Raw genomic sequence first — 277814 nt, forward strand, 5'->3', positions numbered from 1 at the left:
AAGTCTACATTCAGGGCAACAGACAAACCCCCTCCTTGCCTACATCACCTTCCCAGGTGCCTCTATACAACAGGTATGATGCTCTGGATTTGGAAGGTCAGTGAACTGATGATGTGGCTGATGGTCCATCTACACCAGAGGTGTTGCTAAGGTCAGAAAGGCCTACCCCCACCCCCGCATCATGTCCACCACCACGAGGAAGAAAAGATGGGTTATAGTTGTAGGTGACTCTCTTCTGAGAGGAACAGAGGGTCTGATATGCCAGCCAGATCCTCCTCTTAGGGAGGTCTGCTGCCTCCCTGGGGCCCAGGTTAAGGACATCACTAGGAAACTTCCTAGTCTGGTACGACCCTTGGACTATTACCCATTACTGCTCTTCCATGTGGGTGGTGTTGAAGCTGCAACACATAGTCCAAGGGTGATCAAAAGAGGCTTTAGGGCCTTGAGATGGTTGGTGAGGGGATTGGGAGCACAGGTAATTTTTTCCTCCATCCTTTCAGTTGCAGGCAGTGATATTGGAAGAAACAGATAGACCCAGTCTATTAATACATGGTTTCATGACTGGTGTCACCACCAGAATTTTGGGGTTTTTGATAATGGGATGGTCTACACAGTACCAGGCCTGCTGGCATGAGATGGGATTAATCTTTCTCAAAGGGGAAGGAGGGTCTTTGCTCATGAGCTAGCAGGGCTGATTGACATCTTTAAACTAGACTTGAAGGAGGAAGGGGATAACATCAGCTTGTCCATGACAAGCCATGGGACGACATGCCAAGGTTTAAGGGATGGGCAAGGGCCCTCAGCCTGTTGCTGCAAGATGTGCTGGGTACACTGGAGCACACTTGAAGTCTTAAGGAGATAAGCTCCTGAGGTGATACGAACCAACAGAGAAACACAAGTGAAATACCTCAAAGGAATTAACATGTGTTCCTCTAAAAAAGTGGCACAGCTGACAGCCCAGTTGAAATGCCTATACACCAATGCATGCAGCATGGGCAACCAACAGGAGGACTAGGGAGCCAACGTGCTGCTAGAAAGCTATGACCTAGTTGCTATTACTGAAACTTGGTGGAATGAGTCCCATGACTGGAGTGCAGCTATTGATGGCTACAGGCCCTTTCAGAAGGGACTGGCGAGGAAGGAGGGGTGGAGGGGTTTCCCTCTATGTCAAGAAATGGATAGAGTGTGAAGAGCTGTCTCTGAAGAATAGCCATGAGCAGGTTGAAAGCTTATGGGTATGAATTAGAGACTGAGGCAAGAAAGGAAACCTTGTGGTTGGTGTCTACTACAGGCTGCCTGATCAAGGGGAGTCTGTTGACGAAGCCTTCTGACTCCAGCTACAGGAAACATCGTGCTCGCAGGCTCTCATCCTGGTGGGGAACTTCAACCACCCCAACATTGCTGGAAAAGTAGCACAGACAGCTGTAGGCAATCCAGGAGACTCCTGGAATGCATTGAGGATAACTTCTTAAGCCAGGTAATAGCCTTACCACAATGCATGAGATATTGGACCTGTTGGTCACCAGGTGAGAGTGATGCAGAGACATCAAGATTGGAGGCAGCCTAAGCTGCAGTGATCATGCACTGGTGGGGTTTGCAGTCCTGAGGGATATGGGATAGGTGAAGAGTAAAGTCAGGACCTCAAATTTTTAGGAAAGCAAACTTCCAGCTATTCAAGGAGTTAGTCAATAGGTTCCTCAGGGATGAGGGAGCAGAACAGAGCTGGCAGACCTTTAAGGACACTTTCTATAGGGTGCAAGAGCTCTCGATCCCCAGGTGTAAGAAATCAGGAAAGGAAGGCAAGAGACAAGCATGGATGAGTCCAGACCTGCTGGTCAAACTAAAGAGCAAAAAGGAAATGCACAGGCAGTGGAAGCAGGGACAGGTATCCTGGGAAGAGTATAGGGATGCTGCATGGTTGTGTAGGGATGGTTCAGGAAGGCCAAAGTGCAGCTGGAGCTGAACTTGTCAAGGGATGTTAAGAATAATAATAAGGGCTTCTATAGGTATGTCAGCCAGAAAAGGAAGGTCAAAGAAAGTGTACTCCCCCAATGAACACGACTAGCAAACTGGTAACAACGGACGAGGAGAAGGCTGAGGTACTCAACAACCATTTTTGCCTCAATCTTCACTGGCAATCTCTGTTCCCACATCTCTCGAGTGGATGGACCTCAAGGCAGGGACTGAGGGAGCAAAGTCCCTCCCACTGTAAGAGAAGATCAGGTTCGAGATCACCTGAGGAACCTGAACAGACATAAGTCTATGGGACCTGATGAGATGCATCCCAGAGTCCTGAGGGAACTGACTGATGTAGTTGCCAAGCCACTCTCCATGGTATTTGAAAAGTCATGTCAGTCAGTTGAAGTCCCTGGTGACTGGAAAAGGGAAACATTACACCCATTTTAAAAAGGGTAGAAAGGAGGACCCTGGGAACTACCCACTTGTCAGTCTTATCTCTGTGCCTGGGAAGATTATGTGCCTAGAAGCTATACTAAGGCACATGGAGAACAAGGAGGTGAGTCAAGACAGCCAGCACGGCTTCACCAAGGGCAAGTCTTGCCTGACCAATCTAGTGGCCTTCTATGATGGAGTGACTACATCAGTGGACAAGGGAAGACCTGCAGATGTCATCTATCTGGACTGCTGTAAGGCCTTTGACATGGTCCCCCACAACATCCTTGTTTCTCAGTTGGAGAGATATGGCTTTGATGGATGGATTATTCGGTGGATAAGGATTTGATGGATGGCTGCATCCAGAGAGTAGTGATCAAGGGCTCAAAGTCCAGATGGGGATCAGTGACAAGTGGTGTCCCAAAGGGGTCCATATTGGGACCATTATTTTTTAATATCTTCATCAATGGCATAGACAGTGTGATCAAGTGCACCCTCAGCAGATTTGCAGATGACACCAAGTTGAGTGGTGTGGCTGATACACATGAGGAACAGGATGCCATTCAGAGGGACCTGGACAAACTTGAGAAGTGGGCCCATGTGAACCTCATGAGGTTCAACAAGGCCAAGTGCAAAGTCCTGCACCTGAGTCAGGGCAAATACAGGCTGGGGGATGAAGGGATTGAGAGCAGCCCTGTGGAGGACTTGGGGATACTGGTGGATGAAAAATTGAACACGAGCCAGCAATATGCGCTCACAGCCCAGAAAGCCAACTGTATCCTGGGCTGCATCAAAAAAAGCGTCACCAGCAGGTTGAGGGAGGTGCTTCTGCCCTCTGTTCTGCTCTTGTGAGACCCCACCTGGAGTACTGGATCCAGCTCTGGAGCCCTCAGCACAGGAAAGACATGGGCCTGTTGGAGTGGGTTCACAGAGGAGGGCCACAAAAATGATCAGAGGGCTGGAACACCTCTCCTGTGAGGAAAGGCTGAGAGAGTTGGGGTTGTTCAGCCTGGAGAAGGCTCCAAGAATACCTTATTGCAGCCTTTCAGTACTTAACGGGGGCTTCTCAACTAGTTTCATTAAGAAAGATGGAGACAGACTTTTTAGTAGGACCTGTAGCGATAGGACAAGGTGTAATGGTTTTAAACTAAAAGAGGGTAGATTTAGACCAGATATGAGAAAGAATTTTTTTACAATGAGGGTGGTGAGACATTGGAACAGGTTGCCCAGAGAGGTGGTAGATGCCCCATCCCTGGAAACATTCAAGCTCAGGTTGGATGGGGCTCTGAGCAACCTGATCTAGTTGAAGATGTCCCCGCTCATTGTGGAGGGGCTTGAGTAGGCCTTGAAGGTCCCTTCCCACCCAAACCATTCTATGATTCTGTGAAGTTTGCTTTTTTTTTTTAATGCATAAATAAATTGTGAAATTTGTCTGAATTCTATCACGGATCAAATTTGGGTAATTCTGATTCTGCATGTTTTCTGAGATTGATGGCATGGTTTGTGACAGAAAATTCTATTAGAGAAAGAAAAAATTATATTCTAAACTGTGTGGGATGGGGGAAATAATTGAAAATAGTGTAAGATCTGCCCCATGTTAAATATTAGGAGAATATTCTCCACTGGGCTATTTGCCATACCTTGTTTCATGTTAATCTATATTGCATTCACTTTTGCCTTCAAAACTAGACTGTGTTTTAAACCTGTACCTGTCTTAATATGTTTCTTAGCTGAGACACTTCTTGAGCCTCAAGCCAGCTCAGGCTTCATAAAGGGTAGGTTTCCTGTGTCCACATGGTGAAGGAGAAAACTTGGAAAAAAAAAACCCAAAACATGATTTTGCTTTGTGCTCTCATGAGAGATCACAAGTGCATTTGCTATACTTTACCACAAAACTTACATCAGTAATACAGCCAAACTGAACCCTAATATGAAGGGGCCTTAAAGCATTTATGACATTCTGGGTCATTTCAATAATTGCCTTAACATACTGAAATAAGAGTATATAAACTAGTTTTATCATAGTTTACAAAACTATTATTGTGCATCTTAAGGCAAGTATAGGTATATGACTATTTTTAAAAATTAGCCATGTATCTATCTTGCATTTGAAAAATTGAGACTCCACTGCACATTAACTGGATCTTTTTGCTTTTCTCCCTCACCCCTGCAGGTAGATTGTTTTAACTTGATTCCAGCACAGCAGCTATCAAGTTATGGTCCACCAAGCTCTGTTGGGTCATTGGAGTCTGGTTATAAATTCATGAATGAGGATGCACAACAGTTCATTAGATTTCTGCTGATTCCTCAACTGTCTTGGTGCTCTAAGATTTTGGATGGGATTGGTCCAAATTAGGTTAGTGGCTGCACCTCTCTGCTGTGCCAACTCTAGGCCTGCTCTTAGGCAAGTGGCAAGCTGAGGGAACACGAGGTTTTATGGAATGTCTAAAGCACTGCACAGCCCAGTCTCTTCCATTTTTATTTACTTTATGTCAACAACCACAGCTTAAAGCACAGCCGAGCAGCAATCCAGACCCAAGCTTGCCAGAGCCCAGCAGGACACAGAGGAGCGTGGCACCCTTTGGTCTCTGTTTCTCCCTCGGGAAGGGGGAATAGGACGCTCCAGATGGCGGAAGCTGCTGGATCTGGCCTCGACTCCCGCGCCAGCCGCGGTGAAGGGTCACTGGCCCGCTCCGCGCAGCCCCCAGCTCCTGGCGAAGGGAGCGGTCAGGGAGCCATTACCCTCCAGCCGTGCCGCTTCGCTTCGCTTCACCTGCCCCTATGCCATACGCTGCCCACCTGCGGCCGAGCTCCGGGCAGCAAGCAGGGAGGAGCGGACAGAGGCGCCGCCAACCGTAACCAGCCATTTAAGGCAGCAAAGACAGCAGCTGCCCTTGCTCTAATTCATTACCTCAGGCTCCGCGGGGGGCGGGACCAGCCGCCCACCGGACAGCCCGCCCGGCCTATGGGGGCGAGCGGCGGAGGGGCGGGCAGGCAGCGCCGGGCGCTCGCCAATGCCCTGGCAGCGAGGGCGGTGCCTGTCGGAGCCGCCGCGCCGGCTTGACGGGCGCTCTGGATAGCGCTGGAGCTCGGACGAGCGTCAGATTGGGCTGCCGGGACCTGTTGCCCCTCGAGAGCCGGCGGTGAGTAGGCACCTCTTGCGTGGCGGGCATGACAAGCCCCTGGTTTTTTTTGGGATGGGTTTTTTTCTTGCCATCTCCCCCCCCCCCCCCCCCCCTTTTAACGCGCTGGCTAATTGCTTTCTATTTGGTTAACGAAGAAGCGGGGGGGGGCGGGCGCGTTAGCGGAGCTACCCCGGGCTGGCGGCCCCCGGTGCCGCCGTGCGACCGGCGGCCCGGCCTCACCGGAGCGGCGCGCAGCGCCCTGCCGTTATGTAACGTCTGCGGGAAGCTGCGGGAAAAGGCGGTGGCAGCAGCAGCAGCTTTCATCCGCAGGATTAACCCCTCTCTGTCTCCTCCGTTCTTCTGCGCCCCTCCTGCTGTCCTACGAGAGCCCTGGGGAAGGGACCGGAGGGGAGAGGGGCTCGGTACAGAGCTGCTCTCCTTTGCCCGCCCATCGGGATGGGCCCCGGCAGCCGCATCTCCCGCCGCCATCGGGGAGGGGACGCGCGGCCGCAACCTGTGCGGAGCGGGGCGGGCTATTTCCCGGCTGTTGCGGCGATGCAGCAGCAGGTCGATGGATGAGCGATGCTGGCGGCTCATAAGCCCGGCTGTGCCTGCGGGCATCTCCCGAAGGAGCTGGGGGGAGGATTCACCTTGCGCACACACCAGATGTTCTGCTGTTAGCTATTTTGTAGAGGCGACAGCAAAGCGTCAGCCGCTGCAGCTTGTATTCTTGTGCAGATCAAGCGGTCCCCTTTTATGGAGATTGATGGATAAAGACTATTTGCCTTTTTTTTTTTTTTTTAAATGCCTCAGTGTTAGCTGAAGGGGCTTTGTCTCTGAGAACCGCGCCTATATGGCGTCCTTCATGAAAACCAGCATCAGGTGTAGGAGACTATTTAGGGACTGCAGTGCAACACCCGCAGATATAAAGCCAAGTACAGTACTCTAGGATGAAAACCGGGATGAGACAAAATCCTGCGAATTAATCGGCGACTCCGACTAGCTAGCTTGAAAATAAATACATCCCCACTCCCCCTTTACACACACACCCCCACCCTCCCCCCACCCCCCAATCAGTGGTGGTTGCAAGTATTTCTTCAGTCCTGCGTAAAAGGTCTTGTACCTGGGTGAAATTCTTCCACGGGAATCTGGGTGTGTGCTACAAGGTGCTGAGCACACATGTGAAAAGTGTGCGTCTTAAACGTTGACAGCTTTGAATCTTGCAGTATATGCTGCTTACAAGCAGTTTCCCTATTCATGTTTTGCAGGGTCTACATGAGCAGGTTTGGGGGGAAATTCTTTCAGATTTTACAAAGGATTGCATAACTGCTTATATTTATTTAAAAAGAAAAGAAAAGGAGGGGCAAAAAACAACCCCCAGCCCGAAAAGAACACATGATATGAGACTGTTTTCGTTGACTTTTACTGAGCCTTCACACTGTTTTCTCAACTAGTTTCATTAAATAGCATGCTTTAGAAGGTGGGCAAGTGTTAGCATGATAATGAAGCATGAAGGTTTGGGGTTTTTTTCCTCTAGTGCTGTGAAAACCTGGGGGGGAAATGGAGAGATACCTATACACTTTCACAGTCTTAGGCTTAAAATAACGTGACTTTGTATAGAATTTATTTATTTTTAAAATGTCAATGGCCATTCTTTTAATCCTTTAGTGATGAGCCATTTCTTTTTCAAATTATTCTTTTTACAGGCCTTACCCCAACTCAACCTTGCCCCTCTCAAAACCAAAATAAAATGCTGGTTTGAATGCTTTTGTACCTGTCTGGGTCACAGTCATATGCCTTTAATGGTCCATCATTTGTAACTGCTAAAGTATATGTCCAGTATTAAATCATAGTACAGTGTAATGCTTAGACAGCATGCCATGCAAGGATCAAATTGCAGATAAAGTTCACACAGGAATCTCCTGCAGTGCTTGCACTTGACCCTTGTAAATGTAAGAAAAGATCTTTATAAATGGAAATGTACATCCAGCAAGTAGTTGTTTCTGTGCCCAGTTTAAACTGTGAATTGACTGTGGTGAAAAAGAATGTATTTTTATTTAATTTTTACAGTAGATATATTCATTCCAATTACTTTCTGTAGGCAGCTGTATGGTAGAAATTATTTTTACTTCTTGTACCTTGAGCTTAATTTGGGGTGGGGCAGGGGAAGATGATGATTCTTTTAAGGAGGGAGACAGGCAGTTTTTTTTCTATTGTTGCTATGTGTAGTGGGTGGGCAATTCAGTTTGGTCCTGCTGAGAGGGAATCTTAACTGTATCAGGACTCTAAGGCAGATGTAGAGAAGCCTAGGTTCTTACTCTTGCCAGTTGTCTTAAGGTTCCTTCTTTTTCTTTTCCTCCTCATCTTTCCTCTGCCTCTTAATGTCCTGAGTGTGTGATATAAACTTACCTTGTCCTGGATGGAAAACCAAGAGTACACAGACCAAGGCTTCAATGCATTATGTGGCAGATGAAAACACAAAAATGAATCTGCAGTACAACTGTCTTAAATAATCTTATTAATTCTTGCCCAATTTGGCTAATCTTAAGAATATGCTTGTGTGTCAGTGTTCAAATATTGGAGCATTTGACAAAATGAGCACAGAAAAACCTAAAACTGTTATGTCCTTGATTTTAATTTTTTTGCTTGAATCTCTGAGGGATGCAGCTCAAACAAATTCTTAAATGTGCAGTTGAGGAATGGTGTTCTGTTGGATCAGGGCTAAGGAAATTCTTGCAATGGAAATTCAAATGCTAAGAGGTCTTGCTCACAAAAGCATGCTTTCATTGTTGATGACTGCTTATTTTTAAATTAAAAGCGAATCTGCATCTGCCTGTCTCATCCGATTTCACTGTCAGAAGGACCAGTACCCAAACAGTTCATCCTACAGGACCTCATAGATGTAAAAGAACTTATTGATGATTTAGCAAGGGAAGTATTCCCCTCCTGTTTTGTACTGAGCTGTGGGTAGTTGAAAAAAAATTGTACTTAAAGGTTAGTTTATTTTTTTGGATTCAGACAAAACTGAAGCAGCAGACTTAGGGATCTTTACAGAATCTAATCTGACTCATGTATGCATTATTTTCAGTTAGTTATCTGAGACCAATAACATATTTGATAGAAGTCTGTCTTTCAGAGATGCTTGACTAAGTGTATCTTCTGTATTAAATGAAGTTTAATGTGCAGATGTCAGCATGTGAAGTAGTTGCAGCTATTCTTAGAAGTTACCTCTAGTATTTCCCATGGTTGACTATCTCTCTCTAAGGAAGTCTTATTTCTAATTTGCATTGGTGTTGCCTGAATTTTTAGCTGTAGAGGTTTTTTTTATATCTTTGACAGTAAAGAGCCATTTAGTATGTGATGCAGTTTCTTTGCAAAGGTATTTGGATACCTCACTCAAGTAACTTCAATCACCTAACAAATTATATTTGCGGAATTCTTTAAGTCTCTCATGGTGAAACATCTTGTCTCATGATTTTGTAGCTCTTACACCATCTCCAGTTCTTTGATCAGAGGTTATACTTTGCGACTATTAAATCTTACAGTGCTTTCAAGGCCCGTAAGTCTCTGTTAGCTCAAATGTTCTTTGATCTAATTCTATCCCTGTCAATAGCATCAGCTTGGTTATCTTGATACTTTTACCTATAGGTGGTACACAAAGCCCCCTGTCTGGTTTTTTTTTTTTTTTTAAGTGATCTCTTTGCTGAACAATCTCTGATCTCCTTTTGTGGGGTGGATCTTCATTACTCATGGCTTTTGCAGAAATATTTTGAAAGGGTTCTATGGAAGTTCAGACTAGTAGTCTGTTCTGGATGGGGGTGGTGGGAGAGGACAATGTGTAGTGTATGAAGAAACAAGGCTAAGGAAACTACAATTGTAGTGTTACAAGTCGGGGAACTCAACTAATCCTAAAGCGATGTTATTTGGAGCTGTAAATTAATTGTATGACTAACTACTATGGAAAGCAGCTGTTGTCTCCTGGTCTTTTTGGATCTGTGATTCCCATGTCCTTTTTTATTTTTTTTTAATTTATTTTTATTTTTGTGATGCACCATGAAAAACTAACTCATCTAAACAGTTGAGACTCCTCTTTTGTTGTGCTTTAATCAGTGATGTATTCACTTTCTTCTGTGAAGGCTGTTCTAGACACTGCCTAGTATCCTTGCCTGTGTGTGGAATTGTGGAATATTTGTGTCCAGATTATTTATTCATCTACCACCAATAGCAGCCCAGCAGAGCTCAGGATGAATACTTAGTAAGTGGAATCCTCAAATGTGATAGCTGCATAATGGAAAAAAATGCATGACAAGAGTTCACTGATCCTTAAAATGTGTGGTGGATGCCTGTATTTATGCTTTTGCCTTCATAGTGGAAACCTTGTGTAAGTGACATGGTGGTATTACAGTATATTGTAGAGCTAGTTAAGAGTTATTGTTAGATAAAGAGTTTTTGTGTGGTTTTAATGTTGTCAGGTGAACATGTGCATCTTTTAAAAGAAAAAAGCTCTAATAGAACTGTTGCTGATAAGAGTGTGTGTATCTGTGTATAGGTCCTTAATTTATGCATAAAGAGGTGATATTTTATGAAGTGGTTCTTTGTAATGGAGGAATGTAATTTACAAAGAACTAAACCTAGTTTTATATATAAGTGATAATGTAGCAGTAACTATTTAGGCAGATAGCAATAGTTTTTAGAAATAAAACAGTAACAGCCATTTGTCAGCAGTCAAAATAATCTCTGTACTTGCTAATATGTTTTCTAAGGCTGTTCCTTAAGAATGTTTGTAACTTCATCACAATCTGAAATACTGTTTTGCTAAGGAGAAACATTGGACAGCTTGAGTGACCACCATTTTTGTTACTCTGTGTGTGTCCTGCTGAAGGTCTTAATGTAGCTGTATAATCTAGCCAGCCTTTGCCCTTGTCCATAGTCCTAGATACAGGTATATTCTTAAGAGAACTAGAGGTTCAGCCATGCAGTTCCTCATAAAGCCTGTGAAATGATTTAACTTTCTTTAAGTAAAGATGGGTTTAAATGTAGATAGAGTTGTGTTAGCTTTGCTTGGTTTACAGTGTTCTCTGCTCATTTTTCTTCTGTGTTATATGCTTGGGAAAATGTATGACTCTCATTCACTTGAGCATCACATGTGGAGAAATATGCCCAGAGTAGAACTCAGAAGAGAAATGCCTTAACTCTGGTTCCTACTGATAGCTGTGAAGGAAGCTTAAGGGAAGCTTTAAGAGCATTGTCTAAAGCATTGCAATTTACTGGGAGGATGTTACATTTCTCCAGCTGTTTATCCCTTCCCTCATCTTGAATGTTTATGCAGAAATGTGGGGAAAAGATTCCATCTGCTGTACTGTCTCTGCTGTTTTTATTTGGCATAAATAATTACACACAGAAAATAAGTGAGAATTCCCTTTAACTGCAATTCTGAAAATTTTTAAAACATGGGGAAGATAGATCAAGTACTAAAATAAAACAGATGCAGTGAGACAAATTCAAATGCCTGGCACAGTTCGATAATGTTATGAATCCAATTCACTCATCAGAATAGCACCTCTCATTCTCATTGAAAAGTTGCTTTATTTTTTGCTTGAATTGGCTGGAAGGTCTTAAGAAATTCTGGATGGCAACTATTTGTGATGCAGTGGATAAGTTTCACCAACAGTGCAGAAACAGATTCTGATAAAAGTTACTCCTTAGGCACTTGCAGGCTTACCAACACTTGATGTGCAGGAAGGATTAACAGGAGAATGGAAGTTAACAATTAACATAAAACTACTAAGTTGTGTGCCTGTGGGCAGAATTCTTTGTAGTATGCCTATTTTCTAAAAGCCAATGACCTTTCAGGTTTAAGACCATCTAAGAAGTATTTTTAGGAAGGCTGGTAGTTTGGCTGGGCTGAGGAGCTGGGAATGTAGGTGTGGAGAGGTTGAAGCTGATGCCTTTATAAGAGAACAGCTCAGAAATAGGAAGCTTATTTTGAGGTTAAAACAGAAGTAAAATTGTTAATGTTAACAAAATATTATTCTTCAAATCTTTATGTAATACCAGACTTATCTCAACTTGCTGGCTGTGTTAACTGCATTGCAAGAGGTCCACCATCTCTCTCCTTTCCCCCTACTCTATTTCTAGTTCTCAATAAAATCAGTAGATTCCTGGCTACTTTTCTCTTGAGCATTCATTCAAATGTCTGATGTGATCATATGCGTGAGAGATGCTATCTGACTGAATATAGAATCGTATTTTTCTTGGCCAACTAAATAGATGTATAGAAGCTTTTGCAAATTAATCTGTTCTATTTTCCCCCCTTTGGAAGGTGAGGATGCAAGGGAGATCAGTTGGATGAAATTTTCCTGTGAGCTAGGGAATTTTTTGGTCTGAATACCTGTTACAAAGAGCAAGAGTGTTGGAAAGCCTGCATACTCATACTTGGCTTAAGGACTAGCAAAAATGAAATACAGTGCTTGAAAGTTTGGGTTTTTTTAACCTGCTGGTGACATTTTGCAGATAGTAGAACAGTATCATTGCTTATAAGTCTAGGGTTTATGCTATGGATTACCTACTTGCCCTTCTCACTTAACAGATCACAGAGACAAAACGTACAACAGAATTGCTGGGTGGCAAGGAGGGTACAGAAAGACTGTCTGGGGAATCTGTTTTGGTTTATGTCTTGGTGGATATTTAGGGTATAGTTAGGGTACCATCTCAACTCTACCTTGTGGCCAAAACTTTATGATGTGATTGTAAGCAAAACAGAACCATGGAGTTTGCGTAAAAACAACAGCTAAAGGAACTGCAGAACAGAAGGAAGTCAAGCATAGAATTTGTAGGTTTGGTGGGTTTTTTGGGGTTTTTTTTTTGCTGCTTAGTTGTCTGGGGCATATGGTAGAAGAGGTTAAGAACTTTTGGAGGGATCAGGGCTAAGATTGAGAACTTGAGCAGATATTCCATTTTAGGGCTGGTCTATTCAAGTTACTGTCTTTGGGCTCGAGGTGAGGAATTTGGACTGCAGACTCTTGGATTTTAGCTAGAGGAGGACCCTGATGCTCAGTGTAAACATAACTATGGGGTCTTGTGGAGTTGTGTTGCAAGTTGCAATGGAGCTAGGTGTTGTGCATGGGAAATAAAGTTGGCATATGTAAAGGCAAGAATTACAGGAAAGAGTAGATGTTAGTAATACCATTATTGCATTGCAACTATGCCATTGCGCTGTTGAATCTTTTCTCCAAATTCATCAATCTCAGCAGCTGACCCCATTAAAATCTGATTTTGTATCTTGTGTTATGCATATCCTGTTCTTTACCTTCTAATATAGTTTATTAATGAATATATTTCTTTCAGAGTGTGTTTGTAGTGTTAAGAAAGAAAATTTTAAGTTGAGATTAGGTCAGTATTTTCATAAACCAGGTAGCTACTTTCTAGTAAATTTCCTGCTATTATGTGGTATTTTAACAAGTAAACTGTAATTATGGTTCAACAAGAAAAGGAGTATCCATGACAATTTTTGGCAACCACAGCAGAGCCCTAGTTTTAATCTATCTTTGATCTTCTACTTTAGATGGTGAGGATTTCTTTGAAATGAATCTGCTTTGCATACCAGATTTTGCTATTCAGAACTGAAGCCTTTTCTATAGAGTGTGTCCTGTTTCCTCCCTGGCCCAGAGCTGCTCAAAGCACCCCATTACAAAGTTCAGTTATTGATATCTAAGAGAACTAAGTCTAGAAGTGAACTATCTTTCTCAAGGCCAAATATGTCCCTGAAGCATTTTTTTCTATCCCAAGTGTATAAACTTTTAATTTATTAGCAACTGAAAGTAAAAATATTTTCAATAGATAATAGCTATCATATTGAAGACAGCATAAGGCAGTAGTACAGCCAAAAAATGATGTAATCATTTTAAAAATCACACAAATCAGAAAATCAGAATCCTTTAAAGTGTGCATTTCAGCTAATGATTTGAAATGACTAGTTGCTTTTTAAAACACATTTCTACTGTGCTGTACAAAGTTGAGTTATGGGTGACATGGGATTAGGCAACGTTGGCCAGCAAGGCACTGATGCTGGCTTAAAGAAAGATTTTATTCAGGAGATACTTAAAAATGTAGGCATATGGTTATTTTTTCTAATTTCAGATGAGACAGAATGGCACAGACATTTTCTTCTAGTTTGTAAACTGTGCAATTGTGTCTTTCAAGAATATTCACACTGAGTATAGCTTCTTGACGAAATTGCTAAGAGCAAGAGGGGACTATTCCCAAAAATCTCTTGGAAGGTTTATTTGGCACTAGATAAAATTGCAAAATTATATGAGCTGTACGTACCTTACTGTAGCAGATCTCCACCTTCTTTTGTCCTGTTACTTGCTTACAGAAGTAACTTTGTATTTTAATATCCTATACAGACATTCAAATACAGACTTTGCTTTTTGCTGATGTGTACTGTCTGCCTGTCTTTCTCTAGCAAGTTAATTTGAAAAATTTCTGGTTCTAGTTTCCAGCTCCAGTGGATTTGAAATGGTACAAGCTTGAAAGAGACTTCTGCTGTTGGAAGTCAAGCTTCCTTGAAAAAGGAGGTAGATGATAGATCTTCATGATCTGATTTCTAATGTAATTCTCTCTTGCATAGATTGTGTCAGCAGTGGTTTTGTTTTCTTCTTATGTTCTGTCACCACTGTTTTGGTAGCACTGTTTGTGTGCTGGCCAAGGCCAAGCCAATCAGCGCCTCTGTGATAACATATTTAAGAAGGAAAAAAAACCAGTTGGGGGAAGTTTTTGCAGCCAGAGAGAGGAGTGAGAAGATGTAAGAAACTCTGCAGACACCAAGGTCAGTGCAGAAGGAGGGGCAGGAGGTGCTCCAGGTGCTGGAGCAGAGATCCCCATGCAGCCCGTGGTGAAGACCATGGTGAAGCAGGCTGTCCCCCTGCAGCCCATGGAGGAAGGATGAGGGGGTGTAGAGATTCCACCTGCAGCCTGTGGAGGACCCCACACTGGAGCAGGTGGAGGCACCTGAAGGAGGCTGTGGCCTGTGGGAAGCCCAGGCTGGAGCAAGCTCCTGGCAGGACCTGTGGACCCATGGACAGAGAAGCCCACGCTGGAGCAGATTTGCTGGCAGGACTTGTGACCCCGTGGGGGACCCACGCTGGAGCAGTTTGCTCCTGAAGGTCTGCACCCCATGGAAGAGACCATGTTGGAGCAGTTCGTGAAGGACTGTCTCCCGTGAGAAGGGACTCCATGCTGGAGCAGGGGAATGATGAGAGGAGTCCTCCCCCTGAGGATGAAGAAGCAGCAGAAACACCACGTGATGAACTGACCATAACCCCCATTCCTGGTCCCCCTGTGCCGCTGAGGGGGGTGGAGGTTGAAGCCGGGAGTGAAGTTGAGCCTGGGAAGATTGGAGGGGTGAGGGGAGGGGTTTTAAGAGTTGATTTTATTTCTCATTCCTCTACTCTGTTTTATTTAGTAATAAATTAGATGAATCACCTCTCTAAGTTCAGTCTGTTTTGCTCGTGATGATAATTAGTGAGTGATGTCTCCCTGTCCTTATCTTGACCCAAGCCTTTTGTTATACTTCTCCTCCCCATCCCGCTGGGGGAGGGGTGAGCGAGCGGCTGCGTGGTGCTCAGCTGCCAGCTGGGCCTAAACCACTACAGCAGGCAGGGCACAAATGAGATAGAAATGGGCATTGGTTACCTTTTTAACTTTTTAATGAACTTTACATTTTCAAACTCTTCCCCCCCCCATGCTTTTCTTTTTATTTCATAGGTGCACATATAAGTCTCAGGCTACAGTTAATAAATTCCTGTCAATTTTAATTTAGCTTTTTTGTTTCTTGGCCAAAACTTGTGCTGACGGTCTAAACAAAACAGAAGGATCCTCAGGCTTGAGATAGAACAAGGTTTTTAACAATTTACTGGAATGTTTTCAAAAAAGATAGTAGTACCATGCTGCATGTGCTCAAATGTAAAGGACAAAGGTCCTTTACTATAGTTTTTGTTAAAAAGTTGTTTCTAATCATGAAGCTTAACAATAACTGTTGCACAGCACTTAGTAATGGTTAGTGCTGTTGCAGTATCCAGGAAAGGGTATGCCTTGGTTGTTCAAGTGACAGAGGTTGTGCAATATTGGAAGAGGTAGAATTCTAAAATTGTTTCCATTGCTGAGGAGCTTGTAGTGAAGTGCAATATATAAGCCAAAAGAACTTTCTATCTGTAGTTAGTTAAAATCTTAAGTAGACACACATACCAATCTTTGCATGTGTTAGTCACATACCACGTACAGCTGTGACTTTAGAAGAATGGACAAGGTAAGTATGGTGGGCTTTCCAACCCTTATCCAGTATTTGCCAAACTTCTGATACCTGGAGCACCTCTTTATGGGTTAAAATTTGTTGCAGCACCACAGATGTGAGTCTGGGCAACAGTGTGCATGTAGCTGTTGGGACAGGCTCACAGTCCATGCTTTCCCTAGGCTTTTCAGTGCCTCTTACTCATGTGCCAAGCTAAGAGTGGATGGGCAGAAGGCAAAGGCTTCTATGGCATGCTTCTGGCATGTTAGGGGTTTTCTCCTTTATAAAGACACATAAAAATAACTTTAGCATTCTGTTGCTCAGTTTAAGGTTTCTTTTAAAAGAAGGCAAACCTATCCTATATGAACATAAGGTAATCTGAAAGTTGTTCTCTGCAGTAATGACATCCCTTCTCAGTGCTCCTGCATCATGGATGTGTTCATGCCAAATGAATTCCACAGCTACAGCTGTGGAAAGAAAGGAATGGTTTTGGTAACAGGAGAGACTTGTCTAAGCATTTCTGAGGCTTCCTTACTTGTTAGCCCTTACATTATATAACATAAGGGTTGTAACATTAATATTTTTGCTGCACCTTCAAAATATATCATTTTTCAATAAAAAATAATTTAAAAGCCACAGTCCAGAAAATAAAAGGCAGTTTATTTTTCCTTCAGAAATAAAAGTAGGTAGTAATGCCTACAACGTAAAGGGCATACTTTTATTCAAATCAGTAGAGTGATTGTGGTGAAAGAGATGTAATGATGGTGAAATTAGGTTTGTGCCCTATTTTGGAATGTTCTTTCCCTGACTCTTTTATTATTATTATGCTAGAATTTTTTTCTAGGTGGGCAGAGAGTTACATAGTTCTATGTATAGACTATTGTTTGATGGCGGAGGGCACTGAGTTCTTGCTGACTTTATAGACAACTTATTCTTCATATGTTGTGACATGGACTGTAGCCTGTAGCTTAACAGAAAGTAAACTAGTGCAAATTAATGTAATGAGTTTATCCTCCTCTTCTTTGTAGCACAATGACTGACAATAAAGTGAAGTTGACAAAACCTGTGAATAAGACGCCTCCAAAGTCTCCTTCAGATCCAGCAAAGGACCGAGCAGCAAAACGGTTGTCCTGTGATTCAAACAGCTCCCATGAGGGAGCTATGGCAGGAGAAATAAGTGCTCTGGAAGAGGCCTTTAGAAAATTTGCCATCCATGGTGATACAAGAGCTACAGGAAAAGAAATGCATGGGAAGAACTGGTCAAAGCTATGTAAGGACTGTCATGTGATAGATGGGAAGAATGTGACAATCACAGATGTTGACATTGTCTTCAGTAAAATCAAGTAAGTTCCTTTCTGCCTTAATTTCCTTGTCTTCTCACCATATTTTGTAGACGTCATCTAAATTTATCTTCTGAAGCACTGTATGTCTTTGTCACAATCAATCTGTTTCTTGTTCCTTTATGAAACATTGTTGCTTTGTCTGAATATACAGCTTTCAGCTTCTAGCCTGCTATCTTAAACTGACTTCAGTATTCAGGTGTTGTGCTGTACAAAGTGGTATGATGTGATCAGAAAAAAAGCAGGCTATTCCAAGAAACATATTTTTTTGACTGCAGTAAAGGATGTGAATGTTTCCTGAAGGATATCTGAATGAAGTCAGGATGTAGTTTTACATCTTGCCAAAACTCAGCCTTGGTGGACTGAGGCTAAAGTGGGATATGTACTAAAAGCGATTATTCTAACAACAGTCCTGATGTCCAGCACAACACCTACTCAAGTTTAAAGTGTAGGGCCACGCCAAAATGGTGGTGAATTTGTGATGCAGACCCATGGCTGTGATCATGGCTGTGATTAATTGGTTACGATTATATCGGTGGTCCTAGCTTATTTTTGTGAGCAGATTGGAACTTTAGTGAAACTTTCTCCCCAGACTGAAAACCTAGGCAGGCTTGATCCAGAAACTTGTCAAATCCAAGGGAAGACATTGAACTGTTCTGGCATATTCTGTATGAAGCCCCAAATAATTTTTGTTTGTTTGTTCTCGCTTTGTGTGGAATTGGATCATTTTCACTTTCCCCCTCCCCCTGGTGTCTGATCGGAGGATCATGTATTTTCTGCTTTTTATTACCAGAGTAACTGCTAAAAGTCTCAAACGTCATTGTATTGAGGAATATGCTTTAAGGAACGTTCCTTAATTGTAGCTTGTCAGAACATTTGTTTGGCTTATGCTTTCAACTACTGTGATGTAATGCTGGGGAGGGCAGGACAAACTGAGTGGCGTACAAGGGTAGTTGGGAAAATTTGCTACAGGCACTGACCCTTTTGATTGCATCAAAGCATAGAAAGGCAGAGAAGAAAAGGCCCTTGATCTTGAAAGGCTGCCCAGTGTAACATGCACAGTTAGAATGACATTACTTATTTGATTTCTTTTGTTCTTTGTTTCTTTTCCCCTCAGGGATATTATCTAGGCAATTGAAAACACTATATGTGCACAATACAACTCTCCTGTTCTTGTATCAGTCCACTTTCTCTTTGAGTCCTACTTGCATTTTTTGGAAGTTGTGTTGCCAGAGTTAGGTATACTATCAGTGAACTAGCTTATTTGAAATGGATGTTCAGGCTGTAAGGTTATTTGTTTCTTTATTGATCTATGATAGATAATGCTAGAATTTATTTTAAAATTTTCTTGAGCTTTCATTGACTTAAATTTGTCTGTATCTATCATTACAGGAAATCTTAGCACTACTTTCTCATGTCAGTATCTGGGCAAGTTAGTGATAGGACAATCCCATGATATGACATGAACAATTGTACAACTTTTGCAGATACAATGAAGTATCAGTTTTGGTGCCTACTGGGGTAGAGGGAATCCAGTCCTGTTCTGCAGGAATGAGTTGTGAGGTGGCTGAGATCTGAGGCTCAAGGTGAATGTCAACATACCTCCTTGCAGTTGTTCAGCAATCTCAGCTCAGCTCGGGGGTTCTTGTTTCTGCCTCTGTGGGGAGGTGCCTGTTCATCAGTTTCTCAGACCTCTCTCCCGTGACCCCTGTGAAGTGTTGTCATTTCTCTTGGAGGAAGCACGCCATCTTTTCCTCTGTCTATCTAGTACTTAATAGTTTAGAAGATAACTGCATCAAATGCAAAAGCATTTTTATCTTGTTTATTAATTACTTGCTCATTCCTCACCTGTACATATACATGTATTTCATCCATTCTTCTCTTTTAAAGTTATTGTATTTTTAAATTAATATTGCTTAAATGGCAGATAGGGAAGCTTACAATAGCTGAAATTTGCTATCTTTATTAGGAAGGTCTGTTTTTTCACGTGCATTCTTTCAGTAGGTATACTTCCACGTTTTCTTAAGTGTTGGGCTTTTTTTTTTCCATTTTTATTGTTGAGAGCATATGTCAGCAATTCTTTTTTTAGTCTACATCACATTTATTTCATATATAATGTTTTAAGAAGGGAAGATTTAATGGCTCTAGTTACTCAAGTGTTAGTAATATGCTCTAACTTAGGAGGCTTATGCATAGGCTGAGTATACAGGGTTTCTCAAGCATGTTCAGCCAAATGCTTTTCCTTGCTTTCTCTTTTGCTTCACATTTAACCCTAAGCTAAGCATAATGATAGATTTGTGATGCATCAAAACAGGCATACTCACAAAATAAACTCTTACTCATTTCCATTTTACATGCAGCTTTTTCCCAGCAGAGCACTAAGGTTTTTTGACAACCCATGTTTTTCCCCATCTGTGTTAAATGAAAAACATTAAATACTGTAAAAGAATCTCCAACTCCACAGAAAGTGCAGAGCACTGCTTCCATGCCTCAGTAAGAGTTATGCTTATGGGTATCAGAAGGCTCTGTACTTCACTGTTGTCAGCTAGACTGCATCTCACAAGATGAACTTTGGCCTCGGATCTTTATGGTCAGCTGCACTGGTTCAGTGAGATGGGGCTGGTGAATCTTGGCAGTTGTAGTTTGGCCAGGGAACACACACAAAGATAAGATGACATGTTTGTCATACCCAGCTACAATTGCTATCTAGCATTGTGGTAGGACTTCCAAACAGGTTTTCTGGGAAGCCACTGTGTTTAGCAGGGTTTGTTTTCTAGCCAGCTATAGTTTATGACAATAGCATGTGTTGTTCAAACACTAGAAAATTAATTTAGTAGAATTGTTCTTTGAATTTATGAATTATTATGTCTATGTATAAAGCCCATGTTTGTCATCTTGCTAACTTTCCCAGGCTTCATTTATTTATTGTTCTGCTACAGACACTAGCAAAATAGATAGGAACTATGTGTTGCTGATAGTCTGGATAAACAAAGTAACAGGGAAATTAGTAACATGTATGTTTACCGAAGAGCTACTGAAAGATAGTGTTTTATTCTCTGATTGGTAACTTTCTCTGCAGCAGGAGAGATTTTATCAGTTCGATCCTGACAAGTAATGAACATTCTTATAGACTCAAAACCCCTTCTTTCAGAGATTAGTTCACTTAAGGTTATGTTGTTATATAAATTGAGGAAATTCTGATGAACCTTTGTTACAAATAAGAAAATAAGTATAGAATGCTGTTTTCTGTCTGCATGAGGATGTCAGATCAGACTGAAGTGTAATTTGTCTATTTATCTTGCATAAAAGGCCTTCATGTAATCACAACATTTGTATGTACTTTGGGATAAGAAGGAATAGTCTAAAACAAAGAATGCACAGTAGTAGACATGAAAGATTAGTTACTAAGAAAAGATGTAAATTGGGTGATCCCCCCCAAGAATTTTTGTTTAACAGTAGTCTGTAGGTCCTTAAGGGTCACACAAATCCTTCCAATTTGGTGGATTGTAATATAAGTTGTTGTGTGTTAAAAATTGATTTAATAGACATCTTTTTTGCCTTTTTTTCCTTTTCTATTTTAAAAACTTTCTATAGTCAGCTCAGAAAATACAAGAAATTAAGCAGCAATGAATTTTGCAATGGAATTACTTGAAATGAAAAGCCAAAACCCACTTGTGAGAGTAGCCATGTGTATGATTATGTGTAAATTGCATCCCTAGAGATCAGAGGAAAACCACCTGTTTATGCCAAGTATTAGGATTGCATGAGTACAGTTGGTATAGGCTACTGTTTCTATAACAAGTAAAAAAGTAAAGTTTGGGGGGAGGGGGGGTGTTAGGTTATAAAAACATACAATAAACACATCTCGTATGGTATCATTATCTTTCTATGCATGTTGCCCATGGAAATGCAAAAGAGATTGTGAAGAGTGAATGACAAAGATATTTACAATATCTTCTGAATGAAATCTATTAAAAATGCAGCAAAACCAACAACAGTGTACATAACTAAATGCAATTATGTAGTCAGCTTTCCTTACTGTATTTTATAGTTTCACAGTCAAAACTTGATATGTTGGACTCTTTTCTTCATATGTTCATTGGACAGCATACAACAGTAGCGCCATGGTTGCAGGGTAAATTTTCATTTCAAAGCTAGCTCCTTGCTTAAAGTTATGTAAAAATCTCTTTTGCCAATTGGTATCAGGATAGCTTTGTCACTTTAAATGGCAAAAATGAAGCAACCCCTTCTCTGAAAAACCTGCTCATATCATTGTTAAAAAAAAAAAAAGGCTGAAAATACTTTGTTGGAAGTAATTTTTTCTAAACTGGTCCCTGAATTCACTGCCATACTTGAAAACAAGGATAAGTCACAACTGTATTGTGTGAGAAGGAAAGTTTTCATAAACTACTGTATGTGAAATTTTCATGACAGGACCAAAAATAGTATTTCACCATTTTTGTAATGATAATAACTTCAATTTCCCTCTAGCTCAGGCTTCTGCTAAAATGTAGGGTTTTACTTTAAATATCTTGGCAATATTAGATCAATCCAAGCGTTCATTTCTCACATACTATCTGAACCTTATGTAGACATCTTTCTTTTATATTTCATAGATTAAGAGTGGTAATGCAATCTGAGTCTGCTGAATTTAGAGACATACAACCTGCACACATGCAATAGTATTTCAAAATGGATGGTTTTCATGAGAATGAGAATTCTATGGGTATCTTTTCAATAGCTGAAACAATTGCTTCCTTCTTGGAAATTTTTCTCATTAACTGACTGTTTCTTTTATGTTACTCTTCCAGGGTTGCAGAAGTTTGTAGGCTGTGTGTCTTGTATTGTGCTTGCAGAGTGTAAATATGTGTTTAGTGAATCTTTTTGCTGTGGAGAAAGCAAGCTCATTGGTGACATAGGAGAAGGGCACAGAAGTGTTCTGCATTTGGTATGAAAAGCAACATGTTGGCTACACTCTTCTTCTTAATCCAACAAGACAGTGAGACACAACAATCTAAGAACTCTTCAGTGTTTTTGTATTAAGGAAAGCAGAATACCCAAGAAGAATAGATGTTACTGATCTCTGACCAGCATTCTGGCATGTTGCCTTAGGAACATAAATTTCTTTGGTTTTTGGGGTCAACAACTGCTCTGGGAAACTTGATATGTTAGTTATGCCACACACATACTCCGCTTGTTGTATGTAGTTAATATGGTAATAGTAATACCCATGATATAAATACCTCTGTTCTTATTTTAGAAGTGTTACCACTCAGCACTGCAAGAATATGGTTTAAGCACTGCCATAAAACTACTAATTCTATGACATTATTAGATAGAAAAATAAAAATATTTCTGTTTACACTGGCATGTTACTATGGTTGCAGGCAGGCCTGGGTGACGTCATGCCTTGGATCCATTGTGAGCATTTATTTAGGTAGTTGTCTCCATGGAAACATTTGTTTGTTTTGATGTTACTATGTGTTAAATTTTAAACAAATTTTTGTGGTTCTATACTGGATTGTTATTGAAAACTAGTTAATCTACAGAAGCTTTGTAAATATACCTTACTCCCCGCCCTCTACAATATTTTCGGTAAAAGATCAAGTGAAAGCATAATTGTCCTCTCAAATTCCATTAATAGTTTCTTATTTTGCTTTGACATGTTTTCTTGTTGCTGAGGAAGCCATGTGTTCTAAGGGCCAGAAAATTCTCCTCCATGTTTTAGAGAAAGGAAGGTTTTGTTCCCATGGAGAATCTTCACAACACACTTTATTATGCCCTGACTTTTGAGCAGTTCCACCCATATTCTATCCTTAGTACATCTTGCACAGTCAGCTGTTTAGCCTAGTTCCCACAGACTGGATCAGTCAGGTCTCTACAGGAGTAGAGTCTCTACCTGAGACCAGCTGGGTCTTAATTCAGCAGAAGTTCACCATTGCTGCAAGACTGTGGAAGAATTAAAACGGATAATATTTGCTCTAAGCAGCTGGCAAGATAACTCTTGACAAGAATGAGTACATACTTTCCCAATTTGCCAACTATAATATAATTGTTGTTTTGAACAACATTTGTATTGAACAATTTGTATTGAACAATTGTGATACTTCTTGCTTTCTTAATATATTTGAAAGGAATAGTACTTTGACACCCACACTCATTTAAAACAAATATCTCTCCACGAGGTTTCTCTGAAGTAATTTGTATTTAACAGATTTTACTGAAGCCTCCCTTAAATTTTTTAAATATGTAAATAGGTATAAAGTGCTCTTTATGTATAAAGGAAGCACATAGTAGTTGTAGGTTGTGTTTTACTTCTCTACTGGAGAGATTCTTTTAATAGTGACATAGAATCTGATTTGTGTAATCCTACTTTATGCATGAAGTAGGCATAACAGTTAACGTATGTACTTTAATATGTCTGCATCAGGAAATAAGTTTTAAGTGGATATAGAATGCTATGCAGAGCATAATCAGTGCTAATAAATCTCTCCCTTCCAGGCAAATTGTGAAGTAGTGCAGTTACAGATAGAAATGTAGGTAAGTTACAACAGAAAGGGTTCTTTACCACATCATCTATACTTTATTTAAATTGAAATTAAGATCCAATTTCCTTTCTTGTCCAAGAAGCCAAGTGTAATGATGCTTCTTACACTTTTCCTTGAAAGGTTTTTTATTTAAAAAACCAAAGTAACTCTTCTCCTCCTTCTAAGTGGCATAAATTCTAAAAGTAAAACAGCAATCACTTACAAGAAGAAAGATGGGTTTAGATTCCCTTGCTGTTATGCAGGCTTGTTTTGTGCATGTAAAATGGGTAAGTTCTGTACGCTTAATAATGTATGCTGATTATGATTTTAAAAACACCTTTTTGTGTGAGTAGACATGACATGAAAACCTATAGATACAGTGGTGGGTGATTAATTTCCCAGCTGAAGTATATATATATTATATCACATACAGTAGTATATTGCAAATTGCTTGGTATTTGGACACTTTGTGCTCTTTGTGGCATATGCCACTTGTGGACTACAGGGACTTCTACTGGTTTAGAGTAGAAGTAGAGCTGTGGCATGGTACCTTGACTCATGGGTTTTTAGAGGGGGTTATGCCTCTTTTTTTTTTTCAAGTCAGCCTAATTTCGTCATATTGCACCATCATTTAAAATTGCCTGTTTCTCATTTATAAAAGCAGCTATGTGAAATCTGTATTAGTTACAAAACTACACCATTTTACTGATTAAAAAGCAAGTATTTTCTAGACCGTTAAATATCAATGTATACATTGTCTCTTGTTTTCCATGGATTGAAATAGAAGATGATTAAGATGTAAAGGATGAGGCAGCCTTGGCTGCAGCAACTAGGTGACTGTAAAATTTAAGCTCCTGAGAGGGGTGAGCAAGATGAACAACAGAATTACAAAGCTGGACTTAAGAAGGGCAGATCTTGGCCTGTTTGGTTTCCCACAGGAAACTGCCCTGGAGAGCTCGTTGATCTTCAAGACATCTCCCTCAGAGCACAAGAGTGGTCCATTCCCGTGTGCAGGAAGTCAAACAAACTGGCCAGCATGCATGAACGCGGAGCTTCTGATTGAGCTGAAACACGAAAAGGAAGTACACGGGAGGTGGAAGCAGGGAGAGACTATTTGAGGGAGGGCTATAGCCTGTGAATGAAGGAACAGAGTGAGAAAAGGCAAAGTGCGGCAGGAGTCGAGACTAGCAAGGGAGGTGAAGGACAACGTGGGAGGCTTCTGTAAGTACACTGGTAGCAGAAGTGTGTGCTGGCTGCTCGGTGTGGCAGGGGACCTAGTGACAGGAGAGATGGAAAAGGCAGAGATGCTGAATGCCTTCTTTTGCCTCCCTTTCCAACCAGCAGGGCTTGCCCTCAGGGTCCCCAGGTCCCTGAGCCTGCTAGCAGAGTCTGTGGGTGTGAAGCAGTACGCACAGTAAAGGAAGAGAGAGTTAAGAATTGCTTGAGCCAATTAGACGTACACGAGTCCATGGGACCAAGTAGGACGCATCCAAGGGTGCTGAAGGAGCTGGGCAATGTCATTGCAGAGCAGCTCCGTATCATCTTCAAAAGGCCGTGGCAGCTGGGGGAGGTTCCCAGTGACTGGAAAAAGGCAAACATCACACACGTCCTCAAGAAGGGCAAGAAGGAGGATCCAGGTGACTGCAGGCCAGTCAGCATAACCTCGGTCCCTGTGAAGGTTGTGAAGCAAATCCTCTTGGAAGCCCTTTCTCAACACACAAAGGACACGAAGCTGATTTGGAGCAGCCAGGATGGATTTGCCAAAGGCGAGTCATGCCTGATCGACCTCCTTGCTTTCTATGATGAAATGACTGGCACCGTTGGCAAAGGGGCGTAGTATACCTTGATTACGGCAAGGCCTTGGCCCCAGTCGCATCCTCACCAAATCGGTGAGGTATAGGCTGGATAGCAGGTGGACTGTCTAACAAGCAGCTCTGGAGGTTGTGATGGACAACCAGTTGAACGTGAGTCAGCAGTGAGTTTTTGCAGTGAGCGAGTCGTGGCAGCAAGAAAGGGTTGCCGCATCCTGGGCTGCATGAATAAATGCGTAGCCAGCGGGTCCAGGGAAGTGATCTTGCCCTCCTGTTTGGCGCTTGTGAGACTGTATCTGGAGTGTTGTGCCCAGTCTGGGGCTCCCCTGTGGAAGAAAGATTGATACATTGGAACAAGCCCAGTGCAGGGCCACCAGGATGGTCAGGCGGCTGGTTGCAGTGTGGTAACTATGGCAGGAAAAAAATAATGTCTCTTTATGTTCCTGTAGAGACAGTACAATAAATAAAATAATTTGCTGTTCTGAAGTTAGAGCAGAAATTTTGTAGGAACAGAGCCTGTGTGTGTGTGTATGTATGTTGTTTGACTCCTAAAATAAGGACATGAGCTAGAAATCATCTCTCGTAAAGTAGATTAATATACCATGAATGTTGTAAAAAAAGCTACATTTAACCTGCCTATGTATAAAGCTACTAAAAGAATTAAGATGTTGTCCGCTTAGGATGTGACACTAGCAAATGGGAGCATGCTGCATTTGATGCAGTTTTTCATCTTCCTTCAACCTTTTTTTTTTTTCTTTTTTTTTAAAAAGGTTGACTTGGGAAACTCCAGTTCTTGTGAGTCTGTACTATCTTCCCTATTCTGTTTTGTCTTCACCACCAATAGGAATGTAAAACTCTTGCTCAGAGAAGCGTTGGCACGTTGTTTTCAACTTTGTGGAAAGCCATGTTAGGCCGCTAGATCCCATGACTTGTAGTTGCTTGGAGTCTTGAAATGTTTGGGAGCTGGGGGCGGGGGCTAATATTACAGAGGAGGAAAACAAAGGGTCACTTGTAGATGCAAAGTGTGCAACACCTGATCTGCCCCTTAAGGCTGGGCACTACATGGTCGTCTCTTGACATAGTTAGTTCTAGGCCAGGCAGGTTTAACTTATTAATTTGAAATTGTTGAAATTGTGATGTCACACACAAGACACCTTCTTAATGTATTTTGGTCTAGCTCTAGCCAGACTACTAGTTGGTGCAAAGATCTGGGTGCTATATATGGAGCTAGGGCTTGTGGGATTAAAACACCCAAGTGGTGTTACTGGAGACCACTCCTTTGAAAGTCATCACCCTGATTAATTAAATTTCTGGCTTTGCTGAAGCGGAGTTGCTTATCACTTTTTGCGTGTGTGTGTGTCTGCGTACTAAACTGAAGAAACATGAATGCAATCAAAATTTTTCTTTGAAGCTTGATCTCTGTTCCTGACCTTCTGCATTTTTTTAATGCATATGCATGTATTCCCATAGGGGGTGGGTTGTTTGTTTGCTTGTGTGTTTTTTGTTTTGGGGGGTGTGTGTGGTTTGTTGTCTTTCCTGGGATTTTTTGTTTGTTTGTTTTAAATTAAATCATTTTGGTAGGGAGTCCTGGTATAATCCCCCCAAAAGGAAAAGCTTTCCCTCTTGAGAATTTTTTTCCCTGTTTCATAGTCAGTTTTAGGTTCTCATTCTTTACAAAGGTTCGGATGTTACCAGCAAATAAATAATTCTGAAAAACTTGCTAAGATTGCTAATGCTGGTGCTGATTCTAAAGGCTCCCAGAACATTTCAATTACATAACCAAATCTCTGTGGCAGCCTTTTCTAGGAAGAAATGCTGTTAGATAGTAAAGTTTTATGGTTGAAGGAGCAAATACAGAAAGCCATTCAGTTTTAGTGAGGAATTGAGGAAGGATGATTACAGTTGACAGAGTTAGAGTGCAGCCAGGAAGACCATGGCTAAAGTGTGTACCCTTCTGATAAGGAGTAATATTAGCACCTTACCTACTGTCCGTCACGAGCATTTTCAGCAATGCAAGCACTCCCAGCACACTGCTGCTATTCTACACAGAAGTACTGTAACTGAATTACTGGTTGTCTTGAAGAGCAGCATTGTATCCTGAATAGCCAGCACCAATTTTTGCAGCTGTCCCATCAGAGTGTTGATTTAGCATGTGAGTTAAGAAAAGATGATTGTTTAAAAAAATCTCAAAAAAAAAAAAAAAAAAAAAAGGTGTGAGGGAGTTCCCAATGTTCCCAGTCTGCCACTTTCGTAGAATCATAGAATGGTTTGGGTTGGAAGGGACCTCAAAGACCACCTAGTTTCAACCGCTCTGCTATGGGCAGGGACACCCTCCACTAGACGAGGTTGCCCAAAGCCTCATCCAACCTGGTCTTAAACGCTTCCAGGGATGGGGCTTCCACAACCTCCCTGGGCAACCTGTTCCAGTGCCTCACCAGCCTCACAGGAAAGAATTTCTTCCTAACATCTAGCCTAAATCGACCCTCCTTCAGCTTATACCCGTTACCCCTTGTCCTGTCACTACACTCCCTGATAAACAGTCCCTCACCAGCTTTCCTGTAGGCCCCTTCAGGTACTGGAAGGCCACAATTAGGTCTCCCTGGAGCCTTCTCTTCTCCAGGCTGAACAACTCCAACTCTCTCAGCCTGTCCTCATAGGAGAGGTGCTCCAGCCCTCTGATCAACTTGGTGGCCCTCCTCTGGACTCGCTCCAACAGCTCAATGCCTTTCTTGTACTGGGGACCCCAGAGCTGGACGCAGTACGCCAGGTGGGGTCTCATGAGAGTGGAGTTAGAGGGGCAGGATCACCTCCCTCAAGGGAGGATTTTGTTATGTTATGTAATGTTTGCCTCCAATACTTTATCTGAGCAACCGGTTACTAAAAGGACACAATACCTAAGGCAGGAAGGAAATGTTTCTGTACTATCTGGACATTTGTAATTCAGGCAACAATCCCCCCCCCCCGACAACCTCACTGCAGTGTTTTGCATCACACCAGTAAGTTTCTGCTTAAGCTGAGGAACAGCTTTAAATCAATCCCAAATCTTTGGCAGGCAGTGAAAATATCTTCAGGCAAGTTGTTTCAGTGGAGACAGGAGTTCATTGTAAAAAGCATTGCACTTCATGTTTGTTTTGAATGTATGATATTCCTGAAGTCCAGAAGGTTTTTCTGCTGTGTTTACTTCCTAGTAGTTGGTTCTGGAGATCCTTTTTGGGAATGGTGCCATGTTCTGTACAAAGCCACACGGCGTGCAGCTAACGAGAGCTTGCCACTGACTGTGCTAGCTTCAGAAATGGAAGCAATGCAGCTACAACGCTGTGGTGCTGCACTGATCTGGTTGTCCCGCTGATCAGGTTGCATTGTGTCTGGTGAATGCTCCAGCTTTCTTGGCATTAGCTTGGTGTTTTAAACTGCGTGCTTCGTAAGAAGGATGGTAACGAGGGCTGACAGAAAATGAAGAACACGACCTTAGCAGCACTGAATTGTCTTCCTTCTTCTTTGCCTCAAGTGTGTTCTGGAAGGAAGGGTCCTGAAAATGTGGAGAATCTTTTAGTCTTCCACTGTTACCCTATTATTGTGATTGTGGCACAAGTGTCATAGGACGCTTAGAAAAGCAAAAAGCTTTCTGGAATCCTCCTTCACCTGACATAAAAGTACGAGACTAAAGAAAAGGCTAAGCCACCATCATCTGGTGAGGAGGAGTTAGTGCTGTAGACCTGTTCATGTCTTTGTCTCTACTGATACATTGTACCACTTAGTGCCATTTGTGATCATGTGCAGCAGCAGCTGCAGAACAGTGGTGATCTTTGGCACCAGGCTGTGACTTTCATGACACAGGACAGCACTTGCTTCATTGCCCAGATGTCTTGGATCTTTATTCTGTGCCCTTCAGTTGCAAATACTGTTTAAAAAAAAGAAAGCTAATGAGAGCAAGAGTTGTTGTGCTGTCAGTGGTTATATTTTTTCATACTGTGTAAAAGATGCAACATTTTATCATCATAAAAGTGTGTACAAGAATAAGTTGGTTTTCTTTCAGCTAACAGTAGATACATAGTGATACTGTAACATGATAGTAGTTCATTACACCACAACTGAAAAATCAATATGAGAAATCAATATGTGCGATTATTGTTTGGAATCTCAGTTATACAAGATTTCCCTATATTCTCATTATAATTCCCAGTGCAGTACCAATTTACCCGGGATTTATCTGCTTCATCATATTTGAAGTGTTTGTTACTCAGTGTGAGGTGGTGGTGTTAGGCTTCTGAATGGAACTGATGGCAACTTCAGTCAACATTGGCCATTTCGAACAATTTGTCTGATTTTAATAATTCCTTTTCTGATTTAGTCCTGTATTCTGTGACCATCAATACAGTATCTCATGCATGCTTGGGAGATTGTTGCTTTTATTCCCTTTTTAAATTGTACACTGTGTCACCCAGTCATTGGCTTCCTTAAGTTCTACTTATAGAAGTACTAATCTGTGAAAGGCATAGTCCAGATGGAGAGTGAAGTGACAGTAACCTGAAGTGAACAGTAAAGGTACACAGGAACTATCAGACTTAAAGGCTACCCATAGAGAACTGGATTCCTTTAATGTTGGGGACAGTGACTTGATGTTATCTACCATGACATTTGTACTTTTTTTTTTTTGAAGTGTTTCAACTCCATTTGTCAAAGCCTTGAGATAAAGAAGATGACAAGATATACTTTCTGGAGACAGTTATCCAAATAACTTATGCCAAGTGTTGATTAGATTCCTGCAAGTGTAATCTCTTAATCTCGGAAGAAGTAATTTACTGAACAGCACAGCTTCTCCAACATACATGGTGATTTTTAAAGGAGATACGGTATTGACTAAGCTTGCAACAGCATTGTTGAATTGTCATATGCTGTTGTTTAAGAAAATGAAGCACATAAAATGTGCCTGATTTGCATGTATTCAGAAGAATTCTAGCCAACAGTTCTGCTTGTCATCTTCATTGAGCTTTATTTGAAAATCTGTGAGGCTTTTCAGAGCTTTAAAGAGTGAGAGGGTTTGACTTCTGATGCTTCTGAAGGGCTGGACGCTCCACCTCTGCTGCAGGGTAGAAAGGCACAAAGACATACTATTTTTTGTAGTGGTGGTCTCACAGGGCTGCTTTGACCTATGTAGGTGTAAGATAAGGTGTTTAGCAGTGCATAAAGCTTGCTTTGGTTATATTCTACCCTATCAGACGTTGTTTAGTAATTGAAGCAGAGCATTGGCCTGAAACAATTGCTGTTGAGCTCCTCCTGGTTTTGCTGTCCTTACTGTGAGAAGTTAACCCAACTATAAATACATACATCAAGTACTTAAGCTAGTTTTAAATTAACTACTTATATAAACATACCTAATATAGATGTGTTGTGATAAAAATGACCAGCATGTAACCCTGCAAAGATGTTTGTCTGTTGCTTGCTATGGGGGGTTTCCACAGTAGACCTGCACAGGCTGATATATGCTGTGCAGCACATAGAGCTTAACAGTATATATGTACATTGCATTGTCTTAATCTGTTGGGTTTATGTTATCCTGTTTCCCTGCAAGAGTCAACTTGCAGTTTTGCTTTATAGGCTATGAGGATATACTTGACTTGCTTACGAACAGCAATGTGCCCTACAGGTAGTGCTGGTAGAGTGTGAGAGAACAGATGTTGAATTAGCTCCTATGGAAATTCATCAGTGGTCCTCATTCAGACAATTTTATATCGCACATAGATGGGTATATAAGAATCTGGTAGGTAAGACAGTCTTCTGACATATACACTGTAATAAGAGCATAGAATTCTACTACTAATTGCACTATTAACTGGCCACAACTTAGAAAACTTACCCTCCTATACCAAGCATTGTGAGAATGGATATTACTACATTGAATATCATTCTTGCACCAAAATACCATACTGTCACCAACTGACAGTTTGGAGCAATACTCAATGTTCTTACTTCAGCTGATAAAATCAGTGGCTTTGAAGAAAATGTCAGCTTCAGAATTGGGATACTTACATTCAGAAAATAAGGCTTCACATCTTTTTTTTTTCCTGAACTATTAATGAAGAGCTGCTAGATAATGCTAACGTAAGAATGTAGTAATTCCTGTTTGGAAATGAAACAGAAAGTGCCCTTGGTACGAAGCAAAAGTCACAAGGGCAGCACATGTTTAGCAGTTTGTATTCAAAAGCTGGAGAGTGGTGACCTGACGGCAAATGAGAAAGAGACGCATTGAAAGGGAGTCTGTATTCCTCTTCAAGGGGGTTTCTGATGTTTGATATGGCTTGTTATGTTGCGAGAGGCTTTTTATTTTGTTTTTAAGGAAAAACTTCTAAGGTATTTTGAGCTTATGAAACGCTCTTAACTATTTAGTGGTATCTGATCACAGCAACGTTTTTCAACTGGACTCATATAAGGACAGCTTCGGTTTCATCCTGGCATGCAGGGGGGTCCTGTGCCTTGATAGATTTTGCAGCAGATGTAAGAGACAGGCTAAATTTGGCAGAAATTTCTCTTAATAGTTCAGTAACTGTAGCTATTTCCTTAGTTCAGTCACTGAAGTTATGTTAGACATCTCCAAAATCGTCGGAATCTTTCCCAGCACTGGCTTGATACCTTCCTTCAGTAGCTGTTGATCTAAATAAATCACAGATTTCCAAAAGAATGTACACTTGTTCTTTCATAGTCTCCTCTCTGCTTTCACAATTCATTCCAACATCTTGGAGGCTTTCCAATTGTTCTTGTCATTTTGGTTTGTGATGATGATGTCTGCAAGATAGAAAACTATGTGGGTAAACCTCTGTTTACAATAAACTTTTGGATCTGTTGTATACAGCTAGTGCTTTGAATTGAGAGAAGTGAGATGTAAATGAGAGAATATCTGTTTTGGTGTTAACTGTCATAATTTTCTGCATTTCTGTTGGATTGGTTTCAGATGCACATGAGTCAGCATTGTAAAGACTAATAAACAAACCTTTAATCCAGGGGAGCAGATAGATTCCCATAGAGAATTTGGTCACTGTCTGTTTTTAGCTTTCACAAAGTGCCAAGACATCATTGGCATGGACTGTTCTGCAGATTCTGTGGTACAACTGAGACTTCTGTTAGTAAAATATGTTTCCCTCTTTGGACACAGAGAGAGGCTTGATCTCCCTCACCCTGAGGAGGACTGCCTCAGAATCAAAATGGCTTATTTCTGAAGCTGGATATAGTTTTACTGTAACTACTCGTTTGGCAGACTTTCTCTGGTAGAGTTATCTTAGGATTTTTAACTTTAGCTTAGGATTTTTATCAGGGAGTTGATGGAACTCTGTGGTTTGCAAAGCCTCTATTTTTTTTTTTTTTTCCTCTTCGATGTCTGCTTGGCCTACATTTGATTGTTTAGGTCTCAGAGGTCAAGGGCCCGCACTTACCGTTTGTGAGGTATATTGCGCGCTCTACAGATGTTCCTTGTTATAATTACTAGGGAAATCTTGATTCAGATTGATGGTTGCCTTGTCAATTACTGCAACTTTGTGTTGGGATGAGAAGTGTATAGACATGGCTCTTGAGGTATACAAAATAAGTAGGCAGAGGCATAAGCTATTTTTCCCTAAGCTGTGCAAAGATACATATCTCCACAAGATATGGTAAGGAGAAATGGTAGAGGCATAGCAAAAGAACTTATTAAAGAATATTCTCTGCATTGGCAATAGCATACGTATGGAATTATCTTTAGACTTGTGGATCTGTAGAACAAATGAGGCACCACCTTTCTCATATGCAAGTGTTATATAGCTTTTGTTGCTGTATAATTTAGCCTGAAGACTTCCCATCTGCATTGACAGCTACCCCTAGCCCCAATTCTCTTTCTGTAAGAAAATTTGCTACTGGAGACATTAATAAGGAGGGAGACAGTCCAGAACTGGTACTTGACTAGAAGGCATGGATAACAGAAAAGCAAGTATTTACCTCTCAATTTATGTATATCTCTATGGCACATGTGAGCAATATGTTTTGACACCAGCTACAAGTGTTAGCAGAACGTGAGCCTTTTCAGCTTTTATGTGAAAAGTCTTGCACTTCCCAGTAGTTAGAAACTGCTCATCACTTTGTATGTTCTTGTGGAGGTTATTTCAGTGCTTGTTCTGCAAAAGAACAGTAAGATTTTTCTGGAAATTACATTGATGCTTGAGTGAGCAGAGAGAAGTAACTTCTGTAATAGGTACATGCGTCATTGCTTTATGGTAACGTTACAACAGCTTTTTCCAAGAATGTAGGACATGTATGAAGTCAGACCACTCAAAGCCAAATTAGCTTCTTTGGATCCATAAAAAAAATGAAAGCACTGTGCTTAAATAAGGATCCCATTGACATGACAGTTGTCTTACATTTATTATTTGGTCTGAATGGAAGTAGTATGGTTACTTATCATTTTGGTTTGCTGAGGCTTTTGGTTTCCTGTCACCTGATTGGAGCATCAGCTCTCTGAAAAACGTTGGCCGGTTTGTTTTTCATTATGCTTCAGTTTCAGGTTAACTTAAAAGCATTTTATTATGTTCCATGAGAAGAATTCAATGTGTTTTGTGTTCCCCTATTCATTCACTATGGTAAGGACATATTGGAGCTATGGCAAAAGGTGGACTGAGCAAAACTGTGCTCTTGATGTAGGATTTGTCTTCCGATATTCTCCTGAACGCCCCACCTTAGAGAATTATTTTTCAACATAATTTCTGAGTTACGATTTTGCATATGTGGTTTTCAAAAATACTGTGCTTGACAATTAAAACTTTGTTGCTCAAAACCCTTCATTTACGTGCATAGTGTTCTAGATCAGTTGTATGTAATCTGAACTAGAAAGCATGATGTCTACTGAATAAGAACAAGAGCAAATTTAGAGGTATTTCTGAAAAAAAAAATCTTACATACTTGTTTAAGTTCAGCTTACTTCCTGATTTTTTTCATATCAGCAAGAATTAGCTTGGACTTATAGATCTCCTATTTTGTTTACCATCTCCTGGTTTTGGGGTTTTTTTTACCCATTTGTTTCTGAGTGATAGAAAAATACTTTTTCCACATGTTTTTGTGTGCATTCAGTTTTTGAGTGAACTAACTAGCTTTGTTCCTGGTTGAAGTAACTTGATGTTTCTGCAAGTTTGTAGCTGATTGAACAATGCTGTACACAAAGCAAAAACACGATTTAAAGTGTTGAAATGTCTATCTGTCAATTGTATACATCTCAAATATGTGCCTTTTTTTTTTCCTTTGTGTGTGCTTTTTTTAAACCTTTGGGCAAAGATTAAGAGGAATATTTTGCACATTAAACAACTATAGGTTTCCTGGTTTTCTTTTTTAAATATTACAGTTCTCTTGAGGTGGATATCTCTTCAAATATCCCCGTACTCTCATTGTAAACTGTTTGAGAGACTGTTTTGGCCACAGTCTACTTGTGTTTCTGTCTTGCTTTCTGTTTTGTAATATGGGAATGATTGCTGGCAATGCAGACAATTGCATTAGTCATTTTAAGTCTCTAACTGCTGTTTCAGAAGACATGAAGATAAGAGGTATGTGGGGAGCAGGACATTGTTGTGAATGTTGGTGTTTTGACACAGATTTAAATCTCCCATACAAGGAACACACATAGACTGGTAAGATGGGAGACTGTCTGCATATTTAGAGCTTTCCTGTGACCATCCAATTTTCCCTTTCATGTGGGAAGGCAATCTTCCAGTTTCTCTGTAAATTAAGTTATACATCATGTTTTGCTTGAAAGAGAAATTGTGATATTTCTGCTGTGTGCGTACCTGCAGTCTGGAGTCTCTTTTCTTCAAGGCTGTGATTTGGTCCTTGGCTGTTGGTTATGACAAACAGATGTCTTGTGGGTTTCTCTGTGCGTGACCTCTGGATATGGACTGCCATTGTAGTTTTTCTTCTTTCACTTTGTGTGTCATACTTGATTTCACACCTTTGTATCTCCATTCATGGTCAATGATTCCTATAGATGGAGCTTGCATTCTCAGTTAATGCTAGCTGTCTTATTTTTAATGCTGCCACCTTCTCATATTGCCAGCAGAAAATGCTAGCAGATATCCATACATCCATGTTTTCTCCCTGTCTTCAGCATCACTAAAACAACCCCTCCCATATACATACACTTTTTTATCTGACCTCTCAGGAGAGTTCACTATCATTGAGCTGTCACTGGGTTCAGAAATTGCTTTCATTCTTATATAGAATCATAGAATGGTTGGAAGGTACCTTAAAGATATGTGATTTGACATGGCAAAAATTCTTACCCTGTGAAATCCTTTGAAAAACTGGAACATCGCTTCCAAAATTACTACTATGAAAGCCAGAGCACCAGTCTCATATAATCCAATGTGGGACTTTCCTTTAGAGTTTAATAGCACAGAACTGAAAACCAACACATTTTCTTATTGGGAGAGTATGATAAAAATATCATTGTCAGATGGTTTTACAACAGCAATGAGCTGCTACCACAGTCCCCAAATACATCAAGCCATGTCACTTAATGCTTAAATTATGTTTCAGAAATAGCTATGCAAAGACACTTCTTATGGTACTAAATGGTATTAATAGTTTTCTCTCAAAAAAACCCCCAAACCAGTCTGTAACTGGAAGTAGTTACTAGGATGGTAGGGGGAAATGTCCTGGAGCTGGAGGGGAGCTGAGTACCTCAGCTATTAGCTAGTGCTTTCAAAATTTCTTGGCCATGAAATATGAGTACTTTCTGTGTCTTAGCAGTATGGTCATAACAAACAGTTGCAGTGCCTGAGTAATAGAGTGAATATGCTCTATGTGAATTAAAGGTTGCTTTTTTCCATCCTTTTCCCTTCATTTTTCTTGTCTTCATTCAGTGACTTTTTTTCTTTATACTGAACAGTGTAACTTCTGAATTAGGATGGGAGTTTGGTCAGAGGCCTCACTGGAACAGAGTGTTCCAGACATCTTTCCCTATAGGAACAAGCAATACAATGTTCAAATTGCACTTGCTGTTTTACTTGAGCTTCATAATGGTTTAAAAACATGTCCCCACAATATGCACCCTTTGCCTTGCCACCATCTTGCATTGCTCTTTTCATGCTGCTCTGATGTGGATTGGTCAAACACAGGTAAAATGGCCATTTTGGTACCTATAAACATCCTGCCTGGGAATTAAAAACCCCTCATAATATTAGACATTGTAAAGATATGGAGCTAGGTTTTTTGCTGAAACATCACAAAATCCCAGGAGGTAAACAAGAAAGAAATTCTAGGAAAGTTGGCAGCACATAAAAGTGGGGGTTTTTTTTAATGTAATTTGAAGGAAAAACTGAGAGGAGAAAAACTTTTGGATGATATGTTGCTAGAAAGCAGCATGGATCCTCACTGTTCTTGCATAATAATGAGTTGAATTCAGTTATTATTCTGTTCCTTGCGCAATGGTTTACTTTCAAGGGCCAATTCAGTTCTTAATGAAAGCATAATTTAAGCTCTAGTATCTTGAAACTTAATGAGTTAAGATCTTACTATATCAAGTCCTATTTAATAATGCCATTGTTCTTTGACCTCTTGTAGTTGTGTTTGAATTTTGTCTGGTTAGAGTAAGATGTCGTATCATATAATCATACAATATCTAGTCCTTAGTAAGATACTGTGCTTTTCTGTTCTGAGTCTCATTAATAAAAATAGCACTGTCTTATGTAACTGTTTGACTTCTACTGTGGAGATTTCATTTTTCTTTCCTCTATCAAATGCCACATCCTGTTCTTGGTTAACTCAAGAACTTGGTCTCATCAAAAGAGGTAACTTGTCTTCCCTGAATGTCAACATAGTCAAAACATGGGTATTGCATGTGGAGAGAAAGCAGTAAGGAAGGTTACTGGCTATCAAAAGCCTGAGGGGACTTGGTGCTAACACAAGAGTTCATTGAGTTATGTCTTTCTTCCTGTCTCTGATTGTCATGTATTGATACAAATTCAGGTTAATAATATAACAGAAGTCCTGAAAAAGCTAATAATCTGAAAGCTGTCCATGAGAATCTTTCTCTTTTCATACTTATGAAATGCCATCATCAGTTTTCTCATTGTTCCAGGAGAGCAAAGCAACAAGAGAGGTACAATGCAAAATGCAGCGCAAAATGCTCCCTCTGTAGCACAGCAATAGTCGTGACTTAGAGAAACCTGTGGTTAACAGTTTCTGCTCCCTTCCCCTATGATCTGTGTGTGTATGTGCCTAGCCTAGTGTGTATCCTTAAGATGACAAGAACCAAAGAGATCAGCAAATAAATGGAGCCCTTTGGAGAAGAAACCTGCATATCTGCAGAAACCTGATTCTAAGGCATCTTTTTCCTTCTTCAGCACTAGTTTGTCCCCTACCATTTGGGTCTAAGACCTGTCTGCAGCCTTTCTTTTTTTTTTTTGCTGTCTATTTCTTACATCTTTCTGTACTTTGGCTAACTTCTGTGCTGCTGTCACTCACCCCTGCCATGTCCTTTAATGTCTAACTTCCACCCAAGTTGTGTGACAAATAGTGCCAGTCCTTCATGCACCTGAAAGATAGATTTCTATGTTACTAAACAACATGCTCTGTAAGTTATGTGTCATTTGTTGGATTTTTTTTTTCACAGAAGTAGACAACATTCTAAGGATAAAAGCAATACACTTGTGATAAAATTACTTTTATCCATTGTATGTGTACAGTTATTACATTATTTATGTAGAGTCCAGGGGATTGACAGCCAGAGCACCTCTCTTCTTTGTATGATACCAGTTAACAAGGAAAAGTTGAATTCCTCCCAGAGTGCTTGGTAGCGCGTTTCTATCTCTTTTCAAACTCACGTACGTGCCTGTCATGAGAAATGCATTTGCAAACCCCTTTGATGTAAGTTGGGGCATGCGCGTTCTTCAGGCTTCACAGAGTTTTCCAAATACTTCCTTTGTAGCTTTTTATCAGTAGCTAACCACTCCATGGATCTTTATTCTTAAACATCCAGATATAACATTATTTTTGTTCTCTTAGACTGAACCCCCCCCCCCCCCAAACAAACCCCAAACAAGTGGATTCTGCTACTCTTGTAAGCTAATGTCATCCCTTCCTCTAAGCCCTATATAACCATCATACCTACTTTTTGCTTGGATTTTTTCTTTTCCTCATCCTCCTTAAGTCCCATTAATCTCTTTAACCTCTTTAACTCATTATGGGGTTTGCTTTCCTTCAGAAAATTTTACCTACTACGTGTTTTTGCCAAGTCATTTTCATTCTTCGGTCTCCTTCTTCATTCCCTTCCCAATGCTATTTTATCTGTAGGCTCATAGCTTTTGGGTTTGCTTTTTTTATTTATTTTTTTAACTTTAGATTTTATGTTAACGGCAACAAGTTTTCACTGAGTGAATCACATAGGAAGGAAATGCTACAAAAATAAAGCCAAGAGTAGAAAAAGGTTAACTTCAAATATAGGAGAGGAGTTCTCATGAGAGAAGCCTAAAATACTTAGGTTAAAATAAAGCCTGATAAAGATATCAAGTGCTGGTTTAGTGAGCTGCTGAAGTCCTCTTGCTTCAGATTCTCAAAGCATTGCAGTTCACAAGCTCTCACCATTTCAGATACTTAGAATGAACAAGGTGCGCTCTGCTTTACACTTGCTCAGTAACAAGACAAAAAGCACCTGGAGGGAAACTGGCATTTCCAGGTTCAGCTCCTGAGTGAATGATGCATGTTCTGCCCTTGCTGCCCAATCCCTGACTCCAGAGAGGTTTCTGTAAGTCATGACTATTGCTGTGCTACAGAGAGAGCATTTTGCACTGCATTTTGCGTTGTACCTCTCTTGTTGCTTTGCTCTCCTGGAACAATGAGAAAACTGATGATGGCATTGCTTTCTGATTGCGGGGTATATGAAGCCATTCAGTCCAACTCCTTATGTCCGACTTGGCCAAGATGCTAGAAGTTATTTTTATACAGTAATTGTGAAGATCATCTAGATGTCGTCTTTGTCAGTCCTAATCTTTCCTTCAAGGGAATCCACTTCTGGTAAATGGCCAGGCACTCAAAGGTACCTGTATTCCAGAAGTGACCACTACCTTAGCTGATGATCTCTGTTGTATCTTCTTCTTAGGATCATTTTTCTGAGGATATCTTCTGGAAGGATATCTTCTTTCCTAACAATTTGCCAATTTACTCCTGTTTACATCAACATCCAGATGTCTAATTTCAGTATCCTAGTTCTACCCATTAATTGGGCAGAAGTCTCTGATGCAAGGTGATACCTCAAGTTTTGTTTTCTTAATTGGTTTTTACAACCACCTTTAGAGCTATTGGATAGTGCAGTGCAAAGAACCAGATAGACTGCATCACAGTATCTTTCCTCCCCTCTCCCTTCTCCCTTCAGCTATACTTGTCAAATTTTTACACAAGTCTCTGCTTTGGGTTAGTCATACATTGTTCAGTTTTATTCAAGAAACTGTGTTCTCTTTTTTGTTTGTGATTTTTTTGCATTGAATATCTAAATTTTATAATTTTGTTCTTGACTGATATATAATAAGAAAGACATCTTCACAGGATATGTTAAATACTCCATTAGGTTGTAAGGTTCTAGCAGCCTGGTTAGCCTATCTAGGGACCTAGCTTTAGTTTGGGACTTCTCTTTGGCAGTGAATTGCGGGGCTGATCAGCAGTAAAAATGCTGACCTGTGTAGCCCAAAGAGAGCAGAAAGTGAAAATTGTAAACCACAAAAAGAAAAAAATAAGCTACCAGCCCTATGGCATAATCTGCTTCTTGATTAAACAGATTAGCTTTGGACTTTGAGCTGGTAACATTACAGCAGACATTCTTGGAAAAAAGACTACTTCTGTTGGATGAGTGATGTATTTTGCAGAGACCAGTATAAACCTTTTTTGCTTCAAAGAATTTCTGTGGTACCTTTTCACTGTCAACATGTACAGTACAAATACACTAACCATTGCTATTAATGTACGTTATGCTTATGGACTACATCAAGAAGACTTAGTGTATTATCACGAGTAGCAAGAAAAGAATAAATGTCAGTTCTACTAAATGAACAGGAGTCAATGCTTTGGGAAATACCACAGTTATAATCATAAAGTTGCTGCTGTAAAGTGGTAAATTAAAAAAAAAATTATTCGAAAATCAGGGAGTTTCAGCGGTAGTTAGTTTTTAGTATGGCAGATTGCTCTTGGAAAAAAAAAAGTAAAAAATTCTGGGCAAGCTGAGCAAGATCCATCTATTATTTCTCTTAAAAAAAAAAAAAAAACAAAAAACACTTCCCATTTCCCTTTTTTTTGATTGTCAGGATAAAGTAGAAACAACTGAATTCCAAAGTCTGGTCTGAACATCATTAGGAAATATGTCTTTCTTAGGGTTTGGGGTAAAAAGTCTGACTTATGGTCTGTTCTCAATGTTATCCTGACACCTTTATATGATTAATTTGAATAATTTAAATGATTAATTCTGATAATTCAGGAGTGTTTCTTATTATTTATCTTATCCATCCCACATGGATGTAGGAGCAGTAATGGAAAATCAGAAATTGCCTGATTAAACTTATTGTGCCAGTAAGTCAGAAACTACAACAAATAAGCCACTTGGGCGTTCTGTTGCCAGCACAATCCTTCATTCTGTCTTCTGAATGAATGAGACTGCCTTGGGAAGGAAATAAATATAAAGAGTGCCAAGAATCCTGTTTGTTCTGATTTACAAGAGATGATGTTAAGTTTTACTTGACTGCTCGGTTGACTGAGACACCCAAGTCTGTGGTGAATTTAGACTAAATAAACCTTACAAACAAAACTCCTTATACAAGAGCTTATGCAAAAACATTTTTTGGACTCCAACCTCTAGTTATGCTGTCTTCATACGCTTGTTAGACTTTCTGTACTCCTTAGATTTGTAGATAGATGACAACTTCCACAGCAAGTCCTGGTTAGTGATCGTACTGTCAACCTCTCTGGCATGCTAGCAAGAATAGAAGCTTCTGTGAGTATTTTTTATATTTTCTTTTCCCTCTGCAATCTAAGAAAATTGAAAGGAAAAGTGACCCTTGGCATGGGAGTATGGGCTGACTTTTGGTAGCTCAGAGATTAAGACAGAAAACTATTATGTTGGAGACTTCGCTGTACTAACAGTGAACTGTAATAGTGCTATGGAGATAAAGCTTTTCAATATTGGTCAAGGATTTTGTGTGTTGTATATGTGGAGTGTATTTGTATCGCTTTTCAGCTAAAATTGTAGACAACTGTTAATCCAAATTATTTTCAAATCCAAATAACACAAGTATTAATTTGCAATGTGAAAACATACTGTTGCATTTTTCTAATCTCGTGAACACAGGACACTGTTGGCAGTATTATTTGCAAATGAAAACTGCATCACTTGCTGTTTCAATCTACTTTGGGCCAATGTTTGATCTCTTACGCTTTGTCAGCTATGCTGATGTGCAGGCTCAGAACTCGTGTTTTTACATATGTGAGCTTAGGCTCCCAAAAGCAAACTGAGGAATTCAAGTTTTAGTTCAGAATTTCCCCATTTAGAGTGGTTATATGTGGAGGGACCATCAAGGAAGGGGAAGTGATGGGAAGCTTCCTAAAATTCTTCTGAGAGTGTTCAGTCTGTTCCCACGTGTAGGCATAGATAGAAGCAACTTTCATGAGTGTATCATGAATATACTGTTTCCTCCACTGAAGGATGATGCATTAGAGTAAATCTGTTTGTTCTAAGAAGCACAGCTTAAAATAGAATGGCATGTAAGAATGTATCCTTCCTAAACATAAAGGTTTCTTTGTGTCATAATAAAGTACACGGCTTTAAAAATTTGTTATTAGTGTCCCTCATATATATTTTTGTTCTTTTCATTGAGGTGGCTAATCTTATGATGTCTGTTTTTGTAAAAACCTTTTTTTCCCCTCCACTTTCTCTCTATTGTTACTATTTTCCACTTTGTCACATTTTCTGTACAGATAGTTTTAATTTGCATTTCCAGTGTCCGATTGTGTCATGTCACACATTCCTTCTATTCCATTCATCTTTTTTCTTTTTCCTTTCTTTTTTAATATACAGTAATTTATCTTCTTTCTAGGTCTCTCTTAACTGAGAGATTGCCCTTGGCATACTTAATTGTAGTTTGAACTTGTAACACTTGGAAAATGAAAGTTAATATATTTGTTTTGTTATTCCCATGGAAACAAGATATTTATAATGAACTTCTAAAAACAAGTTACAAATATACACAAAGCAGCTGATTCTTTGTAGCAATTGCTTAATAGCAAGAAACTGGTTTGTTTGGGGGTTTTAGTTGTTTTTCTTGTTGGTTGTTGGGGTTTTTTTTTTTCTTCTTTTTTTTTTTATTTAGCTTCCTGACCTCTGAAAAGCTGGTATCAGGAAGGGGCAACCTGAATGTGAACAGAGCATTAAAAATGGTGGAAATAAACTGAGAGTATGACTGCCTTGTGTGTCATGCAGTGTTCATAGTATTATCATTTGTCATAGAATCATAGAATAATTTGGGTTGGAAGAGACCTTTAAAGGTCATCTAGTCAACCCCTTCCACAATGAGCAGGGACATCTTCAACTAGATCAGCTTTCTTGGAGCCCTGTCCAACCTAAACTTGAATGTTTCCAGGGACAGGGCATCTACTACCTCTCTGGGCAACCTGTTCCAGTGTTTCACCACCCTCATCTTAAAAAAATTTCTTCCTTACATCTAGTCTGAATCTCCTCTCTTAGTTTAAAACCATTACCCCTTGTCCTATCACAACAGGCACTGCTAAAAAGTTGGTCCTCATCTTTCTTATAAGCCTCCTTTAAGTACTGAAAGACTTCATTCAATAAGGTCTCCCTGGAGCCCTCTCTTCTCCAGGCTGACCAACCCCAACTCTCTCAGCCTGTCCTCATAGGAGAGGTGCTCCAGCCCTCTGATCATCTTCGTGTCCTCCTCTGGACCTGCTCCAATAAGTCCATGTCTTTCCTGTGCTGAGGGTCCCAGAGCTGGACACAGTACTTGAGTCTCACCAGAGCAAAATAGAGGGGCAGAATTACTTCCCTTGACCTGATGGCCACACTTTGTTTGATGCAGCCCAGTATACAGTTGGCTTTCTGGGCTGTGAGCTCACATTGCTGGCTCATGTCTGATTTTTTCATTCACTAGTACTCCCAAGTTCCTTCTCCACAGGGCATTTTTTGGACCTGGAGGGGGCTGATCCTGTGGCTTAAGAGCATGTAAATCAAGAGTTATGTAGGTTTTTTGAGAGACTTTGCCTCTGTCATTCCTACCTCCAATGTCACTCCAATTAATGTTTTTGCTGGTAAAGAATATCTGCCATGATGCTCATTTCTTTTTCTTTTGGGTCTGGCAATACTAAGTTGCTCATATATGCATCCAATTTGTGGTTACACCTTAAGTAAGAGGGAAAAACAACTAATTTCCTTTCCTGATGTTAGTGTGACAGGGAAAAGACCAATTGTGAGAGGCAGGAATGGCTATGTCTTAGACCAGATGATGTTCTTTGTTCTCTTGGCACCCTTATTGATGTATTTATGTATTTTTTTCCTTTTAATACAGAATAATAAATAAAAAATAAAAAATCATGCTCTTTAAGTGTGGAACCAAAAACTCTACATGTGTTAATAAAAATAGAGTCAACATGAATGTGTTGGTTTTGCGTGGCAAGGTTTTGGTAGCGGGGGGGGGCTACAGGGGTGGCTTCTGTGAGAAGCTGCTAGAAGCTTCCCCTCTGTCTGACAGAGCCAATGCCAGCCGGCTCCAAGACGGACCCGCCGCTGGCCAAGGCCAAGCCAATCAGCGCCTCTGTGATAACATATTTAAGAAAGACAAAAACAGTTAGAGAGTGCTTTTGCAGCCAGAGAGAGGAGGGAGAAGATGTAAGAACATCTGCAGACACCAAGGTCAGTGAAGAAGGAGGGGGAGGAGGTGCTCCAGGCGCCGGAGCAAGATTCCCCTGCAGCCCGTGGTGAAGACCATGGTGAAGCAGGCTGTCCCCCTGCAGCCCATGGAGGGAGGATGAGGGGGTGTAGAGATTCCACCTGCAGCCCGTGGAGGACCCCACGCCGGAGCAGGTGGAGACACCTGAAGGAGGCTGTGGCCCCGTGGGAAGCCCGCGCTGGAGCAAGCTCCTGGCAGGACCTGTGGATCCGTGGAGAGAGGAGCCCACGCCAGAGCAGGTTTGCTGACAGGACTTGTGACCCCTTCGGGGACCCACGCTGGAGCAGTTTGCTCCTGAAGGTCTGCACCCCGTGGAGGAGACTCACGTTGGAGAAGGTCATGAAGGACTGTCTCCCGTGAGAGGGACCCCACGCTGGAGCAGGGGAACAATGAGTCCTCCCCCTGAGGATGAAGAAGCGGCAGAAACACCGCGTGAGGAACTGACCGTAACCCCCACTCCCCGTCCCCCTGTGCCGCTGGGGGGGGCGGAGGTTGAAGCCGGGAGTGAAGTTGAGCCCGGGAAGATGGGAGGGGTGGGGGGAGGTGTTTTAAGATTTTGGTTTTATTTCTCATTCCTCTGCTCTGTTTTGCTTAGTAATAAATAAGATGAATTCCCTCTCTAAGTTCGGTCTGGTTTGCTCGTGATGATAATTAGAGAATGATCTCTCCCTGTCCTTATCTCGACCCGTAAGTTTTACCTTTTCTCCCCTGTCTAATGAAAGAGGGGAGTGATAGAGCGGCTCTGGTGGGCACCTGGCCCTCAGCCAGGGTCAACCCACCACAATGAACTTCAGTGTTTTTTGCTGAAAGTGGTCATTCTCTTTCTCATTGTGATTATCCCAACTGATGATCCAAGCTAAATGGTAGCAATACTGATTGAAGAGTTCCAGGTAATCTGTGTGCCACAGAAAATGGCATTTGAAAGGTCTGTATGTTAGACTTGGCTGTGAGTCTTAGGGTGGTGTTATGCTGAAGATTTGCAGTGATTGCCAATGCCATCTTTTTCTAAATGAGAGGCAAAACAAAATGAAGTCCTGACCTCTTGAGCTAGTTGAAAGTTCTTGGATATGTTTCATCAGGAGTGGGATGTTAATCCTGTTAATGAGAATCCTGGACAAATTCCAAGTAGTTAATTGCAGTTTATTCCATGTGTCTTTCTGATTAATGAAATACTGGGTTATATTCTTCATTTCCACTGTCATGATGTTCTTTTACTAGCTAATTCCATGAGATAGTCCAGCTTATGCTTCACCTAAAGCAGCCAAGGAGTTGCAAACACCAAAGATAAACAGATAAAGTTTATTTCTGACTAAAATAGGGAGTGTGAGGGATGTAGGGATTTGCTACACGTTGGGCTGTGTTGGAAATATAGGATACTAGTAATGAACAGTACGTAAAGAGTTGCGTTAGCTTTGAATTTTCTTGTGAATAACCAATTTCTCCTTGTTTTAAAAGTCTGGGACAGAATTTCATTTTGTGTTTAATTGAAGTAAGTCACTTCCTAACTCTTGGTGTCTAAAACTGAGAAATTTCACGTTCCCCTTTCATTAGTGAAGGCACCCTCCTGCAGAGGGGGATTTGACCTCTGTAGGTATCTGAGAGAAGATCAAAGGTAAGTCGATGAAAGATAGGTGAATTGCTCTTCACAGTGGCTCTCTGTGGCGGTTGAATTAAAATTAGATTTCTATGCATAGTTTTTCTAGCCTGAGATTTCTGTTGCCAGTGCACACTTTCTCTATCCTTGCATAGATTGTTTATTCCTGTATAAACAGATGCCCCTGGCAGCCTGAGTTGTGGTGGGTTTGGGGGTTTTTTCCTGATTTGCTTGAAATACTCTCTAAATTGGCATTAAAAGAAATGCTTAAGTGGCAAACAAAACTCAAGTACTAGCATGTTTCCCAGCAACATGTATTCTCAAATATTTCTTTGAGGGTTTCATAATGTTGTAAGCAATTCAAAACAACTGCTACTATTAAAGATAGCAACTTTTATTTAAGGTTACATCAGCATAAGTATCAGAACATCTTTTTGAAAAAATTTCTATTTGATCTGTTAAATTTTAGCTTAAAACATAGCTAAATTTTGGTGTGTAAATTTCTGTTCTAGAGATCAGGGGACCTGTAATTTAATAATATAGGAAAAGGTGTGTGTTGTGTGTGATATAATTCATGGAAAAGAAATTTATTTATTTTTTTAAATGATGAGTGATCTCATTAATGCTGTGGCCTCATACATGAATTTTAAAATGGGGAACACTTAAAATAGTTTCATATTAGGGAAAAGGAAGGAGCAGTGTATACCTCACTACATTATCTGCTGCCTAAACTGAGTATTTTAAACACTTCTCTGTAATGAATGCTGAGTTTCTTTAGAAGACTTTTATCAATTGAACCCTTTGGCCTGATGGGTGTAAAAGATCTGCAGGAGTGACTGTATAAATAGATGTTTGTAAAGTGTGAACTTCCCACTCTACTTTTCAGATTTTGCACTGTACGCTGCTATAGCAAAATCTTCTCCACTAAAAGTAAACCTAAGCAAGTAATTTACTAGTGTGGAAATATGGATTTCCTATTAGTAAAAACAACAGTAAGTCTTCAGCTCTGAATTTCAGGGGGCAGGGATTATGAGCTTATCAGACTGCTGTATTGTTTTTTCCATGAACCCGTGAATGTTTTATGAAGGTGATGGTCTAAAAAGGAAAACAGGTATTGAATTTAAATGCATCCCTTTAAAATTTGTAAGGCTTTAATAGAGGAGGAATTTCAAGGTTTTAAATGCTTTTCAATAGTTTGCTTTGCACAATAGCATTATTCTTAATTTACTTGTGAATACATGTATAGTGACCTTTGAATAATATGTCATAACCAGTAATTCAAAGAGGAATAAAAAAACATTAAATAACAAAACTCACTTAAGATGCTTCAGTTCTTGTCTTTTATGCATGCACGCTTTACAAGTGTGTCCTGGGTTTGGCTAGGATAGAGTTAATTTTTACCAGAAGCTGGGACAGGACACAGCCAGGACAGGTGACCCAAACTAGCCAAAGGGGGTATTCCATACTATATGATGTCATGCTCAGCATAAAAGGGGTCTAGTCAGGGAGGGATGGCGTGGCACCAGGATGGTCCAGCTTCAGAATGGGTCTGAGCATGCAGTCTGAGTTACACAGTCGTTAGGTGAGAAACTGCATTGTGTATCACCCGTTTTGTATATTCTGTTATCAGTACTGTTGTTGTTATTTCCCTCTCCCTTTGCAGTCCTGGTAAACGGTCCTTATCCCAACCCACAAGTTTTACCTTTTTCTTCCCATTCTCTTCTACATCCCACTGGGGGAGGCGGGGGGGGGGGGGCTGAGCGAGTAGCCACATGGTGCTCAGCTCCCAGCTGGGGCTAAACCATGACAAAGTGATCAACCAAATGAGACTATATTTGATTTGATGAGATGCAGGCATTCTGATAGCAGGCCAGGTTCCTTTATTTCCTTTTTATTTCTGAACATTCATCAAAGGAAGTTTCTAAAGTGCTGTCCTACTGATGTACATAAAAAAGAAAGTGATGTTCCTGGGATACGTTTTATCTGACACCATAAATGAGCTGCATGGGTCATCTTGTTTTTCTGTTGTTTACTGTGGTAGAGTGAAACCATTCTGCTATTCTTGGAATGCTTGTTGTGCTCTCTTGTAATTTCTTTCAATTTCTTTGTGTTTCAACAGGGGAAAGTCTTCCAGAACTATCACTTTTGACCAGTTTAAGGAAGCTCTTCAAGAACTCTCCAAGAAGCGATTTAAAGACAAGAGTGATGAGGAAGCAGTTCAAGAAATATACAAACTAATTGAAGGAAAAGCCCCAATTATATCTGGAGTAACGGTATGTTACTAATCTAATGGATGAATTATTCTCGCTGTCCTTTGCTCTACTGCAGTGTTGCTATATTCTCCTGCTTCCCTTTACAATCCACAAATCAAGTAGTGTGCCTCTGTGGTCCTGAAGGCAAGAACTGTGCTGAGCTGAATGGGAGCAAAGATTATGCAACAGCTGAGTACTGCACTACTGTGTATTCTCATGTGGCACTATCATTGTTTCTGCTAGGAATTGTAGTACCATCTAGCAGCACAGTCAGGAAAATTCAACGAAAGCTCTTGTGTGGTTAGAACATAGAAATGTTTGTGAAGAGTGGTGCATCCAAATCAAAAAGAGTAGAAGGGAATTAAATTTAGAACCTCATTAAACAGTTCTAAGATGTTGTGTGAAATACCAAGAAGACTAAAGCAAAGACATCTTAAAATACATTTAATACACCATGTGAATCCCAGAGCACTGGAAATCTGGGAATAATGATCATGTGGTCTGGTCTTTGTTTTTTTGTTTGTTCCAAGACTGTCAGAACTATAATGTTTGGTTTTGGTTGGGGTTTTTTTTTTTTTGTTTTGTTTAATATTGGCATTAAGCTTTATATATGAAAAGGAACTTATAAAGCCTAGTGTACATAAGTTTAGTTGTCCTTTTAAATGCTCAGGTTAGGCAAGCTTTCAAGCTTTTACCCTGTAGTTTAGGAGATACTGCAGTGTTTACCATCAACTTGAATAGACCTGTCAGTTTAGTTCATCTGCTTAAAGTTTGTGATCCTCCTGAATTTTGACTGTAGAGCTGTGAGTGAAAATCTAATTGTAAATAACCTTTCCAGAAATTGGTTTTGCACAAATGAACAGTGGAAATCTCAAGTGGAGAGATCTCTTGAGTTGTACAATTTGTCAGATTTTTAAAAGATTGTATTTTATTACTCTTATACTCCCATTTGAAACAAGTGGTGGTTTTGATACAGACTTAAAATAATGAACCTTTCCTTTTTTTCTTTCACTCATTTTAGTGAGTTTGGATAACTTGTTCATCTATTCAGGGATGGTCCCTTTGAATTGTGCACATACTTCTAGGTCTCACTCCTGATTCCATTTTCAGTATTTCAGCAGTCAGATATTGAAATTATTAATGGCTTCTAATAAGGGAACAAACTCTTTCTGTATGGATGACAGGGTGATGAGAGAGCTTTGCAGATGCAGGGTAGTGTCATATAGGTGCTGCAGAGGTATATGAATGTGCCAGCAGCCAGGGGGAGAGGAATGGTGGAGGAATATGAGCCAGCAATGTGAGGCTTGCCTGTAGTCCTATTGTACGTGCAGTCCTGGGAGACTGGAGAAGAAGCGAAGAAATAATGGTAGAGCAGGGGGATCACAGTATTCTCTCCTGCTTGCTGGCAAAGTAAGGAGCAGGAGGCAGAGCTTAAAGGGATGGAGATTGCAGGCTGGGAGAGTGTGTGTGTGTAAATTTTATGTTTGCTTTATCTTCTATTTTTGCCACGTGGTAAAAATGACCCGAACACTTGAAATTAAAGACATTAAATAAATACACAGCCACTCTCCTTCTAGCAACCTGGGAATGCAGATATGAAATCTATATACAAGCATTCTAATGCTTTGTTTACTTTGGGAAGTCTATGTCCTGGAAATGTCCAAGTTTGCCTTCTATATGGTTAGACAGAGTTCCATGAAGCTTTTCTAAAACTGTTCTAGGATAACTCAGTCATGCCATGTAGTGTGTCAGCAGCCAGACATTGAAACTGAGTGAAATTTTGGGCTGCTTTCTAATCTGCAATGGAAGGTGTATGTTTGGCTTGGTCACACAGGGAGGAAAACAACAAGCAAGTGGTAGGGGTTAATTAAGCCATAGCTTTGTTAGCTCATTTAGTAGTGATCTAGCAACAGAATATACAGTACAGATCATATATCTTTGACAGTTTACGATCACACATGTAAACAAAGCCTGGGGCCTTTTAGTTGCCCTCACTCCTACACAAAGGCCACAAGAGCAAGACTGAGGTTCATTCTTTTCCTGTACCAAAAGCTGTGTGCTGTAACTATGTTGAATGCATTTCTACACCTCCTGTGAAACAGATGCTTGCTTTGGTCATTTCTTAAAATGAAACCAGCTGAACCTCAGTGTATATCCAACAGGGTCCCTGACATAGCAATGTAGAATAATTTCAATTGAAACGGACCTGAGATGATCTCATTTAACCTTCTGCTCACAGGAGAGCTAACTTTAAAGGTTGATCAGGTTGTTCAGGGCCCAGCCTAGTCAAATGTGCTGTGAGGTTGGTGCGGGTGGCAGTGCAGTACAGCAGCAACAACACTTTAAATGCTAGGTGATGGGTGCTCAGAGTGATGGTGATATGGGCAGGATTATGTTTTCACAAAAGAGGACCTGTTAGGGAAAGAGCAAAGAAGCCAGAGTGCATCCCAGAGAGCACAGCAAATGAGACATAGCAGTTGTTGCAGCAGGAGTGCAAAAAGGCTCAGAAATTCTACTCAAGACTTTGTGGATCTGCTTGAACACTGTACAATGGTGGTCTCAACATGCTGCAGCACATACTGTCCAGCACATGGACATCAATTAAGATGTAGTAGTAGTCCACAGGACTACCATTAGCACATCAAAGTCCTTGGCTCTAGAGGGAGGAGCCCTCTATCCTGTGCTGCAGAGTGCTCCTGCCTCTCCCTGGAGGTTAGGGCAGTGGTGGCCTCTTTTGTGGGAGATGTGCTTGTGGTGAAGGCCCTGAGGTTCCAGATTAAGAGCGAAGACGAAGAGAAGATTGACATGGTATTTGTGGAAAACCCAAGCTACACAAGGTGAGGAAGCTGGAGACCAGGTCACCACAGAATATCAAGATGGAGAATGCTGGAAGGTTGTGACTTCTGGCAACAAGAAGTCACAGATCTATTCCATCTACAGATCTCCAGTTTCAGAATAGGTATGGTACTCTGGGCAGTGGTGATGATCAACAAGACCCATCAGAGTCAGCCGAGCCCAAACTTAGTGTCTGCACAAAAGGGAAAAAGTGAGTGATAGTGTCACCCAACATTACCTCATGCTATGGGGAAAGACAGGTTCTTTTCAGGGTCCTTGGTAGAATGAGAACTGGCCACAGGTTTGTAGTTATAATTAGAGCTTTATTATTATAGAAAGATTTTAGTAATCAGTGTAGCTTATTACACAAAATTTCTAGCAGTCAGGATAGCTTTCCTACTACCTAAAATTGCAGTTACCTATACTTTTCAATCACCTGGATCCCCTGCAGATCCAGTTAAATTCTTAATAATCAGTATGCAATAGAATAATTGTAACCTGGATTCTGACTTTTAAAAGTACATGTGTCACTCAATCCTCATAAGAAGAGTAACGACGGAGGGGTTGTCATGGTACTCTAGCCCAAGGCTCCCCCTTTTCTCTTCTATCACAGTGTGAGCATCCCCTGTATTGCGGCAGGAAGCACAAAAGCCTTAGCAGTCTGTCTGCTCTTGGATCAACTTAAAAAAACCCTTTTGGGTAAGCTGATGTATTTATACCTCTTGTTTGGGGGGATTTGGCCTATACAATTGCCATAGGTTAGTGGATTCTGAAGAGGCTGCCATACAATCACTATGCAAGCTGCAGGTGATAAAGGCTGCATGATGATCCTTATCTCTTCCTGTCCATTGTCCTGCCTACATGTTGCCCTTGCTTTGACCTAGTGGCACTGCTCCCAGCCTACATTAGGCCTTAGCATGATGTTAGTCAAGATCTGAGCAAGAGTCAAGTGAACAGTCACGGGAGGCATCCCTGACGACCAAGGGATCACAGCTTTTGCCATCCGGAATAGCTTAATGTGCTATTACGCTTCTCTATTCTGTAATGGGTGTCACCATACGCTGGCAACAGTGCTGTACCAGGTATCAGGAGCGATAGGTACCAGTCACAGATAGTTACTGGAGCTTCCTCTTGTTGATGATCGAGGCATGTATCTTCTGACCCTCTCTGATGACTACAGAAGTCTGGGGGTGAGAGTGAAGGGCACGGAGCTCTGGTCTTGCCTTCCCAATCCTTGCGGGGAGGAGGAAGGCTTAGTAGAAGTGAACTGGTGTTGCAGACAGGGCTTAGTTAAAGATTCGAAAATGGCAAGGGTCACCAAAAACTTACAGCTGGGTTTTGCACACAGGTGGAGGTTAAATCAAATCACACGTACAGACAGGACAACAATCCTGAATCAAATTACACACACACACAGAGGCACATAGTTCTGAACTAAATTGCACGCACACTCACACACATAGGTTAACCTATGATTAAAATTTCCCTTTTGTGGGTTTCATGAGTTACTAGCTTTGATGTGCTGGCATTCATCAACAGACGGTTGGTGAACCTCACGAGATCAGGCCTTAGAGTCCTCGTGAAATTGTCAACAGGCTGTCTTTCAATCCTGGCAAAATCTACCCCAAGAGGCATCCCAGCTCAGGGGAGATACTGCATCAGATACTGGGTGTGCAAAAATCCAATCAGTACACAGAGTTGAGATATTTGTTTTTATTTCTGGTCTGCAGAGTATGGTGCTGGGCATCTAACACCAGCCAGCAGACTGAATGCATGAAGTGTTCTTTTTTTATAATAATAAGATGTAGTTCATTGGTGTTCTTAAACTTCCTTATCCACATTTCACCTGCCCTCATCATACATATGCATTTTACTTTGTTTCAAACATTTGGGGATGTCTCCTGATTAGCATGCTCATTATTCACAGAGATGTACATTTTAGTATTATAATCAATACAAGTTTGCTGAGGGTACACTATTATCTTGATATTATTCCAAGGCTAGATATATTTTATATACAGTTACAATAGGGAAATAATACTGTGAAGGGTACTACTGTTTTAAAGCCTTAGTCTGTTGAGAGATCCTATCCTGGTTAACATAGTTTCAGAACATATTGTCAGGGATACTTGAGGTGGCATATACTTTGCACGGTTGTTACATTAAAACCAAATGTAAAATGTGACATGAATCAAGTTGTCAGGCTGCTGCAAAAAGTCCATTATGTAGCCCTACCCCTGCTGGGCTAAGGCCAGACAAGAAATATCTAAATAATGTACATTTGTCTGATAAATAGGTTGTGATTGTTAAAAGCTGAAGTTTCTCTGATATATTACTGCTTCAGTCAGTTAACCATGAAGAACCATTTGGACTTGCCAGTTGTACTGGGAAACTAGGGGAAGGTAATTCCGGCAAGGGGAATTGCGACCACTGACCCATGGACCACCTAACCTAATTATACCACCAACTCAAAAGAAAGAACTATTAGGCATGCACACTAATTTACATAGGAGGCAAAGGCTCATTAACCAATCATATAATGATAAATCATACATATGTAGTAGAAACATGAATATGTTAATATTAAGTATATAAATGACTGTTGATTTGGAGCTTTGGGGTGCTGTCTTGTGACAGACACCCATATCTGTGCAAATATGCAATAAAATACCTCTGCTCTGTATGCACATTGGTGTATTGCACACTGGGTAAACGAACCCTCGGTTTTGGGAGAACAGAGTCTTAACCCTTGTTTTTCCTATATCGGTGGGACAGCTCTCCTGACTGGAGTGCTGCAATGGATGGATAGAGGCTCTTCAGGAAATACAGTGCGGGAAAATGAGGAAGAGAGATTGTGATCTGTATAAGGCTTAGCTTGACTGCGTCTAGCTTTGCCTTGGCACAGGTGACGAGCAAGTAGAGAACTTGCAGATAAGGAGCAGAGTACAGACCAGCACAGTTGATGATGTAGTAGGCATCTAATACTGGCCTAGTGATCAAGAAGAAGAGATAGATAAAGCCTACTTTGGGCACTTGGAAAAAACCTCACAGTTCCTGGCCCTGGTACTCATGGGTGACATTGACCAAGCTAAATTGACTGGAAGTGATCCCTAAGATTGGTAAAATGAATTAAAAAAAAAAATTTCTTAATGTGGCTTCTGACTGAGCTGAAACACAAAAAGGAAGTACACAGGAGGTGGAAGCAGGGAGAGACTATGAGGGAGGACTATAGCCTGTGAATGAAGGAACAGAGTGAGGAAAGGCAAAGTGCGGCAGGAGTCGAGACTAGCAAGGGAGGTGAAGGACAACGTGGGAGGCTTCTGTAAGTACACTGGTAGCAGAAGTGTGTGCTGGCTGCTCGGTGTGGCAGGGGACCTAGTGACAGGAGAGATGGAAAAGGCAGAGATGCTGAATGCCTTCTTTTGCCTCCCTTTCCAACCAGCAGGGCTTGCCCTCAGGGTCCCCAGGTCCCTGAGCCTGCTAGCAGAGTCTGTGGGTGTGAAGCAGTACGCACAGTAAAGGAAGAGAGAGTTAAGAATTGCTTGAGCCAATTAGACGTACACGAGTCCATGGGACCAAGTAGGACGCATCCAAGGGTGCTGAAGGAGCTGGGCAATGTCATCATCCGTGACAGCTCCGTATCATCTTCAAAAGGCCGTGGCAGCTGGGGGAGGTTCCCAGTGACTGGAAAAAGGCAAACATCACACACGTCCTCAAGAAGGGCAAGAAGGAGGATCCAGGTGACTGCAGGCCAGTCAGCATAACCTCGGTCCCTGTGAAGGTTGTGAAGCAAATCCTCTTGGAAGCCCTTTCTCAACACACAAAGGACACGAAGCTGATTTGGAGCAGCCAGGATGGATTTGCCAAAGGCGAGTCATGCCTGATCGACCTCCTTGCTTTCTATGATGAAATGACTGGCACCGTTGGCAAAGGGGCGTAGTATACCTTGATTACGGCAAGGCCTTGGCCCCAGTCGCATCCTCACCAAATCGGTGAGGTATAGGCTGGATAGCAGGTGGACTGTCTAACAAGCAGCTCTGGAGGTTGTGATGGACAACCAGTTGAACGTGAGTCAGCAGTGAGTTTTTGCAGTGAGCGAGTCGTGGCAGCAAGAAAGGGTTGCCGCATCCTGGGCTGCATGAATAAATGCGTAGCCAGCGGGTCCAGGGAAGTGATCTTGCCCTCCTGTTTGGCGCTTGTGAGACTGTATCTGGAGTGTTGTGCCCAGTCTGGGGCTCCCCTGTGGAAGAAAGATTGATACATTGGAACAAGCCCAGTGCAGGGCCACCAGGATGGTCAGGCGGCTGGTTGCAGTGTGGTAACTATGGCAGGAAAAAAATAATGTCTCTTTATGTTCCTGTAGAGACAGTACAATAAATAAAATAATTTGCTGTTCTGAAGTTAGAGCAGAAATTTTGTAGGAACAGAGCCTGTGTGTGTGTGTATGTATGTTGTTTGACTCCTAAAATAAGGACATGAGCTAGAAATCATCTCTCGTAAAGTAGATTAATATACCATGAATGTTGTAAAAAAAGCTACATTTAACCTGCCTATGTATAAAGCTACTAAAAGAATTAAGATGTTGTCCGCTTAGGATGTGACACTAGCAAATGGGAGCATGCTGCATTTGATGCAGTTTTTCATCTTCCTTCAACCTTTTTTTTTTTTCTTTTTTTTTAAAAAGGTTGACTTGGGAAACTCCAGTTCTTGTGAGTCTGTACTATCTTCCCTATTCTGTTTTGTCTTCACCACCAATAGGAATGTAAAACTCTTGCTCAGAGAAGCGTTGGCACGTTGTTTTCAACTTTGTGGAAAGCCATGTTAGGCCGCTAGATCCCATGACTTGTAGTTGCTTGGAGTCTTGAAATGTTTGGGAGCTGGGGGCGGGGGCTAATATTACAGAGGAGGAAAACAAAGGGTCACTTGTAGATGCAAAGTGTGCAACACCTGATCTGCCCCTTAAGGCTGGGCACTACATGGTCGTCTCTTGACATAGTTAGTTCTAGGCCAGGCAGGTTTAACTTATTAATTTGAAATTGTTGAAATTGTGATGTCACACACAAGACACCTTCTTAATGTATTTTGGTCTAGCTCTAGCCAGACTACTAGTTGGTGCAAAGATCTGGGTGCTATATATGGAGCTAGGGCTTGTGGGATTAAAACACCCAAGTGGTGTTACTGGAGACCACTCCTTTGAAAGTCATCACCCTGATTAATTAAATTTCTGGCTTTGCTGAAGCGGAGTTGCTTATCACTTTTTGCGTGTGTGTGTGTCTGCGTACTAAACTGAAGAAACATGAATGCAATCAAAATTTTTCTTTGAAGCTTGATCTCTGTTCCTGACCTTCTGCATTTTTTTAATGCATATGCATGTATTCCCATAGGGGGTGGGTTGTTTGTTTGCTTGTGTGTTTTTTGTTTTGGGGGGTGTGTGTGGTTTGTTGTCTTTCCTGGGATTTTTTGTTTGTTTGTTTTAAATTAAATCATTTTGGTAGGGAGTCCTGGTATAATCCCCCCAAAAGGAAAAGCTTTCCCTCTTGAGAATTTTTTTCCCTGTTTCATAGTCAGTTTTAGGTTCTCATTCTTTACAAAGGTTCGGATGTTACCAGCAAATAAATAATTCTGAAAAACTTGCTAAGATTGCTAATGCTGGTGCTGATTCTAAAGGCTCCCAGAACATTTCAATTACATAACCAAATCTCTGTGGCAGCCTTTTCTAGGAAGAAATGCTGTTAGATAGTAAAGTTTTATGGTTGAAGGAGCAAATACAGAAAGCCATTCAGTTTTAGTGAGGAATTGAGGAAGGATGATTACAGTTGACAGAGTTAGAGTGCAGCCAGGAAGACCATGGCTAAAGTGTGTACCCTTCTGATAAGGAGTAATATTAGCACCTTACCTACTGTCCGTCACGAGCATTTTCAGCAATGCAAGCACTCCCAGCACACTGCTGCTGATCTACACAGAAGTACTGTAACTGAATTACTGGTTGTCTTGAAGAGCAGCATTGTATCCTGAATAGCCAGCACCAATTTTTGCAGCTGTCCCATCAGAGTGTTGATTTAGCATGTGAGTTAAGAAAAGATGATTGTTTAAAAAAATCTCAAAAGAAAAAAAAAAAAAAAAAGGTGTGAGGGAGTTCCCAATGTTCCCAGTCTGCCACTTTCGTAGAATCGTAGAATGGTTTGGGTTGGAAGGGACCTCAAAGACCACCTAGTTTCAACCGCTCTGCTATGGGCAGGGACACCCTCCACTAGACGAGGTTGCCCAAAGCCTCATCCAACCTGGTCTTAAACGCTTCCAGGGATGGGGCTTCCACAACCTCCCTGGGCAACCTGTTCCAGTGCCTCACCAGCCTCACAGGAAAGAATTTCTTCCTAACATCTAGCCTAAATCGACCCTCCTTCAGCTTATACCCGTTACCCCTTGTCCTGTCACTACACTCCCTGATAAACAGTCCCTCACCAGCTTTCCTGTAGGCCCCTTCAGGTACTGGAAGGCCACAATTAGATCTCCCTGGAGCCTTCTCTTCTCCAGGCTGAACAACTCCAACTCTCTCAGCCTGTCCTTATAGGAGAGGTGCTCCAGCCCTCTGATCAGCTTCGTGGCCCTCCTCTGGACTCGCTCCTACAGCTCAATGCCTTTCTTGTACTGGGGACCCCAGAGCTGGACGCAGTACGCCAGGTGGGGTCTCATGAGAGTGGAGTTAGAGGGGCAGGATCACCTCCCTCAAGGGAGGATTTTGTTATGTTATGTAATGTTTGCCTCCAATACTTTATCTGAGCAACCGGTTACTAAAAGGACACAATACCTAAGGCAGGAAGGAAATGTTTCTGTACTATCTGGACATTTGTAATTCAGGCAACAATCCCCCCCCCCGACAACCTCACTGCAGTGTTTTGCATCACACCAGTAAGTTTCTGCTTAAGCTGAGGAACAGCTTTAAATCAATCCCAAATCTTTGGCAGGCAGTGAAAATATCTTCAGGCAAGTTGTTTCAGTGGAGACAGGAGTTCATTGTAAAAAGCATTGCACTTCATGTTTGTTTTGAATGTATGATATTCCTGAAGTCCAGAAGGTTTTTCTGCTGTGTTTACTTCCTAGTAGTTGGTTCTGGAGATCCTTTTTGGGAATGGTGCCATGTTCTGTACAAAGCCACACGGCGTGCAGCTAACGAGAGCTTGCCACTGACTGTGCTCGCTTCAGAAATGGAAGCAATGCAGCTACAACGCTGTGGTGCTGCACTGATCTGGTTGTCCCGCTGATCAGGTTGCATTGTGTCTGGTGAATGCTCCAGCTTTCTTGGCATTAGCTTGGTGTTTTAAACTGCGTGCTTCGTAAGAAGGATGGTAACGAGGGCTGACAGAAAATGAAGAACACGACCTTAGCAGCACTGAATTGTCTTCCTTCTTCTTTGCCTCAAGTGTGTTCTGGAAGGAAGGGTCCTGAAAATGTGGAGAATCTTTTAGTCTTCCACTGTTACCCTATTATTGTGATTGTGGCACAAGCGTCATAGGATGCATCTAAGCCTTTGGCACCAAAGTGAAATAGAGGTTCTGTTTAGTCCATAAAATTCATGCTTACTTAATTGCATTGATGCAATTTCTCTGCTGCAAAGAGGCCATGCCAGTGCAAGAGCATGGCTTTCATTCGATGTATTTTTCTTCATCAAAGGGTTATTTTCTTCTGCAGTAGTGTTGACAGAATGCATGATTTTGATTTCTGTGCTCTCATTTCCTTATTCCTGTAGTTCCTTTCAGTTTCATAAGGATTGATAGTACTGAATTTCTGATTTCTGAAACTTATTATAGTTCTCAAAACTGATGAAATTGAATGTTCTACTTGCTCTATTAACTGCTCTTCAATTCATCTGTTATCTTTAGGTAGAAGGCAAATCTGCCCAAGTTTGTGGAGGTGCCTTTCATAAGAGAGGAGGAGGGAGGCACATGAAGCACAAGAAAGTCATCAGGAGCAGTCAGCATGGCTTCACCAAGGGAATTCATGCTTGACCAGCTTGATAAACTACAATGAAAGGACTGGCCCAGTAGATGAGGGAAGAGCAGTGGATACTACCTGGACATCAGTAAGGCCTTTGACAGGGATTCCCATAAAAGTCTCTTAGCCTCTCAAGCTGTTGCTGTAGGGACTGGATGAGCAGACAGTGAGATGGATTGAAAACTGGCTAAAAGGCTAGGCCCTGAGGGTGGTGGTCAGTGGTGCAAAGTCTAATCGGAGGCCAGTAGCTAGCAGCGTACCTTGGAGGGGGGCATACTCGGTCCAGTCCTGTTTAACATCTTCATTAGTGATCTGCACGATGGAGCAGACTGTACTCTCAGAAAGTTTTCTGATGACACAAAGTTGGGAGAGTGGCTGATAGGCCAGGGGATTGGGCTGCCATCCAGAGGAACCTCAACAGGCTGGAGACATGGCCTGACAGGAACCTCGGGAAGTTCAGCAAGAAGGGCAAAGTCCTTCACCTGGCAAGGAACATCCCTATGCACCAGTATTTGCCAAGGGTCACCCAGCTGGAAAGCAGCTTGGCAGAAAAGGACCTGGGGGTCCTGGTGGACACAAAGTTGAACATGAGCCAGCAGTGTGCCCTTGCCGCATGGAAGGCTACTGGTATCCTGGGCTGCATTAGGCAAGGTATTGCCAAGCGGACCAAGGGAGATGCTCCTTCCCCTCTGCTCAGCACTGGTGAGGTCACATCTAGAGTGCTGTGTTCAGCTCTGAACTCCCCCATAGAAGACTGGTATGGAACTACTGGAGAGAGTCCAGTGAATAGCCACGAAGGTGATGAAGGTACTGGAGCATCTCTCCTATGAGGAAAGGTTGAGAGAGCTGGAACTGTTTAGCCTGGAGAAGAGAAGGCTCAAGGGGGAATCTCATCCATGTATATAAATACCTGAAGGGAGTGTGCAAAGAGGATGGAGCCAGGCTCTTTTCAGTGGTGCCAGTGACAGGACAAGGGGCAATGGGCACAAACTGAGAGAGAGGATTTTCCCTCTGAATATCAGGAAGCATTTTTTCACTGTGAGGGTGACTGAGGAGTGACAGGTTGCTCAGAGAGGGTTGTTGGACCTCCATCCTTGGAGATATTCAAAAGCCATCTGGACGTGATACTGGGCAACTGGCTCTAGTTAAGGGAGTGGGAGTTTGGAGCGGATGACCTCCAGAGCTCTCTTCCAACCTCAACCCTTCTATGATTTTTTGATATTTAGTACTACTAGCTGCTTCTGGTTGAAGAATCCAAGACAGACGTGAAGTTCTTGTGTATTCTAGTCTGTATTTACAAAGGCTTTTATGAAAGAAAGTATGTTAGCAGGATGCCTAAATCACACCTAGCCTTTCTGTGTAATGTTCACACGACGTTAAAGAGGAAGTAGTATTTTCTTTTTAATGGATATGCATTCATCATAAAAGCATAAAAGGAGAAGAAAAAGGACAAATGGGGTGTTCTGCATAGCCTTATGGTGACATCTTACTGTCTCTGATCTTTTATATGGATGGATCAGTTCAGGGAGTGAGAGCATATTGTACAAGGAATTAAAATTGCTTGAATTTTGTAATATTAGAAACAAAGTGAGCCTCCCATTTCACAGAAGTTGTGCCAGCAGGAAACCAACAGGGACTGCTGTCTTTCAATTGTAATATTTGTCACACGTGGGAAGGGGTGCACCAGTGACTTCACATGCAACTTAGGAAAAAGCTGCAGTGAACAAGGCATATTGCTTCTCATTTCCTGGTAGTTTATTATACAGTCAAGACTCTTCAGCACACATCAACTCCTCCTCTGGTGATATTCCAAAATCTTTGCCATCTGGCCAGTCCATGGTCACTTCCAAGATTCCTGGGCGATTGGGGTTTCCTATTCAAGCCTGCTGTGTGATCAGTGCAACCCGCTTACTCCACGCAGCATCAGTTGCGTGATGTGTAGAGGGGCCCCTCCCTCTGAACATCCAGCCAAGCACCAGCAGTTAGAGTGCCAGGAGGAGCTGTGCTTCAGTACCAACCACCTCCAAAGCAGCTCAAACCCTTTCATATGCTGCCAATATCTCTTTTTCAGTTGGAGTGTAGCAGGCCTCGGATCCTCTGTATCCCCAACTCCAAAGCCCCAGGGGTCGACGTCGAGTCTCCCCTGATGCTTTCTGCCAGAGATTCCAGGTAGGGCCATTCTCCCCAGCTGCAGTCTAGAGCGTGTTTCTTGTATCTGGTCCTGCCCAGACTAGCCCAAGGGCTACTGCATGAACTATCAGGTTGCCCAGAGAAGTTCTAGATGCCTCATCCCTGGAAGTGTTCAAGGCCAGGTGACGTGGTTTAGGCCCAGCCGGCAGCTGAGCGCCACGCGGCTGCTCGCTCACTCCTTCCCCAGCATGATGGGGAGGAGAAGCATAACAAAAGGCTTGGGTCGAGATAAGGGAGAGCTCACTAATTATCGTCACAAGCAAAACAAACTGAACTTAGAAAAAGGGATTCATTTAATTTATTACTAAACAGAATAGAGCAATGAAAAAAAAAAAAAACATCAAGCCTTAAAACACCTACCCCCACCCCTCCCACCTTCCCGGGCTCAACTTCACTCCCTGCTTCAACCTCCTCCCCCCTCAGCGGCGGGGGTGGGGGGGGGGATGGGGATTGCGGTCAGTGCAGCGCACATTGTTTCTGCCGCTTTGTTGTCCTCGGGGGGAGGACTCCTCTCATCGCTCCCCTGCTCCAAAATGGAGTCTCTCCCATGGGCTACAGTCCTTCCCGAACTGCTCCGGCGTGGTCTCTTCCATGGGGTGCAGACCTTTAGGAGAAAACTGTTGCAGCGTGGGTCTCCCACGGGGTCACAAGTCCTGCCACCAAAACCTGCCCTGGCGTGGGCTCCCCTCTCCACGGGTCTACTGCTCTGAACAGGGACTTGCTTCAGCCAGGGCCTCCCACAGGCCACAGCCTCCCTCGGGTGCCTCCACCTGCTCCAGCATGGGGTCCTCCACGGGCTGCAGGTGGAATCTCTACACCCCCTCATCCTTCCTCCACGGTCTGCAGGGGAACAGCCTGCTTCACCATGGTTTTCACCACGGGCTGCAGGGGGATCTCTGCTCCGGTGTCTGGAGCACCTCCTCCCCCCTCCTCCTGCACTGACCTTGATGTTACATCTCCGCACTTCCCCCTCCGGATGTAAAAAAAAACTTCCCACCTTCTTAAATATGTTATCACAGAGGCGCTGATTGGCTTGGCCTTGGCCAGGGGCAGGCCCATCTTGGGGCTGGCTGGCATTGGCTCTGTCAGACACAGGGGAAGCTTCTAGCAGCTCCTCACAGGAGCCACCCCTATAGCCCATGCCCCCACCCGCTACCAAAATCTTGCCACACAAACCAAACACAATAGGGCAACCTGGTCTAGTGGAGGGTGTCCCTGCCCATGGCAGGGGGGGTTGGAACTAGATGATCTTTGAGGTCCCTTCCAACCCAAACCATTCTATGATTCTATCATTTGTTCAAAGGCTTATCATTTCTTGGGGCCCCATTTTACAATTGTTGTTCTTCCTTGCCACTTGATAGAAGGCTTACAATCAGACTGTAATTTGGAATATGCATTCTCCAAAAACCCACAATGCCTAAGAAAGCTTGTGTTTCCTTTTTCCTAGTCAGTGGAGACAGAGCTGCTATTTTGTTGATCACATCCAGTGGGATCTGATGACACTCATCTTGCCATTTCATTCCTAAACCTGGATCTCCTGTGCAAGTCCCTTGACCTTACTTCATTTTATGGCGAAACCAGCTTTCAGAAGGATTTGGACTATGTTCTTCCCTTTCTCAGAGACAACTTCTGCTGTGTTGCCCCATACAATGATGTCATCAATGTATTGCAGGTTTTCTGGAGCTTCACCCTGTTCCAGTGCAGTCTGGATCACTCCATGGCAAATGGTGGGGCTGTGTTTCCACCCCTGGGGCAGTCAGTTCCGGGTGTACTGGACGCCCCTCCAAGTGAAACCAAACTGTAGCCTGCACTCTGCTGCCAAAGGGATCGAGAAAAATGCATTCGCCATATCAGTTGTGTCGTACCACTTGGCTGCCTTTGACTCCAGTTCATATTGAAGTTCCAGCATGTCTGGCACGGCAGCACTCAGGGGTGTTCCGTGACTTCATTCAGGCCATGATAGTCTACTCTCAGTCTCCACTCTTCATTAGACTTTCACACTGGCCATATGGGACTGTTAAAGGGTGAGTGGATTCTGCTGATCACGCTTTAGCTCTCCAGTTGACAAACCAGCTTGTGGATGGGAATCAGGGAGTCTCGGTTGGTGTGGTATTGCTGCTGGTGTATGGTTGTGGTAGTGATTGGCACCTGTTGTTCTTCAGCCCTCAGCAACCCCACAACAGAAGGGTCTTCTGAGACACCAGGCAAGATAGACAGCTGTTTAATTTCCTCCAACTCCAAGGCAGCTGTACCAAAAGCCCACCAGTACCTTTCTGGGTCCTTGAAAGACCCTCTCCAGAGGTAGTCTATGCCCAGGATGCACGGAGCCTCTGGGCCAATCACAATGGGGTGCTTTTCCCAGTCATTCCCACTTAGACTCACTTCAGCCTCCAGTACAGTTAACTGTTGGGATCCCCCTGTCACTCCAGAAATACAGACGGGTTCTGCCCCTTTATAGTTTGATGGCATTAGGAGGGTACACTGTGCACTGATGTCCACTAGGGCCTTGTACTCCTGTGGGTCTGACATGCCAGGCCATGGGATCCATGCAGTCCAATAAACCCGGTTGTCCCTTTCCTCCACCTGGCTGGAGTCAGGGCCCTTCTAGACCTGGTCATAGTATTTGTTACTGACAAATGGGTTCATGTGCTGCACGTGGGTTCGAATCCCATCCTTGTTACTCACTTCTTGTAAATACAAATCAGGAGCTTCTTCCTTAAGATCAGAAGTAAAATCAGCCCTACTACTGTGTCTGGGGGACTGCCGACTGGAGACTGGAGTGGCATTTTTCCTGGAAGAACCCCATTTGTCATTGTTTTTCCTTGCAATTCACATACCCGTGCCTCTAGGGATGAGGTAGGTTTTCCATCCCACTTCCTCATGTCTTCTCCATGATCACTATGGTGGGTTGACCCTGGCTGGGGGCCAGGTGCCCACCAGAGCCACTCTATCACTCCCCTCATTCACTAGACAGGGGAGAAAAAGTATAACGAAAAGCTTGTGGGTTGACATAAGGACAGGGAGAGATCACTCACTAATTATCATCATGAGCAAAACAGACTGAACTTAGAGGGGGAATTCATATAATTTATTACTAAGCAAAACAGAGTAGAGGAATGAGAAATAAAATCAACTCTTAAAACAGCTCCCCCCACCCCTCCCATCTTCCCGGGCTCAACTTCACTCCCGGCTTCAACCTCCGCCCCCCTCCCTCAGCGGCACAGGGGGACGGGGAATGGGGGTTACGGTCAGTTCCTCACGCGGTGTTTCTGCCACTTCTTCATCCTCAGGGGGAGGACTCCTCTCATCGTTCCCCTGCTCCAGCGTGGGGTCCCTTCTCATGGGAGACAGTCCTTCACGAACTGTTCCAGCATGGTCTCTTCCACGGGGTGCAGACCTTCAGGAGCAGACTGCTCCAGCGTGGGTCCCCCATGGGGTCACAAGTCCTGCCAGCAAACCTGCTCTGGCATGGGCTCCTCTCTCCACGGATCCACAGGTCCAGCCAGGAGCTTGCTCCAGCCTGGGCTTCCCACAGGCCACAGCCTCCTTCAGGTGCCTCCACCTGCTCCAGTGTGGGGCCCTCCATGGGCTGCAGGTGGAATCTCTACACCCCCTCATCCTCCCTCCATGGGCTGCAGGGGGACAGCCTGCTTCACCATGGTCTTCACCACAGGCTGCAGGGGAATCTCTGCTCCAGCGCCTGGAGCACCTCCTTCCCCCTGCTTCTGCACTGACCTTGGTGTCTGCAGATGTTCTTACATCTTCTCACTCCTCTCTCTGGCTGCAAAAGCTCTCTCTAACTGTTTTTCTCTTTCTTAAATATGTTATCACAGAGGTGCTGATTGGCTTGGCCTTGGCCAGCGGCGGGTCCATGTTAGAGCCGGCTGGCATTGGCTCTGTCAGATACAGGGGAAGCTTCTAGCAGCTTCTCACAGAAGCCACCCCTGTAGCCCCCACCCGCTACCAAAACCTTGCCACGCAAACCCAACACAATCACGCAGGTAAAACTACAGGGTGCCTCATGGTGTGTGCCCTCTCTATCCTCTCTCTTGAACAGAGGAATGTTTGCTCCTAGTAGGTGAGATACTGGTCCATACAAGCGGGGAATTGGACATATAATTTTGAGTTGCTGGACCTCCTGAGACAGTTGCTGGACTTCCAGGGACAGTTTTTCAAACAGGTTTTCAGATTTTTTGGACAGTCTTTCCATGGCCAAGACACAGGCCCATAGGGAGGAAGAGAGATTTTCTTCGTATTGCTGGAGTTGGCCAGCCACTTCATCCAGTGTTGGTGCCTCTTTGCCTTTCCAGTCCATCACTGCCAATGAATTGGCATATGACAATGGTGTGCTCTGTACAAACTTCTGCCACGTGAATCGCGTGCATTGGACTTCATTGGGATCTGTGGGTAACTGCACGTTGTCTGGGTCGTAATAAACCATCTCCTGCATGGCTATGTCCCTCAGGTACTAGATAGCTCTCTCCATGGGTCCACCTGCCTGGGTGACATATAAAATCTTTGCAGGGGTACCTTTCCCTCATGCCTGACAGGAGTCACCTCCAGAGGCTGAGGCCTTGTGTTCCTTTTCCAATCGCTTTGTCATTGCCCCCTTCCCTGGACAGGGATTCCAGCTGCTTGGCTTCCCTACCCTCTAATACCAGGCTACTGGCCTCACTATCCCAGCATTGGAGCAGCCAAATGACAAGTTGCTCACCTAATTGATGGCTGAAATCTTTTGGCATATCTCATAGCTCACTCAAGAATAGGGATTGGGTGTTTATCTTTAGTTTTGTCTCTTCTTCCTGTTCTTGTGATGGCCCTGTTTTGTCATCCTTTACTAAACAAGTTAACTTTCATGTCCATTTCTTCTTCTGTATAGGGGCAATGTATACTGATACAGTCTGGTTCTCTGGTTCAGCTGCAATGCTTATCACCCGGGGCTTGAAGTAGCCACAGCGCCTCTCACAGTGGTTGGAGTAGCTGCAGTGTCTGTCACAGGGGTTGATCTCTGAGTGGTATTCTTAAATAGTTGGTTTTTAACGCTAAACAAGGTCTGAACCACATTCAGGAGAGCTAGCAGTAGAAACAGGCTCGTCTGAACATCCCAAGGATACTCAACATTCTCAAGGGCTACTGTAATTAGCCTGAAGGAGAAGGGGAAGATAAAGAAAGGTGTCTCCCCCACATATTGGCTCTCCGAGGGGAAAATGTACAATGTATAATTATTAATAGCTTCCAACAGATGGCTTCTGGAGTACAGAGATGAAATGGCTGCTATCACTCCATTCTGCATGCTGCCTGCTGCTGACTGCAGATACCAGATTCGTCTAACAGTCAATGATTTTATCATACCATAAGCCAGTGGTACACAATACATCAGAGTGATAACCTTAATCCAATGCCCAGAGGTGATAAACCACACATAAACACTGATAAGCAGTATATGCGGCAAGCAAGATGTTACCTAACACAACCTGAGAGCAACTCTGAGACTAAATAAAACAACATTGTGACTGGTGGACCAGGGACAATTAAACTAATATAATGAATGCTTATAAAATATGTTTTACAATGCTCTGATCATCTAGATCTGTTATCTCAACCCTTTGAGCCTCACATTGGGTGCCAAAAAGGACTGTCATGGTTTAACTCCAGCTGGTAACTAAGCACCACACAGCTGTTCACTCTGCCCGACCCTGCCTCTCCCCACCCCTGCCCCCCCTACCCCCAGCCCCTGGGGATGGGGAGGAGCATGAAAAAAAAACCTCGTGTGTTGAGATAAAGACAGTTTAATAGGATAACAAAGGAAGAGAATAATAATAATATATATAAACCAAGTGATGCACAAATGCAATTGCTCACCACCTGCAGGAAAAAAAAACCCACACCAGTGCCCGGTCTGTTTCCAAGCAGCGATTCTACCTCCTGGCTAGCTTCCCCAGTTATATAGGAAGCATGACGTTCTATGCTAGGGAATATCCCTTTGGCCAGCCTGGGTCAGCTGTCCTGTCTGTGCTCTCCCAGCTTCTTGTGCACCTGGCAGGGCCTGAGAATCTGAAAAAGTCCTTGACTTAGTGTAAGCACTACAACTACCTAGCAACAACTGAAAACATCAGTGTGTTACCAATATTATTCTCATATTAAATCCAAAACACAGCACTATACAGGCTACTAGAAAGAAAATTAACTCTATCCCAGCCAAAACCAGGACACAACCATTTGCTGTATTGCTGTTGCACTGGGAACACACTTGGCTGTAGCAGGTGAAGAATGAGTTCTAAGAGAATGTTTTCATGTTAGTCCTAGCACAAGTCTTCACCAGAGGACATAACAGTGTTATGAAAGAGATACCAGGAGGAAGTAGTGGATGTGAATTCTGTAGACAGATGACTTTTAAATTCTTCTAAAGAGAAGTATCAAGGGAAATTAATGAGGCAAAACAAACAAACAAAACCCAAAAACTCCACTCAATGCAAGATCCTACAGAAGGTGAAGGTAAAATTTATTTACAAAGTCTCTAGTAAGCTGATTCTTATTCACATGTACCTTTTTACTAATAGATTTCATTCACTCACACTCTCACATTCAGGAACAAAGATGTGTGTGCCAAATTGGTCACGGGGCTCATCGAGAGGGCTTTAAACTAGGATCAAAGGGGGAAGGGGACACAACCAGGCTCAACAGAGAGGAGCTTAGGGGTGGCATGCCAATGTTACGGGTGAAATCGAAAGCCCAGCTCAAGTGCATCTACACCAATGAACGCAGCATGGGCAACAAACATGAGGAGCTGGAAGCCATTGTGCAGCAGGATAGCTATGACTTAGTTGCCATCACAGAAATGTGGTGGGATGACTTTCATGACTGGAGTGCTGCAATGGATGGCTATAAGCTCTTCAGAAGGGATGGACAGGGAAGGAGAAGCAGTGGGGTGGCTCTGTATGTTAGGGAGTGTTTCGATTGTATAGAACTCAGTGATTGTGGTGATAAGGTTGAGTGCTTATGGGTAAGGATGAGGGGGAGGGCCCACAAGGCAGATATCCTGCTGGGAGTCTGTTACAGACCACCCAACCAGGATGAAGAGGTAGAAGAAGTATTCTACAAGTGGATGGCAGAAGTCTCACAATTGCTAGCCCTTGTCCTCATGGGAGACTTCAACTTGCCGGACGTCTGCTGGAAATACAACACAGCAGAGAGGAAACAGTCTAGGAAGTTCCTGGAGTGTGTGGAAGATAACATCCTGACACAGCTGGGGAGTGAGCCTACCAGGGGAGGTGCCTCGCTTGACCTGCTGTTTTCCAACAGAGAAGGACTGGTGGGAGATATGGTGGTCGGAGGCTGTCTTGGGCTTAGCGACCATGAAATGATAGAGTTCTCGATTCTTGGTGAAGTAAAGAGGGGGGTCAGCAAAACCATTACCACGGACTTCCAGAGGGCAGACTTTGGCCTGCTCAACGCACTGGTTGAGAGAGTCCTTTGGGAGAAAGTGCTGAAGGGCAAAGGGCTCCAGGAAGGCTGGGCCTTCTTCAAGAAGGAAGTCTTAAAGGCGCAGGAGCAGGCTGTCCCCATGTGCCATAAGACGAACTGGTGGGGAAGACGACTGGCCTGGCTGAACAGGGAGCTTAGGCTGCGACTCAGGAAAAAAAGGAGAGTTTGCCACTTTTGGAAGAAGGGGCAGGCAACTCAAGAAGAGTACAGGGATCTTGTTAGGTCATGCGGAGAGAAAATTAGAAAGGCAAAAGCCCAGTTAGAACTCAATCTGGCCACTGTTGTAAGGGAGAACAAGAAATGTTTTTACAAATACATTAACAACAAAAAGAGAGCCAAGGGGGGAATCTCCATCCTTTATTGGGTGTGGAGGGGAACATGGCCACCAAGGATGGGGAAAAGGCTGAGGTACTTAATGCCGTCTTTGCCTCAATCTTTAATAGTCAGACCAGTTGTCCCCAGGGCAGGAAGACAGGGACAGAGGGCAGAATAAACCCCCCATGATCTAGGAGGAAGCAGTTCACAACCTGCTATGCCACCTGGACACTCACAAGTCTATGGGGCCAGATGGGATCCACCTGAGAGGCCTGAGGGAGCTGGTGGAGGAGCTTGCCAAGCCACTCTCCATCATTTATCAGCAGTCCTGGTTAACAGGGGAGGTCCCAGATGACTGAAGGCTTGCCAGTGTGACGCCCATCTACAAGAAGGGCCCGAAAGAGGATCTGGGAAACTACAGGCCTGTCAGCCTGACCTCGGTACCAGGAAGATTATGGAGCAGGTCATCTTGAGTGCGCTCACCAGGCGTGTGCAAGACAACCAGGGGATCAGGCTCAGTCAGCCTGGGTTCATGAAAGGCAGGTCCTGCTTGACACACCTGATCTCCTTCTATGACCAGGTGACCGGCCTAGTGGATGAAGGGAAGGCTGTGGATGTTATCTACCTGGACTTCAGTAAAGCCTTTGATATGGTCTCCCACAGCATTCTCCTGGAGAAGTTGGCTACTCATGGCTTAGACAGGTGCACTCTTTGCTGGGTAAAAAACTGGCTGGATGGCCAAGCCCAGAGAGTTGTGGTGAACGGAGTTAAATCCAGTTTGTGGCCAGTCACAAGTGGTGTTCCCCAGGGCTCAGTACTGGGGCCAGTCTTGTTTACTATCTTTATCAATGATCTGGACAAGGGGATTGAGTGCGCCCTCAGTAAGTTTGCAGATGACACTAAGTTGGGCAGGAGTGTTGATCTGCTTGAGGGTAGGAAGGCTCTGCAGAGGGATCTGGACAGGCTGGATCAATGGGCCGAGGCCAACTGTAAGAGGTTTAACAAGGCCAAGTCCTGGGTCCTGCACGTGGGTCACAACAACCCCATGCAATGCTGCAGGCTTGGGGAAGAGTGGCTGGAAAGCTGCCCGGTGGAAAAGGACGTGGGGGTATTGGTCGACAGTTGGCTGAACATGAGCCAGCAGTGCGCCCAGGTGGCCAAGAATGCCAGCAGCATCCTGGCTTGTATCAGAAATAGTGTGGCCTGCAGGACTAGGGAAGTTGCACTCACCTCTGGTGAGGCCGCACCTTGAGTATTGTGTTCAGTTTTGAGCCCCTCAGTGCAAGAAGGACATTGAGGTGCTGGAGTGTGTCCAGAGAAGGGCAGCAAAGCTGGTGAAGGGTCTGGAGCACAAGTCTTATGAGGAGCAGCTGAGGGAACTGGGGTTGTTTAGTCTGGAGAAGAGGAGGCTGAGGGGAGACCTTACCGCTCTCTACAACTCCCTGAAAGGAGGTTGTAGCCAGGTGGGCATTGGTCTCTTCTCCCAAGTAACTAGCAATAGAACATGAGGAAACAGCCTCAAGTTGTACCAGGGGAGGTTTAGATTGGATATTAGGAAAAATTTCTTCACTGCAAGGGTGGTCAAGCATTGGAACAGGCTCCCCACAGAGGTGGTGGAGTCACCGTCCCTGGAGGTGTTCAAAAAACGTGTAGACATGGCACTTTGGGACATGGTTTAGTAGGCATGGTGGTGTTGGGTTTGCGGTTGGACTTGATGATCTTAGAGGTCTTTTCTAATCTTTAAGATTCTATAATCCCATGATTCTATGATTTTGGCACGCACATTGCATCCCCTTTGTATGTGGGACACAGAGGACAAGGGATGCTCACTGCTGAGACATCACTATGTCTCCTTGCTTCTTCATGATTGACAATGACAAACTAGTTTTTGGGTAGATGTTTCATGACCTTTAAGAGTCAATAGTTGTTACAGACTGGTCCTTCAATTCAGGATCTTATTTCAGCCAGCATAAATTGTAGGCCAACATGTTGCCCAACCTCTGTTTTCCTTATGGGTTTGAAATGTGTCGCTGTTTTCCCAGTAGACTAACAGGAAAAGGAAAGGCTCATGTGGCATGCTGCAACCTTGTTGCTATCATCTTGTTGTTAGGATGCACATTCTTTTTCCTATAAGTCATCTGTGTTGTGATCTTAGAGTGCAGACTCTCTTGATATAAACACATTCCTGAAGTTTACCACTGGGAATGATGTCCTGGGAGTAGTTTCCTGGGAATGTCCTTTGTTATGCACACTAAGTGCGTGTCTTTGTTTTCCCCAAGCTGTCAGAGTAATTTCCAGTGGCCAGACAATCCTTTGGTTCTGATGTGTGACTGTGTGTACAACCTATGCGATTTGCTAATACCCTGAGGAACAGAAATAATAAATTCTCAGCTGGGCACTAGGCTAGGAGTTTTTACTTTATTGCTTTTGATGTCTTAGCTTATACATTTTTATTGCATTTTCATTTTATCTAGCTGCTAACACAATTACTGATCACAGGGTGTATTTTTTTTTAATTAGTTGTACCGTGAATACAGATTTCCTGGTTATAAGGTGTTAGCAGCCAATGTGGACAAGAAAACTGTATGTATTAAGAAGCAATACTTATTCCTAAGCATTGTCTTAATTTCTGTTTTTCAATATAGAAAAATAACCACTTCTGCAAATAGTACTCGGAGACTGCAAGGCAAAAGTCCCTAAAGGTCATTCAGCAATGCTATTTTCAGAAATGAATGCTCCAGTGGTCATTTTCTTTCAGATAGTGACAGAACTCACACCTCCACACCTTTCTCCTCAGGGCCTTATGTGAAAGTAACGCTACAGGGTAGTGCAGTATTGTATGTATTACGTGTTGTGTATGTTCGGAGGGAGAGAAGCAGAAGTTTACAACCTGAGATTCTCATTAAGTAGCTATGTATGTGGATAAATTCCCTCAAAACAGCTTTTATTTAAATGATGTGGAGGACGTGTGGCTTCCATGATGTACAGATTATAGCATTCATTCCCAGTCTAACTGAATCCAAGTATCCTGTTCTTTTTGGTACAGATTCAAGCATCTTTTCCAAGTCTCTGATCTTTTAACGTTCAGCATTAAAAGATACTTGACGTATGTCATCCTATGAAAGAGCTATGTGTTACTTCAAAAGCCTGTTTGTTAGGTCTCATTAATGTGCATTTATTTGAGCTGAGGATGGGTAGAGAGGAAATGAGGTTTCTGATGAAAAATGTTTCCCAGAGCATTTACTTCACTGCAGTGAAGCCCATGTCACTTTTGTCTCTAAAATGCACCCTAACAGGGTGGCACACGTAAGAAAGATACCCAAATTTTATCAGTCTTTTTTCATCTTAGCTCCATTTCCACTACTACACAAAAATCTTTTTATGTTTTCCCTTCTCATTTGTGCCCTTTTTCTTCTGATTTTAAAATGTAAACTTAAGGATCAAAGAGACCGCTCCCAATCCAAGCACATGGGTTAGTATGCTTCTGTATTGTTCTATGAAATATCTTTTTTCTTCTGTTTTTGTAGAATTTTCTTTGCCTCAATGACAGCAAAACTTTGATTTCTAAGTAGCTTGATATGACTCAGTGAAAGCAATGAAGAGGAAAGTCTTTGCTCAATGCCATTTAATAGACTGCTAATTTGCCAACATTGAAAATAGCTTCTAGTTTATTACTTCTCTCATGAATCCTAGAATTTAGAATAAATTTGTCTCTTGAAGCAATGAATTGGTTTGTTTTTCTCTACATTGGTGAAGCTAGGCTTTTATATTTGGATGTTGATGTAATGGCCTTTGAGCATGGCTGTTCCCTAGGACTTCTTCGTATCTTTGGTGCTTAGAGTTTGCTTATTAATCAGAAGTATCTCATATTGAAAGTTTCCAAAGGTTTTTCACATAACTTGCACTATTTTGTTCTTGGCTGTATGATTATTGTTGTTGTATGTAATAGCAAGAAACAAACGTTTTTGTATCCTTTTGCTGAAAGCAAGTAAATACTTTCATAGTCTTCATCATTAGCAAAGATTTAGATGTTGGTAGCATGTACAAATACCTGTATTAAGAATAATTGATTTCTGATGTGGGTTTTTTGTTTCTTTTCTTTCTTCCAATAGAAAGCCATTTCATCTCCAACTGTATCACGCCTTACAGATACATCAAAATTCACGGGTTCTCACAAAGAGAGGTTTGATCCCAGTGGGAAAGGAAAAGGCAAAGCTGGCCGAGAAGATCTGGTGGATGCTTCAGGATATGTATCTGGCTATAAGCATGCAGGCACATACGATCATAAAGTACAAGGAAGCAAGTAAGGCTGAGGGTTTACAACATAGAGGGAGAAAGACAGGGAAAGAGAATATATTTGTAAGAATGATGTAGATGAATCCCACATGTTTTGGTTATTGTGAATGTTAAGACTATGTTGTCAAGAAGTTGTTTTCAGGAACTGGAACTGATTTCAACATCTGCTGAGCTACTTGCAGCACAACGCCACTTCATTACATTCCTCATGCGTATATTGGCAAAAATAAATATATCGGTACAAAAAATACATCATTTTGTTGAGCTTTAGACAAAAAAACCCAACCAAAGTCAAGAGCAGTTATACTACACTTTGTCAATTCAAGCAAAAGATCTCAAACATTCCTAAATGTCCAGTTGCCCTGAGGATGTCAAAGAGAACCTCTTGAAAAGAGGTCTTTCATAGCAGTCTTTCTGACTGCTATGCCATTATTTATGCAATTTGATTTGACTACTGTTTGGGGGCTTTTTAAAAATGTCTTGTACAGGATCTGGCACTTTCCTTAAATCATTCAACAATATACAATTGGGGAGTGAGTGGTTATAATATACAAGGTGCTAGCCTGTAAATGTCATACACCACTCATGAAAAACTGAAAAAAAAGCTATTTCTAGGACAATATAGGTTCTAAAAAATTTTATGTCAACAGAAAGAAGTGGAAAATACCAGCCCTTACTTTTCTCCTGTCTATACCTTGTGCTTTTTACTGTGTGTACTGTAGCATGGTTCTGGCTGGCTGGATTTGGATGGAGCTATTGTACTAACCTGAGAGGTGAGGAACAAGACATTACTAAGAAAGTCTATTAAAGCTTTTTGCAGTCTGTTTTCAAGTTTGCATTGCCTCACATGTGAAATGAAGGGGGCATTAAGCTAATAATACTTTAAATAATGATTATGACTAAACACTGCCAATCATATTGCTAATAAGTGAATGTTATTATGCACATACATTGTCACATATTCCCTTTAAGCTATAACATACGTAAGGAAAGTTTATGGCCCCTTGGAATAAGGACATTTATCATTAATATCCTTGTAATTAGCTGCAATTTACCCACAAAAATATACTATTATGACTGGGCTGCATTTTATGTTAGATTTGTTTGAAGCCAAGGGATTTGGTTCTTTATTCACTTTTGCTGCCTAACTTGGGAGTAATAGTATTGATGGGAATGACTTTCCACTGCTGTAGAAGGAGAACCAGTTCCACAGGCTTAAGATACAGGCAGCTGAGTGTGACCTGCCTGGAGCCCAGAATGCCAAAACAGCTTAATGGGAATAAAAATAACTATTTTTTTTATATTGGTTAAAAAGGAGAAAAAAGGCTGGTCCAATTTTCCGCAAGAGCTGAACTGAGTACCTTAATGAATTACTCTGCTTCTCTAAAACTATGAAAGATAAGATTTTCAGTATTCAAAACCAGCTGCTAGCAGTTCTGCTTTGCTTTCTTTCAAAAGGAGCTTGTGCACTGATTTTCATGTTCAACTAAGAATAAAGATTAATAAATTTATTGTTCTCCCTCCACCTGTATTAGCATCCCCCTCAGAGTACCTAAAATTCAGTGAGCAGTGTGTGCTGTTAGGTACCATGCAGGTCAACAGTCTGTATTTGGCCAGTGTCTGGAAACAGAGTACTGGTTTTCAGCTCTTCAACTGTTCATGTTTTGTTTTTCTGACATTGAATGGTGGCCTTTCTTGTAACTTTGCCTCCAATGACCCTTTGAGCCCATACATCAGCCTGAAACCAGAACAAGAATAGCAAAGGCAAGGACTTCCTTGTGGACTTGGAGATTTTTTTGTTTGTTTGTAATTTATTTTGGGTTTTGTTTTGAAGAGGGAGGGCAGTTTGCTAAAACTCAGCACATGTTCTTGAAAAGATTTAAATGGCTTTTTGCATGGTTGGCTTTGGTTACCTGGGAAGATTTTTGATGTATGTAAGGATGCTCAAGATTAGGAGCATCCAGCTTTGTGAAGCCTTTCCACGAGTTACCTATTGTTCTTGAAGAAAAATTTCCATGGAATGAAGGATTATCCACATCTATGTTGCACTGGTGACCTGTCACACTCTGAGGAAGAAAATACTGTGATACCAACAATGGCTAAATTATGCCAACATGGTAGTGAACTGTCTAAATGTAGAGAACCTTCTTCTACATCACTGGTGCCTGTGCACCTGAAGAAGGCTCCTGGATAATCCTGTTATTTTATGAATAAAAAGGCTAAGCCTCTAACCCTTGATAAATCCTTCAGCTAAGTTACAGACAAAATGAGTGTCCCTATTCTTCCCGTTGACTTTAAGAATTTACTCATAACTTGCTGGTAACTGAAAAGATCTGGACCCAGCCTGAATGAAGAGTAAAGTCCAGTCTACTGCAGAGCCCCTTCAGCACACTGTTGGTCTGGCTGTTTGTTGCTAGCTAGCTGCCTTGTCTGGCACATCAGGTGATACTTAACACAAGGCGCACAAGTGACAGGCTTTCTCAAGTACCCAAATACGGAGTGTCAGTAATGCCAGACTGTTGCTACACAGGAGGAGAGATTAGTTAGGAAGGTTTTAAGGTATAATTAGGTTTTAAGTTGCTAGTTCACAGTGTGAGAGACCAGTACACTCATAAGATAGAAGGCATGCAAAGGAATTGAGTATGCAGACAGATCCCGACACTGATTAGAAATTGAGCTACTCTGCTCAATGGAACTAGCTGGGGTTCTGCAAGAGTTTATTTTGCATTACTTGTAAAGTATAAGATCACTGCCATGAATGAAAGCACTTCGTATGGATCTGATGCAAAGTTCTGTGAAATGCTTTCAGAGGCGCAATAAGCTTTGGATCAGGACCTGAGAAGATGCTTCAGATAGCAGTATTTTATTTTGATGAACACACTTCTTTGTTTCTTCTTTGTTTCTACAATTGGATAGAAGTCATTGTGATATGACAGTGACAAAGGTAAGTTGTAGCTAGAAAGATAGTACTTTGGGAAGATTTTTTCCCTTTTACTACACTTGCTGTGGAAGATAAGGGCTATGAATAAAAGCACCATATACAGCTGTGTATTAGGGGTTCAGCCTTCTACATAAGCTCTTACTTTTCCACTAATATCCGTAGGAAATTAAAAGCCTAAATACTATCTTGAAGGTTAGCCATAGGTTCCAGGTCTGCTTGGGAATGAGGCAAAGTACATTTTCTTGTTCATCTGCCAGTCCCTCAATTCTCAGGACAGCAAGTATGGCTGGTACCTCAGAGATGAGGGGAAGGAATACCTCAGCAGGTGCAGAAGGTGACCCATTTTCAACCCTTGAAGTGGTGTAGAGCATATGCTATTCCTGTGCACCATACTCCAGGCTGTAACTAAATGTCATGTCTGAAGTAAGGGCCTGGCTACCTAATAAGGTTTACAGTCATCTCCTTTTTTGGGGCATCTTGACTCATTCCATCTAACTTTCCGCATCCTATACTATGCAGCACTCTTCTGTGTGACATCTCCTATAAAATCCCTTTGTTCCTAATTATGTCTGCTTTCATTACCACTGAACATTCTACCAAAAGAAATGTGATCAGAAAGTTCAGGTTGCTTTTATCAATAACTGCTTTAAAGTACAAACACTGTTCATTTAAAATTAAACTCTTAAATACTATGGCAGTAAACAATCTTACCATATCTCCACTGAGGCTTAACCTGACCATCAAAGACTTTGCAAGACTGAGGCCAAGAAATAAAAATCCTCACTGGGGCAAAAGAATAGACCTTACAAATAATTTCCCAAAAACAACCTAGTTTTAAAATAAAATATTCAGAATTAAATGGGTTTTCTTACTAGTGCTTGCTTATTAATTTCCTCTAGTCACTCCATAAGCTTTAGTTACTTGTTGAGAGTTTTGCAACAATCTTTTCAATGTGGAAATATCAGAAGCAAAAGTTGTTGTTCTGCTTTTTGTGGCTATCAAAGCTATCACAATAGTGTTACTGAGAAGCAGACATTAAAAACGATACATTGTTTCAACAGTCCTATGTGAACAGTTGTTGTTAATTGTAATTGAAATATTTGGAATCCCAAAGGAAATGTTGAACATCGGACAGTGGCCAAGATCTAGCCACTTTTTTTTTTTTTTTTTTTAAGCCTACAATATTTCTTATCTCTTTTTCAATTTAGGGAAGGGAAAGGGAGATTTCAAAACTACTCATATGTCACAACCTGCATTTTTCATCAGCATAGAGATTGTTCTTCAAAGATATTTTGGATTGAACTATGATATTTTCCATGTATTTTACTGACCTTACCTAAATAAAAAATTCCTCTGGCAACTTTTTGGCATTATAGAAAGCTTTGTTCATTTATTAGCATTTCGGTCACCCATATTTTCCCTCTGTTGGCTCAATTTATGTTTTTAGGGTACCTGGAATTAGCCAGAACTAAAGGCAAAAAACTGCTATTGGTTTCACTTGGAAATGATAGGCATCCCAGTCATCTGTAACCATCTGTAGAAAAAATCTTTGTGTATCTTTCTCCAAAACCAAAACTTTAATGTTGTAATTGATAGGTTTTCTCCTTAAGGCTTGTCATAGTTATAAAATAAATTTTAATTCTTTGTGCCTGCATGTCTGATATTCAAAACATAACCTTGCCTTTCAGTGATGCATGTATTCTGGGGGCATGTGCCTGTCATCCATGAATGAGAATTCTCTGTTGGCAGTGGCCAAGAAACAAATCTTTTACTTTCATGATAGAACAAATGTAATGTGTTGCACTGTTACATGTCGTCTTAACTGACTGTTAGCCTTGTGTGTGTGCCAAAATAACTACACCTTCATATACATTGTTTGTAGTGTGAATATTAAGTTCTTGGCTCATCTATTAGTTCATCATAAGTTATGTAATATACGAGACTTGTACAGGTTTGTGTGTGCGTACACATACTCTTTGGATCCAGCTAAGTAAATAAACCATATAGATGTTGATCCAAACCTGAAATCTTATTAAGGCCAAACTCTAGTCCTGCCGCCAATGCTGTTCAGCTTGGCCAGTTGCTGATACTGCCATTCTCCCTCCATAGCATGAAGGTAAAGATCTGAGGAGGCTTTTATGGTTTTACACTTCTACCCTGTTTCGATTTCTGGGGGAAATCGCTTTTCAGTGATTCAAACATAGTCTTGGAGTGACAAGAAGAGATTCTCCATCTCTTGTGGAAGTAGGAGAGTCAGGATGAAAGCAAGATTTCCTCTGAGTACTCTCAAGATACCATTTAAAATTATGCCCTGCATGGGCCCTCTATTTTCCTTTGCCAGAACTTTGTGAAGCAAGTTGACACTCACTATGTATACATGCAGTTGTTCATCATCAGTTAGTAAGTACAAAGTCATGGTATATTGAGGTGGGAACGGGAAAACAGGACTGTCATACAACGCCTATGGCCCTGAGTCTTACAGAGACCTTTATGAAATTAAATACCTGAAGCATAATGATAGGTCTCAAACTTGTGTGAAATTCTCACAGTCTGGAGTGCCTCAACTTGATACATGTGTACCTCCTGTATTTGGAGTGTTTGGCCATAAAATAGCATTTAGACATTCATTTACTCATTTTGTGCACCCAAGTGCCCATTTGGCTTATTTACCTAATAAAAGCTGGAAGTAATGGACTGGGATGTTCTTTTTAAGTCTTCAGAATCCTAAAACTAGTGAGAGACTTTTAGTTGCATTCATGCTTGCTCATTAAACTCAAAAAAGAATGCTTGAATGCTGTCCCAGCTAAGAATGGTGCTTCAGGCAGCTAAAGAATATTGCAGATAGAACCTCCATATCTTAATTGCCCAAGTAATTTGTTTTTGCAGGGAGAAATAACAGTAATATATTTGGGTTTGGGTTTTTTAAAGTTTTTTCAGTATATTACCTTGGCTATATTGCTTCAAAATCCATATGGAGAAGGTGGATTTCTAAACAAGTTTAAGATATAACTCTTTACTTTGTTGTCAGAAAGCATTTGAATTGGCTTGTTTCATTCAAACTAATTGATCGTCCACTCTAGATGATAGACTTTGGCAAGAGCAAGCTTGATAATAAATAAGAGAAAAAAATCCAGCCTATTTGCTGAGTATTCTTGACAGAATACTGGTAGTCAGAAATGGTTTTTTTTAAAAAAAATAAATTCTCTTTCATAATCATGCACACACACATGTGCATGCACACACGTACTACTTTGGGATATATATATATATACACATGAAGAGCAAGACTATGGAAGAGGCTTTTTTTTTTTTTTAATGCCTTACATTTGTAAATTGACATTGAAATGGCAACTGACTAACCTGATTTGGAAAAATGTTAAGCACCTACCATATTCCATTGCAGGTAAACAGCCAATGAATTAATTTTCAAATATAGTTATACAGCATGTCTTTTTGTGAGTTACTGTAAAGCTTATGGCACTGTATAAAGTGAGTTTTGTTGTAAGCATTTGTAAAGGTCTTAAAGATAATGCTCATGATAATTTGTCCTTACATTCAGTTATCTTTATTCAAGATTTTTCTATTACTTTGCACGTTTTTCAGGACAGATCACACATATGAATAAAGTTACATTCAAGTTAATTAAAAATGCAGCCCTAAAAAATACACTCATACTTCATCCATCTTTACATTTTGATCAGGAGCTATATTATGGGTGATCAAAAAAATAAGAAAAAAGATGGTAATCTGTATCCCCACAACGGTGAATTATTTTAATCTCCAGTTTACATCAGATGAGTTTCTGTATGCTTGCATTTGCTCAAATGCTATTTGAACACAAAGTAATTAAATAATGTGAAATAATGCAGCCTTGGCTCTGTTAAATAGGGTTATATTAATGCAACTGAAATGCTGTGTGTCTGTAATACTAATGCTAAATACATACTAGCTCTTTACAAAGGCTTTATGTAAGGTCAGTTAACCTACAAACTCTGATGTCTCATGTAAAATCCTCTTGGCAAACTACTTTTCTTAGCAGTGTAGTGTATGAAACGGTAAGGTCGTAGACAAAAAAACAAGTTACAGTGTTTGTTTATCTGTGTGCTGGGTTCAGAATATATCAGCTTTGGCAAACTATTGCAGTAGGGAAAATGTTTTGTATAATGCCTATAATACAAAGTAATTTATCTTTACATTCTGTAAAGCAGAGAAATGGTCAATGTTGGATAAGTATATTGAAGTTTATTCTTAGCAAGGTTTTATGTTTCACAGATTTAAATACTACAGGAGAAATATATATTTATACAGAAGTATAACTTTTGAATGTTTGAGGTTGGTTTTCTTCAGTCATGAACCATTTATTTATCCACATTATGCTTTATTCCTTTGCTAGCTTGTTTATCTGTCCATGCTGTTCCAACATCCATTTCTAATTTGGTTTAGATATTTTGATTATTTATTTGCACAAATCTGGATGTTCATGCTGTCAGGACCTGATCATAAAGTGTAGAGGCAAAACTGTTTTGTCTTTGATTACTTAGAACACTAATAAAAATGTAATCAGTAAATAGTTGTGATATGGAGATATGTCTTGACATAGTCTTCCTTGGAGCACTGTACAGCATGATAGAAACCTTCAGTGAATCTTACTATTTCTTGTTCTTATTTTCATTTGTCTTTCATCTTGGTCCAGAAAACCAGGAAGCTGCTGTGTGCTAATAATTACCTGCAATATTTATAATTGCAGGCATTGCAAACATTAACATTCAGCTGTATTAGCCTACTGTGTTCACTGTGAAATTTTCAACATGGTAAATATTTTACATGATCATTTAACCTTACAAGTTTACTTTTTTTTCCTCACTAATTTAACACTGAACCTTTTTTTTTTTTCATTATTACAAATGAACAACTTGAGCATAGCATTTCTTAATCTTAACTATAATAGATAAACATATCCTAAGCAAAGATTTTTAACCACTTGATGAAGGGGGCCAGGCACCATCCAGTGCAAAGCACACTGGGCAAAATCTTATCCCCACTGCAGTCAGTGCCAAAATTCTAACTGGTGTTAGCAAAAATGGAACCACCATTACCAAGGGGTTAATATGCTTAGTAACCATGATAAGAGGTTATGGGGGAGCACAACAGTGATTCTCTATTTCCATATCTTTGTTTCTGAATAGTAGTAGTTTTAAATTAACAATCTTTAAAATAAGTAAAAGAAACTTGAAGGGGGATCATATACTACTAGTTTGTACTAGGTTTTTTCAGGAAAAGGAAACAAATTTTTATATATATATATATATGCAATATATTTTTACACTGTTTATTAATGCTAGAAAGTATTACATGTATCACTTTATCAGTGTGAATGTTAAAGTAATGGCAATGTTATGGATGTTTTAAACCTTTTAAAGTTGTCTTGTTAAATTCTAAACCCACATTAACAATGGAAAAGCTACTTTGTCTACAACGTTATTGTTGATGTTTTAGGAAAAAAAGTTCAAGTACAGCAGTTGTTTGATTAGCACTGTAAAAGCTTTGCTTGAAAAGTTGTAGTGAAATCCATAGTGTAAACACCATTGTTTAAAGCATAGCTTCTCTTAAAGTATGTTACTGCTGTTGACTGACTGTATAAAATTGTATCTTTAGTTGGTAAAGTGATCAATAAATGTGTTACTACATCAGTTCCTGGACTTCTTGAAGTGTATGGTATTTGCTGATAAACTTTGTTACCAACAGTTATTTTACAGTTTAGATGTTAAGCAAATTGGCAATGAATGTATAAATTACATCAAATACACTCTGAACAACTAGCAGAACATATTTCTTCTTTACCATTTATTTTCCTGGTTTTAATGAGTAGCATTAACATTCTCATTAACATTGAGAACTCTAGTATGATCCTTGAAGAGCCATGATGATAGTGATCCACCAAATGAGCTCTGTCAGGGATGAAACAATTTTTTCTTAACTAGCTACTTAACATAGATTGGTCCTCAGTCTCAAAAGCCTGAGTTACTTCTCTCACCTTCTCTGAGTGGTCTTGAAAATGGTTTCCTTGCAAGGGAAGTCATTTGCTACACAGAATATTACTTTAAGGATGTTACATCCAAAAGCAAATATGGACCTTTTATTCATAAATAACAATATTCTTCAGCTTCCCAGTAACAATAATACCTTGATTTTTCAAGAAACAGAATACTGAAGTTATTTAATTAAACTCACTATAGTAATAATAACATAATGAATAATGTGACAATAACCCCGGCACTGCCTTAGCAACTATCAGGAAACAAAATAAACACCTTACAGCTACACTGTCTCTTCTCCAGTTGTCCTCAAACTGGAAGTGGTATTCTCTGTGCTCACACAGTAGACAGCCTTTAGAAATGGCTTTTAAGTGAAATCTAATACAGTTGGGTCCTGAGACAGCTTTTCTTCCTGCATAAACACCATATACTGTTTGCATTGTGACTGCAAGATAAAGCTCCTTTTATCTATGAGAATACGGAGTTTACCGAAACTGTAAAAAACCTAATGAAGCAGAACCTTTAGGGATTACTAAAGGAAAAATCAAGATTTTTTTTCCCATTCAGAAAGCCCTTAAGGAAGGGGACATAGTACCCTTCTGCCCTATAAGAATACAAGACACCAAGATCTGTATTTTCAAAGGATTTTTTATTATTTTCTTGTAGAGCCTTTAGAAATGCCCACTTGACGCTACATACCACATCATGACTTTAAAATAAAAATAAAAAAGTCTGCCAGGATGTGTTTGTTCTCTTTACTCCAGGAATACAATTATTTGGTCTAGCTTTTCTCAACGTGTAGCTACTGTTGCAATAACTAGACACAGATTGTACATGTAGAGATAGTCCTATTGAAATGGGACTGACAGTGCCACCTAACCCTTGCTGGCTTTTTGTTCCAAGCTTTCAGAACTGACCACTGACATCAGCATCAGTTAGGTCTCCTGCTCTCATGTCCATATGCCAAATGCAGGCTGATCGCTACTGTTTCTCCATGTGTTCTACCACAGCCTTGGCTGCAGTCATGGACTTTTCAACTTCTCATACTGTCCCGCCAATGAGAAGTCAGGGGGCACCCAAGAAGCTGGGAGGGAACACAGCCAGGACAGCTGACCCAAACTGACAAAAGGGCTATTCCATACCATACGATGTCATGCTCTGTATATAACGGGGGGGGTTGGCTGGGAGGCAGGGCAGCTCGGGAACTAGCTGAGCATGGGCTTCAGGTGGTGAGAAATCGTGCTGTTCATAGCTTAATCATAGAATCATAGAACGGTTTGGGTTGAAAGGGACCTTAAAGATCATCTAGTTCCAACCCCCCTGCCATGGGCAGGGACACCCTCCACTAGACCAGACTGCCCAAAGTCCCATCCAACCTGGCCCTGAACACTTCCAGGGATGGGGCCATCCACAACCTCCCTGGGCAGCCTGTTCCAGTGCCTCACCACCCTCACAGTGAAGAATTTCTTCCTAACATCTAACCTAAATCGACTCTCCTTCAGCTTAAGGCCATTACCCCTTGCCCTATCACTGATACTGTTTATCACTCCCTGATAAACAGTCCCTGACCATCTTTCCTGTAGGCCCCTTCAGGTACTGGAAGGCCACAATTAGATCTCCCCAGAGCCTCCTTTTCTCCAGGCTGAACAATCCCAGCTCTCTCAGCCTGTCCTCATAGGAGAGGTGCTCCAGCCCTCTGATCAACTTCGTGGCCCTCCTCTGGACTTGCTCCAACAAGTCTATGTCTTTCTTGTACTGAGGCACAGTACTATTATTATTATTATTATCATCATCATCTTCCTTTTCAGTCCTATTAAACTGTCTCTATCTTAACTGACAAATTTGACCTTTTTTTTTTTTCTTTTCAATTCTCTCCCCCATCCCACTGAGGTGGGGGATTGAGCTATGTTGTTGTTTTAGCCGCCTGCTTGGTTAAACCACAACAGTATGTTTGACCAATGAGTCCTTTATTAAGAAAATGCCATGTATTCAACCTGACAGCTAATTCAGCAAAGTAGTTCCTTTACTACAGCTTGTGGGTCTTTTGAATTCATGCATTCAAGACAAAATACATGCAGTATATTATGCTGATGTATTTGTTCGTAATCATTTGAAAGCAGCTTAGTGGCTGTAGTATTTCTATAGTTCCACACAGAGCTGTCAGTGAAATTTCATGCGTGACCCTTATCTTTTATTAGTCTCAACCTCTCAATTTAAAAATGAACTGTTAAACTTCAGATACTACAGCTGTTTTTCAACAAGCAGGATTTAGAAAATAATTCAGCATCAAATCTGTTTGAACTGCTACTTTTACTATTGCATCAATAATTTAGCTAAACTTCCTAAGTTCACTGGCTCAAGATGGGTTCATGCCCTTAACCATCCCTCTACTCCTGAAGACGAATTGGATCAGGTTTTTATTCTGCTCATAATAGGGTTTGGGGAACTGAAGCAACTTCAGTAAAGGCATTCTTTATTACCTGAAGTAACCTGTGCACTATGCCTTTTAATTGTTGATTTTACTCATCCTGTTAATTTTGTTTCCTTCTGACTCTGCTTTATTTTTCTCAGACTAAGCAAGCTGAGGAAGAAGAAAAAAATGAGAAGAGCTCTCAAAAATTAGGAGTGTTCCACTCAACATTTTACAAATACTTCTATTTTACCCACTTCCCCCCCCCCCCCCCCATTTTTTGTCTGTTGTAAAATGGCCTCAACTTGGATTTGAAACATACATAACATTAGTATAGAAGATTCACTTCCGTCGCCAGTGATATGTATTACCTATTGGACAGCACTTGAATAGCAAAAACAACCAAGTGCAGGTAGGATTGTTCTGGTAGCTGTAATTGACAGTTATTTAAGTCAGTATTTGAAGAGAGAGCTTTTAGTTACAGTGACAGTAAACTGGCAGGATAACAGTTTATTGTAAACTGAGAAAGAAAATCTTCTTTTTCATTTACCATTTAGAAGAGCTAAAACAGGAGGGTCACTACTGCCAGGAAAAAGAAGGGCAGTTTCCAAGGTTTCAAATTAAGTAGTGATCAGGTTTCATACCGTCTATGACTGTAGCCACTCATTGTCCAGCAACTCTGTCATTTGTTCTGTGATTAAAAAGCTTGTCCCCCACAAACACAAAGGAGAACAAAGGCACGATGGCAGCTTGGGTAACCCAAATAACTCAGAGACAAAAGTGCCCTGTCACAGCCCTTCCTGGGGCTTCCTAGAGCCATCAGCCTCTATCCAGGTGTGAAACACATTGGGATGAGTGAATGGCTCTCCAGAGCACCTTACAGATCAGGGCAGGTTACTACTTACAGGGCTATGCAGGCATGAGCATTTAGAGATTGTACCACATTATGGGGTATATATGGAAGGAACCAAAGGCAGGGATGTAGGTGAATATATTGTGTAATATATCAATAAATATATTAAAAAATTATTTTAAAAATGGTATAACATGTTTCCCATTATTTGAAATTCTGGCTCTGCTCCAAGGCACTCCAAGTTGCTCAAAGGCAAGAAAGCCTTAAGAGACTTAAGAACTTGTCTATAACATACAAAACATACTAGTTTTTCTGAAAAGACAGAACTACTGCAACACAAGAATTGGCTAATTTGCAACTACTGCTGAATACATCTGTGAAAAAAAGAAATGTGTAAACAAGTACAAAGTTAAGGGATTTGTTCTTTTAAAACCACAAGGGCAGATGTGCTGGCACCTGGAAGAATGGTATTCATTTTATCAAATGATCTGCTCAGTCCTGTGAGAGCTGTTACAAAATGTCATTGAAAGCCTTCCATACACACACTACCAGGTTATCACTGCCTTTTATGTAGGCAGTCCGAGTACTTAAAAGATTTTGCTTTAAACCAGCTTTCTTTTAAAAACTGAAAACTAACTTTATAATTATTTGAGCATTTTGGAGTACATCCATACTCTTTCACAACTGCAACAAGCCAGTCAGCAGCATCACACACCTCCTGTCCGCATGCTGCTTGTCAGTCCACCGGCTCGGCCTGCCCTGGCCTTGTCCCTGCTGCAGGACCCAGCCTCCACCCACAGTGGCAGCCCCAATATCCTCAGCTGCTACTTCTAAACAAAAATATGACGGAAGGCAGCTGGATGGAGAGACGTTTATGCACATGCACAGGTTTCCTCTGCTGCAGGATGTATTTCTACCAAGCAGTGCAATACTGTCCTCTCTAACCACTGCTTTCAAAACAAATGTATAGGTCTGAATCATTCACACCTCAATGAGGACACAAATTTCATGTTGTTACAGGGTGTTCTGGTTCTGGCAAGGATAGAGTTAATTTCACAAGGAGCCAGGACAGGTGGCCCAAGCTGGCCAGGGGCTATTCCATGCCATGTGACGTCATGCTCACCATAAAAGGGGGGCTAGCTGGGTAGGGGAGGGGGCGGCGCAGTTTTGGCACGGTTCCGGGATGGGACAGGCTGAGTGTCTGGTCGGTTGGTTGGTCGGTCGTTGGTTCAGTAAATTGTTCTCTCTTATCACCCATTGTTAATATTTGTTATCTGCACTGTTGTTGATCGTTTCCCTCTCCCTTGCTGTCCCAGTAACCTGCCCTTATCCCAACCCTCGAGGCTTTGCTGTTGTTTTTCCATTCTCCTCCCCATCCTGCTGGGGAAGGGGTGAGTGAGCGGCCGTGTGGCGCTCAGCTGCCGGCTGGGCCTAAACCACATCACAGGGATACACAGCGCCTGATTAGCTATATTGTTGTAGCACGTAGCCCAATTTCTGTTGGCCCGTTGACCATCACCAGATGGATAAAAAAGGAGAGTCTATTTTCAGCAGAAATGTAAAACACGGCAAGAATTTGTGCTTGTTTGTTTGGTAAAACACTTGATTTACTATCATCTCCTTGACAGAAGTCTTTATTAGGAAAACCCTCCAAGTATCACTTCACATGAATTTAGAAGTACCTACCTTCCATGGAAAAATCCCCTTTCTTTAGATTTGATTTATCCCAGAACTACAGGAATTGCACTTGGTCTTAAAATACTGACTTTACCTATGTTTAAATCTAGAAACAATGCCACAGTAAACAATACTGTTGTCTCCTCTGATTGTTACAGCTTATTATATTCCATCTTTCTGGCAGAGGCCATGAAGCAGAATGGGAAGTTTTTGCCCCCCGTATCCTTTTCTTACACAACATATCTAAGCAAAGGATAGTTTCACTGTGGCAAACCGACAGCAGAACAACTGCAAAGACAGATGCTGAGTAATATCCCAACTAGATAAGAAAAGCCCTGCAATGAACTCAGTGACTCAAGTTGTGGTAGGGTTGTAGGAAAATTATGGAAGAAGAAAACTTCTGTTTCAAAGCTGACACTTTGAAAAAATCTCTAGTCTGTCCAGGTGTCACTGAATGGCAGCGCAGCCTTCCGGTGTGTCAGCCACTCCTCCCAGCTTAGTATCATCAGCGAATTTGCTGAGGATGCACTCTGTCCCCTTGTCCAGGTCATTGAAGAATATGTTGAATAAGACCAGACCAAGCACTGACCTCTGGGGCACACCGCTAGCTACAGGCCTCCAACTAGACTCTGTACTGTTTATCACAACCCTCTGGGCTCTGCCATTCAGCCAGTTCTCCACCCACCTTACTGTCCACTCATCCAGCCCACACTTCCTAAGCTTGCTAACCAGGATGTTATGAGAAATAGTGTCAAAAGCCTTGCTGAATTCAAGGTATACAAGGTATATTAAATTGATCCAGCTGCTATTTCGAAGCAGTGTGAGAATATTTGAAAACAAATTAAGAAAAAAGTTAAAGTTAGTGAGTGTTGTCAACACAGTTCAGCATCACCACTCAATCACAGAACTACACCATGTGATCATTTTCTTCTTCAACTGCAGTTGTGTGAATGATTTTATATAAAACACACACACTCTCTCTTTCTTAAAGATCACTGCTTCCTTGTTTCATGTTTTGCAGCAGTGATGTAAACCCAGTGAGCTGCAGCAGCCATTACAAGGAAATGCATGTATTTTCATTAATTAAATATTAAGCGGTATTTCCAACTACTTTCACTTTATAAAAACATTTGTTCAAAATTGTATTTAATGTATAACATTCAAATATTAAATTTTAAATTAAGAATATAGAAATAATAAAAATAATTAATAAAAATCATATATAATATTATTATATGCAAATAATTAAATACAAACAATTATTAAACAATTAAAATATTTTTATATTCACCCAGCAGAGAAAAGCTTCTTGTCAGCATATCCATATTTTCACTTATGGAATTGACTACCACCAGTCTACCTAGTTCAGAAGTTCAGAAGACTTATGGCTCACAAATTAAGGAACAAGAGAAGACAGAGACATGGGTTTTAATGCAGAATATAACAGTATTGGTCCTGATATTTTAATCTCTCAGTCAGCTCAGAGTGTTTAGATGTTAGCACTGTTAAAACAGCCAACAGAAAAAACACTTCCTACCTCTACTCCAAAATATCATGTGTAAACTCTAACTGAAGTCCTTGACTGAACAGAGAACGCAAACTGTTTAACTTCAACAAAGCCAATTTCATCTTGGGTTATCATAAAGACATTTTCTCCTGCCTTTATTTTTACCCTTGCCTTATCAGCAAGAGTGTCCATTTTCCTAAAGCATGAACTACAATTAGCTTACAATAGCAACAGCAGGGATACTTCTTCATTTAAAAAAACCACTATACGCACATAAGTGAATGCATGTCTGTTCATAGCCTTTGTAATTTACATGGCTGAAACACATGTACCTGAAGAGTATAATGATAAATGATGATCTGAGAATCAAGACAGATGCAAGAGGTTGCTGTTTTGATTGCTGTTTTGAAATGATCACAAAGACAGGAAGGGGAAAAAAAGATTATTTTTTTTTAATGCTTGATGACCAACTAGAAATCAGCAAAATAAGAATTCCAAGTTCACACCTTATGATAATTTACTTACTTAAGGCAAGACAATACATGTTATTCTTGATGCCTGCCTGATGTCAGAAGGGAATGAGCAGAGCAGAGCAAATTGTTCAACTGTTCTTCAGCAGAATGTAAAACTCAGTATTGCCAAAGTCGAATAATTAGATTACAGAAAGATTAGGAAAACAGAAGTATCATCATGCCTTAGTGAGAAATGTAGAGTAGAAACAAGATGGTAAGCAAGCAGAATTCACATGTTTGAAGGAGACATGAGAAGTTTGTGTATAATCAGCAAAAATTAGGGGGTAAAGTGCAGTAATCAGAATGAGAAGCCAGTGAGTGTGATGTTACTCAGATAACTGAAAGCCAAAATTAATTAATTCAGAGAAATCACAGTTCCAGGAACCACCTTTTTCCTTTCTGATCTTCGGGGGGGGGGGGGGGGGGGGGGGGGAAGTCAAGGCAAATTTTTCCAACGTTCAGTGGAAAGAAGGCTGAAAAAATGTTCTGAGGAGGCTGATGAATATGGAGCTATCAGACCAGCAACGCTGAGTCACCATCTCAGCTTTTGAAACCTGATGACAAACTGGTCTCTGAAAATCCTGGAAAAGAATATTCTTCACAGAACTCATGTTCACAGCTAGCTCTAGATCCTGCCAGAGAGAAAATGATGGCAAAAGTGCATGGTGTACAAAGATTGAACCACGAGTGATGTGAAAAATGCAAACAGTCCTAAAACTATATAAATGCATCTAATTGAATGCAACTACACCCTATGGCAAATTTTATAAGCTAAATCTTCCAGTTAGTACTGCTCAATTCGGACATCAGGTCATTAATTTTCAGGCTATGCTGGTTTTTGCTCTGACAAGTGGCTTTGTAAAGGTGTTTTTTCCCCTCTGAGAGCAGGTAATTAATTTCTTGATGAGTTTTTGCTGAATCTTTCTATTGATCTGCTTTTGGATTTTTTAACATTACAGAAAACAAGCCTTACCTGTAAATTTAAAAAATAAAAATAAACAGTTATGCAATTATGTAAATATTTTTTACATAACTACCTGTGTACTAACATTAGAATGCTGATTATCATCATTTTCACAGGGAAGAAGTTTATATACCACAAGCTATTCAAAATTCAAATTGCACTTCACTAGTGCATAGACTTACAGAATACACAACATCCACTAGGACAGGAAGAATTAAAGTGCATTTCATTGAAAGTCCCTCAAAATATCAACAGAGTACATATTATTTATATGCAAAATTCTTAACAAGAAATTTCTCATCGCAGTGAAATGATTTAGTACTGCTCCAATATTTATCCACTACATCCAGAAGATGTTTCATAGGTGCTGCTTCATATAAATGTTTATTGACTGCTAGAGCTTTTGCCTTATGACTTTCCTGAAAGTTACTGGAGGAGAAAAAAAATAGAAAACTTTCCGCTCAAGGTGATGTTTTTTTAAACTGGGGTCATCACTTAATTGTGAAGAGTGATATGCAACAAAAATGGATACAACCAGGTAGTTTTGCAAAATATCCTTTACATTGTATATGCATTAAAAAGCTCTAAGACAGGTACTCAACAGTTTGTTCTATAGTTCTAACTTTTTTCTGAAAAAAACATTTTTATCTTCAAGATGAGAATGCCCATGTTTACCTCTGGTATTAAGCTCTAGCTTGTTTGGGAAAACCTCAAGCACCACCTTGCCAGCCATTCTTAAGTCAAAGTGTCCTACTATGGAAAAGTCTGGTTGCATTTACTTTTATTAAAGCTCTTGAAAAACTTCCTTTACAAACTTCCATTCTTCAGTTCTAAATAGTTTTTACAACACTGTAGTCTCTTGGACTAAAACAGAGCCTTAAGCAAAAGCTTTTTGCATAGCTGCTCTACTACTTCTCTAGCTCTGCCACTATATGTTTAATTTTTCCTGTAATGAAGTCCCTACTAACATTACTACAAACCTGTCCAACCCAAAGATGAAACAAATTCCATCTTTGATTTCACTAAAAGACCAACTGGGATCACAAATAATGCTAATGCAAATATATGTAAAACAAATTGCTGCTGTACTGTTCCATAGAAGCCAGAGATCCTTCTGGCAAAAGTTATTCCAATGAACAGGAAAAGATGGTGGATCTTTCCATACAGGACTGGCATACCCTCACCACAGTCTTCTGACTGCTTACCAAATGAATGGAAGCATTAGAATCCTAAGCCTAGCATTACAGAGAACAGTGTTCTCAGCAGCTCTTATTTTTGCAAGGAAAAAAAGGTACTGAGTGATAGAACTATATTCATTTCTGAAAAGCAATCTAAGAAAATTTAATTGCTATTAAAGGTCCATTTTAACATCTGAGATATATAATGCACAATAATCAGCGCTCTTTTCTAGTGCTTACCTGTCTGCCTATTTTGTTCTTTGTTCATCACGTACAGTTTCCAGAGAGGTGATGAATAATTTTTGCTTAGTCATTGATACTCCAGCATTAGGTTGTTCATTATTTTTCTGCAAAGCTATGTTTTTGTTTCTCAGCTGGTCAGTTATTTCATTGTACAATTTTTATTGGTGGGCAAGTCAGATGCTGAAAGTGTGTTAGAACTCTCCTGAGGTTGCATGTGCTCCTCTAAAGAAGTGGATAATTCATCATCTATCTCTACTGAGTCTGAAAAAGAAAAAATACACAGTCATGTCAACAGAATATCCTAATTTTAAAATTACTTTCAAGAATAAAATCTTTATTGAATTTTTTTACTATGAAAAGCCACCTCATTCTTGAAACTAGGTCTGGAGATGATAAAAACAGTTCCAGACTAGTTCTCAGGTATCTATTTTTTTTATTTTGAAAAAAACTTAGTTTTTTCAGTAAAATTTTACTTGCTTTGGAGTACTTTATATCTTGCTCATAACTGCAAACAGTGCCATCAGCTTGTATACAAGTCATTAAATGTAAAAGGATCTTTGCTTAAGAAAAATAATGCATGTATGAACTACTGGAATAATTTTAAATACACATTGCCTATAGTAAATAGAACTGAGTCACAAATTTAAATTTACAGAAGTGAAACACCAAAAACTAAACCTGACTGTATGCATGATGCTTAGCAGGGAGGAGAAAGAATGTCAAGACTTAGTTTCAACCATGTGAAACATCTTCACTGCCAAGTCATAGGGCATAGCCATGTTCTTTTCACATGGTTTCATGTAAACAGTATTTAAGACTTTTGAAAAATACTGTCCTTCCTGATTCTTTAAATTGGTGAAGGCTAAATTTAAACTAGATTGCCACTAAAGATTATTGATGTCATATGTTAAAGTAAGAACTCTTTACGAAGTTGTTAAACAGAACTCGAAGTTAAACAGAAAGGTATGAATTAGGTCATATTTTGTTACTAGACAAAGTAACTGGAATGTGAGTTATCTTTTTTAGAAAAGAGCCAATATCAAATTTCATGGATGGACCTATGAAAGGCTGAATCTTTGGAGGGATATTAAAAGACTCCACTGGGTGGTGCACAAGGCATAGAGGAGACAGGCAACGCGCTGGCGATGTAACTCCCACCTAGAAATTCTTTAAAAAAAAAAAAGTCACAACAAAGAATTAAAAGAACCCCCAAAATCAAAGGGTAAAATTATTGATGACAAAACTCAGTGGATAGTCCAGCGTACAAGCAAATTTCACCTCACTTTGGCAATGCAAGTTCACTTCTATGCATATTCACTGACTACATCTGGAGGAAAAAGAATCTTTCTTCTAAATAGGCAAAGATTTTTCTCTTAAAGCCTATACTATATGTAGTTGCTAGAGAAAAGCAGGGAGATTGTGAACTACCCAATATCTTTTGTACGATATCGAGCTGAAACCCAGAGGTCACATCAATTTCTCCTATCACACAAGTGGAAGCAAGCACCGGGGCTTGTGCATCAGTTCCATGTCATTTCTGCTCCAAGATGTGTGTCCATTATGTCTCTGAGAACTGTGAGGTAGAAAAGATTTAGCAATCTCAACAGAACTGTGAATCAATATCTAGCAGTTGGTATGACAGCTTATACCTATAGATTTGTTATGTTCTTTTTATTTATGCATCCAACAATCAGTATTAGCTCAAGATCCTCTTTCGTGCAGCCCATGTGCATCTCTTCCTCCACAACACTACCATCAGATATTAGCCAAATTACCTGATGTTGACTGAAGCCATTACCTCCCTGTGCTCCTGAAATACTCGCATGCACACTAATTACTAAGCAAGAGGCACTTTTTGGCCAGTCTGCATGTAACTAAGAGCCAACCACAACAGGTATACATAATGACTACAGACTGCAGTCTTTTCTTCAGTAAAGACACCAACTAGAAAGCTCAAAAATTCATTCAACTTGAAGATTGAATTTGATTTCCATTTCATTAAAAAGATTAGATAGCTCTCAGAGATACTGACAGTCACAGAATAATAAAGTAGAAAACAACCATAAACAGCCATAGACACATACTTCTTATATAGAAGATACAGCAATAATTTGCACCATAGTGATCAACATCTTGAACAAAGCAAGCAAAAGAATTAAAGTGCTAAAATTGATACCTGGATGGGTTTTAATGTTAGCCTGGACAGTAATTTTATCATAAGCTTCAGCTTCATCTTGAAGTTTTAGATTTGGGTCTTTTTTAGACAAATCCTTAGTCTTACTTTCTGAAAATGTAGCTTTGCTACTTCTTTTTCAGGTCCTTGTTGAGATGTTTAGCTGGTGAAACATTAGACAAATATTTGTCCTGTAGCAAAGAAAAAAGAAGACATTTAGCTTTGCTATCAAATAACTGCAGATAATTTAAGATATGGATATACAATAGAATATGTAAAAGAAAATAGTGCTAATGGATCACCTAGACAATCCTCATTTTCCAAGCATGACAAAACAAAAAGTGCTATTTTTTAAACAGAACTGAAATACAGCTTTTCAAAGTTGAGCCACTGACCAGGTACTGCACACTTACTGCTTGGGATTGTAAAAAAACTAGGTGATAATAGACTGATAATTTTCTAATTTTATGCTATGCTGTATTTTTGCTTTTTTCCATACATTGCCAACACAGTATGCTGCATTATTTTCTTATAGCATGTAGTGCTAATACTACTGCTGTTAAGATTGCTTTCTGCTGATTCAGAGCATAAATACACTGAACTTACGGTTGCCTGCAAAACACTAATATAATCTTCAGCAATTTCCACTACACTGAAAATCCATACTCTAGGCATAGGGATTTAATGCAAAATTCCAAACAAGTTCCAAATATCAGTGATTAAATATAATGCAAATGTCTCATGCTGTCTGGGTTTTTTTGGTAAATCACCAAGAGCTAAATCATTCTACTTGCTTGAAGTTAAACACTTGCATCCTTTAAGGACTCACGATCCTAGTATTTACACTTGCATAGGAAGTGTTATGAGAGTTAATTTTTTCCTAGCATTAGCTGAACTTCCTATTACAAAGGTATCTACGTATATCTAACAAATTGTATTCAGACACATGCTTGTTAAAATGGTTGCTAATGATTCCTCTCTCATTTTTTCCCAAGGAAAATTACAAAATTCTGAAGATGCCAGCATTTCTTAAATATTCCATCTCAGATACTGTAACCATCAGGACACATGTTTAGTAGGCTAGGCTGTATACCCTTTTGCAGATGAAGTAATACAAAATGCTAGGAAATAAAATCTGTAAGAAAGTTTTTTCAAGAGGATAAATCTTTTCACTGTCATCTTTGATATTTATCATGTGCTCTTGGAACCTCTTCTCTCAAACTTGCTTTCAAATGTAACTCTCCAAAGCCAGTATAGAAGCTTTCTGTCCCAAAAGCCACAGACAGCAGGACAGCCCAATCATCTTGAACTTACAGTTAGCTGGTAAAGCAGATACATAAGACGACGGTGCTATGCCAACTGTGAAGTACTTCTTGCACTAATCTCCTTTTCCATGCAATTCTACTTCATTTATTAGCAATGGAAATGTCAGTCCTACTATCTAAAATGTTAAAGAAAGCGCTAGTAGAAACATTTTGATCCCAAGTAGTATTAAGCTGCTGACCTTCAAGGAATACCAAAAAAAAAATCCTATACATGTTTGACAAGTAAAAGAAAGGTCCACCTGCAAAGAAGTATTTGAAAGAAGTATCTATTTGGGTTTTCAGTTTTGGCACAGCAGGTGGTGTCAGGCTGCTCAGTTCAATTGTGCCTTAAGTTACAATCTAAACTTGCAAAAACCGTGAGAGAGATGTCATCAAGTCATCAGAGCCCAGCTTTGTAAATACCATTGTAGCTACCGTTAGCAGTGGGAAGAAATTTTATGACCACATATAAGAAAAAAACAACATAAAAACCCCACAACAACCCACAACAGGAAAGAGATAAGAAAGGTGTATACAAGGCCAAACTAGTAACGCAAGGCAAGATTATTCCAGTAACAGCACAATGCACCTCAGTTGTAAACTGAAATGCTCCCAGTTTTGAGCAAATACTAGGCTGACAACAAAACAAAGGCGAATATCCCAGAAAGAAGTTCAGACATTTAAGATCATTTCATCCATAACCAAAAGAAAGACATTTCTATAAGCCTATACCTATACATATGCAGGTGTTTTTCATGAAATCTCTGGTACCAAAATGGCTATATGTACCAAAAAGCTAATGGCAATACAAGCTTACCTTATTTATTACCATGGTGCTTCCATATTTGAGAGGTGGGTCCAATCTCAGACTTCTTGTTCTTTAACATTTGTGTCATCAATTTTGCAGATACCAAGGAAATAACATTTGAAAATCTAAAAACATAAAAATAAATTGACTACAAGTACCAAACATGCATGATTTTCTAAAATTATGTTTCAAACAATTGTATGATCACCAGCTGCCCTCATCACTTGAAAGTAAAATTATACAAATCCCAAACTTAACTCATGTTAACCCAGAACAAAACTTGAAGATGTGCATGAATCCGAGACTGGAAAAAGACAGAGAATTTATACTATCTTCCCCTTATCCACAACTGTATTTCCCAAGCTTTTGGTTTTTTCCTAAAGATATCATAAAATATGTAGATCTAAGCTGACCTAATTATATTTCACCTTCCTGACTGCAAAGATCAGGTTACATAAGGTAGAATTAACAAGGAAAGACTGATGATCTCCATCAGATCAGTAAGACTGTTGCTGTCAAGCTGATGACCACATTATGAGAGCTCATTCCCCTTTTCCCTGCAAGGGTCTCTCACTAGAATGCAGCAGCCACAACGCTGCTCTCTTAAAGCACAGAAGAATCCTGCTGTAACCAAAGGAGGGGGGAAGGCAGTTACAGCAGTAATGAGAAAGTGACAGTGTCCTTAGAACCTGAAATATCAGCAAATTCCTCTATTTCCTAGTACTTCTACTGGGTCCAAATCCAAATTATATCTGTCCTGGTTTCGGCAGGGATAGAGATAATTTTCTTTCTGGCAGCAGGTGTAGTGCTGTGTTTTGGATTTAGGATGAGAATAATGTTGATAACACACTGAGGTTTTTAGCTGTTGCCAAGTAGTCAAGGACTTTTCAGCTTCTCATACCCAAAATGCTTACCCATTCCAGGTTTAGAAACAAGCTAGCAGAAACATAGGATGCTGGTGCTGAAAATGTTTTAAAGAGTTTACAAATGATAAATAAATATTAAGACACTACCTTCAGACATGCGATGCCAACAGAGAAGGCACCACCAAAAGTAAATTAATGCACAAGAAACTGACAAGATTTATTAGATATATGTGAGGTCATATCTGTGCTGCTGAGCATACTACAAGACAGCTATTTTTAAATGAGACATGATGCACCAGAAACATTCTAGCCACTGAAGCATGAAGCTGTATGTAATCCAGTTCACCACACTGAGAGGCATTAGCACTACAGTTACATGTAATTATCTTTCCAAAATACTTGAGAAAAATTTAATTGATGATTGAAGTCTTGGAGATTTTCAAAGTGATTCCAGACTTAACTGTGAATTTTTCTGAACTCACCTAACTATACTATTCACTTCTGAACAAAGCTCTAACTTCTGTGACAGCATTTCAATATCACTACCTGTTAATGCATTTGTACCTCTTAATTTCATCTATTTCATTCTGTTGCTGAGGAAGACTTAATTTAAATGCATGATCTGTAGGAAAATGTAACAAAGATGCATTTCATTCACTGTCACTCACTGGATGTTCATCTAAATTTTCCAAAAAGTAATTGATTACAGTAGGATTTTTCACAAGTGTTTAAGTCAGGAAGTTAGAGCAACACCACTAAATCTTTAAGATTATTGAATTAAAAGACAGTTTATCAATCTAATGTGACATGTCAATACTGAGGTAGGTAAGAAATGTTAATGGAAAAAATAAGTGCGCTCAAGATAGCATTGTAGGACATGAAATCCATACTAACATAGCAACTGTACACAAAATTTTGACAAATCTTGTAAATCAAATGATTCTACAGAGGAAAGGGGATTTTTAAATTTTTTTTTTTGTTACTCAGATGTCAGGAAAAGGTTACTTCTTGACTGTCATTTCAAAAAAATCCATTATATTACATTAGCTGCTGCAATTCATCTCCCATTGATAGCACATGTTAGAGCTACAAAGGAAGCAATAGGAATGAACTTTCTGACTTTATGCTAATGATACTTTTAGATTACCTAGGAATATAAAGGGGAGGTGACAAATATAGGACTTTGGCAATGGTTAGGCACGTAGGAAATTTAGGCTGGCATTGTACAATGAGAATTTTTGGCAACAGAATCAGTGGCCAAAAGTGATGACTAATGTCAGTAGCATTGGGACTTCATATGAAAATTGGAAAGCTTCTGAATACTTCAATTGAGCATGACTATTCTTTAACTTAGTCTTACACCTGAAACAATATGATTTTATTCATATGAAGGTAAACATGCAAACTGTACGCTATGAAATTTTTGAAATTTGCTAGGATGTAAAAATTGAACAAATAGCCTTTACATGCAAAAAATACTGGAGAAATAACTAAGAAAGTCACAGAAAACATAGGAAGGCCTCACAGCTAACATCCACTTAAAAATATATATCTTGCCATGTTGTTTAGTCAGTTAGAAGATAGAAGTAGCTATCTTCACTTTCTGTGGCCTTTGATATCAATGACAAAGCAATAAACTACAATATGGATAACAGATCAAAGTTCACAAAGCAATAATATAGCAATTTGGTTTGTAACTCCACAGAAAAGAAAAAATGCCTCCCAGAGCAAACAGAATCTAGTTTTCTTCCCTTGTGTTACTGTGAGCATGAGATAAGCTTATTATCAAGACATTTCAAAGGAATAAATGCAAACAAAAAGGAAATAAACTATCTTATAAAAACATTTGTGTATACAGTTAACCTGTGAATTAAATCAAGTCATATTGTAACCGATGTGTTTAACTTTTTAACCATGGTGATGGGATCAAGATGAGATTATTAGCAGTAATAAGGAATGAGAAAAACATTTTAGGAATGAGAACCTGAGAGGTTGGTATGTACCATGGAACTGATAAACTGCATGGTTGGTACATGAGCCAAATAATATTTCATTTTCTGTCAAAATCATGTCCTTTGAGTGAACTTTGTTCATTATAATCTCATTATAATACCAAAACACACCTCCATGCTAAAAACTACCCACCTCCAAGGTACGACCACCCCTCACTGGGCATGCTCTCTGAATTTCTTTAAGTATATAGCTTTAAAAGCAAAGCGAGAAAGTTTTACACCAATCATAATGAAGTAACTATGTAACTATGTGATGTAATTGTGACCATGTGTGTATTGAGAATATAAATATGTGCGTGTTCGTAGGCTAGGTATGCACGTTAGGTGGAACTATCCCCCGTGCATCCAGCGCTGCAATAAAGAATGCCTGCCTTTTAACACTACATTGGTGTTACGAGGTTTATTCCCGGATTTCGGTGACAGTTTCTGGCGACCCAGATGGGACTCTGCTTTTGAACCTCGACGGATCCGTGGGATCGCAGGATCTCCAGCCGGCACCGGGGAATTCTCGGGGAGAACCTCCGATCCCCGGACCGAAGAGCTCTGAGCAAGACCCCTGGGAGAGGTAAAGGCATTCTTACTTGATTTGAATATTGTTTTTTTGAATATTTGCTCTTACCATCGTGGCGGGATAGGCCCGCACCAAGAGCACAAGTTGAAGGCCTTATTCAAGGAGCCCCGTGGCTCACCGGGACAGGCCCACATTGGGACAGGCCCACACCGGGACAGGCCCGCATTGGGACAGGCCCACACTAGGTTCAAGGAGCCCCGTGGCTCTCCGGGACAGGCCCACATTGGGACAGGCCCGCACTGGGACAGGCCCGCATTGGGACAGGCCCACATTAGGAGCACGGGAGGCCTGCTCGTAAGGCGCGGTGAAAGCTGCGCAGAGTTGGGCTGAGGAGACGTCTCAGGTAAAAGTCTCTGCTAGGCGAAAGCCTGTGGAGCAGGGCCCACTGGGGAGGGGAAGCCTCCAAGGTTGGGATTTCTGGTGGCAGCAGAAATCCCTGGGATTTCCAGTGGCAGGGGAAATCCCTGAGGGAGCTCTAACATGGGTTGGAGTCCCTCTGACTAGTGCTTGTGATAGTGCACAATCACAACCACTGAGTCCTTGAGAGATGGGTACTTTTCTGAGTAAGAAATCAATCCCACGAAAAACACCACTGGGATGTATTTTGGAACATTGGAAAAATCTGGGAAACATTGATCCTTTGACTCGGAAACAGTTGATTGAATATTGTAATCACTGGTGGCCACTGTATATTTTAGAGAATGGGGAAAAGTGGCCGGAAAACGGGACGTTGCAGTATAACACAATTTTGCAACTAATGTTATTTTGTAAAGGGAAGGTAAATGAAATGAAATGGCATATGTGGATTTTGTTTTTCACACTGCGAAATCATCCGGAATGGCAAAGGCAATGTGAATTGGTTCCATCTAGTTCTGCAGTAATGGCATTAAAGGGGCAGGAACCTGGTAAAGATTTGAAAACAGGTTGCTCATCTTGTGATATTGGTAAACAATGTTTTAAATGTGAATTTGAAGATGATGATGTTGAATTATTGGTTGCACCTCGCAGGAGGTTAGGAAATGATCAAGGGGATCAAAATCTGGGGGTCAATAATGCTTCCGCCCCTCCTGTGGAAGAGGAGGCGGAAGGATTTAGCCCAATTGCTGGGAGAACAAGGGGAAGAGGGGGAGGAGACGGATTAACTCCCCTCCAGGCCCCTCTTCGACAGGCTGTTGGCAACGAGGGTCCGGTAATGGTGAAAGTCCCCTTCTCCATAACCGATTTAAGAACATGGAAAGAAACTGCAGGCACCTATCGGGATGACCCAGAAAGAGTTGCCAAAGTAATGGAAACAATAATTAGAACCCAAAATCCTGATTGGGAAGATTTGCAAGTAATATTGGATACATTATTGGAAGACACTGAAAACAAAATGGTATTAAACACAGCCCGAAAACAAGTAGAAAGTGCCCATGCTAATGGAAATATACAAGGATCGGTGGACCAGAATTTTCCATCCACAAACCCTAAATGGGACCCTAATCAGCCAGGGCCCAGAGGAATGTTGACTAGGTACCAGAAGTGGATTTTGTTTGGTGTTAGACATGCAATGCCAAAAGCAATTAATTGGTCTAAATTATATGAAATAAGACAAGAATTAAATGAATCCCCTTCGGCCTTTATGGAAAGACTGAAGGTGACTGCTAGAAAATATACCAATCTGGACCCAGAGAAACCCGAGGAAGCTTTACAATTGGCCTCTATATTTATGGGACAATCAGCCCCAGACATAAGGAAAAACCCTCCAGAAACTGGAAGGGGCTGAGTCCAGAGACTTAGGTAAAATGCTTGAAGTAGCCTGGGCTGTGTATAACAACAGAGAAAAAGAAAAAGAAGTCAGACAAATGCAAAGGGATGGAAAATTCTGGCAATCTTGACCGAGAATAATAAACATGTAAAGCAAAACTCAGCTATAAATGAGCAGAGGGTGTTGGTGCGAGAGGGCGAAAAGAGAACTGGCCTTTCTTGAAACTGTTAAAATTTAAGCTGGGAAAACAGTGGGTAACACATCAATTTTTATATATGCCCGAATGTCCATTGCCTTTATTGGGACGAGATTTATTAAGCAAATTAAAGGCACAAATTATTTTTAAAGATGGAGAAATTAGATTACTAATACCAGAATCAAAAGCTATAGAGGCGAGAGTGTTTATGTTACAGGATTCCCCCAAGGAGGAACAGATTCCAGAAGTAGTGGACAATGCAGTCATCCCCCTGGTATGGGCAAGTGGAGTTCCGGGACGATGCAAACTGGCAGAACCGGTAAAGGTGACTTTAAAACCTGGAGCCAAGCCGGTAAGACAAAAACAGTACCCTCTCAAATGGGAAGCCCGAAAGGGGCTAGAGGAATTAATCACAGAATTTTTAGAATATGGGCTGTTAGTAGAATGTGAATCAGAATATAATACCCCTATATTACCAGTAAGGAAATCAGGAGGCAGGGAATATCGAATAGTTCAGGATTTAAGGGCCATAAATCAGATAGTTCAAGATACACACCCAGTAGTGGCCAATCCATATACCTTGCTGACATCTCTGAGGGAGGAACATAAATGGTTTACTGTGCTGGATTTAAAGGATGCCTTCTTTTGCATACCTCTGGATACGAAAAGTCAAGGCATATTTGCCTTTGAATGGAAGAGTCCCACTACAGGAAGGAAAACACAATTAACATGGACTGTACTTCCACAAGGATTTAAAAATAGCCCTACAATATTTGGAAACCAATTGGCAAAGGAATTAGAAATGTGGAAGAAACAGAATCAAGGAGGAGGCATATTACTACAATATGTGGATGACATCCTGATAGCAGCAAAAAGTAAAGAAACATGTTTTGAAATGACTATCAGTTTATTGAATTTCCTGGGCCAGGGAGGATATAGAGTCTCCAGAAACAAGACTCAGATAGGGAAAGAAGCAGTGATTTATTTGGGATTTGAGATATCACAAGGACAAAGACAATTGGGAAACGAAAGGAAAGAAGCCATTTGTCAGATTCCCGAACCTAACAGTCCAAAGGAACTGAGAGCCTTTTTGGGAATGATTGGATGGTGCCGACTCTGGATTTTAAATTATGGACTGTATGTGAAACCCCTATATGAAGCCCTGAAAGAATCTAAAGACCAATACCTGACTTGGACACCTGAATGCCATAAATCATTTAAAGAACTCAAAAAGGCATTGATGACGGCCCCTGCACTGGGTCTACCTGATCTAACCAAACCTTTTGAGCTGTTTGTACACGAAAGGTAACATCTGGCCCTTGGAGTGCTGGCGCAACGGCTGGGACCTTGGAAGCGACCGGTGGGGTACTTCTCCAAACAACTTGACACTGTGAGTAAAGGACGGCCGGGATGTTTGCGTGCCGTGGCAGCAACAGTGCTGCTGATTCAGGAAGCCCGAAAATTGACTATGGGCCAAAGAATAGTGGTATGTGTACCGCATATGGTAATAACTGTCTTAGAACAAAAGGGGGGTCATTGGTTATCCCCTAGCAGAATGTTGAAATATCAGGTTGTCCTATTGGAACAAGATGATGTGGAATTAAAAACCACAGCAATTGTAAATCCAGCAATGTTCCTGTCAACAGAAAATCCTACTGAGAAATTGGAACATGACTGTCTGTTAACCATTGAACAAGTTTATTCCAGCAGACCGGACCTGAAGGACGAACCCTTGGAGAATCCTGATCTGGAACTGTTCACGGATGGAAGCAGTTTTGTGCAAGAAGGAAGGCAAATGGCCGGGTATGCTGTTGTTACCACCACCAAGATATTGGAGTCAGGGACACTACCTGCAAATACATCAGCACAGAAAGCAGAATTGGTGGCGCTGAAGCAGGCCTTACGAATGGCTGAAGGGAAAAGAGTAAACATATGGACTGACTCCAAATATGCATTTGGTGTAATCCATGCTCATGGAGCCATATGGAAAGAAAGAGGGCTGTTATCAGCCCAAGGATCACCTATAAGACATAAGGAGGAAATTCTTCAGCTCCTGCAAGATGTGCAAAAACCAAAGGAAGTGGCCGTAATGCATTGCAAAGCTCATCAATTTGGTCAGACGGCTGTCAATATAGGTAATCGGTTGGCGGATAAAGCTGCAAAAGAGGCTGCAGAACGAGGTATCCTTGCACTGGTACCAGTAAAACAGGTAAAAATTCAAAATGTAAAAGTAAGATATGGTAAATTAGACGAACAATTGACAGAGCATTTAAAGGCATCCCAAAATGCAGAAGGATGGTGGGTAACACCAGAAAATCAGGTAATAGTGACCCCACAAATTATGTTGAAACTTACAAAAGAGCAACATGAGCAGACGCATTGGGGTGTAGATGCTATGGTTACAAATTTGAAAACATTTGTAGTGTGCGTAGGAATGACAGGAATAATTAAGTCAATAATAGCTAAGTGCCCGATCTGTCTTAAAAATAATCCTTTAAACCAGAGGTAAGCACCTTTAGGAGTAACAAAGCAGGGTAATTCCCCAGGAGATTATTGGCAAATCGATTTTTCTGAATTACCCAGACAAAATGGGTATAGATATCTGCTGGTACTGATTGATACGTTTTCTGGATGGCCAGAGGCTTTTCCTTGTCGCACCAACAAAGCGAGAGAAGTGGTTAAAATATTGTTAAAAGAGATAATACCAAGGTTTGGGGTACCATTGGGCATGTCTTCTGATAGAGGACCACATTTTGTAGCAGAAATAGTCCAGCAAGTAAGTAAAATTCTGGGAATAAAATGGGACTTACACACTCCCTGGAGACCGCAATCAAGCGGGAAGATTGAAAGAATGAATCAGACCTTGAAAAGACAAATGAGTAAAATTTGCCAAGAAACATCTTTGAAATGGCCACAGGCCTTGCCATTAGCTCTGTTAAGAATAAGAATCCAACCAAGATCTAAAGACGGTGTAAGTCCATATGAAATATTATATGGCAAACCCTACCAAACTCCTTTACTCCCAGGGGACATGAGGGTAACAGGGGAAACAGATTTGAAAACATATCTGATTTCTTTAGGAAAGACCCTCGAAGCGCTCAGAAGATATATTGTGCTGACCAGACCGCTTGCTCTTGATACGCCTGTACATCCATACCAGCCGGGTGACTTTGTGTATATAAGAACATGGAGTTCTGAACCACTCCAAGAAAAGTGGAAAGGACCCTTCCAGGTACTGTTGACAACTTATACCGCAGTTAAGGTAGAAGGAGTGGAGCCGTGGATTCATTATACTCGAGTAAAGAAGGCACCGTCAGAGCAGTGGACATCTATGCAAAAAGGACCTTTGAAACTCAGACTGTGTAGAAAATTTGACAGGGAACTGGAAAGCTAAAAGAACTGGTTTTCAAAATGGAAAATTTATAAAGGGTTTGCATGTTATGTGTTGAACTATGAATATTATGAATTGTTTGATTGGGTTAATAACACTTTTTTGTGTTTTGTCGCTGATCTGTAGCCAAAGAAATACAGAATGGCCATGGTCCCAAGCTATGATGGGACCATATCTCAAAGACTGTTCCCCAAATTTAGCCACTGTGGTAATGCATGAATCTGAAGTTTACCACCCACCTGAGTGGGAATGGGACAGAAAGGACTGGGTCCATGTCTTAACAGGAACAATTGGAGAAAAAAATCCAAGTAGGATGCAGAAAGATGGAAGGATCTCTTCATGAGAAAGCTTCTTCAGTTACCATCACCGGAAATCTATTAGACCCTAGTTCTAATCTTACAATGAGACTCTGTCCCACCACAGAATGGAAATGTAACAAACAAGATTCTCTCATTACGTGTTGCCGCCAGCAGAATGTCGGTAATTACTCCTTAGACCCTAGTACCAATAATGTTGAAATCACCAAATTCTGTATTAAGGAACAAGGAGATTGTTGGCACAATTTTACTTTGACTAAGCCAGTTTATGTGATATGCAATTGGAGACCTAATCCATTGACAGGAGGATTACGAAGCCTTACATTCAAATTCAAGATAAATGTTGTAACTAAACCCCTAGTGATGCTTGTTGCAATAGTCACGCACGCTGGCACAGATACCCTTTTTACGTTAACTAGTAAAAGTGAAGTCACCCCCTCTTTTATGGTACCACAAGGGAATGACATCACAATAAGATGCAGATTAATCACTGAATCTCGCATTGAACCTATAAACAGTTATGAAAATGGATCACATGGCCCTATTTTGTGTAAAGATCAAAATTTAGACTGTTGGTTAAATTTGACTACTGTACAATACTCCCGTAAAGTGATATGTGGTAAAAATAACACCAAATACTGGGGAGAACTTAAAATAGACGTTATAATACCTACTACCCAACCAATTGTTGCGCTTAACCCGAAAATCTTTGAAATTGGACCATACGTGATCAGAAATACAGGCTTGCAACAAATGTTGTTTAACCCGGCATGGTCTCTCAAACAAGTTGAATTGTCAATGCAAAACAATGTTTCGGATATTCAACCAGCTTGTTCACCTTTCTTAAAAATCTCATATGAGGGGTGGACAACCTGGCTACAAAAACGAACTCTTACTACGAAAAGAACACAAAGAGACTTGACCAGTGTTTTGGGAACAGGATTGGGAGTTTTAAATAGCATTGATTCAGAAATAACAATGAACAAATTGGCAGCCTCAATTAGTGATTTGGCTAGATTACAACAACCTTTACGATCCTCTTTACTGGCTTTAGGAACTAACCAGTGGCTATTGTCAAGTATATTACCCACATGGGAAAGAATAAATGTAAGGGACCACGAGTTAATTACGGACGCACTTGGGGTGATCCAAAATAACCTCTCCTTGGCTCTCAGTTGCATTCAGGCTCAATTATGGATGCAGTTGGTGGCTGCCTCAATTATAAGAGAAGGCGAAGAAGGCACTCTCCCTACTGAAATTAGGAAAATAATTTAGGACAGTGCTACTGATTTTGAGAAAGAACTCCAGTCCTGGTGGAGCCTGGTAAACTTTACTTATGATCCTGTTACAAACACAGCTACAACTTTTGTGTTCACTATATCTAATGCTACTAAATACTCAATTTATCCCATCATTGCATTAGGGATAAACCATAACGGAACTATACTCTATCCTTCCGAGCATAGAGTATGGGCCCGAAAGATGAATGAAAAATGGCAAACTGTTAATTTGGAATCTTGCATCGTATGAGAACAACAAGGATTTGTCTGTGAAGATAATGCAATTAAGGCACAAAATATTTGTTTGGACACTAAACAAAATATTTGCCATTTTGAGGTTCATCCTAACGAAAACACTAATAACTGTTCATCATAATGTGAAAGAAATACATCGAGTTTTTGAAAGAGTGCAGAGAGATGCAGAACTTAAATGGTGGGACACACTTTTCGGATGGTCGCCTACTGCTACAGGCATCCTAAACAAGTTGTGTCGCCCCATCGTGATTCTTTTAACATTGGTTTTGATCAGTATGACCTTGTCAATAATATTATATATCATAACTTGGAAAATGATGAATCGGTTAACACATCTGAAAAAAACAAATTATTCGTGAAACTTCTCTCACTCATATGATCATCCAAGCTGTTGTGAAACAGCAAAATAAACAAACAATCCCAGAGTTTCCTCCAACACATAGAAAATAATTAGTATAGTGGAAGTATTGAAAAGGTGATTATTTCAAAACTTCCAAAGGGGGGATTGTAACCGATGTGTTTAACTTTTTAACCATGGTGATGGGATCAAGATGAGATTATTAGCAGTAATAAGGAATGAGAAAAACATTTTAGGAATGAGAACCTGAGAGGTTGGTATGTACCATGGAACTGATAAACTGCATGGTTGGTACATGAGCCAAATAATATTTCATTTTCTGTCAAAATCATGTCCTTTGAGTGAACTTTGTTCATTATAATCTCATTATAATACCAAAACACACCTCCATGCTAAAAACTACCCACCTCCAAGGTACGACCACCCCTCACTGGGCATGCTCTCTGAATTTCTTTAAGTATATAGCTTTAAAAGCAAAGCGAGAAAGTTTTACACCAATCATAATGAAGTAACTATGTAACTATGTGATGTAATTGTGACCATGTGTGTATTGAGAATATAAATATGTGCGTGTTCGTAGGCTAGGTATGCACGTTAGGTGGAACTATCCCCCGTGCATCCAGCGCTGCAATAAAGAATGCCTGCCTTTTAACACTACATTGGTGTTACGAGGTTTATTCCTGGATTTTGGTGACAATATCTTCATAGGACAGTAATATAAATAAAAGCTTAAGTGCAGAATATAGTATTATTTTGTATTCCCTGAGTTTTACCTTGATCCCCACTTCAAAACAACTTTATTCTGAACTAATTTTGTATTTCCAAAATACAGTCCAAACTGACAGAATTAATGGAATCTGATGTTTAACAGAAGCCAGTCTAGTCTTCCCAAAACATGAATGGGCTTTATGCCAAAACTGAACACACTTACAATCTAACCCTGACAGTCTACATCCTTGCAACTTCAAGGTCATCCATTGATGGATTTTTTTTGAAAAATCTTATTTTATTTAAAAGTGATAACAAGTACTTGAAATAATTAGATTAAGGGAGTTTGTTGCTTGCTTTCTTCAGCTTTTATTATTTACATTTCTGCTACAGTAAACTAACAAGCTACAACACTGACTGATATACTCCTTAATACACATCATGCTGGTGATTTTGCTTGAAAGACATCCCTATAAAGATGTGGCCTTGAAGTAATTTCATGATATAAATGGAACAGCAACTGAGGACTCTGGGTTTGTCTTGTTTGGAGAGAAGGAGGCTGAGGGGCGACCTCACTGTTCTCTCCAGCTTCCAGAGGAGGGGAAGTGGAGAGGGAGGTGCTGAGCTCTTCTCCCTGGGATCCAGTGCCAGGACACGGGGAAATGGCTCAAAACCCAGGGGAGGGTTGGACTTGACATGAGGAAACATTTCTTAACCAAGAGGGTGCTCAAACGCTGGAACAGGATTCCTAGAGAGGTGGTCGATGCCACAAGCCTATCAGTGTTTAAGAGGCAGTTGGACAATGCCCTTAACTTGCTTGAACTTGTGGTCAGCCCTGAAGTGGTCAGGCAGTTGGACTAGATGTTCTATTCATACCTATTGAGCTATGGCTCTGACAGTTATACTTGGATTGCCTGTTACAGTGCCTAAAGCAAGCATGGGCACATACTACAGCAACCAAAGGCCAGTAAAATTATAGTAGGACTGTTTAATTTACTAATACAGATGTAGGCTGTATAAACTTAAGACACAGTCTCAAGGTCACATGACATGTATGTATGTAGCACAGCAGAGTTAAACATCCATTCCTTACATCATAGACAGGATGGACGGACAGTACCTATCCAAAAGAAATGCATTCTACAGCATTTTTAAAAACAAAAAAGGAGATCAGAAATATTATTGACTGTTCACTTAGACTTTACTAGGAATCTGTCATGGGTGGTGAAAGCATTTTATCCCAAACATTATGAAAACAACACAAAAGAGCCCCAAACACACAGATCAAAAAACCTGCAGTCTGCTATTCAAGTAGAGGATAAAAAATTAACAATGTTGTGATTGCATTACAAAGGTTACATCATGACACATATAAAAAGCATAAACCACGTGGACAGAGTCTCTACGCAAGATTTTTAAGCAAACTTCTAACCGTAAGCCCGCTTTCCTTAAAATTGCCTGTCCTATAAAAACAAGCAAATGCATTTATGCAGTAAACATCTATGCTTTCTTTACTTATGTAATTGTTTAAGGCTTGGAAGCTGTCCTGGGTTCAGCTAGGATAGAGTTAATTTTCACCAGAAGCTGGGGTGGGACACAGCCAGGACAGGTGACCCAAACTAGCCAAAGGGGTATTCCATACCATGTGACATCATGCTCAGTTTAAAAGAGGGGCTGGTCGGGGAGGGGTGGTGTGCCTCTGGGTGGTTTGGGGTCTGGCTTTGGGAGGGGTCTGAGCTGTATGGTTGTTGGGTGAGAAACTGCATTGTGTGTCACCAGTTTTGTGTATTCTGTTAAGTACTGTTGTTACATGTGGTACACACACTCCCTCTGTGTCCCGTCCCACTCAGGGGGTGAGGGTGAGGTTAACTTTTTTAATTCTCTGCGCGGTAATGAGAAGTAATGACAATTACTTCAGAGGTCCAAACCAACTATAAATTTACTTAAAATTCAGTGGAACTATAAAAGATAGAGGCTTGGCAAAGGTCATGACAATGCTCAAAATTTAGCAGAACTATGAAAGGTAAGGGTTTAGCAAAACATGTGACAATATTATCCTAATGTGCCGAAAATTAGGTTACAAAGAGAGTGATAGAGAGAAAAAGAAAGAGAGAAAGAAAAGAGAGAGAGAGAGAGAGAAAAGATAGCACCACCCTTGGATCCAGTGATGTTCTCTGCTCGTAGTTGCAGTCTTCAGGTGGTGGGCGTGCACCAAAAACTTATGTTTTCCCTTTTTATAACCTGATGTGCCCGCCCCATAGGCGGGGGTCTGTCATCACTGAGCAGGCGCAGCATGTGCTCAGGAATGTTCAGAAATGTTCTAGAAATGAGTCGGTGGGTTGTGGGGGTCCGGGGGACTCACTGCCCCCCCCCCCCCCCCCCTTCAGGGCTGACCAAGCGAGTGGTGATCTGTCACAGGCACATGGTGCACAGGGCACAGATGGTCTTTGTTTACGTGTTTCAGGAATAGAGGAGTGGTCTCATAAGATGTTATCCTGCCTCCGCAGGCTCCTTCCTTGTTCAACACTCCCTGGTCATCATCAGCCCATCCCTGTCCATGTCAAGACGGGTGTTTGCGACATTCACTTGTTATCAGAGCCTCACACCACCCCGTGGCTCAAACAGACATCTTGATTTCTTCTTGGATGTCATCTTCTAGGGTGGTGATTCTCACATAGCGAACAGAGGGGGAAAGGAGAGAAGAAAAGGAAGAGGTGGCACGGGTAATCATACAGTGAACAATAGCTATGCCAATGATTAAAAATATGAAACCGACAACTAATGTTAGTCCTATTTTCATTAACCATGCCCCCCATCCTGTGAGTCCCATGGATCGTAGGATGGATTGTAACCAAGAGTTCAGAGTCTCGCCATCAAACCAGTCTTTCTATTGCATGGATTGAAAAAGTTCCGCTGTCTGGTCTGTTATCTCCATTTTTGTTCGAGCCTCCTCTGTTGAGGTAGTAGCATTGTGTATGGTGATGCAGCATTCTCCGTCAGTGAGATTTAACATTCCACAAACTCCTTGTTCTTTAAGCAATATCATATCCAGGGCTAGACGATTCTGAACGGTCATCTTTGATACCTGTTGAACCTGTAAGTTTAATTCTCCAAAAGCATATCGTGTCCAGTTACTTAAAAGATGTACCTGCCAGGTAATATTTTCTAGGACAAATTGGTGTCGTTTTAAGGTTACATAAGGGGTAAAAATATTTTCCAACATTAATGCAGTTAGTTGTCCAGCAGTATAATAATTGGGAGTTTGGACTCCATTAATCACCCACTCAGGACGAACCTTTGGATTACTTCCCGCTTCTCTACGCGATTGCCAGGAAGGTATTATAAAGTTAAAAACACGAGATGGACACAAAGAAGGGATAGCTAATCCACACCTAAGGCCAGCATGATATTCCAGTGTTAGTAAGAGTAAAATTTTCCATTGGAGCATCCCCATGCTAGTCCCAACAGAGCTGGATATATGCTAGTTTTACAGGTATATTGATCCATATAATTTACAGCATATGTAATAGGTTTGGTGTTTAAGGCTCTCCCTTGTAGGGGATAACGAGTAAAGGGTATTCCACACTGTTCTTGTTTAAAAAAATTGCGACTTCTGGGAAGAGTGATGTTACAAGTTTTGTCACTATTTTGCCATCCCTTTGATGGATATCCCCAACATGTGCACATATCTCGAATTAGAGTTCTGAGACTATCAATAAACCAAGTTTCAGGTGGATCTCCTGGTCCTGAATCACAAGTGATTGTCTTAGAACAATTAAAAAGGGGGTTTTCAACTTCCCTGATAGGTGGATCAAATTTGGGCTCTACAAAAACTTCTCCCACTTTGTTTCCTGACCAAGCTCACATCAAATTATTTCTATCTCAAGAGGTTATATGAGTTTTATTCGGGAGTAGGATACACCATTCTGTGTCCCACCGAGTAGAATAGTTTGCTTCATAGAAATCAGGCTTTGTCAATGGATCAAACAGAGGATCCCATGGATAATAATAACAGGAGGTTTTCTTGGTGAATTTTTTGAAAGTGACATTTCCAGCAGGTATGTTCCCTTTGGTGCTAGCAAATAATGAGTTTGATCCATCTATTGGAGAAGGTATAGAGACATTAAATGATGGTCTAGTAGCTTTACACACCACTGTCGAATATAATTTTGCATTTTTGGCTTGTTTTGGAGGTTTACTCCAAACGTCATATATATCAGACCTTATCATTGGCTGTTGTTGAAAATATACCCAGTTATTCCTGAGGGTCCAGTTGGATGACAGGAATGTTACAGACATTAGTCATATTAAAGATAAACGACAGATTTACAGGTGACATAAAAAAACCTTAAACCTTCTTCAGCTGATCTAGGTAAAGTAAGACACAGACCTTTTTTCTGGTAACCCCACATTCTAACAAAACCTTGAACTAATTCCCAAGCCAGATTGGGGGTATTTTGGCTTGTGATTTCTATAACACATAGGGAGAAACAAAGAACACAGGACCAGACCCACAATTGTCGGTGTTCAGCAGAATTGACAATCATGATTTGGCTATGTACCTCTCTGTATCACACAGATTACAAGCACAAATTCCAAAAATAGCACCAGCTTCAGCTTTTCTGAGGTAGAGGATGTTTCTGGTAGTTACACCTGTAAGAAAGAACAAAGGAAAAGATCCCGATTCTTTTAAAGCGGTGGTTAAAAGGATGTGACAATCCATCTGGTATTAATCTTGTGTTCCTTTCCATGGGCATCAGCAGCTATCCATGAATAGGTGTTCAGTGGAGTTTTAAGGGTCAGAGGCACCTCCCCCACTGTTGGGAGGTCCACCAGAACAGGTTGTCCTGGATAGTGTGAGGGTTTTACAGGATCCTTTTTCTCCCTTTTTCCAGGGAGCAAGGAGGGGGGTGTTGGACAGAAAGCAGTGAGTTTAGGGCATCCATTTATCCCCCATCAGCCATTTACTCTGGCAATGGCATCCGGGAGTCTTGCAGACCACCCAGGGTCGTGAGGCCTCAGGATGCGTTTTAGGAGTCCATTGGTCCTTTCTACTATCCCATTAGCTTGGGGATAGTAGGGGGTATGGAATGTCCACTGGATTCCCTCAGTTTTTGCCCACTCCTGGACCACCCTGGCAGTAAAGTGGCTGCCGTTGTCTGATTGAATCGATTTAGGTTTAGGTAAAAAGCTAAACCACAACTTTAACCCTTTTACTGTATTTTCCCCAGTCGCCCGTGCAACTGCTTTGGCCTGAACAAGTCCTGATATTACTTCCATCCAACAAGCACATATTGTTTCCCTTCTGATTTCTTGAAAGGCCCTATGTAATCGACCTGCCAGGTTTCCCATAGTCCTTTCCCATCTCTCAGATGGAGTGGGGGATCTTGTAAGGGGTGTTTTTCCAGTCTGGTATGGCATAGGCTGCAAGCAGAAATTACTGTGCTACAGAGTTTTCGGGTAACAGGCCATCCTCTGCTCCCAGCCTCCTTAAGAAGATCTTTGACTCCTGAGTGGCCATGTTTCACATGTAACCACTCCAATAAGCGTTCCCATTTCTCCTCTTCTCTCTCTTCCGCCAGCACAGCCAGGCGGGTGAGTGAGTCTACCTGATTCTTCAGAATGTGCGCTGGGTGATTTCCCCCTTGGTGGGCGGCTATCCACCCCTCCAATATGGGCTTTTGTTTGGCCACATCTAATACTTCTTCCCACTTTTCCTTTTGCCATACGGGCACCCGGTTTACTTCCCACTGGTTTTGTTCCCAGAAGGAGAGCCACTCAGTGCATCCCTTGAATACGGCATAAGAATCAGTGTAGATGTGTACGGGTTCAATACTGTTTGTCTCATTATCACACTCCAACCTGCTACCAGTTCCCCCACCTGAGCGCTCCCTTCTCCTTCTGTTACAATTTGTTCCCCAGAATCAAGTGTAGAGCAACTGCTCGGTATTTCCATGTTTTCCCCTCCCTCCCTGAAGAGGCATCAGTAAACCACACATTTTTCAGGTTGGATTCAAATGAGGGTGCTTCCTTTATGTAGGAAGAAGGGGGTTCCTCATCTGAGGGAGTGGATGATTTTTCCTGGATTTGAAGCATTTTGGGTGCTCCCTCCTCCACTTGATAAGCCTGACTGTAATGCTCCAGCTGGGCACACCATTTCCTGACCGTTTCCCGTTGTGCAACTCCCGCAGGGGGTGGGGTGCCTGCCAGTACGGGTTTTAGCACCTTAAAGGGCCCTCGCAGGATTATGGATTGTTGTCGCATAATTCTTTCAGCCTCCTGCAAGGCTAGACTGACCACAAAAAGACCCTTTTCCTAGACTGAGTATCGTTTTTCTGCATCTTTAAAGCTGCGTGAATAAAACCCAAGGGGGCGGGTCGGACCCTCCGGTCCACGCTGCCACATGTGTATAGACACCCCATGAATTGCGAAACCCCATTCAATTTGGAGCGGATCTGTCGGGTGTATTGGACCCAAAGCTTGATATGCTCCTGCTTCAAACACTAGTAGTTTTAGGGCTTTCTCATGAACAGGAGTCCAATCCCAGGTAGCTTTTTTGCGTGTTAAATCATACAGGGGACGAGCTGTGATAGAAAAATCCGGAATATGTTTCCTCCAGAATACCAGCAAGCCTAGGATATGTTGCAGTTCCTTTTTGTTCTCTGGGATTTTTATCTGTTCTAAAGTAGCCAAGGTTTCGGGGGGAATACACATCGTTCCTCCTTTCCACCATATACCTAAGAACTTCACCTCAGGGGAGGGGAGTTGTATCTTTTCTGCTGGAACCTGAAGTTCTAAACTTTCCAGGTAAGTGATTATTTTCTTCTGGGTTTGTCCCGCTGCAGTGGCGTCGGACCCCCCCCCCCCCCCCCCCCCCCACTATATCGTCAAGGTATTGGTAGGTTTTAACTCCCTCCTCAGCGGTGATTTGTGATAGTGCTTGTGCCAGGGCGTGGTGCGCCAAGGTAGGCGAGTGCCGATATCCTTGGGGCAAACGAGTAAAGGTGTATTGTATACCTTCCCATGTAAGTGCAAATCTATCTCTATCACCTTCCTGTAAAGGAACCATGAAAAACATGTCTTTTACATCAATGGTAGCTAAAATTTTGTGAGACTGTTCCTGTATGGCGACAATCAGTTGGGCTGTATTAGGCACGGCCGCTGTCAGGGGACTAGTTTCGGCGTTTAAGCGTCGATAATCGATCGTTAGCCGCCACTTACCATTCGGTTTGCGAACTGGCCACACTGGAGAGTTATAAGGGGAGTATAATAAGTATAATTACGCCCTGCTCCTGCAGCTTTCTTATCACCGGAGCGATTCCCTCCCTGGCTCCCAGCGGTAAGGGATAGGGTTTCACATTCACGATTTTAGACGGGGGAAGGGTAGGAGCAGTTTGCAAAAGCCTTATCAGAGTTGCCGGAGACCCGAACTTCCACTCTCTCCCTGCCGTCTGTCCAGGACTTCCCTTTCAATAAATCCAATCCCAGAATATTCATGGGGAGCACTCCCAATATCATAGTGGTCTCAGTGCGGGTGGTGTTTCCCGGCGGCCAGCACTTTATTCGGGCTGTAGGTTGGGGTTTGGAATATCCGAACACATCGGTAACCCATATCTGTTTTTTATCAGGGACAATTCCACTCCGGTTCGCGGTATCAGCATTTAAAGCAGACATTTGGGCCCCTGTGTCTACCAGAAAAGTGACCGGAGTCTTAAAGGGACCAAGGGGAAAAGTTACCAGTAGATCCCCCTGCTCGTTTTCAGTGAGCCTTCTAAAATACACCCACCGACCCTCCCCCGGCTCACTCACTAGGGATGGCGCAAGAAGTTTCCCGACTTTGGAGGGCTGGTGAGCCCCTCCACGGGAGCCGTAGGAACGGCTGATCTCTGAGGTACAGGGACTGTGGAGACGTTTTCTTTTCCCGACCGACCTCTATCTATCGGTTTCCACATTTTTACAAGCAGCTGCAAATTGGGGAGGGGTAAACCATCCATTAATTCTCGGGGAATACCCTTATCTCGACCTTCCTTCCACAACTGATTCCTTGAGGCCCCCCCCCAAAGCTTCTATCTCAGGGGCGGAGTATTTTCTCCTCTGTCTCGGTCCTACGGACTGCCGCTTGTGCCTTCCCTTCCTTTCCAACATACCCCACACGCCTGCCATAGTTGATCAGTTCCCGTGCAATTTCCCCCCAGGTAAGACCCGGTCCGCCCTGAGGTACCATGGCTGCAGTGGCTCTTAGTCGGTCTTGAATTTGCACAGCATAAACCTTCAGTGAATCAGGTAACCCTTTAATCAAGGGAGTCATCCTATCCGGATTGGCAAACAACAGCATCGAGGAAGGCTGATGGGGAACTAGGCGCTTGTCATGCATTAGTTGGAGGCAAGCCGCCTTCTGTACACTCTCTGTAAACTGGCTTACTCCAGGGGTGGGGATGGCAATAGGATCTCCTCTCTCCAAGGGGTCTAACACTCCAGCCCAATACGCCACCCTTTGGGTCAGGGACCAAGGTTCCCGTTCATCATCTATGGTCAAAAATACACCAGGATCCCAGGCTACCCTTCAAGTTTTCTGTCATTCTTTTCTCATCTGCTAATGCTTTTTTGGCTAGTTGCCATCTCACCCGTTCCGTTTCCAGTTCTGCCTGTAGTTTTTTAACCAGTTCCTGAAGGGACTCATTTGCCTCCTGCTCAGCTTGTGTGACAATGTATTCGTCCTTCTGGGCAGCTATCAATGTGGCTCCCAAGACACCACAAACCACAGCCTTTCCCTTTCCAGGCTTAAACTTATTTTCTTTTGCCAAGTCTCTTATCTGTTCTACTACAGTTGTTGGGGACTGCCAGTGTCCCTCAGCCCAGCTATGCCCTTTCAGGGTCGGGCAAGCTTTATAGCTCTACAACAAATCCAACAGTGGGGAGCAGTCAAGATCAGGCTTATCCTGGGTTGCCATGACCTACTGCCGGAGATTTCGGCTTCAACTGAGTATCAGTTCTCCTTTCTACAGCACTCTGGCTGATATCCCTTTTATGGAACCTCTTTACCGCTTCTTACAGAGAATCCTGCCGACTACGCCAATTTAATGTCCCGTCCCACTCAGGGGTTGAGGGTGAGGTTAACTTTTTTAATTCTCTGCACGGTAATGAGAAGTAATGACAATTACTTCAGAGGTCCAAACCAACTATAAATTTACTTAAAATTCAGTGGAACTATAAAAGATAGAGGCTTGGCAAAGGTCATAACAATGCTCAAAATTTAGCAGAACTATGAAAGGTAAGGGTTTAGCAAAACGTGTGACAATATTATCCTAATGTGCCGAAAATTAGGTTACAAAGAGAGTGATAGAGAGAAAAAGAAAGAGAGAAAGAAAAGAGAGAGAGAGAGAGAGAAAAGATAGCACCACCCTTGGATCCAGTGATGTTCTCTGCTCGTAGTTGCAGTCTTCAGGTGGTGGGCGTGCACCAAAAACTTATGTTTTCCCTTTTTATAACCTGATGTGCCCGCCCCATAGGCGGGGGTCTGTCATCACTGAGCAGGCGCAGCATGTGCTCAGGAATGTTCAGAAATGTTCTAGAAATGAGTCGGTGGGTTGTGGGGGTCCGGGGGACTCACTGCCCCCCCCCCCCCCCCCCCCCCCTTCAGGGCTGACCAAGCGAGTGGTGATCTGTCACAGGCACATGGTGCACAGGGCACAGATGGTCATTGTTTACGTGTTTCAGGAATAGAGGAGTGGTCTCACAAGATGTTATCCTGCCTCCGCAGGCTCCTTCCTTGTTCAACACTCCCTGGTCATCATCAGCCCATCCCTGTCCATGTCAAGACGGGTGTTTGCGACATTCACTTGTTATCAGAGCCTCACACTCTGCTCTCCTGGTAAACTGTCCTTATCCCAACCCACAAGGCTTTGTCTTTGTTTTTCCCATTCTCCTCCCCATCCCACCAGGGGAGGGGGGGTGGTGGTGAGTGAGCAACTGTGTGGTGCTCAGCTGCCAGCTGGGGCTAAACCACAACAGAAGCATGAGCACTTTGAAAAGGCAATAGTCAGATTTTTTTATATGTCGATTCAAATGCAGGTCCAAACCTTGGAGTGCAGTAAGCTGTGAAGTCTAAACACTTCTGATAGATATGAAACCTGATTGTAGTAGAGACTGGGTTTTTCTAAAGAACTTAAATGCTGAGTACCTTCTTAATACACAGAAAACAAACCAAGATAACATTTGTACATCACTTCAATAAATTAGGAAGCTAGAAACTGAAAGTTTTTTTCTGCATGGCATGAGTCAGTGGCACCTTCTAGGTAAAATGAATGCTAATATTGTCCATGTTCTGATGGACATACTGAGTTAAACCTCCTCCTACAAAACCTATAAACAAAACCTCAAGTTATATAACACCTACTAGACTGTATCAAAGGACAGAACCAACATGCTCTATCTCCCTTCCATATAAGGTTTAGGTCTTCATATAAAATGGCTTGGGGGTAGGGGGAGGATGTTGTTTCTTTAGGGGGTGAGAAGAGATGTGAGAAGAAAAGCAGGCATGACTGCATATCTGTTGTCCATATAATGGTATTTGGTTAACAAAGCTTGCCTTTACATACTTTCCAAATGAAGAATATTTTACTTTAGATGACCATAAAGTTAAATTCAGTCCTCCTTTAATATTGGCATTCATCAATCTGAGACTGTGGCATCATGAGATCAGCTGATCTAACAGCTCACAACCCTGAAAGGGAGGGAGCTGACAATACTTTTCCTCTATTTTTCACTCTCCATGCTTCCAATTAGAAGTTGTCAATGCACATACTTTTTACCTTGCACAAACTCTTGTGTTCTCTGGAGTCCTCTGTGAGCTCATGCAACATGTCAACTTGCCAGAAAACAAGTCTACCAAAAAGAAGGCTGTCTTCTCTGTTAGGTTAATGAACTGAATTGACTCACAGAATTGTCTGATGAGTGCCAGAGAAAAGGCAAAGGAATGTGCAGGACTATGTGGCCAGGAGCCATGGATGATGGAAGGAGGACCTGAAGTATGAGAAGGGAACAGGAACAAAAGTTTTCTCTTGTGGCAGCAAGCCATTCGTTTCACTGTTTTTCTTGAAAATAACCTGATTGTTACAAACTAGGAAAAAAAGAGCAATTTAATTTTTGCATTACCATTGCAAAAAGCTATAAAAAGTAGAGTGAAAACTAGCAACCTTCCTTTTAATTACAGAAAGACATCTCAGGATAAAGCCTGACAACCAGCTTTTGAAGCAGCATGTGAAACCTAAGTGCTTGCTATTTCTCCTTTGCCACTTCCAGTCACTTGTTGAAGTTCTCACACCACTCTCTACATTACATCTCTTCATTAAGTCAGGTGTTACTTCACTACAGTAAACCAAACTGGAAAGCTGATCCAGTTGAAAGATAACCACCTGTGGTATTTTTTGGTGTTATATCTTTTTTTTTTAAGATTTATTTCAACATTCAACCATACAAAGGTCTGTTTTAGTGCTTGTGGTAGGGGCAGGAAGCAGCAAATAATATATTTATTTCAGCAACACTACTGCTCAACATCAATTCACAGACTTAACACATGTCTCAGGAATCAGCACCTTAGTTACAACTTCAATGAATGTTGGAACCAGAACACTGAGACTCCCTCAAGTCACAAATGTTGATTTTCAATTTTATTGGAAAATAAACTTCTCCTCCTATTTCCCCTTTGTTTTTCCACAGAAAACAAAGGTGAACAAAGCATACATGTAACTATTGCAATGTTGATCCAGACAGCTGACACTTTCTTAACCTTGTCTTCCATATGCTTTCTCAAGACTCGGTATATATTGGTTACATCTTTCTTAAGCTAGTTGTTAAAACAAACAAACATACAATGTCCTTACCTCCAAACTAACCAATGCATTGTGAGAGAGATCTAGGGATTTCAAGCGACTCAAGTTTTTCAGAGAATTTCATAAACTACTAATTTTCTCCTGATGTTTTCCAGAAAGGAACAAGGATTGAACATCACCTACAGCAGAGCAAAAGGGCAGGCAGGGTAGGGGCATGGGTGGGAACACACATAACCTCAGCATATTTATAAGAAAGGCAGGTGATATCTTTTACACATTTTAATACTTAATATGGTTTATACAAAATACAGAATGAAGCTATTCTGCAGTATGTCAAGAACTAGGACAACATTTTTAGTATTAAACAAAAATAGGAAAAATGGATTTCTCCTTGCTACTAGAGGGTTTTTTTTGTTTGTTCGGGGTTTGTTTTGTTTTGGGGTTTTTTGTTTGTTTGTTTTGGGTTTTTTTTGATTGGTTGGTTGGGTTTTCTGTGGTAGAACTACTAATAGTAACTCTTTGGTAACCATTGCAAAAGGATGCTAGAAAGTATTATACCTTTCAACTCTCACTTAATATCAAGTCAGCACCTGCTCAAACCCCTGCATATCCACTCTCCAGGACAAAATAATCTCTATGCTTCCAACTTTTCCTTGAAAACAAGTATTTATAGCAAGTGCATATTATGCAAATAAAATCACTGTCATCTTGTGTACAGGGACAACACACCTTAACTACATGGACTTCCGTACCATCTTCCTTAGGAAAGAAGCTATGGAACAATAAAAACTCAGTTTCTAAATATAAGAGGGTTTTGACTACCAACAATCTTTTAGATTTGTCTTATGAGCCTACAATAATAAACTTTTTTTTTTTTTTTAAATTTAAAGGTAATCTATGAAAGAGAAAACAAGTTGCGCGTTCTCTGGTAGCATTGGGCCTATCTCTGCTGAGCTCTATGACATTATCTCTGTAGGAACAATTATAAAGAAAAGGTACTTAATACAGTGCAGGAAGCATCCAGGGTAAGATCCATCCAGGACACAAGAAACAATGTATGTATTTCTAGATTTAATGCAACATGTAACATATTCTTTTGTGAAAATTTATAATCCTTAATAGGCTTAGTTTCCACATCTAGGAATGGCATTCCCAAGTATCTTGGGGTGTTTGAGCATTACATCCTTTTAAAAAACTTTACGTTTTCAGGCACTGAATTATAAAAAACACTTTGCATTGTATGTATGTTACTCAAAGTTCAAGAAGCAATTAAATGGAACATGTTTAAACACCGAACTGTGTCAATGGCACATCTAAAGTTAGTTTCTATCAGGACAGTACTGAACAGAAGCCAAATTTCTGTTTCCCTTCAGATCCCAATTAAGAACGTCAGTAATTTCAAACAGCTTTAGGAAAAACAAATTGCCATGAATGAGAAAACTACATTTGTCAGACAGTACGCTGCGAAATATCAGCCACAGATTTTTGTCCAAGAAGGGGAAAACAATCATGTAAGAATGAAAAGCTTAAAAAGCTCAGAAGCCTGTCCAAGTCTACTTAACAGTTCTTTTGGACCTATCTAGATGATTCCTATTTAGGTCATAGAATCATAGAATCATTTTGGTTGGAAAAGACCTTTAAGATCATCAGGTCCAATTGCCAACCTAGCACTGCCAAGTCCACCACTAAACCATGTCCCTAAGCACCACATCTATACCTCCATGGATGGTGACTCAACCACTTCCCCGGGGCAGCCTGTTCCAATGACTGACCACCCTTTCAGTGAGGAATCTTTTCCTAATACCCAATTTAAATCTCCCCTGGCACAACTTGAGGCCATTTCCTCTTGTCCTATCACTTGTTACTTGGAAGAAGAGACCAACACCCACCTCACTACAGCCTCCTTTCATGTAGCTGTAGAGAGCAAAAGGTCCCCTCAGTCTCCTTTCCTCCAGAAAAAAACGACCCCAGTTCCCCCAGCCACTCCTCATAAGACTTGTGCTCTAAACCCTTCACCAAGTTCATTGCCCTTCTTTGGGCACTCTCCAGCACCTCAATGTCTTTCTTGTACTGAGGGTCTCAAAACTGAACACAATACTCAAGGTGCGGCCTCACCAGTGTTGAGTACAGGGGGACGATCACTTCCCTAGTCCTGCTGGCCACACTATTTCTGATACAAGCCAGGATGCTCTTGGCCTTCTTGGCCACCTGGGCACACTGCTGGCTCATATTCAACTGGCTATTGACCAATACCCCCACGTCCTTTTCCACCAGGCACCTTTCCAGCCACTCTTCCCCAAGCCTGTAGTGTTGCATGGTGTTGTTGTGACCCAAGTGCAGGATCCGGCACTCAGCCTTGTGGAACCTCATATAGTTGGCCTCAGCCCATTGATCCAGCCTTTCTGGATCCCTCTGTAGAGGTCATTGCATCAGATGCCCAAAAGCTAATAAACAGCATTTTAGCTTGAGTTTACCATTACATAGTTACACAATAGTTAGGTTAACATAGTATTGGCTAACAAGTTCTTTATCTAAAAGCACTAGGCAAGAGGAACAGACATTCCTTTTTTTTTCTTTTCTTTTTTTTTCTTTTAATCTTTCAGCATCCACGATCTACTAATAGAGGAAAAGAGTTAGAGGAAAAGAGTTAGAGGAAAAGGGTTATGAATGTCAGCTCAGCCAAAACAGAAAGGATAACAGCTGCTGGCCTGCATTATTACCTGGGAACAGAGGAAAAAGGGATCGCAAACAATGGACATTCCTATGCAGGAATTCCAGGCCTTCTGGCTTACTTAAGGAAGAATGATAAGACAACCTGAGGGTTTTTTTTCCACAGACTAAGGTTAAGAAACTTTAAGTCCTGCCTCTCCCACATCCACTTTCTTTCCAGCTATGTGCTCCTGTTACTTTATTCTGTATTGACTCTGGCAGTGATTTAATCAACTTTCATGTAATGGACAACAAAACCAGAATTATGCAATAGCTCTTTACTGGGTTAGCAAATTGAATTGGTGATGAATGCCAAAGATAGTGCAAAGTAGGAAGATATACCAAAGTAGGAAAAGATAAAGAAGAGCAGTGAGGAAAGATGAAAATGAAGACAAGACACCATCATACATCAACTATTAATTATTCTTTAGCATATTAAGAAATCACATATTTAAGAGGCTGTCTCTCCCATGCAGTATCTCTGTCTAATATACATACTTCTGAACAATGAGTTACACATTTTGATTTTACAGAGATTTACATCCCTTGAGCACACAAATAAACTACTACCTAAAGTGCAAGATGACAAGAGACTCAACCAATCAGCAAACTATAGCTGTTCTAGTGTAGAGTGTATACAGTAGTTAAAAGTCAGTTAGCATGTTCTTGTGGTGGTCGTGGTTTGGTTTTTTGTGGTGACTCTGGACCAACAGAACAGTATCTGCATTTTCTTCTGCTTGAGAGTAGCATTTACTAGCTGCATTTCTTGGCAAAACACAGAACACTGCTTATGACTAAGTATTTGGAGAGAACAGTTATCTATGGTGCAAAAAAACCCCCAAACCTGACTTAAATGCTCTTCTGACATAAACCACTGTGAAGTCATTTATGATTTTTTGATCAGGGGAAAAGTGACGTCAGTTAAACTTTTACTGTATTACGGTAATGCTTGTCCCTCAAATTTGCAGCAAGCAAGAATCGAGGAAGTACTAAGATAGTACGAAGTTATCTCTAACTTTCTCCCCTGTGAATGAGGATACAGGAAGTTGAAACTAGCTTCAGAAGATGCCGACTCAAGGATTAAAGTCGGCGGTGGTGCAATAGACCATGCCCACCAATTCACAGGCAAGCAACAGAGATAAGGGTCATAGCCTGACCAACCGTATCAACCACAAGAGGCGGGGAGGACGCCAGCGCCAGCTTGGTCCTTGCAGAGAGCATCCTCCTCCCGATCAGCGGACTGAACCGTCAGCAAGGGAGGGAGAACCGCCACCGCCGGCCGTTCCCTCTCCTCTGCCCCCTCCCGCGAGGCAGCGAGGCAGTTACCAAAGTGCCAATACGGCAAGCAGACCCTCCCGCTTTTCCCCTCTACTACCCTCTCTCCACCTCCGCCTGACACACTAGGTAAGTGCCGTGCCGCCGTCCAGCCTTCCGCTTTTCTACAGCCAATCGGAACCTGCCGGAGGCGTGACCAGGGCGGAAGGAGGTGGGTAGTGTACGGCCTTGCCGTTGCCTGAACGCCGAGGGCGTAGCGCGGGGGGAGTTGTTGTCTTCGCGGTGTGTGGCTGGGCCTGGGCTCCGCTCCTGGCGGCCGTGGTGGCGGCTGCCCGTTGCGGTCGCAGCTATAGGGCTGGGGCTTTCTTCGCCGTTGCTACTTCCATTCCACCCGGCGCTTGAGGTGCGGGAAGCAACTTGTTCCCTACGCTGAGGGCGTGCGGGGCGATAGGAGGTATCGCCAGGCCTGGAGCTGCGGACCAGCTTCTGCAGGCGCCGCTCACGGAAGTAAAGCGGGGTGACGCCGTAAGCCGCGGCGAAGCGTGCTGCAGCCCCAGAGTGACGCATCAGGTAGTTAGCTGGAGCTGTCGTGCGCTACCGCAAGTACAGGACCTATGGGGCTGTCCGCGGAAGCGGAGGTGGTGCTCGAAACGGGAGTCGCAGCCCTGATAATGGCCCTGACGACACGGCTGGGCTGCACTTTCAGGGTGGGCAGCTCGCGCTCGCCGGTGTGGAGCAGAGAAGACGTGAGCAGGCGTACTGCAGGCAGCAGGCAGGAGGGTGAAGGGCAGGGCTGTTGGGTTGTGAAAGCAATAAAGAGGAAAGACAGAAAAGGAGAAATGGTCGCGTTTGTATTTCTGTGCGTGAAATGTGAACGGTCACGGTCTGCACTGACTGAAGATGTCCCTTTAGAGGGACCTTTAAAGGCCCCTTCCAACCCAAACTATTTTATGATTCTCTGATAATGCCGTTAGTACCTATAAACTATTGCCATCTCCCAGCCAGAGCGGAATTTTTGCTGTTGTCTTCCTTTCATCACATGTAGATGCAGCAAAGTTTGTTAAGCAAACTCGTTTGCCACCCTTTGTAAACGATTAACTTTAAATATTTTATTTATTGGTGATGAAAAAGTAATTACATTCTGGAAAAAGTGCATAGAAAATAAAATACATTTTAACTTGCTGGACTTCCTTAGTATTTCAGATGGTGTAGGAAGATTTTAAGCTGTGATGTTTATGGGCTGTGAATGTAGCCAATCAGTTTTTACCAAGTTTCAGTTTAAAAGAGCAAGCTTATACTCAAATTTAATAAAGTAGTCCCTAAAGTCCTCTAAATTGTAACTATGTTGCTATATTACAGAAAAGGTATGCATGACCATCTTTAGCCATGAAAGTGTCTTGCCTTTTTACCTGCCTGTACTGCCTGCCTTCTAAAAAACTGGTTTAAAGGCAAACTCTCTTGAGCACTAATTGTCTAGCTGGTTTTATTCCTGTTTGTCTTTCCAAAATATTTGCATTATATTGACTATGAATCTGATACATTTCCTTTCAGTATCAGTAGGGAGACTTTCTGTTGGTTTTCTGGGACTTGGATTAATGACTAAACCATGATTCAGATTTTTAGCCTCTTGACAAAAAAAACTCCAACAGATAAAAAGCCTGATTCTGAATAGCGATGAATTTCTTAGAATAAACAGAAAAAAAGAAACTCTTAAACAGAATCTGATCTTCTCACATTAAGGTCTGCGAAAGTAAGCTCATTACAAATCTGTACTGTGAGAGCTAGGTAAGATGAATACAACTTCATATTGGCACTAGCTTAAGAACTGATAATTGTAAAATCTGTGCAGGTACTGTGAAGGGGGACAGATGGTCAGGATGTATATAATTATGTTCATGTGCAGATGTGTTATTACTATGGTATTCCTGAAACATAGATTTATATAGCATATCTTTGCCTGCTTATGGAATAAGGGATCTTAGCAAGAAGGAATAAAAGAGAATCAAAGGACAAAGCAGTTGCAACATTCATAGCCATCATTGTGTTTAACATCTGACTTTTGTGCCTTTTTCTCTTAATTCCTGTGCATTAAATAGCACCTTTATTTAGATTATACCCTTGTAATTTGAAATACCTGTACTCTGAATCCAAAATCAGAATCGTAGAATTTCCTGAGTTGGAAGGGACCCATGAGGATCACTGAGTCCATCTCTTAACTCCACACAGAGCAACCTAAAAGTTAAACCATATGTCAAAGAGCATTGTCCAAACACTTCTTGAACGCTGACAGGCTCGGGGCCATGACCACTTCCCTGGGGAGCTTGTTCCAGTGGTTCACCACTCTCTGTGACACACTTTTTTCTAACACCTAATCTGAACTTCCCCAACACAGCTTTATGCTGTTTCCTCACATTCTATGTCAGTTTCCTAGTGTTATTTCTGCTTATTATGAGATATTTTTTAAAGATTTTTTTTCTTCATTTCATTTTTTGTAGTAAACATAATTGTTCCTTATATTATAAGAAGTTTTGCAGCTCAAGCACCTTACCTTTTTATTTGATCTACTTTAGACTGTTAACCTGCCGTTCTCTATGTTACCTGTTTAGGGCCTAGTTTTGTCACCATTATAATCTGGCTGATCACCCATGTAAGCTATTTTTCAATTCTTGATCAGTTTCTGGAAATGGAAAATATATTATTGCTAACCTAGTATAACTCATCAATCGATTAAAGTCATATCAGTTACTTTGAAATTAACATTAAGTGGTTTAATTTACTTTTTTTAGGGTACAAGAAAAAAGCTCAAAAGTAAAATTTGAAAAGCGTCAGGGCCAAATAAATGGAACCTCCTTAAATAACTTTCAAAATTGGAGTCAGATTTTTTTTTTTTCCTGTTATCACCTTCAAAGCAACCAATTTGACACTTTTTGCTAGTAGGTCCAGTAATGTTTTCTTCTTTTTTCTTATGAAATAAATGGCTTCAATAGGATGACTCAGAATAAATTTCAACTTACTGCAGTAGTGGTAAAATTTGGACCTTAGAAACTCTGATGTCCAAATAAGCCATAAGCATGCAATGCTTAATAAATTGAAGCACACTGAGAAGTGTCTAAGAACAAGTGACAAGAACATTCCCCAGTCAACAGGATTAATGAAAAAAATAGTATGGAACAATTTACATAGATTTCTCCTTACTCAGTCCGTTTTTTACCGGTTAAGGCAGGTGTATCAGTCTCATTATGAGTGCAATGAGTAAATTGACAAGGACTAGCAGTTGGTTTTAGCTTGCCTGTAGCATGGAATATGCCAATTTCCTAGGATTATTCAGGACTGTAATGTAATGTATATCTTAAGTAAATCAGAAATACGTTGTCTCAATCTTGCCTGCTCCGTTCCTGTGGAACCTTATAGTTCTTGCCTTGGTATGTATCTGTAGGTCTTACATTTTTTTATAAAGATTCTGAGTTTGTTGTGTATGTTCTGTGGACTCTTCTGGACTGGGTACTACTTTCACAGATGCCTATGACTGTGGAGAGCTAGGCTGGAGGAGCCAGTTTGTTTCTTTGGTTGTGTCCGTATTGCTAAGTACGGCCAGAGGCTCTTTTCTACGCCTAGTGGCATAAAATGTTCATATCCACAGTACCTCTGACCACATGTGATGCTCTGGTAGCTCTAAGACAAAATAGTAATTTTATGGTTCTTTTTTTAGTTCGACGTGTATGATAGGCAGCACAGTCTTTGTATTATTTCATAGTGGTGCTTCCACAAATTGGAACAAAGAGTATGGTTTTTGTGATTAGGCTGTGTCATGAGGACCTGTTGATGGCTATGTAGTGGAGAAGGGGGTGAAACCTTACATTTTTCTCTAGAGTCGCTGTTGGGAGTGGTCCCTGGTGTATGCTATCCCTTGAACTGTGTTCTGGCCTTATGTAGGAGGGTGCAAGTTGGTACAGTTGAAAACTGTAGCAGGAAGTGTGGTAGACTTTAGCTCTCTCCTTGGCCCTGCTTTATTTAGCAGGTTTAGAACAGTGTTGTAATTAATTTCATAAACTCTGCACAAGCACCATAGCTGTCTGTATCCTGGGCTGCATCAAAAGAAGCGTGACCAGCAGGTTGAGGGAGGTGGTCCTGCCCCTCTACTCTGCTCTCATGAGACTGCATGTGGAGTACAGTGTTCAGCTGTGAAGTCCTCAGTACGAGAAAGGCATGGACCTGTTAGAGCATGTCCGAAGAAAGACCATGAAGATGACCAAAGGGCTGGATGACCTCTCCTGTGAAGAAATGCTGAGGGAGTTGTAGTAGTTCAGCCTGGAGTAGAAAAGGCTCTGGGGAGACCTTATTGCGGCCTTTCAATATATAAAGGGGGCTAATAAGAAAGACTTTTTACCAAGGCCTGTAGTGACAGGACTAGGGCAACGGTTTTAAATTGAAAGATGGTAGATTTAGATAAGACACAAGGAAGAAAATTTTTATGACAAGGGTGGTGAGATGCTGGAGCAGGTTGCGTAGAGAAGTTGTGGATGCCCTGTCATTGGAAGTGTTCAAGGTCAGGTTGGACGGGGTTTTGAGCAATCAGATCTAGTGAAAAATGTCCCTGCCCATGGCAGGAGGGTGTTGGACTGGATGATCTTTGAAGGTTCCATTCAACCCAAATCATTCTATGGTTCTATACACCACTCAGATATATGTAAACATTTGAGAAGATCTCCCTTGAGCCTTCTTTTCTAAACTAAGCCTCAGCTCTCTTGGTCTTTCCTCATTTAAGTAGCAGTATATTTCCTTCACTCAACCAATCTAACCGTTCATTTCAATAAAAAGGGATGATTTTGCAGACTGATGATACAAAGCCAAAAATAATTGAGAGACCTGAGAGGTCATTTCAGAATTCTAAAATCTTCTTCTGGTTGTAACACCAAGTGTATAGCCTACTGTGTTGTGTTTTGTGTCTAGAGAAAAGAAAAAATCTGGAATGTTTGGGACTTATTTCAGATCTGTATTCTCCATTGCAGTGAAGAATTAGTAAAAAATAAAGGTGAGGGTTTTTTTCCTTTTTTTTTTCGTCTTTTCATTTTGGAGACAACAGAAAATTGGAAGTTGCTGCAGCTATGAAGTTCTGATTGAGCCCTGTGTAATAGTGGTCAGGAGCGAGTAATGCTAGGACTACTCTATCAGGTTTGGGTCACTGAAGAGCCTCACATACAGGGATTAATTTCCGGTGATTGTGTACATTAATTACTCAGCTGTTTTCTTCCACCAGTTAACCAGACACTATATAACTTCTAAAAAATCAATTTGTTCCTTAAAATAAGACCATCCGGAAAGTGGGATCTTGCCAAGGCCATTTCTGCACTTTTTGCAGGTGGCATTTACCAGCTGTGAATCTGGGTGTACCCTAGGGTCTGGAGCAGAACACTGAAAGATGTAAAACAGTTCAAGTCTTCACTGTCATGTTAAGCACCTGTACAGATCTGGGGACAGAATTTTCTGGGGACAACAGCAAAAATTCTGCTCTGGCTGGGAGATGGCAATAGTTTATAGGTACTAATGGCATTATCAGAGAATCATAAAGTCTATATGCTTTAGTGAATATGATTAAGATGAAGTCAGATTTGTTTAAAGGAATGAATATAAAGAGTGAAGAGTAAATAACTAGAAAGTGGTGAGATAACTGGAGTATTTTAACACATTTTTTTCTAAATATTTCTACTAGATAAAAGCCCAAACGCATGGTCATCCAAATCAGCAGTATACCACAGTTTTGACTCCCTTTTTAAAGTGATTTGATGGAAGCTGCAGGCTGATTAAGGCTATTCATAACAAACTAAAGCAGGTCATAAGATATTTTGTGCCGTGCTGTTTTAAGACAGGATGGAAAGGAAAAATATTTCTTGCTGAAATTATGAAATAGCTTGTTAGAAACAAGTGCCACCCTAGAACCAGTTACCATAAAAATGCTTGGATTTTGTGCTCCTTGCAGCAAGGATTATCTGTTGCAAAGTCAGGAATTTGGGCTTGGTGACCACAATTTTTCTTTTGAAAAACTGTGAAATTTAAAAAGTCACATCTATTCTTTCATTTCTTAGTTCTCAGTGATAAGACTTTACAGGTATCTTGCATGTGCAGCAGTCAGGGAAGCATATGTGAAACCAATGCAAATAGCAATAAATGCTTGTCATAGTTGTCTGCCAAAGCACTTAAAAATCTCTGCGTAGAGTTCAGCTAAAATACTTCATGTGGAGAAGCTTGTTTGTTTTCCGTTTCTTCATGCAAGTTTTACCATTCTATTCTGCAGAACTGACTGCTTACACCTACTTACCAGCAAACACAGATCTAGTCATTTGTGACTAGTGACTGTCTCATCTTCCATGTGACAAGAATGTTTTTCTAATTTCTACTCAGTCTTAGGCTCACGCTCCAAGCCAACTGGACGCCACATTAAGCTCAGTGTTAACATCATTACCAGGAGTGTTAATGCACCTTGCCTGTCTAAATTGGCTTAGTACATGGGCAAAATGATTGTGTGTCAGTCTATGCAGATTAATGCTTATCTTCAAATCATTGTCCTTGCTATTAGTGGGAGAATTATTTCACTCTTACAGTTTTCAATCATGCGTTTCCAACAGCAAGTTTAATTTCCAACATGAAAAAAAAAAGCCAGGTAAAATAATGTATTTCTACACAACTTATGAGTTTGATTACTTCAAGGACAATTGGGGGTTAATTGGTCTGACATATTAGGATCAGTGGTCTGTTCCAGATTTTTACAATGGTAATCAAGGAATTATTTGTTTTCTTGCATGTATTACTACTCAATTTAACAAAAGAGCCATTCAATAAATATCTGATACATGTAACTAATTGGTACTCATCATTAGGGCACCTGAGTATTCTTTCATTTACATTCTTAGAAAGAATTAAAGTTATGTCTCATTAGGCAATAAGGTAACAAGAAAGAACTAATCTAGTAGTTTCAAGGATTTGAGTATCTCCTGTGCTTCCTAGCTTGCATACTTTACGGGGATACCAGATTAGCTGAAATTCATAGAATAATTTTGGTTGGAAAAGACCTTTAAGATCATCAGGTCCAACCAATAACCTTACACTGCCAAGTCCACCACTAAACCATGTCACTAAGCAGCACATCTACACAAGTTTTAAATATCTCCAGGGATGGTGACTCAACCACTTCCCTGGACAGCCTGTTCCCGTGCTTGACAACCCTTTTGGTGAAGAAATTTTTCCTAATACCCAATCTAAACCTTCCCTGGCACAACTACAGGCCATTTCCTCTTGTCCTATTGCTTGTTACTTGGGAGATGAGACCAACACCCACTTCACTACAACCTCCTTGTTATAGAGAGCAATAAGGTCTCCTCTCAGCCTCCTTTTCTCCAGGCTAAACAACCCCTTTTCCCTCAGCCACTCCTCATAAGGCTTGTGCTCTAAACCCTTCACCAGCTTAAACAAGTCATTCTTCTGTGTCTTAAAAGCATATAGCCATTCCAGATGCTCTTCACTGAAAACAAGCCTTTCATTTTCTAATAGGGATATTTTTAATTTACCTGTTTCTACTATTTCCATTCTTTTCATGTCATCGAGAACTCTGCTTTACCTGAGACTCAACTGTCATTAGAAACCACACAAATGATATTGAGAGCAAGTTTTTACTTATCTGATATTCGTATCTTGTCCTTTTTGTGGTTTTGAACAGGTGAGTGAGAAGTATTCAGTGTTTGAAATGGTGAATGTTGTTACTAATCAAAATGGAAGGAATGGATTTTGCTGCATGAATTAAAAAGAGAGAAAAATGTTTGTTCCTGCTCATTCTTACAGGTCAATGAGTTTAAAGCATATCACTAATAAATACATATGTGATAAGAAGTAGGGTGACTGGGCAGGAACTAACCTATTATAAATATATAAACATATATAAATATATAAACAGCAATCACATTCTTGTTTGTACTTGTGATGATAACTTTTAGTACACTAATGTAATCAATATAAAATGTGTTTGAATTCTGATGAAGCATGAAAAATTACCAGATTACATTAATATTCATTACTAATGTGCTTTTTACAATCTCTTCTTCAGGTAGTGGCAGCTAATACATCATCCCTTTTGTATACCAGAATTGTTGGAGTTGGCTTACCTTTAATCTCATTATAGGTACCTGGATGACGTACCATTTTGTTTGTAATAACTCTTTGTATGTTGGATCATTATTATTTGTGTATTTCCATCTTATCTATATGATAAAATTCTTGTATTTTCCCATGTTTTTCATTCACAGTTAGAAGATTGACCTTTCTTTGTTCAGGAACTCACCATTAAACTTTATTCAGCACACTTAGTGACTGTTACTTTTGTGTTTCTTTTTTTTCTAAGCTGTTGCTCCAGATTGCTGGTTCCCTGAAGCCAAATAAGGGACCCCCTCTAATGACCTTAGTACGTTTCAGGGTAAGTGTTCATTTACGAAACCTATAAATCTGATATAAAGGTGGACCAACTTCCTAACCTTAGAGATTTACATAACATGTTTGTGTGACAGAGAACTGTAGGATCCTTGTCATGCACTTGCAACAAGTGAATCTAGAAACTCTGTAAGTAACTCATTTCCAGAAGAGGGTAGCTATTTCTCAGAGATCCCAGTGCTTCATTGCAGAACAAAGCTCAGCTGGGCATGCAGCTGACTCCCAGGGGAATCACCAATGCTAGTTTCACAAAATTCTGCTGATTCTACTTCTCCTGTAGCCAGGGGTTTGGGACTACTTAGCATTCCCTGTCCCTACTTAAAACTGGTTAGTTGAAGTAAGGAGCTACTTTGAAATATTTGATAGCTGCTTGTGGCTCACATTGGCAATTTGGGATGTATAGCTTTTTTGCCAATATAATACCTGTAAGTAGGTTGAGAATTATTCTTAATATTTGATTATGCATTAGCATCTTTCATTTAATCAAATTTGTTTCACTGCAACCCATCACAACAGGTTTGGCAGAGAAGTCAGAATGATAAGTGGTTTCAAAGTAATTCTCCCGTTAATTCTTGTACTACAGTCAAAATATGTCATCTTCAACCTGCTTTTTAAGCTAACATATTCATTAACATACTTGGTTCTTCTGAGAAGGGTGCAGATTATGTTGCAAGACACACAGGTTCTTTCATGACAGATTCCGTTCAATGTGTAAATGTCTTTAAGGAAATTAATTTGGCTGGTTTGGACTTTCATCTCTAACTTCAAGACAGCAAAAAGTTTAAAAGTTTTGCAACCATCTGAATAGACAACATTCTTAAGTCTAGCAGCTAACAAGTTTTTAGTTCTGGGTCAAATAAATCCATGAGCTGATGTAAAGCTTGGCATTGAAACTTCTATGCTTCCAAGAGGCATGATGAGTTCATCCAATAGCTCACCACTACAAAACTCTCCTTTCCATCCCTGATCATACGATTCTTCCTTCTCATTTGCACAAGCTGTGGCACTAGCTAAATCTTTTTCTGAGCCAATTCTGTTCCTTAGGACTATCCGTTTCCTCTTTTCCCTATGCAGAACCGGTCTGAGTGAGCTATAATCATAAGCCTGCGCCATTCTGACAGATTTTAGGAAGAATTTCTGAGATTTAGAAGACTGGTGCAAAGAGTGGTGCGGAGAGTTACTTCTTTTCATATTGCTCACTCCCAGAGTAGTTTTGCACGTCATGCACTTACAGATTTTTTTTCTTATTACACATTCCAAAAACCTCTGCTTTGCTAAATGATCCATTAACGTTAACAGGAGAGCAGTACTGCTTGCCAGCTGGTGACTGATTTGCCTATCTAAAATGAGCTCCTAATAAATCTTCCAAAGGACAGAAAAAAATATCTAATTGATAAAAGTCTTATTGATAGGCATAGAACTGAAGATACCAGAGCAGAAGGAATTGCATTTATTGTTTACTTGTTTCTGTATATGTCAGTGATTAATGACTGCTTCATTAATGTATTTTCAGAATAAGTATGGAGGAAAAAAAAGTCTATTTTTTAAACTGAGATCAATCTATTATGGTGAAGTTAAAAGAAACAGCTGAGCCAATCTAGTAACTGCAGCTTCTGAAAAGGGGTGTCCTTGCTCCTTGCCCTGCTTCCAGCAACACATTTCTACCCACTCCTTTGTACCAGCTTTGTTGTTTGCTGGACCTTTCTGTGATTGATTCAACTTACACAAGGGTGTCTACCGAGCTAGAGCCAGGGTTACCTAGGTACCATTGAGTGTACAGTAGGGGCAAGACAGCCATTCACCAGTGGTAAGCCTTTAGGTCTTCTGAGTTTGTCTTACATGAGTTCAGTCTGAGGACATTGTTTCTTCTAGACCACTGTGACTATGCAAAGGCACATGACAAGATCATTTTAGTACTGTAGCCATGAAAATCTTTGTCCTGGATTCAGTTGCTTGGAAGAAGGACTGCATTCTCTGTACACTATTTTGCAAATAGATGGAGTAGCGTGTGGATAGGTGTGGTTCTGTCACACTTCCCATGTTATGATACGAAAAGTCCCTTTTTGACTCTCAGTTCCTCACTGGGTTCCCTGTTGAGTGATGGTCTAGGACAAAACACAATCTTAATATTATACTTCCATGGGTGACCCTATTTTACCAGCATAGTAAATAATTATTAATGTTAGAAGATAAGGAAGGAGAACCCATAATGTGGTTTGGATAGATCCGGGAATAGAGTATATTGAATAATTCTCATTTGCTTTTATGTTTTTAATTGAATGCAAATTTTAATAATGTGTCATTTTAATGCAGACAAATTCCACAGCATGTTTCTAATTTTATCAGTCCCTGAAATATTATGTCATTAAAATTATTATGAACAATAATAGGTTATTACAATTTATCTTTCCCACTTAATTTATGTCAAAAGGTTTATGTGTAAGAGGAATTATTTTAATCATAACCAATTGCAGATAAGATACTGTAATGAGATATGCTCATAGGTGTAAGTAAACTCCTCCCATTCTGATACATTAACATATTAAAAAAGACATCTCCCTTTCCTCAAAGGAGGTAAAAACCTGTTGGTAAGAAAAAGAATTTAGAGAAAAAGAACAAGTGGAGTTCAGCCAAAGAAACAGCCCATAGATCTAAATGTTGTCAAAACTAATTTTTAAAAGGAGAAGGTTTTTTTAAAAACAGGATCAAGATAACTGGAAGTAAAGTTTAGTCATATTGAGCAAAGGCTTATTATTGCACAGAACAGGGGTAACTGTTAACAGGAGAATTGTTGACAACAAAGGCAAGCAAGTTTAAACTGTCATCTGTGCTGTTTGCCTTACTTTTGTGCAGTCTGGGGAACTAGCTGGAAGTGTCTTCCCTTCTGCACTTCAGTTAGGATGTTTGAATCATTCCAAGACAGGTTAAATTTCCAGATGGATGAAGCAGAAGTAACAGAAGTGATATTAAACACAAATTAAACATACTTGCTCTCAGTTGATGTGACATTTGTGTACCGTGTCACATTTTTCTCTGGATCCTAGTGGCTCTTGGATCTCGTCTGGGTAGGGGAACTATTAGATTCTTCCTTTGTTATTTCGAATACACATTCTTATGACATTGAAAGATTATTTGTAGTATGTGTGAAACATTGTTTGAGTCAGTTGTTGCATATCAATTTAGAAGTTCCAGAGTAAGCTAGCTTCTCAGAAATGTATTGTATTTCTGCAAGTTCAGTAAACTGAATTGGCTCTCCAAGGACTCAGATGAGCCCCAGTGCTGACAACAGGTAGTATATAAATGTGTATGTGACTGTGTAGGAGGAGAACGAAGAATTAGACCTATGTATTTCATCCAGATAAACCAAAGCCTAAGATTAAAATGGAAAGGATCTCTTTCTTTGTGTTTCATCCAGTAGCTGTCAGAGATTTCTTCTTTGGCACTCGCCTGACATCTCATTTTCCTCATGTTAATATGTGGGGCCTTAGTCAAGGGATGCCCTGATTCTGAGTGCAGCAGGTTAACCCTTACACTCAGTTTCTTCTTTAAAATACTCCTGGAGTTAAAGATTTAATCTTCTGAAATGAAAATTTACTTTCCTCCTTTTTCAAAATGAGCAAGTATCTTTTGCTAGTCCTGGTGTTCTCTTGTACTTGACTGTCCAGTGAACAGCTCCATTTGTCCCTATGACTCACTGGGCATGTTTCATCATGAAGTGTGCTCTACACTGGATTTTATATTCTGTTACTATGCCTGTATAGAAACAAACCAATGGAAACATCTATATGTGACAGATCTGTGTAATCTGCTACTGTTTCCTGACTACATGTAATAATAATGAACCTCTTTGGAGTGATAGTGAGTGCGGTATGATTGATTCCTCAACTTCTTTAAAGCGTAATGTAATAAAAGGGAAGTAACCAACTATTTGCCATACAAAAATGAGCTTCCTGTGGCCTGTTTTGACTTGTTTCTTCAAATACTATTCTGAGATACAAGCTTTCCTGAGGAGTTTTCATTTGGAGTGTGACAAGTGGTTTGCTGATGCACAGCAGCCAGCAAAATTAACCTGATCAGCTGTGTTGAATGACATGTTGGGTCAGAGACTGAAAAGTGTGCCTTTTAATATTAAGAATGTTGCACTTCCTTACAGACTAATGAGAAAATTAAATTATTGCTATTACATCATCAGAAAATGTATTTGAAACTGAATTGAAAATTGATCCTAAACTTGCTGTTGAAATAAAGTATTTTTTCATTTTTCAGTCTTTTTATTTTTCCAAATTCAATGTGTGACTCCAAGATACCACTGAATTTGTTCTGATCCCTGTTAAAATGTCACTTTCCTGTTAATTAGAATCACTAGATAAAGTTTACTGTATGTCATTTGAATTAATCCAATTTTGTTCTGCAGCAAACAGATTTGTCATTAATATCAGTTTTTCTCTTAGAACCAATGAAAATAACCTTTTTATTGTAATTTTACAGAAAAGAAAGCAATTAGAACTGTTCTTGCATTCAACAGCTATCTAGATAAAATTATTTAAATTATTGACACAGTATAATGAAATACAAATATACCATTTTGCTGTCTATACTTTTCTAGTTATCATTTTGGAGTTCCATCATCAGTCATTTAATACCATGCTCCAGTGACTGTCATCATTACTGTGTTGTTCTATCCTTGACCTTTTATTGATTTAATTGACTTTAATTCATCATCAAGAACTAAATGTTTTAAAAGTGTTTGGTTTTGTAGATGAAGCAGATGAATTCTTTTGGAATACCAACCTGTTCCAAAAAGCCAGCTGCTCAAATTCAGGATCTTCTCCAGCTGATGCTCATGGTGGTCCATCCTCCATGTCATATGTACTGTCCCAAGGTATTTATATTGTATAGAAAATTAAGAAATACACACGTGTCCCCCTTACATTCATTCTAGAGGGAAAAATTACAAACTGCTAACCTTTGTACTTTTCAGGAATGCATCCTCAGCAGACAGTAGGGTATGACATAATTAATTTTTTGTGTGTGTGTGATTTGAGTATGTCTCTTTTTCAATTAGTAATTAAAAACATGGTTTTTAAAAGGCTATTTTAATTGACTCTGATACGCTTCTTTACATGTATGTTCTTACGAAATTGAAGAATGCTTAAGCCCTGTGAGTCTAAAACGTAGCACTAAGAGAGAAATATATTTTATTTAAGACTTTTTTTTTTTAAAACTAATATGTCATGTGTGAATCAAGTGTAGTACTATTGCTTTTGGCTGCAATACATTATTAATCTCTAGTTCAATGATACTTTGAGAATTTATCAACCTGAAGGAAAGATAATCTTTAGGTTTTTTAATTATTTAGATATGATGGGAACAGTTGCCCCCATGATAACACTCTGCCTAAGAGAATCTTGCTCTGCAGTGTGCAGATTCAATTGTATGGAATGATTTTAGTGCATATAAGATTGCTTTGTAAGGAGACGAAATTCTCTATATCTATTAGTATGTTTTCAGTGAAGCATGTGGGTAAAATACATGCTAAGTTATAGTATGTGGTTATTCTGCTCACAAAATACACAGAAAAGATCACTGGTGAGAGAAATTTAGAAATGCTAGTCCTTTGTGTCACATGTAAATAAAAAAGCCTTTACTCTGATGTTTTTGCTGAGAGTTGAAGATGATGTTCACTGACTTAATTAAAATAAATTTTAAAAAATCAACTTCTTTTTAGAGCATCTTCTCTAGTAAACTTGCAAAATCAAAGTTGAGTTGTAGTATTTTGATATTTTGATACAGTCTGGGAAAGTCAGTATAGAAACCGACTTTCACATACCTCAGTTTGATTTTTAATGTACTATTTATTCTTCATAGAAAGTACTGATAAGCGAAGTAGTTAAGCATAGGTGTGGCATATTGCCGTGTATAAATACAAGAAATAATAGAATATGTTTTAAAACTTGTTCATGTAATATTGCATAACTCAACTCTCTGAGCTATTAAAGTATTGCTTTTGTATCGCAATTAAATTTTCCTTGAAGTTACCTGTTAATATTTATCACATAATAGTTCTGCCCTGAAATGTTTACTTGTGAAAGAATGTGCTGATTTCAACCTTGTTTGAAAACATAAGAAACTACACTCCACCTTTTTCATATTTACTAAACAAAAGGGGGAAAAGTAGTAACTGATCTGCTTTTTACTGTAGTGTCACTTGAATTGACACTCATAACAAGTATAAACAAACTAGCATTAAATCTGTAATCTGAACAACTAAGAGGCATGCTGTGTTCAGTGTCTTTTGGTTTGCAAATTATTACATGAAATACTTTCATACCATTGTATTTTACCTTATGGTGTTTCTGGTGTTTATTAGAATAATGAATAAAGATCAGGCAGAATTGGACCTTTGTGAGGAAATCTCCAAATATCCTTAAATGTTACAGCAAGGAGTGGTGGTTACTCAGCAAATGATGCTCTTTTCTTTCAGTTGGTATCCAGTCAGTGTCATGGCAGGACACTTAGGGTTTTTTTTCTCAAACAAAACCAAGGTCGTGATTAAACCTGATCAGAAAATGGAAAGTATGTTCTGAAAAAAAAATTTTAAAAAATCGGATTCTTTTGTGTACTGCTGGCAACTGAAAACTTTCCACTCATCACCAAAAAGAGACCAATTTATGAGTCTCATGCAGCTAGTAAATTAAGTACGTGATTTCCTTGGGATACTGCACACTTGAGATACTGCAGCATTTCAGTGTATAAATTTACATTCTGAGTGTATTTTTCCAATTTCTGATGATAGTCTCATTGGCTTACAGAGCATAATGTTAAGAACAGTGTGTCTGTAGTGTTTTCTAATTTCCCTACAGAACCTTTAATTATATATATTTGGATTAAACTTTTGAAGTAAAATAGTACTCAACTCAGAAGTGTTACATATGTGTACAGTACAGACTTAAAATTTGAAAACAAATGGAATTTAAATAACAGGAGTTTGGCCTGTAGAAACCAGTGTTTAGCCAACATTACATTGGAATTTTATAGTGCAGGAGATAGGTACTAACATATTTAGATAGGTACTAACATACCTGTGTTGGGTTTGCGTGGCAAGGTTTTGGTAGCGGGGAGGGGGCTACAGGGGTGGCTTCTGTGAGAAGCTGCTAGAAGCTTCCCCTGTGTCTGACAGAGCCAATGCCAGCCGGCTCCAAGATGGACCCGCCGCTGGCCAAGGCCAAGCCAATCAGCACCTCTGTGATAACATATTTAAGAAAGAGAAAAAACAGTTAGAGAGTGCTTTTGCAGCCAGAGAGAGGAGTGAGAAGATGTAAGAACATCTGCAGACACCAAGGTCAGTGCAGAAGGAGGGGGAAGAGATGCTCCAGGCACCAGAGCAGAGATCCCCCTGCAGCCTGTGGTGAAGACCATGGTGAAGCAGGCTGTCCCCCTGCAGCCCATGGAGGGAGGATGAGGGGGTGTAGAGATTCCACCTGCAGCCCGTGGAGGACCCCACACTGGAGCAGGTGGAGGCACCTGAAGGAGGCTGTGACCCCGTGGGAAGCCCGTGCTGGAGCAAGCTCCTGGCTGGACCCGTGGATCCGTGGAGAGAGGAGCCCACGCTGGAGCAGGTTTGCTGGCAGGACTTGTGACCCCTTCGGGGACCCACGCTGGAGCAGTTTGCTCCTGAAGGTCTGCACCCCGTGGAGGAGACTCACGTTGGAGAAGGTCGTGAAGGACTGTCTCCCGTGAGAAGGGACTCCACGCTGGAGCAGGGGAACGATGAGAGGAGTCCTCCCCCTGAGGATGAAGAAGCGGCAGAAACACCATGTGATGAACTGACCGTAACCCCCATTCCCCGCCCCGCCTGTGCCGCTGAGGGGGGCGGAGGTTGAAGCTGGGAGTGAAGTTGAGCCTGGGAAGATGGGAGGGGTGGGGGGAGGTGTTTTAAGATTTGGGTTTATTTCTCATTCCTCTACTCTGTTTTGCTTAGTAATAAATAAGATGAATTCCCTCTCTAAGTTCAGTCTGTTTTGCTCGTGATGATAATTAGAGAATGATCTCTCCCTGTCCTTATCTCGACCCGTAAGTTTTTTTTTCGTTGTACTTTTCTCCCCTGTCTAGTGAATGAGGGGAGTGATAGAGTGGCTCTGGTGGGCACCTGGCCCTCAGTCAGGGTCAACCCACCACAATATTTAAGATATCTCATTGATTATTTTTTTTTTTTGACCATTGGATGTTGGGCTTGTTGGGTCACTATTTTGAACTTCAGTACCAAACTTTTATTCCAGCCCTAGAGTAGGTGTCAAAAATTACCTCTGTGGAGCTTCCCCTCAGTGATCACCCAAGGTCCAAATGTACTCTTGACAAGTGAGCAACTCAGTGTTACTTTCGGAAAGAGAACCACCAAACTTACTTGCAGTTTTCTCAGTCCAATACTTTCTAGGTGTGTTATTTTTTGTATACAGATGTCTATTAAGTGTAACATACAGCCTTTAGTCTTTTCTCACACTAATTGCTTACATTTCTTGTTTAAAATAATGACAATTGAACTCTCAGTAAAAAGTAACATTTCTCTTCTAGACTGACTTTTTCAAAGGGTTTATGTGAAAACAGATTGTGAATCTCAAGTTTTACAGTGGGCGGAGCTGATCAGATGCTTTCTTGCTCCTGAAGGTAGCATGTCTTACAAGTTTTTTTCTCTTGCCCTGCTTTATTCTGTTCTGCCTTGTCCTAGGTCACATGCTACTGACTGTGCAGGTCTGGTGCTTGTCAAACTCCTGTGAACTGTTTTAACTTACTAGCAAGGCAGAAAACTGGCCTCTTTCTTGCTAAGCCAGATTTCTGTTACTTTACTCAGTTAAAGACACTCATGGAAAGGTCAAAAATCTGCCACAGACAGAAGACATGAGACATGCTGGAGACAGGAAAATGAGGGGGCTGTAGGCAGAAAGGAGCAGACACTCACTTTTTGGGAGCAGTGCACATCACTTTACATTATCTTATACTGAGGCATCTCAAAATTGGATTTTCAAGTCTAAACTGTCATCGTAGACTGTGAAGACAGACTTCTCCACATGATAATTCATCTTGTAAGATAGATATCTAAGATGAGTTGTAGGAATAACTTTTAAAATTTCTTCCTCTTCATGGTTTACAAGGAGATCTTGTAGGCTAATACAGTATTCACATTCTCTCTAAACTTAAGAGAGATTAATTTTATTTTCCTGGCTTTGAACAAGTTTTAGAGTAGGATTTGACATAATGTTTTCTTTCACAATGTATTTTAGGGGAGGCTAAGAGTGCACACATGTTCAGTTACAATGGTTTAGCTGGTGAGTGGTCACTGGCTATGATCTGGTACCTCAGCAGCTTGAGGTCACTAGTCCTTATCCCCAGCCTCTGATGATGGTATAGTCCGCATTTGCAGGAAGAGCAGTTTCTGAGGTCGGCTGCTGTAAATTTCATTATTGTTGACCCTGGGAACAAGTTTTGATAGGAATAGTATATGACACAGAACTGTGAGGTGAATTGAGAACTGGCTGAATGGCAGAGCTCAGAGGGTTGTGATAAGCAGCGCAATCTAGTTGGAGGCCTGTAACTAGCGGTGTGTCTGAAGGGTCAGTGCTTGGTCCAGTCTTACTCAAACATATTCATCAATGACCTGGACAAGGAAACAAAGTGTACCCTCAACAAGTTTGCTGATGATACAAAACTGGGAGGAGTGGCCAACACACCAGAAGGCTGTGCTGCCATTCAGCGAGCCCTGGACAGGCTGGGGAACTGGGTAAAGAGGAACCTAATGAACTTCAACAAGGGCAAGTGTAGGGTCCTGCACCTAGGGAGGAATAACCCCATGCACCAGTACATGTAAGGGGTTGACCTGCTGGGAAGCAGTTCTGGGGAGAAGGACCTGGGAATCTTGGTGGACAAGTTAACCATGAGCCAGCAATGTGACCTTGTGGCCAAGAAGGCCAGTGGTATCCTGGGGTACATTAAGAAAAGTGTGGCCGGCAGGTCGAGGGAGGTTATTCTCCCCCTCTAGTCCGCCCTGGGGAGGCCACATCTGGAGTTCTGTGTCCAGTGCTGGGCTCCCCAGTTCAGGAAAGACACGGAACTACTGGAGAGAGTCCAGGGGAGAACTATAAGGATGATTAGGGGACTGGAGCATCTCTTGTATGAGGAAAGGGTGAGAGAGCTGGGTCTGTTTAGCCTGGAGAAGTCGAGACTGAGAGGGGATCTGATCAATACTTACACATATCTGAAGGGCAGGTGTCAAGAGGATGGGGACAGACTCTTTTCAGTGGTGCCCTGTGACAGGACAATGAGCAAGGGGCAATGAGCACTAACTGGAACACAGGAAGTTCTGTCTGAATATGAGAAAAAACTTCTACACTTTGAGGTGACTGAGCACTGGCACAGGCTGCCCAGAGAGGTTGTGGAGTCTCCTTCTCTGGAGATACTCAAACCCTGCCTGGGTGTGATCCTGTGCAACCTGTTCTAGGTGATCCTGCTGTAGCAGAGGGGTTGGACTAGATGACCTCCAGAGGTCCCTTCCAACCCCTACCATTCTGTGATTCTGTAGTAAAAGACATCTGCAACAGATGCTGCTGTAAAGAGCTGTTACAGGTCAAGTGGAAGAGTAGAAATCGTAGGCAGCACAGTAGCAGTCAGCACAGCTGCATGGTGCAGAGTATGGGCATGAAACTTATTACAATTACTTGGTATCTTAGAAGCAAGCTTTAACAACAGTTCTGAAATGGAGTTGAGCAAAATTTGTTTTGTTTATACTTACTTACCTGTAATCTATCTATATCTAAGCTAATAGCCCCTGATAATATTCTTGTAACAGTTTTTATATGTGATAAGATACTGAGCATTTATTTCCAGGAAGAATATTGTACTCTGGATCCCTTTCTGTCAGTATAATGTAATTTCTGTATTGTAATAATATCTCCAATAGATGGCAGTAGCTGCTTATTGGCTGATAAATTAACACCATTCATAATACAGTATATAAAGCAGTAAAACCCAAATATGTTCATATAGAGGTACTTAACACATAACTGACACTTAATTATGTATGTTACAAGTGTCACCTGTTTTCCATATTTGAACATGAAATCCCTTCTGAATATTTTCCTTTTGCGTCTCTTGGTTTGCTCAGAATTACGTGATAGTGCAAAACTAATAAAACTATTACAGGGCTAATAAAGGTTAAGGATAAGTGTATCTCAGAGCATGCTTAGTTCTGAGGTCATTAGGGTTTTTCTACATTTGAAATCTCTTGTGGGTTACCTTGAGTTGGTTCATCTTACAATGTCTTACATTCAGATTAGAATGCTTTATTGTAAATCATCTGGCATTAAATTGTGCTTTTATGATTAGAATTTTACTTAAATAATATTACAAGTTTACTTGCATCAAAACCAGTATGGATGATTCTACATTGTGAAACATGCCGTGTTGCAAGACTGCCAAAATCTGCCGTTGTTTTTCTACCATGTTTTGCTGCTTCTAGTTCTTCCATGTTGCCTCTTCTGTCCTGGAGTCATGGTAGAGAGATGATTGTTGAGCTATTTAAACATTAATCTGAAGACTTTTACAGGATCATGCCTAATTCATTAGGAGTTCACAAACCAGAGCACTTCGTGCTTCATCTGCCATATATGATGTTGGCTGGGGTCACATACTGAGAAGCTTGGAGTGGAGACTTTTTTTTTCACTGAATGATCTGCATTATTTTAACTGATCTGCAGTTATATAAACAACCACCATTATGCAGATGAAGGAATACATGCAATGAATTCAGGTTTTACTAAATACCTCATAAGTAGATTTTGGATTAGGATTACCATGGTCTGCTATTTCTATGAAGTCTCATGGTATCTTGCGAACTAGGCTATGGCAGTCTCAGTAACACAAATACAAGAATGTCAGATACATTGGGTCTGATAAACCCTGACAGAGACATGGAGAACTAGAAGACCCTGAAAAACATGAAAAACACTGAAGAATGAACCTGAACAACAAGTAGAGGACAAAACCCGTGCGTGGGGCCAAATCCACTAAATAGAAATTGATACAATGGAATATAACTTCAGTGTAGATGGGTAGGGAAGTTTCAATAATTTAATGACATTAACTCATTTTTCCAGTCTTTGTTTCATGGATTAAGTGCCTTTCTTACCACCTTGCCTACACCCTGTTATTCACCTGTCACCACTTCCCTATTTCTGTAAGTACATACAAACAGAAACAGTGTCCCACTCTGTCCCCGATCATGGTGCTTCATCTCTTCACTTGTGCCTAGTTGACTCTTAATTCCCTGAAAAGGGAGATATGACTGCTTTAAAGAAAGATGTACAGAGAAAGACTCAGTAAATGGTATCTTGGAGAGAATGAAAGAGCACACATAACTCTCAGCTTTTCACTAATACACTGTCATTATGTGGCTTTACAATATTCACAGGAACAGCCAGCCACACATTAATTTCTCCTGGTTGGCAAAGCAACCAGCTTTTATTGTGATGCTTCATATGACACCTAGGGAGTAGCAATGCACATGAGGAAGCTGACTTTTTCTGCTTTTTGCCTTATAGCTCTAATACCATGAAAAAGACAGGGTAAGGAAGGGGAAAGGATAGAGAATGATGCTGCAAACAACTTTCTTGAAATATATAGCAAGGTAATCTTTTGAATGTACATAGTATTGTGAAAGCCTAGGCAAGATTTTTGTAAGAATACTATTAATTTTTTGGTACTGCTATGAGTTGAATGAAAGAGTTGACTTTTTTTCTCATTGTTTTGGGTCATGGATCCTCCTTTTATATCATCATCATCATAACGTAGTCAAAGATTCTGAAATAACATGGAAACTTGTTATAAGAACTGTATTACAATCTATGCATGAATGTACAGCAAAAATAACACTATATGTGATAACACTTATCAAATCTGATTAAACTGTGATACCAGTACAGTGAGCCAAGAAGACATGTAACATTCTTAAGACATGTCCTCTATGAAAAAATGTGTACTGATAAAAAGTTGAAATTAGTATTAATGTATGAGTAAAATACATCCCTCATTTTTTGGATTTGTATCATTCCACTGAGTCCTCCTTTCTGACTTACCAAGCTCGCTTTTCCCTAGTCCCTTGTGCAAGATTCTCTCTTGCTTTCCTGAGCTTCTGCAGAACACATCAAGCATCAATCAAAAGGAAATTATTTTTTTTAACCTCTGGAATCTCTGTCTTTCAGTCTTTTAGATGTGCCACTGTATTATATCTGGGTCTTTTTTATATATCTCATTAGTGTAGGTGAACTTTGCATACACAGACCAAACACTGACATGCCATGGAGAAACATTTTTCTGTGTTTAGGAATCTTAGGGTATAGAGTAAAAGAACGCAAACATTTGTACAATCAATAGCCGCCTTTGATTTAGAGACTGCCAGCTATGTAAAACCATTTGTAACAATCAATATAGATAAAAGATACAGCTTGGGTTGTTGTATGATTCTTGGATAGATTCATGTCTCTATTATGACAGCCCTAACGTTTAAGCTACTTCTATGCCAAATGAATTAGTAATCACCAGGATGGTAAAATAACCACTGTCATGCTTTTCTGTCTTGAGGTTGTTCTCTTGTATGGGAGGGAGTACCTGCAGCTACAGGACAGACTAATCAGGAAGTTCTAAGAAAGTGGTTTTGAGATCTGCAGTTCTGCAGCCATTTCGTGTCTGTCTTTTTGGCCCACTAGTGAGTAGTATTTGAGCCCAAAGCCACTGCCTTCCTTTGCAGGTGATCCCGATTCACAAGTTAATCTCCGCTTTGTGTATGTTGGCATCAACTACCTGTGTTCATCACAATTTGCTCCATACTGCCTGCCTTCACTTTGAAAAAGAAATAGGGTTATGAAACCAAGATGGTAATAAGACCAATAGAAGAGAAACTTTGCTAATGACAGAAGGGCTTCAAGGTTGAATGAAGTTGCAACATAAGTATGGTTGGTCAGGCCCACTGGGCAGTGGGAGTGTGCACAACTAACTTTGTTCCTTATATTCCAAAGATTGACTGTGAGATAAACATTACTTAGTGTGAATCAGAATTAAAAATCCTGCCTTAGTGCAGGAATGCTATAAATGCAACTATGCTGTAAAAATATTTCCTTACATAGTAATTTGAAGATTTAATTCTGGTTCTTTGCCCTTAAAAAAATCAATCTATGGCAGCTCTGAGTAGTTTTATGTTATAAAAAGATGGGTTATTTATGTCAATCTGTGTATCCAACTAGCCCCAAGGTGTGTAAACTTAATGAACAGACTCTAGCAGCAAAAATCTTTGCAAAGTTTTTCAGAGTTTTCCTCTAATATTTTTCCACATGAGGAAAAGACATACACATAACAGAGTGCTATGGGGTATAACCAACAAGTAATTATGGTCTATGAGTGATTGGAAGGCAGTCAAGGATACCATGCTGAGTCTATCTTCCCAATATTGTCTCTTGCTCCCTGCTATAGCATTTTTCAGTAGATTTGAAGCAATTAGTATTGATCATGTATGTGTAAATTGTGTCATTTACAGTCCACTGTCAACAAATTGCTACATAGTTATCTAAAAATAGAGTCAGGCACATTTGGGCCAGTGTGAAAAGTAGTTAAGATGGTATTGTTTCTCCTTCATTGATAGGAAGTCTGGAGGTGCTTATGGTTGGGACAGGAAACTGACAATTTCTATGCCAGAGCAGCTGTCTTGTTCCTATAGCCTTTGCAAATGGAACTGGAGCCTATCTAATCCCAATTTTTTCTTGACCACAGAGAATTCTCTTGGGATAGTTCATAGATCAACATTTGCTTTGGGGACTGTACCATTCAGCTTGAATGTAGATTCAGCAGGTATTATACAAGTGAAAACAGCTTGGCTGGCAACAGTTGCAGCCTCAGTGAAATGACAGGGGGGATGAAGGAACTTTTGCCTCAGTAAAACAAGGTCTTTCACTAATCAGCTAATATAACCGTGAGGGCGTGGTCTTTAGTCAGCAAAGAAACAAATGAGAAATCTTTTGGGGAAATGCTGATTCCTGAAAATAATAGATTTGGCATGTATGAGGACAAGTCACTAACTTGTATCCTTTCAGGAGTAAGGAAAATTCCTGCTTTTTTTTCACCAATAGAAAAAAAGTTTATTTTATTTGAAAGAAGAATTGTTGAAATAGTTTAGTAATTCAGTTAGTTTGTGAAATCAAAAAGCAGCCAACGACTACTGCTTGATCAACAAAGTAGTGCTTTTCTTTAATTGTATGTCTGACATATTCACAATGGTACCACACAGATTAGAAGTATATTAGAGGTTAAAGATTTAGTCTGTCTACATCTCTATGTGAATGTGAAATGTAAGATTTTGAATTTTGTTTAATTATAAGCAAGATAATTCCAAAAACTATACAAGCTTAACAAGACTGATCAAACGTGTTATCAAATTTTTTTCCTGAGAACTTTTGAGGTTTTGACCTTTATTTTTCCATCCTTTAACAAAAGGCAAAGCCTCTTGAGCATTTCTCTGCATAAAATGTCTACTTTTGAACCAGAAGTTCTTGATTTGGTACTCTCTAAGCAGAAGAGATCCAGCAGCCCAGACATCTCTCCTAGTAGAAACTTGGGATTCTAATGGAAACATTTCACCTACATTGGGACTTGATGAATTACAGCATTGGAAATTTGTCACTCAGCTGCAACTGGAAGGCATGAGGTTTGGGGTGGGGGGGAACTGGTAAGTTTGGTATAAGCCATCTTTTCTAAATAAGGTTCTTCCCTACTATGTTGTCTTCTCACAAAATCATGTATTGCAGGAAGTTCTCATTCCCATATACTACAAGGTGTCCTAAAATATACAAATTAGTTCCATTTTAACATGTTTGTTTGACTAGCTTAAAACATAATGCATTTAAAACTTTCTCATGAACTACATCTCATCATTGCTAAATTTGCACAGACTAGCTTCTGCTGATGTACAATCTTTTCTGAGGGTTTCAGTGCAAGCTGTGTGAATTGTTAGAGTGCAGTCTTGATTAAAATATTAAAATGGATATGTTCTTACATTCTAGAATCAGGAATATAATTTGCTGATGTCTAGTAAGACAATTGGTAACACATTCAGTGATTCAGATCCAGATAGTAAAACTCCCTGCTGCAGAGTTTAATACTTACAAAAAGAAAATACATAAATATCAGTAACAGGAAACTGCTCTTGTGGAAACACTGTTATATCCTCTGCAATAATTAAGAGGTAGGAAATACTTACGATTTAACTCACATGTGCACATACAGACACATCCCCTTGTATGAGAGTTTAAATGTCCCTAGAATTCTTGCAGTTTTGGCTCAATTTGATTCAGTTACAAGCTTTGAATACCCCACCTAACTTGCGGGAAATCCTTTCTCTGTGTTTACAGATTTTTTTTGTGTGTTTACTTCATGCAAACTGAGAACAATGGTGGCACTTTTTTTAATGCTTTTTATCTTTTGGAATTGTTAGAGGTCCCACAGTTCTGCAGTCACTAGGTCACTTAACAGATAGCTTAGCTTTTCCCAGTTGTGTGTACAGTAATAGAGTAACTCTGCTTTGATACTTAAAGTCTGGCATCTTTAAAGCTGTCGTCCTTTTAGAAAAGGTAAAACTAATTTCCTTTTCAGACACAGCTTTTCAGATTATATAACTTTACCAAAACACCCTAGCTACCTTTACCAAGGTGCATAGTAATGGCAGAGGGATGTGGTTTCAGTCCTTGCATCTGGTCACACAGTATCCTGTCACATCCTGTAACCTGCCATGTGTCCTACATTAAGTTAAATGACAGGGATGTGCGTCTGCATTGACAGCACATAACTGCCAGACCACAAACAGACCCCTATTATAGCCATCCCTCCTTAGGGCCTGTAGTTTCATAAGCAATGACTGGGACAGGGGGCAAAGCTGGTCTGGTCTCAGCTCAGTTTTTGAGGTAGTCAGTAAATTTAGGCAAACCACTTTATCTTGATTTTCAAATGATAATTAAGACTTCTTTCCACAGCACATTCAAAAATTCCATGTAAGATCTACGTAAGAGTATTGTTAAGCTTCTCATTTCGTAAAAACCTGAGCTCTAAGTATCCTCATCTGATCTGGCAATCACAAACACTCTTTATCCCAGGGACTTTGTAGTTTATGTTAGATAAAATATAGGCATAGGAAGAGACAGAAATATATCACTCGGACACCTAGATTTTTTTTCATTTTGATTTTTAATTGAATTGTAAATTAATATGTTAATTTGGCTACAAGTTGATGATGTGATGTGTATATATGATGAATGGGGAAATGTTTGTGTTCAGAACTTAACATTGATAAAAGAATGTTCACAAGTCATACCAATAACCTTGCAAGAAAGAATTTGTTCAATTTTTTAAAAAATTATTTATTGGAAGTAGTCATATGTGTAGTGCTAGAACGTAGCTCATGAAACAGAACTTTAAATTCTTTTTCATTCAGGTGTTGATGAGTAGTACTATGAAAATTGTCTAGGAAAATGAAAGATTATCTTAAAGACTTTCTAAACCATTAGTTCTCCACTAGAAGGTAACTCATGTACTTTCTAGCAAAATCCAAATAGCTGGACAGCTAATATGTAAGGGTGATCCATGTTTTTGCTTGTAGTTCATTTTAATTATGAGAGAAAAGCATCCTTCCGAGAGATATGTTATTTAAAATACAATACAATGTAATTAATATAATATACAGTTTTACTGCATAAAAATTAACTTGGTAAATGTTGCTGTTAGGTTTCTTAAACCTGATGTGCTACCTACTCAAGTTATGCCTTTGCTTGTGTAGTAGTGGCTGGGGAAACTTCTTCCTTTGTTGATGCTTTTTCCTTTAGACATGATATTATGTGGGTTTAAGTATGTCTTAACTGATTTTGAATCCAATCTGTTATTTCTGCCAGGTTTTTTTTCCTTGTTTGTAGCATTTCATAAGTGTGCTCGGTAGACCCAAAATCTAGGTCTTGTGTGATTTTCCACATATGTAGTCTGCTGGTGTTTCTGTTGTTTGTTCAATTCTTCATTACCAAGTCTGCAGCAATGCCAAACAGTAGTCATGTAATCCTTTGTCAACCTTGTGATTCCACATGGAAATATTCTGTTATCTGGTGGTTAAAACTCTACAGGTCACTTTACACATCTAACATGATGATATTGATGGCCAAACTGGATTTCCATAAAGCTGAAAGTCCACACTGTAGGTATTTGCAGGATAATGCCTTCTGAAAAGAAACAAAATAGGTGTTGGGGTTAGCTGACTGTTCTGTGCATACATCTTTAAATATCCTTAGTGTGAATACCTGCTAATACACAATATGTTTAATATGCAGTAAAAAGTATAACAGTATCTCAGTTTTCAACTTTCTGTGAGCTTTGCATGCTGCACATGATGCTTTTGCATCATGCAGCAGAAGGCTCTTTGTGCAACAGGGATTACCAAGATCTCTCTCTAGTCGCAGTCAGTGAAATATCCTTTGCTAGATATTTTATCAAAGGTTACAAGTGTCTTTCAGTGAGCATTGTGCCCCTTTTTCAGATTTTACTCAACAGTTCTGTCAGTTTTAGTGGTAGGGAGGCTGCTTTAAAATCAGTGTTCTGACTTGAGTTTCTCCTTTTGCTTCTCTGTTTATCAGTTTCTTGATTATAGTCTGTATTTCCATTCGACTGATGGTTCGTGTAGTTCAGCAAAATCAAGTAGTGTGCTGTTAGTGGACTGTGAGAATTCCTTTGAAATGCTGTGCCCATCCACTTACCTGCTTTATCTCAATTATGAGTAAGTTGATGCTGACTGAATAATTGGATATTCCCAACACATAAATGCAACCTGACCTCTCTCACATATGATAAGGCCCTGACTCCTTCAAGACTATTTTAAGTGTTTGAGCTATACTGCTTAAAACAGCAAGCAGAGATGAACTTGCAACATGATGCTTTCCATGGCATGCTTAATAAATGGCTTATTACTTCAGGTAGACTCACCCAGATAATGGTGCAATACAATGGAATCTTACTTTGACTGTACAGCATATCCTTCTGTCCAAAGCCTGAAACTTTGTATGTGTCTTCATCACAGAGTGCAGCTTTACATAGCAAAGTTGGAGCTAGTTCTGAGTAAGCTGGTAGATCTACAGAGGGCAGCTCAGTGCCATACAGAGATACTAGACTTGATTCCCAAAGCAATATAATTACATCAGCTCAGACTCCACTCTCAATAGCATATCCTTCTTCTCAGTAATTAGACAGCAACAGAGGTCTACACTGAGGTGGCCTCAATGATAGTTTTGAATTAGCATAAGTATCTTGATAAGTGTGCCCTGTGCTGCATAGAGGTATTCTATACTGCAATGTTGATATATTCTATCATCTTGTTTTGTTGAGCATATATAGCAGAGGGATATGGGATAAAAGGGTAAAATTTTCCTAACTAATCCAAGTCTGCTTGTAATTTTGACTTGAATTAAAATGTTTCCTGGAACATGTCTGAAAAGAAACATGCTGCTTCATTTCACTGCTGATAAATTAATAATTATTCTTTTTCCCAACAAACAACATTGAGTCAGCTTTCACAACCCTGAAAAGGGCAGAAACCACCTTAATTTTATTAAGGGTGCAACCTGCTATCTCCTCAGTGTTGAGCACAGGTCTGTTCTCTGCTCTTTGCCCTGAAAACAGTATGGTAGTTGTGCTATACTCATACTATATATAGCACTTAAGAGATATCAAGGGTTGACCTTGACCTCAAAGCCCTTACAGATACTTAAGCTTTAAGGAGTCACCTGATGGAACCTAACAGGCTTTTAGCCCATTTGCTTCTTTCTGAAATTTTTATTATCAATGCTTGAGGAGATACACTTAATGAATATCTTTCTGTCGTATTTTATGTGCATTTATTTAAAAAGTCAGTGGAGACAATGGGTGCTTTGATGGTTGTGTGTAACTGTGTTTCTCTGTATTGAATATTTATTTTGACAGTAATCCCCCATTAACAACAAAACCTCTTTTCCTCTCTTTTTCCCCACCTACGCTCTTTATAATGAGCACAAAAAATTGCAAGTTTTTTTCCCATTTTTTAGGAAAAAATTACCAATACAGACCTGGATTACCTGAAGTACATTACAAAATAAACTGCCAATGGTTGACTTGCATGCTATGGACATTTGTTGTAAAAGAAAACTAAGCAAAGTTTATGCTATTCCGTGTCCACACAGGATTTTGCTATGCAAAAATTATATAGCCATGATGTGTGATAGTAGAATCAATAACACAGTGTTTTATTCCAGTAATAAGCTTTTCCTACAATAATAAGTTCCGTTACAATAAGCTTTTTTTTTGGGGGGGGGGGGGGGGGGGGAGTGTGTGAGAGTGAGTGAGTGTGTGTGTGTGAAATTGGTGTCACATTGCAGCTGAGACCTCTGTCTCCCTGCTCTCAGTTGTGTAGTTTCCTCTGCCCAGCTTTTTTGTGATACTCCTTTGATCACATGATAAGCTGACTCAATTCACTAACCAAGCAAAAATATGTGTGTGTTTAGCTTAAGTTCACAGTGCAGGCAGACAAGTGCCAAAGCTAACAGAAGGTGAAAACAGTGTTGGATTAGAAAAGGATGATGGAGGAAAGAGGAAGTGGGATGTCTCCTTTTGAGTGATGAAAAATTATTAATTTGGCTCACTGTAATATAAACCCATATTTAGCTATACAAGTAGACTGCAAGTACAGTGACTGTTCTGCAGAGACAAGGATTATATCAATAAAGAGCATGTTCTAATGCACATTTCTCATTTCTTTAACTTGTGTGCTGGAGAATTTATAAAATACATTCATTTGCAGAATGGCTCACAGTCGTTAATAAGAACAGGCACAGTTTGAATGTAGCTCTTCTTCTGGAGGAAAGTTACACATAACTGTTGAAGTAGTTTGGTTAAATTCTTGTGTTATCATCTACATCTGATATATACAGCAGTGTATTACATTCACCAATTGCCAATGAAAAAAGGTGTGAATTAAATGACTCATTAGGCTACATATTGCTAAACTCTGTTTCTAACAAAACTTGAAATAAATGCCAAAATTGTTAGACAAATTTCAGATGACAAATTGTTTGCTTGCAAACAATTTCAGCTCAAAATTCAGTCAGTACAGAATATGCTTTAATATCCTAAAGAGTAAATACAGTTTGTCAGAAAAGAGGAAGAATATCTGCTGAAGTTCTGTTTCTAAAAATTATTTCCAGAATTATTATTTTTAATTTTGTTGTTGTTCACAAATCATTTGCATGTTCGAAGTAGAGAAGACCTTTGTTTGAGTAGCCCTAGCACTGCCAGCAGAATAATCATAAGAAAATTCTAAGATGAGTGTGACTGTTCACTCAGCTCCTGTTCAGATTTTGTCTAAGCCAGCCTATGCTATGCCCTGATGTATGCTGGGATCAGCACCATTAGCTCAAAGTGAGGGCAAAATGTAGGCAGGATATGGAGGCCAGAAATGGCTAAAGGTCATTATGCAGCCACTATCATCTACGGCTTGCAGTCTCCTGCAGCCATAATCCTTGTATTAGCAATTGTCTGGCAGTTTCTTCAGAATCTGCTAAAACTAGATGAAAATAAAGCAATCTTCCCAAAATGTTTTTGAGATGGATCCAACAGCAGCTGGACTTCCAAGGCTTTCATGCTTCTTGATGGATACAGGGGATGACCACACCTTGATGAAGGAGAAAGGATGAGCTCTCTCACCATCAGCTAGGTAACTATTTTGTTCATAGGTGCACGAATTGCAAGTTATGAGCTGCAAGTTCTGAATTAGAGAACTTGTGAGGTAGAAACCTCATGAATTAAGTAATGAATTAGTAAATTCATGTGTTAGACTGATCTGTACAAAGGGGATTGGCCCATGTTTGTTAGCTTTCTTTCCTCGTGAGCTCATAAAATAAAGTTTAATTTACAGAGTACATTGTCCTGTACATTTGAGAGATCCAAACAGGCGGTGACAGATGAGCCAAGAAGAACACTGGGACATTTGGCCTCACATTAGAAAAATCACTAGCAAATGGAGAAGAGGAGATGATAGATGTTACAGAGGGATATAAATGTTGAAATGTGCTGGACAGATCTGTTCGAGCATGACCAAGTCCCACTGTGTCCTGGTGTGATACTTGTGTCCTGATAGGACAGATAGCCAGATAGGACTCTATAGAGCACCGCTGTTTCAATCAGTAGGATCACAGATCAAATTCCCAAGCTTATACATTAATCACTTCAGGGACAACATGGCTGGAAAGTCAGAAACAGAAATTTAGCAAAGAATTTTAGCAAATTTTAGCAAAAAACTTTTTTAGCATAGTCATCTTACCTTTAACACACTTAGAGATGCACCTTATCCTAGTCTGATTTCACTTTCTGTGTGAGCCCAGATTCTCAGTATCTCAGATTGGCAAAGCTCTCTTGCCTGCAAGACGTTGCTTCCTTTATTTCTGCTTTAATTTGCCATCCCATTGCTTCTCAAGCATAGTCCTTCATTAAGGCATTAAGCTTTCCCGCAGTGTGACGATTGTCAATAATACAGCATATTAATTGTTGCAGACAACCTAATACATATGTTCAGCATAAAATGCAAACTGGCATTTATAATATTCAGTTTTTTCTCCCTCTGTCCTAAACATCTTCTAGTCAAAACCATTTTTATAGTATAAGATATCTATATGTACTTTCTGAAAGCACTAAATTCTGTCAATTCAGAACACTCAATGTTGAATTTTACTTATTATTCAAAAGTATATACTTCAAGTATATAAACTTAAAAGTAGAGTGATTATTGCCTGACAATATGTTTTTTCCTTATACACCTCTATAAGAGAAAAACATTAAAGCAGTACAATAATAGGCTGAATTTTGATGTCTGCTCATCTCAGGATGGCCAATCAATAAAGGAAATGCTGTCTTTTTGGAGTTTGAACAGTGATCTGATGATTTGCCTAATGGAAGAATCTTGTTTTTAAGGTTACCAGTCCATTGTATGCTATCAGATCAGACAAAGTTTAACATACTACTTCCTGTCATGCACCAGGTCTGGTATGGGGAAAGGACTTAGGTGCTTATAGGAAGAGAATTAAATGGAAGAACATCCCACTCATCCAACTGTGCTTTTGGTATCTAGATTTATACCTGAAGGGAATCTGAAACCAAAACACAGAGTGTATTGCACTTTTTCTAGTCACTGATACAAGCATAATAAAGATATTGCACATGAATAACAATGGCAATGTATTATGTACATTTTGGATTCAGAAAAGGGTCATCTCCCTGTGTTTCATTTTAGAAATTCAGAAGTTTTAGAACTGGTTTGACTGAAGGTGCATTCATCAAGAATGGTCCTACTCTGGGAATGCCCAGGCTTTTAAGTTCTCCCACTTCAGCTGAGTTGGTAAACTCTTGAAAATAAATAACAAAAGGTGTCGTTCCTCACTTTTTGTCAATGGAGATCAACAGTCCACAGAAAAACAAAACAATAATCAAAAGGTTTCAGATTATCTAATTATAAAGCCTGTCCTCACCTATTGGCTGCTGTTCACTTTCTTAACTATTTCAATGCCATAATTGTCCTAGTTATCCAGTTGCCATGAAGTCTGTGTGATAGATAAGACAGCAGTTTCAATCAATCTAAAATATATTTTGTATTGACACAAATATATACATACACACACATATATATAAAACAAAACAATGTCAGCTTTTATTCATACCAGTTAGTTCCCTTCTGCTATTCCTTTTACAGATTTAGAAGGAAATTAAATTATAATATCAGACCATGTACTTTTCCATGTATTGTTAGGTCAAAACTTTAATACATCCTCCCAAGTTGTACTTTAGACTTCATGCCCACACTTCACTATTTAGCTCATCAGCTATTTTCAAGCATCAAAGGACTGTGTAAGATAAGAGAAAGAACTGAAAGGATCAGTAAAAAGAACAAGGCAGGCCTAAAACGTTATGTACAATTGTAATAACAAGACAACATCTTGCATCTTGAAGGGCCCTACACCTAGAAAGGATGAGATCAGTATTAAAATATTTGGTGTTTTAATATGTTCCTTAAACATAACCTGTGCTGGGGTGAAGCCTAGAAGTAATGAGGATTTTGGATCCCATTTTATTTGGGCTGAATTTTCCCCAGGAACACATTCCGCAAGTCCATAAAGGAGCTGAGATCAGAATTAGTATAGAGAGCAGTTCAGAAGAGTGAGAATGTCTAAAAGTAGTGGCAGATATTAACTTCCAACAAAACTTGCTCTAATAGGAACAAGCGAGAGAAAATAGTTCTTTGTCTTAGTTTGACCCTGTCAGTCAGCAGAAGTGTGAGAGAAGGAGCCTAAAGTCAGCTTTTTCTTCAAGGAAATAAGAAATGTTTGTTTACCTGCAAGGCTTATTGCCCCTAAAACTTTATCCAATCTGCTCCAGGAGCACAGTATAGAAATCATAGTTCTGCTTTCACTCCTTTTACCTTGAAGATAGCAATGCATGTGGACTATTGCAAATGAAAAAATACAATGAAGGCAAAGTATGTCAGGTTTAATAGAAAAAGAATGTGAAGCACATATACTGTCTTTGTGGTAAAGTTGAAGCAATTTTTTTCTTCATCGCAGTCTTTGTCTAGGAGAATTTTTAAATGTTGGTTACTTTGAAAGTGAAAACCAAGGAAGTAAATAAAGTAAAAATATAGGGAAAGCAAAATTTAGATGCTATGTCTGGCTAAGGTTGGAAAAAATCTTAGTTAAAGAAGGACTTTCAGGATTCAAAATATTTTATACGTTCCAGTGGAATCTGCAACCTTTTATAACCTTTCTCTGTTATTTTTAAATAATTATCTTTTCCTAGGATTTACAAACTGTTTTAGCTACTTTTATATATAATTAAAGTCCAGCATATGAAGTCTTGGTTTTAAGTTATTTGTATGAAATAATTTAAATGAGCAGAATAAGTATGCTTTTCTTCCCTCCAGACCTTGTTTGGTCACCCTTTACCATCAGTAAGTACTGCCTTCTATTCTTTTGCCTACAACTAGCTAAAAAATTAATTAGAAGCAGTAAATCTAATTCATATACAAAAGATGAGCTAAGCACCAAAAGGAAAGTACCAGGTCTTGTGGAGGCCAGAATGTCTACATAAATTCAGTCAGAGATTCAGTTCTCTGGTGACTTATCTGGACCAGGTACTTAGAAAAGTAATTGGGAAGAAAGACCCTCTCATACACACTTTCTTTTCTTTCTCTGTGCAGGCTACCTGCCATGTTGACAACCACAACCATCTCAGACCATGGAGGCAGACGGAAAACATGGAGGAGAAACAGTCTAAGCTTTACATCAGACATGCCCCAAGGTGATGGCCAACATTGATTGAGTAGTAAATTATTACCCCCTTGAAGCAATGAGGAAACAATGTATATGTTTTGTCCCTGAGGTGTGTCTCTAGGACATAGTCCCTTCTGTGACTCCACACTCCCATAATGAAGGTTAAAACCAACCTTTGCTTAGGGCTGTGCCCAAAGGTATAGTCTGCCTTTGGGAAGCAGATTCAGGCTTTTATTTCTGGCCTTCTGTATGCAGTCAGCCAAGATAAGTGGTATGGGAGAGTGTATGTATCAGTGGAGGCCCTGTCCTCTGTTGTAGTCGTGCTAGGCAAAGGCTGACCAGTATTCAGATATTACTGAATCAGCTTTGCATCATTGTACTTGGTTGTGGGTGAAACGTTGAGGCTTCTGGGGCTCTAGTTTCACAAAGATGCAGATGACATAGTTTTGTTGCTGCTTTTGCTTTTCCAGAGGTGAGCTGAGCTTTCAATTTCAATGAGGCAGACAACCAGTGCAAATGATAGTGAGCAGATCGGGCTGCAGAAAACTTTCCATCTATAAGACTTATTCTCTAAGAGATTGTATGTTCATTAAAGCAGTTACGATTTGGGCGATGGTCTTTCGATCCTGCTCTGCTTCCTATATGTATGTGGTTGTGGAAGCTAAATGTATTTTCATGTCTAGACTTCTCCAATATTCTCTCAGATTTGAACTTGGCTGCTAATGCGCATGTAGTAGTATATCTCAGGGCCATTATACAGTGCTGTTGGTTTCTACATAACATACGTAGGAAATGCTTCTAGGAGTGTTTCATTGACTCTGTATGTGGCCAAATAAAGCTCTAAAATAATGTGAATAGTGAATACATCTACCAGTACTATTTGTTACTTAGGATATTCAGTAAATATTACTTGTTTGCCGTAATTTTCTACAAGGCTTCTGTGCTGCACTTCTACATTGTATGAATTTTACAGTGCAATATGTCTGCGTTAAACTAGGAAGTACGTGTAGACTTCTCAATTGCTTCAGCACTCATTTCATCCTGCTAATTCTGTATTCAAGGCTACTGGATGGCTTGGGGCAGTGTCCTGGTTTTGGCAGGGATAATTTTCTTCCTAGCATAGAATCATAGAACGGTTTGGGTTGGACGGGGCCTCCAAGGTCATCTAGTTCCAACCACCCTGCCATGGGCAGGGACACCCTCCACTAGACCACGTTGCCCAAAGCCCCATCCAACCTGGCCTTGAACACTTCCAGGGATGGGGCCTCCACAACCTCCCTGGGCAACCTGTTCCAGTGCCTCACCACCCTCACAGTGAAGAATTTCTTCCTAACATCTAACCTAGATCGACCCTCCTTCAGCTTAAGGCCATTACCCCTTGTCCTATCACTACACTCCCTGATAAACAGTCCCTCACCAGCTTTCCTGTAGGCCCCTTCAGGTACTGGAAGGCTGCAATTAGGTCTCCCCAGAGCCTTCTCTTCTCCAGGCTGAACAATCCCAACTCTCTCAGCCTGTCCTCATAAGAGAGGTGCTCCAGCCCTCTGATCAACTCCGTGGCCCTCCTCTGGACTCGCTCCAACAGCTTGATGTCTCTCCTGTACTGGGCCCCCCAGAGCTGGATGCAGTACTCCAGGTGGGGTCTCACAAGAGCAGAGGGGGAGAATCGCCTCCCTTGACCAGCTGGTCACACCTCTTTTGATGCAGCACAATACACAGTTGGCTTTCTGGGCTGCAAGCGCACACTGCCAGCTCGTGTTGAGCTTTTCATCAATCAACACTCCCAAGTCCTTCTCCTCAGGGCTACTCTGAATCCATTCCTCGCCCAGCCTATAGTTGTGCTTCATATTGTGCTGACCCATGTGCAGGACCTTGCACTTGACCTTGTTGAACTTCATGTGGTTTGCACAGGCCCACCTCTCCAGCCTGTCAAGGTCCCTCTGGATGGCATCCCTTGCCTCCAGTGTGTCGACCCCACCACACAGCTTAGTGTCATCAGCAAGCTTGTTGAGGGTGCACATGATCCCACTGTCCATGTGACTGACAAAGATGTTAAACCCCTGAGGAACGCCACTCGTCACTGTTCTCCACTTGGACATTGAGCCATTGAGCGCAACTCTTTGCGTGTGACCATCTAATCAATTCCTTATCCACTGAGTGGTCCATCCATCGAATCCAAGTCTCTCCAATTTAGAGACAAGGATGTCATGCGGGACAGTGTCAAATGCTTTGCACAAGCAGCTGGTATAGTGCTGTGTTTTTGATTTAGGAGGAGAATAATGTTGATAACACACTGATGTTTTTAGTTGTTGCCAAGCAGTCATGGACTTTTCAGCTTCTTATACTGGCCTGCCAACGAGAAGGCGGGGGGCACCCAAGAAGCTGGGAGGGGACACAGCCAGGGCAGCTGACCCAAACTGACCAAAGGGATATTCCATACCATATGACATCATGCTCCAAATATAACTGCAGGGCTGGTCAGGAGGTGGGGCAGCTCAGGACCTAGCTGAACATCAGCTTTGGGTGATGAGAAATTGTGCTGCTCATCACTTCTTTTGTATATTATTTTATCATTATTGTTGTTGTTGTTGTTGTTATTATTATTATTATCTTCCTTTTCTGTCATATTAAACTGTCTTTATCTCACCCCATGAGTTTTACTTTTTCTTTTTTTTTTTGCCATTTTCAATTCTCTCCCCCATCCCACTGGGCGCGAGGAGTGTGGGCGAAAGGCTGTGCGGTTGTTTTAGCTGCTGACTGGGTTAAACCACAACAGGCAGTCATTAGGAAGTCCTACATCATATTATCTGCAGTATCACTAGCAATTTGCTGGACATCCTGAATTAGTGGTCACTGGAGGCAGTAGTGTGAAGACCTTTTTTTCAGTTTGCATATCTCCACCAGGATAAGTTGTTAAACTTTAGGGCATATTGTAAGTCTTTTTCTTGAGGAAGTAGAGTGGAGTGCATTTCAGATAACGTCATATCTTCTTGTATTAACAATCAAGGAACTTACAGGATACAAACAGATATGATTAATACTGAAATGAGCAGCCCAGAGCTTCCTGAAAGTGGTTATTAAGCCTCCACACATGCATATTACTTTAGTTTATTCGGAGAGATGCCCAGGTAAGAGCCAAAGGTCATGATGTGGCCCTTTGCTCTCCCTGGTTAATGATAGGCTATGGCTAATAGAACTCCCTGGTTCATCAGAAATACCAATATTCCCATGTCCTGAAATACAGAAGGTAGTGAAGTGTTAAACAATTATTATGCACAGTGGTAGATGATAATGCAAGAAGAGAGACATGTTCCTAATGGGTTAATATCCATGCACTAGTCTATTACAGCAGCTGGAGAGCAATTTCCTATTCTTTTGTCTTGGCTATGGTTACTAATAGCCCCATTTTTTTATGGTCTATCTCACTTTGAGGTCAAAATAATTATTAAACAACTAAGTAACCCCATTTGGCAAATGTTCTTTATAGGAAGTCTGTCCACAAATATAAAAGGGTTAGAGTGAATGACAAATAAGTATACCTTGTACCTGTTTGTGCGGATTTGCTAAAATGCCAGCAGAAGCCCACACAAAATTGGGCTGTTAATCATCTGTTAATAGCCCTGTCACAAGGAAGAGTGTGTATGTGTCTACGAAGTGTAATTTTTTTAAAAAAGTGACCCACTCCACAAGAGCCTTCATAACAGTTACATGTGGTTTAACAACAAAGACACTATGGTTTAATGTCCTCCTTTGGTAAATTACTGACCAATTATTAACATGTACTGAAAGAACATATTGCGTCTGCCAATCTTTATTCAGGGGTCTGGGTACTAGCTTTAAGAAATGCAGTTACGTGTTTTGTCTAGTTTCTGTGTGGTTTTGTTCCTGTAGAATTAATGTGCTGAAGTATTTTTCCTCCTGGGCATAGTGTAAAGACAACCATATATGTTCAGTACAAGTGATTCCCACTTGCTTGTAAATGATTGGTTCACAGGAGTAAGACGCACAGGCACTAGAAGTGAAATACAGCACAGAGACTGAATAAATAAACTCTCCGCTTGTACCACAGAGTGCAGTTCTGCTGTCTGCACCACACATTGCTGAAAGCAGATGCGTTGAGGAGCACAGTGCAGGGACACACTGAGAATTCTGAATGGCATTAGCTGATCATGTTTGTTTGGCCTTGGAAGCCAGAAAGTGGCAGAAATAGCCCTGAAGCAATGCAAAGTAAAGGCTCATGGTAGGAAACTGATCCCAGTGAGATGCAGAACATTGGCAGATTTTTTCCAAGTGACGCAAGCAGACTCAGAAACCACAGCCTGAAGCTCAGCTGACTGCTACCATGGTGTTCCAAAGCAAGCAGTTGTGTGTCTTCTCTGTCTGATAGAAACTTTTTCTTTTTTTCCTTTTTCTTTTTGCAAATGTATAGGAAAAGCACTCACTGGTATTCCTGTGTATCTGTTCTATAGTTTGAAAAAATACTTCTCCTTCCTAGCTGCAGATTCCCTCAGTCGCTACATATGTCAAGATACTTTTACATTATTACTTTCGGGTAAAGGTTTGAGTGTACATGAACACCAAGATCAATGATGTGCTTTAAGTCCTCTAGGCTTATCGGAGCCAAATGACTTAATTTGAAGTTATTTCAGTCAAAATCTCTGTCCAATTAGAATATTTCTATAATATCCATCTAAAGTTATGTTAAAAGATATATTGACTTAGATTGTGGTCATTTGAGCTTTTCTTGTGTTAAAGCAAGAGAGGGGAAACATTACTGCTGAAAAGAGTGTAAGTGCACGGTTCTTTGTGTTGACTCATTTTTGTTGTAGCAGACCATCTATGCACCCCTCTTTCTTTATTGGCAGTAATTTCTTTATCTACTGTTATGGCTCAAAATTCTGACTTGACTATATTCTCAGATGAGTAGGAGGGCATCAGAGTTTCAGGAGCAACAAAATTTACCTCTGGAAAAGCAAAAATATACTACAGGAAATTTGAGCTCGTTTTAAAATAAAAAGCTAGTAGACTGAAATGGATAAGTGAACAGTGACTATCATGTATCTGTACTTAGTATTGTTTATGCTATAAACTCCTTTTTTTTTGATCAATGAGTAATGGAAGGAAAGATAATATTAATTTTCTAATGTTATTGTTTTCATTGCAATATTCAGTTTTAAAAATTTTAATGATCATATAAAATTCTTCCTTTCATTGCCTTGATCCTTTTATTACTGATGCTGTCTTGTTGTTCAAGAAAACAGGAATGTTCTTGTCTAGAAACGCTTTACTCATTTTTTCTGTTTAAAAATGTCTACCTGACAAGATCAGATTGGATGGCTGTGATAGGTATGCAATTTGAACTATTCTAGGAGTGGCAGCTACAAGGAGTTTGAACAACGAAGTCTATTAAAGACAAGTCCTCATGGCTATGACTAAACCAGCTGAGAAGTAAAAAATAAAAGTGAACTCTTCACAAAATTCAGCAAAGTGTGCTAACAGGACAGCTGAATTATCTTGCTTTCATTAATAGCTGCTCTTAATGCGCTCCTGAGCCACCATACACGTGAACCACAGCTGTAGAAGACATAGTCAGCAGAGCTGAATTGCTTAATGCTAACAAAAGTAATTCAATTCCAGCTTCTGACGTAGATGCAAATTCCCTTTCAGTGTATATCATGGGGGAAGTAGAAGTTCTGCAGTGTCACTCCAAAACTGTGGAGCTTCAGCCTCTAGCATTACAGAATCTACCATCACTGACCTACTGTGAGACGAGATTCATTCCAGGTACAAGAATCAGTATAGACTTGAAAAAGAAGAGCACTTGTTCCTGGTAAGACAACTTTATGAAGAGGCATCAAGACATGAAGTGTGTGCCAGAACCATGGCCCTAGGCTCAGCTTACTACACACATCTCTTTCTATTTCAGGGCATTTCCTTGCTGTTCCACATAGAAATAACTCATCCAGAGTTTCACTGTGCTCTTCTTTTGCCCTGTGCTCACCATGTCCCTGTTTTTCATCACGGGTGTTTCCAATTTTCTTCATCACTCACACTGCTTATACTGTGGCTTCCCTTAATACCTAAAAACAGGGTCTCTGACTTTCCCTCATTATTAGAATCCCTTTATATCTTCTCTCATTATTAGAAGTTCTGTAAATGAGCATCCTGTGGTTGCACCTTGATAGTGAAAGCTGGGGCCATTCATACTAAGAATTTTCCCTAAAACTTGGGAAGTGAAAAAGCAAGAATAATTATATTCAGTTGGTCACATATATCCAGGCTGACAAAACCAGAAGTGCCAGCAAGTAAGAGCTTGCCAGCTCTTATTATACATACTGTGTAGTTATTTCATTGTTAAATAATGACATTGCGGTCATTTCTGCATCCGTATCTCAGACAGATAGTCACTGTTCACAGCTGACACCCTTTGGTTGTTCAGTATTTGAGGAGATGCAAAAGAAGAATAAACTTAGATGCCCATATCCTTAGCAGGCAGTGTTCTCTTTTCCATAGCAGCAGAGAAGCATGCTCCCATGGCATGCATTTCCTGGGATCTCTCAGGGAAATTTCACAGACATTTCTCACTCCCTGGTACAGCCTCTTCACACTACAGTTAGTAACATACCTTGCAGTGAAACAAAAATTTGTCAGAAAATACTGACTTCTTGATCCAGAATATCAATACTGTTTTGTTTCTTTGCCACTGGAAGTCCTGGGAGTCTAATCTCCCTCTCCACACTGAGGACCTTAAGTCTGATTATAGGTTTCATTGGTCTGTGGCTTCTGGGTAGCCTGCATACTGGGTCTACCCTGAGGACAGTTGTTGATTCCCACCCAGGTTGCTGCAGTTGCCCAGAGAAATTGTCATTCCTATCAATTCTGATTAATAATTTGTTAGAAGAATACTGAAAGCTACATGAACTTTAAATTCCCTGAGCAGCTGCAGGGCACCTGGGGCTTTCCTTAGAATTTCAGTTTCTGAAAATACAACTAACTAAATAAAATGGCAGACCTTTTCAGACCAAATGTAAACAAGAGTAAGCAAATCCTGCTTTTCGGTGAACTTGACAGCTCCTTGTACTTCACACCTCCTTCAGCACAGACTGCATTTTAGTAGACATAGTCTAGACACCAACATTTTGAAATTAACTCAGTCTCTGACATGATAAACCTTAGCTCACTTTGTTCTTCTTATGTTACTGTACCAGAATAACAAGTTGTACTTGAATAGAGACCTATCATAAATTGGAAGAATTATGGGATGTGTGTTAGGAGATTAACATTCTGAATTAATACAATGTAAGTTTGTTTTCCAAATATATCTGTTCCTAATGATCAGTGTCATTTCATTTATTGTCCTGTGTATTACAATTAGTAATAGGAAAACATTTTTTCTACCTTACCCAGTGGAATGATGCTGGAACATTTTGGTTCTTAATCAATTATGCTTGTCAAAAATGAAAACTGTTTAGAGCAATCAGCATCAGACCAATTTATCCAACCCATCCAGTGTTTACAAAAATTAGTGAAAACAGAAATGGAACCTGGGTCCTAGTCAGGTATTACTTTTTATCAGAATCTACTTTATTAATAGTTCAGTACTTAAAGCCAACACTCGTGGCAGGAAAAAAAAATATAAAACTATTAGTTGTCCTTTAAAATTCTTTTTTTTAGGGCAAATTATTTCAGCACTAATAATAAATCAACTCAGAGAATAAAGACAACGATTTTGCATATGATGACCATTTCCATCTTTGTTATTTATATTTAAATGCAACATGAATTATTTTCAAAGGAAATTCAGTGATAACTATAGTTCCAAGAGGACTGAACTGCTTATGAGAAAATGGTTTACTTGAAAAGAAAAAAAAAAAAAAGAGTGATGAAAATATTAGAATGTCTGAATTACTGATTTTGAACAATTCAGAATTAAATTATTTGTTTTGAAGAGTAATTTTAATTTTACATTTATTTTGTGCAAAAAACTTAGGCTAAGTAACTTGGAAAATAAATTTTTAAGGTAATTTTTTTTTCTAGAGTGAAGAATTTCAGTTTTATTGGAAATTTTTTTCAATTCTGTATGATTTTTTGTTGTGATTTCACCCAAACCAATACTTTTTTTACTCTGATTCTAGTGATATAGCCACTGAATGGAAAAAAAAAAAAAGTATTTGCACTGCTGTAAGTACATGCTTTCAGAAGCAAGTAAAAAATAAAAATATAAACCACAAGTGTGTTTGCTGCAGTTGAATTTCACAAGTTTTTATCATGCCACAAACTGCAGTCAGGTTGAGAAAAAAGTAGCACTTCTGAGTTTGAACACAGGACATAAAAAAATATTATGAAGGTGCAGTTTGGCATTGCTCCTCTCTACAATGATGGTAGCCCTTAAGTCCTAAAGAAAATTACTTTACAAACCAGTATGGATACCAGAGTATCTGGCCAGAAGGGGTTATCTACTTCAAGATCAAATTAGGCTTCTGAACTAACCTCACACTTACGGTTTTGGATTAGGATGATCACCAAATTGTTATGAATTTAGGAAAATTCTGATCAGAGTGGGTTAAAAATTTTTGTGAATTATAAAGATCTGGGCTTGAAATTATACTAATCACAATAATATAGAATGTGGCTATAGAAATAATCAGACAGGTAATGTGCCCACAGCAAACAGTGCTTTGCATGCACCATAGTTGTGACCGTATAATATAAAATGGAGACTTCCAAGCTAGTAGCTGGGTGATGTGTTGCTATATTGCATTAGAGAACCTAGAAAATGTCTTCTGTTACTCCCAGTAAGTCTGTGAAAGATTCAGTTAAATAAGCCCATATGTCTGTTCCTTATACTCAAGGTCTTATATACAAATTATTTGTCATCAACATGCCAAAGTGCAGATACATAAACAAATACAAAACATTGCTCAATGATGAGCATTCTACGATAATAGGATAATTTTTGTTTCTGCAAACATAATGTTTGTACTGTTCATATGTATAAAATAAGGTATCTTTCCTTAAAAGCTCTCATTTTGTCTGAGCTTTTGAGGTTATTTCTTTACCTGTGCTAAATCAATTAATTTCATGTAGCCCACTTGGTGATTTCAAAGAGTTCCTATACCTTACACTCATTCCTTCATGTATGATTTTAAAATGTTGGATCTTTCGCTTATACTGTAGTGGAATTTTTTAAATTTTCTTTAGCTATTGGAATTAAATAACTGAAAGCAAAAGCAAACATTTCTTAACATATTATGTCAATGTTTCATTTGTTCTGTAGTCCTTATAGAATCTTCCCATGTACAGCTATACTGTATGTTAAAAAAAAAAAAAAAATAGAAGCATAGAAAAACCCTCTCTCAAGTGTATTCAATGCCAATAAGAAAAACAGAAAAAAAAAGCCCTAATTTTTAGATACCTTTATATTTCCCAGGCAGAAGACCGGCTAATTCCACAAGTACAAATCCTGCTGTTTGCTTTCCCAGAATCCCAGGTGCAGAATAACCATTTGCATTTCTGCCATCAGCTATCAATTTGCATTAAAAAAAGTATTTTCTATAGAAAGTATTTTAATGTTCATGTTGGCATGTTTTCAATACAAAAGCAAGTACAATAAAGCAAGTTTTCTGGGGAAAAAACGTAACAGTAAAGTCAAGATCTATAGTAGTTGGGTTTTTTTAATGGAATCATGTGGTTTCTGCTAAAACATTTCAAATATGCTAGATAACAATATGACTTCTAAATGATAACATGCAGGAGGCAAAAAAAAAAAAAAAATCCTACAAGTAAACAGATCTTTTTGCTGAGTGTGTATTCCCCACTCCACTGTAATATCTTTGGTGGGTCACTTTATTTGATTTCCTAAAGCAACACAATTTACAAAGGCCCCCAAGAGGGAAAAGAATGACTGAGATTATATTAAGCTTTGCGTTTGATATATGGGAAGTTACTCATAGCTCTAAGGAAGAACAACATGTAGAAGTGGCTTTGTTGTTGTTGCATTTGTTACATTGCCAAGATTAGAGTTTACTGAGGATTATAGTTCAGCTTGCAAACTAAAGCAATGTCTTATTTGATCTAAAATAAGATCATACTGTCATCAGTTCAAAAGAAAATATAAGTCATTTTTATATAACTGTGAAATTGCAAAGAGATTTTAGCCTTTGCAAATAGTGCTTCTGAAAACAAGTTTTCAGCTGATACCTTTTTCTTGGTAGCAATTGATTGTTGAATCAGTAGAAATCAAGCCTTAATCTCCCTCCTTAAGAGAAGTAAATGTGTATACCATTCCTTGGTTAAAGATGCTTTAATTTCAAATGTATCTAAACTTAAATTGTAATAACTTCCAATTTAATACATTTAAAAAATATGCAAGTGATTTTATGTTACAGAAAGTAGTCAGGGAAAGATAAAACTGTGAGGAACTTCAGAGGAACTGACTTAGCAATGATGAAAGTCAGTGTTGATTAAGGCAAAATATTTGAGTGGGGAGAGGGGGGATTGAACTACCACTCATAAAATTCTCATCAAATCCTATCATCTTCAGTACAGGTTGTGTGTAAATAATTTTTGTCAACTGAAAAAAAAACCCCAACCAACAAATAACCCTGGCAAGCATGTAGCAGTAATAAGGATGTTAGAATTTAAAACAAAAAGACATGATGTATGGAAACCAATGAGAAAATGACAGAAGGTGAAATTACAACCTTATTTAGAATATTTTGTTCAGCATCTATATCTTCAGTCCACATTCTTCTTGTTTAATTGTAAGAGTATCATTGAGATGGCTAAATTTTGAAAGTAGTTCCCCTTAACCCTACTTTCAATACAAAAGCATAAACAGGCATCTCCAGAAGGTAATTTTTGTTTTAGAATTTCCTGAGTTTCCCTATGGACAGCCTGTATCTTTCTATTGAATACATAATGCTGAAGTGAATGTGGTCCTAACTTCAGTGAGGTATATAATATAAAGTTAAATTAGCCTGTATCTATATCTGAAATACCAAAGTAGTAGCTCAGAATGAGGCAACACTGAGAAAGCTGGGAAGCATGGGAAAAAGATCTTGCATCTAAGGAACAAGTGGAAAGAATTAAATGGTTTAAGAGGAAGGTCGGTAAAAGGGTATATGGTAATTGCACATGGTAAAATAACACAGGAAATAAGGCGGAATCTTTTGTTCTTCCTATCACATAACAGGAACAAGGAAATATTTGTGAAATTGTAGGATAATAAATTCAAAAGTCATGAACAGAAGAAAAATCACTCAGTGCATCATTATAATCATAGAAATTAGAGGTGGGAACAACAAAGAGGCTAGTCAATGCTCTTGGGTACCACATTATTTCCAGTAAATAATAAAATCATTGAATGCTGTTCTGTAAATCTAATTTCTGCCTTTATTTTTTAAGTACTTTCCAGGCGTAAATGCTTACTTATTTTATGACAATATCTCTTGCTTATATAGATCCTAATCATTCCAAATATTGTGTGAACTCAACCCCTCATGATGATTTTAGATTTTTAAAACTATATTGCTCGTACACTACTACATTCTATTTCAGAAACTTTCTGACCTTTCAGAAACTTCCCATATAATGAGAAACTGACACTGTTTACCTTCTTTTTCCTTTGTTAGATTATTTTCTAGATCATGAAGTTTCACACTAAATGTTACTGGTGAGCACCGCTGTTAGAGCTAAATGTGATATGACCATAAGAATATAAGAGAAGTCACCCTGATTCAAATCACTCACCTAGTTCTCTGACAGTGGTAAATACCTGATACCTAGTAAGGAATTCAAGACCAGGGTAAGTATGCCTCTGGTATGTTTTCCTGGAAGGAAACTGTGAATTTATTGCTGGAATTTTGTTTGAATTTTGGTTTCCAATTCCTATTACAGTTCTGAGCAACCTGCAGTTTTTGAAGGTGTCTTGGAAGTAGCTAAATGGGACTGACTTCTTCTTTCTCTGTAGATTAGAGAATATCAAAAGTATTTCAGTGACTTACTTCCACTGAAATACTTTTGGGCCTCTTCCTCTTTCCTCTCACCTACAAGCCTACAAACCATTATAAACATAGTTCCATTGATATAACTGAAAAGTAAATATGATTTTAGGAATAGTGTCTCATATCATTAATATCATCAGCTAAATTATGATACACCTATCTACACGTAAAGAGAGCAAAATGTAATCTGCCATAATTTATTATGGGAAAGAAAGAAAAGGCATTTGCTCAAGAGAAAAATGAGAAACAGGGATGTTTACTAATATTTCTTGTAGATCTATCACCATTGATAATCAAGAGTATTAAAACTTATCTAGAGATTATAAATACCAGTATAAATAAGGAGAAATATGACAAGCAATTTGATTCATCCTTAAATCTGCTGATCAGCCTGTAGTATTCAAGGATATGTACCCTTATGCAGTATCTAGATCCAAAGTAATTAATTAACGCAATTAGATCATTTGATATGCAACACAGATACGTTTTTATCTCACGCTGTTTACATTTTGATGACTGCTTTTTAATGCCACTAAGGTTAAATATAATGATCTAAAGCGACACAGCATACACATTGTGATATTATCCTTTCTTTTAGCAATTTGAGACCTCTGTGCAAGTAGGGACAGAAAGCAAATTTTTATAACATTTAGTTATAAAAGAAAGTAAAAATGGACATGTAAAAGTAGATTGAGGAAGTTTTCAATTTGTTTAAGAGAAGAAAAAAGTAAAGCATGTAGAATGTTGAGATTATAGTTTAAAATGTTTTCAGAATTCGTAGAAAAAATTATTTTACGGAATCCCAGTAAGGAAAGTATTAGCTGTACTTCTCAGTATATCTTCAAATGAAAAGTATAATTACGCACTGTTTCCTATCCTGTATTAATATTAATATCAAGAGCAGTAAGCTGTAAATTTCTCTGGATCCCTACAATAATGTTTGATGCTTGCTTTGCTAAGCACCTAATAACTCTAGCGGCAGTTTTTGCAGCCAGCGAGAGGAGTGAGAAGATGCGAGAAACTTGGCAGACACCAAAGTCAGTGAAGAAGGAGGGGGAGGAAGTGGGTCCAGGCACAGGAGCAGAGATCCCCCTGCAGCCTGTGGAGGACCCAATGCCAGAGCAGGTGGAGGCATCTGAAGGAGGCTGTGACCCTGTGGGAAGCCCGCACTGGAGCAATCTCCTGGCAGGACCTGTGGATCCGTGGAGAGAGGAGCCCACGCCAGAGCAGGTTTGCTGACAGGACTTGTGACCCCATGGGAGGCCCACACTGAAGCAGTCTGCTCCTGAAGGTCTGCACCCCATGGAAGAGACCACGCTGGAGCAGTTCGTGAAGGACTGTAGCCAGTGGGAAGGACTCAAGTAGGAGAAGTTCATGGAGGACTGTCTCCCGTGGTAGGAACCCCACGCTGGAGCAGGGGAAGAGTGTGAGGAGTCCTCCCCTGAGGAGGAAGGAGCGGCAGAGACAGCATGTGATGAACTGACCGCAACCACCATTCCCTCTCCCCCTGTGCCGCTGAGGGGGGAGTAGGTAGAGAATTTGGGAGTGAAGTTAAGCCCAGGAAGAAGGGAGGCGTGGGGGAAGGTGTTTGAAGAGTTGGGTTTATTTCTCATTACTGTGTTTTGCTCAGCAGTAAATTAGATTAATTTTTTTCTAACTTGAGTCTGTTTTGCCCATGACTTAATTGGTGAACGATCTCTCCCTGTCTTTATCTCGATCCATGAGCCTCTCATTATATTTTGTCTCCCCTGTCCAGCTGAGGAGGGGAGTGATAGAGCAGCTTTGGTGAGCACCTGGCCTTCAGCCAGGGTCAACCCACCACAAAGCCCAAGTGTGGTCCTGATTTCCAAACTGTGGCATCATAAAAAACATTCTTGCAGGGAAAACACTGATGGATGTATTTGTAATTTGTGAGCTACCTTGGCAAAATCTTAGTGCTTTATTTAATACTTTTTTTTCATTCATAGCAGACCTACTGTTTATGATTCATAATCAAATATTGTCCTGAGAGGAACACTTTTTGGCAAAAAATCAATAGTAGGCTTCTCCATTTCAAGAAAATTGTGCTTTCAATGAATTAAATGACAGCCCTATATTTTTTTAATGAAAGAATTTATTTTTTTAAAATTTCTTTTGTAGAAGATGATTGAAAAGATGGAAGATTAGGGAACACAATGGGGTAAAAGAATCCTAAGTTATTTGCTTGTATTGCAATTCAATTAAACTTCTCACCATTGCCAAAAGGGCTTTGGCTTATGTCTACTTGTTTCTCTTTTCCCTGCTCTGGGACACATGGCCTTGATTTCTTCTCTTGCCCACGCTGTGGAGCTTATTAGACTTTCAGTGGACCAGTTCACCTTACTAACTCAGTAGAAAACCATTCTGGTATTTTTTTACTGGTCTATGAGAATGATGTCAGGGATGGTTCTGTTGACTGTTACAGCCAGCACAAAGTAAGTGGCAAGCTGCAGTAGTGAAGAAGTAGAAACAGATACAAACTATGAGGCTGTCCCATTCTGATGATATCACGGACTCACAGAATGGTTGAGGCTGGAATGTAACTCTGGAGGTCATGTGGTACAACTCCCGTGCTGAACCAGGGCAACCTACAGCTGGTTGCCCAGGTCCACATCCAGGCGACTTTTGAATATCTCCAAGGATGGAGACTCCGCAACCCTTCTGGGCAACCTGTGCCAGTGCTTAGCCACCCTCACAGTGAAAAAGTGTTTCCTGATGTTCAGAGGGAAACTCCCATTTTCCAGTTTGTGACCGTTGCCTCTGGTCCTGTCACTGGGCACCACTGAAAAGACCCTGGCTCTGTCCTCTTTGCACCCTCCCTTCAGCTATTTTATATATGGATGAGATTCCCCCTTGAGCCTTCTGTTCTTCAGGCTAAACAATCTCAGCTCTCTCAGCTTTTCCTCACAGATGAGATGCTCCAGTCCCTTAATTTTAGGCGAGTTGTCAAAATTTCTGCTTCTCAATGATGAGATGTTAGGTAAGCTCACCACATCATTTGAAACTGCAGGCTCAGTTCATTGAACAAGAAAAACAAAGCTTGATGCCTATTCTCAAATCAAACTCCAAACTTTCTCACGTGTCTGAAAATTTTATAGAAAATCACAGTTCTCCAGCCTAGTTCTTCAACCTGATCATAGCAACTTTTGCTGACTCTCTGGTTTTCCCAAACTGTCATAAACTCTGATTTGGTTTAAAATTCAAGTTTTATGAAAGCCCCTTTTTAGAGTTGCTGGCTCTATGTTTAGACAACTAAATATATAAAAATTGAAATAGCTAAAACAATTGAGCTGAAAATTTTCAAAGAATGTGAGACTAATGAAAGCTGATTTTGTTTAACTTAGCATAAACAGGTTTTTTTTAGATTTTTTTTTTAAGCTAATAATCATGGGGGGAAATTTTGCCTCATTTGTTAATGTATACCATGCTGCAACAGCATTGCATGTTCCTTCAGACCATACATAACTGGAAGTTTGTAATGTATAAGCAGCAGAGTTAGAGGTACAGAGATGATGTTCATATTTTAGGACATGCAAATGTTTACAACAACTTCATGCAGGAATATCACATTCTCAGTGTTTGTCAAGGTGCTAAGCTATAGTTTGTAGACTGCAATGATCTGTGGAGACAACTACTATTGAAAAAGGGGGGCGAGAATCAGGCTGGAAGGAGGGCAAAAGAGGAATACCTCAAGGTTACACTTTAGGCTCCATCTTGTTTAATGTTTTCATCAATGCTTTTGGCATCCACAACCGATTTACTGATGATCCAAGTTTGGAATCACCAGCCATACAGAGGAAGATTGTATTGAAAGGACATGATGACACTGAGGACTCAAGTAATATTAACATAATGAAATTCCACACTGTGAGATGAAAGATTGCAATAGCAACAAAACAATCATCAGTAAACTAGAAGCTCATTCATTGGAAAGCAGTGGAAAACAGTAGGACTTGGGTATATTACTTGATTTCAGGATGAGTATTGTGATTGGTTCCAGGATGTAGCCATTAAAAGCAAATACCATTCTGGTGTGTTTCAGGCCATATGTTTCAGAGATGATGAGGAAGTGTTGTTGCCAGCCTACAAGGTTTAGTAAAACCTCACTTGTGTGTGTCCTGGTAAGCTCTGTTCAAGAAGGATTAATTCAATATTCTTTTCAAAGAAGGACTGCTTGGGTGGTTAGGAAAAGGAGACCCAGTTGTTTAAATGCAAACTAGCTTAGGTTAACCTAGTTTAGGTTAAAAGAAATACTGAAAGAAAGTATGATTATTTTTATAGGTTAAAAAAGATCAGAAGAAGAAACAATGGTAAAGGACAACACTCACACAAAAATAAACAGGTTGTGAACTTTCTGATGAAATATAGGCTACAAATTATATGAATATTCCTAATCAGCAACTATTTGAGATAACATTTTCAGGACAATGTGTGATAAATTTATGCAGGAAATACACAATGTGATGCCTGTAATCTCGGGATTGGTGACCAGGACAGCCCTCATAGTCTCATCGTCATGTATCTCTCTTCAGCATTATCTGCATTTCCATGCATTCTTCTTCACTTTTTAGGACTAGGGTACAGCACATAAAGCTTGATGATGTCCTGAACTGAGATTAGGCTGGTGAGGACCTTTCAGAACAAGGACCTCTGATTTTAGTATCACCTTACTTCAGGACTGCAGTGGACTGAGAGCAGAAATGGCTTATCTAAAGGTTCAGCAAGACAATAGAAGGAAAACAGTAAGGATGTGCAACCAAGGGGCAAGTGATAGGATTGAATCCTTAGTCCCAGACACAAATTTTCCACTAACTCCCAGAGATGTGATCCATCCCTATGTCATCATATTGAACAGTGGCTGCAGCAGGTAAAATTTAGAAAGGTTTCCCAAATGACTTGTTTACTGTGTGGATTCTTATTTTCATGTAGCAGATAAAATTAACAACTCTCCTCTGCAACTGTGCAGCTTATTTTTCTGTATTTCCAAAAGTGTGACTTTGTAGGAAACAGCAGATTAAAATACATTAGTCTGACAAAACCTGGATCCACTGCATAATTTTATTTGTATGGCTTCATGAGGGTAATGTTCCACAATCAGTTTCTTTCTTGTTTTCACTTTAAAGTTATCATGATAAAATTACTTATTTTCATATATTATTTGATTCCAAAAAGAATTCTTCAAAATAACTCTGATCAAGGCTTCCATGTACCAGAAATTTGTCAAAGCAGATTGATGCAATTATTAAATAGGATAGTGTCAAATTATTTTGCATGTTTAGAAAATATCCCTCTTCCTGTTTACATGTTCATTTACTGATCTTAGTTAGTTTATGGCTGCTGTTGTGGTTATGTGGAAGTTGCATGTCATGTGTATGCTGCACCTCGTGGCCTTTGGAACTTCAGTGAGATAAACAGCAATCCAGTTCAGATTCCCTCTACTTCAAAGAATCTCTGTCACTTTTCACAAAGGTCCATCTTTTCCCATTCCACTCATTACTGTCTAGTAGACTACAAAACATGTACTGCATTCCTTTTAAATTGACATTTGAAATACCACATGCAAACTTCCTTAAATAGATTGTGACATCTGTCACAGTTAGTGCAAAGATTTGTGTACTAATATAAAGTTTTTAAAAGCCCAAACTAGCTTTCAAATTTTTTTTCTCAAAAATTGAAGTTTCAACAATTGTTTTTGCTTCAGCGTAGGAAAAAAATTAAATCAGGACCATCTTAATTTCTTCTGAGTCATGATCAATATCAGGGCATTCACCTGAAATATACAAGATTCAAGATTATGTCTTTGCACTGAATTAGGCAGATTATTGATATTATCATTAGCTCTGGAGGTTTTCCTTCCTCTGTGGCTTTGACCAGGAATAACATTCTGATAATTTGAAAACATCCTAAAGGAAGATTCATAAAAATATGTACTGATTAAATGCTTTGATTTTAATAAACTGGAATTATCCAACAAAACTCCCCACCACCTCTAATGCATCATTCTTAAATATCTGCAGGTTTTAAACCATGCATCAACAAAGAAGTACTGACTGTTATTTATGCCTTTTTTTGTTGATCAAATTGCCATAATCAATACTTTAAGCCATAAATTCTGTTGGCAGATTTTGTTTGCTTCACAATTAATTCAATTATTTGACTCTTTGGTTTATCTATTTTAAGTTCAAAGTAACTGCTAATTATTACATTATTATTGTTGCATATCAGCCAAGGTTCGCTGTTTTATTTATCACAGTTTAGATAAAGAAAAAAAGAAAAAAAAGTAAAATTTTGCTCTCGCCAAATCTCAGCTGCCTTCTAGAAATATTTCAGATGAAAGCTCCTTTATGTGTGAGGAGACACATAAAAGGCTTTTACCTCTAAGCCTCTCCTCTGTGTTATGACAGAGGAGAGGCTTAGATTGGGTGTTTTGACGTTAGGAGGCATCCGGAAGGTAGGAGCAGCTTTAAACAAGCATCGGATCCAAGAAGGTCCGGGAAGCCCCGTCCCCGCAGGTTACTGGGTGCCCTCAAGACCAGGCAGACTGCAGGGTCACTCCCTCTGCTGGAATAGGATTCAGATCACAACAGGTAAGTAAATTTACTCATGTTGCTGAGCTTGCACATGCTGGTTAAACCATCCACATCCACTCCATGGCCTACCAATAGAAACAAGCGTGAATCATTATATGACAGTGGCTGCTGCCAGCTGTGCAGACCTCAGCATGTAATTTATGAACAGCAGGGAACAAGAGACACTCTGGTTCAGTTGGGGGTGAGGGGTCTTGCGTGTCTGCCAAAAGAGGGGCTCTGGTGATGACATATTGAGTTCTGTAGCTGGTATAGGTGAAACCATCTGGACTTTTTAATGTGAACATGCACACACTAAGCTAGGCAGGGGAGGTATGAACCATAGATTTCAGAGAGGCATAGTATATGGAGAATCAGGAAAAGGAAAGATTCCCTCTCTATAGGTCAACCAAAATTTAAGATCAAGAAGCATCTGAGTCTAGATATAAAACCAAGAATTAAATGTAAAATTATTGTGCTAGAAATTCAAATTATTCTACTTAGCTGCCTTTGTTATTTAAGGGTCTTTTTTTTTTTTTTTTTTTTTTTTTTTTTTTTTTTCCTTCCCCCTAAGCAATTCAGCTGTTTGTTTTGCTTTCCCTCTCAGGTTAAGCTACAGAAAGTTGAATACCTGTACATGGAAACAGTTCAGAGAGATGCACTTTTATTTCCTTTTTTTTACCCACTTGATCTCTGAAATGAGTAGTTATGGTTTCTGACACAGTCTTCACCCCAGCCTTTTTAACAGAGAGCAAAATGACAGTTGATTTTTAAAGATCAGCAAATACAATCTATCTCCCTTATGACTAGGAAAACTAGTAGTGACTTGTGTCTTGAGTCTAGTATATGCATTTGTGTTGGTCAGGCTGATGTGTACCTGGAAGTATGTGGGGTGAAAAATAACAAAGCTGAATTTGAAGGGATAGAGAGTCTTGGGAGCTTAAGTACTGGGATGGAACATCACACACAAATAGCACTTTGAGGGTTCCTTAGCTATCAGTATTTGGGATTTTTGGTGAATATTGATGGAAGACATGCATGAAAAGGAAGGAGAGCAGAAATCAGGAGTTCAGAGAAATAGAGTAAGATGCCAAAAACATGGGAACACAAACAGTACAAGAAAGAAAGTGTGGAAGATGCAGGCTGTCGTAAATGAAAATCTTTGTGGTCATCTTTGACTAGTAGCAAGCCCAGAAGAGTCCTAATACCGTAGAAGAATTTTCATTGAAATTGGAACATAAAGAAAGAGGACTTACAATGCACATGGCATTTTATAAAAGTACTTTTTTTTTTTCTGAACATAATATGATAAAATATATTGGGCATCTGGTGCTATGTAACAATTTATTTCCCTGTCCCAGTCCCTTTTAACTGTTCATAATACTGACAGTTTACGCAGATACAATCCCTTATGGAGGGGGCCATCCTTGACTGAGGTCATAGGCAGAGTTAATGTTTGTTACTTGTACCCTCCCACGCCTATTAGATTAGCTGCTAATCTAGTATAAATGTGGGGGTTCATTAAAACAATAATAGCAAAACCAACAACAAGACAGAATCTGGCTGAAATGTCTGACATTTTCAAAAAGACGTGAGGCTAAAAATGAGGGATCTGGTAAAAATCCCCTCCACTTACTGTCTTTAAATTCAGTCATGTCTTGAAATGAATCATGAAAAATCCAGGTAATTTCCTCTGCCATGCTACTTCCCAGCCAAATCCATTTTCACCTACCTCTCTGATTCCTTCAGCCTCACCCTAGTCTTCATTTTGTTTACTTAAACTGGCAGTAATGTGTGTGGGCTGAATTAATACATTGCTTTTCAAAGTGATTTCAGAGGTTCATATTAGGCATGCTGTAACATAATGCTCTGCAACATTACTCAGTCCAGCAATATTTTTCCAACTCCTTGCGGCATAAACTTGCACAGCTGCACTCATTTCACTTGGAGAGAAGTTGGCAAAATGTCAGCTGTTAAACTAAGTAAATTCACTATAAATTCACATAGTTGTGCATTCATCTGCATATAAACCACATTAATTCTCACCAAATCATACAGTTATATTGGTACAATGCCATTTGCAACAATTACTGTTCTATTTAACTACAAATACAGTTGGAATTATGACATACAAATATATGCTGGAACTATATTCCTTTCAAAATCTTAACTTGCTTATGCATTTAATAGACATTAATATAAAAAGAGGACATTTCCCTGAGGAAAGACAGGATTGGTAATAAGTAATTTGCGATGGTTTATGTTGCATCATGAGATTTTTCACAGTTCATTTGCCAATTCTTCACTACTTAGATTTATTTATTTTCCTTTATGAAAGTTCTGGCTTCCACAGGCATGTACTTCTTTATTTCACCTCAGCTTAAACACATTAGTTGTAAATTCTAATATTGAAAGTTAATTGTAACTTCCACCTCCAAGTTAGTACAATGAAATACTGTGTGTGCTTTCTAGAGAAAACGAATATAATTTTAAAGATTTCAGTTTATCCATTGTCTTTTTTTTTTTTACTGAAATTGTCTTTTACCTCAGCTTTTAAAAAATCTTAAAGAAACAATCTTTAATTTAATCTTAAAGAAATAATCTTTACTTAAAGAAGTAATCTGTACAGGACACAGATCATGTGAAGGATGTATAAGATACTACTAGTTATTTTATCTAAGCAATTATTTACACAACATTTCCAGAAGTGACAATGTTGGAGTTCATTCAGTTGGGGGGGGGGGGGGGAGGGGGAAAAACCAAACAAAAAAACAAACCTCAGGACACAAAGCCATTATTTTACAGTAAGTAGAAATCTTTCTTGTGTGATTTTTTTGGGGAGTCAGGAAATATCAGCTGTTGTATGATATGATATCTTTATTGCAAAAATAGGACTCAAGCTAATGCTTTTTTATTACTGATACAGAATGAGGTCATAGGAAACTATATAAGGGCTTCCTTCAGCAAAATGGAATCTATTAATAAATACAGAAAAGCAAATGTATCGTTGTACAACTATATATTCTGTACATGCATTCATGTATATTCAGTGTACTATTCGTTTAGCATGTATTCATGTAGCTACAGGAGATTCATGATTGCTAGTTCCTTCCTCTGTCCTCTCTGTGTCATTCTAACACACTAATGAATTGCACAAGAATTCCCTGATATGTATAGTCATTTGATATCCAGCCTACTTTTAAAAAATTCCATAAGCAGTCAGATGATATGACAAATGTCACAGATAGATACACCTTGAACCAAAGGGTCAACAAAACCACAGTGTTGAACAAAAACACAGTGTTGGCATTTTAACAGTGTTGTAAACCTTGTTCTGAGAAGATTTTGTGACAAGCAAAAATATGTACTTTTGTAGCAGTTTGGACCAAGGCCTTAAAAAATATTTACAAATTCTAAAATTCTCACAACATCCCTTTAAGGTAGGTTGCTGGGCATTATACTTTCAACTGTGGAGCATATTAACGTTAGCTTGTTTGTGCTAAGATGGTACTTCCAATATTTTTTGTTTGCTGATACTGGTTTACCTCCACCAGGAAACCCAGAATTGTCATATAACTTGGTTGCTGTCTTCACTGTTGTCATGATTAGAAGATTACCTAAGGGCAATCAGAAGCATGATCTTGGCTAGAGCTCCTCCAAGTGAAGTGTAGACCTTTGCTTATCTGCAGAAAAGATCCACTGGAGAAGGCTTTCTCATTTTTCTAGCACAGCTGCAGGTATTCTTGATCTATGATACATTTGTCCTAACAACATGATTAGCTTCAATACTTTCAATAGTAAGGTTTATTTCTGACCCAATTATCATTTTGTGGAACTAGATTTGGGAAGAATCACATATATAAGATAGTTGTGGTGCCCTTTTATCAGCTGCAGCTGAAATGTTTAACTATGATGTGATTGTACTGAAATAAATTGTGGTAATAAAAACAGTGCTGACAGCTTGTCTCTACTAAAATGCATTGTTCTCCTAATATCAGCAAGTAGAACTGACATTAACAACTAAGAACTACTACTATCCACAGGAATCAGCAATAGGTTACACAGATGATCAGCAGCTACTTACTTCCAACTCTAGTTTTCTCTCTATAATGGCAATGCACAAAAATGCATTGGCCAGAGCAATTTTTAGAACCTTTAAAAAAACTTGTGAGGAAATTCTAAAGGACTTTTGGGTGCCTGAGTCATACTCCAAAAAAGATAAAGATAAAAATAACATAGATAGAATTTCGGTTGTTAGACACTGAAATATTCTTCAAGTCATTTCCTAAAAGTGAAGAAAATATTTTGCTGTTATGCTTCCTAAAAAAAAAGTTGCCAATTCCATCTTCAGATTGGCTCCTAGTTAAAAAAATTCCTACATAATTTCCTTTCCTTAAATAATGAAAGGGGGGGGGGGGGGAGCAGACGAGACGACGATGGACGGACATGGGGGGGACCCCACAAATGAAACCAACAAAAAACCACAAGATGTTTCATTGTTTGAAGAGAGGGTCCAACACAAGGCCTGCACTTGCTTTGATGTAATAACTGAATCTTCAGTGCATTAACTCAAGCGAACTTTGCTCCTTGAGGTCCTTAGCTAAATGAGATTATTATGCGATAATGATAGACACCCTTTATAACACTGACAGTCCATGCAAACTTATTGTTTTAATTAACCAGTTAATTGATTTATAGAGTGTCTGTGCAGGTCACTTAGACTTTGAAAAAGTACTTAGCTTTTCTCCCATGACTGAAATAAAATAATTTCCTAATCTTTCAAATATTTTAAAGGAGAGCTTTATCATGTTCATTTTTGAACTCTTGACAAAACCAACTGTGATGTAAGTAAAACAAAATGTAGTATTTTTCCACAGAAAGTCACAGAAGCAGTGGACTGCATATGTGGCCAGCTGGATTGCTTCAGAGCACACAACAGAGGACAGGAGCTGCTTCTGCGGTGTGTGGAAAGACGCACTCAGTTCTGTTTGCTGGGAATATGCTGCTTTGCTGCCTTTTTACTGCAGAGTGATGATTATCAGGAGTCCACCTGCCTACAACACACAAAATGGACGGTCCAGGAAAACAGCAAATGTTATCAGCAAAAAAGAAGGCTTTAGGGGGAAATTGAGAATCTTCTAAAAGGTTTCACGTTGTGACCATTAAAAAAAAAAAAGAGAGAGAAAAAAAAGATAATAAGCCAGATAACGTTTTTACTATAGCACATCTTAACAAACAGCTGCAAGCAGATCTAAGTGGAAAGCCAAACCTTGCTTGCTAGTGTCATTTCCCCGAGCACCGTAGGAAGAGGTGCTCTCTGGTGGACAGAAGAAAAAGCTTATTTGAGAAATCTGCTGTATCTTCGGTGAGCTAGATCCTAACACGATTTCAAGATGAAAAGCATAAAAGAGTGCATTTTCTCTGTGGCAGCGGGCTAGGACAGTGGGTCTGAGGGAGGCTGACCCATGGGGCTGCGCACCCGAACGGAAACTTGTGGATCTCCTGTTTATCCCGGCTCCCATCTGAGCACGGCTCCCAGGCTTCACCTTGGACATGCCTGCGGGAGCGCCCCATCCTTGGCCCCTGAAGCCAGAAGCTCAAGGCCAATTCTTTCCAACCCCCATGTGCCCAGAGCCGAGCCAGGACGGTGGACACAACCCAGAGCCTGCCGTCATTCCCTCGGCGGAACGGAGCTCCCTTGCCGATCCCGAAAGGTGCTCAGTCAGGGCATCGCTGTCTCCGCACTGCAGCCTCTGCGGGAGCGGCAGGAAAGCTCCGCCTCCGGCCGTTCGGGAACAGCCTGATAAAGGCAGGTGCGGGCAAGCAACAGGACCCCAGCTCGAAGCATCTATCTATGCACAGAGTCCCTGACCCCTCCTTGGCCACCCCGTGCAAAGCGGCACCTGAGCCAGCCCGAGCAGCCGTGCCGACGGTGGCGGGATAGGACCCTCTCCACCGCCTGCTGAAAGCACCGGTGTCCCGCGGTCTGCAGCTCCGGTCGCGTCTCTGCGAGGGGACAAGGACCTCGCCCCCAAGGACCTCCGAAGAGGCGGGATTTCTCCGGGAAAGGGAAGCAGGATTTTGTTTTGTGTCTTGGAGATGAGGCAGGTATCTGGAGTGGGGTTTCTCCTGGGGCTGATGGCTCTCCCAGCGGCGCTGGGACAGAGAAACTCGGGAAGCCCTATAAATAGCAGCCAGCCTCAAAGCTTTGCCATCGTCTCTTTCAAATGGGATCACGTCAAGGACCCTTATATCATTACACTCTGGATACTTGTGGCCAGCTTGGCCAAAATCGGTGAGTCCGGAGTTATATATTAATATATGTCCTCTCCCTTTACCTTCCCCCTTTCCCTTCTCCCACCAAACGTACATGAAGAAAGCTTATCATAAGTCCACTGACCCGTTTTCAGGGGGTTTACTGTAGTCTGTCCTGATTTCATAACACTGCCCTACACGGTGCTTAGCAGTGCGATTTTTCACCTGCCCCAGTCGGTTACCTAGTTCATTTTCAGTGCCTAGGTCTATGGCTTCTGCATCTGATTCCGTGCAAACCCTTGCAGTTCTTTGAAACCATGCATTGCTGTTGCTCCCGGGAAAAAAACTTTTTACCGAAGTGAAACAGAAACGGGGCCTTATTACTTATACAATACCTATTCCAGTTTGTGATATGCTATTCTTCTGATTATGATTGGTAGCTATATTAGCAAATACCATCAGAAATTAACACTGTAAACTACACATATGAACTTAGTATGCTCTGCATTGCAGTGCATTGCTGAATTAGTGAAAGAACATATAGTTCATAGAGAAAGGTAATAGGTATTATCAGACCATCTGATGCAGCTGAAAAAATATAGGCTTTAGAGTACACAGAATTTTCTCCAAGAAATTGGAATCAGTAAAAAGCAAGGACTTAGTCTAACTTCTATAATTTAAGTGACTTTATAGGAATGCTCTAACTCTTGTGTTCTGAACTTTGGGACTTTTTCAAAAGCACTTCTGAAAGTGTTATATTAATAACGCTGCTGAACTAGAAGAGTCACTGTAAACATTGGAATGTATCTTATTTGCTTGATGCTATTATTTTCAGTCCTTTTACCTTTGGATCTAAAACCAGACCTCCAGTTTGCCTGATGTTGAAAATGTTATTTTCAATTTTCAATAAATCACCTCTAAAATCAGTCTCAAGTCAGAAGGTATGATCAGCTGAAAATCCTACTAATGCTTTTCTGTACTTGTACTTACTAACTTGTGATACCACAATCACATTCCATGGATTTTGCATGTCACAGAAAATGGAAGATGCAAAAAGGTGTACTTAGTTATATTCTGTCTAGCAAATAAGCTAAACGCAGTAAGACTTGGGTGGAAACTGCTGTCTCCAAAATCAAATTAAAAGATTTAAAAAATGAGGAGTAAGTTATGTAAAGGTACTACTGTAAAACATTTTTCAGTGATACATGCATCTTAGGTTTCACTTGCTTAACCATAGATATATCTAAATATCCTTATTTGAATCACTGTTGGACTACACCTTGCAAATAGTTTGTGTTCACATGGTTGCTGCATTACCTAGATTACATTTAAATACAGTTTTAATTTACTTTTATTGGTGTGTTATATCAAGTAGAAAGCTGGGGAAACCAGATATAGGAAAAACCAGTGACAATGTTGAGTCCCTATAAAATTGTGCTCACCAAACTAATACATAGGTTGCTGATTTGAACCTTCTTTTTGAGCTACTCTTTCAAATAATTATTTGCATTCTGTGTTATTAAGCCCTTGCTGCTTTGTACATGTGCCACAGTTGTACAGAGTAATATTAGTGCTGCACAACCATATCAGTGCTGTGTGAGAAAACCAATGAAGATAACAGGACAGTTAGATTGTCCTGTATTTAAATTGCAATGGCCTGGATTAAGATTATGTTTGATTAAGATGAGCCATTTTACCATGAAGTCCTCAGTATAAACTCTCGATAAAGCACTAATTGTCCTTGGAGTTCATGAGCTGAATGTTGCTGGTTCTGTTTTTAAATTCTTTGCACTTATTTCACAGCTGCAGAGCATGTGCTGGTAGATCATATCTACCATCAACTCCATCATTTTCTTCCCCAAAGCTCTCAAGCTTCATTCTTTTCTATCTCCATATTTGTAATTGCAATCCTATGCTACTCTGGACAGTGTCTCTGAAGAAGCAATGGACAACTGCTGTATTCCACTGAGAGCCTATAAATGCTCCTGCTTTCCTCACCAGTAACAAATAAAATACAGAAAAGCAGAAATGTACACTCACTCTTCAACAGCTTATTAATGAAGAAAGCATGAAGCTGTTAATGTAAGTCAATGAGAAAGGGAACTGAAAAAAACACTGGCTTGTCAGTCTTCTATCTACCTTGACTTGTCAAGGGTTCTGGAAAGTACACCAGAAATCTATCAGAAGATTTTGAATGACAAAAATGCTATACTGGATCAAAGAAGTTTTATACAATCCAAAAGCAGACAGAAAAGAACTGAGGAAAAAAATATAGAACATCTGCCCTTGTGTTTCTTGCTTTACTGCCTGAAGAAGGGCAAAGGTAGTGGAGTCAAAATGCTAGTTTTGCTGTGGGTTTTTCAGCAGGGGAGCTCATATACATGCAAGCTCACTTCTCCATGGATACAGAGGTTGGGAGAGCTATTTTACTGATAGATATAGGCAATTTGGTCAGCAAAGGCTGTTCTGGGTATTGCAATTGGTAGCTGGGGATGAAAAGTTTATGAGAATACTTTGCCTTCTCTTGCATTAGAATAACCTTAGAGTTTTGTGGGGTTTTGTTTTGTTTGTTTGTTTGTTTAAAAAAAAAAACAGTTCATGATGTTATATTGCTTAGTGAAATGTGTACTTAAGAGAAGATTCTTGTGGCTTTTCTGGGACTTTATGTTCACGTTATGTACATTCAGAATGTATATTGGTGCTGACAAGGTATTCTGCAACATAAAGTATTGTATGTGAAATCTCATAAGCATTCCAAGCACATGAAGAAGGGCCTAGTGTTTTGGGCTTTGTGGGAAGGAAGCTGCTATTTTTGTGTGTGTGTGAAGAATATTTACATCTCTTGGGCAAGTCTAAGTATTGGTACAAATCAAACCATGGAAGAAGAGTCTTCGTACAGTTAGCTTTCATGCACTATAGGAAATAAATTAATTTGCCTGTGTCTACTATGAAACTTCTGATGCATCTCAATGTACTGTCTGACATACTATAACTGATTTAATTTGACCATCTTAATTTGAAATGCCCCAACTCTTCATTCTAAGGTACATAGTGTTCCACTTTGGCTAGTGATCTTTATTTCCTCTTTTGATAGGCTCTCTTTATCACTACAAATGAGTATCCTTATGGGATAAAGCCAATAAACCACTTACATGTGTAAAGCTAAGCCAGAAAAACATCTTATCTACATGAAGAAGGTACATGAGGTGCAGCTGGCAACCCTCCTAGTGGACTTCAGGTGTCCACTTCCTGGCATCTCAGTTCTGAGCTCAGGAGCTAAAAATGGGCAAGACAAGAAATAGTTCAAACTCTGAATATTGTATGCATTTTTTTCAGAGGATATTTCTGAGGCCATGTCTATGGGAGGGGGGGAAGTATACTTTTTACTTTGGGAGAATATCCACTGCATGCTTCTATACTTATTCAAAAGCCTACAAGACAGAGAGAGATTATATTTTTATTTTCATTGGAGGTTATGTGAGGAACTTGTAAAATTCCTACTTGTGGTTTAAGTCCTTCCATGTACTATAACATCCTTCAGAAAGATAGTTAATTGCTTGTCCCAAAATGAAAAAACCAAAACCCTCTACAAAGCAGTCTTTCTGTCTGTTTAGCCCCCCAAACTTGCTCAATGTGGAGCAGATAAGCAACTGTAAGAAACAGTGGGAGGGTGAGTGACTATGAACAGGAATGAGGAAGGGTACATAGCCTTTCATTATCTGTGAGTCAAACCTCTTGCCAACTGTTTTTGTGGGTACAGTTTATGCTGAGTCTAAGAATGTGACAAAAGGTTTTTTTTTTTTTTTTTTTTTTTTAATGTCTGTGTAGTTGTGCACAAATTCTAAAGGCTTTTATAATAGAAATTTAAAAGTGGGAGTGAAATTTGAATCCAGGGCAGATGGTAAATCCGTCTTCAGGAATGCCACAATGCTTTGTAGGAGGTAGAAGTGATTCAGTAACAACGAAAAAACACTTAGGAGAAGGCTGGCCTAGTGATATCTCAGAAAGATACTGTGTCGGATGGATTTGTTGAGTCCGTCAGCTCTTGAGACCCCAGGAGGACATGAGCTGTAAAGCACACTATCTCTAAGCTTACAGACATATGGGTTCCTACAAATGCTCTAGTTTCCGCATGCCCAGGCCCCTTCACATTGTCTCAAACTACTCTGAAAAAGGAGCTCTTCAGAGTATTTTAACACAAACAATTGCTGTGGAGAATTTTAAGCATGTTAGGGATGGGCTAGGTAAGGAACTGTGAAATGCAGGTCTAACAACCCATCTAATGTAGACTCCTGCGGCAATATTTTCTTTGAAGAAATCAATACTCCTCCCTCCAAAGCAAACTGTCAAAACAAAAGCCGATTGGACTCCCAAGTTTCCCCTCTTGGCATTTTAGCACTAGTGAAAAGTGTCAATTACTTAAAGTGATTTAGGGTATTGTTTTAATAAAAACAAAAAATGTTGCTCTTCTGTTGGCAATTCTTCAGTAAATAACATCTTTAGGAAGAAATGTTGAAGGATGCTTAGCGAAACTTTATTGGAAGTATTTAACTGAAAATGGAGTCAAGAGACTCAAATGATGAGGATGCTACCAGATCCTGCAAAACTTAAACTACCAGCCTGGTCATGATTGTAGTGCTTGTTAAAAGCTGCTTTCATTAGCAAATAATAATGTGAAAAAGGACTTTGCATTGTGACTAGGAAGTCTGGACTTGACTACCTTCCTCCGTATGGTGAACAAGATAACAAGGAAAAAAAATATATCTTTTACTTTTATTGTCAACTCAGTAGAAGCTGGAACAGGTTGGCATATTTATAAGGGAGGCATATGCATTTCCTTCCTGGATATAGCCTTTTATTATCTATCTTAAAAACAATTACATAGAAATGCTATAGATTTGTGCTGATAACTGGAGTAGCTTCATTTTAGTTAGATGCTGTATTTCCTCTTGAAAAGTGCTGTTTAGAATACCTGTGAGCTAGGAATGTTAAATACTGTAAAATCTCTGCCTTCTAAGGAATTACCTTTTGTATGCAACATTTTAGGCAGCTGAAAAGAACACTTCTAACATAGAAGAATAGCTTAGCATTTCCAGTCCTAGGAAAAACTGTGTAAGCCATGTCTTTATCAAATTTATGATCTGTATATGGATGCCTATTTCCACATTTTATTTTCATTTTACCTTTGTACCTTACTCATCGTTTTCCTGTCCTTCCTGCCTCCCTGAAACACAAATCTCTCTTCTCTCCCCTCCCCCTCCAAGTCTTGCATGTTTCAAGTCTTAATTATTTAGAGTAGGGAAGAAGATATCAGGACAGTATAATTCAACAAGATTCAGATTACATCCTCTGACGAATAGCAAATGTACAATGGCAAATTGTGTGAATTACATAAGAAAACAATGGCATTTTGAGAATGGCCCTGAATTGAATACAGTTCAGGCATGCATACCTAAGAAAGGATCTCTGCCATCAATTACTTTCAGGCACCTGTGTGCAAAGTGCTCCGCGTTCTCTGTAGAACAATGAAATCCTTTTAATATTTAGTCTTAGGAGTGTTGAAACCATTGTTGAAACTGTCTTCAGACCTAAAGCCACTTATTACTGAGAGTGATCTACAAACCTCCAAAGTGACAGTAAATCTCTCATGTGGTAATGCAGCAGACCACAGGACTGCAAGTAATAAGTGCAAGCAGCAAAAACCCTTTCAGGTGTACACAGGTTCTTCAAGTGAAAGGCTTTGTGAGGTCCCCTTTGTTTTTGTAGAGCTTTGTGTGTTACAGATGCTTAGGAGGGAAGCTGGTATTGGAAATCCTGAATTATTACTTCAACCTGGCAGTAAGAAGGTTGCTTTTCCAGTTTTTTTAACTCATACCTCCAAAAGTCTATCAAAAGTCACTGAGTTTCACCACCAGTTTGCTTAAAGAAATGTTTTGAATTCAAATACAAAACTTCTTTTCCCCCTATTTGCCATGTTTTAATTGCCGTGAAGTAATGGGATAATGGATTACTGAGTTCTGCTGTACCTTCTGTATGGCTCATTCTATTCCAAGATGAAGTGTCGAGTCCAAAGTCGTAGAAGAACACTTCTTATCTGAATATTCTTTTTGCTCTTTCAGGAAATTTTCTCTGATTTTTCTTGTTTCTCTGCAGTAGTGCAGTTAAACTAGTGTCCCAAAGAACTAGCTGCTCTAATTTTTCTTCAATTTTCTAGCAAGCAACACCCATTTAAAATTACAGACCACTAAAATAGTCTTGGTAAACTCCAGAACGTGGCTGGCTGGCTGTGTTGTAATATTTTGATTCCTTTTGTAAAACAGCTTACAGAGTATTCACCCCTATGAAAGGAGTGACTTGATACCCAATTGGTTGCTATGGAAAGCACTGTAAAGTCCTAAATACTGAAACTACGGGCTGACAAGGAAGGGCCGACTGAGATGGAATGCAAGACCTCAGGTGGAAACACTTCTAATTAAGGCATGAATATTTGTTTATTCATGAAAGAAGAAAACTGGAAAATATTCTGAAAGGCCTATACAAAAGCAGGGCTTTTAAATAGATGGATCTGGAGAGTTTTCTCCTTCCAGTAACTGAAAGTAGAAGTCAGTCTGGATTCACTAATATGTGCCTAGGTGAGTTCTGCTTTTATCCAATGAAAGAAAAAAATGCCTCAGCCTTTTGTCAACTCCAAATGTTAAAATAGCAGTAATCAGACATCAAGAAAGAAAATCTCTAAGTAGATTGTATACTGATTTTCAAAAACATTTGGTTACAATTTTCTCTGCTTCAATCACAGATTTTTGAAAGTGGAGAAATGGTGGAAAGTGGAAGCTTTATGGATTCATTCCCTTCTGAAAGTTGGGCTTTGGGGTGTCGTGGTTTAAATCCAGCCAGTAACTAAGCACCATGCAGCCACTCACTCACCCCTGCCCCCAAGGGCATGGGGAGGAGAATGGAAAAAATACTCATGGGTTGATATAAAGACAGTTTAATAGGATAACAAGAGAAGAGAATAACAATAAGAACAGTAACAGTGATGTACAAATGCAATTGCTCACCACATGCAGAAAAAAACAAAACCCAGTTGGGTTCTGCCTCCCAGCTAGCTTCCCCAGTTATATATTGAGAATGACATGATATGGTAAAAAGTGACCCGCATAGTGGATGAGGGGAAGGCTGTGGATATTGTCTACCTGGACTTCAGTAAAGCCTTTGACACAGTTTCCCACAGCATTCTCCTGAAGAAACTGGCTGCTCATGGCTTGGACGGGCCCAAAGAGTGGTGGTGAATGGAGTTAAATCCAGTTGGCAGCCAGTCACAAGTGGTGTTCCCCAGGGCTCAGTACTGGAGCCAGTTCTCTTTAATATCTTTATCAATGATCTGGATGAGGGGATCGAGTGCACCTTCAGTCAGTTTGTAGATGACACCAAGTTGGGCAGGAGAGTTGATCTGTTTGAGGACAGAAAGGTTCTACAGAGGGGTCTGGACAGGCTGGATCGATGGGCCAAGACCCACCTGTATGAGGCTGCACAAGGCTGAGTGCTGGGTCCTGCACTTGGGTCACAACAACCCCATGCAGTACTACAGGCTTGGGGAAGAGTGGCTGGAAAGCTGCCCGGTGGAAAATGACCTGGGGGTGTTGGTCGATAGTCAGTTGAATATGAGCCAGCAGTGTGCCCAGGTGGCCAAGAAGGCCAACAGCATCCTGGCTTGTATCAGAAATAGTGAGGCCAACAGGACTAGGGAAGTGATTGTCCCCCTGTACTCAGCACTGGTGAGGCCGCACCTCAAGTATTGCATTCAGTTTGGGGTCACTCACTGCAAGAAAGACATTGAGCCGCTGGAACGTGACCAAAGAGAAGGCCCACGAAGCTGGTGAAGGGTCTAGAGCTCAAGTCTTAGGAGGAGGGGCTGAGGCAACTGGGATTGTTTAGCCTGGAGAAAAGGTGGCTGAGAGGAGACCTTATCAATCTCTACAACTCCCTGAAAGGAGGTTGTAGCCAGGTGGGTGTTGGTCTCTTCTCCCAAGTAATAAGTGACCGGACAAGAGGAAATGGCCTCAAGTTGCACCAGGGGAGGTTTAGATTAGGAAAAATTTCTTCACTGAAAAGGTTGTCAGTCATTGGAACGGGCTGCCCAGGGAAGTGGTTGAGTCACCATCCCTGGAGGTATTTAAAAGACTCTGTAGATGTGGTGCTACAGGGACATGGTTTAGTGGTGGACTTGTCAGTGCTAGGTTGGCAGTTGGGACTAATGATCTTAAAGGTCTTTTCCAACCAAAATGATTCTGTGATTCTATGATTCTGTGATTCATGATAGGGAATATCCCTTTGGCCAGTCTGGGTCAGCTGTCCTGGCTGTGCTCTCCCAGCTTCTGGTGCACCTGGCAGGGCCTGAGAAGCTGAAAAAGCCTTGACTTAGAGCAGACACTCCAACTACCTAGCATCAGCTAAAAACATCAGTGTGTTACCAATATTATTCTTATACTAAATCCAAACCACAGCACTATACAGGCTACTAGAAAGAAAATTAACTCTATCCCAGCCAAAACCAGGACAGAGAAAAATGGCAAATATTCAGAAACCTGTGAAGATCCTGAGCCAGTACGATTTCATAATGAAAATCTCCCAGGTGCAAACAGATTGTAAACTGATGGAGGGACTTGTCTAAATACAAAACTGATTTTATGTTAAGTCTTTTAACTGAAAAGAGCCTGGCTTCATCCTCTTTGCACCCTCCCTTCAGCTACTTTATACATGGATGAGAATCCCCCTTGAGCCTCCTCTTCTCCAGGTTAAACAGTCCCAGATCTTTCAGCCTTTCCTCATATGTGAGATGCTCCAGTCACTTAATCATCTTTGTCGCCCTTCATTGGGCTCTGTCCAGTATGTCCATGTCTCTCTGATATGGAGGAGCCCAGAACAGGACACAGTACTCAAGGAGTGGCCTCCCCAGTGCTGAGTAGAAGGAGCACCTCCCTCAGCCTGCTGGCAACACTCCTCTTAATGCAGCCCAGGATACCATTAGACTTCTTTGCTGCAAGGCCTCATTGCTGGCTCATGTTCAACTTGGTGTCTACTGGGATCTTTTCTGCCAAGCTGCTTTCCAGCTGGGTGGCCCCAGCATATATCTCATGCACATGGTTGTCCATTGCCAGGTGCAGGACTTTGCACTTCTTGCTGAACTTCCTGAGGTTCCTGTCAGCCTGTTGAGGTTCCTCTGGATGGCAGCATGACCCTCTGGCCTATCAGCCACTCCTCCCAACTTTATGTCATCAGAAAACTTGCTGAGGATACACTCTGCCCCATCATCCAGATCATTAATGAAGAAGTTGAACAGGACTGGACCAAATACTGACCTCTGTGGTAGGCTACTAGTTACTAGCCTACAATTAGACTTTGCATGACTGATCACCACCTTCAGAGCCCGGCCATTCAGCCTGTTTTCAATCCACCTCACTGTCTGCTCATTCAGCCCCTACAGCAACAGCTTGAGGGGCTATGAGGCTCTTATGGGAAACAGTGTCAAAGGCCTTACTGAAGGCCCAGTAGACACTAGCTACTGCTGTCTCCTCATCTACCAGGTCTGTCATTTAATCATGTAAGTTAATCAGGTGGGTCAAGCAAGACTTTCTTTTTGTGAATCCATGCTGACTACTCCTGAGGAATCTCTTGTCCTTCATGTGCCTGGAAATGGTTTCCAGAATTAGTTGCTCTATCAGTTAGACCTTCAGATCCTGGTCTTTGGATTAGCAGCGTTCATACATGCATAGAAAATTATTCACATCCTACCTTGTCAAAGAAAGCAACACTTCTGCATGCAGGCTCAAGCAGTAGCTACCTGATTCAGCAGGAACATGTGTAAACCTGAGGTGGTGGTTGTAGTGTTCTGTGCTTCCTGCAGAACAGGATGATAGATCTGCTTCCTACAAATCTCTCTTCTGCCCACAACTGTATACCAGAAAGCACACTTCTGTAGTCCTCCTCTGTATTAGGTAGGTATTATTCTGTGTCTTCCACTGAATTGCAGCACTGGTACACTGGTACTTTGCGATTTTTAATGGTATTTTTCTCAAGAAGACTGCCTTTGTTCCCCTAAAAAAAGAACCCCAAAAGAACAACAAAAAGTATAGAACTCAATCCAACCAACCAAAAAACACCCCTCAGGCAAAACTATGTGGGTGGATATTCCATCATTACAGTTCTTTCCTCTCCTACAGGAAGGACCAGGAAATTTCCAAGTCCATGATAGTTATGGCCATGCTGGTCTCCTATTGCTTCCTTATATGATACTCATTTGTCTCCTATCTTCATTTCACTTCACAAATGACTGTGCAAGTTCTGACTCTGCATAGGAGGACATTTTGACTATTGTACCGGTATTTTGTCAAGGTACATTATTGGAGTGTAGATGAAGATACTTTCAGCTGTTATCTATTTAGATCTGTTTAGATTAGTTGCCACAGATGATAGAAGATAATGTATTCTTTTTCTAAGTAGAAATATTGTGTAAATACTGTGTTTATTCTCATGTTTCTTTAATACGTGCTACTATAGATGCCATCTGGAAAAGCAATCAGTATTTTTTAAAAAAGTATTTTTATATATTTTTAAAAAAGTATTTTTATTTAAAAAAGTATTTTTATAGGCAAACAACTAATTGAAGTTGCATGCACAATCTTTCTAGTGTAATAAGCTAAGATAGTCTACACTAAAAAAAATAACCATTTTGTGTTGATCAGTGTACTGATCAGTAAATAAAAAAAGATAGAAAGTACTGTGAGAGAAAGGGCAGAATGGAAGCTACAGATGAGAGTGCTATTATGCATGTTGCATAAAAATGATGTAATTAGATTGTGAGGAAAAAAGAAAAAGAGCAGAAAGTATGTACATATTTACATTCAACTAAAAAACCTTATTCTTATTTTCTTAATTTCTGTTGTTTTGTTATCATAAAAATAAATATTTTATTATCATCAAAGGTTTTCTGTTACCATATCTTCCATTCATTGAAAGGATTTTGTCATAAACTACTGCCTGATAGATTCTATCAATACATCCATTAGTCATAATCTCTTACCATGAATTAGCAATAAAAGATATTTTAGACTTTGTTCTGTAGAGCTTCAAGAGGATAGCTTTTTCTCTTGGGCAGTCTGTCCTCTGGGGAACTCAGCCAGTGGCTCTACAGTGGAGTACAGTGTATCTTAGAGGATGTTACCCTTTACAGGTGTAAAAAGAACATGCATAGCAAGGCTTATTTTTTTCTCCATTAACAAGGCATTTCCTAGACAAGATGAATAGTCAGCATCACCTTGTTGTCTTCAATGTTATGCTAAGTAGTCCTTCAAATCAGGGACTTACCTTTCTATCTGCTCCCAATAATCCTATAAATCTTCATTTTATCTGGGCCCTTTAAAGGTGGATTATATATCTGTCAGTTGCTGCACTTTTGCTGATCTGTACATGATTATACCTAACAGGTTTAAAAAAACCAGTATGGTGCATCTATCCACAGTGGCAGAGTTTGAAGTGCTTTTCAGTTTTAATATTTACCTTTTTTTTCTTATTACTTCTGTGTTCCACAATCTCTCATGCAGCAAAGTCTTATGATTTCAGAAAGAACAAAAGATAGGTTGTAAAACACGGAAGGCGGTAGCTCACTCAGGCCAGGTATCTATGTGTTTGTGTAGCATTCATACCAGATCCTGAAACTTGTATCCTGTAGTGGTGAAAACTTACATTGCTTATGGAGTAAAAGTGCCTGGAAAGAGAAGGCTGCTTTTGTTACTTTCTTCTTGATAATAATTAGAAAAAAAATGTTTGCACTTTAAAAGAAAAAAATATTAGGAATATAGAACATAGCAAATTCCAAACCTACACCTTTTTTTTTTTTTTTCTTCACAGTGTGATAGATACAGCATTGAAGTCAGTGAAAGATAAATGCTTTGTAATTCACCTCCCCCCAAATTAATGCAATCAATTTTCAGACATTCTCTGATCTGAGCATGAGGTTATTACACTTCATTTGAGTCTAAAAAAAGAGCTGTCACATTTATCATGGAGTTAAGGGGAGTAGCAATTCATTAGTACATAATACACTAATCTTCTTTGCAACCTTATGTTCCCTAGTATTTCAGTAAACAGAAGTACATCTTGTTTTCATGTCTTGAATACTTGTGCTGAAGAAAATGGTAATTAAGTGAAAAACTAAAGCTTTTTGCTTTGAGACAAAACTATTATTTCTGAGTACTCAATAAAGCATCTTAATTCTTCAGCCTTTCCTAAGGAATACAATGTAGTTGGCCTTACTAAAAACCCATAGTTTTCAAGACATGTTCACGTGAATAATGCTGTTTCGTGTTTGAAAGTATGAGGATGTAAAAACAGCAAGAGGAAGTATGAAGTTTCCTTCTGTTTATTGTGATTTAGAAGTAAAGATTAAAACTAGTCCAAGATAAACCTGCCACTGTAGGTGGAAACTCAGCTTGTGTATGGGTACTGAAGCTCTGATGTCAGGAAAGACCTACCCAAAAGTAAAGATGGTTTATAGCTATATTTTCCTCTTACTGCCTGGTGTAGCATGTGTTCTCTGCTACATGATGGAGGATCCCAGTGTGTTGAAAGTCAGTAAAATCTTGCCTACATGATCCCATCTGATAAATGTTTTAGGATTATAATCAAGTGAAGTAGTATTACAGCCAACAGCAGTGTTCATGCTGTAGTACCTAAAACACAGTATCTGTACCTGGGGTTGAAAGAAGTCTGGTAAAGAACCCAGTACTTTGGGAACTGCTTGTCAGTTAAGAATATGATGGAAGTACAGATAAATCATCAAGCAGAATCGGTTGCTGACAAACTAAACATTCATAAATGAAATTAAAATAGTAGAACATATACTGTATTATCATATGATTACTTAGATGCTAGTGAACATGCAGAAAGTGGAGAATTCATAGATTTAAGGAAAATTCAGCTGAAACTTGGCTTCTGTCCTGACATTTGTTTTTTCCCCTCCCTATCAGGACTAGCAGTATATTTAGGTATAGGATTTCAAGACAATAATGAAAAAACCCCAATATTCGCAGAATATTATGAAATTTGGCTGTTCACAACACTCCCTGTTTTAGAAAAAAAAGCAGGACTAACCTACCTGCATTTTTTATTTTATAGTTGGTATAAGGAAATGTCAGTTCAGCCAGGTCTTTCTGTCAGGTTGATGCTTTTCCACTCCAGCATTTTTTTTTCAGAACCAACCCTGGTATTTACATGTATATGAAGATGCTACACTAATCCTTTTAGAATTAAGTCCACATATATATATATTTTTTTTTCCAGTTAAGTTTTCTCTCACTTATGATTTATCTGTGTGCAAATAAATTAACTCCTTTTGCTGGACATGAGCTGGTAATGTGTGCTTGGAGCCCAAAAAGCCAACCATATCCTGGGCTGCATCAAAAGAAGCGTGACCAGCAGGTTGAGGGAGGTGGTTCTGCCCCTCTACTCCACTCTCGTGAGACCCCACCTGGAGTACTGCGTCCAGTTATGGAGTCCTCAGCGCAGGAAAGACATGGACCTGTTGGAGCGGGTTCACAGAGGAGGGCCATGAAGATGACCAAAAGGATGGAGCACCTCTCCTGTGCAGACAGGCTGAAAGAATTGGGGTTGTTCAGCCTGGAGAAGAGAAGGCTCCAGGGAGACTGTATTGCAGTCTTTCAATACTTAAAGGCAACTTATAAGATGGGGACAAACTTCTTAGCGGGACCTGTCACGATAGGACAAGGGTAATGGTTTTAAACGAAAAGAGGGTAGATTTAGACTAGATATGAGAAAGAAATTCTTTACAATGAGGGTGGTGAGACATTGGAACAGGTTGCCCAGAGAGGTGGTAGATGCCCCATCCCTGGAAACATTCAAGCTCAGGTTGGATGGGCCTCTGAGCAACCTGATTTAGTTGAAGATGTCCCTGCTCCTTGCAGGAGGATTGGACTAGATGGACTGAAAAAACATCATCGTCTTCCTACCCCATTTTGAAAAATCAAGTCTATTTTCTATATGTACTACATTTTGCAGTATAAGGACATTACCTAAACTACTGTTCTTCCTGTTGTTATCATCGTGTTCTTCACCTTTCAAATGAGATAATGAAGGTATGAAAGTTAACATATTAATCAGAAAAGCTGTATGGACAAAATCAAAAGCCATGTTAAAGCACATTGAATGATACCAGTATCTCAGAGCCACTCGCAAGAAAAATTCAGAGTGATATAAATTAAGCTCCACTTGGCTCCTCTTAAATCTGTGGAAAAATAAACCATGCACCTGGATTTCTGAGCAAAGTTACTTCCTTTATGGGCAGGAATGAGTGCATTCAGTAAGGAAGCATGTAACACCTTCTGCTCTCTATTGCCTAAGCCAGAAACTCCCAGGCTTGTTTGGTAAAAATGGTGCTTTCTTAACCTTCTGTCAAACAAATAGACAAAGTATTGTGCAAGTATTGTAACATGAGAATCCTTGCCTGTTTCTTTTCCACATATTGCCTTGCACAGTTCCTTACCATCTTCTTTCTGACTAGCATGACTGAAGTTAAAAGAGCCATTCAGTCATTAAGTAAAACTCCACAAAGGAAATTGTATATGGAGAAACAGGTGAATGACAAGTGATTTCACCAGCATTCTTATAGAAACAAGTTTCTACTTGCTTCTCCATTTCCTGACAAAGCTTTGGAATCCCAAATCTTTCACTGAGGAGCTTCCACAGCCCTGTAAAAATCTTAGAAAAAGATTATTCTTTATCTCGTGTCTTTCTGGACACCTTATGGCAATAGGGAGTGTTCCTCTTAAAAGTGTTTCTAACTTGTTAGTTAAAAATAATGTCATCTAGAAAAATCTGAGATTACTAAATTTCTAGCACATGTAAACAACATACTTGAGTTTCTGAAATTATGTAAAAGAGTTGTAGTCCATCATGAAATTCTTATCTTATGAAGATGCTGGAGTCTTTCCTCCAATATAAGACTCTGGCAAAATTTTGAAGCCTTGCAGGGTGCCCAGTAGTATTCACTTGCAGTGAAAACCAGCCGTGTATGTTTTCTAAACTTCTCTCAAATTAAGTTTGTTTTCAGTTTTAAGCAAGAGCTACTTGATATATGTGATATTTTTTTTTTGTGTCTGTGGGCATCACTGCTAAATTTGAATACCCTAATGCTTATTTAATTTACTGCTGTAATTAGGAATACTTCCACTGTAATCCCATGCTATTGCAGTTGTGCTTATTAAAATCTTGCCACAGTGGAATGTAGGAGGGCAGGAAGCAAGGCAGTCTACCAAGGCTTGGAAAAAAGTGCTTTCCTACCCCATGACTTAGAGCAGCCTTCATAGCTATTCTGTCTAGCCCTTAGGCTTTAATTATGTCCCTCATGCCCTTCCTAACAGGCAGCAATCCTTACTGTGCCCTGCAAGAAGCAGTACTGGGGAAGAACAGGAAGTCCCTATAGTATAAGGAAATTTTCAAAATTCCAACCTACTATTGGGATTCATTAAGTATTTTCTTCTTCATCTTCTTTTTCTTCTTTGTACAGTGAACCTGAACCAAGGAGAAGAACTGGTTCTGTTTTGTGATCAGGCTTTGATAATTCTTTACACAATTTATCATGGCACCAGAGCAACTGTTTCCATATATCACTAGTAATCCATTTCTCTGCAGTTCTTTATCTGTATGAGCAAAAGCCAAAACATTTCCAAAGGGAGACCTTTTTTTTTTAAAATTCATTTATCATATTAAAGTGAAGGTCAAAAGGAAAAAAAAATCTCTAAAATTCATGTGAAATGAATTAACTCAGCATTTCTTAGCATTTCTTTTTTTAACTCAGTTCTCCCCATGTTACTGGAAAATAGTTTGGTATTTTAAAAATAAAAAAGTGCTTTCACTATCTGTCAATAAACGTCAGTCAATTTTGAAGATAATTTTAAAGCTGGACCAGTTGCACTCTATACCATTAATAGAAAATAAATTCTACCTTGTTTTCATGCCCCCAAATGCTTTCTTAATTTATACTGTAAAATCAACTGGATTTTTAGACCTCAGGCAATCATTTTAGTCAAAACTACCTCAGTGATCAGAAAATTACCACTAATTCTACTTACAGTTATTGCTGACCCTTTAAGATGTAATTGGAAGAGGTTATGACAGAAACATATTATTTTTATTCTTTTGTATATAAAGTAGCTCTATTATGTAATATCCTTCAGCTGTGCTTCTTTGTATGTGTATTCGGTATGGAATATCATGTACTGACAGCATCCTAAACACAGAAAACTCATAGTAACCATTAACTGAGTTCAATCTGTGAGGAATATTAACTTGATCAAGAATATTGCCTTTCAAACTTAATTCTAATACATATGCACAGGAAATTAAGCAGTTTTATGATACTTTTGCTGTCCTGTTTTATATCCTCTACTATATTTCAAGGTGTTTCTAACGTGTACTTTGCTCTCATTTTGAAATATTATTTTTGACTGTTCCCATTTTTCTTTCAGTGCCGTTCAGTTCCATAAGGGCCAAATGTTACCACACTTGCACTGCAGTGGGACTGCTCCTTCAGAAAAGAACTATTTGGCATAATTATGATAAACTGTACCTGACTGTTAAAACTTCATTATGTTCTAAGTGCTTATAGAGGTAATAGTTGCTTACTCACACACATCTTTGAATTTGACTTGAGGCTATCTTGTTATGTTATGACCTATCAACTGGGAACCTTGACCTGTATGTTGGTTGCATTTTTAATTGATAACATATTTTGTTAATTGTTCACCTACAAAGAACAGCGACCTAAAAATCTCCTCTTTAATGAGCTCATTACAATGCTGTACACTTTGTAAATGGTGATCATTACATATGTGACAAATAAAGAAAGCTTTCTTAAGCTGGATAAAACCAAACTCAAACCAGATCATCTAAACAAGTTAAATATGAAGGACTTTGTGCTTTGCTTAGGAAAAATATGTCCAAGATTAATTATGAATAGTATTAATAGTCATGGTCATGTACATATATTTTAAGACAGTACCCAAGGACCTATACCAAAAATGGCTTTTACTGCTTGTTACACAACACATTATATCTCTGAGTTTCTTCAGATATAAAATATCTCTGAGGTTTTTTTCAATAAATCTTTCAATTTTTGCTAGATTTGGTAAAAGCATTAATAAAATCATTTAAGTCCAAGTAATATTTTTTAGATAAAATTAGTAAAAGCTTTTCCTTAAGAGTTTTATATCATTTGTATATAAGGCATTCAAAATGGCAAAATCAATTAATAAGACTTGCAGAATACCGTTGTTGCAAGGTCCTTAGAATAGAATCTAATGGACTATAAAATATGCTATCAGTCTCCTAACCAGGAAAAAAAACCCTGAGCACACTTTGTTGATAAGGATTAGAAAGGCAAATACAAGTAATAATGATCAGCTTCAGCCATGTCCAGTCTGCTCAAACACTTCCTGGACAGGCTAGAAAAACAGTTGCCTAATGCTTTGAATCCTTGCTTCAACTGAAGCACTCTTAGAACACAATGGAAGATTTTTTACCCCCTTCATTTAGGCCTAAATTCATCTGTTAATAAGACAGGTGGTAGAACACTTACCAGATGGGTAAGGAAAGGGCAAGATAAGGTATGAAACTATAAGAAGGTTATTTGTGGAAGTCACTAGAGTTTAGGTTTTGGACTGGTCTTATGCTGGTTTTTGGGGTTTTACTGGGTTTTGTTTTGTTTTAATTACCACTGTACAAAGAGGTGAGGTATCCTACTGCAGGTTTCTGATGACACATTTCCCTAGGCATTATTGGTGTTCATGGAGATCTGGCTGTTGTACTAGAAAAAATGTACAATCTTGAGGACTAGGGGAAGGGGTGAAATACAGTAATATCAAGAGCAGTCTCACTCAAGGGACCAATGACAAAAATTTCTACCTGAGGTTGCGAATGAGAAGAGAGGTACACATCTGTATGAAGTGAATACAGGATGACTCTGAGTCACCAATGTGATAATGAATCCAGGATGTAGCTGAACCATAGATTGTGATAGGAAATTATTAATGCTGTTGGACCTGTTTCTACTGTGACTCATGCAGAATGCAGTCTGTATTTCTGATGACTCTGAGTCCACAAAAGTGAACTCAGATTGAAATAGACAGAGCTGAAGTGAACACTGGTTTTAGTTCAACAAACCAAAGAGAAGCAACAAAAAGAGAATATGTTTCACTCTGTGCTTATGTAATAGGAAATTAAGTATTTAACATAAAGGAAAAAGAACTATTTAATAAAATTGATATCACTGTCACAGAGTAAAATGGATATAAAATAGCTGTGAACAAGCTCAGGCTAGAAATCAGAATGAAGTCTCTAACTATGCGATGAGGGCTGCTAGTGTGCCCTCACATAGGCTTAGCTGGAGCAAAAATCCTCTGAAATGAAGATCATTAAATGTGGTATTGTGATAATGGAGGGTCTAGCTATACAACCAAATAGCTCTTCTAGTTCTTACGGTCATAATTCCAATTCCTAGGTCCTCTGTGCAGGCTACATAAGCAACTGTAATTAGTTGGAAAGCATGCCTACAGCTACGCAGTCAAGAAATGATGTGTTTAGTAATGTGGCAAGAGTAGAAAACTTATGTAGCCAAGTCATAAGGAGATCTTAAAAAAGAGATCTAGTACAACTGAAGTCAATGCACAGGGATGCAAAACTGGCATGTCATGTGAAAATAATACGAGTTAGAAAGATAGAGCAGAAAATGAAAGACATACGAGTATAAAGACATCAAGTATAGCAAGTGCAGGAAGTTTATTAGAGAACTAGTAGGTGGGCAGGACTGTTGAGAAGTAAAAGGAGCCATAACAAAAGATAAGAGAAATATAAATACAGGAAACTTCATTACACAGGAAATTGGTTCAAAAATCTTCTCAAGAGTGGAGTAAGTAGAAAGTGGATTTATCAGAAGAGCATGCTCTTGAACAAATATATGAAATAGATAGCAATTAACACCAAATACGTAAGGACAAGTAGCAAAACCTCTGGAGAAATTTGAGACTAAAGCTGTAGAAGTACAAAGTTCCCCATCAAACAGCAGACAAGGTGATTGAAGAGTGGAAGAGACCTACCCTTCCTTTAAAAAAACAAACAAAAAAGGAAACACTAATGGTCATTACTGGTAAATACTTTTCCAAACAATTGCAACAGTGAAGTTTAAGGAGTTTTACTGTCCATTGTTTAAGAAACATTCACTATTAGTCTGAACTAGGTGATGTGCAAAATGAAACTGACATACATTGCCCTCAGTATCACGAGAGGACCACAGTGAACACTACAGGCAGCCAATAAAGATCAGGGATTATATGAGACTGTAAACCAAGACTTAGAAGTAATTTTAAAACAGTGATTGTTCAGCTTCTCTTTAGATACTGGGGAGGTCAGGGTATCTGGATATCCTACATGTACAGCTTAATGAGAAAAAAATTGTCAAAGAATCTACAAGAACCTTTGAAAGGAGTTTGTAGATAAAAAACAGGGAAAAAAGGATAGAAAATACACAGTTCTCTCTGCCCCAGCATCTACACACAGTTCCTACACCATGAATGCTGCAAGCTCTGGCCAGGGTCTTGCATAGGCTACATCACACATTTCTATAATGCTGCTGCTTCTTTCTTGATATGGCAGATGCAGCTGGTTAGTCTGAGCTGAAATCCATTAACTGAATGCAACTAATGTGTGGAGATATGAAGTAAGACAGTGGCCAGAGATGCATGCTTTGTAGGGATGGTGGAAGCAAAATGATCCCTTCTTGAGAACGTGCGCTTCATATTATATTTTAGACAGTGTGGCCATTCCCTGCTCAGGTAGACCAACATAATAGGAATGGATTGGGACTTTCTAGAGGCTTTTGGATTGCATTACTGTCCAGCAACACTTGATCAATTTAGTTCACAAACTGTTATTTGATTATACTTTCAGCTCTTATACAGGCAAGGTAAAGCAGATTTTTCCATGTGTACTACTGGAATATATTTCAGATTTACTTTTTTTTTTTTTTTTTTTTTTTTTTTTTAAGTAATAACATATATCTGCAGAAAACATCACTGAAAAAAACCTGCAGAAAGAGTAGTAGTTTAAAAATAGAATTCCCCCTCTATAACACTAAGGAGAACATGAACAGGTAGATAAGATAAGAAATGAAAATTTCATGATTGCCAGAGTCCAACTGCTGGAAGATGTTTAGAAGAAAGATTTCTCTTCGGGCAGAATATTCTTCTGAGGAATTTATTCATGCCTTCACTTAAGTAGCTTCTATGTTGTGCCATTACAGGAACCTGATTATATACCACCTTGGAAATACTATTATTTGCATCTCTGTAAAGTAAATATAAAGAATCACACAGAAAAGTTTGCAGCATTTTGCTGTCATTGTGGTTAATGGCAAGGGTTCTTATCAGGTACAGAGAAGCAAGTCCTGGATCTCAAATTGGAAGCATTCATGGCTTAATTTAATATAACTTCATCTTTATAAGTGAAAATAAAAGCTTAAAACTGAAAAATAGACTAATAGTATACTATCAATGCATATTCGACGCACTAGCAAAAGTGCATATGGTAGACCCCATACCTGTCAGTAGCAGTGGTAGGAGGAGCTGAGAAATGTTTGCAAATTCATATCTATGCTTTCATGGGAAGTGTGGAAATGATAAATCTGAAAAAAACAGGTCAAAAATCTTTTAATAATCTCAATGATTTTGTGATTCTTGGATTTAATCCGAAGATACATGGAAGAGAAACTTCAGCAGAGAATTACTAGCATTATTGTAAGTCAGTTCTTGATTTTTTCTGGATGACATGTGGCATACCGTGCACATACATACAGTAGGATTTGTGATTGACTGGGACAATGATATTATCTGAAAAATTTATTCCAGTGTTTTCAGGGCCTTGATTTTACAGTAAGAAAGTTAATGGAAATGTCATTAGTCACATGAGATAGTGCTGAAATGACCATATAAATCCTGAAATTTAACAGTATATGAAATAGGCAGTTTCAGATTTTTATTTTTGCAGCACTGTATTTTCAAAAGGTGGCAAATCTATCTTGAATTGTTTATTTCAGCTGGAAAGAAAGCACAAAATTCTGGAACTAAGTCATTTAAATATTTTGCTTGATAAGCAAAAATCGGTATTCTTTAAAAATAGGAGCTATTAGAGATAATTTGGAAAGAAATATCAGAAAACCCTACTTCAGAACTTTTTGTGTGTGTGTCTACAAATATGAAGTGAATTGAGCATGAATTGTACATTATCTCTTATTTATTATTATTTTATTTATTATTCTTTTATTTATTATTACTTTATTTATTACTATTTTATTTATTATTGCTATTTAACCAGTCCTTTCTGTCTTAATTTCATTTAGCGACTGAGAAAAATATTATTCTGTTGAATCACTTCTTGCAAAGCAGTCTTAGATGGCCTTAGAAAGCAACAGATAGTTAACTGCATGCTGTGAATTCCACTGAAGCATTTAAGTTACTGTATTTCTAAATGTGATAAAAAGTAACTTACTTCTTAAAGTAGATTTCTTTAGTCAAAAGAAACTGGTTCCAGGTTTCAAATCATAGATTGCTAATTTGTTTTGTCTTTCTCATCAGATACGTTAAATGTCACAGTCCCTTTTCTTGGATCTCAAAGGAAGTGTCAGAAAAAAAAAAGTCACAGGAAGTTTATAATATGTAATTGTTGCTTAACTTTGTAGAAAGCATCTAAATCAGCGATGCTCAGCTTGAATTTAAACACACTTTACCTGCTAGCCAGTCCAACCCACTTTCAAGCCAGGTTTAGCATGTACTGGATGGAAAGCATATGTTTAACTTTTTTCACTAATACTGTGCCTAGACTTAGGCAGATGAATTATAAATGATAAATGTTAAAATTTATAGATCACAAGATTGCCCTGTGCACTGTTATTTCTTTTATGCCATGGACTGGCTATGGTTTTTCTTCCTTTGCCCTTTTGTTGTCCTCATTAAAATATACTCATGTACTTTTTGTTATTAACAGCAGTGAAACATTTCTGGGTCCCTCACAGAGCAATTTATCTGTTAAATAGCATTGCATGCTATCCTTCCTCATATTTGCAATTTCTTTCACAACAGAATCAAACTAAACTCCTTGTCCATTATTGCTGGATTGTATTTTACTCCTCAGTCAGGTGAAATACCTAGCCATGCTAGACATTTATATGTAATTAAAGCTTCCAATTCTTCTACTTTGTCATGGGCACATAATTCATTTTGTGGGACTATTTCTGGATCTCTCATAAGCAAGTAAGGGTAAACTTTATTAAGTGAATGTACTGTCATTATATCAGTTTGTAACACACTCAGAATATATTAGGAACATACCTTCAGGATAATGAATTTTTAAAAAACATTAAGGAGTGAATTTGGAATTAAACTATCTCTATCAATTTGTATAAATGTAATAACTACTCATAATGCACCATCTTGATTTAATGTATTTTATGCACATAGCCAGGAAAAAAAAAAATCAATCATTGTTAAAGTGCAAATATGAATGCAAACATCGATCTAAGTTCCAATTACATCTTAGTCTAGAACTATTTACTTGAATTTCATCAGTTGTGGTATTTTCCTTTTACATATTTCTATGTTTATAGACATTAGGATTCTGCTAATCATATTGCATACTATCTGCCTGCAGAGTTAGCTAGGCAGTTACCTTAAACCAAATATAGTCTAGCCTTCAGATTTTGCTTGGGCCAAAGACAAAAAAAAGAAGAGAATTCTCTAGTGCCCTGTTCCATTCAATGACTATCCTGTCCACAGCCTGCATTCCTAAACTATCAGAGTAGAAGAGTTTATTGCTGATAGTATTAAAATCTGGTACAGATAATCAGTCAATTGGAGTTAAAGGGAACACAGACAGACATGATGTAGCTGATTCACTGGGAACATGTGACTTCTAGGAGGAGACAGTGTTATAACCAAAATCAAGTTGGCTTTCCAGCACTCACTGGGAGAAACTGGATTTGGTTGTAAAGGTGAGAATTTTACACAATATGAGTTTTTAGCTGGACATGAGGTTTCTTCCAAATGTCTAGTTCTGAAAAATCTTCACAGGTTTATTTTAAATTTTTAACTTTAACTTCTTGTAGTCATGGCTTATCTGCAAACATAGAGTAGGAAAAACACACTTGGTTTAGTAAGACTAGCTCAGCAACATTCATTTTCAGGGATAAGGAGATAATCCCTACTCTGTGTGGTGATAAATTAGTTGATAATTCACTGACTGGAAATTCAAGAAATCAAGAATGACCAGTAGGAAAAACTTTTGAGAAGTTAAATGCTACAATTTATACACATAGAATAGTAGCTAGGGGTTTTTTTTGTTTGTTTCGTTGTTTAGTTGGTTTTTTTAATGCAAGCCCAAGGGATTTTATCATAAAGAGAGGAAACTAGCTGGGAAAAAACATAGTGCTTGTTTCTGTGAAGTGTTATTCAGCTATTGATTACATGACACAGATGATATAGAAAACTGGCATGGTTTAGCCAACTTCACTGAATGCAGTTTGCTTTCACATGTGATTGATGTTGTATTAATCCCAGTTTGAATTTATGTTCTAACCTGGTTTAGTTTTCAAGTCTTATCTACAAACACTTAGGAAAATTTACGTTCATGCTCATTGCTGGTATAGGCAAGCTGTTGTCATTTTTCCTTTTATGTTTTCTGGTGAGGCCACAGTTGTTATACAACTAATAGAACCATCTTACTGTGGAGCTACTATAATGGTGGGAGATGCTTCTAATGTTGCCTGTGTAGATACAGCCAAGACAAAGACAGGTCAGGAATGGGGCCCTTAAAAACACTCTAAAAGGTAACTAGTAAATGTTTCACTAGGATAAATACTTGGCTGGGAGGAAAAACAATGGTCTTTCAGTGAAGTAGCCTGGTTAAGATCTCTGCATAGTCGTGAGAAAGATTATTCCAGTATACCTTAAAAGGCTGGAATTCTTAATGATGGCTTCTTGTCCAAACTAGTTTTGAGATAACTTGCATTACATTATAAAAGTTTCAACACAGTTCTAGGCTCAAACCAGGAGAAATTTGGTGGCTTTTAGTGGAATTTTCTTCCTAAAGTGAAATTCACATTTTCAACACAAAGCTATATAGGTAAAATCCCATTTATTGGGTCAGTATGACAAAGTTCCAGCATTCAGACCATCTGGGACACATCAATATTCAAGATAAACTGAAGGAAAAGCTCACAGAAATTCCAAGAAAGTCAATTAGCACACCCATGCTTCCTTATTATCAAACACCTTTGCCACCTCCTCCTTGTTCATGTTCCATCTTTCTTTGTAGACTTGACTTGTCACTGTTCTTTTCTCTGCTTTTTTTTTCTTTTATCTGATACCCAAGTGCACTATAAATATATGTTGCCACATATATTTGCAATCTTACTTGTGTTTCTGTCATCTTAAACAGTCTAATTTTTTCTGTCTTGGCCATGCGATCTTTCTGTCTCTTTAGATTCATTCATGGCACTCAGTAATTTTCTCTCCCTCTAATTATTGGTTAGTTTAATAGTATTACCATACCATTACATATTTTTCTATAATAGATAGCATATACTGCTCATCTTTATTAATAGATTTGGCATACTACTGTAAGGTACAGATTTCGTGACACTGTTTATAAAAAGAATGTAGCCTGTTGCAGAACCATTTCCCATTAATATATCTCTATATGAAGAAGGCATCGCTAAAGCCCCCGTTCCTCCAGAAAGCCTCTGAATTAAATGAAATCCTTACTAGGGGAGATTTTGAGGAAAAGGCCCAAAAGGGATCTCCCATGATATCAGCTCCATTGTGCTCTGCTGCAGGCTATATTGTCATATAATATTGTTCATAAATTCAAAAAGAGTTGTCTTGAAACTAGTTCTTCTTTCAGCATTCTTCTCCCATCCTCCAATAAACTTGCTAGTACACTGACAATTTTTAAAGACAAATGTTGGGAGGTCAGATGTGTATTTTTAGATGCAGAAATAAACCATAAAGTCACACATTTCCAGCACTTCTACCATTTCTTTTCAGTCTTTCACTTACTGCTTTGCACAGAACACCATCTTTCCCTAAACAGATCTTGTATCAAGAAGATAATCCAATAAAGGAAATAAATGTCATGGAATATTGGTTTCATATAAGTTGAAATATGCTGGATAAAAATCTCAAAATCACCCTTTTTCATGCATGCTTTTCAGTCTAATAACAATGAAAGCAGGAAGTTCGTGTGAAGTCAAAATTGCCAGCTAACAACAGTTGTTGCTCAAATTGTTTCTCCATTCCAGTTCTGACAAACTTTTTTCCTCTTTCCTTGCAGTTTTCCATTTGTCCCACAAAGTCACTCGGGTGGTTCCAGAGAGTGCTCTGCTGATTGTTCTTGGTCTTTTCCTTGGTGGCATTGTATGGGCAGCAGATCACATTGCCTCCTTCGCCCTTACACCAACTGTATTTTTCTTCTATCTGCTGCCCCCCATTGTTTTGGATGCTGGATATTTTATGCCAAATAGATTGTTCTTTGGAAATCTTGGTTCCATCCTTTTGTATGCTGTCATCGGGACAGTCTGGAATGCTGCCACAACTGGTTTATCTCTCTATGGTGTTTATCGGACAGGAATAATGGGTAAGTTTGATCTGTGAAGGCACAATTGTGAATGCTACTGTATGCCAGCTGTTAGATGGATGCTACTTTACAACTTAACAACTCTTTTCAGCAGAAAAATCCAATTTTAATGGGAGCAATTTGTAATATTCTTACCAAATTTAAGAATGATCTGAGAAATCTTCTCTGAAGCAAGCACAAAAGGGACTTGAATCTGTGTGTCTCATATTTCCCTGCCTAAATGTGTGCATACACTCCCAGGATAAAGCTCAGGATTCATCCTGCTAATGGACATCTGGACAAAAATACACTCTGAAGGGCTTGTTTCTTTCTGCTGTGATAGAAACTTTCAAAGTTACTGTGAAATGGAACTGTCTTCCTTCAGTCAGATTTAATATTAAATAAGCAATGGTTGCTGAGTGGGTACGTATGCACAACACATCTCTATTTTGTCTTCTGAGGCGGGAAATTGTAACTGAAGATTTACAGAGCCAAGTAGTACATGTAAGATTCACTCTGTCTTAATTATACTACAATATAAGGGCATGGGGCTGCTAGAAAAGGCACAGAACAGCAATTCTTAATCTCCTCAGCAGGTGTGACATGCACATAAGCTATGTACTGCCACCTCAAGAACAATAATTCACATTGTAGGTGGATTGCATGTATTTTGAAACAGGCATCCTATATATGCTTTTTCAATGTCTGTACTGAAGAAGCTCAAGAGCCCTTCTAGGACAAAATTCTCTTAGGTTAGTGAGTTCTAGAAAGTATTTACAGGACTTTGAGATCCTGGACTGAGTGAGCGGCTCCAAGACCACAAGCGTTGTATGAAAGGCTCAACGGCTAGTCATGGGGCTGTTCTCTAACCACAGTGGTGCAAAAGCAACTCAGCAATTTACCACAAACTTCCTTTTCAGTCCAGATAAAAAGAGTGCCTCAAATGTCAGAGGTTGCAGATGTTGCAAAGAACATTTTGGTGATGAAGAATTAAACTATTACCTGATTATTACAGATGATAACAGAGTTTTCTAGCCTCAAAAATTGCTCCCATTGTCCAGCACAGGGACGTAGCAGAATTTGGGACTGGTTTCTTTGAAACTGAGCATAAGATTGGGATGCCTGTTCCATCCATTTTAAGGGAAACCTGTGTTGTCCTTATTTGAAAATCACAATCTATAACAAGAAGACCACAGATTTGTTCATATAAGACTCATCTTATGTAATTGCAGATGTTTACAATATCGACATCTACAATAGATTTAGCTTACGTTTTTGGTATTTACCTTACTATAACTCACATTTTATAAGTAACAATTTCTCTTTAGAAGATACAAAGGTGACAGCTCAGATGCAGACACTATAGACTTTTATAGGTAGGTAAGATGTTTTATGTATTTTCAACCTGTAGGCACAATGTATTGCATCCAAAATTTCACATTTATAGTTAAGTACATGTTTTCAGGAACAAAAACAATGACAAAGGGATATTGCTATTGCAACAGATTGGACAAGGATTTCTTTCTTTAAATATTCAAGTTGCTTGCAACAATTTAAAAAATATGACAAAAAATATTTTATTAGCATCATGTTCTGGGAAATATAGTGAATTATAATTACTTTAAAAAATACACTGATAAAAATCATTAAGGAACAAGCATTGACCTCTTTATAATATGTGAAATGGAAAAGTCAAGTGTTTTCCTGAAAAATTTTCAGTGAAAAATCCATTTATCTCTTGCTCTCCTCCCAATCTGTAAAAAATTCTCAGCTAACTGTAAAAGCTGGAGTTGATGGCTACATGTTCTGCTTCATCATCATGCAAATCTTTCAGTGACAATATACTAGAATTCTGAGCTTACAGCTAAACAGGAGAATCAGCCCCTACCAGAGGTCACAGCTCTACAAGCTAAAAATAGGGATGTTAACAAATGTAACCAATAAACTGACATGCCTGGTGAATTTAAATGGTTAGAATGAGCATTAATTGGTATACTGTGGGGGCCTGTCTTTACCACCAAAACCTATTATAACCTACTAGAGTTCTAATTTCAGTTATGGAAAAGGCCAGAGAAGCCTGTCCTTGATTCAAACTGTATCATTCTCCAGCAAAGCTAAGTAGGACTTTAAAATATCTACATGACACATACTTACTAATCCACTAAATACATTCTGTTGACCTCCAAGACATCAGGAAGATCTGAGCAGCACACTTTGTGAAAAGCCTTGCTGTTGTTATTTACTTGCTGAAGATAGGAGAATGCTGAGTTAATTTCTAGAAGAGTTCATAGCAGCCTCTGGTCGAAAGGGAAAAAAACACAACTACAGGCTGGGCAGAGAATGGATTGAGATTGGATTCTACAATTGGAGTGAATAATGCTAAAAGTAATATCATTAAAACGTAGTATATCCACTACAGACTGCAATGAAGGATGGGCAGGGCAGACGAGGAGGGGGCGTCGCCCTCTATGTCAATGACCAGCTGGAGTGCATGGAGCTCCACCTGGGGATGGAGGAGGAGCCCACCAAGAGCCTATGGGTCAGGATTAAAGGGAGGGCTAGGGCAGAGGACATCACAGCAGGGGTCTGCTACAGGCCACCTGACCGGGGGACTGAGCAGATGAAGCCCTCTATAGGCAGATAGGAGCAGCCTTATGTTCACAAGCCCTGGTCCTTATGGGGGACTTCAACCACCCTGATATCTGCTGGAGGGACAATGCAGCTGAGTGCAAGTGATCCAGGAAGTTCCTGGAATGTGTCGATGACAACTTTCTCTTCCAAGTGATAGAGGAGCCCGCAAGGAGAGGTGCCATGCTGGACCTTGTTCTCACCAACAAGGAGTGCCTGGTAGGGGATGTGAAGCTCAAGGGCAGCCCTGGCTGCAGTGATCATGAAATGGTGGAATTCAGGATCCTCAGGGCAGTGAGGAGGGCACACAGCAAGCTCACTACCCTGGACTTCAGGAGAGCAGACTTTGACCTCTTCAGAGATGTGCTTGGTAGAATACCATGGGACAAAGCCCTGGAAGGAAGAGGGGCCCAAGACAGCTGGCTAATATTCAAGCATCACCTCCTCCAAGCTCAGGAGCGATGCATCCCGACAAAGAGGAAGTCGAGCAAAAACACCAACAGGCCCCCATGGATGAACAAGGAGCTCCTGGGCAAAGTCAAACAAAAAAAGGAAGCCTACAGAGGGTGGAAGCAAGGGCAGGTAGCCTGGAATACAGAGAAACTGTCCAAGCAGCCAGGGATGAGGTTAGGAAAGCCAAAGACCTGATAGAAATAAATCTGGCCAGGGATGTCAAGGACAACCAGAAAAGCTTCTATAGGTATGTTAGTGATAAAAGGAAGACGAGGGAAAATGTGGGTCCCCTCCGGAATGAAACGGGTGACCTGGTTACCCAGGATATGGAGAAGGCTGAGGTACTCAATGATTTCTTTGCCTCAGTCCTCACTGGCAAATGCTTGAACAACACTGCTCTGGTCACAGAAGGCAAAGGCAGGGACTGGGAGAATGCAGAACCGCCCACTGTAGGAGAAGATCAGGTTCAAGAATATCTAAGGAACCGGAAGGTGCACAAGTCCATGGGACCTGATGAGATGCATCTGCAGGTCTTGGGGGAACTGGCGGATGAAGTGGCCAGGCCACTCTCCATCATATTTGAGAAGTCCTGGCAGTCTGGTGAAGTTCCCACCGACTGGAAGAGGGGAAACATAACCCTCATTTTTAAGAAGGGTAAAAAGGCAGACCCAGGGAACTACAGGCCAGTCAGTCCTACCTCCGTGCCTGGTGAGATTATGGAGCAGACCCTCCTGGAGACTATGCTCAGGCACATGGAAAACAAGGAGGTGATTGGTGACAGCCAACATGGCTTCACTAAGGGCAAATCGTGCCTGACAAATTTGGTAACCTTCTATGATGGGGTTACAGCATCTGTGGATAAGGGAAGGGCAACTGATGTCATCTACCTGGACTTGTGCAAGGCATTTGACACTGTCCTGCACGACATCTTTGTGTCTAAATTGGAGACACAGATTTGATGGATGGACCACTCGGTGGATAAGGAATTGGCTGGATGGTCGCACTCAAAGAGTTGTGGTCAACGGCTCAATGTCCAAGTGGAGAACAGTGACGAGTGGTGTTCCTCAGGGGTCGGTACTGGGACCGGCGCTGTTCAACATCTTTGTTGGCGACATGGACAATGGGATCGAGTGCAGCCTCAGCAAGTTTGCTGACGACACCAAGCTGTGTGGTGTGGTTGACCCACTGGAGGGAAGGGATGCCATCCAGAGGGAACTTGACAGGCTGGAGGGGTGGGCCCGTGAGAATTGCATGAAGTTCAACAAGGCCAAGTGCAAGGTCCTGCATGTGGGTCAGCACAATCCCAAGCACGACTATAGGCTGGGTGAGGAATGGATTGAAAGCAGCCCCAAGGAGAAGGACTTGGGGGTATTGATTGATGAGAAGCTCAACATGAGCTGGCAGTGTGCGCTTGCAGCCCCAAGAAAGCCAACCGTGTCCTGTGCTGCATCAAAAGAGGCATGACCAGCAGGTCAAGGGAGGTGATCCTGCCCCTCTACTCCGCTCTGGTGAGACCCTACCTGGAGTACTGCGTCCAGCTCTGGGGGCCCCAGTACTGGAGAGAGATGGAGCTGTTGGAGAGAATCCAGAGGAGGGCCACGAAGCTGATCAGAGGGCTGGAGCACCTCTCCTATGAGGACAGGCTGAGAGAGTTGGGATTGTTCAGCCTGGAGAAAAGAAGGCTCCGGGGAGACCTAATCGCAGCCTTCCAGTACCTGAAGGGGGCCTACAGGAAAGATGGTGAGGGACTGTTTATCAGGGCACATAGTGACAGGACAAGGGGTAATGGGTTCAAGCTGAAGGAGGGTCGATTTAGATTAGATGTTAGAAAGAAATTCTTTACTGTGAGGGTGGTGAGGTACTGGAACAGTCTGCCCAGGGAGGTTGTGGAGGCCCCCTCCCTGGAAGTGTTTAAGACCAGGCTGGATGGGGCTTTGGGCAATGTGGTCTAGTGGAGGGTGTCCCTGCCCGCAGCAGGGTGGTTGGAACTAGGTGATCTTTGAGGTCCCTTCCAACCCAAACCATTCTATGCTTCTATGATTCTATGAACTCCATCCAAATTACTTCCAACTTTACCATTGAATGGACCATCAATATGAAAGTGCATAATCCCAATTGGATTACATAGTTTTCCTACATAAACAAACATAAAATCAGTTCTTTGTTTGCATCCAACATCCTTATGGATATTATAATTTGCAGAAGAAAAAGAGAGAGGGTGATAATAGAAAGAAATCTTTCTTTAGAAGTGAAATTAAAGGATCAGCACCTTAACTATTAATTAACAGCCATACCAGTTCACTTTCACAAAATAGGAAGAAAGTCTCTAATCCTAAATCTTCCTGATTTATTGCACCTAACTGTTCACCATCTGCTGGAGAACTAACACACGTAGAACTTCTCTGTGAAATAATTGTGGTTGTGACTAATGCTTAGAAAAGCTTTTCCTGTACAATCTAGGTCATAATGACAACATGTTGAAAATGTGTAGAAGTCTTACGATTTCTGGGATTTAAGACTTGGCCCAGTGAACTTACCTTGCTCAGGTGTCATTGCTGACAGTCACTCCAGATTCTGGTGAGCTGGAGGAAGCAAGGTTCATGTATCACTTGGAAATAACTTGCATTATTAGTCTAAATAAAAGTCTCATTTAGAAACCCCATGCCTCTTGACACTGCTTTGTAGGAATTATAGATGTGTCCTAACCTTTCCATAAATATTTGCTCACTAGCTTTGCAAGTCTTCAAAGAATGTACCAATGATTATAATTGGTAACATATAAAAAAGATAAGCAATCTTAGTGAGCCAATTTATTTTAAAAGCTTATGTTCTATTGTACCCTGATAACTGGTAGTTATTGTCATTGGGCTTGTTCCTTCCTTAAGCATGGCAGAGAAGGACAACATTTGATGAAACCATTGCTTAGATTCAGGTTCAAGGCTTTTCTCATCATTTTTGGCACAGACTTCAGCTCACTGGTTCAACCCCTCTCTCACACTAAAATTGATAGTTTCAGTCCTCATTAACAGCCCAATATGTCCAAGAGTGAACAATATTATTTCTGTATTTGAAAATACAACGTAGTTATATGTCTGTGCAAACTATGAATTTCTGTTTTCAGGGCCTTACCAAGGTCCCTAGAAACTCTATGGAAAACATTGTAGATGGTCTGATTGGCAGACAGCAGCTAAGAGAATATGCCCTTCTGCAGCTCCCCCAGATTATTGGCCATTGTTGCATACAACAGGGTGTTGTCTACTCCTGTCTCTGGCTGCCAATGTAAGTGTCCTCTTGAGTAAATAGGCCCACGCTGTTTTGAATCAAAAATATTCCGAATCTAGTTTCTGTTTCAATTACCTTCCAAGCACTAAACAGTCTGGATTTGAAAAATTACCTCATAAGAATTCTTGCTAGAGAAGTGGCCATGTTGTTCTATAAGTACCTTACAGGCAATATTGATCCTTTGGCTATGGCTACTGACTGTCATTGTCTGACTCATGCCTCCAAATCATTTAATCAGATGGATTTCTCCCTCAACTGTAGAAATCATGCCTGATAGAACTGTCTATTAATTATGGGCATTGGCCTCTGCACTGTGTTCTAATGAATGAACATATTCCTTCTTTGCTCTTCCTCATATAATTTTGGGCTTCATCACCTCTTAATGAACCTTGCTACCTTCTCTATCCATTAATGAACACAAAGGGAATTTTCCTGCTCTCTACCCTTTCAAAAATCTGTTCCCCAGAAAAAATGACTTTGATACCACTCTGATTGCATGAAGAGGGTAAACTTTGCAAGATATTGAGGAAGCTGAACAAAGCAATCTTTGTGGCTCTCCTTTTTCTGTTACTTTTAAAAAGATAGTGATGCTTGTCTCAGTCTGTTTGCATAACTGAACAAAATAACCTTAATAACTAAAAGAAGATTTAAAAAAAAATAAATAAATACTGGGTTATTTTGTCACCAGAGTTTTGTAGTTCCAAAACTTTTGAAATCATTGCCAAAATTCCTAAGGGGCTACAACACCAACATATTGAGGTATGTTTTAGTCCTTCGTCTATTTTATGGTCCACTTGCAGACAATTTTACAGTGGCCCCATGAATCATGATTTAGGAACAAGTGGCTTAACTGCAACTATCAATTAATGCCTACTTGAATAAGGAGGCCATGAGTGGTGTTTAACTGCACTGAGTGCAGTTAAGCCCTACCTCAGCAGTTCTTAGCAACTAAGAGTCAAATTTGGCCTGTGGCATGAAGTATTTTGGAACATTTACTTCAGGAGTACTGGTATATTCCTCTTACCATCTTGTCAGTTCCCAGTTATCCTGAGATAATTTACTCAAGTTAGATAAACTATACCACACACGAATACAAAGCCTATTTAGATCTGGAAATACTTATCTCAAGTGCCTTGCCATAAGAACAGGACTGTAGCGCTCCCAGAATCAACTTTGATTCACATGGGCCAATGCTGGATCCAACAAACCTTGTAGGATACAAGGTGACAGAATGCAGAACTTGTTGAGTAGTTTCTGTGCCATGCTTTCCAGTTGATGCCCTAGGATCCCTATTTTTAAAGATTTTGCATTGTCTGTAATATCACAGTCTGACATGACTATAGATAACAGAGACCTGACTCTGCTTATACTTTGCCTTGTTTTTGAAGGCCACCTGAATACTGGACTGCTGGACTTCCTCCTGTTTGGCAGCTTAATTGCTGCTGTGGATCCTGTAGCTGTTCTGGCAGTATTTGAAGAAGTCCATGTCAATGAAGTTCTATTCATCATTGTTTTTGGAGAATCGCTTCTGAATGATGCTGTAACTGTGGTAAGTAAATTATATATCCCAAAGCCACCCAATCTCTGGAATGTTTCTTCTGAGGTCTACTTTCCCATTAAATGAAATACTGTATCAACTGTGTGTATCTACTCATGTGTAGCATAGCTCATTGTGTTCTCTGTCTTGGTTATAAATACTGTATTGCAAAAAATAAATGTTTGAGCATGAAAGCTATTTGGAGCCCATAAGTCACATAAAATTATGCAATGTTGGGCTGGATGAGCTGGGGTGACTTACTGAAATTAGTTCCAGGGATTTTAACCCTTTCTTTGCTGTTTCTTTTTAATGCACATACTCTTTTCTGCATGTTTCCATTATGCCCATAATTTATATGTATAGCTCAGATATATAGACAGTGAGAGAGAGAATACTCACCAAAGTGCTTATGCCTGTTCCCTCTCTTCTACTTCAATCAGATGTTTATCAAACAGATATATAACAAAGAGCCAATTTGGAAAAAATTGTGCGACATTTTAGAAAGTTTCTGGTTTGGGTTTTTTTGGTAACATTAATTTCTGGGGTACTTTTTTTGTGTATGCTCTTTTTTTATTATTTAGAAAGAAAAGGAAACCTTAATAGCCTTTAACAGACTTAAAACAATCCCAATTTTCTGCTGATGTTTTCATTTTGACTGAAATATACCTTTTCTTTTCACACAATTTTTTTCTCAGAATAAAATAGTCAATAGTTTTGTAGTATAGTGGTAGTGGGCAGAAGGGACCAGGAAGTCCTATGGCAGAAAGATGCTATGCAACTGAGTTGCTATAGAGCTTCAATTCACTTTTTTAATCATCTCCTTTTTCTGCTCCTGCATATCTCCAAAGGAGGGTAAGACATGTCCATCAGGCTCCGTGACTTAATTTTTTGCACTGAAAGGTCACTGGCAGAACCCTAACTGTTCACATGAGTTTGCAAATGCCGTTTAGGGCCTCCAGAGAGATATAATTGCCTTTTGAAACTGGTCTCATTAGCACTTCTGGGGTACTACCAGAAACAAATACTAAAATAAACCCTTGATGAACTCAAGCATCAACATCACTGGCTTTCAGAAGGAAATGAGGTTTTGTTACTGTGAAATGAACACTCTACACTCACTCTACAAATAAAAGAAAGTTTGATTGTTTGATGAAGAAAATCCAGAAGAGAAGAATAAGCATGATCAAGAGTCAGAAAGCACAGCCTATGAGAAAGTTTGAAACAACTGGAGTTCTTACCTTGAAAAAGGAAAGACTGAAGGACAGAAGAAAGTGGATGATGCAGCATGCTTTAAATGCAAATATGTATAAGACTAATGTTAAAGCCATAGTGAAGTTCTCCATCACTGGAGCAATTAAGAATAGATTGGAAAGGCATGTCTTAAGAATGATCCTCACACAAACCTCCTCAGGCAGGAGTATGGAGAAGATGAATTCTTTATGTTCAGCACTGTCACTGTTAGTGATATTTTAAATTTTAATTTTAAAAGTTTTAGTAAAATTATTATAGTTTATTCTCTTTTCTGTTCAACTTATTTTATGTATGTTCAACCTCTTTCAATCCAGTATCTTATTATTACCATCTTATTATTATTTTATTAAGTATCTTGTTTATCTTATACAGGTGATTAAAGAAATCTGCCAAATAATACCTGGATTTTAGAGTGAGAACTGCTTTAGAAAAAACATCCAGATGCAGCAATTCTTCTTATAGATAGAAATCATACCGAAATAAGAAATAGAAAGTTGTTTTTTTAAAAGAATATTAGTTTCTTCTTGCTCTACTGCATTTTTTCCATTTTGAAAAATTCAAAAATCTGCAAAATCTTCTTCACTACACACAGAATTTCCCTCAGTCATACATAATTTCAGAATTTGTAATGTTGTGGCCCATAATGACATCATTATTTTAAAAGAGGCTTAATTCTGGAGCAAATATTAAGTTAGTCTACTTTTCTTTTTAGGTGCTGTACAATGTGTTTGAATCTTTCGTTACAATAGGTCCAGAGAATGTGACGGGGACTGAATGTGTCAAAGGCATAGGTGCGTAGAATTGAATTCCATATCACATCATTAATTTACATATGCAGATTTTTAAACAAAATTTTAAGCTATCAGTAACTTTTATTTTTCAGCCCTTTCCTTTGTCACTTATATTCCCATACTCCTGTGACACAGACAAATGTCTTAGGAAAATAAATAAGTGAATATTCCTGAATATTTGGGAAACTTAATCAGATTAGTTTTCCTTGAGGAGACTTAACAGATGTGGAGTTCAGTTGTTTAAACCACAAAACTTGCCAGCTATACATATTTTCTTTGTAGTTTATAACGTCCTTAGTTTCAGCATATGCTCTCCCGGCATTCCAGGAAAGTTAAGATTGCATATGGGCATTCTCGTTCCTTATCACTGATTGCCATCAAGTAACATTTGCCAGTGACTGTCAAGAAATGTTATTTACCTAAAAATTTAGTCACTATTTCCCATTCCAAGCATGACATGATACTACATTATGTTATGAATCAATGTTTTAACAGTGACTTTGGCATATTCTATAATACACTTTTGGAAAAGCATTTGTTTACAGAATGTGTGAAAAAATTGTTCAAAGAAATATAGTGGCTTTTGAATAAGTCTAAAATAGTGGCTTAACAGAGAGTAACCTCATTTTTTCTGCATTCATATACTAAGTGCTCAAAAGCAATTCATGTTGTTGCATTTTAGAAATAATTATTGATGTGTCCTCCAAAATTTTTTCTGATTTGCTGGCCATACAATAGAAGACAACTAGTTCAAGTCATTATATTTCTACTGTTTTGTTTTTCAGTGTCATTCTTTGTGGTGAGCCTGGGTGGGACACTGGTTGGCATTTTCTTTGCATTCCTGCTCTCATTGGTCAGTCGTTTCACCAAGCATGTGAGAATCATTGAACCTGGATTTGTGTTTATCATTTCCTACATGTCCTACCTCACAGCAGAGATGTTTTCTCTCTCCTCTATCCTTGCGTAAGTCTCTTTTTATTACTGCCTGTGAAGGGGCTGAGAAGGGAATATGGTTTTTAAAAACATTGAAAATATCTAAATTATATAGGACAGCTATAGAATATGACACTCATGAAGCTTATGCTGGATATTACTATCTTCACACTGCAGTGGATTATAGTTTGCAAATACTTACATTCAGCCTTGAAAAGGAATGTAAGTTTTCCAGTATCTGCTCTGCAACATGAGAACTTCCTTTGCAAAATACAGACTTGACTCTTTCCTCTTTGTGATTAATAATATTTCAATAACTAACAGTTGCCCATTTCTATTGACATCTTTCCCTATAATTTGTAATTAAAACAATATTTTTCTAAGGCGTTATGTGAATGTCCATTATTTGCTGCTCTCACTGTCTTGACTGGCCTGTTACGGTTTGCCTAAATCTTGCCTGTTCTGGCTTGAGTACCTCTGTGGTCTTTCTCTTTTAGTATCTATTGATTCCTGGCATACCTTTCTTCTCAGTTTTGCTTGTCATGATTGTAGATGCTAGAGTGAGTATATTCAAGATCTGAAAATCTTACTGCAATCAGATCATTAGTTTAAGATTATATGTAATTTAAAAAATATATAAAATTTTGCATGTAAAGCAGTATGGTAATCTGAAGAGAATTAAGGTCTGTTATGACCTAATGAAATGCTGTCTTCTAACCTCTTGGAGTGACTTCAGGAAGAATGTCTGAAATATGCTTTTTTACCTAGATTAGACTGCACAATGGCTCCTGAACATATTTTTTCTTTAGGAATTAAATGGTGGGTTTTTATCACTGTGTGACAGATGAAAATAATATTAAATGTTACAACAAATGTTTTCTGAACAATTGCTTCTTTTTTTTTTCCCTAGGATAACTTTCTGTGGCATCTGTTGTCAGAAATATGTCAAGGCTAACATATCTGAACAATCTTCTACAACTGTAAGATATACCATGAAAATGATGGCCAGTGGAGCAGAAACTATTATCTTCATGTTCCTGGGAATTTCAGCTGTAAATCCAGACATCTGGACTTGGAATACAGCTTTTATTCTGTTGACTCTGGTCTTCATCTCAGTGTATAGAGTTATTGGTAAGGGGATGATCTTCTTCCTGTCCTTGCATTGTATTGTTAATGCAATCACACATTCTTCTGAAAAAGGAAAAAAAAATAATTTCGAGTTCTAGAATTGTTCCTTTCCAAAAAATCACATTTATTTTAGTTGAATTTATGGTTGGTTTGAGATTAGGAGAGTACATCTCTGCAGTAAGCTTCATCATATGCTGAAAATACAATAGGATTTCACTTCTGATGACGTGTGAGGATATGATTAGCCAAGCAGTTAACATCAATCACACAGTGGCTAACCTTTGTTGACTCAGCACATGGTATTGGCAAAATCTCCCAGTGAAATGGACTTTGTTCTTTAACTTGCAGCCTAGCAAAAGATGTGAGTCCTGTCAACCATCTCTTTCCTTCAACTCTTTCAATTTGGTAATAAAGAGATTGTCTTAAGCTAATTTTATGGTTGATTTCAAGTTTGAGACACACAGTGATGTAAGACCATAAATAATTACACCACAGGTTCTCTGGCTTAAGAAATAATTCTCAGGGACTGCTGAAAAACTGAGTAAATAAGACTATGGCAGGTAGAGATTACCTACTGTCAATTTATTCGGTTTATATAAGTTTGCAAACATTTCAAAATACCAATGACTATTTGCCCAACTATGTAGTTCTACTATTTAATCACTGTTTTGTGAAATAGCACAGGGGTTAAAATTGCAAAGCTGGCATAGAATGAAGTACTTCTAGAGAGTAACACACAGTAATGTGGTGTATGTACTTACATCTGGGAATAAATTAAATGGGTTTATTTACCTGTTTGTCTTGAATTAAATTCAAATAAAAGATAATGTTTCTATCTATCTAGCTGGCAGTTTTCCTAGAGTCTGTATTCTTACTCTGTCTAGAGATTCCTGGGCTGAATGAAGGACCTAGCCTCATGTCCTCCTTTCTAAATAGTCTATAACCATTGTTCATTTAGCCACCTCTCAGGAACTGCTGATGTGTGTGAGGTGTTTAAACAAGTTTTCAGTACCTTGACTTTGTCACTTCTATTCCTGGAACGAGTAGTTAACAATCCTGTAATAACTATGATCAGTAATTAAATAGTAAATATTCAGCAATAACAATATGCATGCATTAAAGTAATTAAGTTTAGACATTGATAAATTACTAAAGACTTGATGATATTGGGCCTTATGTAATTGCAGCTCTCATACCCTTGGAGTCAGATTGGTGGCATGAATTAATTCTCAAGGTCCCCTCCAATAGAGACCTTGCTTACTGTGATACACACAAGACAGTCTTCCCTTAGCACAAGTTCAAAGTTCTCTAAAAAGAGAAATATCTCTTTTGCACTGGTTAACAGTCCTGGCCTTATGCAGTGGGACACACATGCTGTGCCACTCTCAGGAGTGGTGAATCTGTTTTCCTTGTGTATGGTGGGAGCTCTGGGAGATGTTGTGATTCTAGAGCTTTAAGTCTCCTACAGCAGGCAGCATCTCACCTGTAGGCCTGAAGACAGTGTTAGCATAACTACACAACCCTCCATAAGACAATGACAAATGTCATTTTTAGTGATTTGTAAAAAGTACCACACTTACTCCCTAAATCAACACTGTTTCAATCTGTTTATCTTCCTGTTATAAGACCCTGCGCATATCACTGACTATGGCGCTAGAAATTCTATTCTTTCTGAACTGTGAATTTCAAAGGTCAGCACATAGCAGAACTTCACCTGTAGGTCCTATGCCAGAGGGCAGCACTCTCAGAAGAGCTGATGGCTCACAGAAGCTAACTCTCGCCTTTGGCTAAACATAAAGGAGAAGATACCAAGCGGGCTTGCCCTCCTTGGCAGTGTAGCAATATAGAGGAGAAAGTAGATGGTGTAGAGAATTTGTTATGAAAGCAGACTGGCGGTACTGTTTCTGTTACAAATAGCTGGGATATTGACAGTTCATAAGAGTACTTCTAGACATGCTGGCATTTGTTTTTTATAGGTGTAGTTTTACAGACATGGATTCTTAACCACTACAGAATGGTCCAGTTGGAGATAATAGACCAGGTGGTGATGTCATATGGTGGACTACGTGGAGCGGTTGCTTTTGCTCTGGTTGTACTTCTGGATGTGGACAAAGTGAAAGAGAAAAACCTGTTTGTCAGCACAACTATCATTGTTGTGTTTTTTACTGTTATCTTCCAGGTAATTCAACTTCTCAAGCATGCTTCTTGCAAGGAGAAGGCGTCCTAATGCTCCAAAGTACCTAATACTTAAAGCAGTTAGCTGAAGGTTGCGTATTGTTTCACTGAACTGAAAGCATAATTGTATTTGTAATTTTAGTAACAAAGATCCTATTTTATGTTTTCATATGGCATCACAAGGGACAAAACACAATTTCCTCTGTGCTAAAAAATGTTCAGTGTTACCTGCTTGGTATTAATAGTGCTCAAGTTAATATCTGATTAAACATCCTTCACCTCATGTGAATAACTATAGGGAACAGTCCTTTTTACGGGCAAATACAGTCATTAAGCTGATGTATCTGAGCCTAAGTCCTTGTTTTAAAATATAACAGTAAGCAGTGGGACAAGAAAGTATTTAGCATCCAAACAAAATAGCACTTTCTGGATGAAAAAACTCCAACATTAATTTAAATGGAGATATGTCACTATATACCAGCTTGGAATTTTTTCTCAATTTTATTATAGAAAGTTTAATTGTGGTCACAAACTCCTGGTATGTACAGAAAATACCACCTTCAATGGTACAAAAAACCACTTTAACCCTTCCACTACCATATTTTTCTTATGGAAGATATATTTTTCCACTGGTTGGTGTCTTTTCAAACCTTTGTAATAGGAGCCGAGGGTACTGCATTATTTTATCTTCTAAAGTGGACAGCGATCATTTGAGGAAGTATAAGAACCATCATATAACATACAAAAATGCTCTATGACCAGCTGGAAGAAAGTCTAAGATAATTTCTTTTTTATTATCATGTTTCAATTCTTAGGGACTGACTATCAAGCCTTTGGTACAGTGGCTGAAAGTGAAGAAAACTGAACACAGAGAGCCAAAACTGAATGAGAAACTTCATGGCAGAGTAAGTTATTTTTAAACAAAACTATGGTATCTTTTGGATTTTTACAGAATGTCTTAAGAGAAAAAAAATACTAGAGAAAATTTCTTTTTGGAAGGGAGGGGAGAGTGAAATTTCAAGTGCAAAATCCTTCAAATATTTCAAAAGTTATCTGTAGGCTGTAATTTGTCTTTGGGTTGAGTCCTGTGAGAGGATACTCAACTGAAGGTTCTGGTCTTTCACTTGAGAATTCATTGAGGCTGACAGTACTGGAGAAACAGCACGGCTGGAATATGCTTCTTTCTCTTCATCTAAAAGAGAAGGACATTTGATTGCAGATCACTAGGGCAAAGCATGTGGAAGTAAATGTATTTTTCCTTCTTAAATATTGTTTGTTTATGGAAAAGATATGAAAGCAGGCTTTGTAGCTTGCATATTACATAGAAAGGTAGTCTGCTGCCCAGTGCAGATGTTAACTATATACTGAAATTCCAGATTAATGGTAAGAGTTTTATTTAGTTCAGTGTGAATGCTCTGTGTGCCTGGATTTCTTTAACCTTTTAAAAGATTTTAAAACATGATCTCTTCCAATTCACTTTCACGCAACATGATAAAGTTTTTATTCAGTAAAAGAAAATACACATTTTGAATACAAATATAGGTTAAAGGACAGAAGACTATAAAACATCTTTCATGGCCGCCTTTAATTCACAAACTTTTCAAATTTACATAGCTATCCTGCATTGAGTATTTCAACACATTCTTGTATTAGTTTCTAGTCTTGTCTGTTTTCACATTGGAAGTTACCTGAAGTGAATTAACAACTTAGTGATGGACAGGGTTTGTTTCTGAGGAATTCTTTTACAGACTACTGGATAAATACATTATGCGTTTGTTATTCAGCCATTCAAATTTCCATTTCTGTTCAAATATTTTACTATTTGAAAATCAGGATTCTTCCCCCAGGTGAAGAAATACAGTCTGTCTACATTTACGGGATATACCTTTGCATGTCAGTTAGTAGTGCGGGCCAAGCAGTAAAGTTAATCCTAACTCTTTGTAAAGTTGTATGTACTGATTCACCACTTCCTAGAACATTCTAGCATACACTGTCTCTCAGGAGGCACAGTGCTCCAAGAATTGTATAAATTGCAGCCTTCAGAGAGAGAGAGCATTGTCTATTCTCAGCAAGTAAGAGGGACACAACTTATTTATAATATCATTTTCTCCACTTCTATGTCAGATATCTCCTGAGGCAGTAATTAATATTATATTCAGAAATAATCTGTATCACTCATGTTTTTCTAAACCTAGCATGCTGTATATTCTGCAGTAATCACTCCAGTGTTCAAAGTGAAATGTTAACAACCACATACAGAAAAAGACCAAATTCTACCTGTAGCTGCCTTGGTTTGAATCAAGAGTTATAAACCTCTATCAGCTATTCAGGATTTCTATCAGCTATCTAATATACCCAGAATGGGATTTTGTCCTAGATATCAAAAGAATGGTGCTTACTTCTGCTCTGAGGGAAGCATGGATTCCTGAAATGTCCTGAAACTCCCTAGAAAGATTAGAGAAATTTTTCAACTGATTTAACCACCAACACTAACAGTGGCTGATATATTCCACAGGGCAGAAATGGAGATGGTAAAACAAGTCTATAAAAGGAGTCTTAAAATTGAATGTTAAAATGGGGGCTTAAGTATCTTTTTGCTGAGACCCTTGTAATTCAAGAATACTTAGTGAATTTGTAAAGAACTGGTTAGAAAGGTCAGGACCTTTGAAGAAAAGCATGTAGTAGCTAGTGTTTCTGTAAATGGGAAAAAAATCTGCTTAGCAGCAGTAAAATTATTCTCCATAGTCACCTGGTCTAACCTGACATAAATTGAGCTATTTTCTAATTATGCCTTTTATGTTTGTAAAGGTATTAATTCCACTTTCACTTTCTAGGCCTTTGATCATATTCTTTCTGCCATAGAAGACATTTCTGGACAAATAGGACATAATTATCTGAGAGACAAGTAAGTAGGAACTAACTTGGAATGCTGAAATACTGCTAGGAAATCTTATCTGTAAATTATGACTTTTAAAGCCTGTGAGTTTAGGGACAGCCAGGATATCAAATGTAGTTTAAAAAGTTATATACTGAAAATACTGGAAATATAGCAAATGTGAAAATAATTTTTGCCCCCTACAACTGGAATCTTTTCTTTTTCTTCCACAGTTCAGATTAGGCCTTTGCAAATGCCTCATTTCACATCCAGGGATCAGTTTCCCTCAAGATTTGAGAACTTCCTATTTGCATAAGATTTAATCTAAAATATTAATGTTGGTCCTTCTTTGTAATACTACATTTCATGAACATTATTTGTGTGTGGAGACACTAAAAAAACCTCAACTAAGACACTGCTAGCTGTTTATCCTATTTCTACAAAGGATGTGTTCAACACCTCTGAAAGTGATGGCAGAGGGTGCTTTGAAATGACTCAGTTTAAGCCTATTAGTTTGAAACCAATAATGAAAATTATGGATCATTTCCATCCCCCTCTGCTTATAGTTGATTCATCTTGAGAGAAGCAAAATTACTCAGTTGAAAGATACAAACACCATTTTCTTTAAAGTACATAAAGATGGGCAGACTTCCGTAATCTAGATGAATAAATGGAAAAATAATAAAAAAAAAAGGACGTTAATTCTGGACATCTTTAAGAGTGTTATTTAAGGTTAGGCAGTCCTCTCCCTGGAGTTAGGTCCTTTCATAGGTGCAGACAGTCACAGTTCTGACCTGCTGATGTTCTGCTGACTCATCATGTCAATTCCAATCCAAAAGCTGTATGGTTGTGTTAGCTTTCTGCAGAGCACTCCCCTAACCCTTGCTGAGAAGCTGAGTACATTAGCTCAGGTTTAGTATTATGCTTATGTAACTATACGACTCCTAGGTTGGAGCTAGACTGTATCAGAGCTCAAGCAGAATTGCTCACCTGTCTGTACCCAGTTATAGGGACAGTCTCCTTTATTTCCTTTTGGTCTTTGTTCATTTATGCAGTGAAAAATTTTCATGAGGCATCACAAATAGAACATCCTCTTTCTCTGGGTCTAAACTTTTAGTTTACTTCTTGGGAATGAATTTCAGCAGGCTCTAATACTGGGGAATACATCCCCAGTTTTTAAATACTGTCTTGAAGATGGAGCTAAATATTTTTAAAGTGGCAGATTAGAGTTTGACTTCTTAGATGTCAGAAAGTAATCTCCCTGAGTAACAAGAGAACAAGTAGCTTAATGTAGATTCATGGTTGAGTGTGTGGTTTGATGACTAATGTATTCTGAATGAGACCACCTTAAGTCTGCTTGTTTTGGACAATACGCTCATGAAAATGTTGCTTCCTCAAAGAAATGGCAGCCCCTAGCATCCTCGCTGATGTGCTCAGGTGTGCAGCCTGAATTAGAGACTGCTTGTCAGATGTTCTGGCTAGAGAAGAGGAATAGTTATAAATTCTGTGAACAATGTTTAACAACAAAAAGGTTTCAAAAATCTGAATAAAATGTTGTAAACTCAAAATAGTCATTGGGCAAGATGGTTAGAATCACTTTGAATAGTAGTCTTCAAAGTTGCCTCATACCCTTTAGATAAAATCTTGAGGAAGGTAGATGAAAGTAAAGCAGCCTTTATCTTCTGGAGCTTAAATACGAAATGGCAGATATCCTACTATCAGATAAGCTTGGAAGTGTAAATCACAGAAAATACACATCACTTCTAACCCCCAGAGTACATGAATGGCATGAATAAGGCCCTCTATAAGTGTTTTTGGAAGGGCACTGCTGTTGTGAACTGATTTTCTAGGCTGGCTGTCCTACAATATAGCTGGGGAAACGCAGATTTCCTTCCAAAGGAGGAAAGAAAATTAAACTTTTAGAATTAAGCTATTAAATATAACAATGTATAATCAGAAGTGGAAAATTAAGGTAGCATGATTTTCCAGAGTATAAAATGTCCTAGTGACTCTGAAATGGGATACTATAATCATAGCACTCTTGCTGTTGTAGTAGTGTTTGGTAAGTGAACCAATGAATGCTTTGTGACAGCTGCATAACTCTGTAGCAGGCCTTTCCTTAACTTTCTTTAAATGCTAATTGAAAAGCTTCAACACACAAATCCCTCACATTGCTATGTTCACAATTTTTTAAAAAGTGCTTAGCTCACAAAAAGATCATTTATGCCAAGCTAAAAGTGCCGTGAAACTAAAATTGCTTGTTGTCATTAACGCAATTTGTTTCAATTATCAGGTGGTCCAATTTTGATAGGAAATTCCTCAGTAAAGTACTGATGAGAAGGTCTGCTCAAAAATCAAGAGACCAGATCCTTAATGTTTTCCATGAACTCAACTTGAAGGATGCAATTAGCTATGTGGCTGAGGTACTTATGAATACTTGTTGACATATTATAGCATTGTTTATATATAATTTGGGGTTTGGGTTTTTTTAAATGTATAATATAACCTAAAATTGTTCTATTGCAGATGTCTGAAAGAAAACTTTTTTCATTTCTGCTCTGTTTGGTTTTGGGTTCCCCCCCCCCCCCCCCAAATATCACCTGTTTGAGTGGTGTAGTTCTAGGTATTATGACTGATCCTCAAGTATGAGTATATTAAACTTATGCGAGTGTACTTTTTGTTGGATTTTACAGAGTAACTTTGTTTCTATATTCATTGCATGAAAAAAATACTGTAATTCAAAGGGGATCAGGCAAATTTGTGTCTCTAAATGTGTCAACACAGTCTGGCTCCTGCAGAACAGTGGTTCTATGTAATGACAAATCTGATTTGAAGAAACTCACTCACTTCCAAATGGTGTGGATATATGACCAAAGTAGTGGACTGCAATAATCTCATTCTGCCAGATCACAGTAATACAAAAAAATTGGGAAGAGTAACTGTAATACAATGGAATTATAACACCCATACTTCAAAAATTAGGGTTAAAGTGATATGCTACAGATAGATAGCAAACACAATCACAGAATTGTGAAGGTAGAGAAACTTAAGACTTGCAAGAGGAGAGATTTTTAAAGTTACAGAATGGAATAAAGTTACTGGTCTTCTGCAGGAGTACCATTCCCAGACTGGAACAACATTAACAGATTGTGTAAGAATTCCTAATCTTCAGTATGAAACAAGTCACTAGTCTTGAATCCCATATAGTAATGTTAGATTAAGTTAGATTATTAATTTTTAGGAGAGTTACCTTTTTCATGATACCTTACATATAGCTTGTCCATAATACAACGAAAACTGAGTTTCAGCTCTGCTGTTACGCTAAAACTGTACAATAAACAAGAGCTTGAAAGAGTTCAGTCTGAACCTAAATAAATTCCTTGCTGTTGAGAAGGGAGAGCCTAAACCAGGCAAAATGAAAATAATCCAGAGTAAGTGAATAGAAGCAACTTAAAATACAGTTCATAACTTCTTCGGCTAAAATTCCTCCACTGATGATATGGTATGGTATGATGTATGTATGAAACATTAAACTTGACTTGAAAAGAAAGTCAGATGCACTTAAGAAAATGGACAGGATGATGCTGACCCAGAATTTACTTTTTTTTTCTGCCTACAGAGGCCAGAGTATACTTCTTAATGCCACTGATCTGATCCAACACATACTACTGTAACATGTATGCAGGCTACCATAGTAAAAGGAAACATTTGTTTGATTTGCTCTATGAATATAAAATTGTAAAGGAGACATAATACAGTTACAGTTGGAGAAATGTAGATAAAATCTCTTTCAATATTCTGCAAGGGAGATGGTTTTTCTTGGTGTATTCTTTATTATAGTTTAAAATGTAGAGACCTGTTATGTGATTTCTCTCTGCTGTGATTCAAAACTATAGATGGGTTCAGCCTATATAACCACAATATGTCACTCAACAGCTACCTTTTACCTAAACAACAGATTATGCAAGCAGTAGGGGAAACTGTGAAGACATAAATCTGAGCTTTTCCAGCTTCACTTCTGTGACACTAGTTTTAGAACTGAAAGCAAATCTCATCTCTTCAGTATTTCATCTCTTCATGCCACAGCCTCTTTCAAATAGTCTTGTAGACTTGTACCACCACTTAACATTTGCTGCTTCCAGTCCGGTAGAGAATAGAAAACTTGGTGTTGTATCTTTGAAAACACTACTGTTAGTGCAGTGATGTGTTGAGTCATGGATATCCCTATGCACTTGGTTTGCAATGTGGTACAAAGTAAAGGGTCCGTCCCTGGAAGGGTCTGTGAAAAGAAAAAGAGTTAGACTGCAAAAGTGCAAGGATATAATTTGCAAATAGATTGAGGCCTAAGAAATCACTTACCTCCTCAAAATCAATTTATAAGAGTGGAATATTTTTTCTCCTAGCGTTGTTCATTGGGATAACATCACTCAACATAAAGAAACCATAAAACTAAAAAATGATTTGTATTCGTTACCTAACTACAACTTCTCCACTGCTTCTTGTACCATTTGCATATAGCAGCCTCACAAATTATCCACATTTTCTGATACACATTTTGCCATAGGTGTTTATAGCTATAATATGTCTTGTTTCTTTCCGTGGCCAGGGAGAACGTAGAGGTTCCTTGGCATTTATACGCTCTCCAAGTACAGACAACATGGTAAATGTGGATTTCAGCACCCCACGCCCAAGTACTGTGGAAAGCTCTGTCTCTTACTTGCTGTAAGTAATGTGGACTGATTGTGGGGGGTTTTTGGTGTGGTTTTTATTATGTTATATATGAGGAAATGGAAACAGTGTTATAAATTTTGAAAAATGCAAATTAGAGGGGCTTCATTCACTACTTTTTTTGAACTTCAATTAATCTTTTCTCCCACATGAAATGGGTACACATACAGTTAGTTATATTGTTGCATTTTACACACAAACAATTTTTTGCAGTAAAGGCTGATGAGATGAAGCAGACATCCACATTAGACTTATTTCATGTGTCTTTTGTTCACCAACTGCTATAGACAGGACTAGATGTCATTTTTGTGTCTGCTCCAGAAAAAATCAGGAGAGAGGCAAGGAAAAAAAATTGCTCCTTCCTTAACTCTTTCATGATTCTTTCACCAAACAGACCGTGTGTCATGTAAACTGAGAAATTAATGCTACATCCACCTGAAACACAAACCCCAATCTTTTCACATTTCCTATTAGGTGTTTGCTCATTCATTTTCATTTAGCTGATTTTGACCTTTCTTCTTTTGTTTAAACTTCATTTCTCCCTCTTGTTCCCCATTTTCCTGGTTTTTCTTCCTCTTCAGCAATTACTGATTTTTAAAATTGCTATTTGTATATCGTATTCTTCTTCAGGAGAGAAAAAGCTGGACCAGTTTGCCTTGACATGCAAGCTTTGGAGCAGAGGAGGAAAAGTATCCGGGACACAGAAGACACAGTTGCTCATCACACCCTACAACAGTACCTGTATAAACCCAGGCAGGAGGTGAGAGCAGAAGGCTACCCTTGGACTGTTTTACAATCTAAAACTAGGAGACATTAGGAACCAAAACTTGGGGAGCAAAACTCGAAAGGAAAGAATCCATCTGCAAAATCTGCACCTTTGATGAAGATAGATATATTCTTTCCTATTTATGAACATTCCTCTTTAACAGAACTAATGCCTTTGATTTCACTGCGACCAGTGGAATACAGAACTGGGTCCAGTATAGGTTCTGAAGCAGGATTAAATGGAGTGTATCAACTGAAGTGATTCAGACACTTATAGGAAGAGGTTTATTTTGAATGGCAGTCACTCTTACGTACTTAAAATTCCTGGACTTATACTTGTTTCATGGTGAAGAAAGAGAAGGAAAAATAGGAGTTTCATGAATGCCTTCAGACTAGTCTTTGGTTCATTCTTTTTAATGGAGTTGTCTACATTTGCATGACACTGATTGATTCATTGATTCAGGGCTTCCAGCTATATTTCTAAATAAATTAATATTGTCTTCCCTTCCTGGCCACAGCACAAACACCTGTACAGTCGACATGAGATCATGCACAGTGAAGATGAGAAACAAGACAAGGAGATTTTCCACAGGACAATGAGGAAGCGCTTAGAATCTTTCAAGAGTACCAAACTAGGAATAAACCATTCCAAGAAGCTCAATAAAATCCACAAGCGAGACCGGGGCCAAAAAAGGGTAAAATACTTTCACAAGGACCCAGATGTAGCCACCTATTATACAAACTAAGGGTTGGGGAGGGCAGGGATGACTCTGAAGGGTCCTATTCCCTGCATTTATGTCTGTCCTATAGAACTTCATCAACTTAAAGAGCCTAAGCAAGAAGAGATTAGACTATGAGATAACTCAAGGCAGCATCTTCTCACATGCTGTTTTTCTCTGTGCTTTGGGACCCTTCTTCTGGGTGAGAGATTTTTGATCACTTGAAAAACACCAGACCTTGAGCCATGCTACAACATTGTGGGGAGATGTTGCAGGATAGCACTATAGCATAGAGCATTCCACAAAATTTGCATGAAACTAAGAGGGAACGTACAGCATACAAAGAACCAAAGTTCCTTTCTTTTTCTGTAGTGAGTTCAGGGGGGTTACTAATGACATCCATATTGAGTCTCAAGCAAAGATTACAACAGATTTCAGGGTTATGTTGCTGAACATGTGATTTCAAAGGATGTTACAGCCATTTCTATTTTTTTGTAACTTTGTTTTCTTTCAGCGAAACAGCAGTATCATACCAAATGGAAAAATATCTTCAGAAAATCCAGTAGAAGATTTTACTTTGAAGGAAAAAGGTAAAAAGACTCTTAGACCAGTTTCATTAACTGCATTTTACCAGCTACATTGTCAGTAAAGCATCACTGAAAAATGTCGTGATATGCAACAGTGAAGCTGGTATTAAAAAGGGACTTGTAGTCATAATTCAGAACTCAGAGTGGGGATCTGCTCCATGCTTAAATGCAGTGTCTCGGTGATTTAGAAGTTGTTTTTCTAGGCAGCTGAATGACAAACCAAATTTTAATTGGTCTTTTTACTCACATTTTTAAAATATCACATTTAAATTTTGAAAACAAAATCATACAGTGGCTACAATGTAGATGAACTTTCAGCTTCCTTTTGGATAAGATGCACAGAGCAACTTTCGCTAGCATTTTTCTTTTTCTTCACAGCAGGCTATGTCTGTGCAGGACACCATGCCATGTAAAATTCAGTAGTTGAGATGACATTCTGATCTGAGTTAAGGTCCATTTGTTTAGAAGGGTCTGAGTCAGAGTTGATTCTAAGCAAGCATGTTAGAACTCAAGGAGAGTGTAGCTTTGAAAGTCAGAGGCCAGTTTCAGCACTAATTCACCCTTCATGTACAAATCTAACACACAGGTCAGCCTTGAAAGTGTAATCTGAAGCTGACTGGCCTAGGGAGCATCCCTAGCAAAAGTATGGTTGCATGTAAAGCCCAAATTCTTTCATCTCATGTTTTAGCCATCTTTTGGCATTGAAGTCGGTCATAGCAAGACGTGATGGACACGAATATGTTTATTATGTAATTACAAGATATGTGTCATTTAAAAACTGAAATGGCGGTTTAAAAGTGACTGTGCTAACTTTTATTTGTGTTCTTTCATCTGTTTATGCATGCAACCCCTTGATCTCAAAGAGAATTGAAGTAGAGAGGGATTAATATTTTCTCAGTAGCTCCAAGAAAAGATATTTCTCTTTGTGTATGTTCTTTGAATCATTTTCTGAGCACTATTCTTCTTTGACTGACAGGGGCAGTGTAATATTCTAGAACCTTTTTTGCATGGGAAGAGCTTTCCAAATACTTATCAGTAGGTCATTCAATGCTATCTTGTTAAAGAACACTGTGTATAGATGTCATTCTCTACTTAAAAAAAAAGCTTCATTGGAAGACAGTCTTAAGTGGTTTAGCAGCTGTTGTAAAACTGATTCTACTGCAGTAGAAGTAGCAATGACCTCACCGGGTTTTAAATCAGTGAGGATACGAATGCTGACCTCTGCAAAATGATGAAAATGCATGGCTGGGCATTGTAACAGGACAATATTTATCAACACATGAGCATTTAAGACACAAAACACAGCAGCAGCAACGATGCCATGTCATAGGTTGGTTTGTTTCAGTCCCAGGAAAGCAGACAATTCTGTTGGCCAAAAGCTTAGCCAGAGTGTGAAATTTCCATCATAGCACCAGATGATAATGCCAGAAAGCTGTATTGAGTTTCTTCATGTAATTGGTATCTAAGCTGCAAACTCTACATACATTCACATTTCAGTGTTAGAACTGTTGATTAAATTTTGCCCTTATCTAGATCCTTGTTAAAGATGTATCTTTGATAACTATGCCAGCATCAAAACAGCATGAAACAGCATTTTCTATCAGAACTGATACAAATCTCTAATCAAATTGGATTTTTTTTTTTTTTTCCCCCCAGATTTGGAGTTTTCTGAATCAGAAGAAAATAATGATTATGAAACTTTGCATTTAGGCAAAGGAGTTGATTTCCTGGCTAATGTGACGAAGCAAAATTTCACAGATACTCCTACTGGTAAAAATATTAATTACCTATAGAGTTGTTTTTTTTTCTCAAATGTTAAAAAAAAATACCGGAAATGCTGCTGATTTAGCCTATACTTTTTGTTTTGTTTTGCATTTTTTCCCATCTTTTGGGGTTTTTTTAATGGATTTGATTTGAATTATCTGCAGTTATTTTATGTTGTGCTTTATTTTGCTTAAAATTTGCTGACTGATTTTTTTTTATTGCTTTTATTTTTTTGTCTCCAGATATCCCAAACATAACTGCATATTGGATGTAATATCCAGTTTTTCTCTTTAATAGGAATGCAAAATTACTAGCAATAACCAAGGTAGAAAGAGCAACCTACATGTGTATAATGGTTGTGTATTGGCCTAGTCACACCTATATCAGTGTGTATCAGCCTATTTTTCTCCCACTACAGCCATTCTCCTTTTACAAAGCATCTTGCTATACTACCAAGAAATTATTTTGATTACTTATATTTGTCACTTGTGAACTTTTTTTAGGAATTGATAACCCAATATTTTCAGCTGATGATGAACAAAGCATCTACATGAAGTTCTCACCATGGTTATGTAGTGAAGATACTGTGGTACCATCACAAAGGGCCCGAGTGCAGATCCCATATTCTCCAAACAACTTCAGACGGCTCACTCCATTCCGGCTTAGCAATAAATCAATAGATTCCTTCCTGCTAGCAGATGGCCCAGAAGACCGACCCAGATCTTTTCTCCCAGAATCAGCACATATGTAATATTTTAAAAGATATTATCAACTTTATTTTTAAATCAGCCTTCCTATCAACCCTGACTACTGACAAACTTGCTTTTCTGATTTTTCTTCTCCTGGAGCTTCTCTTTCCTTTCTGATTTCTTCATACAACTAAACATCTTCTGTTTTCCTTCAGCATGAATAACAAAACATCTTTCTATTTTCCTTCTGCAGAAGAGCTGTACAACTGTTTGGGGTCCAACGCCTTGTTATTTTTACAGCAGATAAAGATCCCGCTCTTTGTTTTGGCTTGAATACTTTAAATGCCAAGAAAAAAGTATTCCAAATACTGGAATATTGTACACCCATTTTCAAGAGGCTCTAGGTTTCTTTGTTGGTCAGTTCTAGATGATAAGGTTTGTACCTGAATTCCCTAACAGGAATCAGCTAATTCTGATTCAACCCCCCTAAACAGTGATGATTGGTCTTTTTGAGTAACGTTGTCACTACTGTCTGCAGATGTAAGCAAATTAGTGTGAAGCCCCAGAAAGACAATCCAATTGCTGATGGCAAAGGATATGGTTTGCCCATAAGAGGTCAGATGAGTCATTTAATCCATTGGACTTTATTGCATTTGGATGTACAATAGGAGGAGCAGGGCTAGACCAGCAATGAGCTACGCTAAGTCTCTTATTCTCAGCATGATTAGAATATTGCTAAGAAGCCTTGAGTCAGTGCTAAACATTTGCCCAGGTTATTTATCCAGTGCCCAGGAAAGAAAAATGGTCCCACTACTACAATACAAGTACTCAATGACATTGCTGATGTCATCATTAAATTACATAAGAAAAGGTTTAAAAATGAAGCATGTTTACTAGAATGCATCAGAGTTCCCTTGCACAGGCAGAGATAATTACACAACAGCCAGACTGTGGAGAAGCAGAATTCCAGTTTTGGTTAGAGATTTCTCCTTAAGCTGTAAGTTTATCTTAATCCACAGCTTATTTTGAAACCAGAAAAATTCTTAGCTTTCTGATGCAGTAAATAACTTGTTGCTTCTAATATGATAGAGGCTTAAAATTAAATTGACTCTGGATTTAAATGAATGTCCTAGTTGCCCTTTAATTCTCACTTTGTGGAAATTTTCCACACCATAAAAAGCAGCCTGCACTTCTATAATCAACATAGTCAGTGCTGTAAATGAGGTGGGTCAGGTCACAATTTAGACATCATAATTGAATAGAACATAAGGCACTGCAGGGATTATGCTATTAAATGCAATAGTCAGTTTCATCATGAATTCACTTTTGTGGAATCCATGATCACAAATGTATGACCTAGTATCCTCTGTGCATTAACAAATAAAGGAATATGGTAAGTTGTAAGTACTTCTGTAGATAGTTGATGAAACTTTGTTCAGACAAAAACCTCAGGATAAGAGTGAATGCTGGTAATTTTGATTTTAGAAGAATTTCATAACATTTTGAAAAGAAATAGAAAAGGAGGGTCCATTTTTCTTCTGTTCTGGCTTCTGTCTATGCAGAAGATGTGCTAGTTCAAGTGTAATTGCAGGAAGCACATCACTTTCTTTACTGGAGTGGCCTATATGTCTGTGGTTGGTTCTAGTACTCAGTTCCTTATTAATGCATCTTTGATTATGTTTTAAATGATGTTTTAAAATGAACACTGGATTAATTAAAGAACTGTGAATTAAATTCCAATATCCTGATTAAAAACATGAACAATGCGCAGGACTCCAAAAGGAAAACTTGATACTTATCCACATAGAAATTCTCTTCACTGTTTTGTCCCACTGAGAACATTGTCATAAAATATTGCATATGACTTGCTGAACATTTTCTTGCTAACCTTTGTTATATTCCTCCATTCTAATGCCTTACTTATAATTGACTTTATTATTAGGACCTAGTATGTATAAGTTCTTCTTTGGATATCTTTGATACATCAAAATCACTGGGTTTTGACTGCTGTGTTTCTTAAGAAGTGTTTTGGGAAGTTAGATTTCCCAAGCTAAATAAACTTAGACCTTGATTACTCTCTGAAACAGTCCTGTGAATTATCTCCTTAACAAAATTCTCCTAATAGGACAATACTACTGAAATTTCAATTAGAAGTTTTTGAAAAACAATGTAAACTGGAAGACAAGGGTGGAAATGTGACATTTTTCTCTACATAGTTTAAAGTAGAATGAAAACTGATCATGTGCTTTGATCAATAAGAAACTGACTGCCTGGTGATACCCTCTGCTACTTGATTAAAAGAGCACAATTTCTTTCAAAAGTTTCTCAAAGATTTCCTTGCTGAGCATCAGGACTAAATGTTTCAAGATAAAGATACACCTTAAGGACGAGATGATGGCTCCATCTCCTAAATATCTGAAACAGGCAGTTCATCACAAACACTGAACTAAGTTTTGCCTGATACTCTGCAAGGATCAGAAGTTTAATAAACTCACTTTAGGTTGTCCAAGATAGAAATTGGGACAAGGTACAGTTCCCCAGAGAAAAAGCTATCTTAAAACATTCTCATAAGACTTTCATAAAAATAGCCAAGAGCAAAGCCCAATAACCAGCATACTAGTATAGAAAGTATGTATTACAAATGTTTCTATTTAATTGTGCTCTCTAGGTGATATGGACCATGATGTTGAAATGACAGAATACTGCTCTTCAGATGACCAACTAAACCAAAACCAAAGTGTTTCAGTGACTCCCTTCCACTTCTTCCCATCTTGTCTTCAAATGCCTTGGACACAAAACTATTCTTCATTGGAAAACAGAGGGAATATATCTCTTTCTACTGTCTCTGAGTATATATCTTCTTGTGACCCAAATGTACCTGAACTATTCTGGGAAGCAGGTACGGATACAAATAAGAAAGAAACAGTTAACTCAGGTTATTGTTCTGAAGTTAGCTACAAGTCAGAGAATTCACAAGAACCGAATTCTCTACTTATGTTTGAAGGGCTGGAAGACTCTTATATGAAGGAGCCCCAAGAGAAGAAAATGTTGCTTGATGTTCAAGGAAATTACAGATCTGCAGCAGCCAGACGTGTACAAAGCCGACGTTCTTTTCACAAGCCAAAACCTCTGCAACACCCTAAGCTTCAGAAGCTAGCATCTCTTCCAGCATCTTGCCATGTCCCTCCACATTCTTTGGAACAAGAGGAAACACAGTTGTGAGCCAGGACTTACTTGAAAGGAGAAGATGAGAGAGAATAACTTGAACAAAGGTCTTCTGTAAAAATAGAGAGCAATCTATTGGTTCATGGGATCTGCTCTAGAATGGTTTCAGATGGAAAGGGAGTGGGGTCCCATGATGTCAGAAACACTGGAGCTTTTCTGCTGCACTTACATTTTTAAGTTCTCATTCATAATGAAAGGGTGCATAGTGAAGGGGAAATATGCCTCCTTGTTATTTTTTCATGTAGACTGTTACAAAAAAATCAATATTATTTTTGGAGGGCTCAACAAAGAATCTTTTCAAATTGTAAATCCTTGTTGGTTTTTTACATGGAAATGGTTTATTATGCCATTATGCCATAAATACATTTAAAGAAATAGGCTATATTTTCTGCTTCAGTTATGGAATTCAATATTTATGATGTATGAAATTATTGTGGGAGAAGCCAATGGTTAGCCTCTTGCCTGCTAAGTCTACTCTGATTGAAATGAATCAGTGCCTTTTATAAGTGCAAGCTAAAGAAAAATATTTTACTGCTCTTGAATATTTGTGTCACCGAGTAATTGTGGGATATTGACTCTAGTGGAAAATTTTCAAAGGAGAGGAAAGTCCTGGCATCTTGAAATTTAATCAAGGACTCCAGGAAGGCCGTTTCCTTCCTTCACCTTCATTTCTTCTACTCAGTAGCACTGGAATGAAAGAACATCCAGAATTAGCTCAGAAATTTAGTTGTGTGTTCACAAGCAACTCATTTCATATTCTTAACTAAGCTGCTCTATTTTAAATACCCTCAGACAGAAGTGTAAATATTTGTCATTTTTACTGCTGCTTTGGAAGACACCTTCCAAATACTCTGTTAGATTTTCTTGTTAATTTATGTATCACTTTCAATAGCTTATCAGGATAATGGTCTCTCAGATGCTCTCCTGTGTTTTGCCACATGGTTTAAGTGCCACAGTGACTCAGGATGTTGATGGTTTAAAGTATTGTACAGAGGTAGTTTGGGTACTGTGTATGTATATACCTGTTTGTGTTAGGAACTTCCTTTATTTTTTTGTCCCCAGTTTTCTGTTAAATGACAGTAGTTAAGATTGCACTAGATGTCTGTTGCATATGAATCTGATCTACATCACCTTGAAGACAGCTGAAGACATTAGTGAAAGCCAACTCAGATGAAGACTAAAAAAAAAAAGAAAACTCTGAGACCTCTCATGGATGTATGTAATGCTACATGCCAGTGTATAGTCCTCTGGCCTATCTGTGTTTTGCCTTGGGTGATTCCAGTCCTGAAATTTTGGCTTGAAATCTTCAGTGCTATAAGTTGCAAAGGTTCTGTGACATCAATAGAAGATGAGTGCTTAGCCGCTTCTGTGATCCTAATGTGCACCTTATTTCTATTTGATTTCAGTGTAAACCATTTGTAAATGACCTAAGTCACCCTCAGGGAGATATGTGAATTGCCTAAGACTGGATCCAATGGAGGCTTTATTTGGTAAATTTTACTTTATCTATAGGAATTAGTGGTTGTTTCACTCTACCTACCCAGACTTTGAATGGTCTCTAGGTGATTCTGTGTCAGATGTCAAATTTGAGATTTACACAGACACCCAAAAGAGTGGACCAATGTGTAAAAATTCACGTCCACATCTCTTTCCTATCTTTGTCCTCTTTGCTAAAACTGCCTGTTAGGCTAGTGCAAATTGCAGAGATGTGATGGCAAATGTCATATATAAACCTAGATAGATACATAACATATGCCTTTAGAGACTAGATTCAGAGAACTGGTTCTTTTGATATGAACCCACAAGCAACTGCCTGTTTGCAGTCATCTTGAGCACTGATTCAAATCAGTGTCCCTACTTGGACAGAGCTAGTCTTGTTAATGAGAGCGTGAGACATAAGGCTGTCACCAGTAGGGATGCTAATTTTATAATTCAGTAATGTAAATACAATCTTCTGTGAACTGAGTACATATGAACATACTATTTTGGTGAAGTAGAGTATATTAATGCTGTTCCAGCAGTATATATATTAATGCTGTTCCAGTATTATAATTGGAACAAGTATTTTAGTCATTGGCATAGATAATAACAGCACCATGACTGATCCCAAATATTAGCACAGGTAAAGTGCAATGTGCCAAAATTGCCATAATGCTGAAGTACCAACACCAAAGTTGGCAAGATGCTCGTCAATTGTTGGCTTTGAAATAAAACTTTCATTTCTTGTTGCTGTTGTACAGAGGTCATTGTTGTGTTGCAGTTGGAAGAACCACACTGTGGACTGTGTTTTCTGCATGCTTGTTAGAGTACTCCTAATCTATTTGTGTACAGGCTACCTCAAGAAAACATTTGTAAATTATCAGTGGATGGGAGTTTTCATCATGTAAGTGTTGCACACACAAGAGTATGCAATTTTGAAAATCACAGGATATAAGATTTTAATGTATGGTTTTATGCTAAACAAGAGAGGATCAACAGACACTACAGTGTTTTACAAATCCAGCAATCTCTGTGAAAAGTGAGCAGGATCCTGTATACTTTTGAGAGGGCTGTGGGCTGTAGGATTTTTGCAAAACAGAGAGGAACATTACACCATTTTTAACAATAGAAGAAATGGAAAGACACTATATACAAAGGGCTTTACTCTCCATTTACTTTCAAAGGCCTTAGGCATTGTCTATGTGTTGTGTCACCATAGTTGAATCCATGAAGGATAACTTGGACAATCATGATAGTGAAGAGACCCTTCCCTGGAATAGCCTGCCTAATTTCTGAAGCTTTTATACCTCTGGAAGATATTTTCTAGTGTAATTGCCTCTACAGCAAGGTTTTGTTTGGCATAGTTTCTCAATTTGAAGTGTGATGAAAAAAAAAAGCTTCAAGTCCCCTATATTCTATATTGAGAACATACTCTTAGCTAGAATATAGTGGATTATAATTCCTTATATTTTCCTGAGGCAATTGCTCCCAATGTCTATAAGGGTATATACAAAAAGCAGGTTGTAAGAGTTCACCATCTGTCTCACTTTTTTTCCCCCCATACTTTTTCTATGTACTTTTACATTTCAGTACATGTCCTGTGGGTGCAAGTATTTGGTTGCTTCTTCAGCAGACTTTAGTCAGTCAAGCATCACTAATCTCCATCACAGCAACATAGATTTAGAGCTGCTGAGGATCTAGCTGTATGTATCAATTTCTTTTTTACTGTGTCAATTATATTGGAATGATCAGTTGTAAATCAGTTCACCTCTGATGAGGCCAGTTCAGTTCTTACTTCCCTGGCTAAAAACTCTGTTTAATTTTTTTTTGGTGACATGCTCTGTCAAAGAAAGGCAAGTTGGGAATTCCCCAATTGCTATTTATTGAACAAGTAACTATGGCCTACCTTGTTGTAAAAAGATGAAATGGAGAAATATTTGATATCTCTTCTATAAATTTTGCTCTGTGGATAAGGTTCTTTTTAACAATGTTTATTATGCTGCACTATGACCTAGCAATATTAAAAAAAAAAAAGTGTTGCCTGCATTCAGATGAATTATGTCTCTGACCTATGAAGCCAGTTATTGAAATATATAAAATTATGTTTTACAAATATATGGTCTAGCTGGAGATTTATGTAAAAAAGGTTGCAAAATAATCATGTGCCTTAAATTGTCACACTTTGGAGTGCTGTTGTTTCAAGATTTTTGTGTGTACTTTCCAAAAGGTGTCAACTTACTGTATATATTTTTAAACAAGTCAAATTGTTCTGCTAATGTGTCTTTATAGAAATGTTTTAGTAGTATATCATAATGATAAGTCTGGCAATAAATTGTATCACTTTCGTGGAATCACACTGCTTTGGCAAGTGATTTAGAGAATAACTTCTTTAGTACCTTTAGAGAAGACTTTCCATATAAGACTTCTGAAAAGTTTGTATTTCTGCTCCCAAATCAAAGTTAAAAAAGACAATAGTGTGCTGCCGATAATTCACGTAATTTATAAAATGCAAATCATTAAAAGCAGCAGTAGAAGTTGTAGAAGATCTCCTGAGTCTCTCTCTGACAACTATGACACTTTTTGTGCAGTTCTAGCCCCACTGCAGTCAATGACAGAATTTCTATTAACTTTATAAGCCAGTATTTCCATCCTTAGGACAGAAAGGTCCATATTTTCTCAAGTTATATATAGAGATGTTGTCATTGTAACAACACTATAATTTAAGCTTTACATATATGATAATATACAGCATCTCATTATGATATTCTTTTGATGCAAGGATTCAAGCGATCTTTTCGGGTTTTGTTTTACTGTGCAATGTTTTCTTTGAAAATTTGGTAGCCACTAATGCCAGCCAGCTTGACTTCCTACACAGGAACCAAGGAAACTTAACCTCATCTGTCTTGTATTGGATGAATCAATTTTCCCTGAAAGCTCTGTGATCATGGTGAAAATTACCATTTCTACTGTCATCCTGCTGTTAGGATGTTTCCATAGCTGACATATTACTTTCTACAATAGATAGGAGGCATGGGGTGAAAAAATTACTTCTTCTAAATTTGTTCATAGTATAATGGCATTAAATATTTAATGGAATTAAATAAACATTATTTTCTAAGTATAGGTTCGAAGAGATTTAAAAAGATAGCGCAGATGACCAAACCATATGCTAGCAAATAAGATGCTGCAATGGCAAAATTTGATAGAACTGGTTTTGTGGTATGTCCATGCAACAGCTAATTAGCTAATAGTTCATTAAATCAGTAGTGGTAGGAAGTGTCATCCCTTTTCACCTTTGTTGATACACAAAGCATACAGAAGCCATGAACAGCCACTTCTATTGGAAAAATTAAACTCATAAATCAGCATTGAAAACTATTGGTAAGCATTCTGATAGGTCAGATTTAATGGCTTCTTATTTTAATGAGCTTCTTATTTTAATGGCTTCTTATTTTAATTTATCACACTGAAACAGATCACAGGCTTTTGCAAAATGATGTACACAACACAACTGGCACACAGAAGATGAGAGAATTCAGTGCTGTCCATTGCTTAGAAACATAAACAAATACAAAGTTGTGGTCAGCACAGTAGACTCAAGCAAGGTAGAGTGAACAGTCCAAGACGTTTTAGATAATACTCCACATGAGCTCTAATAAAAATGAGCTCTGATAAAAACAGTGAGATTATAACTAAGTTTCAAATCCCAGCTGCGTTCTCGTTTTTTAAAACAGTGTTGGTGGACTGAACACACCACAAAAAGTTTTCATATTCTTTCCTCTTCACATCTGCTTCAGGCTCTCCTCATATTCTGAAGGGCATCCCAAAGCTTTGTACCTCTGAGCTTTGTACCTCATTGATATGGAGGTAGAGAAAGGCTCAATGTTAGTTATTAGTGATTTCAGCAAAAACAAGCAGAAATATGGAGTGGCATATAAACACTGGCTTTTGGCATTGGATCTGACTCACTTCTCAACTTGAACAGAAGAGAGTGGCTTTTGGAAGCTACAACATCTACACTAGGAGAAAAAAGCTTGGTGTTGGGGCACATAGCATCTGTTGCAAAGTTGCTACTTTGCATAGTTTTGTTTATAATTTTATTTTGTTTGCTATTTTGTTTCATGATAAACTGGAGTGTATTTTTTCATGGTAATTACATTTGTTTCAGCTTATATTTTTGAAGCATTGGAGCTCTATATTTAAAAGACGTATCATTATCTACTGGTATCAGTTCATATCAGCTTCTGCTATGATACAAGATAACGGCTACTGCAGTCATCATATGTCATCACACCAATCATAGCCAATGTGAGAAGACAGTCTTCTACCACTGTTTGTGTGCGTCATGGTTTTAGCAGGTAAGACTGGAAACTTCACCTTCACCCCAGACATTGTGCTTTAAAGGAGGATGGAGAAGTTTTTGTTTCAGAGCTTTTACAAATTGATTTCATGTTCAAACCAAGAAATAAAGTAAAGCTCAGTCAACAATGGCATTTTGCCTATCTAGAGTCAAAACTATGTATGCCTGGGGAGTTTTCAATATTCTAACTCACTCTGAAATCCTAACCACACCTGAAGTTCAAGTTTTCTTAGTCATATTATACCCACTATGCTCAACAGTTATGGAAAGGCAAGACTGGAAGAGAGTATGCTTTCAGTGAATTTCATTTGATATTGTTATGGATCTGAGTGGTATCTGCCTCACAAAAACACATCCTTCTGATTGGTTGGCTAGGTGATGCACCACACAGAACCTGCACTTCCATCCATTACAGGTGAGTTGGTTGGCCTGCAATGCCTCTGTCAGTAACAGTCTGGAATGCATAACCATCCAACGTTGCTCTTGTTAGAGCTGTTGCATTCTGTTGTTTGCAAAAGCTGATCTTCTCATTTGTGTGCATTTACCATTTAACTACTTGTTGTTCTGAAATATTGATGCATTCATCTTGAATCCTGAAGGTGTCAATATTACATATAATATGTAATTCAAAGAAATCAAATTTGACCCTATCTGTGTAACTGGGCTGTGAACTGTGGGGCTATAGATGAGTGAACATTTGGCTGATACTGCATAAGAGAGAGAATCAGAGAATCATAGAAGAAGTTAAGTTGGGAAGGGACTTCTGGAGGTCATCTAATCCAATCTCAGAGGAGCTAGCTGAGGGCTAACTAACTTAGAGCTAAACAACCAAAGTCAAATCAGGTTAGAATCTGGAATGATAGGGGAATGGCAGGGTTCACCTCTTTTCATGCACACACTTTCAGCTCTCAAGGCTACTTTCTCAGCTCACCAAAAGAAAACTACCTTCCTGGCAGAAGGCCACTATGGTATCTTCAACAAAGCATTCCAAACACCTGTCATCCCTGGTGTCTAGAGATTTATATAGGAGTCAAGAGTCCAGACTGCAGCGGGGCATGGCATAGTATGGTATGCTCAGGAAAGAGTGGCCTAGGATCACTTCACCAGCTAAATAAAGCCTTCTGCGTAATCCTCAGAATGTGTGATACAGGGGTGTTTAGTATGCTGATGCGTGTGGAACTAATTTTGAACACATGCCCTTTTCCCTATAAGCACTGACTTATCTTGCTGTATGAAAGACACTGCTCCCCTATTCTCCAGAGGCAGTAGCTACAAGCATGATCCTGATCATAGGATTAAAGATAGGTAGTCTTTGTTTTCTTTACCTTTAACCAAGGTTCATGCTCGTGGCCAAGACTCTGCAGGCGGTAGTGAATTCTGCTTTCCAGTGGTCTTCACCACATAAAAACATCTATCATTTAAACTTTGCATTTCCTCTGAAGCTTTCTTCATTCTTGAAACATAAAAAGACCCCAGTAACATATGTACCCCTTTTTTTCTAGAAATCTTCCTTCAAGAGACAGCTGCACTAAAGCCTGCCATCTGAGGATTTTCACCTGATGCAATGTCTGTGCGCTGCATGCAGAGAAGTATGGGAATGGGTGTGTGTGAAGGGAAAAGGCTAGAAAACTGGATCACAAGATGGCGAATAGAGCCTGAAGTTATCTCAGCCATACCGCCTGTTGGAGTATTCTGTGGAGCATATAGCCACTGAATCTCTCCCGAGAGCTGGATGCAGGACTTGGTTGTTCCTGTTGCAGAAGGCACCTTGGGAGTGACTTTAATAAGCAGGAGGTGTGGACAGTCAGGGAAGCAACCCAAGCTAAGAGTGTACAAAGTCAATATCTGGTTTCTACATACCACCAAGAGTGTACAGTCCATTCACGTCTTCATTTGTGAAATGTAGTAACTTCTACTGAAAGACTTTTTTTTTTCTTCTATATAAAATGCAAATTTGGGAGGAATTTTAAGATCTCTCTTAAAAGTGGTGACTTTTTTACTTCACAGGCTGGGAACTGACGGAATGGTTTAAACCTGTCATAATCTTCAGAATGTCTCTCATGTCCACTCTCTGTAGTAAATATGCTGCAGGAACAACAACTGTAAAGAATAACAGTGTCTGCACACACAGTTATGTAGGACTGATGCTGTTTCCAGTTGGCTTTCTGAGAGAAGGATATTACACTCTTTGAATGATGCTAAGCAGAGAAATACAGTACACCTCCTTCTGCCTGAACATAAGGAGAATGGAGATACACTTTCTACATTTAAAAAAAAAATATTCTGGAAATATTTTAGAAATGTGAGGCAATTGAGATCTATGATCATGATCAGCTGTCAGGCATTTGATTATTTCACATGGATTCTGGTAGCGTTTTGGCCATTTAAAAGTAATAATATTCTAACAATGGTGGTCTCAAAATGTTAGGATGGGTACAGGCATCTCGTATTCATTTTTACAATTACTATGAAGCTGTCAGACAATGTGTATACATTGTGTGAATGTGTGAATAGACACATTGGTTGTGTTTGTATGTCATTAACAATACAGGAAAATGACCAGCTAAAGTTAAAACCAAACTACAGTTAAAGTGGTAACCCAGAAAAACTGAATTGCATATGAGGGTGTGGTGGGTTGACCCTGGCTGAGGGCCAGGTGCCCACCAGAGCCGCTCTATCACTCCCCTCCTTCTCTAGACAGGGGAGAAAAGGTATAACGGAAAGCTTGTGGGTCGAGATAAGGACAGGGAGAGATCATTCTCTAATTATCGTCACGAGCAAAACAGACTGAACTTAGAGAGGGAATTCATCTTATTTATTACTAAGCAAAACAGAGTAGAGGAATGAGAAATAAAACCAAATCTTAAAACACCTCCCCCCACCCCTCCCATCTTCCCAGGCTCAACTTCACTCCCGGCTTCAACCTCCTCCCCCCTCAGTGGCACAGGGGGACCAGGAATGGGGGTTATGGTCAGTTCATCACGTGGTGTTTCTGTCGCTTCTTCATCCTCAGGGGGAGGACTCCTCTCATTGTTCCCCTGCTCCAGCGTGGGGTCCCTCTCACGGGAGACAGTCCTTCACGACCTTCTCCAACATGAGTCTCTCCCACAGGCTACAGTCCTTCACGAACTGCTCCAGCGTGGGTCTCTTCCATGGGGTGCAGACCTTCAGGAGCAAACTGCTCCAGCGTGGGTCCCCCAAGGGGTCACAAGTCCTGCCAGCAAACCTGCTCTGGCATGGGCTCCTCCGTCCATGGGTCCGCAGGTCCTGCCAGGAGCTTGCTCCAGCCTGGGCTTCCCACAGGCCACAGCCTCCTTCAGCTGCCTCCACCTGCTCCGGTGTGGGGTCCTCCACAGGCTGCAGGTGGAATCTCTACACCCCCTCATCCTTCCTCCATGGGCTGCAGGGGGACAGCCTGCTTCACCATGGTCTTCACCACGGGCTGCAGGGGGATCTCTGCTCTGGTGCCTGGAGCACCTCCTCCCCCTCCTTCTGCACTGACCTCGGTGTCTGCAGAGTTGCTTAGATCTTCTCACTCCTCTCTCCGGCTGCAAAAGCTCTCTCTAACTGTTTTTCTCTTTCTTAAATATGTTATCACAGAGGCGCTGGTTGGCTTGGCCTTGGCCAGCGGCGGGTCCGTCTTGGAGCCGGCTGGCATTGGCTCTATCAGACACAGGGGAAGCTTCTAGCAGCTTCTCACAGAAGCCACCCCCATAACCCACCCGCTACCAAAACCTTGCCACGCAAACTAACACAAATGGGAACCAGGCTTTCATTGTTCTCCTGAAAAGGGCAGATATGATGTCCCTTCAGAATTAAATTTTCTTTCTCACTTCTACTCAGTGTAATTTTCTCAAGCAACAAAATGACAAATTGATTCCCATGTGCCATAGCAGTTCACTCTGAGCTCATGTTTTCTTGCTCACTGTCTCCAAAAAAGTGACTAAATTTTCAAATTACAGCTTTAGATCCCAATCTTGGAATATAAGCCATCCTTGCACCTCCGAGCTTCACTGAGTCAAGTGTGGGTTTTGGGATGAACCAATCAAAGCAGTGGCCACAATGAATCAGTTCTATGAGTGGGATATTCAGCTTCATTTCAGTGAGAAATTTTCTTTCCTGGATTTTTTTTTCACCTAGCAATTCTTACTTCAAAGTTTGGCCAACCTAGACTTAGTGCATACTGAGCCAAACCAGCCAGAGAGATTTTCAATATTTCTGAGGTTTACAACAGAAAACCAAGAATTCCTTAGCAAAAGTGAAGCTTCAGAAAAGGTGGTGTTGGTCTGCATCCCAAATATTTAACCTAAGATTTATTAATACCTTCAGGGTTTCCTGTAGATCCAAAGTCCATAAAGGCATAGACTTTGATTAGAGTTAAAACACTGGAGAATAAAATATTTACTATCATAATCACATTCCTGGAGCTTTCTTTGCTACATGGATCCTGGTAGATCACCCTGCCTTACAGGTGATAATAAGCACATTAATGCTAGCTCTACTGTGTTAGCACTAATGTTCAGCCTACTAGCACATTAATGCTTGCTCTCCTGCATTTATTGGCTGCTTGTTCTCTATCTTTCTACCCTCTGCAATAACAAGCAGAATAATCAGCTCTTATTTTCCTCACTGTAAAAGCCCTTTACTCAGTCACTTTGGTTTGGGCAAGTTTTACATTATATACAGAGATCCTTTAAGCTGGATATACACAAAGTAAGAGTAACTGGCAAATACCTATTGGGTAAAACAGCTGTGCTGTACAAAGCTAATGGAATCACAGTCCTTGAAGAGGAAGACATATGGAAGACTTGTGCTCCTCTGAGCAGGACCTAGACTGGTAGGCATTGACCCCGGAGACTGAGATGGAGACAGCTCGTACATTGCCAAACACCTAGATCCACACCTATCAAAAAGCCCAAAAGGTATGCCCCTGTATGCTGCAACATACAGTGAAACAGGCCTGAGAACTCCAGTGGCCCTGACAGCCAAACCCTCAGAATGCGAACCTTGAACTGCAGCACTGTTGGGAAGGGGAAGTAAGACTCCGAAACCCCAGGAGGGATGGTTATAAAGTTATTGTAAAAGCATCTACAACTCTGCTGGACTGAGGAATCATGTCAGTATCAATAGATGACCCACCATCGATGCATCCAGAGGGAATTAAATGCATTGCTGATGGAGAAGAATGAAAGCCCAAAGAAAGCCTGAGAAGAAAGGAAGCCCAAAGAGGAACATGCTCATATATGACATAGGCAAGTACTGCAATTGCAAATTAAAAGATGAACATGCACATAAATTGAAGTTGAAAGCATATTCTGAAATAAGGTGGACAGCAAATCCATGTTCACCTACAGCAACTTTTGTTCTTGTTTTAAAAGAAAAATATCCCAATTGCAATGAACTGTTTATTTTTGTTATTACTGAATCATTTCACTTATATGCTGTTTCAGTGTATTCCTCTTCAGATTTTCTGAGTATCACAGATGTGAAATACCAATTAGCTTGAAAGTGGATTTCTAATGCTAGCAAAAGGAAAGGTGTTTTTCTTTGTATCAGTGATAAAATCTTTCTTAATTAATGGGAAAGGATAAACTAGCACAGTACAAGTTTCTAAACCTTTCCTGGAGTAGCTTTCTAATTCTATATCAGGGGTTTGTACTTTTTCTGAAATGACTGTCTTGCTATAAAAAATCTGACTTAAGTTTCAGTTGGGTTGAGAATTTAGGAAATAGTTCTATTGAGCTATAAACTCATAACTGCAAACACTATGTTTCCTTGATTTAAAGTGGATTTTCTCTCACATTTCAAGTTTAAAACCAAAAAATGCTTTAAGAACTCCTTTCATTAACTCAAATTCTTTTGAGTACGACATTTTAAAGATGAGTTGTACCTCACATTTAATGAAAAACATTACACCCTAAAAGAGCAGAATATCATCAATAATGTTAAGCCATTTAACTTCTGATTCAATTATTTAGAAAGGTAGCTATCATTACTGTTTTCCTGTAATCTTAGTCCTTACATACTTCTGCTGATGCAAAGAAGTTAATCTACTTCATGAAAAACCTGAATTCCAGTTTTACTCAAATGAAAGCATATGGTGTTTCTTACTGTTTGTTTGTTTGTTTGTTACTGTCATGTGTTATCTGTTTTGTTTCACAGTAATTCTAGTTCCCTGCATCTGCAAGTCACTTATCACATTAAACTGTGAAGCTGTAAGGAAAGGAAGAAGTCAGTCAATCCCATAGTATACCAAATAGCATCACAGAAGCAAAGATCAGACCAGACTTAGAAATGGTTTCATCAGTTTCAGCAAAGTTTTAGAAAAGCAAAATGATAAATACAAAACCCTACTGGCTGTAGGAGGCATTTATGGTTTATTTTACAGTGTGATCCTCCAAGCATTATTAACAAGGGAAGAAGCTTTTCAGACCTATTGCTGAATTCACCAGCGTGCTTTCAGGAAGCATGCATGTGTATGCATAAAAGGAATCCTGAAAGGCAGTATAGCTGTATTCATGACTGAAAACAGAGATGAAGAAAAGTCTGAAACAGAAAGATCAGCTTAGTACTGCTAAGATGTAAGTAGCTATGAGTGAGGACAAAAATATGTAGGCTAAGTATGGGCATGAGAATGTTCAAGATAGAAACAATGAAGACCGAAATGGGTAAAGCTGACCTCAAAGGAAAATAATGTAGATATGTGCAAAAGACACCAATATCACCTGTCTAATTACCAAAGCTTAATTCCTTCCCACACATACATATTTCCAAAGGTTACCCCTATAATGCACAATTTCAGCTGATGTGATAATACTAACATTTCCATCAGTGTAAAAATAGTAGAAATACCAATTAGTGTAGTTACAAGTAATTGTGGATTGACAACTCAGGCTGTGAGAAAAAATTTCACAGGAGCTGTAACAAAGAACTAAAAGTGATGCTATCAAGTATGTGCAGTAAGGTACATGGATTGTATCAAGAAATGATGTGATTACAAAACTTGCTATTGTTCTATACTCACTGTTTCAGAACATAACTATAGATCTGATAACTTCTAACTGGAGGTTAAAATAGAAAAGTTTATCTGTTCATTATAAGAAGAAGATAGAACTACGTAAAATGAATTACACAAGGAAAATATGTATGTTTTTAAGACTTAGCTTTCCTTTCCATGGTATGAAGTTGTGAGAACAGGTATTTTTCATGTTTCTTTAATAAATTCAAATTTTAGTAGAGCATCAAATCTGACATAGAGATTCTTCTATTGTTCTGAATTTTTAGGCTTAAATTAGTCCATCCCTGGTGTGATGGGTTGACTGTGGCTGAGGGCCAGGTGCCCACCAGAGCCGCTCTATCACTCCCCTCCTTCTCTAGACAGGGGAGAAAAGGTATAACGGAAAGCTTGTGGGTCGAGATAAGGACAGGGAGAGATCATTCTCTAATTATCATCACGAGCAAAACAGACTGAACTTAGAGAGGGAATTCATCTTATTTATTACTAAGCAAAACAGAGTAGAGGAATGAGAAATAAAACCAAATCTTAAAACACCTCCCCCCACCCCTCCCATCTTCCCAGGCTCAACTTCACTCCCGGCTTCAATCTCCTCCCCCCTCAGCAGCACAGGGGGACAGGGAGTGGGGGTTACGGTCAGTTCATCACGCGGTGTTTCTGCCACTTCTTCATCCTCAGGGGGAGGACTCCTCTCATCGTTCCCCTGCTCCAGCGTGGGGTCCCTCTCACGGGAGACAGTCCTTCACGACCTTCTCCAACGTGAGTCTCCTCCACGGGGTGCAGACCTTCAGGAGCAAACTGCTCCAGCGTGGGTCCCCCATGGGGTCACAAGTCCTGCCAGCAAACCTGCTCTGGCATGGGCTCCTCTCTCCACGGATCCACAGGTCCTGCCAGGAGATTGCTCCAGTGCGGGCTTCCCATGGGGTCACAGCCTCCTTCAGGTGTCTCCACCTGCTCTGGCGTGGGGTCCTCCACGGGCTGCAGGTGGAATCTCTACACCCCCTCATCCTTCCTCCATGGGCTGCAGGGGGACAGCCTGCTTCACCATGGTCTTCACCACGGGCTGCAGGGGAATCTTGCTCCGGCACCTGGAACACCTCCTCCCCCTCCTTCTGCACTGACCTTGGTGTCTGCAGATGTTCTTACATCTTCTCACTCCTCTCTCCGGCTGCAAAAGCGCTCTCTAACTGTTTTTCTCTTTCTTAAATATGTTATCACAGAGGCGCTGGTTGGCTTGGCCTTGGCCAGCGGCGGGTCCGTCTTGGGAGCCGGCTGGCATTGGCTCTATCAGACACAGGGGAAGCTTCTAGCAGCTTCTCACAGAAGCCACCCCTGTAGCCCCCTCCCCGCTACCAAAACCTTGCCACGCAAAACCAACACAGGGACCCACGCTGGAGCAGTTTGCTCCTGAAGGTCTGCACCCCGTGGAGGAGACTCACGTTGGAGAAGGTCGTGAAGGACTGTCTCCCGTGAGAGGGACCCCACACTGGAGCGGGGGAACGATGAGAGGAGTCCTCCCCCTGAGGATGAAGAAGCGGCAGAAACACCACGTGATGAACTACTGTAACCCCCATTCCCCGTCCCCCTGTGCCGCTGCGGGGGGCGGAGGTTGAAGCCGGGAATGAAGTTGAGCCTGGGAAGATGGGAGGGGTGGGGGGAAGTGTTTTAAGATTTGGTTTTATTTCTCATTCCTCTACTCTGTTTTGCTTAGTAATAAATAAGATGAATTCCCTCTCTAAGTTTGGTCTGTTTTGCTCGTGATGATAATTAGAGAATGATCTCTCCCTGTCCTTATCTTGACCCGTAAGTTTTTTTATTTCGTTGTACCTTTTCTCCCCTGTCTAATGAAAGAGGGGAGTGATAGAGTGGCTCTGGTGGGCACCTGGCCCTCAGCCAGGGTCAACCCACTACACCTGGTAAAAATGACGGCCAGGACTAAATGCAGTTCTACTGCAAAGGCAATGAAAACTTAAATCAAAAGAGATGAATCAATTTGCTCTGTGTTTGTAACCAACATCTGATCTCTTCAAAGTGATAACACTATTCTGATCAATCTGCATTCCTACATGCCATTAAATCACTGATTCCAATTTTTAAGTAAGAAAAGGCTAGCTTTAGAGTTCTGCTTTTGGCAAAGTAGGTTGTGGATTTTATGCAGTTTACCGTAAGATTTCTGCTATTTTGCTGAAATAACATTTCAGTTAGGAGTTGCCAAATCCAGTAGCCCAGTAGAGGCAAGGCTGCAGCAGGTCCTTGTCCCCAGGTTGAACCAGTAGTGAGGCTGCACATGCACTTCTGATAGAAGCATGCGTGCACGTGCGGGCACACACACAGAAATATAATACACATACACACAAACACATGGCCAGCCACACAGATCAATGCATACAGAAAAAGCAGCACTCACATAAACACAAACGGTACCAACAGCCTCATTCTGTTCCCCTCTATGGCTGATCAGGATGAAGGTCTGTTAATAGAAAATATATACCCATATACAACGTGGATCCCTCCGGCAACTGGCTTTAGATGGTCCATCCAAGCTCTCGACCTCAGCCTCCCCATCTGCTGGCACCTGGACAAATGAGCCTCTGAGGCCTGGAACCCTGCCCCACTTGCTGATACTCAGACCCCTCACTCACAGATACATGTGCACACACCCCCAGCCCCTCTCCCAATACACATACAGAGGCACACAAGGGACTCTCCAGTAACTGCCCATAGACACAGTCTATCCAATAACCGGCCTTGGATCCCCTGGCCTTCCGCATAATTTGCACACTCACATGCACAGTGGCACCCACACACATACTATGGCTTCCCAAGTAACTGGCCTTCAACACTCAGGCTACCAAGAAGCCGGCCCTGAACCATTGATCTCCCCAGCTGGCTGACAACTGGGCATATAGACCTCTGAAGCCTGCAGCCACATTCCAGTTGCTGGTACTCAGACCCTCCTGCATGCACTAACACATGCGTGCACACACACATGCTATGGATCCCTCCCGTAACCGGTCTTAGACAGTCTACCCACTGGCTAGCCCTTGGATCCTGCTGTCCCCTGTTCCTCATGTATAGACACCCACATGCAAATGTGTCTCATAGTCAATCCCTAGACTTTATGATCTCTTCAGTAGTTGGACTGGACCACCTCATCCCTTCTGCAGCTAACTCCTCCATTTGTCTCATGCACTGAGACACACACATGCAAACAAGCCTCTCACACCAACCCCAGACCCTATGGTCTCTCCAGTAGCTGGCTTGAACCTCCTGGTCTCTCCAGTAGCCAACTCACACAGTCTCTCCAGTTTACAGCCCAGACTTATGGTTGCTTTGATTGACTTCTAAACCACTTATCCTACTTGCCAGCTAGTCTGGCTTGATATTTGCCAGTGTCCCATACTGTACCCACACCATATGCACCCACTCTGGTCCTCTCTGTTGCTGGCACCACTGACACACAGGCCTCTGTAAGCTGTGATCTGATGCCAGTTGCTGGCACTTTGACCTCCATATACACATTTTAATATAAAATAGAGAGCCCTCCACCCAGGAAAATAGAAATGGATTTTAATAAGAACACAGGAGAGACTGCAGTGTCAGGTTCAGGGCAGGGCGAAACGAGCATACTGACCAGTAATCTGTTAACACACAACCAGTCCATTAAATACCCTTATCCTTCTATCTTCTTACACTTGTTCAACTTCAAAACACCTTGATCTCCCCCTTTCCCTGTCTTTGGTTTCTCTTCAAAACTTCTTAGAAAATATCTTGCAGAATCTCAAGATGCTCATGCCCAGCATTGCATAGGCAGTAACTTTCCCTGGTCTGTAAGGTGATCAGAAGCCTATCCAGTTGACTCATCTTGATGGCTTTCACCACGCAGACAATGGAGCCGACCATCCTCCTGTGACAACGCTGGAAGGAGCCAGATCAGAGTGCTCCAGTTTCTCTACTTAGGTTATAGGGGTTTCCTGACTATCATTGTCCCTCTGTGCTCCTTCGTGTGTGTGAAGATGAACTTCTTCATAATCTAACAGTTTCATGGTAGATTGCAGAAAAAATTCTTCTAAAATTACAAAGATTTTCTACTTTTACTTATGAAGGGCTAAGTAAATATAATAAAATTATATATTTATTCTGATATTACAGACATCATATATTGCACATGCTTGAGCAGTCACATAGCCCACCACTGGCAATATAACAGCTGATCAATGGGAATGTGGGTGGAAATAGCGTAGGTGAATGGGACACTCAGTCTGAAAGGCTGTTTGCCCAAACTGATAAGGCTAAAGACAAAGATAACCAGCAACCAGACTGAACAGTAACCAGAGAATTTTGGATCCAGTATCAAGAGATTTTTGGACCAAAGGAGGGGTCATCTCATAAAAAAGTATAAAAGAAGCATGAAGGTTTGTAATAATGGGGATAGATCTTGGAGTAGAAAGGATCTGTCAGTTTAAACCCCGTTTTAACAGTGCCAGAAACTGTTTGCACTGTTGTAACTAGCCTGAAGGAAAAAGGGGAGGTGAAAGAGCAAGAGAAAGTATCCCCCCTCCTCATCAGTTGGGTGCAATTATTAATCAATTCCAAGAGATGCTGTCCCAGGTATGGGCATGACAGCAATGCCACATACAAATACTAGCTTAGCCTCATGACCTTTAATGTCATCATGTCATAAGTTGATATTACACAGTACAGCAAAATGAGAATCTGGACCCCTCTCCCAGAGCTGATAAACAGCACCACAGGGAATACATACAGCAAGTAAGGGTCTACACAACACAACCATATTGTATTGGGTTTGCATGGCAAGGTTTTGGTAGCGGGGGGGGGCTACAAGGGTGGCTTCCCCAAGAAGCTGCTAGAAGCTTCCCCTGTGTCTGATAGAGCCAATACCAGCCGGCTCTAAGACGGTCCCACCGCTGGCCAAGGCCAAGCCAATCAGCAACAGTGGTAGTGCCTCTGTGATAACATATTTAAGAAGGAAAAAAAAAGGAGCAGCAGCTTTTGCAACCAGAGAGAGGAGTAAAAAGATGTGAGAAACTTCGCAGACACCGAGGTCGGTGAAGAGGGAGGGGGAGGAGGTGCTCCAGGTGCTGGAACAGAGATTCCGCTGCAGCCTGTGGTGAAGACCATGGTGAAGCAGGCTGTCCCCCTGCAGCCCATGGAGGATGATGGGGAGCAGAGATTCCACCTGCAGCCCATGGAGGACCCCACACTGGAGCAGGTGGAGGCAGCTGAAGGAGGCTGTGACCCCGTGGGAAGCCCGCACTGGAGCAAGCTCCTGGCAGGACCTGCGGACCCATGGAGAGAGGAGCCCATGCCAGAGCAGGTTTGCTGGCAGGACTTGTGACCCTGTGGGGGACCCACACTGGAGCAGTTTGTGAAGAACTGTAGCCCGTGGGAAGGACTCATATTGGAGAAGTTCATGGGGGACTGTCTCCTGTGAGAGGGACTCCACACTGGAGCGGGAGAAGAGTGTGAGGAGTCCTCCCCCCAAGGAGGAAGGAGCGGCAGAGACAATGTGTGATGAACTGACCACAACCCCCATTCCCTCTCCCCCTGTGCTGCTGGAGGGGAGGAGGTAGAGAAATTGGGAGTAAATTTGAGCCCAGGAAGAAAGGAGGGAGGCGTGGAGGTGTTTTAAGATTTGGTTTTATTTCTCATTACTCTACTATTTTGCTCAGTAATAAATTAGATGAATTTTTTTTCTATGTTGAGAACCCATGAGCCTTTCATTATATTTTCTCTCCCCTGTCCAGCTGAGGAGGGGGAGTGATAGAGTGGTTTTGGTGGGCACCTGGCCTCTAGACAGGGTCAACCCACCACACATATGAACCAAAAAACCACCATTGTGACCAGCAACTGTTTACCTAATATAATAAATGCGTATAACAACTTTTGTTTTAACATGCTCTGGTCAGATCTGTTGTTATCTCAACCCTCTGTGCCCCACGTTGCGTGTCATGCTTCAGCTCCAGCCGGTGGCTGAGCACCATGCTCAGCTCACCCCTCCCCCAGTGGGATGGGGAGGAGAATGGGAAGAAAAAGGTAAAACTTGTGCGTTGGGATAAGGACCGTTTACCAGGACTGCAAAGGGAGAGGGAAATAACAACAGTAGTACTTATAATATACAAAGCAGTTTATACACCATGCAATCTGCTCACTGACCAGACACTCAGCCTGTCCAGAAGCAGCCGCTCCTCCCTGGCCAGCCTCCTTTATATGCTGAGCATGACTTCACAAGGTATGGAATACCCCTTTGGCTAGTTTGGGTCAGCTGTCCTGGCTGTGTCCCCTCCCAGCTTCTTGTGAAAATTAACTCTACCACAGTCAAAAACCAGGACAGCTTGAAAAAACTAGACATGACTCAAAGGCCATTTTGAGTCTTTCAGACAGGGTTAGAAGATACCACACTAAAGTCTAGGAAATCCCTAAAAAACTGCTGATGCAACAGTGGTCTGTAAATGTGTAAGGCTTACGCTGCTTGGCATTGACACTGTCCCGCATGACATCCTTGTCTCTAAATTGGAGAGACATGGATTCGATGGATGGACCACTTGGTGGATAAGGAATTGGCTGGATGGTCGCACTCAAAGACCTGTGGTCAATGGCTCAATGTCCAAGTGGAGAACAGTGACGAGTGGTGTTCCTCAGGGGTCGGTACTGGGAACGGCACTGTTCAACATCTTTGTTGGCGACATGGACTGTGGGACTGAGTGCAGCCTCAGCAAGTTTGCTGACGACACCAAGCTGTGTGGTGTGGTTGACCCACTGGAGGGAAGGGATGCCATCCAGAGGGAACTTGACAGGCTGGAGGGGTGGGCCCGTGAGAATTGCATGAAGTTCAACAAGGCCAAGTGCAAGGTCCTGCACGTGGGTCAGCACAATCCCAAGCACGACTATAGGCTGGGTGAGGAATGGATTGAAAGCAGCCCCAAGGAGAAGGACTTGGGGGTATTGATTGATGAGAAGCTCAACATGAGCTGGCAGTGTGTGCTTGCAGCCCAGAAAGCCAACTGTGTCCTGGGCTGCATCAAAAGAGGTGTGACCAGCAGGTCGAGGGAGGTGATCCTGCCCCTCTACTCCGCTCTTGTGAGACCCCACCCGGTGTACTGGGTCCAGCTCTGGGGGCCCCAGTACTGGAGAGAGATGGAGCTGTTGGAGCGAGTCCAGAGGAGGGCCACGAAGCTGATCAGAGGGCTGGAGCACCTCTCCTATGAGGACAGGCTGAGAGAGTTGGGATTGTTCAGCCTGGAGAAAAGAAGGCTCCGGGGAGACCTAATTGGGGCCTTCCAGTACCTGAAGGGGGCCTACAGGAAAGATAAACTCCTGTTTCTCAGGGAGTGTAGTGACAGGACAAGGGGTAATGGGTTCAAGCTGAAGGAGGGTCAATTTAGATTAGATGTTAGAAAGAAATTCTTTACTGTTAAGAGTGGTGAGGCACTGGAACAGGCTGCCCAGGGAGGTTGTGGATGCCCCATCCCTGGAAGTGTTCAAGGCCAGGTTGGATGAGGCTTTGGGCAATGTGGTCTAGTGGAGGGTGTCCCTGCCCGGAGCAGGGGGGTTGGAACTAGGTGATCTTTGAGGTCCCTTCCAACCCTAACCATTCTATGATTCTATGTCAGTACTAGACTGTAAGGCCCTGATAACAAGTGGATGTCGCAAACACCTGTCTTGACATGGACAGGGATGGGCCGATGATGACCAGGGAGTGTTGACCAAGAACAGAGCCTGCAGAGGCAGGACAACACCTTGTGAGACCACTCCTCTATTCCTGAAACACGTAAACAAAGACCATCTGTGCGCTGTGCACCATGTGCCTGCGAAAGATCACCACTCACTTGGTCAGCCCTGAAGGGGGGGGGCAGTGAGACCCCCAGGACCCCCACAACCCACCAACTCATTTCTAGAACATTTCTGAACATTCCTGAGCACATACTGCCCTGCTCAGTGATGACAGACCCCTGCCTATGGGGTGGGCACATCAGTTATAAAAAGGGAAAAGTTTTCGGCGCGTGCCCACCACCTGAAGACTACAACTACAAGCAGAGAACATCGCTGGATCCAAAGATGGTGATATCTTTTTTTTTTTTTTCTCTCTCTCTTTTCTTTCTCTTTCTTTTCCTCTCTATCACTCTCTTTGTCTCTAACTTAATTTTCAGCACATTAGGGTAATATCATCACAGGTTTTGCTAAACCCTTACCTTTCATAGTTCTGCTAAGTTTTGAGCATTGTTATGACTTTTGCCAAGCCTCTATCTTTTATAGTTCCACTGAGTTTTAAGTAAATTTATGATTGATTTGAACCTCTAAAGTAATTGTTGTTACTCCTGATTACCGCGCAGTGAATTAAAAAGTTAACCTCACCCTAACCCCCTGAGCGGGACGGGACATAGACAAGCTTTTCTTTACAGATACCATGATAGTGAGCTCTAAAGTGCTAAAGAAGAGTAGGTTAAATAATTAAAAAATACACCATGAAAGAATGCAGAAGAACTGAGGAAAGTCTGGAGAAAGGTGAGGAAGCAGTATAAGACTTCCCTGAATGGAAACAGGATGGCTTCCAGGAGATAATGACAGAGCTATATACAATTATGAGTGCAATGCTATGGATGTATAGGTAAAAAATTCATTCTTTTTTGTAGCACAAGTTCTTAGAAGTGTCAAATAAAGCTGGGAGGTGGCAGCCTTGATCAAAGAAAAATATTTTCCATAGAGTGTGAAATGGAGCTGTTAACCACTTTGTTCCAGGATATGGTGAATGCTTGCTATAAGAACAAATTCAGGGGTAAGTGGAAAAGTTCATGGAAGGCAGGGATATTTAAAGCACAAAAATACCACATCCATTTCAGAGACTGCCCTAATGAAAATTGCTAGTAACTGTTCTAGAGAAGTATCACTATATATTTAGTTTTGTGTTCTTCAAAGACATCTTTTTTTTGATGAGATACCAGGATGAATGATATTTAACATGACCCAGTATGGCTATAATGGAGCTTCTTTCAGGCCTCTTTCCAATGTGACACAAACTGTCAAGTCATACAATTTGGAAAAGCATGCATCTGGGCCATGTGACCAGACTCTTTTGCCACACTGTGCCAGGTGACAGGGTGAGAACTGTCTGCCATATGAAGCAGCAGGTACTGTTTACAAGACCATAGGGTAAGTAGCAGACACTTCAGCTGAAGTGAAGCTCTGTGGCTCTTCTTACTCTAATCCTGTCATATACAGGTTGTCAGTAATTAACAACAAGAAAAATCACTGTATTTACATGTGGGTCCGGAGTAAATCATAGAATCTCAAAATCATTTTGGCTGGAAAACACCCTTAAGATCATCAAGTCCAACCGTTAACCTAACACTACCAAGTCCACCACTCAACCATGTCCCTAAGTGTCACGTCTACATGCCTTTTAAATATCTCCAGGGAAGGTGACTCAACCACTTCCCCGGGCAGCCTGTTCCAGTGCTTGACAACCCTTTCAGTGAAGAATTTTTACTAATATCCAATGTAAACACCCCCTGGTGCAACTTCAGGCCATTTCCTCTTGTCCTCTCACTGGGGAATGAGGCCACTATGCTGAGCTACAAAATGTATGAGACATGGAGGTGTTAAGGAGCATCAGGTGTGGGATGACTGTAAAGTCTCATGCCATAACACAGTTAAGTATGCTGTAAAAACACATTGCACACGACAAACAGAACACCCAAAAGTATCAGTGGAAGAACATCTGCATTAGATTCATCATTGGGGTGATTCCTGAACTATATCGGATGGGTAACTATGCTCTCTTTCCTTTTCTGCGGTGAAATCCATGAAAATTAATCACATCTTTAACTACTTTGCTTGCCTTCCTATGCCTTGGATATCTTTCCAAACCTGCAAAATGAAACTAAAAATGAACTGTCCTAAAGAAAGGTTTCTTCTAGAGCAAGAAAGGCCTCTTTAAAAAGTCATATATAACTGGTGAAGTTTTTCTGTAGTGAATCAAGCACTTCTGAATTTAGGAGCTGATGAGCTAGCGGAGACTACAAAAACTTTGTATAATAGCTATGTACTTTACATATCATAAAATACCCGTTCTATACACTGAAACGCTGAGTGCTAGTAGTGTTCCAGCATTTGTTTTGCTGATCTGTGAAAGGATCAAACCAAAACAGAGCTGAGATTGATCATACTCCATTCTGGCTTCAATATTACATTGCAAAGCAACTCAGCTAGCTGGTGTTACTGTATTCATTAAAGTAGAACAAAAATACACAGCTCCACTTTTTGTTAAAGTGCTAACAATCCCTTTATTTGTCCATAATGATCAAATTCCCAAACTCCTTAGGAATGTGGAGAAGTCTGCACTTAATGAAGTGCACCAACTTTCTCTTTCCCCTATTTTATAAAATGCCTCCAAATGCAACAGACCAAGCCTGAAAAAATACCCATAGTGTAAGCATGCCTGCCTTGAATTACTTAAATGAGAAACTGTACCAAGGAAACCACAGCATGGGAAGAAGTGCTTGATTTCATAACACTGAAGTACAGACAATTTTTTTGAATACTTGTTGGCCAAAGACTCTAAAGACTGGACAAGTACATCTCTTCTCTGATTCTGTTGCCCTTGCCACCTGTAGTCAAGGGATGAGGTGTTACTGACCATAGAGAAGATATTATAATTGTAACAAAGACCTAAATAAAGTCAGTTTTCTGGACCCCTGTAAAATGGATTTTTTTCGCTGCATTAGCAAATGAATGATCTAAGAAGAGATGTGGTGTGCTGAAGAAACAGCTGAAATAAAACAGCTTCTATTATACAAGAGTAAGTAAAATACTGAGAATATACATAATGATTACCACATTGGATTCCTTAAAAGGGCAGTATTTCTTTCTCTCAAAATAGGGTAAGAATGTATCCATTCTCTATCTATGTTGACTACAGGAGCCCATCAGCAGACCAAACTTCTTGCCTGTGCTCTTAGTTTCTCTCATTGTTTCTATGTGCCCTCCAGGCTTTGATCCTTGGTCTCACAGATATGTTTGCTTGATCATGCAACTTACTGTATCAGGTATATGGGGAGAGAAGGTTTCCAAAGCATGCTTCACTGACATCTGCCAACTATTCAAAGTAAAGCTGACTTTTACCTTTCTTTATCTTGCCAAACGTTCATCAAAAAGCTTCTAAGGCAAAGAAACTCTAAACAAACCAGCATAACCACCTTGATGGAGGATTCTATACTCTGGTCAGGGTTTTTACACAGGTATCTGACAGTTTGCAATTTCTTACTCTATTTTATTCTGGAGTAATTGTCCACAATGCCCATATTTTAACTGATGAAGAGTGGATCCTAAATGTTTGGGCTGATCTTTCATACTCTTACAAAACATAATTTTTTGTTTTATAAGGTTTCTCTTTCTTAAAAGAAACAATCAAAAATTCCTTTTGTTTAGCTGCTGCAACCTTTCACAATTTCTAGCAAAGTTCTGCTAGCTTGCTCAGTTTCCCTTGATCATGTGACTAAATGACAAGGCAAGGCAGCAAACAACTGAGCTGCTCTCCTGGTTTAACCCCAGCTGGCAACTAAGCACCACACAGCTGCTCACTCATTCCCCCCAGTAGGATGAGGGAGAGAATCAGAAGAGTAAAAGTGAGAAAACTTGTGGGTTAAGATAAAGACAGTTTAATAGGGAAAGCAAAATCCACGCATACAAGCAAAGCCAAACAAGGAATTCATTCACCATTTCCCATTGGCAGGCAGGGGTTGAGCCATCTCCAGGAAAGCAGGGCTCCATCATGTGTAATGGTTACTTGGGAAGACAAACATTATCACTCTGAACATCCTCAACTTCCTCCTTCTTCCCCCGGCTTTATATGCTGAACATGATGTTATATGGTATGGAATAGCCCTTTGGTGAGTTAGGGTCAGCTGTCCTGGCTGTATCCCCTCCTGACTTGTGCACCCCCAGCCTCCTCGCTGGTGGGGTGGTGTGAGTAGAAAAGTCCTTGACTCTGTGTAAGCACTGCTCAGCAGGAACGAAAACATCCCTGAATTATCAACACTGTTTCCAGCACAAATCCAAAACATAGCCCCATACTAGCTGCTATGAAAAAACCACCTCTATCCCAGCCAAAACCAGCCCAGCTGCATAATCATCCTATTACTGGTCTGACAGCCCTCAAAATGGGAGAGGTTAAGTAATTCTGAATGTCCTGTACAATTCTGCCTAAGACGTTCTCTTCCCTCTCCTATATATTAGTCTGTTTGCAGCCATGATCTGACTCCCAATACCAGGATTTGCCCTCCAGGTGCAGGAAACTCTTCAGCTACAAATTTTTTCATGCAAGACATAAGAATACCCAGCACACTCAGTTATCTAGATTTCAAAAAAAGTCACAATTCATACACAAGGGCACTAAAGTCTATGAAGTATGGGGAAGAATGACTGCTTACATTTCTTTTCCACAGTATACAGACATGTACTGTCAGAGAAGGGAAGCCCAAGAGTAGTGACAACATGTCATGGTTTTAACCCAGCCAGCAGCTAAGCACCACAGCCGCTCGCTCACTCCCTGCCGGCAGGGTGGGGGAAAAGAATCAGAAGAGTGAAAGCAAGAAAACTTGTGGGTTGAGATAAAAACAGTTTAATAGGACAAACAAACAACAAAAAAAAGACAATAAAAATATATACAAGTGATGAACAGCACAATTTCTCACCACCCGAAGTTGATGCTGCACAAGATCCTCAGCTACCGTGCAAGGGCCCCAGCTGCAAATGGGATGTGATGTCATATGGCCAGCTGCCCTGGCTGTGTCCCCTCCCGGCTTCTTGGGTGCCCCCCGCCTTCTCATGGGCAGGGCAGTATGAGAAGCCGAAAAGTCCTTGAGCAATTGGCAACAACTAAAAACCTCAGTGTGTTATCAACATTATTCTCATCCTAAATCCAAAACTCAGTACTACACCAGCTGCCAGAAAGAAAATTAACTCTATCCCTGCTGAAACCAGGACACAAGAGATCATGGTCATGATAGAGAATCCCAGAAAATTACAGCCTTTAAACATGAAATAAACATGACAAATGACAAAGACATAGGCTGAAGAGAAGCTGTATTAGCCACTTGACCCACACAGGAACATGTGTCTTCTCATACATTAATAGAATGTCTGTAAATCTAAGATATCTTCAAGTGTCTAAAAAGTTAAAATTATTTTGGCTTCTTGGTACATAATTAATTTCTGTTCTTTGGTAATGCACGTATTAACAGGATCGAGGAAGTCCTCTCTTCAAAACATAAGCACATCTTTGACCTGACGAACAGGGGCATGAAGAAAAGACATAGGGAAAGGGTGTTAAAATCTTGTTAAATTATGACTGGAGGAAAGCTATAAAAATAACAAGGGATAAAGCCATGGGCTGAATGTACCAGACTTTTCTATACATCTAAAGTAAACTGATTTGAAATAAAGTGTCTTATAAATACATTGCATATAATAACAGACGCCTAGGTCTGTCAATCCCCAGTGTCCTGGTTTCAGCTGAGACAGAGTTAATTTTTCTTCCTAGTAGCCGGTATAGTGCTGTGTTTTGGACTTAGTATGAGAATAATATTGGTAACACACTGATGTTTTCAGTTGTTGTGAGGTAGTTGTTGTGTCAACACTAAGTCAAGGATTTTTCAGCTTCCCAGGCCGTGCCAGGTGTACAAGAAGCTGGGAGAGCACAGCCAGGACAGCTGACCCAGACTGGCCAAAGGGGTATTCCCTACCAAGAAGCTCCCTATATATATAATCTGGGAGGCTAGCTGGGAGGCAGATTCACTTCTCAGACTGAGTGTGGGATTGTTTTATTTTTCTTTTGCACGTGGTGAGAAATTGCATTTGTGCATCACTTGTATTATTATTATTATTATTCTCTTCCTTTGTTATCCTACTAAACTGTCTTTATCTCAACCCACGAGTTTGTTTTTTCCCATTCTCCTCCCCATCCCCTTGTAGGGGGCAGGAGTGAGCGAGCGGCTGCATGATGCTCAGCTGCTGTCTGGGGCAAAATTACAACACCCATATATGTGCCAGTCCCCAATGCCTCAGTTTATGGGCAACATTGTTTACATTGCCACTTAATGATCAAGAATTCTGTACACTAAGAGAGGCATTATCTTAGAACTCAGTTTTATATTAATGTCTTTAGCTTTTGCTTGCTGCTGTTTTGAGATACTCTTACAAGAACATAAGGTTTTTATAACGATATCTTGGATTATGACTTACTCTTCATAAATTGTTTCAAAATATATTTCTGGAAGAAATTTCTTGGAACACGTTTCTTCTACTTCATAATCCCAATTACTACTTCTGTGTCTGTAGTCTTCCTGTCAGTGTTAAACAGGCATTTGGACACTGCCCTTAAAAACATGCTTTAACTTTTGGTCAGCCCTTAAGTGGTCAGACAGTTGGACTAGATGATTGATGTAGATCCCTTACAAATGAACCATTCCATCCTATCCTATCCCTGTCAACACTGAAATAAGATTGCACAGAATCTGTTGCTTCTATCAAACACCAAACTATTTGTTTACTGTTGTACTCTAGTTTTACAAAGAATTAGACCATATAGTAGAAGTCTGTCTAAATTTCATCCCATGCTCAATTGCTGATGTGATTTCAACAGCAGCTCTGTGATAAACTTGCAGGATGGTATCCCACAAGATACAGATGTCTTTCTCCTGAGGCCTTAAATTTAAGGTCTCTGTTCTATAGATAAGGTAGTATTTCATTATTAAATTATAGATTCATAGAAAACTTCAATCAAGCAGTTCCATGGCTAATTACACGAATTAAATACACCGGTACAAAGAAGTTTACTTACAATATGGCCTTCACCTTGTAACTAATAAAAATTATATTAAAATAATAAAATTCAGTAATTCCTTTATTTCAGAAAGGTTTCCTCCCTTTTAAAACTAACTCTTTAGCACAACCACTTCCAAGCAGTAAAAAGATACTGGATATAAAAACTGACCTAATTTGGAGAGAAGAGAATCCATTCTTCCAGTGCTATAAGATCTTTTACTGTACTTAATCCAACTTTTTAATTGCATAATTCCTTCTTGTTTTGGAAAAAATACACCTTTGTAAGAAACTCTAATTCTTATACAAATCTTTAGTGGACAACCTTGTGTTGTGAATGCTTCATTTTTTTTTCCCAGGCTTGCATTGTAAAAAATGTAGACATTTTTAAAAATGGCAATTTTGAAATTACCTGAAGCTAGGAAGCTCATGGTTTTGCTTAATGTTAGAATTGTGCTTAATTCTAACATAAAATGGACAGCAATACAGAAATAGTTTAACCTGTGTGATACATCTCCCCATGCAAACACTGCCATTCTAGACAACTAATTCATAAGGTGGGAGAGGAAGAGCTGGCTGTCTTCCCCTCTTTTACCCTCCCCCCAATCTTGAAATGTGTAGCTAATATTCTCAAGAATTTCTAAATCATATGGTGGTTCCCACATGAAAAGGATTCTGAATGAATTTGTCCTGCTGTGTAGGGTCTGTATACACTCTGGATAGGCCTAGAAGTAAAAAAAAAACCCAAAAACTATTACGGAGGAATATACTTGGCCTTTTGGTATACATTAGGTGAATGTGTGAGGAGGCAAGCAAACCACATTTTCAGGAGTGACTCATTTTTAAGAGTGCGGACCAATAGACCCTTTTTACTAGTTTTTACCAGGATTCCTAATACCTATAGCTGTTAGCAGTAATACTAGTTTGCAGGAATGGAGTATTGAGTTTGAATAGCCAAAGACCAGCAGACAGCTTGTAGTTATCTTTGTACCACAGGGCCAGAAAAGGACAAAAAAAAAAAAAAAAAAAAGAGACTGGGTCTGGACACCCAGAATTACTTTGTGAAGAAATACCAACTTAAATTCTTGTAATAAGAGAAAACAGACTCTTGTCTACATTTTTGTCATACCTGATGAGGAAATAGTGGCAGAATTCAAGTATTCACTGACTCACCTGAGCTTTGATTCCACTTCATCTTACATCCTTGAATAAGTAAATAAGTAGCAGTTATGCATTAAGAAACTACATATATCTAGACAATGTGAAGAATGAGTATTTGCTTTTTTGCAAATACTAAATCTGGTTCTACATTCTCAGTGTTAGTATTTCCTTTCAGTTTAATGGACCTTTACCTTCACAATGATCTATAAAATCAGGCCCACTTTTAATCATGATAAATATATACAGAGCAATTGGGAGGGCTATGTAGCCAGAGCCCTCAAAATGGGAACATTGCACAAGCAGAGCATGGCATGTGACAGTCCTGAGATGTTAGTAATCCATGGACGGCATACTTTGGAATAAGCACTTTTTGGGTAGCTCTATGAGTGTGCATTTCAGTTAGTCTTGCGAACACTTACAATTTTACTACAGAAGACTGTATGGAAAAAAAACCACCTTGGGTAAGATGGCAAAAGTCTTGGATTTAAAGGTATGCTTGTAGTTGTGAACATTCAAGGCATGATCTCAATACTTCTGGTCATTCTTTTGGCTCTCACTTCACTCCATGTTGCTGAATACAACCAGTCCAAGTTCTCCCTTTGTGATAAATCACTTAAAATGGAGAGGGCTTACTTACTCAGGGATAGGCTACTCAACTCTCTACAGACTTTGATGGTGGAACAGAAAGTACAAAGAACTTAAACCCCCCCCCCAAAATTAAAAAACTCCAAAGATTAAAAGGAACTCAAGCTGTCAACAAGTGCTTTGCTATTTTTGAAAAGTAGTGATAAATTGTTATTAGGAATATAATATTGCTCAAATGATGCTGTATTAGTGGCTGAGCATACATCCGGCTCCTATTTCCAATAAAGTTTATAACATACCTAAGTTCCTAACATTTGGACTGAAATTGTCTTTTGCAATGTCTTCTACAGTTCAGTAGACTAAGTAAAAGCTTTAAAAAAGGTTTGAAGAAAATATCTTTACTAATTTTTGAAACTTTATTTCAGAAACGTTCTGTTTGCTCCAAAAACATGATCAGTATTTAAAACTGATCATTTGCCATGGTTTTCCACCCCGTCAGCAAAGAATGCACAACATACCTTACAATGTTTTGACTATATCTGCCTATAGCCGAGGACAGCTTAAGTAATAACATACCTTCCTGCATTTTCATAATATGTGTATGTCCTCAAGACACCATGTACATAAAGAACTTCTCTAATGCTGAAGAGACTAGCCTAGAAAAGGATATTTCAAGTATTAGAGTTTATAATTGTGTTGGGTTTGTGTGGCAAGGTTTTAGTAGCGGGGGGCTACAGGGGTGGCTTCTGTGAGAAGCTGCTAGAAGCTTCCCCTGTGTCTGATAGAGCCAATGCCAGCCGGCTCCAAGACGGACCCGCCCCTGGCCAAGGCCAAGCCAATCAGCGCCTCTGTGATAACATATTTAAGAAAGACAAGAACAGTTAGAGCTTTTGCAGCCAGAGAGAGGAGGGAGAAGATGTAAGAACATCTGCAGACAACAAGGTCAGTGCAGAAGCAGGGGGAAGGAGGTGCTCCAGGCACCTGAATCAAAGAAATTCACTCAATAGCCAATGTGACTATTAAGCAGGTATCCTTTATTGCAGCGCTGGGAGTCGCACCGGGATATTTCCACGAACGTGCGTCTCGACGAGAAACAAATTGTTCGTGATTTATATTACAAAAGAGTTTACATATTCATTAGGTTTCTGATACATTTAATACATATTCATTATTATTCCGGGAACTCCTGAATATATGCTAATGTCCTGATACGCCTGCGCAGTTTCTTTCTCAGGTGGTCGTCAGGGGTCGTCCTCCTCAAATCTTCCTCTTTCTCCTCTTCTTCAGTGTACAGAGTTGGGTGACCTCTTCTTCATTATCCCCGTTTTGCAAGCTCAGCAACCTTGTTATCCATCCTGCCCAGATGGTCCCAGGCTTGTTGGCATGTTGGGCCTCCCTTTATCAGGTTGCCTCAAACTTTGTGTCTTTTCTAGTTCATACCCAAGGACTATTCCCTAATTTACGGCTTCTCTTATCCTGCTTCTGCATTCCAACTATTTTATTAATTGTTTTCTTTTGTACTGGAGCATGAGACAGGCGAAGCCTGAGTTTGTGGGGCCTGACTCAAGTATTGCCAAGTTATATTTTTTTTTTTAAATTGTTATACGCTAATTAGATTCCCCTATTCACACCAGAGCAGAGATTCCCCTGCAGCCCATGGTGAAGACCATGGTGAAGCAGGCTGTCCCCCTGCAGCCCATGGAGGGAGGATGAGGGGGTGTAGAGATTCCACCTGAAGCCCATGGAGGACCCCACACTGGAGCAGGTGGAGGCAGCTGAAGGAGGCTGTGGCCTGTGGGAAGCCCAGGCTGGAGCAAGCTCCTGGCAGGACCTGTGGATCCGTGGAGAGAGAAGCCCACGCCAGAGCAGGTTTGCTGACAGGACTTGTGACCCCTTGGGGGACCCACGCTGGAGCAGTTTGCTCCTGAAGGTCTGCACCCCATGGAAGAGACCACGCTGGAGCAGTTCGTGAAGGACTGTAGCCTGTGGGAGAGACTCATGTTGGAGAAGGTCGTGAAGGACTGTCTCCTGTGGTAGGGACCCCATGCTGGAGCAGGGGAACAATGAGAGGAGTCCTCCCCCTGAGGATGAAGAAGCGGCAGAAACACCACGTGATGAACTGACCATAACCCCCATTCCTGGTCCCCCTGTGCTACTGAGGGGGGAGGAGGTTGAAGCCGGGAGTGAAGTTGAGCCTGGGAAGATGGGAGGGGTGGGGGGAGGTGTTTTAAGATTTGATTTTATTTCTCATTCCTCTACTCTGTTTTGCTTAGTAATAAATTAGATGAATTCCCTCTCTAAGTTCAGTCTGTTTTGCTTGTGATGATAATTAGTGAGTGATCTCTCCCTGTCCTTATCTTGACCCAAGCCTTTTGTTATACTTCTCCTCCCCATCCCTCTGGGGGAGGGGTGAGCGAGCGGCTGTGTGGTGCTCAGCTGCCAGCTGGGCCTAAACCACGACAATAATTTCCATCTTGGATGCACAGTGACTAAGTGTATAAAGATTTCAAAATTACACTTGTTTTCATGTAGTTCAAATGTTACTGCTTCAAGTGGTTGCTGGAACAAGTGATAGGCCCTGAACCTATAGTCAGATAATACAAGTAGCAGCTACACAGTGCTCACTAAATAAACACACTAAACATTTTATCTGGCAAGAACTGTGAACTTTTGGTGTTTAAGAACTTCTGATTATTTTAGTGACAGCATTCAAATGTATTTCTTTGAATGTGGAAAAGAGAATTGGAGCTTACTTGTTTTTCTTCTTCCACACATTGATTCTACCCACCTGAAGCCCCTGTTTCTACTTTAAAAAACAGACGCAAAGTGATTTATAAGGTAAAGCATTGTTCAAACTGGGACAACACATGTAACTCCAACAAAATTCTGTCACCTGCTCCTCTCACATTCACCATCTTTTACATTTGCAACCTGCAAATCAGCTACAAAGCCTCTACATCAGCACCTATTACCTCTATAAAGGCCCCATGAGTTTGTAACTGCTCTAAAACACTGCTCTACAATTTGTGTCAAAAGAACTCTTCTCTGAATGTCAAAACATCATCATTATCATCATTATGAAAAGCTGAGCAGAAGATCCATGGTATTAATTCCTTAAATTAGCTTGGGTAAACTCAGTATTTTCAGAGATGCAGAGAGCAAACCGTCAGAAAGCAGATTAGGAAGATTTAAAGCACACCTGGGCTGCTGGACAGTCTGCTCCTAGATATTTGGCACGGGTCAAAAGAGGATGCTGTACAGCAGCAAGTTTCCTTTGCCTTCAGCTTCTGGAAGGCGGCAATGTAAAGAGGATCCGCTTCCTGCGGGGCCTCCCAAGTGATAAAAGAAACTGTGCAGGGCCCAGGCGCCTTGCTGACCAGCTGTGGCGCCTGGGGCAGGGCGGAGGCGTACGTTTGGGAAACGCCTTCTGTTCGGCTTTTCTTCTTGGCGGGGCCTATTCGGCCCGGGACTGGCCGAACCACCAGTGTAGCTTGGATCAGAGAGGCGGGATTTCCTGCTGGACGGGGGGCATGCGGGCGATCTTGAGCTTGGCGCCGGAAGCGGGGGCAAGAGCAGGAGCAAAGAAGGGCTTTCCGGAGCAAGAGCCCGGTCGAGGCAGCTCTCTGCCTCGCTCTGGGGCAGTTCCTGCCATCTCCTCCTCTTGGGGGCTGGGTGGGGGGCGCCCCTCTGCCGCGTGGCGGGACCGTAGCGAGTCTTTTTTTGCCGCGGGGGGGTGCGCGGAATCTTTCGCGTCCAGCCTTTGGTCACCCAACACAGCCACTTGCTGTGGGAACAGCTAATCTCCGACCTCGCACCGCCTGGTCAGTCTGGTAGGTCCGCGCTCGGTGCTGGGGGGGGTTTCTTATCCAGAGCCCCGCTCGGTCTCCTCCTTTCCGCCCGGCTGAGTTTCTCCTGTTTCTGCGAGAAAGGAGCAGAAACGGTTGGGATCAACAACAAGTTTTAGGAAAAAAAAAAAAAGTTGTTCGGCTGGCCACACTTCAGAGCTGCAAACCTCTGTTACAAAAAGGCGTGGCAGGGCTCAAACCGCCCTTTTGTTGATGAAGCAGTTTTAGCTGTTTCTCCAGACAGCGATCTCCAGCGGCTTTTCAAAGATCAGCGGCTTGTTTAAAACGAGCTTTTTGTAATCGTGCTCGTTAAGGCAGTTGTGTTAACACCGAATGGTTAGGCTATCTCCACTTCTTTCACTGGCACTAACACCGATCGCTACGATTTCTTGCGAAATATTTAGGAAGCTGTTAATTGCATTATGGTACCAAAGCCTTTTGTATGGGAAATATCTTGGAAAAAAGCTTTAATTATTGTTATTTTTCTACCAGTATTTTACTGGTGAACAGGAAAACATGTTACTGCCTTTTTTTTTTTTTTTTTTGTCATCCCCACTCCCTCTTCCCCTCGCACCCCCTCACGCTCCCCCCTGTAATTATTTCAGGATACACCGGCCAACTGTTTCCCCCTGTGCTCCAAGTGCTTGATGCAGAAATGGACTCCAGTAATAATATTCAAATACAGCCACACACTATTATATACCACATATACATACAAACAACTTGACTTACAATCTTTGTTTTCTAAAATCACGGCAGAATAAAGTTCTCTGCATACCACAAGCTCCTGAACTGTATAGTTTAGGGAATTAGTATCCTGTGTTCTACAAAAACCATTACTCACCACCATTAACTTTTTTTCCACTTACAATCATAGAATCATTTAGTTTGGAAAACATCTTTAAGATCAAGTCCAACCATAAACCTAACACTGCCAAGTCCGTTATTAAACCATGTCCCTCATCTACACATCTTTTAAATACCTTCAGGGATGGTGACTCAACCACTTCCCTGGGCAGCCTGTTCCAATGCTTGATAACCTTTTCAGTGAAGAAATTTTTCCTAATACCCAATCTAAACCTCCCCTGGCACAACTTGAGGGCATTTCCTCTTGTCCTATCACTTGTTGCTTGGGAAAAGAGGCAGACCCGTCAGCCTCCTTTTCTCCAGACTAAACCCTAGTTTCTTCAGCCACTTCTCCTAAGACTTGTGCTCTAGACCCTTCACCAGCTTTGTTGCTCTTCTTTGAACACCCTTCCTTGTGTTTCACACATAGATACAGGGCTATTAGTTCTCACGTTTAACCTATGAAAGTCAAGAAACTGGAGCATGCCACATCTTGGTTTTTTCTATGTTTTGTAACCTAGCTATTTTTCTTTTAATCTCTTTTCCCTTTTGGCAGATGACCTGGTCTTTCCATCTCATGCCCACTGGTTTGAGTAGATCAGAGCTACCTCTTTTGAAGCTGCAGATCACACACCTTCAACCAGTATAAATGGATAATATATTTTTAAGCAGCAGACCAGGATGTTAATAATTTACTCAGCTCTCATTAAAACACCACAGCTCCTTCTAACACATGACTTTTCTGCACTGCAAGAATTCCTTCTCTCCCTGAAGCTTTTGCATTCCAGAATTCATTCTAGACTCTCCTTGTCTTGCTGAGACTTGATAGCAACTTGGTATTGGTCACAGCACTTCATTCTGTATTCTGAAATGATGCAATCATAAGATAATCACTTTTTCTCCCTCTTTTACACTCTTTCTCATTTGGATTTTTCAGTTTTTCTTTTTAAATCCTCTTTCCATGTACCAAGTAATAAGTGATCCTATACCTGTGATTGCCTTGATTTAAATTACCTATGTGTTAAACACCTTTTATTTTTAGTGACTTCTAATTACTTGGAAAGTACCTATAGAATACACTTTTAAAAACAATCTTAAGTTTGAACTGTTAAAATACAATGAGCTTAAAGATTTATTATGTACAGATTAGTTCAAAGGACTAAGCAAAACCTGCCAGAATGTATGGATTTTTGTACTGCAAAACTAGTTAGCGTGGTTTGTTGTACTATTCCATAACAAATCCATTACTAAAAAGCCAAGAGAATTCTTAGAGAAATTGGAAAATGGATGCATTATGGGCAGGATCGCTCTTCCCTCAGTTTCTAAAACACAGATTTAACAAACCTAAAAGGAAAGAAGGGAAGATACAAACCCTTATTCTTTCTAGTCTGTAACTTCCTATCACAGACCACACTTATTTGAGGAGTATCTCTAACAGTTACAACTCGAGAAAAGTAAAAATTAAAGGGAAATTACTAATTTCACTTTGTGTGCAGTCTACCTATTCCATTTCAAGGAGGTTAATTCTATGAAATTTGGAAGGTTAGAAGATTTTTAGATACTAGTTGTCACTGAATGTTCTTTAATGATTTCCTTCTTCAAATTAGCACAGGAAAACAGTATCATGCGCAATTTTCAGTTTTATTGTTTTGCTTTCACAGTAAATCTAGTAGTTTTAGCTTAAACCAATCTTGCTGGCCTGTTATAAAAAACTTAAGATAACAACAACAACAACAGAACTTTTGTAATGGAGTTATTCCTTGAAGTCTTTAGCCATGTTTCTTTCATTACTAAAGAAATGTTATGTTTGTAAAATGAAGGGTCATTCTCCATGGTCTGAGTGTGCTGCTTTGGTGTGTCCATAATGTTCAGTGACTGAGAGACAAATGGGTATGATCTGAATAATGTGAAACACTATCTTTCATGCTGTGAAGTAATCACAAGTGGTAAGTAGTGGAAAAAGCATGAAAGAACAGAGGTATCCATATTGTGAAAAGTCAGGTTAATGCAATGAGACACCGGGCAAGGAACTGTAAGAGGTAATTATATATTACTCATTCTGTTTTTTGGTGTGTAACTCTTTTTAGTATAAAAGTTGTCTTCCATGCGCTGGTTTGCAATCAGCTTTTTAAAAGATTACAAAGAAAGTTACTTCTTACATGATAATGTGCATTTGGTTCCTCAACAGTAACATCAAATCCTGTTTTTCACAACAGGTTTAACTTTGTTGCTGAATTATTAAACCCCCCCCCCAAAAAAACGAACCCAAAAAAACCACCCACCCCCCCCAAAAACCCACAAAACCAAAAAAAAACCAACCCCAGGATGAATAGTCTAAAAGAACACATTTTATTTTCCTTCTCTAAACAGTAGAACTTCATAGATGTTTTGATGTATTTTTTTGGAATGAGTCTATATTGTGATGCAAATCTGTTTCTGTTCCATGTAGATGGCATTTAAAGAGGCTGTTATGTGTTTGGTATATGTCTTTAATGTCATAAAATAGTAAAAACTTTAATGAAGGGTGAAATTTAGCTGTCCCTGACCAGACGGATACATGTAAACATATTACATAGTTTAAACAGTTTGAAAAATGCTGTTACCTTTGTCACTTAGGTATGCAAGCAGAGGAAACTAGTCCTTATGTGCAAATAGTGTTTGTTGAGACTGCAGAGGGGGGCTAACAGATCAATTTTAGAATAACTGAATTTTCAGTGATGGATTCCAGATGTCATACAGAGTTACGTTCTTTCTATGTTCCAACATCAAACTTCTAGCTGAAAGATGTAACATAAATCTGATTAGCTTTGCTGCCCTCACATAAGAGAAAGGAAGAAAAAGAAAATCACAGAATCATAGAATGGTTTGGGTTGGAAGGGACCTTAAAGATCATCTAGTTCCAATCCCCCTGCCATGGGCAGGGACACCCTCCACTAGACCACATTGCCCAAAGCCCCATCCAACCTGGCCTTGAACTCTTCCAGGGAGGGGGCATCCACAACTTCTCTGGGCAACCTGTTCCAGTGTCTCACCACCCTCATAGTGAAGAATTTCTTCCTAATATGTAATCTAAATCAACCCTCTTTCAGTTTAAAAGCATTACACCTCATCCTATCACTACAATTTAACTAATATATAGCCAAATTGGTCAGATTATAGACTGGATAACTGGATTATAAGGCTGGACAAACTTCTCAGTTCAAAGTTTATGATGAAAGTTTATAATGTATTAATAGTACAAAGTCTAACTTGCTACCAGTTACTAGCTGCTGTCCCTCAAGGGCTGATACTGGGGTAAGTACCGTTTAACATCTTTATTAACAACCTGGACACTGAGATCAAGAGCACCCTCAGCAAGTGCACAGATGGTATCAACCACATTTTGCCAATTTGCTACAACAGGAGGGCAGGGCTGCTATTCAGCGGGTCTTGGACAGGCTGGGAGGTGGGCTGGCAGGAAGAGACCTCATGAAATTCTATATAGGCGTGTTACAGAGCCCTGCATCTGAAATGGAATAACTCCATGCAACTGTACCGACTGGGCACTGACTGGGTAGAAAGCAGCTTTGAAGAAGGATCTGAGGGATTCTGATGAACCCAAGGTTGACTGAGTCAGCAGTGTCCCTGTGCAGCAGAGAAGGCCAACACCCAGCAGCTTGGGAGAACTGGTTCTTCCCTTCTGTTTGGCACTTGTGAGACTTGTGTGTGACTGGAGTACAGTGTCCAATTCTGTGCTTCCTAGTACAAGAAAGATACTGACAAACTGGGGTGAGACCATGGTGAACTTTAGGGGGCTGGAGCACACAAGCCATGAGAGTAAGCTGAGAATTGGATTTGTTCTGCCATAAGATGAGAAGGTGAAAGGTTGATCTTATATTTGTCTACAGCTATCTGACAGGAGACTGTTGAGAAAATAGTCAGACTCTTCTTGGAGCTGCACAGTGATAGGACAAGATGCAATAGACATAAGTTTGAACATGAAAAAATCTGATTAGATGTAAGGATTTCTCCCCCCCCCGCCCCCCAATAATGGAAGTCAAATATTAGAATGTGTTACTCAGGTGTTAGGGAATATCCATCCTTGGAGATAATGCAGAACTTGATGAGCCAGGGTATTACCGCTCAAACAGCAATAAAAACTTTCCAAACAGAAATGTAGTTTAGAAAGCCAACATTGGTTTATTCGGTGCATGGGGGATCTATTCTTAATCACCCTGTTTATTTTAAGTTTACTTGTGTGGGAACAAAGTTCGTGCCTCCCTTATCTCAATGTGTTTTGGTATTATAATTAGATTATAATGAACAAAGTTCACTCATAGGACATGATTTTGACAGAAAATGAAATATTACTTGGCTCATGTACCAACTACACAATTTATAATCTCCACGGTACCACCAAGCTCTCAGGTTCTCATTCTTAAAATGGTTTTATTAGTTACCTGTTAGGTTGGGGCTGTACAGGGACCATAGCAGCAAGACTGGTTACTAACACCACAATCATTCAACCATTACCTTACTATTGCTAATAATCTCATCACCTTGTTTACAGAGACTACACACAACCTATCCCATCACCATAATTAAAAAACGTTAAACACGTAAAAAAGGTTACAAGGCCTCTGAAGAACCTAAGCTAATTGGTCTAGTTTTGAGCAGGAGCTTGGAGGTACTTTCCAACCTCAGTTATTCTGTGAGAGTAACTGGAAAATTGGTGTAAATAAGACGTTAAGTAACATAAGTACCATTTGAATTCAGCATTAAGCAGCTGAAATGCCAGAGGAGGATTCTGGAGTTTATGTGAGGAAGTCTGGAATGTGTTGTGGCGTAAAGAATTTGTGATCTTGTATTGCAGCTATGGCTGATCTTTCTTTGAGGCCAAAATGCTAATTCTTGGTTCAAAAATACTCTAAACCAGTAGAAAACCAGATGGTTTCACACATCAACTGTGTCCAGAATACCTGCTGCAAAGAAATGTTCTAATTTTCAGAGAATATGGTGTCTGTCTCAGCTGTGTTGCTGAGGTACTTCTTACATTTTGAATTTGAGTGCATTTATCTATATATCAGAAGGGGGAGGGGAGGGGGAAACAAACAAAAAACCCAAACTAGCAACCCTGAAATCCCAGGAAAAACCTAGGTGCATTCCATAACCTATGTGTTATGAGGTGAAACTGTGCCTGTTGTCATAGATAGGAGAACTTCTTACAGCCTACACCTGGCAGAGAACTCAGTTTAACCTTCAGAAAGGTTATTTCAGCAACCCAGAAAAAATTGACACAGTCATATGCAATGTCAGAGTTATCAAAGCAGAATGTTTCTGTTTGATCTCAGAACTCCTGCGGCTGAACTAGACTGTTCAAAAGTTGCATCTTGTTGTATCTGTCCTCTTGTTTTTGTCACAGATGGTCCTCAGTGGGCACTTGTACTAAAACACTGTAAAAACCAGCCTGCATTACATATAGAAAAGCTACTAAGCTATAGAGAAATGGAAACATGCTGCTTAAGCTGCTAGCTGCCCCTCAGGCTACTGATCATGTATAAATGAGAGCACCGGCAGGCATGTATAGCTGTACTGTAAATGACTAACATTTGCTATATGACATACAGCAAGAATCACACCAGGCAGTTACACTTCCTAGGGACAGGAAGATGAGGAGGGAAAAAAAGATATATTTTTTTAAACATCGGTTCAGCTTGTATTTTTTCAGCAAAAGCTCATAATGGGAAAACAAAGAATATAGATTGAGTCATTTTTTTGATCAAACCACCAAATGCTCTGTAATGCTTCTCAGTATGGGGACAGCATAGTGGGTCTTTATTTATTTTATTTTTTATTTTTATTGTGAGTCACACGTGGATTCAGTATAGGGTTTTATTGCTACAGGTACCCCTTAGAAACTGCAATCTCTTCTAGAGATAAAGTGCTAAGTGCTGCAAACACCTTAAATATATGACGTGCGAAAAACAGACTCCACAACTTGTAAAGTTGTAAAGTAGGTATGTTTATTCAGCGCTGGGCAGCACGGGGGTCATCCCACCACAATCGTGCGTGCCCGGTGCGGCGGCTCGCCCTGAATTTATACGTCATTGTAATTACATATTCACGAGGTTTCACAATACGCTTTCCATATGCATAACCTATCCCCGCTTAACTCCTCCTTCCGGCGCTTGCGCAGTACTTC

General features: G+C 40.0%; 2 protein-coding genes and 2 long non-coding RNA genes across 7 annotated transcripts; 3 read left to right on the forward strand and 1 right to left on the reverse strand.

Moving 5' to 3' along the window:
* The first annotated feature begins 5399 nt into the window (after nucleotides 1–5399).
* TPPP (tubulin polymerization promoting protein) lies at nucleotides 5400–82022 on the forward strand. 3 transcript variants are annotated; one of them, XM_075745279.1, is made up of 5 exons: nucleotides 5420–5534; nucleotides 9653–9771; nucleotides 16836–17150; nucleotides 48146–48299; nucleotides 73208–82022. In XM_075745279.1, the coding sequence occupies exons 2-5, from the start codon at nucleotides 9761–9763 to the stop codon at nucleotides 73400–73402; spliced, it is 675 nt and encodes a 224-aa protein (XP_075601394.1). In that variant the 5' UTR covers nucleotides 5420–5534; nucleotides 9653–9760; the 3' UTR covers nucleotides 73403–82022. The 3 variants fall into 3 exon arrangements, with proteins under 3 accessions (XP_075601396.1, XP_075601394.1, XP_075601395.1); XM_075745280.1 differs by lacking the exon at nucleotides 5420–5534 and adding an exon at nucleotides 9057–9075; XM_075745281.1 differs by lacking the exon at nucleotides 9653–9771 and having other exon boundaries at nucleotides 5400–5534.
* A 41403-nt stretch (nucleotides 82023–123425) lies between these two features.
* On the forward strand, nucleotides 123426–156434 carry LOC142600489 (uncharacterized). The gene is made up of 4 exons (XR_012833994.1): nucleotides 123426–123723; nucleotides 131902–131973; nucleotides 153686–153795; nucleotides 155368–156434. It is a non-coding gene; the product is annotated as an uncharacterized LOC142600489 (long non-coding RNA).
* LOC142600488 (uncharacterized) lies at nucleotides 148721–219950 on the reverse strand. The gene is made up of 4 exons (XR_012833993.1): nucleotides 219838–219950; nucleotides 192033–192335; nucleotides 155603–155674; nucleotides 148721–150280 (listed from the first exon to the last, which is right to left on the reverse strand). It is a non-coding gene; the product is annotated as an uncharacterized LOC142600488 (long non-coding RNA).
* SLC9A3 (solute carrier family 9 member A3) lies at nucleotides 180904–237069 on the forward strand. Of its 2 annotated transcripts, XM_075745278.1 has the most exons (17): nucleotides 180904–182280; nucleotides 207690–207992; nucleotides 215723–215883; nucleotides 217835–217913; nucleotides 218699–218876; nucleotides 219757–219977; nucleotides 221951–222153; nucleotides 222965–223054; nucleotides 224984–225054; nucleotides 227318–227447; nucleotides 229631–229746; nucleotides 230383–230512; nucleotides 231036–231212; nucleotides 231751–231826; nucleotides 233480–233593; nucleotides 234091–234334; nucleotides 236945–237069. In XM_075745278.1, the coding sequence occupies exons 1-17, from the start codon at nucleotides 182085–182087 to the stop codon at nucleotides 236946–236948; spliced, it is 2493 nt and encodes an 830-aa protein (XP_075601393.1). In that variant the 5' UTR covers nucleotides 180904–182084; the 3' UTR covers nucleotides 236949–237069. The 2 variants fall into 2 exon arrangements, with proteins under 2 accessions (XP_075601393.1, XP_075601392.1); XM_075745277.1 differs by lacking the exon at nucleotides 236945–237069 and having other exon boundaries at nucleotides 234091–234338.
* Nucleotides 237070–277814: the final 40745 nt, after the last annotated feature.

Source organism: Balearica regulorum, chromosome 2 (genome assembly GCF_011004875.1).
Source record: "Balearica regulorum gibbericeps isolate bBalReg1 chromosome 2, bBalReg1.pri, whole genome shotgun sequence".
In the NCBI taxonomy this organism is placed as follows: Eukaryota; Metazoa; Chordata; class Aves; order Gruiformes; family Gruidae; genus Balearica; species Balearica regulorum.

Coding starts and splice junctions, on each gene's coding strand:
- TPPP (XM_075745279.1), top strand. Junction 17,151..48,145: donor ATTGTCTTCAGTAAAATCAA/GTAAGTTCCTTT, acceptor GTGTTTCAACAG/GGGAAAGTCTTCCAGAACTA. Junction 48,300..73,207: donor CAATTATATCTGGAGTAACG/GTATGTTACTAA, acceptor TTCTTCCAATAG/AAAGCCATTTCATCTCCAAC.
- SLC9A3 (XM_075745278.1), top strand. CDS start 182,085: ATGAGGCAGGTATCTGGAGTGGGGTTTCTCCTGGGGCTGATGGCTCTC. Junction 207,993..215,722: donor TTATCGGACAGGAATAATGG/GTAAGTTTGATC, acceptor TTGTTTTTGAAG/GCCACCTGAATACTGGACTG. Junction 223,055..224,983: donor ATGAGAAACTTCATGGCAGA/GTAAGTTATTTT, acceptor TTCACTTTCTAG/GCCTTTGATCATATTCTTTC.